Source organism: Schistocerca piceifrons, chromosome 2, assembly GCF_021461385.2.
Source record: "Schistocerca piceifrons isolate TAMUIC-IGC-003096 chromosome 2, iqSchPice1.1, whole genome shotgun sequence".
NCBI classification, from domain to species: Eukaryota; Metazoa; Arthropoda; class Insecta; order Orthoptera; family Acrididae; genus Schistocerca; species Schistocerca piceifrons.
This window is the reverse complement of record NC_060139.1, coordinates 1,066,750,337-1,067,002,657: the sequence shown is the minus strand read 5'-3', so window position 1 is coordinate 1,067,002,657 and position 252,321 is coordinate 1,066,750,337. Positions and strand designations below refer to the sequence as shown.

The window sequence follows — 252,321 nt, the reverse complement described above, 5'->3', positions numbered from 1 at the left end:
GGATGCAATCTCTCTGCCGAGCGCCTTATACAAAGGAAATCAACTTAAAGTTTTGCTAAGAATAATTTGGTTGTGCTTTGAGTCGTAGCTCACGACTGATAATCGACGGTCTAGTTATAATATATGGACCCACTTGTAAAATTTCTACAGTTCCATAGCTTTGAGCGAGTTTAATGACACTGCAGGGAGCAAAGAAAAGAATGTCCATCGTTGCACATGTCACCGCTCTAAATGGGTGGGGCATAAACACATAACTTTCGCAAGGTTTCCAGTATCTTTGTTCACAAAATTCCTCTGTATTGTTACTTAAAAGTTGCAATGGCGTTTTCCGTCACCTAATAGCAGCTTACAGTAAAAGTACGCAAAAACCCCAGAACTTAGGTTAACGCTCCTATAACACAATAGCTTCGTCTTACTCCCAGCCTGTGACGTCACCACAGCATCAGCCAGTAACAGAGCGTTTTCAATCACGAGACCAAATCTTGACTATTCAATTATTTTTAAGCTTTAGTTACGTAAAGTAAGAGACTTTTATGAGAATATTGACGGTAAATGCTATTTAAATGTTATAATCAATCAGAATAACAGCAATCCTAATAATATTTTTAACGCCAGCGATGTTACATCTCGTCTGCAGATCCTTTAGAAGTCACATCTCATTTAAATCAGCGTCCCACCACCGTAACATCCATCACCCACCACACAGCCATGTATTATGTACAGTGTGTGGTATCTGCCCCTGAAACTTTGAAGGGTTGTTGCTCCAAAACTAAAAGTGATAGGAATGTAATTTAAATTGATGTATGCACAGCTGGTGTGCATGATAGAAACAACTATAGTTCCATTTAAAAAATTGTATCTTTTTGCTCTAACTCTTTGGATAATAACTCAATAAACCATATTCGTAGCTCCGCAGACAGTGTAACGTTTCTTATGGTGACCTAGCGCAATAAATATTTCCGTCGCCTATTACTTCGTAACTTACAGAGGCAAACACGTTTAGAGAAGCACCCTGTATGTTTTAAATTATTGTAACATAAAGACTTGTCACCTGCTCCATAATCTGAAACAGTTGCACTGCAGATTAGGCCATTTGAGTTGTAACAGCATTAAACGCCTTCAGTCACAAGTTGATAGTATGAAACTAGACACTTCAATAATCCTCATGGAACGATGCTCAGATTGTGTCGAGGGAAAACAATCACAGCTGCCATACAATCACACTAGAAACGTGCCACCAGGCCTCTTGAGTTGAACCACTGTGACCTGTGTGGGCCAATCTCACCACAATCATTAGACGGTAAGAAGTATGTGCTCACGTTTGTTGACAACTTTACACATTTCACAGCGGTCACGCAACTCTCTATCTGTAGATATTTCACGCCATGGCTACAGCTCATTTCAACTTGAAGATCAGCAGATTGCGTTATGACACTGGGCGTGAATACGTGTCGAAAGAGTTGAATCAATTTTTTGAAGAACAAGGAATGAAGGTTGAGTTTACACTCACATACACTACTCAGAAAAATTATGTCTCGGAGAGAATGAACAGAACTCTTACTGAAAAAGTTTGCTGTTAGATACTTCAGTATTAATTAAGTAATACGTTCTGATTTTTTATTTATTTATTTACACGTCAAATTCCGTAGGACCAAATTGAGGAGCAAATCTCCAAGGTCGTGGAACATGTCAGTACATGAAATTACAACATAAAAGTAATAGCAGATAAAAATAAAATATTAATGAACCCGAAACAAGTAAATCCATAAGTTTAAGTAAATGCAATCAACAATACAACAAGAATCAGCTTAATTTTTCAAGGAACTCCTCGAGAGAATAGATGGAGTGACTCATGAGGAAACTCTTCAGTTTCGATTTGAAAGCGCATGGATTACTGCTCGGATTTTTGAATTCGAGTAGTAGCTTATTGAAAATGGATGCAGCAGTATACTGCACACCTTTCTGCACAACAGTTAAGGAAGTCCGATCCAAATGCAGGTTTGATTTCTGCCGAGTGTTAACTGAGTGAAAGCTGCTTATTCTTGGGAATAAGCTAATATTGTTAACAAAAAATGCCAGTAAGGAATATATATATATATATATATATATATATATATATATATATATATATATATATATATATATATATATAGAGAGAGAGAGAGAGAGAGAGAGAGAGAGAGAGGGGTCAATGTCAAAATACTCAGACTCATGAAAAGGGGTCAACAAGAGGCTCGTGAACTTATACCATTTAGTGCCCGAACCGCCCGTTTTTAAGCCAAAAATATCCTTTTAGAATGGGAAGAGTTACCCCAAAATCCATACGACACAAGCGAATGAAAATAAGCAAAGTAGACTAATTTTCGTGACGGACGATCACTCACTTCAGATAATGTTCGAATAGTAAAGATGGCAGCATTAAGTCTTTGAACAAAATCCTGAACATGGGCTTCCACAACAGGTTACTATCTATCTGCACACCTAGTAGTTTGAACTGTTCAGTTTCACTAATCATATGCCCCATTCTGTGAAATTAAAACGTCAGATTTGTTGAACTGTGTGTCGGAAGCTGTAAAAACTGAGTCTTACTGTGATTTAACATTACTTTATTTTCTACAAGCCATAAGCTTAGGTCATGAACTGCACTATTTGAAGCCGAGTCAATGTTACACACGGCATCCTTTATTATCAAGCTAGTGCGTCAGCAAACAGAAATATTTTAGAGTTACTTGTGATACTAGAGGGCATATCGTTTATATAAATAAGTAACAGAAGTGGCCCCAACACTGATCCTGGGGCACCCCCCACTTGACCATACCCCACTCAGACCTCACATCAAAGCCATTCTCAACATTGTGAATAATGACCTTTTGCTGTCTGTTGTTAAAGTAAGAGGTGAAACAATTGTGAGCTACTCCCCATATTCCATAATAGTCCAACTTCTGGAGCAATATTTTGTGATCAACACAATCAAACGCCTTAGTTAAATCAAAACATATGCCTAGCATTCGAAACCTTTTGTTTAACCTATCCAGTACTGCACAGAGAAAAGAGAATATAGCATTTTCAGTTGTTAAACGACTTCTAAAGCCGAACTGTACATTTGATAGCAAATGGTGTGATATAAAATGATCAATTATCTTTAAATACACAGCCTTTTCAATAACTTTGGCACACACTGATGTGGTGTCACCGCCAGACACCACACTTGCTAGGTGGTAGCCTTTAAATCGGCCGCGGTCCGGTAGTATACGTCGGACCCGCGTGTCGCCACTATCAGTGATTGCAGACCGAGCGTCGCCACACGGCAGGTCTAGAGAGACTTCCTAGCACTCGCCCCAGTTGTACAGCCGTCTTTGCTAGCGATGGTTCACTGCTTACTTACGTTCTCATTTGCCGAGATGATAGTTTAGCATAGCCTTCAGCTACGTCATTTGCTACGACCTAGCAAGGCGCCATTATCAGTTACTATTGATATTGTGAATCATGTACCGTCAAGAGCGACGTTCATCATTAATGGATTAAAGTTAAGTATTCCACCAGCTACGTCAGTTTTTCTAAATTCTAATTTCCTTGTCCTGTTCCAGACCTCACGCCAGCGTGCATGAGCTAAAACACGTGCCTTTCGGCCTCCTCTAGTAACACGGTGTTGGCTCTCCTGCCAACCACAACAGGTGGCATAGAAATAGGTCTAAAATTATCTGCACTATCCCTTTCTCCCTTTTTATAAAGCGGCTTTACTACTGAGTACATTAATCGTTCAGGAAACTGACCATTCCTAAAGGAAAAATTACAAATATGGCTAAATACAGGGCTAACATGTGCAGCACATTGCTTTAATGTTCAGCTAGGCACTCCTTCATAATGATGAGAGTCCTTAGCCTTCAGTGATTTAATTATTGACTTAATCTCCCCCTTGTCTGATCGGAAGCTGTTCATGCCGCTGTATATCTACTAAACAAAAATCCTACTGCGACTTTGGAACAGGGAAATTTGACAGCAAATCTTTGAAGTTCTGCTTCGCTGGCTACAGACTTTGGTGTCCAGAGAAAGGAAGAAACATTGTTCTCTACGAAGGAAGATTTGACTTTGAATGTATAATAATTGAGGACTGAACTCCGAAATCTGTACAGGAATCATCAGAGAAGGAAAACAAGACGATAATGGAGGTGAACTCACCGAAGACGATGTTAAATAAAATTATGAAGGTCATGAAAGAATTCCCCTACCAGGACTGACAGTGACGAAGAGGAAACTGAAACTGAAGCTGTTCTGAACTACCAGGAAGAGCAACCCTCCCAAATACCTAGATGGCTATGCTGTTCTTGCTCTGAATGTTGAATCATTTGTCGATGATGTACCGAAAAGTTACAAGGAAGTTGCAACTAGTGAAGACAAGGAATACTGATATAAAACTAAACTGCATGAAACTGAATCCATAAAGGAGAACAAGGCTTGGATCTTTGTTAAATTACCCCCTGAAAGGAAGACCATCCGCAGTTAGTGGGTATTCAAATTGAAGAAGGACAATGATGGAAATGTCATAAGACACGAGCCTAGACTTGGGGATCAGGGATGTTCACAGACAAAAAGCACCTGACTACGAAAAAATGTATGTAACAGTGGCTCGACTTGCAACTGTTAGAATAATGCTATTTATTGCAGTCCAACAAGGAATGGTTCTGGAACATATTGATGTTTCTGAAGTAGCGGCCCCTTATTGTTAGAGGGCTCGCAGAACACACACGCAAGATGGGTTGCTAACCTCCTTTCAGCAGCACGGAGAGAAACATCGCCAGCGGACAGAAACAGTAACAGACTTTCAAAAGCCGGCCGGTGTGGCCGTGCGGTTCTAGGCGCTTCAGCCTGCAACCGCGTGTCCGCTACGGTCGCAGGTTCGAATCCTGCCTCGGGCATGGATGTGTGTGATGTCCTTAGTGTTGTGTCGGTAGCTGGACCGACACCGTGAAGTGGATTGCTGAAAAGGAATGCTAGACTAACGCTGTGGCCGATAGTGCACGCACGGCATAAAGCAGACGGGCGTGAAGTCTGGAACATGAGAACTTATAAATGAATAAGAAGAAAAGTATGTAGATGCTTAGTACTTATCTTTTATTTAGTTCTTGGAATACATCTCTCTTGAATACTCGTAAGCTATAGGCACTGATACAAATGGCTCCTTGCTAGTTCGTAGCCATTAACTTAGCTGATGGCTATTCTGTCTCTCGGCTAATGAGAGAGAAAGGCTTCATACAACTGGGCGGTAGCTAGGTTCTCGTACAACTGGGCGATAGCTAGGTTCGCGTACAACTGGGGCGAGTCCACTCTCGTATCACGAGACCTGCCTAGGTGGTGGCGCTAGGTCTGCGATTACAGTGGCGACACGCGGGTCCGACATGTACTACATGGACCGCGGCCGATTTAAGCTACCACCTAGCAAGTGTGGTGTCTGGCAGTGACACCACATTCCTCCCCCGCAAATCGGCGAACGGTCGTGAGATAAGGCTTCCGCCCGCCGTGGGGAGGACCACATGTTGACGTATGCGATGAGGTGGGGAGCCTAACAACAGGCGAGGCTGTGCCACCCGCACCCGGCCATCCGGTCCGAGGGGAGCTAGGAAACGCCTGCAAAACTAGTCCAGGGTGCACGTCAACATGCGGTGTATGCGCCCGTAATAAGACAGGAGGTACTGAAGGGTCGACGTCCATGGCGTCGGGGTAGCCGACGCGCGATGACGTCATGTGGTCCGGAGCGGGCGGGCGTTCCATGGCGGAGGACAGCTGGTCACGGGAAGCGATCGGCGGCGCGTGACCCTGGGAGGCGCTTGGCGGCTGCAACGAAGCGTCGAATGCGGTCGGCGGCGGCGGCGGCTGCTGCAGCTGCTGCTGCTGCGGCGGCGGCGGCGCGTCGCCATGGGGCAAAATGGAAGGCATCGTCGGTAACACCTGGGGATGAGGCGAGCCAGTAGATGGGTCCCCAGGGCGCTGACCGGACGGCACCGTCGCTGAAAGCAGACGGGGAGCGGCAGAACCCGAGCGACGACAGAGGCGCAGCTGATTGAGATGCCGACGCACCTCACCAGAGGCCCCCAAAACCAAATACATCGCGCGGCCGAGGCAGCGAAGAATGCGCCCTGCGAGCCAACGCCGTGAACCTCGATAGTTGCGATAAAATACAACGTCGCCTGGAGCAAAAGCAGGAGTCTGCCGCTGCGCAGGAACCTGATGCGGCGGATGCAGCAAAGACATCAAGGTGCGATGAGGACGACCGTGGAGCAACTCAGCCGGCGAGCGACCATCTCGGGGCTGAGAGCGATACGAAGACAAAAAGAGCAACAATGCGTCCTCCCGAGAATGCGACTCTTTCAATTTCAACATCTGTGACTTGAAAGTCCGGACCAACCGTTCAGCGGCACCGTTGGACTGAGGCGAAAACGGCGCGGATGTCAGATGTTGAATACCATTGGCCTGGCAGAAAGACTGGAATTCTGCGGACATGAATTGTGGGCCATTGTCGGAAACAATAGTCTGCGGAAGACCTTCAATGCAAAAGATAGCAGACAACGCTTGGATGGTGGCGGAGGACGTCGTGGAAGACATCCGGACAACAAAAGGAAAATTACTGAAGGCGTCGACCAGAACCAACCATCGAGCATTCCAGAATGGACCAGCAAAATCAATGTGCAAGCGTTGCCAAGGGGAAGTGGCTTTTGGCCACGCAAAGACTTTCCGCGGCGGTGCGGACTGTTGTTCGGCACACGCCGGGCACGAAGAACACATATTCGTAATCGCAGCATCGATTCCGAACCAAGTACAGTGCTGACGAGCAAGTTGTTTCGTTCGCACTATACCCCAATGTCCTTGGTGAAGAAGCCGTAAAACAGAGGACTGTAACGAACGTGGGACCACGACTCTGGACTGATCATTATCAGAACGCAACAACAAAACACCACGTCGAACAAAAAGTCTCTCCTTGTGAGCAAAAAATCGGCGAACCAACGGATCCTCGATCCGAGACTTTGACAAAGGCCATTGCGTAGCAACAAAACGTAAAACAGTAGCAAGGACAGAGTCAGCAGCTGTGGCTGTAGCGACACGACGAAAATCAATCGGAAACGATTCGACCACTTCATCGGTTTCCGAATCAATGAACATGCAAGCAAGTTCGGAAGAATCGAATGCTTTATCCTCAGCAACAGGCAAACGGGACAACGCATCGGCGTTTCCGTGCTTAGCAGTGGACCGATACAAGATATCGTAGCGGTACTGCGAGAGGAAAATAGACCAGCGAATGAATTTCTGCGCTGTACGTGGAGGTACAGGCTTGGTCGGATGAAAAAGCGATGTCAAAGGTTTGTGGTCTGTGATGATGGTAAAGTGACGACCATACAAGAAATCATGGAACTTAGTAACACCAAACACGAGAGCCAAAGCTTCTTTCTCTATCTGTGAATAATTTCTTTGCGCAGACGAGAGCAATTTGGACGCAAAGGCAATAGGGCGATCATGGGAGCCAACTTTGTGCGCAAGCACAGCACCGATCCCGAAATCCGATGCATCTACCATCAACAAAAGGGGTTTCTGGGGATCGAATGGCGTAAGGCAAGTATTAGAAAGCAACGCCGATGTCAACTGGCGAAAGGCGCGTTCACATTCCGTCGTCCAGACGAACGGAACACCTTTACGGCGTAAGCGATGAAGCGGATCTGAAATGGAAGAGGCATTGCGCACATATGTATGATAATAGTTAATTTTACCCAACACACTCTGTAGCTGTTTCAGATTTTGAGGGGACGGCAAGTTTTGTATGGCACGGAGGTGCTCTGGACTCGGATGTATGCCTTGGGCATTAATGACATGTCCCAGGTATGGTAAGTCACGAGCAAAAAACACACATTTGTCCTTCCTCAAGCGAAGACCATTTTGCCGCAAGACCTGAAATAATGTTCGTAAATTCGCAAGATGATCTTCTTCTGTCTGTCCGGAGATCACTATATCGTCCAGATAGTTTGCTGCAGTAGGGACCGACGCACAAATAGTTTGTAAATATTGCTGAAACAAGGCAGGGGCGGATGCACACCCGAATGGCAGTCTTTTGAAGCGGTACAATCCAAGATGCGTGTTAACCACCAATACGCGCTGGGATTCGTCGTCCACCGGTATTTGCAAGTACGCATCGGCTAGGTCCAACTTTGAAAAATATTTTCCCGGGCACAGTTTAGCAAAAAGATCTTCCGGGCGGGGCAAAGGAAAAGTAGCAGTCACTAGCTGTGGATTCACTGTGGCCTTGAAGTCCACGCAAAGTCTCAATTTTCCGGAAGGTTTTGGCAAAATGACTAAGGGTGAGGCCCAGAGAGAAGCTTGCACACGTTCAATTACACCCTGTGATTCGAGATCGTGTAACGTTCTTGCGACCTCATCACGCAATGCGTGGGGAACATTGCGCGCCCTGAAAAATTTCGGTTGCGCGTTTACCTTCAGTTCTAAATGTGCTTCATAGTTTTTAGCGCAACCTAAGCCCGGTGCAAAAATGTCTGCAAATTCGTCACACAGCCGAGAAACACTGTCTGTAGGCACAGTCTGATTCACTGATAGGACCTGATTTACAATAGACATGTTAAACAACTGAAATAAATCTAGACCAAACAAGTTCACTGCAGAAGAAGAACGAAGAACGTAAAATGACACAAGTTTTGTTTGTCCCTTGTATGTTGCAAGAAGGCTGCACTGTCCTAACACAGGAATTGTCTGTCCGGAATATGTAGTTAGCTTAACATTGGCGGAACGCAACGGAGGTTTGCCCAGTTGTTTGTACGTGTCATGATTGAGCAATGAAACTGCAGCTCCGGTATCGAGCTGGAATGGTATCACTTTGCCTTCAAAGTCTAAGTCCACAAAAAGTTTATTGTCCTGCTGACGACAAGAGCGACTGTTTTGTGCAATTGGAACAGACACTGGTACAGAATCACTGGCTAATTGACGTGATTTCCGGCGACGTCGACGCACAGTTTTTGTGGGACGATCACAGTCACTGTAAGAGAAAGTGTCACTGGACGAAGCGGAATTAACGACATGAATGTCCATAGGCGAAGGTCCACGAGCCTGAGTGTCCTTGGTTCGATTCCGGCGCGAAGCAAAGGGCCTGGAATGATTGTGGTTGTCTGATCGGAGCTTTCTCTGGCAAACACTTTGAACATGTCCTTTCTTATTGCAGAAAAAGCAAATAGCTTGGCGTGACGGGCAATGTTCACGCGAATGTCTAGTAGCACACCGCGGGCATGATTTCACTGCATTTGTGGGCTGGCGCGGCACACCTGGCTTAGCACGCGGCGGTCGCTGTGCGTCCGTGCGCGAGGCCCGGTTACCGGGCCGCGCAGCGCGTCCAGCGGGCCGGTTAATGTAACACACGGCTGGCGAAGTGGCAAAAGATTCCTGAGCACAGTCAAGTGTGTCCTGTCTATCCAATATGTCTATCACTTGTTGAAGGGAGGGATTAACTAGTTTCAAAATTTGCTCCCGTATGCGAACATCAGAAACGTTCTGTGCAATTGCATCACGTACCATTGTATCTGAATAAGAAAGACCACAGTCACATTCAAAGGCACAGTCCCTAGTAAGTCCTTGCAATGTTGCTACCCACTCCCTATTAGTTTGACCGGCCGTACGTTTTGTACGAAAGAACGTATACCGTTTAGCAACCACATTAACTGTTTCTTTGAAATAGGCATCTAATGCAGACAAAATTTCCTCGTAGGATAGAGTTGCTACGTCGCGTCGGGGAAACAATTTCACTATCACACGGTATGTGGACACACCGACACAAGAAAGCAAAAACGGCTGCCGCTCATTACCTTGAATTCTGTAGGCAGCAAGGTGGAAGGCGAACTGACGAGACCACTCTTGCCAGGTCTCATTGGCTGCCACGTATGGTCGAAAGGGAGGTGCAACAGCGTTCAGTGGCAGCGGTAGCGAAGAAGCGGCGGCGGCCGCATCGGTGTGCAGCGCACGTTGACCCTGGACGAGCTGTCCAAGGGCATCCAGTAACGCCTGCGTCTGTTGATTCTGCAAGCGATAAAATTCGGACAGTACATCTGGAGAATGTGGCGAAGCCATGACACAATTAAATGTAAGCAATCAGAACACTTTAAATCGTCGACAATGTTACAAATGAATTAATACAAACTCTTTTACTCGTCGCCAATAAATGTTGTGTCGGTAGCTGGACCGACACCGTGAAGTGGATTGCTGAAAAGGAATGCTAGACTAACGCTGTGGCCGATAGTGCACGCACGGCATAAAGCAGACGGGCGTGAAGTCTGGAACATGAGAACTTATAAATGAATAAGAAGAAAAGTATGTAGATGCTTAGTACTTATCTTTTATTTAGTTCTTGGAATACATCTCTCTTGAATACTCGTAAGCTATAGGCACTGATACAAATGGCTCCTTGCTAGTTCGTAGCCATTAACTTAGCTGATGGCTATTCTGTCTCTCGGCTAATGAGAGAGAAAGGCTTCATACAACTGGGCGGTAGCTAGGTTCTCGTACAACTGGGCGATAGCTAGGTTCGCGTACAACTGGGGCGAGTCCACTCTCGTATCACGAGACCTGCCTTGGTGGTGGCGCTAGGTCTGCGATTACAGTGGCGACACGCGGGTCCGACATGTACTACATGGACCGCGGCCGATTTAAGCTACCACCTAGCAAGTGTGGTGTCTGGCAGTGACACCACACTTAGGTTAGTTAGGTTTAAGTAGTTCTAAGGGACTGATGAGCACAGATGTTAAGTCCCATAGTGCTCAGAGCCATTGGAACCATTTTTTTAGACTTTCAAAATAAACGCGGAACTACTTCGCCAGACAACATGGGACCGTGTTCCACCAATCGAATCGGAACTCATATGACTGCTATAGCACTCCGTCGACCTGGCTTTATAAGCACGCCTGCACTATCAGACCGGCAGTGTTTACCATCCGCCAGGAACAGCTCCGGCCAGTTTCTACACCGGCCCTAGCCTTGTATTCATTCGCCATAGTCTTGTAGAAGCACGTTGTATTTTGTAAGGTAGTTTTGGTCAGTATTTTCTTCCATTGTGTTGTTTCCTTATCTGTTTTGCTACCACAGAGTTGTGGTTTCCTGTATTTGTTCTGCATTTACAATTTTGTGTATGCCAAGAAGGCGTCTTTTCTTTAATTGTAATAAAGTGTGTTCAAATTCACTGTAGGTCTTTTCTGCTGACTGCAGAACACTACAGTTATTGGCGACGAGGATAAAACTTTCATTTTCGGACAGAATGGTCTCCTCAGAGGAGCTTCTTCAATCGTTGGTGGAAACTCTACAGCAGATTCAGGCAACGCTCACGCGTTCAGGAATTCGCTCTCACTCGCCAGCATTACAAGAGGTAGCCCATAGGGTCGATTCCATCGCAGGTTAATTGAATACGTTGCACATGGCTCCACCGCCGTTTCCGGCTTTCGATAGGTTTGTTACTGGCACATGAGATTCACGACGAAGATCGAAGTCGTTTTTTTTTTTTTTTTTTTTTTTTTTTGCGACAGTCGGTCCACAGGTGTATCGTTAATTTAGCAATTTAACCCCTCGAGATCTTTCATTTACTCTCATTAAGGGCTGCCATTTGAGTACTCTGACGCACAAATACACGTTACCTCCGCCTTGTCGAAAGTCTCCAGGTCATACTTACCATAAATGGATTACAGCGCTCCAGTGTCTCTTCCGCGATTGTAAATTCCGGTGCGCCAAGGTTGCCTGCAAGCAGTCTTATGCCTCTTTGTTGATTCGCGATATGGTGGTGTTTCACACAACAGACGAGGGTCTTCGGGCTGATATTTTGAAGTTACTGGACCCGTCCCTCAACACCTGTCTGCTGATCATTCATGTGTTTGAACAGTCTCACTGGCTACAACCACCACGTCTTGATCCAGCTATTTTCGCGACTCACCAGTTGCCTAGGGCCGAGCGGGAGGCTCGTTCATCCGTTGGAACACTCCGGCCGGCCGCGGTGGCCAAGCGGTTCTAGGCGCTTCAGTCCGGAACCGCGCGACTGCTACGGCCGCAGGTTCGAATCCTGCCTCGGGTATGGATGCGTGTGATGTCCATAGGATTCCCCAGTCGGGTGCCCGTTTTCTCATTACCTTGGAGGTTGCACATATTCTGATGGTCTTCCAAATTAACATGGCATTATCCATTTCTATTGTGGATTGTGCCACGTACCAACGTTTGGCCTCGCCGGATTTATCCCCATATGCTCGCATCTTGCGCAGTTTTAGTAATCGCTTCATATCCGTCGATGATGTTTTTTCCACACAAATCTCTTACAACAGTCCTTCCTTCATCACTCAGTTTTTGGTGGGCGGATCCTCTGGTGCTACTAATCTTCTGGGTGTGGACATTTTAGGTCGTCTGGGTATATCAGTGCAGGACGTGGTACAGGCGGTGTCAATTCCCTCATCAGATACCCTCCTCACCCCGTTGCTCAGCAAATACGACACATTGTTCTCATCCTCCACACGAGGGGTGAAGGGGTTCACCGCGCATGTTCAGCTTCTTCCCGCTGCAGTAGTTCCTCGTTTTTTTGCGGCCCGCCCGGTCCCCTCTGCTCTCTGAGATTTACAAGATGAAGGCATCGTTTCTCCCGTCGCGCACAGTCGCTGGGCGACCCCTATCGTGATAGTCGAGAAGTCGAATGGTGCTTTACGCATCTGTGGTGATTTTAAGGTCGCGATCAATTCTCAGTCTGTCATTAGTGCTTATCCCGTCCCATTGATGGATGGCATACTCACACATCTTGCGGGATCGACCGTTTTCGCCGAAATTGACTTGCACAATGCTTATTTGCAGCTGCCATTGGACGAGGAATCACAGCAAGTCCTAGTCAACAATACCCCATGTGGCCTTTTTCGGTACAACCGCCTCCCATTTGGCATTCCAGTGCCCCCGCCGTTTGCCAACGTTATTTGGAATGCTTCACAAGCCAGGTGCCCGGGGTGGCCCATTATCTGGACGACGTCATCGTTGGTGGCTCGGCCGCGGTGGACCTCGCAGACAAGTTGGATCGGTTATTTCAGGTTTGTTCCATGGCTAACCTTTCTTGCCGGAAAGAAAAGTTTGACTTTTTTGCGCAAAAGGTCAGCTATTTCGGGTTCACGATTGATGCCCGTGCCCGCAGCCTATAAGTCTCTAAGGAGTATGTCAAGGCCAAGGTGATTCAAAATCTACCTGATCCCACGAATGTAAAGCAACTGAAGTCCGTCCTCAGTCAAATCAACTATTATCGTAGTTTTATACCCCACGCCGCCGAGATTTCGGCGCCCCTGACGGGTTATTGCGCAAGGATGCTTGTTGAGTTTGGGACATGGCATGTGAGCACGCTTTCTCACGTCTCGAGTCAGCTCTATCCCGCCCTCCTTGTCTGGCCGCCTACGATCCTTCCCTGCCCCTCATCATCGCCGCCAATGCCTCGGACTATGGTCTGGGTGCAGTCCTCACGCATGTGATCGACAGCGTTGAGAGGCTAGTGATTTTCGCATCCAAAAAATTTACCTATGCTCAAACGAAAATAGTCAAATTGAAAAGGAAGCTTTGGCGCTGGTTTTGCCCTGACGAAATTCTACGTTGTCATTTCACGCTGCAGACTGATCGCAAACCCTTGTTTTGTTTCACCCAGATGCTGCAGTGCCCGCCCGGACAGCACGCCGCCTCCAGTGGTGGGCGATCATCCTGGTGATGTTCGACTTTAATAATGTCTACCGCAACTCTGAACGGCACGCAAACGCCGATACTCTGTCCCAGCTGCCTGCCGGAGCGGCCCGTGAGTTTGACACTTCCCCTTTGGTTTGCTTCCATGTGGACCCACGTGCAGATGCAGCCCTGGATATGCTTCCATTGGATGCCGATGCGGTCCAGCGGGCCACTGCCCAGGATCAGACATTGCAAGCTCTCTACCATCAAATCGCTGTGGTTTGGCCGACCAGCTGTCGTAGCATGCGCAATGCAGAGGTCCAGCACTTTTGGGATCATTGGAACAGTCTCTTTTTCTGCAGTGGCGTTATCCTTTTGCGTAGTGATTCCATCATTCCCCGGGTGGTCATACCACATGGATTGCGCCACTCTGTCCTCGACCTTCTCCATGCTGGCCATTGGGACATCGTCCTCATCAAACATGTGGCGCACCGACACCTCTATTGGCGAGCTATGGATAAAGACATTGCCTCCCTTGTGTCAGCCTGCACCACTTGTCAAACACGTCAGGCAGCACCCCTGTGCCAGTATTTTTCGTGGCCAGATGCTGCTGCTCCATGGGAACGTCTCCATTTGGATTTTGCAGGGTTGTTTCACGGTTCCCAGTGGCTCATACTGATCGACTCTTGGTCGGGATACCCTTATGTCTCCCACATGATGAACACCACTTCTGCCGAGACTATCAAAGTTCTCCAGTGCCTCTTTGCTGTTGAAGGATTCCCCAAAACGACTGTTACGCATAATGATCCACAGTTTACTTCGGCCGAGTTTAAGCAATTCTGTACTGCCAATGCAATTTCCCTCATCCACACCACCCCATTTCACCCTGCATCAAATGGCCGGGCAGAACGTTTTGTGCGGACGTTCGAGATCCAGCTGGATAAGCTGCTAAGCCATCACCCGCTGGAGGAGGCCGTGCTTCTTTTTGGCTACATACCTCGCCACCCCTCGTGCCAGTAAAAGACCAGCAGAGATAGTTCACAGTCGACCATTCGGCTCCCCTTTATCTGTCCTGGTTCCTGAGGCTTCTCAGCCTCACACCCTCACACCGACACAATCCTTTCGCATCAGGCAGGGGGTCTGGGCGTGGATCTTCCTCATCCACGAGCGCCCTAGGTGCCCGTCGTCACCATCGAGCTCCGCAGCCGTGCAACGGCATCTCTCCGGTGGGCCGCCGGTTTCGCCACCCAGTGGCACCTCAACCAGCTCCGCCCCATCTGGTGGACCACGACACCCCATGGGAGCTGCCAGTGCCTTTCGCCGACTACCCTGTGGTGGAACCTCCACTTCCGCCTCAGCTGCTGTCTCCACCGCCAGCTGCCCCTTCTGCGTCGCTGTCTCCCGCCCCTGCCGGCCACGAACCCATAGATGTTAACCAGGCCGCCAGTACTCCTATGGACATATGTGGTGCTGTGCATTTTTTTCCCAGGGGGAGAAATTTCGTATTGGCCCCTTACTTTTAGAGGGCCTGCAGAACTGGCACACAAGATGGGTTGCTAACCTCCTTTAAGCAACACAGAGAGAAACACCGCCAGCAGACAGAAACGGTAACAGACTTTCAAAATAAACACGGAACTATTTCGCCAGACAACCTGTGACTATGTTCTACCAATCGGAGCCCATATGACTGCTGTAGCACTCTGCTGACCTGGCTTTATAAGCACGCCTAGACCGTCAGACCGGCAGTATTTACCAGTCGCTAGGAACAGCGCCGGCCAGTACTTACGCCGGCCCTAGCCTTTTATTCACTCGCCGTAGTCTTGTAGTAAATGGCTCTGAGCACTATGAGACTTAACTTCTGAGGTCATCAGTCCCCTAGAACTTAGAACTACTTAAACCTAACTAACCTAAGGACATCACACACATCCATGCCCGAGGCAGGATTCGAACCTGCGACCGTAGCGGTCGCCCGGTTCCAGACTGTAGTGCCTAGAACCGCTCGGCCATCCCGGCCGGAAGTCTTGTAGTAGCACGTCGTATTTTGTAGAGTAGTTTTGATCAGGTTTTTCTTCCATTGTCTTGTTTCCTTATCTATTTTGCTACCACAGAGTTGTGGTTTTTTTCTGTTCTGCGTTTAAACTTCGTGTATACCAAGAAGTCGTCTTTTCTTTAATTGTAATAAAATGTGTTCAAACTGACTGTTACTTCTTTCCTGCCGGCCGCAGGACACTACAGTTTCCAGTGCTTTTCGTCGTGGATTACTCAAGGGGGAAATATACGTGGTTATTCCTGAAGGAGCGACTATTCCTATAGGAGTGGCTATTCCTGAAGAACTGAAAGGCACAACTGATTTTGTTTGCAGGTTACAGAGGTCTTTATACGGCGTAAAGCAAGCACCACCAGCTTGGAATCTTGTCTCTATAAGATTCACTAAGACAGAAGCACATGCATGTCTTTACTACATGATTTTAAAGGAAGTTGTCGTGATGATATTCTGAGGGCAGGAAATAATAGAGGAAATGGACAGAGTGAAATTTAAGTTAATGAAGAAGTTTAAAATAGAGGAACTAAGAGAGCCACAATCAAACCTGGGAATAGAGATTTCAAGGAACAAAGAAGGAATGTATCTGAGCTATACATCATATTTGACGAGTTTGCTACAAAACACTTCAACATGCAAGATTGCAACCTGGAAGTTAAATTGGAAATCAAGGAAGGAAAAAGGATCGATAAGCCATGCAGAGAGCTGATTGGATGCTTGATGTATGCAGTGACAGAAACAAGGTCTGATATGTGTGCTGCAGTCAGCTTCTTAAGCAGATACCAAAAAAATCCGTCGGAAGAGGTCTGGGGATGCTTGAAAAGAGTTTTGATATACACTCCTGGAAATGGAAAAAAGAACACATTGACACCGGTGTGTCAGACCCACCATACTTGCTCCGGACACTGCGAGAGAGCTGTACAAGCAATGATCACACGCACGGCACAGCGGACACACCAGGAACCGCGGTGTTGGCCGTCGAATGGCGCTAGCTGCGCAGCATTTGTGCACCGCCGCCGTCAGTGTCAGCCAGTTTGCCGTGGCATACGGAGCTCCATCGCAGTCTTTAACACTGGTAGCATGCCGCGACAGCGTGGACGTGAACCGTATGTGCAGTTTACGGACTCTGAGCGAGGGCGTATAGTGGGCATGCGGGAGGCCGGGTGGACGTACCGCCGAATTGCTCAACACGTGGGGCGTGAGGTCTCCACAGTACATCGATGTTGTCGCCAGTGGTCGGCGGAAGGTGCACGTGCCCGTCGACCTGGGACCGGACCGCAGCGACGCACGGATGCACGCCAAGACCGTAGGATCCTACGCAGTGCCGTAGGGGACCGCACCGCCACTTCCCAGCAAATTAGGGACACCGTTGCTCCTGGGGTATCGGCGAGGACCATTCGCAACCGTCTCCATGAAGCTGGGCTACGGTCCCGCACACCGTTAGGCCGTCTTCCGCTCACGCCCCAACATCGTGCAGCCCGCCTCCAGTGGTGTCGCGACAGGCGTGAATGGAGGGACGAATGGAGACGTGTCGTCTTCAGCGATGAGAGTCGCTTCTGCCTTGGTGCCAATGATGGTCGTATGCGTGTTTGGCTCCGTGCAGGTGAGCGCCACAATCAGGACTGCATACGACCGAGGCACACAGGGCCAACACCCGGCATCATGGTGCGGGGAGCGATCTCCTACACTGGCCGTACACCACTGGTGATCGTCGAGGGGACACTGAGTAGTGCACGGTACATCCAAACCGTCATCGAACCCATCGTTCTACCATTCCTAGACCGGCAAGGGAACTTGCTGTTCCAACAGGACAATGCACGTCCGCATGTATCCCGTGCCACCCAACGTTCTCTAGAAGGTGTAAGTCAACTACCCTGGCCAGCAGGATCTCCGGATCTGTCCCCCATTGAGCATGTTTGGGACTGGATGAAGCGTCGTCTCACGCGGTCTGCACGTCCAGCACGAACGCTGGTCCAACTGAGGCGCCAGGTGGAAATGGCATGGCAAGCCGTTCCACAAGACTACATCCAGCATCTCTACGATCATCTCCATGGGAGAATAGCAGCCTGCATTGCTGCGAAAGGTGGATATACACTGTACTAGTGCCGACATTGTGCATGCTCTGTTGCCTGTGTCTATGTGCCTGTGGTTCTGTCAGTGTGATCATGTGATGTATCTGACCCCAGGAATGTGTCAATAAAGTTTCCCCTTCCTGGGACAATGAATTCACGGTGTTCTTATTTCAGTTTCCAGGAGTGTATATCAAAGGGACCATCTATATGAAACTGTATCAAAGGAACCATCTATATGAAACTACATTATCGAAAAGGGAATCAAGGAGTTCTGACAAATGCAAATTGGAACAAAAGGGAAGGCGCAAGATCTACCTCTGGTTATCTGTTACAACTATTTGTAAATACCATCTGTTGGACACGAAGAGATAGACTAGTGTCTCCTACAGAGGCAGAATACGTAGTTCTGGCAAAAACTGCTGCTGAGTTACTCTGGCTGAAATACTTGATGGATGGCATTCAAATTCCACTCCAGCTACCAGTTCGTATATTCGAAGATAATCAGTGCTGTTTACGGTTCCTGAAGAAATGGGAACATCGTGGATTGAAGCATGTCAACGTTAATTATAACTTTGTGAGTCAGTTTCACCAGCGCAAAATAATCCCTGCCGAGCATTTACTTTTGGAGGACCAGGTTGCAGCCATCTTTATCAAAGGCTTACCAGCCCCTACATTCATTGCTTTGAGAAGCTTGTTGGGTTTATCTTAATCTTTGTTAACGTTAAATTTAAAATCACCGAACTGAGGGTGGTCGTTGAGAGTGCAAATTCAATGATTATATCCGTTATTTACGTAAAATAACTACAAAGATAAACAGATTTGCTGCCGTCGTTATTTTTTGCTCAGTTGTCTTCAGCCATTTTTTTCAATTTAATAAAGCAAACTAACAATAGTCTCTAACATTTTGTGAGTGTTATTTAAAGATGTGAAACTGAAAATTTATCAATTCTGGACAAAACTACTACAACACTATGCTACACAGCATTACACTACATAACACTACGCTACCCTAGTGTACTTGGTATTACAACCACGTTTGATCTCTCATTGCCTGGTTCGCTCGCTGAGGTGCAACTCAGGATTCATAGGGATTGTGCTGATGTGCCACCCAAGGTGTAGAGATTAGGAGATGGCTGTCAGGGTCTCCTGGACCTCTCTGAGACTCGTCTCCTCACCGCTTCCAGAAGGTGGTTGTAGGTGGGTGTTCGTCATGAGGCGCCACGTTATCATGATGTAAGACCTCTTCTTGGTTATCTCTCAGCCATGTAGTCTTGCAGTTCATAAGCTGATATCTGTAAGCGAGTCCAGTTTATGCCGCAGTTCGTCGTTGCTTATTGAATTACAGAATGTTGCATTTCCAAATGCATTCTTGTCGTGGTCTGTAACATCTTGTCTAATGGCCCACTCCCAGGTGATGTGATCTGGGGTACCGATCGCTCAATATTCACAAGAGTCGGTGGCTCACTGTCGTATTTTTAGTAAGTAGGTGGGTTACGGGCAACGTCCTGGCAGGTAGTGTATAGTTCCCTTGGTCGGAAGGAAGAATGTCATTCTTTTTCTTTCTTTTATGTTAGGAAGGAACTCGTAGGATCTCCTCCCCTTGTCTGCCCTGCCCAGATTTCTTGCCTTTTTCTATCAAAGCATGCTTTTATTTCGTTATTCCATATGGCCCTTGCGCCCAGTATCTCCTTTACCTTATCATATTCACGCTTTTTGAGCAAGCCAATATTGTGCATCTCACTTTCTTACTGCCAGTCAAGCGGTAGGTATCCTAGTATCAGCAGCAGCACCTCAGTCGGTGATGTTCTATACGACCCTGTCAGAGGCAGGAGTACCCTCCTCTGCGCTCGCCATACAAGATATGCTATCCTTACCTCTGACTCTACGAGCCCAAATACTCAACCCGAAATTGGTTTGATGCGTATTGATCTTGGGCAGTATTTCTTATCTTTCGTTGGGTACTGATAAATCTACATCTACATACGTACTCCGCAAGCCACCGCATAGTGTGTGCTGCAGGGTGCCTTGTGCCACTAGTAGTCATTTCCTTTCCTGTTCCACTAGCACATAGAGCGAGAAAAAATTACTGTCTATATGCCTCCGTATGAGCCATGATTTCTCTTATCTCCGTGATCCTTGCACGAAATGTATGTTGGTGACAGTGAAACTGTTCTGCAGTCAGATTCAATACCGGTTCTCTTGTTCGTCTTTTCCCATCTGTGTTCATCTCACCTTGTCGTTTTGGGCTCGACATTTTAGTGTGTTGCAGAGTGGCTGGCTCATCCTCTTTTATTCTTGTGATCAGCCAGCCCAGACCATCTGCTCTATGGTTTTAATACCTTCCTCTACTTTTACTTGTGGTGTACGTTTCCCCCTTTTTTGTTTGTTTCTTTCGTTTTCTCTTTCGGTGTTGTTCGCCATTCCTTTTACTCCCCTTTTGCTTTCCCAAACTAAATTTGAGTGTTGTTTTACCTTGAGCCTTGTTTGCGTCAGGAAAAAGGGACTGACTGATGACCCTGTTGTTTGGTCCCTTTATGCTCCAAACCATCCAACTAACCAACCGGTTGTCTAAATTTCTCAACGGTGTGCAGTAGGCAGTGTTTGTATTTCACAGTGTCTGTAAGTTCGACGAAACGTTCCTTCAGATGTGCATGCTTGCCCAAAAGTCCTAACCCTGCTGACTATTAACAGCTGTATTAAATTATGAATATATTCGAAAATTGCGAATACGTGTTTACAACAGATATATGATTTGCTAGTAACATAACGAAAATTTTTGCCAGACCAGCACTCGAACACGGATTTCCCGTTTTAAGCGAACGGTCGCGTTAACTGCCTTGGCCACCCTAGCATGCCCCAAGACCAACTCAAACTATCAGATGTCCTAGAGTCTAAATCCCACAGTGCTCACATACAAATCATGGGATTATCGCACAGGGAGAGACGTTGTTTTGCTCATCAGATTGTTTTGCTTTGGCATGAACTACAGTACGCCAGTGTCTGTATAGTTGATTGCAGTGTTCCTTGGGTTATGCATGCATGACCGAAGGAAGAGACACTGCTCATTTATGACAGCCGTATTAAATTACGAAACGCATTCGCAAATAGCGCATACGATTGTACAATGACTGGCCAATCTGCTAGTAACTGCTCCGCGTTTGTGTGCTTTTTCTATCCTCAAGTATCAAGTGGTTCAAATGGCTCTGAGCGCTATGGGACTGAACATCTGAGGTCATCAGTCCCCTTGAACTTAGAACTACTTAAACCTAACTAACCTAAGGACATCACACACATCCATGCCTGAGGCAGGATTCGAACCTGCGACCGTGGCCGTGGCCGGTTCCAGACTGAAGCGCCTAGAACCGCTCGGCCACAATGACCGGCCCTCAAGTATCAAAACAACATAGAGGATAACCCTCAAGTATCAAAACAACATAGAGGAAAATATAACTTTACTAGCTAGGCTACCAGCTTCGCTCAGGGAGTTTATATGCGATTGTGTGATAGCTGCAATGAAAGGATAAACTTCAAAGTATAAATTGAAAACATATTCTAACTGGCGAAGAGTTCTCGGGCTTCCAGCCGGGTGGCGATGTCTTCAAACTGCGACGTTTCGACGAGTGACATACTCATCATCTTCTGGCGAAGTGCCGAGACTTTGCGGATGCCGGTCCCTTTATAACTGCGGTGTGCCACCCACCACCTGGCCGCGGGAGGCTGGGTCCAGCGGAGCCGGCGGGCGGGGTGGAGGGGGAAGCGGGTGCGCCGTTCGTGTCTCCGTCAGAGCATTCTGATCGCGTCTCGTGAGCTGGACGGTTCTTGTTGAGTTCCTGGCGTACTGCGGCTAATGCTGGATTCCAGGCCGCGCTCAGTTGATAGCCTTCGTCCCTGTTCACAAGATTCTCGTGGACCCGTATTTCTATTGATTCTTTAATGACGCTATCCCAATAGCTCCCGGCTCGGCACAGCATCCTGGTGTTTTCGAAATCAAAGGTGTGGTTTTCTTTGATGCTATGTTCAGCTACAGCAGATTTCTCTATCTGTCCAAGTCGAACATGCCTGATGTGTTCCTCGCACCTTTTAGAGATGCAGCGCTGCGTTTGACCAATGTACTGCACACCACATTCGCAGGCAATGCTGTATATACCAGGTGTGTTTAGTTTGAGTGGGTCTTTAGCTGAGCCCAGCAGCTCTTTCGTCTTCGGCGGTGGTCGGAAGACGGTATTTATGTTCGATTTTCTTAATAGCCTCCCGATTTTGGCTGATGTGGGCCCCAAATATGGAAGAAAAGCGAGTCTCTTGTTAACTTCCTCTTCCTCTTCCTGAAATTTGTCAGCCTGTCTCCTCTTGAAGGCCCTGCCAATCTGTGTTTCACTGTACCCGTTTTTCCGAAATACCTCTCTTAGGTGGTGTAATTCTTCTGAGAGGCTTTCTTTGTCACAAATGACGTGCGCCCTATGTACCAAGGTGGTCAGTACTGACTGGCGTTGCGCCGGATGGTGGCAGCTGGTTGCATGGAGGTACAGGTCTGTGTGCGTCTTTTTTCTATACACTGAATGGCCCAGCGTGCCATCCGCTTTCTTCCTGATCATTATGTCCAGGAATGGAATACAGCCATTCTCTTCTACTTCCATCGTGAAGGTGATATTTTCATGTATGCCTTTTAGGTGGTCCATAAACTCCTCCAATGCCTGCCTGCCATGCTGCCATATCACGAAAGTGTCGTCCACATAGCGGAAGAAGTGCCTGGGTTTACGGTGAGCAGTTTGTAGTGCCACCTCCTCAAAGTGTTCCATATAGAGATTCGCGATACCTGGAGCAAGGGGAAATCCCATGGCCACTCCATCCACTTGTTCATAATGCTCTCCATTGCACTTGAAGTAGGTGGTCGTAAGTGCATATTCAAAGAGCTTCACTGTTTCAGGCTCGAAGTACTGATTAAGGAGCGCCACGGCGTCTTGTAGCGGTAATTTCGTGAACAAGGAGGTGACGTCGAAGCTCACGAGTAGGTCATCACTCTGTATTCGGGTGTCCTTCAGTTTTCTAACGAAATCTGCGGAGTTTTTCACGTGATGACTGCAGTGTCCGACCAGTGGTTTCAATAGTGTGGCCAGGTATTTGGCCAGTCCATAACTGTGCGAGTTGATAGTGTCCAGAATCGGCCGTAGAGGCACCCCATCTTTGTGAATCTTGGGCAATCCATACAGGCGCGGTGTCGTTGGCGCTCTGGGATACAGCCGTTTCTGCACTGCCTCTGATAGATCTGAGTCCTTCAGTAGCGCCACGGTTTTCCTGGTCATCGTCAATGTAGGGTCCTTGTTGAGTTTCCTGTAGGCTGGGTCTTGCAGCAGAGAGCAGATTTTCTGTTGGTAGTCGACTGTGCGAATCAGCACCGTCGCATTTCCCTTGTCTGTTGGGAGGACCATGATGTCAGCGTCATCCCTCAGTGCGCGGATAGCCTCTCGCTCCGGCGCAGTAATGTTAGATTTAGGGAGTCGTGACTTGTCGATGATCCTGCAGGTCTCCCTTCGGATCTGCTCAGCTTCCTCCTTGGGTAGGCCCCGGATTGCTTCCTCTACGCTGCTGATGATGTCCCGTTTCGGTATGGTCCTTGGTACAGGTGCAAAGTTCAACCCTTTCGAGAGGACAGAAGTTGTGGCTGCATCTAGCACCTTATCTGTCAAATTTACAATAGCTCTGGTGCTATTTGTCACTTTCTGGGTCGACTGAGCTCCAGAGAGTCTGCCGAATTTGTTGATCTGTTTTGCGGCAACATGTCGTTTCTGCACCTCACTGTCGGTGTGAGAGCTGCAGTCAACCCACTCCCAAGTGTATGCCGGTAATGCTTCTGCCATTTTCAGGTGACATGCGATCAGGATACGTGCATTCTTGTCCAGTTCTTGCCGTGTGTAGTGAATGCGTTCCCTGACAATGGCCATCCCTGCTCGCCGCAGTACGCCAGGAACGCAACAAGAACCGTCCAGCTCACGAGACGCGATCAGAATGCTCTGACGGAGACACGAACGGCGCACCCGCTTCCCCCTCCACCCCGCCCGCCGGCTCCGCAGGACCCAGCCTCCCGCGGCCAGGTGGTGGGTGGCACACCGCAGGTATAAAGGGACCGGCATCCGCAAAGTCTCGGCCTATGACGATCTTCGACGATTAAGTCGAAGAGAAAAATCCCAATACCCAATCCCTAATCCAGTTCCTTCCCATATATCACCAATCATCTCGCCTACCTCAGGCAAGTCCCAGATACACACACAACAATTCATCACATATCACAGACACCAAAAATATATAGAAAAATCACACACACATGTACACAGGGGAGTAAAAGCCAAAAGGCTACAAACTCCCCCTCACACTTCCCCAAAGAGGGGAAAGTGTTAGATGAATGCAGGCAAAGTCTCGGCACTTCGCCAGAAGATGATGAGTATGTCACTCGTCGAAACGTCGCAGTTTGAAGACATCGCCACCCGGCTGGAAGCCCGAGAACTCTTCGCCAGCTGTATACGCCGGGAAAGAATACATTCACATATTCTAACTGTTTTCAATACTTGTTAAAGTATAAGAGGTAAAACAAATTATTGAAAACATACAATATTCTACCTACTTACAATACTTGTTTATAAACAACATTTCTCATTTTGTTATCCAGGGAATCTGAGTACAAATTTTTCGAATTTCCTATTCGAGAACAAGCTACTTATAATTGACCATAAGAGAAGTACTACTCTTTGAGGTTGATGTAAATTGGAATGGCAATTCAGTAGAGATCAAAGTTATTCTGGGGATAAATAGTGTGCGTTCCTTATACTTTTCAGCCATAACTTCGATGATGTTATTCAATAGCTGATTGAAGATCATCATTGTTCCATTACATAGTTTTGGTGAGCTGAGACATCTGAGTAGTATAATTGGAGATCCAGTTTTACGTCAAAGGCAGTGTAATGGCATTCCTGGTGTTTGAAGAGAGTTTAGAAATTCTATAAGCAAGTTCAAACTTTCTTCACTAGATTTATTAGAAATGTTTTCCCGGTGCCGCCTGCTGCTTCCAGCCAAATAATCCCGCCAATGCTGTTGTCAATTCTGTCCATAATAACGTTGTTCATTTCCTTTTGATTGTCATTGAGGAGTGGTTTGTTGTGAGCAATGTCTTAAAGTAGTTCATTGATGTCGTAGCTTTTTTCTTCTGTGTTTAGCACAATGATAGCATGTTTCCGTGGTGCTTGCATTCCAAGTTGTACTAAGGCCTGGTCGTTTATTGCTAAACTTTTATCTTCTAGGCGAATGATTGTTTCATTGAAGATGTCGTCGTTCAATTCGATGATCAGTTCAGAATGAGTTCGTCGGATATGGTACAGTATGTCATCACTCATACTCTCTTTGAAGGCGTTACATGTTCTTAGAATTATGGACAATAAGTCTCTCACTTGTTCAGCTGAGGCTTTGAGTGTATTGTTAATTCCCAGCGGTTGTCGTTTTCCAGTAGTCCTAAGCGTTGGCTTGCTTCTCTGGACGCTTGTCAGAGGTAACCATCAACAGTGTTGAGTAGACTTGGCCACTGCTTCTATGTTTCGATACAGTGTATCGATACATGGAACTGTTTCAGTCATTCGAAGCGGCTATATTTCGCTGTTTCGAAATAGTGGTGTTTCATTCCGCTCTGTCTCGGATAACGGGACCAGACTCGATCTCGAGTCAGACACAGAAACTGTATCGTTGTTTCAAAATATTGCTGTTTCAGTCCATTTGTGCTTGGAACGGACTAATTGTATCGAAACAGTGATGTTTCACTCCGCTCTGTCTCGGACGAGATTCGGGCGCGGCACAGATACTGAAACACGTTTATCATACTACTTCATAAAACACTTTCAAGAGTGTCGAAATCTTTTTGACACACAACAGCACGAAGCTTAAGATTTCCGAAAATAAAGCTTCGTTTCTGATTGACTGCCCTATTCTGAAAAGGCGTTATATCTGCTTTCTAGACACTAAATAACAGTAAAATAAAGCACTATTCACATTCAAAACAATAAAAGCATGAAAAAACATCTAGTTAAATTACACATCTCTTATACGCTTCTCTGTTCATGTACAGTAAAAAACGAAGTAAACCTACAACATTTTGAATAAAAAAAGGCGTAGACATATACATAAATTGGATGTACGTATACTTGCAAGCAATCTGATTGACGGATAGTTGATGGTGTAATGGTGAACGCGAAGGGCCGGGAAGCATGGTGCATATAATAATGGTACGAAACACCTTGGGGCACAAACATTTGTTCTCTTATATTTTGTTATTTATTCGTATTACGTGGCGCTATTAGTGAGTCTATAGTCAATGTGTCTATTCTCCACAATGATTCCTTTTGTGTGCATGGAAATTAATGGACGTGTACATCATCCATACTAAAGGAATGTGGGAATCCCAGTAGCGTATCCGTTGTTTCTGCAGTACGCTCCCGCCTCCAGTCCCGTTCGTGTTGGTTCTTCTGTCTTCAGCTATGGCGTTACGAAGCCCGGTGTCGGTTTATTTTATGAAGATAGATCCTGAGAAAATGAAATGTAACTTGAGCTCGGCAGTGTTGTCGTTTAAAAGTAGTTCAACTTCTTGCTTAAACAAACGTTTGCGAATAAGCATCCAACAGTTAATTTAAGTGAAACTCGTTCGTAACCAGTTTTTATGAATCTGGACAGTGACGAAGCCATTTCAAGCCAAGTCAAAACTATAGAACACAAAGACAGAAAGGAGCTAAAAAACGACTATACATCAATCCCAATTGGCATAAGAGAAGACAGCTAAAAACAGAGACGTGGAGAAAGGGCTACAAAAGACACCATACAGAAATGGAGGTCCAAAACTAAAAATTAAATAGCCTACGCCACATTGATTTGACGGATAAAAAGTAAAACGCGGTCGACAGCCAGCATCATTTGCTAAAATGGCCAGTAACTCAGGTGGCAAACCCAAGCGGGAATGTAAGCAGTTAAAAAATGGGCATTCCGGTGGGAAGTGGCGGACAATTAAAATTTGGGAGCAATGCTTACAAAGTGGTGGGGGAGTGCCACTTAACAAATGACGATGGCTAAAAAGGCAGTGCCCAATACGGAACTGAGTTAAAATGACTTCCTCCTGGCAGGAGGGTCGAGAGGAGGTCATCCAAGCCACTGGGAGAAGCTTAATAATCCAGAGCTTATTCCCATGAAGCGAGGACCAATGGTGATGCCAAAGGAACACCACCTCCTGACAGACGGCGTCACAGAGATCACTGAATATAGGAAGTAGTGGCCTGAGGTACTAGGACTGCAGCCTTGGCAGCAGCATCAGCAGCCTCATTTCCTGGCAGACCGATATGACCAGAACCCACAGAAACATCAGAACAGCTCCACCAAGAGTGAGCAAGTAACAGTTTTCCCGGACCCGTTGCACTAAGGGATGGGCAGTGTACAGCACAGATAGACTTTGAAGGGTGCTGAGAGAGTCTGAGCTGAGGACACAAAAAGTGTGTGTCACTGGATGTACTCTGTGGCCCGATACAGGATGAAGAGCTTGGCTGTAAATACTGAGCAGTGTGTCGGAAGACAATATTGAACAATGTGGGTGCCAATGATGAAGGCACACCCGACACCATGGTCAGTCTGAGAACCATCAGTGTACACAAAGGTACAATTGCGAAGTTCGTCAAACTGAAGGCAATAGAGAGAGGCTGGACTAGTGTCCTTAGGAATCGAATGAAGGCCAAGGTTAACATGGGCCGCTCACGAAGCCAAGGTGGTGATGGGTTCACACTCACTGGGAAAGTTGCAGGTAGTGTGAAGTTAAGCCGCCAGAGCAAGTGCCAAAAGCAGACTCCAGGAGGTAACAGAGAAGAGGGACGCGCCCCATACTGGCAACCAAAGAATCATCGAAGGAGGCGGCATAGGATGGGTGGCCACGCATGGCAGACAAATGGCACGCATACCGGCTGAGGAGAAAGTCACGGTGGTAGGACAGTGGTAGTTCAGCAGCTTCAGCATACAGGCTCTCAACTGGGCTAGAGTAAAAGGCACCAGTGGCCAAATGGATGCCACGATGTTGGATAGTGTTGAGATGGCGTAAGAGGGACGGACGTGCAGACGCATAAACAAAGCACCCATAGTCTAGTTTTGAACAGACAACGCACCGGTACAAACAGAGATAGGTGGTTCGATCTGCACCCCAGGAAGTACCATTGAGGACACATAGGACACAGAGAGACCATGCACAGTGGGCTGCCAGATAAGACACATGGGAGGACCAAGAGAGTTTCCTATTGAGCATGAGCCCCAGGAATTTTGTAGTTTCAATGAATGGATGAGCAACAGGCCCAAGATGTAAAGATGGTGGGAGAAACAAATTGCGCTGCCAGAAATTCATACAGATGGTTTTGTCAGTGAAGAAACAAAAGCCATTGTCGATGCTCCAGGAGTAAAGACAATCGAGACATCGCTGAAGGTGCCACTCAGTGAGCCAAATCCGTGGAGAACTGCAATAGATGGCGAAATCGTCAACAAAAAGGGAGCCAGAGATTCCCGGTGGGAGACAGGTCATTATGGGGTTAACAGCCACAGCAAAGAAGATGACGCTCAGGACGGAACCTGAGGCACACCGTTTCCCTGGATAGAGGTGTCCGATAGGGCAGAACCCACATGCACCTTGAAAACTCAGTCTTTTAAAAATTCCTGAAGGAAAGAGGGCAGGTGGCCTTAGAAGACCCACATGTAAAGAGTGCAGAGGATGCCAGTTCTCCAGCAGGTGTCATAGGCCATCTCCAAACCAAAAAAAATGCAGCCACAGTCTGGTTGGTAGATGAAGACTCAGGTGTCGTTTGGCTGGAGGGACATAGGGAGTCTTCATGGGAGTACTCCTTCTGTCCTTTTCAGCCTACCGGTTGTGTAGCTCGTGACTTTGCCCCTTGAGGCAAGAGTTTTATGGCTTGTTGCACAACTGTGCGGAGGAATGTCAAAAAGCTGCCTTGACACTGGGCAATTTCACAACCTCAGAGCTGAATTTGAAGTCGCATGTGTGCGTGGCCATGTTCTTCATGGAGCAAGAGGTAACAAGAACAGAACTGTAAGTGCCAGTGAATCCAGGGTTTGTGACTGGCCAATAACTTGCAAGCGACTAGGTAAGCCAGATCTCCTGGAAGTTAACACATTTCGCTGGATGTCGACAGGATGTTTTAGTGTGGTTGAAATGATAACACTCGTAGCAACGCATCAGGTTCAGAATTTCATAGTCTGCTTTGATCTTGGACAGAAGCACCAATCTATCAAAGGTGAGAAAAAGAGTACAGGTGGGCAGTAAGGAGGCAATCTACCTTTTTCATCACCCGATGGATGGCAATGACACCCTGATCAGAGATTAAGACTGGATTTCGGCCTCAGTCAGACCATCTAGCAGTCTAGCGTACATAACACCACGGGAAGAATTCAGAACTATATGGGCCTCGACACGAATAGGATAGCTGTGGAGAAGTGAAGCGGCAAGCAGTTGTTGTCTTGAGAATCAGGAGAAATCTCCAAAAGCAAAGTGCCATTCTGTAAACGAGAGCAGGATTTCACAGGGCTGGCAATACCATCAACACCTTTCTGAATGATAAACAGATTTACCGTTGTGAAGGACTGATTGTCTTCAGTATGTGATACCATGAGGAACCATGTTGCAGCTGGAGAAGGGTATTTGAATCGTTAGCCTGATTCTGTTTACATTTCGTAGACATTGATTGTGAAGATGATTGGCTCATTGCAAGAAAATCACCCCTGATTGCCAGTGTCTCCTATGGCATGCTCCTTCCAACTGGGGGCCCCCTTCAGAAGGGGACCAATATGACAGCTGCCTAACCTCCCACTCCAAAAAATCCCTCCCGTACAGCCTGGCCATCTGTGGGAGATGCATCTGCAGTCACGAGGACTCCCTCGCCCAGTATGCTGAAGGTCTCAAACGGCCTTCACAGACAGGCAATACCCCCCAGACCTAATACACAGATCTCCCATGCCATATCCCAACACACACCTGATTCTCAGCTCCACCCAAAGAACCAACCACAAAGAAGCAATTCCCTTGCCACTCAGTACCATATGGGACTGGAATGACTGAACCAAATCCTTCATCAGGGCTTTGATTATTTATCATCATTCCCTGACATGACGGACATACTACCAAAGATACTTCCATCCCCTTTCATCACACCAGCTAGAAATTTATAAGATGTTGCAGTACTTGTGTTAATCCAAATGTCAGTGTAAAATTCCTTCAGACGTGCATGTGCAACAGGCACTGTGGTGACTACAGCCATTATGAAGCACATGAAATGTATTTGCAGTTGTGAATGTAGACCACCATCAGCTATGTAAAGGATTGATGACAATGAAAATTTGTGCCGGACCGTGTCTCGAACCCGGGTTTCGCACTTTTCGGAAGCGGTCGCCATACCACTTGGATATCAGAGCACAACTCATGGCCAGACCCAAACTCCGATATGTCATCAGCCACATGTCTAAAACTTGTGTTTGCACATCCATTACGTGTATTCCTATACAGGGGAGGCATTTTACTCAAAAGCTGCTTCCCCAGTGTTGGCACGCATGTCTGAAGGAACTTTACATCGTCATTGAGATTAAGACACGCACTGCAATATCATATTAATCTACCAACATCAGGCAAGGAACTTTCAAGTAAAATGTCTCTGTATGGGAATATACGTAATAGATCTATGATTACAGGTTGTACATACATGGTTTATGCGAAATGCAGTAAACCCAAGTTCAAGTCCCAGTCTGGCACAAATTTTTACTGTCATCATTCATTCCACTAATAGCTGTTGGTAGTCCATATTTGCAACTGTGAATACATTTGATGTAACTAGAAATTTTGTGGAAGTCATCATGTATCTTACTACAGTCACTCAACGATATACCTTCCTGTACACCACAGCATCATCAGCCAACTGCTGCAGATTGATGCCTACACTGTCCGTCAGATCATTTCTGTATATAGAAAATTATAGCAATCCTATCACACTTCCCTGGCGCACTCCTGATAATTCCCCTGTGAATCTATTCCACATGCTCGTAACTTTGTTAATAGTCTGTATTGGTGCACTCTGTTGAATGTTATTCAGAAATCTAAAAACACAGTATCTTCCTGTTGCCCTTCATTCACAGTTCACAGTATATCACATGAGAAACAGAGAAGTTAAGCTTTGTACGAGTGATACTTTCTAAAACTATGCAGATTCATGGACAGAAACTTTTCTGTCTAAAGCAAATTTATTATATTCAAATTGAGGATATGTTCCAGAATTCTGCAGCAAGAACATTGGTTTGTAATTCTGTGAGTCAGTTCTTTTACCCTTCTTATATACATAAATCAACTGCACTTTTATCCAGTCACTTGAGACTTCGTGCTGGCCAAGAGATATGAGAAATGCAAGCTAGGTAGGGGATCAATGCCGTAGAGTACTCTTTGTAGAATCAAACTGGGATTCATTCCAGACCTGGCGACTTATTTACTTTCAACTCTTTCAGTTGTTTCCCTACATCAGGGATGCCTATTACCATGTTGCCTGTAAGGGAACCTGTTCGATGGTCAGATGATGGTCTATTTGTATGATTTCTTGAATGTGAAATTTAAAAAATTACCTTTCCTTTTGCTATCATCTACTGCCACACTATACTGGTCAACGAGTGACTGTATAGAAGCCTCTGACAGATCTTTTCACAGATGCAAGAATCTCTACTAGCCTTTGCCTGTCATCATATGCACATTCTCTTTTGAACCAAGGGTACAACAGCATTCGCTTCTTCACAAGTTTCCAAATTTAGCTGTTAAACCATGGTGGGTACTTCTCCAAAGCACAATTTACAATCTGTTTAAACTTTGCCCATAATTCCTCTATGTCCATCACAGTGGAACTAAATGATGCCAATTCATTATCTATGTGGGATGCTAACAATTTATTATCTCCTCTTTCCAACGTAAATACTCTCCTAGCCTTCTTGGCTGATTTACTGAATTTAGTAACCATAGTCACTGTAATGACAGCATGATCACTAATCCCCGACTCTACACTGACACCATCAATAAGGTCAGGTGTATCTGTATCTACAAGGTCTAAAATATTTCCATTGCATGTGGACTGTTAAACTTACATGCTCAAGACAGTTTTTGGAAAATGTGTTCAAAAATACTTCACAAGACTGACTGCCTGTACCCCCTGCAATAAATTCACAGATGATCCAGTCAATACTCAGTAGGTTCAAGCAGCCTCCAAGTATTACATGATTTGGGTATTTATGTGGTAGTGACCTTAGACTTTATTTGAATGACTGTAAAACTGTCACAGCAGAATCGAGCAGCCAATAAAAACATTTAACAATTTACTTGATTTCACTTAGACCTGTTATACATGACCAGATAACTTCACTGTCACACTCAAATTAAATCACAGGAGAGACACTATTTTTGTCAATGCAATCGACACTCCGCCTCCTATGTCATCTGATCTGACTTTCTGATATAAATTTCATGACTTTCTAAACATCTCAGAGCTTTCTATTGAAAGTTCCAGCCAGATCTCAGAGTGTAGAATAATTTGAGTTTGAGAACTCTCCTGGAGAACATAAATTTGGGAACTTTGTTACAAATACTTCGACAATTTACTATTAAAATTTTGACAAAGTGTCTTTACTCTGAAAGCATTAATTAGGGACCTGTTAACAAATACATATTCATTTCAGGACCATGCAGATCAACTAGCACTCAATGTCTTCTGTACGGAGGTTTCTGTCATTCGTGGAGTTAAGCTTAGATCCAATACAAAGTTCTATCACTGAATTGCACTTGCAAATAGTTGCTGGTCCATAGCTAAATCTTGCAGTAATCAATAAAAGATTGTAGTCTGATTTTATTATCTTTCATATTTGTGTTTAAAAACCAAATTCTAAATTTCTCACAATTGTCTGAATAATGAATGTCTTTGACTCGGTTTTACTACATGAAGTAATATCAAAATTGTGTACACATATTTCCATTGAAGTTCTTTTCTTTCTCAAACCTCAATCTATGAGTGAAAATAGCTAAGTACCATTCCCTTTCCTTTGACGACATTTTGACAAGGACAGATTGCTACTCACCGTATAGTGGAAATGCTGAGTTGCAGACAGACACAATGAAAAGATTGCTAAACAAGTAAGCTTTTGGCCAAAAGGCCTTCTTCTGAAAGTCTGGCCTCAGCAACCAGAGACAGTGGTCATGTGTTAGTGAATTGTGTTTATGTGAAAGTGTGAGTGTATGTTGTCTAATTCAGATGAAGACCTTTTGGCCAAAAGCTCCCTTGTTTAGCACTGTCTTTGTTGTGCCTGTGTGTGACTCAACATTTCCACTACAAGGTGAGTAACAATCATTCCTTTTCGCGATGCTGTCATTAGTCCACCATGGATACTCCTTTGTTTGATTTTTCCTTATCTTTGATATATTTTATTTGGTTCCAAACAGAATATTAGCACAGTTGAACAATGCTTTATGATACTGTACAAATAGCATGTTGTTGCCAGTCTCCAGTCTACGCTTACAGTGACAACATGTACTGGAACTTACAAAGCAGAAGGCACTGAATCGAAATATCCTGGGATTATGTTGAAGATCCTTTTCTGCTGTGTTTTTATTGCCTTTATCCTTGATTATCCATTTGACTGACATAGACACGATCTTAATCCTCGCATTTCATTGGGAACAAAGGTCAAAATTGAAACTTGACAGAAAGAATTCTAAATACTGGAGGAACTGTAAAGTTTAGATTCCTTCACTGCTTGTACAGTTTCTTCTGATCCGATGTTTGTAATTTCTGTTTAGTTTTAGCTACTGGGTTCAACTGAGTGCCTACAGTTCACTTGTGGTTACTGCGGAGAAACGTATTCCTACCTCTATTTAAATTATTGTTCTTCCTTTTTCCAATCATTTTCATTGTACTTATTTTCTTGACCACTTGTGGAATCTGTTGCAACTTTCTACTCCTATTTCCGTTTTTGTTCTTCTCTAGTCTAGTACCGATTAATTCCTCTAGAGTGTAAATTTCTTTCTTACGCTACTATACCCAGCTCAGAATAATAAAGTGACTGACAGCTAGTTGATTTTAGGACTGCTATCATGACAATAACAGACCAGAGCATGAGTTTGGTTGCACCGTCTGTTCAGTGCAAAGTTGTCACACTGCTCTGCTACCTCAGCTGCTGGATGGCAGCCAAGCTGCGGACGATAATTGCTGTCTATAACATAATGATGTGCTCCTTTTCTACATGCTTTCTTTCTCTGTGTGATATGTTTCAGTTACTGAATGTGCGAAACTGACTGTATAATTGTTAGGAAAGTGGTAAAAGACTATTAAGATCCTGCAATGTTAACTCAGTACTGTACATTAATGGGGGACATATGAACACATTCACTAGAGAACCACGCAATTGCTGCTACCAGAGCTATGTTGCAGTTCCATATAACAAACCGACTACATCCCACCTTTCATGCTCAACTGTCAATCACTTTATTATTCTGATCCACATTTAAACTCTGCCACTGCAGGGAAATAATGAAATACCTGCTGTTAATACACATTACATCACCAGTTACATTTAATACCAAACTTCAATATTTGGCGAGTTTCAGTGTGTCTTTCTTGCACTCTGCTGTATCCTTTGAGACACACACATCATTGGTTGTACACAGCCCTCCAGGATGTGCAACTACTTAAACAAAACATTCTTTACACCTTCTGATAGAAGGTCTAATTATGAGTAAGAAAATAGAATATGAGTAAGTTACCATACACAGCATAGTGAACACATTATGATAGCCATGGTAGACACAAAGCCACCATTCAATACAGCAGTTCATGCAAGTTTGTGTGTCTAATAGTTAATGCAGATGATGAAGAGATTGAAAGGATGTATGATGAGATAAAACAAATTATTCATATAATTACAGGAGACAAAGATTTTATTGTGATGGTGGACTGGAAGGCAAAAGTAGGAGAGGAACATGGACTGAGGGAGAGGAATAAAAGGTGAAGCTCCATAAAGAATCTTGTACAAATCATAATTTAGTCATCACTGACACTCGGTTCAAGGGTCATGCAAGAGAAGACCTGGGAACACAGGAAGCTTGGTCGTTTGATAGTAAGAGACGTATTTCGAAACAGATTTTAAACTGTAAGACATTTCCAATGGCAAATATGAAGTTTGAACACAATTTATTACCTAGGAATTGCAGATTAAAACTAAGTCAGTTGCTGAAAGCAAGAAAATTAAGGAGATGGTAGCTGGATAAGTTGAAAGAACCAGTGGTTATTGTGAAATTCAGAGAGAGCATTAAGCAGCATTTGTCTGATCAGGGGACAGGAACACAACAGAAAATGAATGGGTAGCTTCGAGAGATGAAAGGCACCAGAAAATGAAATAGCTAAAAAGACACAGTCTAGCAGAAATTCTTGGATAACAAGATATACTGAATTCAATTGAAAAAAAGAAGATAATGAAATGAAGCAGGAAAAGAGGAGTGCATAATCTAAAACATGAGAGACTGACAGAAAGAGGAAAATGGCTGACAAATGCAAAGCAGTAAAAGTATGCTTGAGTATGGGAATGGCAGATGCAAACTACAGGAAAATTTAAGTGGCCTTTGGAATGAGAGATGGAGCTGTATTAATACCAAGACCTATGGTGGCAAGCCAGTAACAAGCAATAAAGGGAAAACTGAACAGTGGAAGGAATATATAGAAGGGCTGTACAAGGGAAATGAAGTTAAAGAAAGTATTATAAAAAAAAGAAGAGAAAGTAGTTGAAGATGGGATGGGAGATATGATAGTACAAGATGAGCTTGAGAGAGCACTGAAAGACCTAAATCAAAACAAGACACCAAGAGAAGACAACATTCCCTAAGTTTTGTCATGGCTCATCCTCACATGGACCTAAAAATTCTATTTCACCATGTATGTGAGACATATGGGACATGAAAGATAACCTCCCCCCCCTCAGCTTCAAGAAGTATGTAATCAGTTTAATAACTCATGGCTGCAAAACACTGACATGAATTATTTACAGGATAATGGAAGAACTGGTAGATGCTGCAGTTTGACGGGGGAGATCAGTTGGTTGACAAAGGCCATTGGCCGAAAGCTTTAAGTGTGAAAATCTTTTTGTTGTGCCTATCTGCGACTCAGCATCTCTGCTATACAGTGATTGGCAACTTTCCTTCTCATAGTATTGAAAGGCCAACATACATTTATAACTATTGTAAATATAAAGAAGGCTTTTGATAATGTTGACTGGAACACACTCTTTCAAATCTGGAGAGTACCAGGATAAAATACAGGGACCAAAAACTTTTCTTCAAATTTTACAGAAAGATCTTCAAATTTTACAGAAAGCAGATTGCAGTTATAAGTCGCAAGTCATGAAAAAGAAGCAATTATTGAGAAGTGAGACAGAGAGGGTTTTAGTGCCTCCCTTATGTTTTTCCATCCTCATGCTGAGCAAGCAGTAAAAGAAACTATGGAGAAATTTGGAAAAGGAATTAGAATTCAGGGAGAAAAGTAACCTTTGCAGTTTGTTGACTGCATGGCAATTCTGTCAGAGATGTCACAGTACCTGGAAGAGCAGTTAAACAGAATGCGTAGCATCTTGAAAAGAGTTTATATGATGTACAACATATAAGAAAAACATGGATAATAGAATGTAGCTGACTTAAATCAGGTAATGCTGAAGGAATCAGATTAGGAAATGATACACAGACTGTACATCAGTTTCGCTACTTGGGTAACAAAATAACTAATGGTATCCACTGTAGAGAGGATATAAAATACAGTGTGGCAAAAGAGCAAAATCATTCTGGAGAAGAGAACTTGGTTAATATCAACCATAAATTACGTAAATTCTTCAGTCTTCTTTGTCTGTAATGTAGCCTTGTACATAAATCAAATGCAAATTTACAATGTGGTATTATAGAAGAATGTTGAAGAACAGACGGATAGACCATGTAACTAATGAGCAGGTACTGAATGAAACAGAGTATTAATCAGGGACCTGTCGATAGGACACATCCTGAAACAGCAACATATTGTCCATTTTGTAAAGAAGGAAAGCGTGGGATTAAAAATTGTACAGGGAGAGCAAGATAAGTTGCAGTATTTATGCAGAGATGAAGAGGCTTTCACAGGATAGAGTAGTATAGAGAGCTGCATCAAACACCTTCCGACTGAAGACTACAACAATATCTAATAGAAGGCATAATTAGAGTTTGAAGTAAGGAATATTGTTATATTTAGTAAAGAATGTTGGCCAAATTTAGCAATTTAGTGATCTGTTTAGAAGTGCTTGGTTTAATAAGGGGTGAAATTTTGCCATTAACTGTTTGTCAATAAAATAAAATCTCCACCTGGGAATCCAAATTTTGTTACCATTCTTATTTACATCTACATCTGCATGGATGCTCTGCAAATCACATTTAGGTGCCTAGCAGAGGGTTCATCTAACCACTTTCACAATTCTCTATTATTCCAATCTCGCATAGCGTGCGGAAAGAACGGACACCTATATCTATCCGTACGAGCTCTGATTTCCCTTATTTTATCGTGGTGATCATTTCTCCCTATGTAGGTTGGCGTCAACAAAATATTTTCGCATTTGGAGGAGAAAGTTGGTGACTGGAATTTCATGGGAAGATTCTGTCGCAACGAAAAACACCTTTCTTTTAATGATGTCCAGCCCAAATCCTGTATCATTTCAGTGACACTCTCTCCCATATTTCGCGATAATACAAAACGTGCTGCCCTTCTTTGAACTTTTTTCAATGTACTCCGTCAGTCCTATCTGGTAAGGATCCCACACTGTGCAGCAGTATTCTAAAAGAGGACAGACAAGCATAGAGTAGGCAGTCTCCTTAGTAGATCTGTTACATTTTCTAAGTGTCCTGCCAATAAAACGCAGCCTTTCGTTAGCCTACCCCACAACATTTCCTGTGTGTTCTTTCCAATTTAAATACCTAGGTATTTAGTTGCATTTACGGCCTTTATATTTGACTGATTTATCGTGTAACTGAAGTTTAACAGATTCCTTTTAGCATTCATGTGGATGACCTCACACTTTTCGTTATTTAGGGTCAACTACCAATTTTCGCACCATTCATATATCTTTTCTAAATCATTTAGCAATTTGTTTCGATCTTCTGATGACTTTATTAGTCGATAAACAACAATGTCACCTGCAAAAACAACCTAATACAGCTGCTCAGATTGTCTCCCAAATCGTTTATACAGATAAGGAACAGCAAAGGGCCTATAACACTACCTTGGGGAACACCAGAAATCAATTCCGTTTTACTTGATGACTTTCCATCAATTACTACAAACTGTGACCTCTCTGACAGGAAGTCCCAAATCCAGTCACATAACTGAGACGATATGCCATAAGCACGCTATTTCATTATAAGCCGTTGTGTGATACAGAGTCAAAAACCTTCTGAAAATCGAGAAATACAAAATCGATCTGAAATCCCTTGTCAATAGCACTCAGCACTTCACGCAAGTAAAGAGCTAGTTGTGTTTCACAAGAATGATTTTTTCTAAACCCATGTTGACTGTGTGTCAATAGACCGTTTTCTTCGAGGTAATTCATACTGTTCAAACAATATATATATATATATATATATATATATATATATATATATATATATATATATAATGGAAGGAAACATTCCACGTGGGAAAAATTATATATAAAAACAAAGATGAGGTGACTTACCGAACAAAAGCGCTGGCAGGTCGATAGACACACAAACAAACACAAACATACACACAAAATTCAAGCTTTCGCAACAAACTGTTGCCTCATCAGGAAAGAGGGAAGGAGAGGGGAAGACGAAAGGAAGTGGGTTTTAAGGGAGAGGGTAAGGAGTCATTCCAATCCCGGGAGCGGAAAGACTTACCTTTTTCCCCCTAAGGTAAGTCTTTCCGCTCCCGGGATTGGAATGACTCCTTACCCTCTCCCTTAAAACCCACTTCCTTTCGTCTTCCCCTCTCCTTCCCTCTTTCCTGATGAGGCAACAGTTTGTTGCGAAAGCTTGAATTTTGTGTGTATGTTTGTGTTTGTTTGTGTGTCTATCGACCTGCCAGCGCTTTTGTTCGGTAAGTCACCTCATCTTTGTTTTTTTTATATATATATATATATTTTCCAGAATCCTGCTGCTTATTGACAATAATGATATGGGCCTGTAATTAAGTGGATTACCCCTACTACCTTTCTTGAATATTGGTGTGACCTGTGTGACTTTCCAGTCTTTGGGTACGCATCTTTCGTCGAGCGAACCGTTGGATACGATTGTCAAGTACGGAGCTAATGCATCAGCATAATCTGAAAGGAACCTAATTGGTGTAAGTCTGTACCAGAAACATTGCTTGTATTATGTGATTTAAGATGCTTCACTACTCCCGAGGATATTTACTTCTACGTTACTCATGTTGGCAGCTGTTATTGATTCACATTCTGGAATATTTACTTCACCTTCTTTTAAGGCATTTTGGATGGCTGTGTTTAGAAACTCTGCTTTAGCAGCACTGTCTTCGATAGTATCTCCATTGCTATCACACAGATAAGGCATTGATTGTTTCTTGCTGCTAGCATACTTCACATACTACCAGAATCTCTTTGGATTTCCTGCCAGATTTCGAGACAAAGTTTCGTTGTGGACTTGTTATAAGCATCCCACGTTGAAGTCCGCACTAAATTTCAGCTTCTGCAAAAGATCGCCAATCTTGGGGATTTTGCATCTGTTTAAATTTGGCATGTCTGTTTCGTTATTTCTGCAACAGTGTTCTAACCCGTTTTGTGTACCAATGAGGCTCAGCTCCATCGTTTGTTAACTTATTTGGTATAAATCTCTCAATTGCTGCTGATACAATTTCTCTGAATTCAAGCCGCATCTGGTCTACACTTATATCATTAATTTGGAAGGAATGGAGATTGTCTCCAACTGAATTTTTATCTGTTTTTTTTAATGGGTATATTTTGGGAGGATTTGGAGGTTACAATATTCAATCTCTCTAAAACAACCCTGTGCTCACTAATACCTGTATCCATTTTGATGCTTGTTATTAACTCAGGATTATTTGTTGTTAAGATGTCAAGTGTGTTTTCAGAACCGTTTACTATTCATGTAGGCTCATGAACTAACTGCTCGAAATAATTTTCAGAGAATGCATTTAGCACAATTTCAGATGATGTTTTATGTGTACCTCTGGAATTAAACATGTATTTTCACCACCATATCAAGGGTAAATTTAAGTTACAACCAACTATAATAGTATGAGTCCGGTACGTGTTTGAAATCAAACTCAAATTTTCTTTGAACCTTTAGCAACTGTATCATCTGAATTGGGAGGTCAGTAAAAGGATCCAATTCTCAATTTTTTCTGGTTGCCAAGAATGACCTCTGCCAATACCTACTTACAGGAACTATCTACTTCAATTTCGCGACACGATAAACTACTTCTAACAGTAAAACACACACCACCACCAACCGTGTTTAGCCTGTCCTTTCGAAACACCATTAGGTTCTTCACAAATATTTTGGCTGAGCTTATCTCCGGCTTTAGCCAGCTTTTAGTGCCTATAACGATTAGAGCATCGGTGCTTTCTATTAGCGCTTGGAGCTCTGGTACTTTCCCAACACAGCTACGACAATTTACAACTGTTATACCAATGGTTCCTGTATCTACGTTCTTGCTGTGTTTGCCCTGCACCCCTTGTGGCTGAAGCCCTTCTCGTGTTTTCCAGAGACCCTCTAACCTAAAAAACCGCCCAGTCCATGCCACAGAGCCCCTGCTACTCGTGTAGTCGCCTCCTGCATATAGTGGACACCTGATCTATTCAGCGGAACCCGAAACCCAGCCACCCTTTGGCAAAAGTCGAGGAATTTGCAGCCTACACGGTCGCAGATCCATCTGAGCAACATTACTGAAGTTTGTGATTTCTCTCCCTCGTACATGTTATTGATAAATTACTACAAATACTTTGGCACTGCACCAAGGTGTGTTATTGTACAATAAATATTGTTGGTGAAGAATATTTCTTCATGTTTTTCAAGTGCATCCTTAGCAAATTTATTACAGGGTCATTCCATGTCAAGTCACCCAGGCCTTGACACCAACCATGTCAGATTTTGATGAAACTTGGTACAATTACTTCTTTTATCATCCTGAAAGCACTTGTAAAATTTTTTTGCTCTATCTCTTATAGTTTTTTTTAATAAATTTTTAAAGTTTTTCGATTTGGCGTTGTTTCAGCAGTCGGCAATCTTAACTTAAATGTGTCCTCACAACTAAAAAAATTTGTATATTAAAGAATACTCAAGATATCAGTATGAAATTTTGGAATAAGTTTGTGTATTATATCTAAATGTTAAAAAAATTACCATAAAGATATATTAAAATCTTCCAAATGAAAAAAAATTTACAAGGGTTTTTTTTTTTTTTAGCTAATGGATGTTTAGTTTTACAAATACTGCAATATCTAGAGTCTCAGACCAGATAGAAAGCTCAAATTTGTTTTAAAATACTCTTAATTGTATAGACTATTAGATAAAAGAAAAATTATGTTGGCTTTTTAACCTGTTTAATAGTTATCTAATTTTTAAAATAATATTAATTGTATTTTAAAAATAAAAAGTACCAAGTGACTTAGACACCGAAAATAAGTTTTTGTCTTCTTGGAGTAACAATGTACGCTTGGATTTTGTTTTGTTACTCCTGTGTTTTGAAGTAAAAAATTATTACAGTGTTAAATAGTGCTTGGATAGTATTTTATTAAGTTTATTCGAACTTTCAGTAAATACTGTTACTTTGTTTACAGAGGTTCTTTTCCAATATCCTATAAAAGTAACCAGAACAGTAATCAGACCAAAAGTGAAATCAGTATGTCAGATATTCAAACCTGTAGCGTAGGGTTATTTAAAAAATCTGACTGTTTCCAAACAACCTACACACCTTCAAAAAAGCTACAACCGGTATCTGAATTGAGTGAGGAAGAAAAAGATTTGATCCACTTACGATCTGGAATTAATCTGTGTGAATTTAAGAATATATGTTCACACCACAGCTACTACTTTTCAAATGTTTTTGAAAAGTATCAAACAACATGTGTAGACCCACTAAAAAAAACACAAAAAGCCCATCAAAAAATTGTTCAGAAGTGTGGGCTTGGATCTTTCTAAACAATTACTGACAAAAAATATTAGCATAAAACCTGGACAAAAGTTTTGCTCAACATGCCGTAACTTTTGTGAAGAAGAATTAAGAGTTGAAGTCAATGAAAGTGAAACAGATGATGAAGTCATGGTTGAATTAGAATCATTGGAATCCAGCAATGAATCCCTCATACAAACACACATTGCTCTTGATAGTTTAGGTGTAACACCGATAAAGCTTCATGGCTTGTCAGAACAAAGTAAAGGGTCTTATTTTAAAAGGAAGGTTAGCAGTATTGAAAAGACTGGAAAAAAAGGCGGTTTCAAAAGCATTAAAATATGATGCATCAAGTTCTGATGATGACAAAGAAGATACAAGTGTGGTTGAGAAAGCAAATGATTTTGATGTAATGATTTCTCTTATGAAAGAGATTTCATCTGTTGGGAGGTCTAAAAAAATCCATATTCTGACCTTGGCTCCAGATTCTTGGAGTCGAAATAAAGTGATGAAATAATTTAATGTAAGTGAGTACATGGTGCGGCAAGCTAGAAAGCTAAAATCTGAAAAGGGTATTTTGGAAACTCCTGGTCCAAAAGAAGGTAAAACTCTTTCTGAAAATACAGTAAGACTTGTAACAGATTTTTATGAAAAGGATGAAAGTTCCAGAGTGCTACCTGGAACAAAAGACAAAGTAAGAGTTCAAAAAAATGTGTACATGCAAAAAAGACTCATTTTGTTTAACTTGAGAGAACTCTATTATTCTTTCAAATGGGAGAATCTCGAGGTAGAAGCAGGCTTTTCAAAATTTTGTTTCTTGAGACCTAAATGGTGTATCCTTGCTGGTGCTGCAGGCACACACACTGTATGTGTATGCAGTATTCACCAGAATGTTAAACTATTACTGGATGCTGTGAAAATTGAAGAATCTTATAAAGACCTAATTAAGATGCTTATGTGCAACACGGAAAACCAAAACTGCATGCTACATCATTGCGACAGCTGTCCTGCAAATACTGCACTAACTGAGTACTTAACTGAAAAACTAAGTGAAGATTATGATTTAGAAGAAGAAATTCTAATCAGTCAGTGGGTTAACACAGACAGGGCAGAAATGATCAAACAGTCTATCAGTGTTGAAGACTACATTTCTTTATTGGTTAGGTCATTGGAAAAGCCAGTCTACAGCTTTCAGACGAAGAACAAATAATGACAGCAATCGATGTGTACAAGTTTTGTGAAAAAATATTGAAAACATTCATTTTCACTTTATTGACAAAAAAAGAAGCTGATTTGCTACAGATAAAACTAGAAAAACGTTTTTCAGCAACCCGAACCATTCCTGGAACAAGAAGTTTTCATAACTTCAAACTACTTCCAACAAACAACCTTGAAATTAGAAGGATTACAGATAGTGTAAAACCCTCCTTAGTCTTTTCTTTCCATTCTTCTTCTGATTGGGTTCGTGTTGAACCATCCATAAATAGCTATGTGGCTGCAAATTATGATGGTGACTGGTACTTTGGACTGGTAAAAACAATATTCAATGATGAAGAAGATGCAGAAATTCTATTTCTACATCCTTCAGGATCAGCTGCATCCTTTTTTTGGCCTGAAAGAGAAGATTCTTGCATAGTGCCTTTGGAGCACATAGTCTGTGTAGTAGATGCACCTCAATTAAGCGGCACTGGAAGAATGTATTACTTCAAAAAAGACTGTATCAAAAGAACTGAAAGCTCTTGGATGAAGTGGAAAAACAGTTTGAATCAGCATTAATGTTTATTAAAAAGACAAAATTACTCAAAAAATTCAATGTTTCAAGCAATCAGTTGGGTTATACATAAGTGTCGTAAGTACACTATCTTTGTACATAATTCTAATGTACTCTACTATAATTAATAAACATGTTAAAAAGCCATCATTATTTTTGTTTTATCAAGTAGCCTATATGTTTAAGAGTAAATTAAAACAAATTTGAGGATTCTATCAGGTCTGAGACTCTAGATATTGCAATTCTTATAAAACAAAACATCCGTTTAAAAAAAAATTACATATATATTTTTTTCATAGAAAATATTAATATATTTTAATAGTATCATTTTTATCTTCAAATATGTATAATAAACAAACTTGCTGCAAAAATTCATGAAGTTATCTAAAAGAGTTTTTAAGATAAGCAATTTTAAAGTTTTGAATACAAATTAAATTTACCATTTCCGAAGGTTCGGAATACGCAAAACATAAAAACTTTAAAAATTTATAAAAAAAAAACTATAAGAGATACAGCAAAAAAAAATTGCTGGTGTTGTCAGAATGGTATAACCATTTGAGCCAAATTTCATGAAAATCTAAGGAGGTGTGTGTAAAATTTATTTTTTATTGGGTGATTTGATATGGAATGGCCCTACAGTCATAGTTTTGTAACAAGGATAGTAAATTCTCAGCAGCTTCATTTTTTGCTGTCCACCACCTCGTAATTTGCAGTGCTTGGCATTTGACTCCAATGCTTGTACATTGCAGTTGCGTCTAAAATGGGATACATTGTGTAATTTAAATGCTCAATACTCTATATATAATTTAATGAGAAAATATACTTCAGCAATTAAAGAGGTATTTTCAGCTTTGTGTCACAACTGCCATCTTGACCACTGCCCTTGTAAAAGAGGCAGAAAATTTAGTTAAGTCTCTTAATATGGTGATCATAATTCAGACGTATCATATTTTAAGAGTCACTAGCTGTTACAGCCTATATGTCTATACTTCATAGAGTTATTGTAACTGTAGTGGCAAATTTGACACACAAATGCAACAGTAATTTAAGTGAATAATTATTTCATAAGTGGCATACTGGAGTACACTGATCTAGAAAAGACACAGAATTCTGTAAGTGCTGTGCAGTCTTATTTCTGAATGCTTTGAGAATTATATTAAAATGGATTTTTCCTGTAAGAAATTACCTCTCAGTTCTGTAGCATTATTGTTTCTGTTGATAAGGAGGATGATGGAATAGAATATCAGAAATGTATCTAAAAATAAAGGTACTTTATTTTGTAAACTAATCGGATAGTACACAAACCATATATGTAACATTTAACGTACTGACACATAAAAAAGTCTTTTTGTTTCTCATTATTGTTCAGACATTTGCACATATATAAAAACACTGATCAGAGTCCATTAGTACCTAATTTAAAAAAGGAGTTTTCTCTCAAAGCTTGCGGAGGTCCAGCACAAACACCTGAAAGGAACCAAAAAGTTCTGTTAGCTTTTTTCTTGACAGCAAAGAAAAAACATTTATGTTACTAACTATGCTATTTTATAGCACAATTTATGTATAGAATTTTCATCAGGTTAGCATTTGCTGTATTTCATTTACTACATCACCAAATTAAATGAATTTTAAATCCTTGAATCTCTAAAAGTGATGGCCTAGCCAAATGTGTGTTCTCATCTCGAAAGAGATTTCACCTCTAGAAAATATTAAATATTTCCGAGAAGGCCTGCAATTATCCAATAAAGTGTCCCTTGCAAACCACAATGTATTTCAGAGCATAATTTGGTAGAAAGCAGTAGTAAATGTATCACAAATTCAATGTGCATTGATCTAAACTGCAATATTTTTTAATCATCTGACAATAGAAAAAGTAACTAACTCTTAAAAACTTAACCAAACTTTCATATTATTCCTCTGAAAATCAGTCAGATTCATTAACTGATGAGGAGCTGCTAAAGAATACTACTAGTAGTTCTGATGTTTGTTGCCAAAAATTCACAAACCTCTATGAAGTATACGGCAGGGATTACTTAGCAATGTACTGAGTATTAGAGATTTCACCCATTCCAAGTGCCTATGATGTGAGAAGAGTGGCTACTTTTGTGTGTGTGTGTGTGTGTGTGTGTGTGTGTGTGTGTGTGTGTGGGCGCGCGCGCGCGCGCGCGTGCGGGCATGCACCATAATTAGCCTACTTTTGGCTTTGCAGTCCTTATGGGAATGATATGTACAGAGCTGTAGTACATTCTTACACTGTTTCCTTCAACTCTGGTTCCAAGAACTTTAGAAGGATGCTTTCAAAAGATAGCTGACACCTGTCTTCAAAAGTCCGCCACTTCAAGGTTTTTCAGCATTACTGTGATGCTCTCCCGAGTCAAACAAACACATGACCTGATCTCTCATGTTGTCTCGTTGTGATTGATTAATGGTGTGCTTCCAGATGGCTCCACCAGGTTGGCGTCCAGGCAGTGAGCTCACATAATAGCAAAACTTGCAGCACATGGTGAAGTCAGCTTGGTCAACTGTCAAAATAATGTGCAGAAACCATAAATGACAACCTGAGCAGTATCCTTTGTAGACTGTCTACATTTGCACATTATCCTGCCAATAAACCAAAGTCTGCTACCTGAATTATGGATGACTGACTTTATGTAATCATTCCACTCCATAGCCCCACAAATTATTACGCGCAGATATTTGTATGAATCGTCTGATTCCAATTGCAACTCACTAATGATGTAGTCATATGATACTGCTTTTCTGCATTTTGTGAAGTGCACAATTATATATTTCAGACTATTTAAAGCAAGTTTGATTGGATATTTGTTCAGCTTTTTTCACATAGTAGTTCACTGTATGAAAAATGTCTGAGGATATCGCTTCTTGTCTCAACAATCCTCCAGCCAAGACAATACGATGTGTCCTGCTCTATAAGAAATACTCAATCCAGTCACAAAATTTTTTTTATACCCACATACTTGTATTAATAATAAATGTTAGTGCAGTACTGCAAGTCAAGAAGTACTGCATCCACCTTATTTCTTGATCCATTGTTCTCAGGATTTTAGGATGTGATGTGAGAAAAGTTCAAGTTCAGTTTCACACGATCAATGTTTTCATAATCTACATTCATTGGCATGAATGTGATCATTCTCTTGAGATACCTCATTACGTGACTCATGCTATCTTTCAATCAATGGGTACATAGGCCCTACCTCTCTTGTGCCAAGTCTTCATCGCAGAGCAGCACTTGCACACTAAATCCTCAATTATTCGTTGGATGTATGCCAGTCTCTGTCTTTCCTACATTTTTTACTCACTATCACTCTTAATATCATGGAAGTTATGCCCTGGCATTTTAACACCTGTCCTGTCATTCTGTTCCTTTTCTTGTTAGCATTTTCCATATGTACCTTTCTTCGCTGATTCTGCAGAGAACATCCTCATTCCTAATTTTAATCAGCCCACCAAATTTTCGCCATTCTTCTGTGGCGCCACATCTCACATGCTTTGATTGTCTTCTGTTCTGGTTTTCCCACAGTCTATGATTCACTACCATACAATTCTATGCTCCAAACGTACATTCTCAGACATTTATTTCTCAAATTAAGGTCTATGTGTGATACTAGTAGACTTCTTTTAGCCAGGAATGCTCTTTGCCTGTGCTCATCTGCTTTTTATGTTGTCCTTGCTTCACCAATCATGGGTTATTTGCTTCCAAGGTAACAGAATTCCTCGGTTTACTACATGATCACCAATTTCGATGTTAAATTTCACACTACTTTCATTTCTGCTACTTCCCATTCCCTTCATCTTTCTTCAGTGTACCCTTAATCCATATTCTGTACCGATTAGGACACCATTGCATTCAACAGATCCTGTAATTCTTCCCTCCACTAAGGATAGCAACGTCGTCAGTGAATCTTATCACTGATATCCTTTAACCTTGAATTTTAATACCGCTCTTGAATCTTTCTTTTATTGTCATCATGTCTCCTTCAAGGTATAGATTGAAATAAGGTATTTAAAACTTGCTCAATTTTTTTAATAGAGCCACAATGTATTTCACTATTTACTTATAAGACTCTGCAGCTTTACCACAATTACTCAGTGAACACAGCACTTTAAAACTTAATCAAAATTTCTGAAACATTATCACTGCAATTGGTTATCCTTCCCTGAAAACGCTGCTCCAACTCCAACATAGCAAAATTTGTGGGTTAGAAATTTTTATCTTCCCCTTTCATAGTTTAGCGAATTGCACACAAAATATGAATAAAATCTGAGATCACTGATTATACTTGTAGACCGCATAATACACAATCATCCTACTCTGTTTTCTATGCACATTTGACCACCAATATACTAACATATAGAAATTATTCAGCAATTATATGATTAGGTTATAAGAAAAATGGTACCCAGAAAACTCTAGCAACTTGAGTGGTAAATCCTAGGTGGAATACTGTTTTAACCCACAATAAATATTCACCATGGAAAATAATGTGCCTTGAGTGTAACAAATTTCAGTTTTGAAACACTCTTCAAACTGGCCAATTTTTCCTCTTAGAGTGCTTCTACAGTTCAGTTAGCAGAAAAAAACTCTACAAAAATTTGAAATTAAGGAGAGAGGAAGCAGTCCGTAAAACAGATGAATCATATTTTAAGAGTCCCTGGCTGCTACAGGCTGTATCTGGTTAGTTTAGACCTGTATTTGCAAACTTGACACACAAATGCCCCAACAATATGCCATTTCAATTAACAAATATTAATCTAATGAAAGAATATCAGGAGCATTATTAAAAACACTGAAACGCTGAGTGACTAATACTTTCATAGGCATTCTACTAAGGAACACTGTGCACTGTAAGATTCAGAATTCTGTAAGTGCAATGCAGTCTACTTTCTGAATGCTATGAGAACTATGCAGCAGACTGATACATACCTCCTGGGTTTAGAGAAGACAGCTGCACAAAAACTACAAGACATATTGAAAAATGGCACTTATTGGTGGATAGAGCTCAGTGTTTTGATTCGCAATATATTCTACGGCATTGATCCATGGTGCACCACTAGGGGGCTGGGATTCCAGAATGTGGTACACAACAGATCAATGAATGTGTTGTGTCCCAGAAATTGTTAAATATAAGTCAATTGTGACATTTCAGCAATAATTTCCTATCAAAAATCAGGTAAAAGCTTCAACATACAAAACAATCAATGAGTGGAACAATGCATCCCAAGAGACTACTTACTGCTTATGTGATACGAACAAACAGTCTAGCTGGGACTGTCAGCAGAGAAGGTGAAGCATGCATGGAAAACACTCGTTAGGAGCACAAAGACATTGATGACACATGTGAGCGGTGGCAGATGCTATGTATGGTGACTACTCAAGACAATGAGCTTTGTTTCGACTTTTGCAATGGCGTGATGCGGCGACTTGAGGAATACGGTTTTTCACAAAGCAGGTTTTCAGTGACAAAGCCACATTTCATGTGTCTAGAAATGTGAATCATCGTAAGATTAGGTTAGATTAGGTGTTTGGTGCACAGAACATCCATAATATATTTTGGAACTCATGTGTGGTTGACTTAAAGTCAATGTCTTTTGTGCCATGTCCTCTTCAAAAGGTTATGAATCATTTTTCTTTGTGGAGAAAAATGTGACACGTTTCGTGTACCTGGACATGCTCTAGCAATGCTTGTACCACAATTACAGCAACACAGTGGAGATTTCATTTTGCATCAAGATAGTGCTCCACCACACTCTTTTTCAGAATTTCATAGTTACCTCAATGCTAAACTCATCATGACTCACCTATTCTTCAGTGGCCCCCACAGTCAACTGACTTAACTCTGTGTGATTTATTCTTATGGGCTTATGTCAAAGATCATGTTTTCCTGCCTTAATTTGGAAGAGCTGCAAGAATGAATAATTACTGGGGCTGCTGCTATCAACCAAGGGTGGTTGGGACATGCGCAACGAGAGTTTGACTACCGTATTGTTGTTTGCCATGTCACAAATGGTGCCCATATTGAGCACCCGTAATGTGAGTCAAAAACCTAGAGAAATGCTCTGCCCACTGATGTGTGTCCATTTCCTGTGTGTCTTATAGTTATCATACAGTCAACTTCTGAAACACAGGAGGTGCTTATGAATAAGCATATGTTGCACTTGTTAGAAAATTATAATCTTCCAAACACTGCACGCCAAAACTCGTGAATATCATTCAATCCAGACCAAATACTTCCTGCAAACAAGGTTAATGCCCATCACTCTCCCCTCTCAGGTATTTTGTTATCTCTCCATTTTCCCTCAGATATAACTTTACTATCTTAAGAGATTCTTTCACCTGCAAGTTGAGTTACATAAATTTCTTTTCAGCTGGCTAATGAAGTTTCCTCTCAGCAGACAAGTTATGTATGTTGTGTCTTATAGTTGTCATACAGTCAACTTCTGAAACACATGAGGTGCTTATGAATAAGCACCTAAGAAATAGTTTCTGATGACAAAAGTGCTAGTAACAAGCTGGGGAACTAAATTACATCTTGCTGTTTCTTTTCTTTTTTTCATAATCTCACAGGTGTAGCTATTGTGATTTTTCTTACCCTTATATGTACTATAGTATCAACCAAAAACTATTAACTTCAATACTTACACTTCCATCAGAAGCACTGGCTCCTACTTTATCACCCCTTGAATTCCAGCATACTTCAAATATCCCTCCTGTCCCCTTGTAACTGTGGACAAGCTGACCGGTCTGCAAAACAAAAGCAGCAAGTTAATTACTTTTCTAACAACCAGTAAGATGTAACGGGCAGAATACGAACAGTATCAACTGGACAAGAAATATTTGGAAAGCTTTACACTAGCAGCCTAAACATAAAAAATTAAGTGCGTGAATACACACACACACACACACACACACACACACACTAGTGTTTCTGCAACATTAACACAAACTTTAGAGATGATGGCTAATATCTATCTCCAGAGGTCTCTGGTAATAGATAAAAGAAGACAAAGCATCATTATAGACTACAAAGTCTGCCCAAAAATTATACCTACAAGGCAAATGCTGCAAGTGGTCTCCATTGTGTTTTGAGAATATTAGGGCAGCATCAGGCAATGGTCAAGGTTTTATAGGCTACAAAATTATGAAAAAGAAAAACACTGTATGGGCACCTCATCATAAAACGAAGTGCAGTTTACAGCCATGGAACATATAGGAAGAATGTCTGACAAAACAATACACACATTTCAAAAAAATAATATTAAAATTACCTACCTAAAGACAAATAACATCAAAACACAAATATGACATAAATTACAAAATAACAAGAACAAGTAAAAATGCTCAGGAGTTTATAAGGTTTTATGTCACAACTGTGATATGAAATATATGGGCCTGACAGATTTATACACAATGAAAAAAGAAAATGCTTCAGGCTACTACTCTGGCTGTCTCCCTTGTTAACTACTGCTTCCCTTTAATGTCCTCCGACTTTTATATCTGTAGTCTGGTTTCTGTAACAGTTGTGAATAGGTTTCACTACGTGTATTTTATACCTTCTACCTTCAGAATTTCAAAGAGTGCATTCCCGTCAAGATTGTTCAAACTTTCTCTAAAACTACAAATGCTATAAAAATAGGTTTGACTTTCTTCAGCCTATTATGTAAGATAAGTCACAGAGTCGTACTGCCTTGTGCGTTCATATATTTCTCTCAAATCAAAACTGATCCTCCCTGAAGTCAGTGACTACCAGTTCTTCCATTCTTGCATAAATAATTCATGTTTATGTTCTTCATCTATGACTCATTAAGCTGAAGGTTCAGTTATGTCCATATTTGTCAGCACTCCAACTTATTTTTGAAGTCTGGGGTCATTTCCCCTGTCTCATATGTCTTGCAGAGGTCATTTCACCTGTCTCATATGCCCTTGCATACCAGGTGGGGTAATTTTGTCATGGCCAATCCTCCCATGGATCTCAGTGATACTGAGGGCACATAATCTACTCTTGGGGCCTTATTTTGTGCTTGAGTCTTTACAAGGTACACTTGAGCCTGTCAGTGTCCCCACAGAAAGAAAAAAAATCACAAGGTGATAAATTGGGTGACCCTGGGGGCCAGGGAATGTCTCCTCATGAAGAGAGAACATATACAGGAAACAACACATTCTAAACTTCTAGCTAATGCCGAGAAGTGTTAGTGGTGGCGCCATCTTACAGGAACCAGGCTTCTCCCTCTTCACAGCCCCCAAAACAAATCTGGTTTAACTTAGGTCAGAGGAAGATCTCTTATCATGTGACAGTGATATTTTGAATTACCCCTTACTGTTACACAATCATCTTCGAAAAAATTCAGACACCATGCCTGAGGGTTTTCTACTGCCCAGTAGTGGAAATTTCGTTTATTTACGGTACTTGACAAGTGAAAGCGGGCCTCATCAGAAGAAATCAAAATAGTGCCATGAGGAATGTTCTGAAGAAATTTCCTCACCAAGAGCTCAGTGAGTTTCAAAATCTCTCTCACTTAATTCTTGGGTAACCATCATTTTGTATGGCATTTGAAAATATCAGTGCTGGATTCTTCTTACATCTCTATTGGACAATCCCAGGGCAGGTGCATGTTTAGGTGCTGAGCACTTTGGAGATTGCTGGATGGATGCTTCACATGGACCACACATTCTGGTGTTGTTACACTCCAATGTCAGCCAGATTTTCTTTTCAGTCCAGAACTTGATATTCTAAAGTTTGAAACCCAAACTCTAACGGTTTTTCTATAAGGAACAGAATCATGTCGGCCAAGTCCACACCAAATGCAAAGTGCCCACTGAGTAGCAATCACAGAACCACCATTACAAATATACTCCTTCCAAAAAAAACACAAGGTGCTCATATAGCCAAGCAATGGCACGTACTGAAAATGGCACATACCCCCTTCACATGAGTATCCCCATCACAGCTCAAAAAGCAGCCTCTCCAGAAACGGGTGGTCTTCCTGCCAGACCCTGTATATGTTTGTAATTTGTCTTGTGTACATTAGGAAATCAAATGGTGTCTATTCAAACTACTCGTAAACTGAAAGCAACCGGGAGCAGGTGAAAGATGTAGCTCTTTCCAACATACCATAGAAGGGCACTAACAACACCATTGGCAGGAATGCTGAAATGTGGACAATAGCAACTCATCATTCTATTGTGCACATTTACCCGCTGTTGTGCCCAAGCATACAGGAATACCCTACCCTTAGCTGTCAGGTCTTTCTGCCTGCTGAGCGTATATGAATGCCTGTAGCCATCTGGGTGCTCTACCTGCCTGCATACATGTATGCCCATAGCCACGAAAGACTTAATATCGAAGCATATAAAGCTCAACAGTGAATAAGAGAGAAATTTTCTGTCAAACAGATGCAATACTTTGTCAGCACAAAAACAGTACTGCTAATGTATGACACAGCTGTGGTCAACACTCACAGCACTCTATAAGTCCTGTAGCATGAAACAAGCCAGCTACTGTCATATGAAGCTATTCATCTCACACTTTACAACTTTCAGTATAATAAGCCCAATTTGCCCACAGATTTCTCTGGAAAAGTTTCTTACTTGTGGCTTTTGACTACTTTTCCTATTCAAACAATTTTCACTTTGGAAATGCCAAGGCTTATAAACCATGTGATGCATGTCACTGCAGCTGGGCTGCATCAAACATGTTAACAGACTTTTGTATTTTGATACCAGACCATAATAATAAAGCTGGTGGCAGCAGGGAACTTGCTCATCTGTGCAACAAGTGAGCAGTAGCCTCAGATCCATAATGCATGGGATTCTGAAACAGTTCACTTAGCTTCTGTTTGAGAAGTATAATCAAAAACTCCTTCATCATTTGAAATAGTTTCTCCTGCATTGCAAGCTTTTGAGAAAAACAATGCAAAAACTGCTATATGAAGTAGTTGATATTGTAATCAACAGTCAACAAGTTAACAAACTGCACCTTCCTTTCCCCAAAGCCCACTTCTGCACAGTATTCTGGTGACATGTGGTAGATTAAGACATAGTGTAGTCCCATTTCCACAGCAACTGTGGAAAAAACAGGATTCCAATCACTTCTCCCTTGGTGGAGACTGCATTAGACACGCATATTGTTCTGCAACTCAAAGAGCACATTTGGATCACAGAGCACATTTGGATAACAAGTCTCCTAAGTGCACATCAGACTCAAACTGTCCCTGCAGTTACCCACTGCCCAGGTGCCCACAGTATGGTAAACAAAAGCATCAAGTGCATAGCACATGTCTGGCACTTAACACTTGACATTAATACTATTTTGAAGTGCGCCACAGTAATTTACTTACAATTTGTGTGCTGCTTGCAATTCAACAACATGTACATCATCCTGGAAACCCATATGGACCACAACAAAATAAACTGGAACTTACTGCAGGAGCAGATGACATGGTGCTGTCCAAAACATCTACATAATTTAAATATTAGCTATCTTAAGATGGGCATCATAGCCCAAAACATTTTAAAAGTACTTGTGGCCAGTTGCATTGATCATTATTTATCATTAACATCCATGGAGTTCACAAGATCTGACATGGGTAAAATAATGTAAGATTAAATGTTTTAGAAGAATGTATAGATCCAGATAAAAAAGCTGACTAAGGTTCCACTTTCACATTATTGGAAAAACGTATGAATGATTTTAATGAAGAAAAAGTTCTGCAAACAATACAGCACTATACAATGCTGATATTGTAAAGACACTGATATCCCAAATCACGGTAGGGAATAATTTTTTTTCTTCACAGGATTATTTTAATATTTTCTGAAAAACTGACATCACATTAATGTGAAGGACACAAAACAACATACATGACCACTAAGATAGTATTTATGATGTGCTAGCATGATATGGCTTTCTGCCCGCAATACTATAGGAATATGTAAAAGACGGGTTTAAGGTAGGAGTTTTCTTTATGTTGCGGATTGGTTAGGAGAAGAGTTATTGTTGGTTATGAACAAAGGAGAGCACCCACATATAAGTACTATGGTATGATAAAAGGGAGAAAGGGTAAGGGGTACCAAAAGGGCAGATTACATCTGTATCTTGGGGGATAGGTTTGAGGGTGTCGTGCAAAAGGATACCATCTCTGAAGGGGAAAGAAGAACAGTATACATCAAATGTGAACAACGTATGACTGAGGAATGTGGTGAAAATAATATATAATGCTTGAAATAGTAATTACATGTTTAATCTGTGTGGTTTACTGTAATGTTGCAAAATTAATGTAGCCTCAGTTGCAAAATAACTGGAAATTTAAAAATGAAGATAATAAAGATACTGCTTGAAATGTTTGAAATAGTACAGCAGAGATAATATAGATCAAAAAGGTGATTTGAATGGTAATAAAGTAATACAGAAGTTATGAGACAATTTTAAGATATACATGTCCTCAAAATATAATTTCACCAAATTAGCTTAAAGTCAAAATAAAATCTTTCATGGAACCACATGGCAGCCAGAGCATGATAGGCCTCATTACTCCTGTAAGCAGGGTTTATTTTGATTACTGAAGTTCACATTAGAAGGCAAGCGACTGTTAAGTTAAAAAAGATTGGCGATCTTTTACAGAAGCCAAAAATTTAGCGCAGACTCAAGAACAGCTATCAACATGAGTAACTTAGAACTAGATATCCTCGGAGTAGTGAAGCAACTTAAATCACTTAATAAAAGCAAGTCTGCAAGTCTTCCAGTCCTGATTGTCTACCAATTAGGTTCCTTTCAGAGTATGATGACACAATAGCTCCATTCTTAACAATCATATATAACTGCTCGTTCAATGAAAGATCAATCCCCAAAAACAGGAAAGTTGCACAGGCCACACCAGTATTCAAGAAAGGCAATACAGAACATACACTGCGTTCAATCACTATGAATTACCTCAAACAGAATGGTCTTTTGACATACATCCAACACTGATTTAGAAAGCATCATTCCTTTCTTTACTCGCATGAGTGCTATTGACAAAGGATTTCAAACTGATTCTGCATTTCTAGATATCCAGGAGGCTTTTGACACCATACCTCACAAGCAGCTTGTAATCAAATTGCATTCTTATGAAATATTGTCTCAGTTATGCAACTGGATTCATGATTTCGTGTCAGAACCGTCAGTCTGTAGCAACTGACAGATAGTAATCAAGTAAAACAAAAGTCATTTCTGGCATTCCCCAAGATAGTGTTATAGGCTCTCTGTTGTTCCTTAGCTATATAAACAATTTAGGAGACAATCTGAGCAGCTGTCTTAGGTTGTTTGCAGATGTGCTGTCATTTATTGTCTAGTAAAGTCATCAGAAGATCAAAACAAATTGAAAACAATTTAGAAGAGACATCTGTATGGTGTTAAAATTGCCAATTGACCGGACCGTAAATAATGAAAAGTATGAGGTCATCCACATGAGTGCTAAAAGGAATCAGTTAGATTATAAACAATTTAAATTGGAAAGAACGCACAGAAGATGCAACAGGTCTACTAAGGAGACTACCTACACTACACTTGCCAGTCCTCTTTCGGAGTACTACTGCGCGGTGTGTGGTCCTTACCGCACAGGATTGACAGAGTATATCGAACAAGTTTAAAGAAGGGCAGCATGTTCTGTATTATCAAGAAATAGGGGAGATAGTGTCAAGGACGATACAGGATTTGGGGTGGACATCATTAGAATGAAGGTGGTTTCTCATTGGGGCGGGATCTTCTCACAAAATTTAAATCACCAACTTTCTCGTCCGAATGCGAAAATATTTTTATGACACTGACCTACATAGAGAGAAATGATCATCATAACAAAATACAGGAAATCAGAGCTCACGCAGAAAGAGGTGAGCATTCATTTTCCCTGCATGCTGTTAGAGAGAATTACTGTGAAGGTACATTAAATGAATTCGCAATTATGAATAAGGACAACCATCAGCTGTAGAATGGAATGATGACAATGAAAATTTGTGCCAGACCAGGACACGAACCCAGATTTCCTGCATACTGCAAGCGGTCACCATAACATTTAGATACCAGTGCAAGACTCATGGCCAGACCCAAACTTCCACACGTCATCAACCATGTGCCTACAAGCTGTACTCATAAATCCATTATGTATATTCCCGAACAGGTCAGACAATTGTACTTGAAAGTCTCTTGCCCAGTATTGGCAAAGAAATATGATGGACATGCATGCATGTCCAACAGAACAGGCATTACAGCAGCTATAGATATTGTGAAATACATTAAACGAATTCACAAGGACAACCATCAGTCATAGAATGGAATGAAGTCAATGGAGTGGGAAATCCAGGTTTGTGTCCCAGTCCAGCACAAATTTTCATTTTCGTCATTCCAGTCTACACATCTGATGGCCGTCCTTATTCACAATTGCGAATTCATTTAATGTATTTCACAATGGCTATAGCCACCGCAGTGCCTATTCCTGTGGACAAGCATGCATGTATTTGTTACAGTCAAAAAATGCAATGTTGATGCGTAAAGTATGTTATTCTGTACTCAATATACTTGTCATTAATTTGCTAAAATTTCTAATGAACACTAGGAAACTATAGTAAGGAAAATAATATTGTTTGTAGACTTGGATCCCTCTCCCAAAAGAAAATCAGCAATCAATATATAAGATAATGATCATGAAGAGAATCACTATCATACTGTCTATGTTCTGTCTAATTCTCTACAGAAAGATGTTTAAACTCCAGGGGAGTGAAGCATATCCTTTCATCGTCTTACAGATGAGTGACAATCCAACACCAGTAATTTATATATTATGAAAATATCAATGTAAACTAATATATGTATGGTGAGATACTGTGTGCTGTTCTACTTTACTGTGCATAAGCAGGACCATATCATGGGACAGTGGTCGTGGTGACTTGCCAAAACGAAATACCTGTTAAGATGCAGCAGCAAGTGTTCCTCAGATCAACAAGCTGCCCTGGTCATGCGCAACATTTACAGAAAAATAGTAAAATATATAGTAATAACAACACAGGGGAGAAAGCAGTTACTAAATTGCAAAGTAGTGACATCTTTGATTTGTACAAGCTGTTTATGTACATGAAGTACGGGCAAATTAATTCATGTTAGACATCACTTAGTGCACAATGTTTACTTTCAAAATATACTGCAGAAGAAATAACATGTTCCAGATTTAAAAGCACAGACACAGCTTTGGTGTTAGAGCCCAGAAGATCCCCTTGGGAAGCGCACCATCAAATTGCTATTATGTATAACTAACAATCATCCATATTACATGAGCAACAACACCACACTGTTTATATAATATCTGAAAGAATAGGGCTGGTGGTCTAACAGTAAGGCAAGTGCCTGGGAACTGAAAGGTCATGGAATAGAATCAGATCTTGGAATATTTCAGTCACTTTTAACCCAGCCCTCACCTCTGAATGATATAAGGATTTGCCAGGATCAACACATGGTTCCAATTCCACGTAAAATTTTAGGTCACCATTGATGGGGTAGGTTAGCGACACGCAAGGTGCTGAAGTGGCTTTCAACAAAGATCTGCACCAAGCTGTTAAGCAAAACGGAATTATTGTGTTATTGTTATTTGGTTCATAGTTTTGATTAAAATAATACAATTTCAAGTCTCTCTAAGTCCATCTTTTCAGAGATGGTTGCAGGACTCGGCTGTTCGCTACAGGATGTCAAATCAGACACCTTTCAGCCATCTAATTTCCAAACTTATTTTATTAGGGTACCAGTTTCGGCAATTTACTATGCCATCTTCGGGTCCCTGAACAGTAGGCAAATAAAAAACGTTTGGAAATTACATGGCTGGGAGGTGTTTGATATGACATCCAATACAATTTTATGTTTACAGTGTAGGAAGTTCTTCCAAATTGCAGAACTGTGCAGTAGTTCTAAACAAAAAGATGTGTATCTGATTAACTCTCAGGTTGACTGAGGCACACATTTGTTTTCTAACTGACTGGAGCAAGACTACGATCTCGAAAATGAAAATGTTTGGGTGATAAAAAAGTACTGAAATGTACTATAAAATGTACCTACATCTGAAGTTTCACATTCTTGTGTGATTAAAATGAGTTCTTGTTTTGTAATTAACATTAAAATGATTTTAAAAAACAAGATCTCTGTTATAAACAATTCAGAAGTCACAGTATTTTTGTGGTATGAGAACAAGAAAATAAATTTTGATGATGAGCCAGTGCACTGACAAAAAAAAAAAAAAGAGGAAATTTCCTGCAGTTAACATTGTATGGATTTTGAATCTTCAACCTTCTTCCAAGCCAATGCCTGCATTCTCAGATACAGAGTGAAATAACAGAATTTTCATTATACATAATAATAAATAAAGTTTTTGTTTACCTGAGTTGACCAGATGTGTACACATTTGTCAAAACTTCCAGATGCTAAAAATTTACCATCAGGTGAGAAAGCCACACTGTAAACAGGTTCTGTGTGTTTTGTAAGAGTATGTATGCAAGCACCTCTTTCTACATCCCAGAGTCTCACAGTCGAATCAAATGAAGCACTGGAAAAGAATAATAAATTAATTGTGGCTATTATAATGTGATTCACAAAATAACTATAAATAATAGGTGTGTGCGATGGCCATGCAATCCACATTGAAATAAATATGTGGGGATGGGAGGTGGGACAACATCCACATTGAAATAAATATGTGGTGATGCGAGGTGGGAGAGCAGGCTGTCCTTTATTAAGAAATTATTTAACAAGAAGTTATGTAGACAACACAAAAGTATCTCTGCATGTTAATTTGTTAGAACAAAGAAAATAAGGGAAGAATATAATTCAAAAAGAAAAACATGGGGAAGGAGTGCCTTGAGGTGAGGCATATAACAAACCAGTTTTTTTATTTGATGATGATATAATAATAATAATAATAATAATAATAATAATAAATAATAACAATTATAATGACAACAATAATAATATTTATCTTTTTTTGCACACATCACCACTACTGGTGCCATATGTTTACAGAAGTTTCTTGTACCACACAGACTTCATTCAATCTTATCAGTTTAGAAATCTACTTACCTTTCAAATTCTACTGATGGCTATGTACACATTTTTCAGATGCTAGTCTTTGGTGCACACAAAAATATCTAAAATTTTCGCTTTGTAAAACACACTGATAAGTTTAACACGTATTTCTGAAACACACCGACAGATTTTGGAACTATAAATATTAAAAACACACACATTTATAACCAGGTAATTCCTTTTTCTGTCTAAGTGCTTTCTATTGGAACAAACTGAACAAATTTTTCACTAGTGGTAAGAATTTAAAGAGATTTACTCTGCAACTTTGAAAGCTGCTGATGGTTCAAAGTTTTGATTGTTTACATAACAAACTGAATTTCTGTTTTTCAGAAGTTGGTTACTTGCTGCCTTTGTATCTGGTACCAGCGAATTTTCGTTAATGAATTGTTCTTATTTTTCTTGAAATCATGGAGTTATGGAAGATCTCAACACAAGTTTACTCTATTTCATTTTACTCGTTGCTTTAACATCATTCAACATTGTTGTGTACAAGTGTCAGCTGACACTTCCCATGCCTGCTGTGTCATGTGGCAATGAAGCCACACTGACACCAAATGCATATGATACTATTCAGGCTCTGTTTTGGGCTCACTGCTTTTCCTCATATTTATTAATGACCTTCCTCTTTGTTCTGAGACAAACAGCAAATTTACCCTGTTTGCCGATGATACAACAATTCTAATTGACGATTTGATTGATCATGATCTTGAACAAACTACAAATACTGTTTTTAATGACATCTTAAATTGGTTCTCCTCAAATGGTCTCTCACTCAATGCAGATAAAACTCATTATATGAGGTTCCATACATCACAAAATAATCTCCATGAAATTAATATAAAATGTAGAGATCAACAAATACAGAAAGTTGAAGATACAAAATTCCTGGGTGCTTACATAGACAGTAAATGTAATTGGTCAGTTCACATTCTTCATCTATGTAAAAAACTTAGCTCGGCAACATTTGCATTACAGGTAATTTCTTCAGTGGCTGAAGTTGACACCATTAAGGTTGCCTACTTTGGCTACTTCCACTCATTGATGTCATATGCTATCATATTCTGGGGGAACCAACCACTTGCAAAAAAAGTTTTCACCATCCAAAAAAAAAGCAATCAGAATAATGTGTGGGGTCCATCAAAGACACTCTTGCAGGCACTTGTTTCGGAAGATAGGTATCCTAACAACTGCCTCACAGTATATTTTTTCCTTGCTGACCTTTGTGTGCAAAAATTATTCTATCTACCAAGACAACAGTAAATTCCATGGCTATAACACCAGAAACAAAAACAATCTACATTTCAAAATGAAACGTCTCACTCTGGTACAAAAAGGAGTTTACTAGTCCAGCATTAAGCTGTTCAATGCTCTACCACTACATATCAAATGTGTTCATTCAGAACTGCCAAAATTTAAACAAGTTCTCAAAGATTACCTGACAGAGAAATCTTTTTATACTGTGGATGAATATCTGAAAGAAAATGTATACCATCGCTAATTGTGTCTAGAAGTAGTTCAATTGATTTTATCGTGCATTGAGCATTAGCACACTTTTTGTAACAACAAATTAGCTGTACCTGTATTTACTCTTGTAGGCATAATATCTGATTTAACTTTGTGCTTGTATCTTTAACCTTTATTTGAAACTCCTTATTTCTGTTAAATGGTTGTTATGTTATCTAGCTGACGTTGTATCTATTACTGTATTTATAGTATGTCTTACTTAAACTATGTACAATTTGGCATTGAATTGCCCTTTGTATTTATTGTAAGTTTAAATTGAAACCTGTACAATTTGACACGTTCCGTATCCTTGTGATTGACTCACTAACTGGATCTAAGGAACAATAAATAAATAAATAAATAAAATAAATATTTTTTGTTACAGGACTTTAAACAACAAGGTAATGTTATGATAAAAAAGTGAGTCCTTAAGGACATTACAGTGGAGACCATTGTTACACAACGAATCAAAAACCCAGGAGTAAGGCAGCTCAGTTAACTGTCCTACTTCTGTGAAGTATTAGGTTTTCACAGAACTGGTCACCATAGATGAGGCTACCTAAGTGTGCTATATTCTTTGTTCAATGCATTGAACATCACTTCTGCAAGTTTGATAAATACATAAATATTATTTTCATTTGTCTTCATCTAAGTTGCAAATAAGCTTCAATAAGTGTTCTGGGGCTCATTCACAGCAATCACACATAAGGGATATGGAGCAGGGGGTACAAGTTTGTTAAATACATGAATATTATTTTTATTTGTATGGGTACAAGTTTGTTAAATACATGAATATTATTTTTATTTTTATTCATCTAAGTTGCAAATAAAATTCAGTAAGTGCTCTGGGCCTCATTCACAAAATCACACATAAGGGATATGGAGCAGAGGTCTGCCAAGGTGCTAAACATCCTCAAGGTACACTGATCATCCAGAACATTATGACCTTTGACCTATTGTCAATATAAACCCATCCATGCAATAGCAGCGTCACCTGGTGAAGAATGACTGCTAGTCAGATGCTTACATGGTGCATATAGTATCAGTGAGCATGCTGTTCATATGTAGAATGGGGAATGCGCGCGATCTATCCGAGTTTGACTGAGGGCAGATTGTGATGGCCCGGACATTTGGCATAAGCATCTCGGGAACTGCACGACTTGTCTGGTGTTCAGGGAGTGCTGTAATGAGTGTCTTTAACATGTAGCAAAACCAAGGTGAAACCACATCCATATGTTGTTGGGTTGGGTGGCCACCAGCCATTACAGATGTTGGATATCGCAGGCTGGGCAAACTGGTAAAACAAAAACAGCAGTGATCCGTGGCAGAACTAACATCAGACTTTAACTCTGGGCAGAATATACCAGTGTGTCTGAACACACAGAGCACCGAACACTCCTAATGATGGGCCTCCGCAAATGATGACCCATGTGTGTGCCAATGTTAACACCACAACATCAGCACCTACAACTGACGTGGACACATGACCATCAGCACTGGACGTTGGCACAGAGGCAGAATGTTGCATGGTTCGATGAATCCCGACACCTGCATCATCATGTTGACAGGACGACGCAAATCCGTCCTCTTTCAGGGGAGCAGCTCTGACACCGATACTGCGGGACGGAGACAAGCTGGCAGTGGCTCCACTATGGCATAGGGAACATTCACATGGGCATTTATGAGTCAGTGGAGTTCGTGCAAGGCACCATGACGGCCAAGAAGTATTACACAGGTTGCAGACTACATACACCCCTTCGCAATGATCATGTTTCCTGATGGCAGTGGCATTTTTGAACAAAATTATGTGCCCTGTCAAGGAGTGTGATGGAGTGGTTTGAGGAACACAGTGGCAAGTTTCAATTGATATGCTGGCCCTCCAACTTGCCAGATTTGAACCTCAAACACGTCTGGGATATGACTCAACCTGGTGTCAGAGTTCATCACCGCCCCTCCCCAGAATTTACAGGAATTACATGACTTGTGTGTGCAGATGTGTTGCCAACTCCCTCAAATGACCTACCAAGGCCTCATTGATCCCATGCCACGATCTGCTGCTGCTGTTATCCATGCCAAAGGTGGACATGTCGGCAATTAGGTAGGTGGTCATAATGTTTTGGCTTACCAGTGTAATTTGTCTTAAGTGTCGGAAAGCAGCCTTTGGGCATTTCTAATTTTTGTGTAACCCCAGCATGCTGTATGGATCAGAAAGATCAACTACTGATGATGTCTATCATGGAGAGATCAGATTAATCAGAAGTGCCTACTAGACTACCGTATTTACTCGAATCTAAGCCGCACCAGAAAAATGAGACTTGAAATTAAGGAAAAAAAAAATTTCCCGAATCTAAGCCGATCTAAGCCGCACCTGAAATTTTGAGACTCGAAATTCAAGGGGAGAGAAAAGTTTTAGACCGCACCTCCAAATCGAAACAAAGTTGGTCCATTGTAACATGAGACACAATTTAGGTCGAATGGATGAAGATAACAGCTACAGTAGTATGGTTCGAGTCATAACTTAGCAGTTAAGCTTTACGAGGTAGCCACTGCTATGCGTCGGGCGCTCCGTCCGTATTTACACGGGCACCCTTCCTTTTTCACGTGCTTCGTCTGGTTTGAATTGATTGTTTATTTTGCTTTGATCTGGTAAGTGCTGTTCTCTTTGTTATAGGTGTTTACGTCACCCTAAGATGAAAATGCATTATTGTACTGTGTCATGCATTGTTTGTCGCATTCTGATAATGAGTGTTTACGACCTGTCGCTGCTCGCGGCACGGCTTGCTTTTGTGTGCGCTACCGCCGCTTACAATAAAAAAAAGAGAGGAATTGTCTCATTAGTGAATGGCAAGAGACTGCTATTTGTTGTTACTTACACTGATGCTTCCTTTGATAATAATCAACAAGAACCAAATAATATACTGCGTATGATAGATGTTCTGAGCGAGAGTTTAGCGAAAATTTTTCTCAGTTTGAAAATCTTTACAGACGCCTCTTTAGTACGTTACATTTTGCACAGAAATTAGAGTCATCTTAGATTTAAAAATCTAGTTAGTTACCGTGCTTAATTTCTGACAGTATTACTAATCAGCATAAGAATAATACAAATATAAACATGACATGATATGTATATTCTTCCGCGTTTGCTGTTGTCTCACTCTAGTTTCGTAGTTTATTAGGCAGACGGGATTTAAATCAGATAGCAACAAACACGAAAGAATACATGGCATAATGTTTACATTCGTATCATTCTTATGGTGAAGAGAAAACTGCATGTGATTCACGATTCATAAAAGTTCCTATTAGCAACCATCTCTTGCCACAGGTAGGAAAAAATTCAGAATGTAGAGTTGGCCATATTGACATACATTCCAAACAGTCTTGCCAGTCGTAGATTTTCGTAGTAGATTTTTAGTGATGTCTTCAAATGCAGTGTGTGTTGTTGTTGTTGTCCTCAGTCCAGACTGGTTTGATGCAGCTCTCCACACATTTCTATACTGTGCAATGCAGAGTAGCAACACTTGTAAAATAAGAATGAAAATAAATTAGAAATTAAATGCTGAAATTTACAACAAAATTTCATTAGGTTTGTAATACATCTTATAAGTAATGTTTAAAATATCAGTCATGATTCTGAATCAGTATCACTCGATTCTTTGTTGCTCATTTCTTAATGCAGAGCACCGTCCTCCGTACCATCTAGTGCATTGCATATCGAGCATTTTTTTAAATGCTTGTTGCACAATCTGATTTGAAACACACTTCCATGCATCATAAATCCATTGGCACATTTGTGACAAACTTGAGCATTTTACACGTCCTGTTGGTGTCAGTTGTCTGTCGCTTTTCAAAAGCCAGTCTGTGTACATGCATTTAAGCATGTTCTTAAATGGTTTATTCAAACAGACATCAAGTGGTCGCAGAATTGACGTCATCCCACCTGGAATTACTGCCAAGTCCGTTTTCCTTTCCACTAATTCTCGTTTTACTGCAGGTGTTGTATGGCCTGCGTACGCCGCAAACCAGAGATTACTTGCGTAAACCAAGCAGTGCGCCGGGACGACGATTCCACACACGCCTAATCCATTCCAGCACCATGTCCTCCGAAAACCAACCAGTTACGTTTGCTCGCACAATTACAGTTTTTGGAAACACGATTTCAGTCAAGTCTTTCGCTTGAAAACTGTGAATGGGGATAATTTATGTCCATCTGCTGTTCAAGCAAGCATGACGGACATGGTGTTTTTCACCCCCCGATGTAAGAACACCTATGTCTTTCTTTCCTTTGGCGTCAACCTTATAATTTGACGGCATGTCAAAATATACGGGACCTATTGCATGTCAAAAGACACTTGAACCTTTCCAGAACTGCTCAGGTATCGTTTTTTGGTGGTGTGACACTGAAGTGAAAACAAGAAGGAACAACGATAGCTAAACCTTACCCAGGCAGATCTCATTTACTGATGGACACGGACCGTTGTGCTTTCAGGAAGGTGACCATAAAAAATTGCACGAAATATGGAGAAAGAATCACTTGTGGCTTCCAATGCGCTACAACCAGATCAGCTAGCACAATGACTGTGGATACAGGGTTGAACACAATGAGAAATAACGGTCGAGCAGCTACTCACAGCCACATATTTTTGTAGTCAATGCGAAGTAACACATGGGACAGCATGAAGAGTGATCCCACCGGACAGTGGATGATAGAAAATGAGTGATTTGGAGTGACGACTCATCCTATATCCTGAGGTAATCCAGAGGAAGAGTTTGGGTTTGGCAAATGCCTTGAGAATGTTACCTGTCATAACATGTAATGCCAACAATGAAGTACGGAGGAGGTAGTGTTGGCGTATAGAGGTGTTTTTTGTGGGTAGGGTGTGGACCCCTTGCTGAACTCAAGAAAAAGCTAAATGTGGAAGACTGAACACATTTTACGGTATTGTGCACTGCTTACAGTACAAGAACAGTTTTAGACACGATGATTTATTGTATCAGCAACATACTACACACTGTCAAAAAGCAGCATATATGGGGGCAATGGTTTGTGGACAGTAACATTTCTGAAATGGGTTGGCATGCCTGGAGGAGTCTCGACCTGAACCGAATGGAACACCTTTGGAGTGGGTTAAAAATCTAAATTTATTTTAGTCTTAGGCATCCAACATCAGTACCTTCTTCGGTTTCAACTCTTGAAGAAGAATGGACTGGAAAGCCTTCACAGACATTCAGATACCTCACTGAAAGTGTCCTCAGCAGAGTTCAAGCCGTCGTAAATGTGCAGTGTGGAACCCCCCCCCCCCCCCCCTATCATATTAATGTCTAATAGGTGTATGGATGGTTTTGATCAGATAGTTTACAATCAATCTGAAATCTTCCAATGTGCCTCAGGTCTTTATCTGAATAATTCCTTTTATTTTATCCACACATTCTCTCAGTCTCTTCCACATCTGTGGACCTAGTTGGCATATAAACTTGTGCTACTGTGCTGGGTGTTGGCTTCTTGGCTATCTTGGCTATGATATTACATTCAACGTGCTGTTCATAGTAGCCCACCTGCACCCCTATTTTCTCACTCATTATTAGATGTTCTCCCATATAACCCTTGTCTGATTTTGTATTTACAAGCCTGTACTCATGTCTCCTCTTCCTGCCACCAATGCACTGTCATTATATGTAACTTCGACCCATCCATTTAAATTTGTAAATTCCCTAGCCACTCTATAAGATTAAAGAATCAAACATTCTACACTCTTGACACTCAAGAGTGCTAGTTTTGTCCCTCCTGATGACGGTATCCACTTGAGTAATCCCTGCCCAGATACCAAATAAGTGCCAATATATTTTACCCATCAATAAACCACACAGTAGAGTTTTATGTTCTTGGGAAAAATAATAGCTCTGGTTTCCCCATGCTGTCAGTACCAACACAGCAGGGTGTTAGCTAATGTTAAGGGAATGTTTCAGTCAATCATGCAGACTGCTGACCCTGCAACTATTGAAAAGACTATTGTCATTCATTGGGAATCACAGGTTTGACTGATGTCTACAGGGATAAGTGCCTCTGTTGTGGTTGCTCCCTACAGTATGGCTGTCTGTATCACTTAAGCGTACAAGCTACCTTTTGGTAGAATGGACTGCATTGCTGTCTCATCTATAGTGAAAAAGTCTCACAGTGCTTGGTGTGAACAACAGTTTCTGTAGCATCTGCTTTTATCTATTTCATGCAAGCTCATTTTTTCAAAAATAAACATTTCTATTGCACACTGGAAAGTTACATTTTCATCTCCTGCTAGAACAACTATCTGGTGCATCCAAACAGTGCTGGGCTCTGCTTCCTAAGTAGCACACCACTCTCTGGCAGCCTCTTGATTCCAAGAATTCCTTTACTGCTTGCCCAGAGTTGTGCTGTAACTCTCATAACTGTGCATGCTTTTGCAGAATTCCTCCATACTCTTGAGATATGAACATGCAACACACACACACACAATAATCTGACACACAGTTATTTGTGTAACATGTCTTGTTACCTCTATTAAGAGTCACCACAGGAAATGGTGTGCAATGCGCAGTAACCAATTTCTGTCCGAAGCATTGGACGAGTTCATTGATTTGTTCGTGAGGGGAGGGCCACATTGTTTGCCCCCTTTCGGCTGGTCGGTGATGACAGAATTGAGGTGCATGCCCTGCCCTTTCAAATGATTTTACAGAAACCATTTGGTAAAAAAAATTCATTTTTGTGTTACTTATAGCTTTATACGTGTCCTTCACGATGACGTGCCGATCATTTCATTAATGTTCATAGCTACAGTGATATTCTCATGAAAGACAAACACTGCAAAATTCAAAAAAGTTTGCAATGAAAAGTAGGGGTCGCTATGATTTTGCATTTGACTTATATTACATAATATGTTGCTGCTTATGAAATAACTAACATATTGAGTTTTTCTTTAGACTTGGCTGGAGATCTCTATCTGTCACCAATCTCAAGAAAATTGATCTGATGTATCACACTCATTTGTGACCATGCACACCAGCAATAAAGCCAGAGTGAAATATCCACAACATTCCTCATGTTTCATGAAAGGTTTGAGATATCGAAATGAGATTTTTGGCAATTTATATCATGCAAAGAGAAGAGTCTTTTGCCGCGTGGTTACTATGCAAAACTTCATTATCCACTGTGTTATTTCACTAACTTTTTCTTCTGACTTTTTTTTCTACTGACTTTTCCGATCAAAGAATGTAATTTTACAGGACCATCAATAGCTGGTGAAACAAGAAATGCTAGGGATTTTGGAACAACATAAGTGTAGACATTAAACCTTTATTTTCGTTCTGAGGATGTGCTTTTTCATAAGCTACTGAGCCTACTTTCCCTCACTAAATAAAAGTAATTCTCTCACATTTGGATTTGCACAACATGTTAGTTAGTTAGGTTAGGTTACGTTAGTGTTTAACGTCCCGTCGACAACAAGGTCATTAGAGACGGAGCGCAAGCTCGGGTTAGGGAAGGATTGGGAAGGAAATCGGCCGTGCCCTTTCAAAGGAACCATCCCGGCATTTGCCTGAAACGATTTAGGGAAATCACGGAAAACCTAAATCAGGATGGCTGGAGACAGGATTGAACCGTCGTACTCCCGAATGCGAGTCCAGTGTGCTACCACTGCGCCACCTCGCTTGGTACAACATGTTAGTGAGGTGACACTGCTAAACTCCACTATGATTTCGCAGAAGCAACAAATTTTAAAATGGTAACAAGAGAAATGTGTACGTTTTACAAAAAATTCGCCACTCACTACACTCCTCTGAAAGTTATACACAGTTAACAAATCAGGTGAAATAGATCACTGCTTTTGTTACATTTTCAGTGGAATTCTTTTCAGATACTTACCCAAGCAGATGTGACAGATCTTTCTGAATGGTCACCATGAAATTATGGGCATGGAGGGGCTCCACTTAATACTTACAAAAAAATGTGAGCATAGGATTCAGTTTAAAATGACACTTCCCCTCCAGCAATCAGCATTTTCCCTGCAGCACCCGCCCTTAAGCCCCACCGCTACCGCTCCCCCATGTGTCCTGCTGACCATGCATCTACTGGCCACTTTATTCTACGCAGACACTACTAGCAACATGCTACAGCTGAGTCCTCCTAAACACATCAATATATTTTACAAGCACAGCTCTTCCTTCCTCTTCAGTTAGTCCCCACTGCTAGATAGCAATTGTATAGTCAGTCCCACTTTTGCTCACCAACTGTCGAAAATAAACAGAATATTATTAGTCGCTGCTGCCAGACTAATGGTGGTGTGGAACACTGCTCTTCCTACACTTCGTACTGTTGTGACCAAGCCTTAATGTGTGCACATACTTTTGCTTTCTTCTTGAATTAGACTAAGTTAGGGGTCTGCTATAGCAGTGAAGGGTGATCAACTGAACTACATATGTCTAGATTACTCAGCTTGAGATGGTGCCAAAAATGATGAACTCAGGTTAACGACAGCAGAAAACTTATTTCCAAAAAGTGATGTTACAGATATCTACAAACAAAAGACAACATTTTCACATTTACACCCTCACTTGTGACATCACAAAATTATCTCCAACGCACCTATGTACAGCAGTGAAAGGATCAGGTTCAGCCAGTAAGATGGTAACTACTGAAAACTGTGGAAAACTATGACAGAGATTCCATCTCAGAGTGAAACATGATTGCACACTATATTTCCTCACCTCACAACACAAGGATTAATCATACTGTCTTTAAATGGCATGCGAGACTTCTGTTTACAATGCTCAACTTACAAACCATGTATGAAAAGGGGAGGTTGAGGAAGCACATGTAAGGATGTGAGACATGCAATGACATGGACAAAATGTCAGCAATATAGACTAACATGCTAACTGTAGAGGAAGACAAGAGATTGGAATACATCAAGCAAATAATTGAGGACATAGGTTGCAAGGGCTACTCTGAGATGAAGAGGTTAGCACAGGAAAGGAACTCGTGGCAGGCCACATCAAACCAGTCAGTAGACTGATGGAAAATACAAACTTGTCATGCATAAGTTTTGAGTAAAGTAAAGATAAAATTCTTTCAGTTATAAATGAAATCAGTAAGTTACAAATTCTTACAAAAAAGTGCTTATGTGGCTCAGTGCCGATGGAGTAGGGTTCTATAAAATTACTGAATGACAATATAGAGTGACCACACCCTACCTTTGGCTTTTACAGATCATTTCTTAAGACAAAGGCATAAACAAAGTATCTTAATAAATTTAAATGTGTGTATTATGCTATTAGAATATTTAAGTATTTAATTTGTAACTAAAAGATTCCTGTTTCTTTCTCAGAACCACACCTGAAAAGTTATATTTATTTGTGAAGTTTTGATAGGTAATGGCAGGAAAGTAGGCCAAATTTACTTCTTCTGCTTTTCTGAAACTTAACAATTTCCTTGTCTAGACAGAGTGGCAACCATAGACAAACCACTTAATGAACTTGAACTTTGTACAGAAAGGTCCTACATTCAGTATTATTCCATTTTTACTGGGTTTCTTTCTAACAACCAGAAAATTCTTAGGAAAAGAACTAATAGTCTGATTTCCATAGCCATTAGTCATACATCATATTCAAATCCTGTAAAAGGTGTAACTTTATATGAAAATTGTGGACAGTAGGAATGTTTATGACGTGTACACTACATGCGCAATTCCCTATATATTAGTGTTGTACATGGCTTTTCCAGCGACAGGACTATTTGTTCTGTTGGTATAGTGTTATAAGCACCATGTGCAACAGTATATTCCAATCTCCAATTTACTCCATTATCAGTGCGTGAGACAGTATATGCCAAGAACAGTTCCTTAATACATTTTAATCGGTTTTAATGTGGTTCGTAGGAAAACCATCCTATTTACATAGTTTGGATGTTTTTGTTTAATACTATCCACAAAATAATCTGAACCATCTTTACATCATTCTAGTCATCAACCTTTGCTGCACAAATCGTATCCCTGCGATTGACCGAAGTATGAAAAATACTTAGTGATTCCAACTATAATCCGTTCATCATAAGAATAAACCTGCATTTGCTGGAACCTCATTGGATTTCCATTTCACGTGGGACTGCAGCCAAGCTGTCTCGAATACTATCAAGTACGATAATAAGGGTACGTTTTGTGCTGTGCATTACGTGCACATCGACTTGGCGATAATACGGGACAACAGCTTTACTGGCACATTTAACTTGGACAGCACTGGCTGGTCAGCTGGTACAGCTAGCCTGCAGTGATGTGGCCAGCTGCAGTTCACATGTAAAAAGAGATGAGCAAAGGAGCTATACAGCTTTGAATGACATTTAATTTTTAAGCAGAATGAAATAATACACTTAGAATATCCCACAATATGCTCCTTAGATGACTAGACGAAAACTGCAACACGTTATCATTTTTATCTAACGTGCTACTGTAATTAAAAACAGCGATGATGAAAATGCCTGACTTAACCACACAGTAAATTTTCTGCATAAGCTGTGTGTAGCTCAAGAGAAAATTGAAAGATTTCATCGTGTAGTTAAATACTGAAGCCACCAAAGGTATTACTTACAAATCAGTCATCTGGTAATCTCTTAGCTCCTTTCTTATCCGAATCTGTGAAATACATTTCAGTTCTGGAAGTGTTACCTGCTACATTGATAACAAGCCTATCAACAACAGAATCCATGAAGCCAATCAGGCACAGCATTTTTTCTTTTTTTATGACGAGCTGTTCTATATCCCACCAGCATTCGCCAGTGATGTGTGAAAAAGCTGTGTGCGTTAGTTCCAGCATGTGTGGCAGCTTAACAGTCTTGTTACTTCTCGGGTCAAATCCCGTAGCTTGGCTCCAAGTCAGTTCTGCTGGGTTCATATTGTAATGGTAAAGTAGCAAATGTAAAAATGCAGCATTTGTACGATGTGCTCGATGCTGTGAAAATGATTGTTTTTCATGTTTCTACGATACTTATCTACCTCTGCAGTATAAAACGGTGGGCACAGAAGAGGATTTGGTTTCCCATTTTTGCCTTAAAGAATTAATTGTTATGTTTAAACAACTTTCATGAGCAAAATTTCATAAAACGTCGATGATTAAGAATTTGTATCTGAAATGGACATGAGGGACATGAAAGGGAAGCAGTGGTTGGGAAGGAAGTGAGACAGGGTTTTAGCCCCTCCCCAATGTTATTCAATCTGTATATTGAGCAAGCAGTAAAGGAAACAAAAGAACAATTTGGAGTAGGAATTAAAATCCACGGAGAAGAAATAAAAACTTTGAGGATCACTGGTGACAAAACGAGGATAATGGAATGTAGTCAAATTAAATTGGGTGATGTTGTGGGAATTAGATTAGGAGATGAGACACTTACAGTAGTAAATGAGTATTGCTATTTGGGGAGCAAAATAACTGATGATTGTCGAAGTAGAGAGGATATAAAATGTAGACTGGCAATGGAAGGAAAGCATTTCTGAAGAAGAGAAATTTGTTAACATCGAGTATAGAGGTAAGTGTCGAAGTTATTTCTGAAAGTATTTGTATGGAGAGTAGCCATGTATGGAAGTGACACATGGACAATAAATAGTTTAGACAAGAAGAGAATAGAAGCTTTTGAAATGTGGTGGCTACAGAAGAATGCTGAAGATTAGATCAAATGGATCAGTTGGTAGGGCATATTCTGAATCATCAATGGATCACCAATTTAGTATTGGAGGGCAGCGTGGAGGGTAAAAATCGCAGAGGGAGACCAAGAGATTAATACACTAAACAAATTCAGAAGGATGCAGGTTGCAGTAGGTACTGGGAGATGAAGAACCTTGCACAGGATAGAGTAGAATGGAGAGCTGCATCAAACCAGTCTCTGGACTGAAGACCACAACAACAACATCTGAAATGGAAACAAGAATTTAGTATCCAATACGTAATTAGAAACAAGAAAACGTGCATTATTCATAAAAAATTGCAATGAATTTTATAATTACAAGACGTAGGCATTTCAAATTGAATGAGAAATAAAAAGTGACACCAGGGAGATTTGAACCCATACACGAAAGAACCGCAGTTGGCTTACATTCCATTATGCTAATGACTACACTACATTTTCAATATGAATAATTCATCAACTGCATTGTATACAACGCTCGGAAAACTTCAAAACCGAATATTTCCATAAACTTATGAAATACATTAAGAACAGCCTATTTCTCGGCACTTTTTAACCATGCTCCATGCGTGCGTCTCACTACGGAACAGAAAGAAGCCTCAGCCATTTTCATACTGCGCATTAACAGCATGAAAATCAGATTACAACCACGCAGAGGCTATGATTGTACACGATTTTTGAAATAAAAACACTGTAGCTAAAGTGTGATTAAGAAAAAAGCTGATGGCTGTTAATACATTTGAATATCTTAAAGTTTCATTTAACATAACTTAGATGCCTCTTACGTAAGTAGGACCTACTTCCAAGAGTGTAACAAGACCAGTGTTCCTGCACTACAGCTTCTAACCAATCATCACATTTGTGTTTAGTTTCATCAGGTTTATTCTTATGATGAACGGATTGTAGTACATCCTACATTATTCTTGTTGTGTATATCTTATCCCGAATAATGTGGATAACAGCCATATTTTGTACTGCTTTGCTGCAGCCAATACGACTTTTTCATGTGAGTTCCATCATCCACTAATCACTCTACATGACTGGCCACTGCTGAAGAGAATGGGTAGAATATTCTACCAAACAGAACTGATTTGAACTGCCTTCTCATCAGAAAATATAAAACTTTTAGCTGAAACAATGTACAAAATGTCCTGTTTTTTATTACATTCTGATATCTTTAAATTCATTTAGCTGAGAAAGGAATAATCAAACAATGGAAAATCCAGGATGGAATGTAACAATATTGTGAAAAGGAAAGTTGCTACTCACCATACATATCAGAGATGCTGAGTCGCAGACAGGCATAACAAAAAGAATGTCACAAATATAGCTTTCTGCCAGCAAGGCCTTCATCAAAAATAGATGACAAACACACACATATACACTCATGCAAACGCAACTCACACACAAGACTGCAGTCTCAGGCAACTGAGGCCACACTACTAGTAGCCGAACCAGTGCATGATGAGAGTGGCAACTGGATGGTGGGTAAGGAGGAGGCGGACAGTGATAGCTGAAAAGGAGAGAACTAAAAAGACTGGATGTGATTGAGGAATGAGAGCTGTGTAGTGCTGGAATGGAAACAGAGAAGGGGCTGGATGGGAGAGGACAATGACTAACGAAGGTTGAGGCCAGGAGGGTCTCGGGAACGTAAGGATATACTGCAGGAAAAGTTCCCACCTGTGCAATTCAGAAAAGCTGGTGATAGCGGGAAGGGTCCATATGGCACAGCCACTGAAATGAAGGATGTGTGTTTGGCAGTGTGCTTAGCAACAGGGTGGTCTATTTGTTTCTTGGCTACAATTTGTCGGTGGCCATTCACGCAGGCAGGCAGCTTGTTGGTTGTCATGCCCACACAGAATAGAGCACAGTAGTTGCAGCTTAGCTTTTAGATCACATGACTGGTTTCACAAGTAGTCTTGCCTTGGATGCGATAGGTGATGTTTGTGAGCAGACTGGAGTAGGTGGTGGTGGGAGGATGTACGGGACAGATCTTGCATCTAGCTCTACTACAGGAGTATGAGCCATGAGGTAAGGGGTTGGGAGCAGGGGTTGTGTAGGGATGGACGAGTATATTGTATAGGTTCGGTGGACGGCAGAATACCACTGTGGGAGGGGCGGGAAGGGTAGTGGTCAGGACATTTCTCATTCCAGGGCACGACGAGAGGTAGTTGAAACCCTGGCGGAAAAAGTAATTCAACTGCTCCAGTCCTGGGTGGTACTGAGTTACGAGGGGAATGCTGCTCTGTGGCCGGACGAAGGAATTTCGTGAAGTGTTGGCAGACTGGAAAGATAAGGCACAGGAGATTTGGTTTGGTACAGGGTTGGGAGGATAATTACGGTTTGTGAAGGCTTCAGTGACACCCTCAAAATATTTCTATATCTACATCTACATCCATATTCCGCAAGCCACCGGACGGTGTGTGGCGGAGGGACCGGTCATCACTGCTGACGCGACGACCGTGGGAGGTTAGGCAGTATGGAAGGGACTTCTTGGTATGGAACTTGGTATGGCAGCTGTCAAAGCAAAGGTACTGCTGGTGGTTGTGGGTCTGACATGGACAGAGGTTGTGAAGTGGCCATCTTTGAGGTGGCGGTTGACATCTAGGCAGGTGGCCTGTTGGGTTGAATAGGACCAGGTGAATCAAATGGGGGAGAAGTTGTTAAGGTTCTGGAGGATTGTGGATAGGGTGTCCTCACCCTCAAACCAAATCACAAAGGTGTCATCAATGAATCTGAACCAGGGTGTGTGTGTGTGTGTGTGTGTGTGTGTGTGTGTGTGTGTGTGTGTTAGGATTCTGTATGTTTAGGAAGGATTCCTCTAGATGGCCCATGAATAGGTTGGCATAGAATGGTGCCATATGGGTGCCCAAAACCATATCCAGGATTTGTTTGTAGGTAATGCCTTCAAAGCAAAAGTAACTGAGGGTGACGATATAGTTGGTTTGGAACCCACTGGGCACTGGGAAAGTAGTGTTCAATAGCGGTAAGGCCATGGGCATTAGGGATGTTAGTGTAAAGAGAAGTGACGAGCTGGACACCATGTTGCACAGGGACAGGAACTGTGGAGAGTCCGTAAGGGAAATGGAGGAGGAGGAGGAGATTAGTGTTTAACATCCCGTCGACAACAAGGTCATTTGAGATGGAGCGCAAGCTCGGGTTAGGGAAGGACGGGGAAGGAAATCGGCCGTGCCCTTTCAAAGGAACCATCCCGGCATTTGCCTGAAAGGATTTAGGGAAATCACGGAGAACCTAAATCAGGATGGCCGGAGACGGGATTGAACCGTTAGAGGAAATGGTCGGTACCTTTTATATAGGAGGGTAGATTCCAGGTAATAGGTTAAAGGTGTTGGTCTAAGAGACAGATTCTCTCAATGGGGTTAGAGTAACTGGCCACAATGGGGCATCCTGGGTGGTTGGGTTTATGGACTTTTACGAGCGCGCAGAGAGATGGACTCCAGGGAGAGGTTCTGGGATGGGCCTCAGGATTTGAGGAGTGACTGGAGTTCCTGCTGGATTTCTGGAATGGGGTCACTGTGGCAAGGTTTGTAGGTGGATGTATCTGACAGCTGGCAGAGACCTTCTGCCAGATAATCCTTGCAGTTCAAAAAACCAGTGGTGGTGCCTTTATGCGACTCAGCATCTCCACTATATGGTGGGTGGCAACTTTCCTTTTCACAATATTGAGAAAGGAATAACTATGGTTAAGGTGACATAAGCTGAAAACTGGCCACTTCTGACATTTTACCAAAGGTTTCCATTTACCGCATTTACAAGTTAGTGAAATGAACAAATGAAATGTGCCACCTTACTGTGAAGTTTGATTTACAACTGACCATCACATGTACTGAATCTCCATGAGATTTTTCTGTATCCCCTATGTGAAAAATGATTAAATTTTTCCTAAATGTAGTTTTTCTTGTTTACTACACATGTATGAATCTTTGTATGGTAGAATACAGTGATTTTAATGGAGTAGCACATAAATTGAGAGACTTAATTTTTATGCAACAGCTTTGCTTACCCTGTAAATCATTGGAATCAGAGTTTCTTTTCAAACACACTGTTAAAACAAATAATATAACAAAAAGTCCTACAAGATACTGAGGGACTTGGCACACAGTGCTGCATTTATTATTAAAAGAAAGCAATTACCTTGCAAGAATAAGGTTCATATTGGGATTAGATGTCCCTGGACCTGTGGGACTCCATTTGATTGTGTAGATTTCTTTACTATGTGCCTGCAGGTCATGGACACAAGTGTCCTGTTTCATGGACCATATCTTCAGTGTCATATCATCTGAGCAAGATGCCAGCAAGTTTCCTTGAGGATCCCATTTAATAGCATTAACTTCATTCTGAAATCAGAAAATATGGCACAGACACAACATCATACACTTTTTGGTAACAGTAAATATTTATGACTATAGTTTACATATCTAATGCAAATAAATAATGAACATTTCATATAGGTACAAAACTGACCAGTAGTAGTTTAAATCAACTTATTTTTCTTATATTTCCCAACAAAGTATTTGGCAATTATCCTATAGGCTGGGTGCTCCAATACTCTTCATTTCAGGCACACTACTTATAGACACATAACAGTACTTCAAAACACCAAAATGAACAATTATTTAATTGAAGCTATGGGATAAGTCACAACCGGAAACTTTAGAAAATTTTCAGAGGTGCGTACTACAATTTTGAAAAGCAGATATGATTAGAAATTTAGAAAGAAAACCAACAGAGTAAATATTATCTATTAAGATGTCACAGAGGAGGTCATATTCCCCGATCCTGATGTACAGATTCTATTACAGATTTTCACAGATGAAAATAACATCCACATATCAAAAGCAAAGATAAAATTGTACGCTTTTACCTGAAAATATACTACACAATGCTGAATAACGCTTTCTTGATATTACTGAGAACTAACCCACCTCCACAGTCAAGAGTACTAACAAACAATCAGGGAGATGGTGCTCAGCACAGAGGCAGTCAGCTTGTCAACAAACTTTGTGTCAAAGCCCAAGATTAAATTCCCAGCCTCTCGACAGTGTTACCTTTAGTGAACACGTGATATTGTCAACAGTGATTGGTGCCTCAGGTGCATTGGCTCAACTAAACCCTGAAGAGGAGCAAGTCATGTGCCGATATTGGTACTTGTCCTCTCCCTTCTCCTTTGCTCCAGGCTTCTATTTAACAACACAAACAAAACACTAACTTCCACAAACTCTAGTTCATTCATTCATTGCAGCTGTATGTACTGTATGTAACTGGAAATTCAGTTCAGTTCTCGAACTCTCATTTGTCCTGAAATCTGTCCATTGGTACTGCGAGACAAAATTTGCTGCCCACTCACCAATTTCCTCTCCACACTCACAATAGTTCTTAGCTGAGCTCGTGTCACTGTTCCCCCTACAAGCCTTCTGCAGTGCTGTGCTTTGGCAACAGTGAAAAACAGACAGCTGTATCTTCTAGAGTGCAGGTCATATGTAACAACAGTAACTAATACTTAAATTAAAGATTGCAGTAATGATTCAGTTCAGTTCTCGAACTCCCATTTGTCCTGAAATCTGTCCATTGGTACTGTCTCCGCAATGTGTCTTTCCACTATAATTTCTTTTTGCCATAACAACTGCAGTCAGCCTAATGTGATTTGTTTTGTTTGTTAGACATTCAATTCTGCATTAATTTTTTTTCTCGTTTCCTACGAATGTCACCATCTTGCTGTAAAGCTGATTAAAAGCTGGTAGCGTTACCCCCAGTATTCCGATATGTGTACACCTACTGAATTTTCATTTGAAACGTGCTTCATAAATCATTAATTTCTCATAGCCAAACAAAACAGTGACTTGGATTCAGAATCATGTAATGGTTTCTGAAGGACAAGAGTTTCACTTCTGAATGGACAAGAGTTTCACTTCTGAATTTTACCTTTACTTAAAAAGCAGCATAAATATGATATCCACAATTGTATGAGAACTTTTCAAAAGTTTGTGAGTTAATTTAATGCTATTTTCTCCTGTATTTCACAATTTTCAATTTTTTAAGCACAGCATTAGATTGTTGTAGTGCCTAGTTTATAGTTTCTCACATATCCATCAGTTGCACATGTGCCACGAGTCAAATGTCATGTGACTGATCAAATGAGATCGATACTGTATCGAGCACTTCTGTGTATCGGGAAATCTCAAGCCTATAACCCTCCACTGGGCATGTGGTGTCGTTTTAGACCCCATACCACTTACACTTCTTGCACTTCATTATTTACTGGATCTACAACACTCATGGTCCCTGAATCTCTCTCATAGTTATGGCTACTATGCTTAAATACCATTAATTAAATATTTCCTTAATTTATGATGTCTTAATTCAGGAATCAACAAAAATAGGCACTTGGGGTCTTCAAAGAGCCCAGCTGGTTTAACTGACTTTGTGTTGCCAGAAAATTGCTGAAGTTGGCAGAACTTATTAATAATGAAGGTTACTCAGTTGTTAAGCTTCAGATAGCATTTTTGATGCGAGGGAAGTGGATGATGGCTGGCTTTATTACGTAAGCACAGTATTTGTTTTCAAATCTTACAGTTTTTCATACATGTATGGTAGTATTCATATAAAGAAAGAAATGTCTGTTCATTATAATGTAAGTCAATCAAAATTATGAAAACTGTGGAAACTGAAGGAAAACTATTTTCATATAACTTACGTTAGAATTTAAATATAGGATTAATTTTTTGTTCAGGGTTGATGGAAAACTTGTTCGGACTGAAGAAGCTGATAAGATCTTCTTGAGATGTGGGATGATGATGATGTAGATAATGAAAGTATTTATGACCTGGATGATGATAAATACTTGCCCTCAGATAGTGAAGAGCAGGAAAGCAGTGATATAATGGAAGGGGAAGAGGAAGATATTGAAGATGACGTCATTCACAGTAGCAATGATATAACTGTAAGTAATGACAACACTATGAAAGGTTATTTCACTGGAAAAAATGGAATGATTTGGTACAAAGAGCTTCTAACTAAGTGCCAAATTCCATCTCATAATATAATTCATGATAAACCTGGTCCTAAAGTCGTACCCCCTAATTCAATAAAAGGAGCCCTAAAGCTCCTAATTACCCCAGAAATAATGTCCGTTGTGGCAAGGGAAACTAACGGAGAGGTTAGGCGAGTGTACTAAAGTGGAATGAAGATTATCCTAGTAGTACACCTAAGGTATGGAAGGAACTAGATGCAGAAGAATTAGAGGCGATCATTGGTTTGCTTGTATCTTCTGGAGCCTACAGATCAGTGGAACGAAGAACATGGCAGACCTAATTTCAGAGCAACAATGCACATAAAAAGGTTTCAAGCTATCACAAGTTTTCTCAGGTTTGACAGTGAGGAAACAAGGGAAGCTTGTAGGGCTCACAGTAAATTAGCTGCATTTAGAGACATCTGGGAAATGCTCACTACATAGTTTTCTTCCATATACAGTTCAGGCTTTGACATAACTGTTGATGAACAGTTTAGAGGGAAATGTCCATTTCGACAATATGTGAAAAGCAAGCCTGCCAAATATGGTATAAAAATATGGTGGGCTTGCGATTCTAAAAATGCATTTCTGCTGAATGGATAAATTTACTTGGGAAAACAACACAGCCAAAAGAGAAAAGTAAATCAGGTTTCCAGAGTCATAAGAGATAGGTTAGAAAATTTAAAAAGGGAAATGGATAGGTTGAAGTTAGATATAGTGGGAATTAGTGAAGTTAGGTGGCAGGAGGAACAAGACTTCTGGTCAGGTGACTACAGGGTTTTAAACACAAAATCAAATAGGGGTAATGCAGGAGTAGGTTTAATAATGAATAGGAAAATAGGAATGCGGGTAAGCTACTACAAACAGCATAGTGAACGCATTATTGTGGCCAAGATAGATACGAAGCCCACACCTACTACAGTAGTACAAGTTTATATGCCAACTAGCTCTGCAGATGACGAAGAAATTGAAGAAATGTATGATGAAATAAAAGAAATTATTCAGATTGTGAAGGGAGACGAAAATTTAATAGTCATGGGCGACTGGAATTCGAGTGTAGGAAAAGGGAGAGAAGGAAACATAGTAGGTGAATATGGATTGGGGGACAGAAATGAAAGAGGAAGCCGCCTGGTAGAATTTTGCCCAGAGCACAACATAATCATAACTAACACTTGGTTTAAGAATCCTGAAAGAAGGTTGTATACATGGAAGAACCCTGGAGATACTAAAAGGTATCAGATAGATGTGGACTCTGACCACAATCTATTGGTTATGACCTGTAGATTAAAACTGAAGAAACTGCAAAAAGGTGGGAATTTAAGGAGATGGGACCTGGATAAACTAAAAGAACCAGAGGTTGTACAGAGATTCAGGGAGAGCATAAGGGAGCAATTGACAGGAATGGGGGAAATAAATACAGTAGAAGAAGGATGGGTAGCTTTGAGGGATGAAGTAGTGAAGGCAGCAGAGGATCAAGTAGGTAAAAAGACGAGGGCTAGTAGAAATCCTTGGGTAACATAAGAAATATTGAATTTAATTGATGAAAGGAGAAAATATAAAATTGCAGTAAGTGAAACAGGCAAAAAGGAATACAAACGTCTCAAAAATGAGATTGACAGGAAGTGCAAAATGGCTAAGCAGGGATGGCTAGAGGACAAATGTAAGGATGTAGAGGCCTATCTCACTAGGGGTAAGATAGATACCGCCTACAGGAAAATTAAAGAGACCTTTGGAGATAAGAGAACGACTTGAATATCAAGAGCTCAGATGGAAACCCAGTTCTAAGCAAAGAAGGGAAAGCAGAAAGGTGGAAGGAGTATATAGAGGGTCTATACAAGGGTGATGTACTTGAGGACAACATTACGGAAATGGAAGAGGATGTAGATGAAGATGAAATGGGAGATACGATACTGCGTGAAGAGTTTGACAGAGCACTGAAAGACCTGAGTCGAAACAAGGCCCCCGGAGTAAACAATATTCCATTGGAACTACTGACGGCCGTGGGAGAGCCAGTCCTGACAAAACTCTGCCATCTGGTGAGCAAGATGTATGAAACAGGCGAAATACCCTCAGACTTCAAGAAGAATATAATAATTCCAATCCCAAAGAAAGCAGGTGTTGACAAATGTGAAAATTACCGAACTATCAGTTTAATAAGTCACAGCTGCAAAATACTAAGACGAATTCTTTACACACGAATGGAAAAACTAGTAGAAGCCAATCTCGGGGAAGATCAGTTTGGATTCCGTAGAAACACTGGAACATGTGAGGCAATACTGACCTTACGACTTATCTTAGAAGAAAGATTAAGGAAAGGCAAACCTACGTTTCTAGCATTTGTAGACTTAGAGAAAGCTTTTGACAATGTTGACTGGAATACTCTCTTTCAAATTCTAAAGGTGGCAGGGGTAAAATACAGGGAGCGAAAAGCTATTTACAATTTGTACAGAAACCAGATGGCAGTTATAAGAGTCGAGGGACATGAAAGGGAAGCAGTGGTTGGGAAGGGAGTAAGACAGGGTTGCAGCCTCTCCCCGATGTTCAATCTGTATATTGAGCAAGCAGTAAAGGAAACAAAAGAAAAATTCGGAGTAGGTATTAAAATTCATGGAGAAGAAATAAAAACTTTGAGGTTCGCCGATGACATTGTAATTCTGTCAAAGAAATAAAAACTTTGAGGTTCGCCGATGACATTGTAATTCTGTCAGAGACAGCAAAGGACTTGGAAGAGCAGTTGAATGGAATGGACAGTGTCTTGAAAGGAGGATATAAGATGAACATCAACAAAAGCAAAACAAGGATAATGGAATGTAGTCTAATTAAGTCGGGTGATGCTGAGGGAATTAGATTAGGAAATGAGGCACTTAAAGTAGTAAAGGAGTTTTGCTGTTTGGGGAGCAAAATAACTGATGATGGTCGAAGTAGAGAGGATATAAAATGTAGGCTGGCAATGGCAAGGAAAGCGTTTCTGAAGAAGAGAAATTTGTTAACATCCAGTATTGATAGTGTCAGGAAGTCATTTCTGAAAGTATTCGTATGGAGTGTAGCCATGTATGGAAGTGAAACAAGGACGATAAATAGTTTGGACAAGAAGAGAATAGAAGCTTTCGAAATGTGGTGCTACAGAAGAATGCTGAAGATTAGATGGGTAGATCACATAACTAATGAGGAAGTATTGAATAGGATTGGGGAGAAGAGAAGTTTGTGGCACAACTTGACCAGAAGAAGGGATCGGTTGGTAGGACATGTTCTGAGGCATCAAGGGATCACCAATTTAGTATTGGAGGGCAGCGTGGAGGGTAAAAATCGTAGGGGGAGACCAAGAGATGAATACACTAAGCAGATTCAGAAGGATGTAGGTTGCAGTAGGTACTGGGAGATGAAAAAGCTTGCACAGGATAGAGTAGCATGGAGAGCTGCATCAAACCAGTCTCAGGACTGAAGACCACAACAACAACAACAAGAGATCTAACTGCAAAATGGTTCACTGAGGGCCACAACATTGCAGCTTACAATTTTTTCAGTAGCATACCTTTAGTGAGAGAATTTCTGGCGATGAACACCACCTATGTCGGAGCTCTAAGGAAAACAAGATCAAAATTCCGAAGGAGAGGCAGCCACATCATTCGAGAGAAGTAAATCCCTCTGTGTTTGGATTCTCTTATTCCGTATCACTAGTATCATATGTACCAAAGAAGTCATTAGCAGTTACACTTGTCTCCTCTCTTCACTGATCATGAACTGTAGTTGGTCACAAAAAGAAGCCAAAAGTAATAGAGCATTACAACAAACATAAGGGGGGTGTTGACACCTTGTGTCAACTTGTGGGCACCTATAGCATGAAACAACACCAAGCACTGGCCTCTTGTACTCTTCTATAATATGATCAACATTGCTGGAATTGCTGCAATGATTATATGGTTGCATCTTCACCCACGACGTCTGACTTCAAATCAGAAGAGGTGGCAGTTCCTGCTGCAGTTAAGATGACAGCTTGTACATCCTTACATCAACATATGACTACCGTGTCGTGGTGAGAAGGCCATTTCTATCACAGTAAAATTAGAATAGGTTATCTGATTGAACTGAAGTTTTCATTTTCTTTTATTTGTGTTATGATCTCTATAGATATAGCAAAAACTGATAAATAAGAAAATAGATCAGTTGTCTTCAAAAAGATAAAATAAAACTGTATGTCCTGATGATGTTTAATATGTAAGGATGTAAATTGTAAAAAATAAAAGATGTTATTGTAACAAAAAGCAATGTAAAACAAAATGTGTGCAAATTATATAATGATGAATTTTCTGCCATACAATATAAAAAACAAATTTTCATTTCATATACATGATCCACTAAGAATAAAAACAGTGTGGAATATAACAATTTGATGTTACAACAAAGAAATAATGGCAAAACCAGACAATAAATAAAGTGCTCCAGTCAAATGAACTGGGGTCTTGAAAGACCCCGTCATGTAACTTTTCTAACATGCCCAGCAGATGGTTAAAACGAAAGTGTTTGCTAAGCTCTACCCTTCATTTCTCTTCAAAAGAAACTTGTACAAAACCTCAACAGCCAAAGCTTCATCTGTAAAATTGTTTACCTCAGCAGCAATAATTTAATCTGCAAGTATAAGACGTATTTTTTGAAAGACAAATTTAGGAAAACCTTCATCTTATAAATATGGTAAAAATACAGGCAGTGAAGACATGTTACTTGTAAACATCTATAATTTCATATGTTGCTCTGTCTTTGATGTTGAAGTATTTAGATGGTGGGACTGTAACAGCACTTGAGAGCAAGGGGGCAGAATTTACAGTAGCAATGATTGCAGGGATGGGATAATTATCTGAGAATGTCATGTTCTACGAGGATATTACAAAGATTTGGTGGGTGACAGAATGCTGCTGTGAGTCGCCAATGTTTTGGTGAAGATGTCAAGGGAGAGATGATCTCATCCCAGAAGTTCGCTTTAAAGTCACAGTCTTCCACTATCCAATCTCACTGACATTTATCTGTTGTAGAATCCTAGAACATACTCTGAGCGCAAATTCAATGACATGTCTCGAACAGAATGCCAACCAGTACGAATTCAAAAACATCAGTTGTGTGAAAACTATTTCATGGTTTTCTCACGACTTTCTGCAAGCCATATATCAAGGCAGTCACATGACGCAGTATTTCTTGACTTCTGAAAAGCATTTGACTCAGTACCACACATATGCTTGTTACCAAAACTACAACTCTATGTGGTATCAAGTGACTAGACTGAGGATTTCTTTGTAGGGAGGGCAAAGCTTGTCATATTCGGTAGCACGTTAGCAGTTTTAGAACGTCACATGTACTCAAGTAAGTGTGATGGTACCCCTGCTGTTCATGTTGTATATTAATGACCTTCAAGACAATATTAATGGTAACTACAGACTTATCACACATGCTGTAATTCTCTGTAATGAGGTACTATCTGAAAGATACACAAATACTTAGCCGGATCTTGATAAAGATTCCAGTTGGTACAAAGATTGGCAACTTGCTTTAAATGTTCATTAATTTAAAATTTTGCAATTCACAAAATGAAAAGAAGTTTCAAAAAGTCACAGTTCGAATCAGTGAACTCAAACAGTTTCTTGGGTGTAATGAATTGTAGGGATATCAATGTAACAATCACATAGGCTCAGTCGTGGGTAAAACAGACTTCAGTTCAATGGTAGAATACTTGGAAAAGAAAGTCAGTCTCTAAAGGAGATTGCTTAGAAATACAACATATCTTAGAACAATTCTCAGGTGTGTGCGAGGCGTACCAAACAGGTCTAATGGAAAACAATGTAAGAATGAAGTGCTGCAGAGATTGCTCATTACCGGTTACTTCACTTTGGCAGCCACGAAGCTTCTTTACTGAGACTTGCAGCATTCTCACAATCGAGACAAATACTGTGGAATGGTGGCGACTAGGACACATACACATGTTGTGTGAAATGAGGACTCAGTTTGGTCAGCCAGAAGCTAAGGAATTTCAGTGTCACTGATGTCTAACTGTAGACAGAATTAATTAGCATTAATTGTTACCTTGTCAATCATGTATAAATTGTAACAAATAGCAAGGGAAGTTTATACTTCATTTGTCAACTGTGCTACACACACTGATGTCAGCATACCATCTTGCAATAATATTTCACTGAAATCACAGAAAGTACTGAAGCAGAAATGAGACACAACACAATCACAAATCTTTATGGTTAATATTGTGTCACCTAAGTGTGATGAGATTTTGTATCAATACTTAAGGGGAGACATATGCAGAAATAATGAAAAATTTACAAATTATTTTTATTTGCTTATTTGATAGTAAATATAATTGAGATTATTATCCCAAATTTTTTCCTTGAAATTTGAACTACAAATGGCATAAAAAAATTAAAACCCTAAGCAGTGTAATGCGCCAAGCCCACTTTTCAATGTACCAAATGGAGGAAAAATTTTATTGCAGAATTTGGCCTGTGAACCTAGAAAATATAGCTTTAGAAGGCTGTGATTTTTTGTATACATAACAGGAGGTTGTGGAGCCATTTTCTGGTTCAATCAGTGTGGTATAGAAGGTTGTGGAGTGTTGTAAACAAGTTTTGTGCTGTTCAGCGGAATTCGAGTGACGCTTGATTTATTGTGCCATTCTTTGTGCAAGGTTGAATCTGCTGATCCCTTTTTACAATGCCAAGACCTGGTAAAGTATTTAAAAAATATAATAAGTCCCATATTTCCAATATAAAGTGAAAAACTGACATTAAGGTTAGGGTCGGGCCTGCAGATGCGAACATTAGCTTGTCTCAAAGTGCATCTAGAATAAAACTTGGGAAAGGGATGGTGTCAGAAAAAAATAAATCAAGACAGAAATACAGGTTTCAGAATTGTGGATCTGGAAATGGTGGCAGAAGCACTTAGAAAAGCCTGCAAGTGCTCTGTTTGTGGAGGAAATGTGGATTTGGTTGATGATGGAAAGGGAGGTGGTTTGGTTTACACATTGCACATTTTGTGTCAAAACTGTGATGCTGACAGACCACTCAACACATCAAAGGTCAGTAATAGAATCTATGAAGCCAATATGAGATTTGATTATGGACTAAGATGTACAGTGATTGGAAGAGATGGTGGAAACCTTTTATGTGGTATTATGAACATGCCTGGTCCTCCCCTAAAATTTTCTGCAATGAATACTGCTCTCCTCAATGCAGTTGCAGAAGTAAGTGAAGAGAGCATGCAAATGGCAGTCCTGGGGGCAATTCAAGAAAATTGTGAAGCAACTAATAGCAACAATATAGCAGTTTCCTGTGACAGTTCCTGGATGAAGAGGGGGCATAATTCACTGCACGGAGTTTCAATGCTCTTATTTGGAAAAGATGTCCAAAGACTGTGTTTGTTTCCAATTTGGTGGTGAAGATTTCTGCTTTGGAAGCTGCAGCAGTGTTTAATGATGGGAATGTGGCAAGACTTCACATCCTCAGCAAGTTGGGCTTTACACCTGGAGTCTTCAATGAGCAGATACTGCAGATCATCGATAAGCAAAGAATCGCGAAGGCGGAGAATTCAGTCCAAAACATACAAAAAATTGCTAGGCAAAGAAGCAGAGAAGCTAAAAGAGCTGTAGAGGATGATGAAGAAATGGAACATGGATATGACCCGTTTTAGCTAAGGTATGATAGATGTTTTCTTCCATTTCATCCACACTTTAAAATGATATTTCTGCAACTTAAGGTTTTCTGCTTTCAGGAACACATATATCAGAAACTACTGGAAGGATTGCAATGAAATTTGGCACACCTATTCTTTTACTTTGAAGCAATATTTAAGTGGAACAAAATTTTATTTGATATATTATACACAGTTTTGTGGTTGATAATATATTGAAAAGTTTGCTTGTAATAAATGTTCGAATCCAAAATATCACAGAAAATAATAGCATTAATTTACCAAAAAGTTACTGCACTTAATTGTACACCTATTAGTGTACATTATTTTATTATTAAAAAATTTGCCTCGAAATTATGAAAAAGTGTACCTTAAAATAATAATGCAATAAAAAAATCAAAATTATCTCACAGCATTAGATTGTTATTAAAAATTCTGAATTTTTTTTAAAAAATCATATTAGATCTCTATACATAAGTGTACAAAATTTCAATGAGCTTGAACAAAAAATGGCAAAGATATGGATTTACAAAAATATCAGTGCAAGACTGCCACCGTTTCCCCTTAAAACCAGCAGCTGAGGATATCCAAGCCATCTTACACAGAGGTGTCCTTGATGATACCGTAGTACAGAACTACAAAAACATAGATAATCAAATGGAAGCCCTGAACAATACTTACAATAGAAGTTTGCTATACTGTATATTATTTCCAAGATATAAAGGCATAAAATGCTGGATAAATTGATGAAAATCTTACCAATAAATGTATCAATGATTCATTTAAAACCATACAGACATTCTGCTACACTCCTTTTGTACATGCACAATGATAAAAAAATTTGTATTGTAAGACTTACAGTGTGTCCCTGAAAAGATTTAATAGGTTTATCCACATTCAGTTTGCACACATGTATACACTGATCTGTACTACATGATGCAAAACTTGTGTTTGTTTGCCAATCCACATCGAGGGCTGGAGCTGAGTGGAAAGAAAACTGCTGAGTGCATTGTCCTGATGCTGCATCCCAAATGATTGTTGTCTGTGGAGCAAACACATTAACAACCACTTAAATACAGAGCTTAACTGAGGAACTGAATAACACATGTTGCGAAGTGCAGTTTACACCTAACACAACATGGAATTAATTACATGGCGCAACAGCAAACACAAACTCCAAATTAATGCAAATCCACCACATCACATGTAATGTGTAACATAACATATCACCCAAAGAAACACAAACTGGTATTCTTAAAATCAACATTCAAACATATAAACAAAATTCAAGGTGAACCCACTACAAAGTCTAAAGAACTAAATATTTTAAAAATAATAGCCAGCAACAATTCTTCTGACCCATCCATAGCTGACAAATTAGTTATAAAAATTTGAGCCAAACAGCACCAGCAAACCAGTCCTCAGTAGCAGAAGAAACTAAATATGTCTCTATGCCTTTCCACGGTAATATTGTTGCAGAAGAAGTTGAGGAGCACAGTAACTGCGGTGTAGAGGTTATGATACTAGACTGTTGCATGGAGAGTCGTGAGTTCAAAACTCACCTGAGCTGTAAAATTTTAATTTCTATATTCGGTTCTAGTACATTCTAGAAGTATCCACAAATGTCAAGAATCACCGAACTGGAATGTTCTGAAACTGTATATATGCTGTATGTGTTCTGGCCGGAGGCAGTTTGCTCCATGCTCTTATATGTGCAAGTGCTGAATAAACCTTTGTTAAGTGAAGTTAGTGTTCATCATTCATCTAATTACACCTTCTTCTATGTGACATCATTCGGGTGGAGACGCTGGGTATTGGAACTTGTGATAGTGCACATTATCGAAGACACAGTGGCTCCCATCAGGCCACAACAGAGCCGTCGTTTACGTGGGCATATTCAACAGATCACAATCTATTGGAGACAGAAGAAGAAGAGGACGTTACGATGACAGCAATTGTGTGTCACCACATGAGACATCCTTCCAGGTTCTCTGGTGATGATGGCCAAGACCCAAACAAGTGGCTCAAGGTATGCGAGTGTATAGCCAAATTTAACAAATGGGATGACACCGTGTGTTTGGATAATTTATTTTTCTACTTGGAGGGCACTGCCAAGCAATGGTATGAGAACAAGGAGAAGTTCACAAGCTGGGAAGTATTCCAGGTGGAACTGCGCAAGTATTTCGGCGACACACGACGACAGAAGTGCAAGGCTGAAGATAAATTAAAGTGCAGGGCACAGCGCCCAGGAGAAACGACAGTACCCTACATTCAAGACATCTTGGAGCTATGTAAAATAGTGGATCCTAGAATGAAGGAGGAAGATAAGGCTGCACATCTCATGAAGGGTGTTGCTGAGGACACGGATCAAGTCCTACACCTGAAGGAGGTTTCGACAGCAGATGACTTCATAAAATGGTGCCTGTATATCGAGACACTGCATCAAAAAAGAATTACACGCAAGAAGTTTGAACAGCTTTCAAATGTTGTATCAATGTCTGTGATGGAGGAAGGAACTGATTTCACTAGTGTTCTTAGTCAGATAGTGAGAAAGGAAGTTCAGGAGGCACTTGGATTGCACAGCGAGCAAAAAACAGAGATGCTTTAAGAGGTCATAAGGGAGGAAGTGGAACAGACATTGAACCCAATCTCTCATCCTTCATTTCCCTTCAAAACAGTGAAAAAGCTGAGACCCAGGGAAAGCTACATTTCTACAATGTGGCATGAGGAACCTGTTTGGGCACCAAGGAAGACTGTTGTCTGGAGGACCCAGGATAACGAACCAGTATGTTTCCACTGCAGATGACAGGGACATGCGGTGAGCTATTGTTGAGAAAGGCAGTGGATATTTGATGGCACCTGTGCCAGAAGACAGCAAACCGATCTTCGCCGATGCCAACTCTGGGATGATGATGATGATGATGATGAACAAGAAGACGTGGGTGCAGGACGACGTAGGTCATGATTGCCGCAAGCTAGCTGCTGGAGAGGACGCTCCCCAACACACCAATCAATGTCTCCATCGCCGTTTAGAAGCTCCAGCCGACCACCTAGCCGCCATAACCTGGAAAACTAAAGAGTGCAACCTTCCTTGGAGGTGAGGTTGCCGAAGAGAAAAATCCTCCGTCGATCACAACAAAAATTGTGGACTCTGGAGCATCATATTCAATCATTTCGGAGAAGTACCATCGCCAGTTGCAGAAAACCGTATTCATTGACAACAAAACATCTCTGCTGAAGGTGGCTAATGGGAAATAGATAAAACCTACAGGAAGATGTGTAATTCGTGTGGGTATTAGTGGCCATACACAGCCCTTAGAATTCATCGTCTTACAAGAGTGTAGTCATAATGTCATTCTCTGATGGGAATTTTTGAAAGTTTCTCAGGCAATTATAGATTGTGGTCACTCGAAGATTATGCTAGACGAGATGAGATACTGTGGACAGGAAGGTGCGCATCCTAGTGTGTAGACAATGTGTGCTGGATGAAGTGATCATTCCTGCAGTCAGCGCTAGAAAAGTAACTGTCATGTGTCATGCCATGCATCAACCCATGGATCTTGTAGTGGAATGTAAGAGAAGCATATCACTGAAGAATAACTTGGTCATCCCAACCTCTATCAGCTCATTTAAAAACGGATTCGGTAAATTGTGGATAGTTAACTGTTGTAGAGAACCGCAGATCCTTCCAATACGCATGTGTGTAGCAAATGCTGAGCCATTAATTGCCGAGCTGAGTGTCATAGAAACCTCCCATACTGTGTCTGTGGGCAAAATTAGCACTACAACTACAAGACAATATCTTCTAGCTCAACTATCACCAGAATTCATGAAGGAACAACAGAAGAAGCTACTTGCCATTCTCCAAGAATGGTGTAGTGGTTATGATACTAGACTGTTGCATGGAGGGTCGTGAGTTCAAAACTCACGTGAACTGTAAAATTTTAATTTCTATATTCAGTTCAAGTACATTCTAGAAGTATCCACAAATGTTAAGAATCATTGTACTGGAATGTTCTGTACCTGCATATATACCGCATGTGTTCTGGCCGGAGGCAGTTCGCTCCGTGCTCTTGTATGCACAAGTGCTGAATAAACCTTCATTAAGTGAAGTTAGTGTTCATCATCCATCTAATTACACCTTCTTCTAAGTGACAATATCACATATGAACTCAGAAAGCCATTTAAATAACATGAAGTCAAAGTAAGTTTTCACAAGACAAACAGCAAAATACGATGCTTGTACAGTCCCTGGGCATACTACCAGTCCACAGTGTCTAACAATCATAATATTTCAGTTATCAGACACATCGCCATCATCAGGTGGGCTAATGAACAGAGATCTTGAGCCTGTGCATCCGACCTACATCCTCTCCCACTATAAGCCGTTCCCTCCGAGGATCACATACAAGTGTGCACATCGGCAGTCAGGGAGAGCCTTGTATCGGAGTCTTTGGTAGCATCGATATAGTTGCTCTGAGTAACCTGGTCATCAGATCATTGTTAGCTAAGGGTCATCTAAATTAGACACAGTGCCAATTCCCGAGCATTGCTGCGATTATAGCCGCAGTCCCAACTGATAAGATTACCCCTGGTACCAATTCCAATGGCTTCTCTAAAGATACTGTCCCAGCGTTTGGAAATCTGCACTAAAATCCTGGTACATTCACATTCCATTGCACTATTCTCGGATAAATAGTGTTCGGTGACCACTGACTTGTTGGGGTACATTAGTCAAATGTGCCGCTGGTGTTCTCGGCATCAATCTTCGACAGTGTGCATTGTTTGTGCAACGAATGTGCTGCCACATTGGCAAGGAATCTGATACACCCTGGTCTTCCACAAACTGAGGTCATCTTTGACACTTCCCAATAATGCACGTTTTATTGGGTGGGAAAAAGACAGTCCTTACGCAGTGCTTTTTCAGTATGCATCGACTTTCTCAATATCATGCAGGAGTACAGTATAAAGGCTGTGGCTCTCTCTTCGTCTGTGTTTCCCCTCGCACAGCATCGTAACAGCTACATACATGCAAATAGAGATCAGTGTGCGTTTTCTTCTAATACATACCATGGCCCAGGGTTCTATTAGCTCTTCCCTTGACCATGACATCCAGGAATGGTAGTCTTCCAACTTCTGCCGTCTCCTTAGTGAATCTGATGTTGTGATATATCGATTCACATGTACGAAAATGTTAAGGAGTTTGTCCCTTCCATGGGGTCAGATGATGAATAAGTCATTCACATAATGGAAAAAGCAGGTGGTATTCCATTTGGATGATGTCATGGCCTCTTCCTTGAAGTACTCCACAATGCAAATTCACAACAACAGGCGAGAGTGAGCCACCCACTGCAACTCCCCGAGTTTGCTCACAGTATAATCCATTAAACAGAAAATATATAGAGGATAGGACATGCTTGAAAAGGTTGGTAGTCTTCTCATCAAATGTCTGACCGTGAGGAAATGACTTACGGTGGGAGGGAATATAGGTCGGCCATGCACCCTCAGGAGCTCAGTTCACCAGTGCATCTGATGACGGCAACATGTCTGATCGCCGAAACACAGCGCCCATTAGACATTATGAGCAACAGTACCCCCATGGGCTGTTCGATCAACAAATATGCTGGGAGAAACTGAAGAATCACAACAAAATACACCTACAGATACTTCATATCATAGACAAGGGAGTGGATATTTTCACCCAACTGTAAATTCAACTAAATACCTAGGTATTACAATTACGAACAACTCAAATTGGAAAGAACACATAGAAAATGTTGTGGGGAAGGCTAACCAAAGGCTGTGTTTTATTGACAGGACACTTAGAAAATGTAACAGACCTACTAAGGAGACTGCCTACACTACACTGTCTGTTCTCTTTTAGAATAATGCTGCATGGTGTGGGATCCATACCAGGTAGGACTGACAGAGTAGATCGAAAAAGTTCAAAGAAAGGCAGCATGTTTTGTATTACCGTGAAATACGAGAGAGAGTGTCACAGAAGCTGGAAATCATTAAAAGAAAGGCGTTTTTCGTTGCGAGGAATCTTCTCACGAAATTCCAATCACCAACTTTCTCCTCCGAATGCAAAAATATTTTGTTGACACCGACCTACTAGGGCGGAACGATCACCACGATAAAATAATGGAAATCAGAGGTCGTACGGAAAGATACAGGTGTTCATTCTTTCCGCGTGCTATACGAGATTGGAATAATAAAGAATTGTGAAGGTGGTTCGATGAACCCACTGCCAGGCACTTAAATGTGATTTGCAGAGTATCCATGTAGATGTAGATGTAGACCCATAATTATAAAATACCACACACCATCTTAAATGAACAAGGTGACTTAGAAAACCAATCTTTTCACAATTATAAAGAATTTTTAACCTTGAAAAAAACGAAGCAGTTACTCTGAAGCTAACTAACTCAGCACACACACACACACACACACACACACACACACACACACAATCTCCATCCCCTATACCAGCACCCCCAAACGCCCACATATCTTAACATTTATCATTAAATGAAGTGACCAACACACTAATAACTGATGTCTAGTTCATAACCAAAATATAGTAAGCAAGAATTAACATGTTTAATGTAATTTCGGTACCGAAAATTGTAGAAGAAATATCATCTTGAATGTTAGTTTTATTGATTTTGAAAAAAGAGAATGTTAATTTTATAATACTGAATACATGTTACTGTTGTAATAGTGAATGTAATTTAATCACTATTTATATTTTCTGCCATCAATGAGACTACAAAAAAGACTACACAAATTTTACTAAAGACAACTCCCATATGCTTTACAAGATATAAACAAATCGGAGAGTATGACAAAGACTAGTGTTCAACAAATTGCATTGGAGCAAATTTTTAAAAAATATGAGTGTCAACCAAAGACAACTTGCTCCAATGCAATTCTTTGAACACCATCTTTGTCATACTCTCCAATTTGTCTACATCTTGCAAAGCACGTGGGAGCTGTTGTCTCATAAAAATCTATAAGATCAACTGTCAGAGTAAAAAAAGCTTTTCAAAAAAATTTTTTGTTGGTCTGTGATATTAAAATTGGATAACATCCAATGATGAGTCGCTGGGTGACCTGAAACCGGTCCAGGTGTAATAAAAACTGAACCTTCACAAAAGGTGACTGGTTGCAGCTATTTCTGAAAATCTTTTAGAGTAAACTTAGAATCATCATGTTGCATATGGTTTCCTGCATAACCAAATACATTAATATGTAACAAACAAAATTCATATTTAAAAAAGGGAACATTACAAAGAGATTAAACATATAACAGCACTACAGATTAATGTGACTGGTTGATCACTTGATAAACAATGGATACACCACTCACTCCACTGTAAATTAATATTAGTTCAAACAACATGAGGGGGACTGCTGACACAAAACAACATTTTAAACTTTTGCAGCATTTGCATTGCACTCAGAAAAAATTGATGGCAAGCGTTGGGAAATCTCTCATTTGAAATAACACACATATAGCTAAAATACAGTTTACAGACAGGAATTATATTGCATGCATTATGTATTGGTGAGTAGTCCTGTCTGCAAAGGTAATCGTGGAACATGTCTCACCACCCAATGCAAAGGCTTGTTCTGAATGTCCTACAGTATTTTCATTGTTCTGAGTCATTCTATCTGTTGGGTATATTTCCACTATTGACTCAACATCAGTGTATAAAACATTAAAGCTACTAAGTTCCTTTAAAAACAGTTAAAAACATTTAAGGATGTTATCAGAGGTACATTGTTTCTTATATTTTGTCATTTTGGGCATTATTTTAACAAGTGTGACGACCTGTTACAACACCTATTCTTAACATTCAAAGCTTCTAACCCCACTAATCATTCTTGGGCTAGGATTCCCAATGACTTTGTTGTATGCTGCTACCTCCTTCTAAACTGCTCCTCAAAGTTGGACCACTGTCTATAATGTATGTTAACAGTTGCGACAAAGATAAGACCTGTAAAACAGATCTCACCTTGACAAGATACTACCTTGCTGGGAGGAATGGCTCACCGTCCTATATATGGATCAGAACAACAAAGTAGCTACCATAGCAAGAAAAAAATCAGAGAATGAATTTGGTCACACCTCATGTCCTCAGTGCGGTATGTTTATTTTACAGAATGTGGGAAGCAAAATGTGAAATTACTTAGGAAAATGATACTACTATTATGATCCTGAAAAATGAACTCAATACTATAAGTTAATCGGAAAGGTATGTCCTTATTTTGTACGGAACTGCACAGCTGCTGCTACTGGAGTCATGTAATGGCACACTGACATCATCTCTCCCCTTCCGTGCTCAACAGTCAATCACTTTGTTATTCTGATCCACGTGCCCCACTTGCTGACAGTGCCCAACCCTATTACATGTATCTGGCTTGCAGAACCATACCCATCTTGGACATCTACATTTAAGTTTCCTACAATTCCCCTGAATCACTTACATCAATTCCCCTGAATCACTTACATCAATTGTCAGGATTAATATATAAACAAACTCATGGCCAATTTCCTTCTCAACTTTTGTCAAGCCCAAACTGACTCTCCATCATCAATTGACTGTTAAGTGTCTTTCTCTCTTCCCAACCTTCTCACAGGGAATTTAAAGACAATGCATAGATGTAGATAAGCACTCATTCTTTCAGTATTTCACCAGTCTTTGCTGTAGAACGATACCTCATACAATGCACATTGTAATGTATGTTTTGTCAAGCACACAAGGCTGCTTCATACAGCTTACATGTCACCATAGACAACGTGCATAGCAATCCATGGAAGATGCTGGTGACGGCGGAATTATCAATTATAGATCAAACTGCAAAAAAGGAAAAGGGAGGGGAGGACAGAAGTTACATACAACAATGTTTTACTGTTACCTTGTCAACTCCTGCACTTAGTATGTAGTTTCCACGCTTATTCCATTTCAGGGCAAAAATGGGCCCCTTGTGCTGCCCCAGTGTACTAGCTAGGTGGCCTTCTGTAGTCCAGATACGGGCATAACCGTCATATGATCCTGTTGCTAACAATTTCCCATCACACTGAAAATTGAAAGGATGTGATCAGAAGCAAATACTCATCACTTGAAAAAAAATGTCAAATGTTATGTGGTAGATGTAGCCAACATATATTAAAGAATGCTAGAAATATTTCAGCTTTCTTCTACAGCACTATTTTTCATTATGGTTGCCTCTTCCATGTGGTAAGTAGTAATGTAACCTTTCCATACCATTTTTGGTCTATCCTCGACTTTATATTTTATGATTTTGTGCAACATATGTTAAAGTTTTGTAATGACACATGACATTTGAAATGGTTCACAGTGAACCAACTGTATTGACAGTGAGACTCAATAAAATGGCTATGGTGTGAACAAAGGAATCTGTTCAGATCTGCATCACCCCAGTCTCTCATACCCCAACTCTCCAATGTATGATATAATATGAGGTGCTTATATAAGGTGAACAATTCAAATACTCACTTGTCATAGATTTGTGCAGTATTAAGATGACATGTAGAAGACCAAAAGAAATCAACCTAAGACACTTATACCATGAAACACTCCCCCAACCCCACCCCCTCCATCAACGGGGTATTTGTACTCTCTCTCTCTCTCTCTCTCTCTCTCTCTCTCTCTCTCTCTTTTTTTTTTTTTTTTTTTTTTTTTTTTTAAAATCCAATCATTGCATTCAACTGCCCTAAATACAAAAAAGCATAAACTAGCTAAATGACCAGATTCTTAATCTGTATAACTTTCTTTTCAGTGTGTTGCTTATTTGTTACTTCAGCCTTCCTATAAATAATTTGCTTGATTTGAATCTTGGTCTACCAAGTGCTTTGTCTTGTTGTTTTGACTTTATTTGCACTACTGACAAACAAAGGTGAGGGTAGGTAATTTAGAGAACTTAAAAAGAGAAATTGATTGGTCTAGGTTGGGTGGTTGGTTGGTTGATTCAGGGGAGGGGACCAAACAGTGAAGTCATCGGTGCCACCAGATTAGGAAAGGATGAGGAAGGAAGTCTGCCATGCTCTTTCAAAGGAACCATCCCGGCATTTGTCCGAAGCGATTTAAGCAAATCAAGGAAAACCTAAATCAGAATGGCCGGACGCAGGTTAGAATTGTCGTCCTCCTGAACGCGAGTCCAGTGTGGATTGGTTTAAGTTAGATACAGCAGGAATTAGAAAAGGAAGGCTTCTGGTAAGGTGAGTACAGTCTTATCAATACAAAATCAAATGGTTGCGATGCATGAATAGGTTTAATAATGAATTAAGAACATAGGAATGCCGATGAGCTACTATGAATAGCATAGTGAACATGGTACTGGGCCAAGACAGGCACGAAGCCAACATCCAACACAGCAACACAACATAATATGACTCTTACACTCATTACAAAATGATAAGAGTGAAAAAATGTATAAGACAAAAGCAACTGCTCTTTTAGTTAGTGGATACTAGGAAAAAGAAGTGAAACAAAACCAGTAGGAGAACTGAAACTGAGGCAAAGGAATGTTACAGGAAGATACCTATTAGAACTTTGCACAGAGTAAAATTTAACCATTAAACATTTAACACTTTATTAAGGACCATGAAAGAATCTTGGTTGTATATGTGGACTGGAGACACTGGAAAGTTTCAGAAGGATAGTCAATATTCAGGTATATGACAGGAACGATCATTCGATGCAAAAGGAAACATGGCCTCTGCAATGAACATCTTAAAAGCTATAAGCACTTGTCCAGTAGAAGAGGTGTGCTTGACAGTAGCGAAGATAAGCAAGAAGTATGAAACAGCCAAAATACCATCTTGGTTAAAGACAGCCTTCTAGTGTTGCAACTTTCCTACAGACAACAGCACTATTTGTCGACAGTTTCATGGGGCTTCAGACACTTCAAATATACGATATTTCATTCTTCTGCAATTACTTGAAATTTGATCGTTTTCTATCGTGTTCAGTTTCACAATATTAGTTCAACTTTATTTTCATACTAAAGAAATGAAAAGTTGTCATTCCAGAGGTAACAGTAGTAAGACAAATACGGCAATGGACCCAATTCTGGAAAATTGGATACATCTGTTATGGATTATTACTTATTCAATTATTATCTATCAAAACCCACAAATTTCAATTAAAATGCATTTAAATACGCCCCCCCAACACACACACACTTCTGGCATGTTGACAACAAGAGTAGAGTTAGTTTGATAGTGAATTGAAGCCCTGATGTTACAGTTGTGTTTTGAAATATCCAAGGGCACATTAAACATGCTTTTGAAAGGACAGCAGACTGACTTCATTCTCCCACTGAATAATGCCAACAAAAAGAGTCAAGATTATAGTGTGGTTTGAAACTCACAGTGGTTTACTTTCCACATTCCCATTAGAGATGGTAGTCCTGACCTTTCTATCAATACGAAAAATAATCATTTAAGGAGTAACAGTACAGCAGTGGATGTGCTGAGGCAATGAAAGGCACATAAACAATACTGAGAACTTTGACAGATTTCGCGCAAATCCTTTTTTGGAGCTGCAGAGTGCACAACAACCCCTCCTGCCAATGCTGCCCATCCCCACACAAACCTGCACAGTTACATTGTGCTTCTATTATTCAGTGAGCTGCAACCTTTACTCTTTTAACTGTTTACTTTCCCTAACTCTCTCCATTACCATAGCAGTGCAGCCCACTACATACAAAAACCTATTATACTTTAGCCATCCAGTATTTAAGAACAGATGGACATAAGAGATCTGTAACAAACTTTACACATCATTTAAAATCTTTAAGAAACTTTTACTCACTGACGACAAACTATTGCTAACTACACTTCCGCTCTTCGTGCAGTAAAACTGCCACATGAAGCACGATTACTATACTTGTAAATCTATTCACAACACATTTTGCAGACAGTAGCCAACAATGGATGTACTTGCAAATTTATATCTTCATATAGCACATAGTTCAGAAGATACGACGCCATAAATATCAAGCTGCCTGGAAATTAAACTGCAGGGTGAAATTCACTAGACATACAGCTGAAATATTTGCAAAAATTCATGTGTAGTGTGTTAAAGATATACCGAATACACTTTACATGCATGTATGCAGGCAAAGCCATGGGTAAAGCTAATCCTTAACCTCTAGAACAATTTCAAGTAAATTTGGTACACGTATTAGTTACAACTTGGAAAGAAACACTGTTGGGGTAAGAACCGACAGGCTCCTACTGGGATGAATGTGATACTGTGGGGGGATGGAGGGAGGGAGGGAGGGAGGGGGTGAGGGAGGGAGAAAGAGAGAGAGAGAGAGAGAGAAGGGGGAAGGAGAAGATGGACACAGATGTTGAGAGGGAAGAAGGAGACAGGCACAGACAAGAGGAGGAGGAGATTGGGTGAGAAGGTGATGAACAGACAGAGGAGAGAAAGGAGGAGGAGGAGACAGACGGAGAGAGACAGAGGGAAGAGGAGAGCGAGGAGATGGACAGAGAGGGAGGACGGGAGAGGAGGAGGTGGACAGAGAGAGGGGTGAAGAGGAGATGGACACAGGAAGAAAAGGGGAGGAGATGAACAGGGCAAGGGGGAAGGAGGTGATGGGTTGGGTTGGGTTAATTTGGGGGAAGAGACCAAACTGTGAGGTCATCAGTCTCATCAGATTAGGGAAGGGCAGGGAAGGAAGTCAGCCATGCTCTGTAAAAGGAACCATCGTGGCGTTTCCCTGGAGCGATTTAGGGAAATCACGGAAAACGTAAATCAGGATGGCCAGACACGGGATTGAACCGTCGTCCTCCCAAATGCGAGTCCAGTGTGCTAACCACTGCATCACCTCGCTCAGTAGAGGAGGTGATGGATCTGGTGGGGAGAGAAGGAGATGGATGGAGGGGCGAGGGGGAGATAGACAGAGAGATGGGGGAGGTGGAGATGGACAGAGAGAGGGGGGAGGGAAGTGACAAAGAGAAGGGGAAGTAGAATTAGAGGGGAGAGGAAGAGGTGGACAGAGGGGGGAAGATCAGAAGGACAGAGGAGGGAGGAGCAGATTTATAGAATTAATTGGGAGGAGGAAATTGACAGAGAGAGGGGCACAAAGAGATGGAAATAGAGTGGGGGATGGAGGAGATGAGCAGAAAGGATTATTCATCAACAAAACTTTAGTTTCAAACAAGAAAATAGTCCAAAAATTGTTGTGAACGATGTCAAAAGCATCTAGTAGAAGAGCACAGTAAGCAGCAGCTCAATACAGGTAACAACAGAAAAATTTTCCATTACTTAAAAGTAAGAAATACACACTTTATGTATGAGTGAGCATGTGTCTTACATACATTCCAATCAAGTGATGTGACATCCTTATTGCTTGGTACTTCTGTTCCTCCCTTCTGAATACAATGTCTCAGAACAAGCTGATTTGGAGATGATGAGTTGTCACTCATATCCCATATCCTAGCTGTGCTGTCACCTGACCTGAAAGGGTACAAAATGATTAATGACAAATTTGAAATTACTGATTTCCATAATGACAGAAAAGTTATTACCAAAAATTGTAACCCACTGAAAACACTAACCCAGAAGCCAAAAGATCAGTTGTAGGGTTCCAAGCACAGATGAACACTTCAGACTCATGGCCTCTCAATACAGTTGCTTTGCTTGGTGGAATTTCAATGCTCCCATCAACTTCCATGTTTTCAGCAACGTTTGATGTTACGGCTGTGAATCAAAAATTAGACAAGTGTGACAACTAACAAGACTGAAAAATCACATCTCAGACAGTACAATGTTTGCACAATAGGATCCATTCCTAAATTCTGAAAATGAAAATAATCTCTGGAAATATAAAAGAGTGCACTGAGACCTGAATACAACTGACATGTCCTGTTACATATAGACTACACAAAACATTCGGGAGATTTGGTATATTAGTTAACAACAGCTGTTTCAGAAAAAGTGACTGTTCTGTGAACTTTACATTAATGTATTGTGAAGAAAGAGACAAGTAAATGGAAGTTATTGGAACACTCGTGCCGAAAAGTACATTAAAAATGAGCTGGTGGAATCATGCTACAAAATGAAAAAATGCCCAAAAAATAAATGAATATATGCATTTTATTAACGCAGTTACAGCTGGTGGAATCATGCTACAAAATGAACAAATGCCCAAAAAATAAATGAATATATGCATTTTTATTAACGCAGTTATAGTTGAAGTGTTTCCTGTGTTTAGCAGAAAGATTTTTTACAGGATAGCTCTTTGTGGCTCACAGCTTACCCATAACTATCAATTACACCAACTGTATGTTGTTTTGGTAATTCGTTATGATGCAGTTGTCACTTCAGAGAGTTCTTCTTTACATCAGCAAAACTGCTCTGTTTTACACCATCAACAATCTGCCTTATATGTTCATCTTTAGATTTTAAACCATCGTTCTTTGCTTTCCCCATATGTCCCACTGCAGTTTTCCACAGCAAGTTGAGTCAACATGTCCAAACTTTACTTCTCTTCAGCTCTTAGCTTTTTTATTACATAATTTTTTGAGCTGATTTCTTTCATCATTTCATTTTTTACTCATTCAGTCCTCCTGACTTGCAATAGTATCATGCAATATCACATAATTCAAATTATTCTAATTTCTTTATTTCTGTTTCCCCTTAATCTGTGTTTCACACCCACACAAGCTATGCTCCAAACATAGTTTTCTGTGAATGACTAGAAGGTCGATGTCTTCACAACAGTAATAGATGTAGTAGTAACTGTTATTCATGCTGTTTTCATCACTACCATCACTAATTTTCACCAACAACAACATACAAATATATCTGCACCAAACAGTATTTTACAGTTCATTTGTCTCAATCCTGACAGGGGCAGGCAGAAACCAGAAACTCATTTTTAGTGGGTTTGATAGCTACATAAGAATTTTTTTCTATTGAACAAATGAGATGGTACAACTGAAATAAAATGTACGAGTACAATTTTAAAATAAACTACATGTCAAAAGTTAATATGAGCTTTGAAGCACACGTAACAACCTTCCCACTGACATAAGAGCAACCTGTCAGGAATCTAGACCTGTTCCCACATCAGAGATAAGTGCTTAACATCCTGTCAAATAAAAAGTCATTTGACAATAATTTGTGTTATTGTGCATTGTCCGCACATCTTGATCCATATCAAAAACATTTCTTTACAGCAAAGAACACTATGGTAGGGAAGGGTGGCAGTCTCCTATGCCAACCTGTTAACAGGTCATCCAGAGGAAACCTTCATAGCCTCCCAAAACTCGCAATTCCTAGTCTGGTTCAGGTTCATTGGGATATCTTTGTGATCTGGACTTAGGACCAAGACACCCTGTCCACTTCCCTTCACAATCTCAACAATATCTCTCAACTGCTTCGTCTGGTCCTCCTCTACCCACAGTGCCAACTTTTCCAGATGCAGACAATCCACTTCCCCAACAACTCCATCCCCACTTCCATCCACATTAAACTCACCAACCACCAAAGGTACCTGCATATCAACATTTGCCATACCTTCCACACCAAAAAATTCCTCTCATGCACAGCGTAGCCACCCTTAGATGATACATCTGCAGTGATGAGAACTTCCTTGCCCAGTATGCTGAAGGCCTCATGAACATAGCCTACATACAGATTTCTTGTGCCATACAGCCTACAAACAGATTTCTTGTGCCATACCCTCACACACTCTCAAATCCTCCCATCACCATCACCAAGACTCAGCTACAAAGGAGTACTCCCCTCATCACCCAGTATCACACTGGACTGAAAACCGGACTGGAACAACTGAAACATATCCTTCATCAGGGCTTTGATTATCACTCATTATGCTCTGAAATGAGGAACTTTGTACCCAAGATCCTTCCCACCCCTCCTAAAATGGTGTTCTGTCACCTGCCCAACCAAACAGTGTCCTAGTTCATCCCTATGCCACTCAAATTCCCAATTCCTTGCCACCGAATCATACTCCTGTGGCAGAGCAAGGTACAAGACATGTCAAATCCACCCACTCAACACTTCCTACTCAAGTTCTATAGAGGCTTATCCTATCCCATCAGTGGCCAGACCACCTATAACACCAGCCATGTCATATACCAACACTGCACTGCTTTTTATGTCAGTACAAGTAGCAACTGGGTGACCCCAGGATGAGTGTCTAACTGTTGCCAAGAATAAAGTCCACCACCAGGTGGCACAACATGCTCAAATTCAATGGCTGCTTCACAATCCAGGTCACCTGACCATCTGGATCCTTCCCTCCACCACTAGCTTCTCTGAATTATGCACATGACAGTTATCCTTACAACATGTCCTCCACCCCTGTAACTGGCTTGGCCTCAATCTCTGGTAACACACTGCCCCCCCCCCTTCCCCTCATCCAACAGTTCCACCTTCATCCATCCTTTCAATCCCTTCTAATTCATGTCCCCAAGTCACCTTCTGAGTGTGTCATTCCCCACCAGTTCTGACAACCATGCTCCCAGGCCTAGCCCATGTGCTTGCCACCACTCCCTCCACATTTCTCACTGGGAAACCGGCTGCCTCCCTCTAAGCTGCCAACCACCCACCCCCCAATGTGTGTGTGTGTGTGTGTGTGTGTGTGTGTGTGTGTGTGTGTGTGTGTGTGTGTGAGAGAGAGAGAGAGAGAGAGAGAGAGAGAGAGAGAGAGAGAGAGAGAGAGAGAGAGAGTGTGCGCTACAAAAACACTGGAATGGCAAATGGTTGTAATGAATGAAGTGGGTTAAAAGAGAGCTAAATCAGCAAAAATGAAAATAAATGGTGATATGGTAATGTTGGCTGGAAGACATGATGAGCCACATAACTGGACGGGACTATCTTCGTCACACATAATTGCCCCATTCCTTACAGTGTGTGTGAGTTGTCTCCTAAGTGCATCAGTTAGGTCTAGGTGACCGTAATGGGTGTGTGTATCGTGTGATGTGTTTGAGGCCTATGATTATGAGAGAATTTAGAGGGTGAACCCTACTGCCAACTCAAATCTACTTTTCTAAAAGGGTGCTAATTTTTTAAAAAATTATTATACTATAAGTAATTTTGATAATGTAATTGTTCACCAGACTTCAAATTTTCTTATAGTGTACAGTACATGTCTATCATTTTAAAATATGTTAGATTTCTATTTACCACTGTGAATGTAGTGCAGCATGGTATGACCTTGTCAAGCCCGCAGTACACCATGCTGTCATCTGCAGAGTTAGTATCCATGTAAACTTGGCAACTGTGGCTTTGTTTCTATCTTTTCTATGATAATGCACTCAGTATGCTGTTCACAGCTGCTCAGGAACATTCTTATTTTCTAATTCATTATCAGACCTACTCCCACTTTCCCCCTATTTGGCTTAGTGTTGATGACATTGTACTCACCTGACCAGAAGTTCTGTAGAGTATATTAACAATGAACTATTGCTGCTGCTAATCTATTCATACTGATAAATGTATGAATCACTACATAAGCAGATACTTCCAAAAACGCCACTGCCCTTCCTGTTACACTATCCAGCTGCTGTTTTTATATAACTTTACAGAGAAAATTATCGGCCATCTATATATCTATATACTAAAGTCAAAACCTGTCCACAATAAAATATAATCTATTTACTGCTTCAGTTGCTTTAATGGTTATATCATTATAATCATGTGGATTGACCCTTCCACCACTACAGACGTGCTCTCTGCATTACACACTAAGGGCAGCCTTTGTTATGGCTGTACTGCTCGCCAAATGCTAGCGCCTGTGCTGAGAGAGAACATTCTGATTTTTCAAAAACTATTAGGTGAAAAAAAATGATTTTTGTCCATCTTGCAGACTGGTATCTCCACTAAATAAAGAACTGAACTTATTTTCGTTATTTGTCATAGTTTCTGTGCTGCATCAAATCAAGTAAAACATTGCACAAAAGTTTGAAGAGTTTGCAGAAATAAAAACGCATTGCCTAAACTCTGCATATGGTTGATTTTATCTCTGACAGTGGAGTGAATTTAACGTATACAAAGTATTGAAATTTTATTTAAAATTGACAGCAGAACGATAATTCATTTCATTCTCAAGTTATTGGGTTTTACATCTGAAGGATGGGTGCGTGTGACGTGCCCAGTTCTGTTCATGTGGGCCTGCTCGCTGCTAATGAAATACTTATCTGATTTTACAAAAACTATCACCAGTAAGTGAAAAAGAATAGATTGTTGTACATCTTACAGTCTGATATCTTTGTCAATCGAGAGCTGAATTCATATTTTCATTACAGGCCATAGTTATTGCTCTGCATCAAATTTAGCAAAGCAATGCACAAAATTTTAACTTCAGCTCACAGATTGCAGTGAATGAAACGTAGATGAGATATCAAAATTTTATTTAAAATTGACAGCAGAACAAAATATCTAATTTCATTCACAGGTTACTTTGTTTTATATCTGATTGACAGTCACATGCGACATGCCCATTCATTCACATCCTTGCACATTGCAAATTATTCGTTCATAATTTTTTTGTGTGCAAATGACTGCATGCAATAAGGTACGCACGTATGTTGTATGATAAATACTCAAAGGCTTTTTATTCTACGATGTATGGAAGTAACTCATCTGCAGCTGTGAGAAGTCGGTGGCTTAAGACATCCATAGCATTGTAGCAAAACACAAGCAGTTCGTGCGTACACATCTACAGCACCTGGGGCCGAGTGTACCATGCCACGTACATACGTCCACAGCAGCGAAAGGGATAAGGTACCTCTACATTATGGGATTTCTTATCAGCAAAGAAGGGGAGCAGATGTGCCGGCATCATACACTGCTGGCCACCGTAAATGCAACACCAAGAAAGACAAGAGGGAGCACAACAAAATTTATTTTGTAGATAACATGTTGACCAAGTATCAAATGATTACGTTTACAGACGTCTGTGACATGTGGTTCCTGCCAGAATCAGTAGCCAGAGTGGCTGCCATTGTTGGAGATCACCGCTGCCACACGTCTCGGCATTGAATCAAAGAGATGTTGGATGTGTTCCTGGGGTACAGTAGCCTAAGCAGCTTCCACACGTTGCCAAAGGTCATCTGGTGTGGCAGCTGGGGATGTAATCTGGGTCACTCGTTGAGCAACCATGGACCACATGTTTTCTATCGGCGAAAGATCCGGAGAGCGAGCCGGCCAGGGAGGCAATTCAATCTGATTATTGACGAAGAACCTTTGGACAATGCGTGCCACGTGTGGTCGCACATTATCCTGTTGAAATACGGCTGTGGCCGAGCCCTGGAGGTAAGGAAGGACAACTGGCTCCAGCACCTCGGATATGTAGCGCCGGCTATTTAAAGTACCGGCAATGCATACTAGAGGCGTGCGAGAGTAATATCCAATACCGCCCCATACCACAATACCCAGTGCAAGACCAGTGTGGCGATGCATAATGCAGCTGTCCAGCATCCTCTCTCCACGGTGTCTCCACACTCGAATCCGACCAACATGGTGCTGAAGACAGAAACGTGCCTCGTCAGTAAAGACAACGTCATTCCATTCTGCCGTCCACATCCGTCTGTCATCACACAGTTGGCGACGGAGACGTCTGTGGTTCTGTGCCAATGGTAGACGAAGCAATGGACGTCTTGCGGACAGACCACTCTGCTGTAAACGGCGTCGAATGGTACACACAGACACTGGATGATGCATTACAGACGCAATGTGCTGTGCTACGGTTCGGGATGTCACTGAGCGATCCGTCACTGCCATGCGCACAATCTGCCTATCAGTACGTGCAGTGGTGCACCGAGGAGAATGCGATCGACTACGTCGGTCCGTCGTACCCTCCTGCATCCAACGGTCACATATCCACATTACAGTTGTTTGGTTTCGTCCAACACGACTAGCGATTTCTCCGTATGATAATCCACAATCTCGGTAAGCCACTATTCTTCCTCTGTCGAACTCGGATACTCGACCAAACGATGTTCGCTGTTGTCTACGAGGCATAACTGATCGTCTTGTGAAACAACCACAAGGTAAACACACGCGCCGAACGTACACTCGTCGAAATCGCCAAGCGTTAAATGACGCTATGAGGTGGCGCCACAGGCGCGCGTGATGTGCGTCTGCGCTGAAATTCTAATCAGTTGCATATCTCATCGCTGCAAACTCATGGTGTAAATTTCACTTGATTCGGATGCTTCCTTCAGGGTGTTGCATTTGCAGTGGCCAGCAGTGTACTTATCATCTGATTTTAAGAAATCGGATCAGTTAAAAAATTTGGTTCTTCCACATCTTACAGCTTGATATCTTTGCTCGATGGAGGCCTGAATTTATTTTTGTGATTCATCATAGTCATTGTGCTGCACGAAACTGAGTACATGGTGGCACGAAATTTTAAGAGTTGGCAGAGGTAAAATCACATTGCGTGGACTTTCCGTATAGGTCATTTTAGGCCATACATTACTGCTAATGAAATATAACCAATATATCTAAATTGTATTTAAAGTTGAAAGCAAAATGATATCTCTTTTTGTTCTTGAGATATTGCTTGTTATATCTGCAAACAGGTCATTCATCACGCATCCAAGTTTTTTCCTGCGCATCGTGAATCAAGTGGTGGTAAAAATCGTCGCATCTCATAAATGGCCCATATATATATATATATATATATATATATATATATATACACACACACACACACACACACACACACACACACACACACACACACACACACAGCTTGTGTCTGTATATGTGTGGATGGATATGTGTGTGTGTGTGTGTGTGTGTGTGCGCGCGCAAGTGTATACCCGTCCTTTTTTCCCCCCAAGGTAAGTCTTTCCGCTCCCGGGATTGGAATGACTCCTTACCCTCTCCCTTAAAACCCACATCCTTTCGTTTTTCCCTCTCCTTCCCTCTTTCCTGATGAGGCTACAGTTTGTTGCGAAAGCTTGAATTTTGTGTGTATGTTTGTGTGTCTGTCGACCTGCCAGCACTTTCATTTGGTAAGTAACATCATCTTTGTTTTTAGACATATTTTTCCTACGTGGAATGTTTCCCTCTGTGTGTTTTAAGGGAGAAGGTGAGTCATTCCAACGCCGGGAGCTGAAATACTTACCTTAGGGGGGAAAAAGGACGGTATACACTCGCACACACATCATCTTTGTTTCAGATATATTTTTCCCACGTGGAATGTGTGTGTGTGTGTGTATATATATATATATATATATATAAACAAAGATGATGTGACTTACAAAACGAAAGCGCTGGCACGTCGATAGACACACAAACAAACACAAACATACACACAAAATTCAAGCTTTCGCAACAAACTGTTGCCTCATCAGGAAAGAGGGAAGGAGAGGGAAAGACGAAAGGAAGTGGGTTTTAAGGGAGAGGGTAAGGAGTCATTCCAATCCCGGGAGCGGAAAGACTTACCTTGGGGGGAAAAAAGGACGGGTATACACTCGCGCACACACACACACATATCCATCCACACATACACAGACACAAGCAGACATATTTAAAGACAAAGAGTTTGGGCAGAGATGTCAGTCGAGGCGGAAGTGCAGAGGCAAAGATGATGTTGAATGACAGGTGAGGTGTGAGTGGCGGCAACTTGAAATTAGCGGAGATTGAGGCCTGGTGGGTAACGGGAAGAGAGGATATATTGAAGAGCAAGTTCCCATCTCCGGAGTTCGGATAGGTTGGTGTTGGTGGGAAGTATCCAGATAACCCGGACGGTGTAACACTGTGCCAAGATGTGCTGGCTGTGCACCAAGGCATGTTTAGCCACAGGGTGATCCTCATTACCAACAAACACTGTCTGCCTGTGTCCATTCATGCGAATGGACAGTTTGTTGCTGGTCATTCCCACATAGAATGCATCACAGTGTAGGCAGGTCAGTTGGTAAATCACGTGGGTGCTTCACACGTGGCTCTGCCTTTGATCGTGTACACCTTCCGGGTTGCAGGACTGGAGTAGGTGGTGGTAGGAGGGTGCATGGGACAGGTTTTACACAGGGGGCGGTTACAAGGATAGGAGCCAGAGGGTAGGGAAGGTGGTTTGGGGATTTCATAGGGATGAACTAAGAGGTTACGAAGGTTAGGTGGACGGCGGAAAGACACTCTTGGTGGATTGGAGAGGATTTCATGAAGGATGGATCTCATTTCAGGGCAGGATTTGAGGAAGTCGTATCCCTGCTGGAGAGCCACATTCAGAGTCTGGTCCAGTCCCGGAAAGTATCCTGTCACAAGTGGGGCACTTTTGTGGTTCTTCTGTGGGGGAGTGGCTCTGACCAGGTCGGAAGGGTAGTTGCGGGATGCGAAAGCTGTTGTCAGGTTGTTGGTGTAATGGTTCAGGGATTCCGGACTGGAGCAGATTCGTTTGCCACGAAGACCTAGGCTGTAGGGAAGGGACCGTTTGATGTGGAATGGGTGGCAGCTGTCATAATGGAGGTACTGTTGCTTGTTGGTGGGTTTCATGTGGACAGACGTGTGAAGCTGGCCATTGGACAGGTGGAGGTCAACATCAAGGAAAGTGGCATGGGATTTGGAGTAGGACCAGGTGAATCTGATGGAACCAAAGGAGTTGATGTTGGAGAGGAAAATCTGGAGTTCTTCTTCACTGTGAGTCCATATCATGAAGATGTCATCAATAAATCTGTACCAAAATTTGGGTTGGCAGGCTTGGGTAACCAAGAAGGCTTCCTCTAAGCGACCCATGAATAGGTTGGCGTACGAGGGGGCCATCCTGGTACCCATGGCTGTTCCCTTTAATTGTTTGTATGTCTGGCCTTCAAAAGTGAAGATGTTGTGGGTCAGGATGAAGCTGGCTAAGGTAATGAGGAAAGAGGTTTTAGGTAGGGGGGCAGGTGATCGGCGTGAAAGGAAGTGCTCCATCGCAGCGAGGCCCTGGACGTGCGGGATATTTGTGTATAAGGACGTGGCATCAATGGTTACAAGGATGGTTTCCGGGGGTAACGGATTGGGTAAGGATTCCAGGTGTTCGAGAAAGTGGTTGGTGTCTTTGATGAAGGATGGGAGACTGCATGTAATGGGTTGAAGGTGTTGATCTACGTAGGCAGAGATACATTCTGTGGGGGCTTGGTAACCAGCTACAATGGGGCGGCCGGGATGATTGGGTTTGTGAATTTTAGGAAGAAGGCAGAAGGTAGAGGTGCGGGGTGTCGGTGGGGTCAGGAGGTTGATGGAGTTAGTTTTTTCGAAATTTTCCCGAATTTCTCCGTCCTTTTACATGTTTTGGCGGCAACACAACCACCTAACCTTTATGCACATCGTTGTCTACCAACCCAAGTCCTACATAGCCCAGCTGTAACCAACACCTTTTCGCCTATTTTCATGCCAGATCTCCAGTTACTTTCCGGTTCACCTTTATCTCTCCCCATATATTTTTATTTTCATTTTCATTTCACCTCATGTTACACTTTCCACCTTCTAATACCATGTCACCCTCACAACACCCCCACAACGACCCCATTAAGTTTTATTTACATTCCCTCCACAAACATGCCTTCGCCCTAGCCAGATTATGCTCCCATATTCTATTTTCTCAGGCTTGTCTGACATTTGGCATTACCCCCAAAGGCCTCACACTTAAAGTTCCCATCTCTGGCTGCAACCCTTCCTTCCATCAGTCCCTATACCAGTTCCAAACTGAACAATCCATTGCCCTCACCCACCTAATCCTTCACCTACACATCAACTCAGCCAATGAACACACCCATCAACTCCTAGCCTTAATAAAAGTCCTTAATCTTTCCTCTCCCACATCCACACCGGCTGTTCAGAGCATCCTCCTACAGGCCAACCGTAAATTAGAACAGCATGCCACCCTCCACCTCAAAAAACTATCCAATCTCCTGGTTTCCCACCTCCGGAAAGGCAACTCACTCACCCTTCACAACCTTTCCAGCAAACCTCAACCTCCTCTCATTGCACACAAACCCAGTCTCTCCCATCTACTCAATCTCCCACTTCCACTCCACTCCCTCCAAAACCTCAAAATTCCGATCAACACAGTCTGGAACCAGAACACCCTAATTCAGTAGTTAACCTTTCCTCCAAACGTCTCTTCCAATCCGAAACCTCTGTCCTATCCAAAGCCCTCACCTTCAGCCCCACTCCCAGATTCAACCAAACAGCCCTCGTCAAAGATTTACTGTCCTACACTCGTACTCTCTGCTGGAAATATCACTTTGCCATGAAGAAAAATGATCCTAATCCTACTCCTAATGATCCAACTCCTCAAGACACTATCCAAATTGAACCCTGCCTGGAACAGTTCCGTCCTCCGTCACAGCGGGACCCACCTCCTCTTCCTCAAAATCACCCTCTCCAAACCTTCCAGGAATTTCTGACCTCCAGCCTTGCATCTCAATCCTTCTTAAAAAACCTTAATCCTACACCCAACATCACCACTGCTAAAGCCCAGGCTATCCGTGATCTGAAGGCTGACCGATCCATCGTCATTCTTCCGGCGGACAAGGGTTCCACGACCGTGGTACTTGATCGGCGGGAGTATGTGGCTGAGGGACTGCGTCAGCTTTCAGACAACACCACATACAAAGTTTGCCAATGTAACCCCATTCCCGATGTCCAGGCGGAGCTTCAAGGAATCCTCAGAACCTTAGGCCCCCTACAAAACCTTTCACCTGACTCCATCAACCTCCTGACCCCACTGACACCCCGCACCCCTACCTTCTACCTTCTTCCTAAAATCCACAAACCCAATCATCCCGGCCGCCCCGTTGTAGCTGGTTACCAAGCCCCCACAGAACGTATCTCTGCCTACGTAGATCAACACCTTCAACCCATTACATGCAGTCTCCCATCCTTCATCAAAGACACCAACCACTTCCTTGAACGCCTGGAATCCTTACCCAATCTGTTACCCCCCGGAAACCATCCTTGTAACCATTGATGCCACGTCCTTATACACAAATATTCCGCACGTCCAGGGCCTCGCTGCGATGGAGCATTTCCTTTCACGCCGATCACCTGCCACCCTACCTAAAACCTCTTTCCTCATTACCTTAGCCAGCTTCATCCTGACCCACAACTTCTTCACTTTTGAAGGCCAGACATACCAACAATTAAAGGGAACAGCCATGGGTACCAGGATGGCCCCCTCGTACGCCAACCTATTCATCGGTCGCTTAGAGGAAGCCTTCTTGGTTACCCAAGTCTGCAAACCCAAAGTTTGGTACAGATTTATTGATGACATCTTCATGATCTGGACTCACAGTGAAGAAGAACTCCAGAATTTCCTCTCCAACCTCAACTCCTTTGGTTCCATCAGATTCACCTGGTTCTACTCCAAATCCCATGCCACTTTCCTTGATGTTGACCTCCACCTGTCCAATGGCCAACTTCACACGTCCGTCCACATCAAACCCACCAACAAGCTACAGTACCTCCATTATGACAGCTGCCACCCATTCCACATCAAATGGTCCCTTCCCTACAGCCTAGGTCTTCATGGCAAACGAATCTGCTCCAGTCCGGAATCCCTGAATCATTACACCAACAACCTGACAACAGCTTTCGCATCCCGCAACTACCCTCCCGACCTGGTACAGAAGCAAATAACCAGAGCCACTTCCTCATCCCCTCAAACCCAGAATCCGCCACAGAAGAACCACAGAAGTGCCCCACTTGTGACAGGATACTTTCCGGGACTGGACCAGACTCTGAGTGTGGCTCTCCAGCAGGGATACGACTTCCTCAAATCCTGCCCTGAAATGAGATCCATTCTTCATGAAATCCTCCCCACTCCGCCAACAGTGTCTTTCCGCCGTCCACCTAACCTTCGTAACCTCTTAGTTCATCCCTATGAAATCCCCAAACCACCTTCCCTACCCTCTGGCTCCTATCCTTGTAACCGCCCCCGATGCAAAACCTGACCCATGCACCCTCCCACCACCACCTACTCCAGTCCTGCAACCCGGAAGGTGTACACGATCAAAGGCAGAGCCACGTGTGAAAGCACCCACGTGATTTACCAACTGACCTGCCTACACTGTGATGCATTCTATGTGGGAATGACCAGCAACAAACTGTTCATTTGCATGAATGGACACAGGCAGACAGTGTTTGTTGGTAATGAGGATCACCCTGTGGCTAAACATGCCTTGGTGCACAGCCAGCACATCTTGGCACAGTGTTACACCGTCCGGGTTATCTGGATACTTCCCACCAACACCAACCTATCCGAACTCCGGAGATGGGAACTTGCTCTTCAATATATCCTCTCTTCCCGTTACCCACCAGGCCTCAATCTCCGCTAATTTCAAGTTGCCGCCACTCACACCTCACCTGTCATTCAACATCATCTTTGCCTCTGCACTTCCGCCTCGACTGACATCTCTACCCATACTCTTTGTCTTTAAATATGTCTGCTTGTGTCTGTATGTATGGATGGATATGTGTGTGTGTGCGCGAGTGTATACCTGTCCTTTTTTCCCCCTAAGGTAAGTCTTTCCGCTCCCGGGATTGGAATGACTCCTTACCCTCTCCCTTAAAACTCACTTCCTTCCGTCTTTCCCTCTCCTTCCCTCTTTCCTGATGAGGCAACAGTTTGTTGCGAAAGCTTGAATTTTGTGTGTACGTTTGTGTTGGTTTGTGTGTCTGTCGACCTGCCAGCACTTTCATTTGGTAGGTCACATCATCTTTGTTTTTAGATATATTTTTCCTACGTGGAATGTTTCCCTCTATTATATATATATATATATATATAGACACACAAAGATGGTGTGACTTACCAAACGAAAGCGCTGGCACGTCAATAGACACACAAACAAACACACAAAAAAAGTATATGGTAGCACGAAATTTTTAAGAGTTGGCAGAGGTAAAATCACATTGCGTGGACTTTCCGTATAGGTCATTTTAGGCCATACATTACTGCTTATGAAATGTAACCAATATATCTAAATTGTATTTAAAGTTGAAAGCAAAATGATATCTCTTTTTGTTCATATATATATATATATATATATATATATATATATATATATATATATATATATATATATATATATATGTATATATGTATATGTATATATATATATATTACACAATGAGGTATTTTTCAAATTTTCATAGTCAAACAAAGAGAGATAAACGGGTTATCAAAGTGACCAGTGTGCGGTCTTGTTTTGCATGAAAATATTTAATTGCTTGAAAGTAAATCAGGGTAATTAAGAAAAACTTAATTAGTAAGTTGAGGAAAAATTGAAATATTTCATGAAAAGCTGCTGCAAGCTATGTAAATGAAGTGTCAAAAAGTTCATCTGTTCAAGGCCTAGCTATTTTGCACATAAAAGGATACATTGGTGTGATATTTAAATGTCAAAAAGGCTTCCTTCGAATCAAGTACCAAAGTTAGGATTTTTGAGAACAGAAGACATTAGGAAGTCAAATGAGGCCTCAATAAGAGTATGTTTTATGAATAAAACTTGAAAATAAAAAATGAAATAAATCGGTCAAATATTTTGTGAAATGATTTGTGTAAAAGAAATAAATATATGAGAGAAATATTCAACGTGCCTTTCAATGATGCTCGAAATAATGAACAGAAAACGAGGTGCATAAAATGTTTCTCTAATATTCTTTATTTCAAACTTTTAGACAAATCATTTCACAAAACATTTGACTTTCTTTTCAAAAATTTTGTACTCTTATACAGACTACTTAGATCAGCTGAAACACTTGGCTGATGAATTATTTTCGTACTTTGGCAAGACCTTAAAAATTTACTTAGCAATGCAATGCAAATGAGTACCCATAAAACTTTGTTTGAATAATTGTAGCTCAGTCAGTTAAAACATAAGAAGGAGACAGGACTGAATTCAGGTCCCTATGTCAACCACAATTGCAAACCGAGCACACTACCATTACACAACAGCTAGCTCTCGGATACCATGTTCATTCCTTTGTATTTACAGTAGTCAGTCATTCTTCCACATTTATCTGCTGTTGATAGTTCTTGATCATGTAGAAAACATTTGTCTTTAATTTGTTGATAAGACAGTCAAAAGCTACTCTGCTCATTCACATGTATTCGAAGAATTTGTCTGGTGATATTCGTAGTTCATGATATAAAGTATGAAATTCTCCATGAAGATTCCTCCCTTTGTAAATTTCATGCAGAGCATGTTTACAGGCCACTTTGTTGAGTTATGATTGAAATTCAGAGAATAACATTAAGAAACTGAGTAAGGCGTCCACAGAGTCATTTTAAGCAATCATTCTTCCTGTACTCCATATATAATTTGGAATAGAAAGAAACCCAAACATGTGACACCATGTTAAACTGTGATCTGCCAAGCACTTCACAGTGGTTTTCAGAATATGTATGTAGAAGTCAATAACTGAACTCATCATCTATTTCTAAGACTTCATTTTTAAAGAAATATCCTTTTTATGTATTGACTGTACATTTTTGTCTTAATAAAAGGATTTTCAGATCTATTCTCAAATTTTAACCCTATTTAGTACGAGCACATACACAAAAAATTATCTAAACTATATGCTGTATCAGGACCTCAGAGGATTAATACACTGTAGGCGAGAAATGGATATCATATTATGTGCTTAATATTACAAAATTCGGTTTCAAAATGCAAGAGGAGCAGAAGGGAAAAAACAGTAAATGGAAAGCAGAATTTAAGGGATGGGTAGGGGGCAGAGTGTTAGCATTTAATAAGAGGAATAATTTTATGCATCAACAGTTTTCTTGAACTCCGCTTCCTAGTACTGCCTTTCAACAGGTCTCTCCTTCCTACAACATTCTTCTCTGCTCACTCCGTGACATTCCTACCACCACAATCAAGGCCTTACATATTTTTCAGACCACATGAAGGGACAGTTCTAAATTTACAAGGAATTTATCTTCACAATGGATTCAGTGAATTAACTGATCCCTTTCCCCACTGTGTATTGCTCAATGATCATATTAACTGAAGGAGGGAGGTTATGTAATATACAGAAGAAAACAAGCAGGAAGAAGGATAAATGAGACTGTTAACAAACCATAGACATTTTTCTCTTTGTTCCCTGGGCTCTAAAGGTACAAGGTCTCCAATACTCACATCTTATCTGTTGCCAGCGCAGTTTTACTTGGCCCCTTCCTCCACTGTCTTCATGCCTCGTTCATACTCCAATCTCATCTTGATGTACTCACCATCAACTCAAGGCAACCCCTTTATCTATCCTTAAATCTAGTTACCTATCCTCTTTTGCCTCATATTAACTATTTTTGTGACTAAACCCAACAGCAGTCAAACTATTTTCTGTGTTACTGATGTCCTTGGTATCCTACACATTACACTTCCTCCTGTATTTGTTTTTACCTTCCTTCATTTGGAGAAATTTTTACTCATTACAAAAGTTAACACATTTTCAATTTCTGTGTGTATTGCACCTAGTCAACATGCCCCTTTTCTCAAAATGACTAAGTTAACACATTTTCAATTTCTGTGTGTATTGCACCTAGTCAACATGCCCCTTTTCTCAAAATGACTGCATAGCCCACTCTGATGCTATAGTGTCCCTTATTTATAACCACTCACCTATGCATGCCCAGGTTTATTTAACTGGCGTTACTCTCTCCTATACTAGACACGAGCAGATCATCACTGATGGCTGAGCTTCCTACAGTGCACACCATTTAACAATGTAATTCGCATTATACATTATAGTTATTGCTGCACATAACCAAGTCATATTTTATCTTAAATTTGGGGATAGTTTCTTGTTTACTCGCATATTAAGCTTAAAATAACAGAGTTTCTCAGTATTTTTACCAAAATAAATCATTATTTTCCTGAATCACATATTAATGCAAAATTTATACACTTAAAAATTTAGCAATGAAACAGCCAAAAATCCCTCCACAGGATGGTCATACATTTTTGAAGTGATGTCGGTCCATGCATCTCCAATAACATCAATTTCCATCTTAATATTAAACTTTCGCCAGAAAATCTTGATGGTACGTTCATCAGCTACATTCTTCCATGAAATTGGAGAAAGTTTTATGCCTATAATATTCCTTAAATACTCGTTGAGAAACCGAGTACTCTTTAACAGATGACAGCACTGCACTCAAAACTAAAATCACATATGTATAAAAACACAGGTAATGAATCCATGTGTAACAAGCCTGTATACTGTGTATTGCCACACAAGCCCACCAATTTTTCTAGAGGCCAAGCAAGTATAGTACAAATAAATGACCTCTTGTTTTCCTCTTTCTTCTTGGGTCTCTATCTTTTTCACAGGCACAATCAGTTCTGACTGCAGTTCATCCTAGATTATTAATTCGAGTGTCAGATTCCTTTGAAAATGTACTCACGTCACAGTACTTTGGCGAAGTCCTCTTGTGTCTGATGGTTGAAGAGCTCTATGGACTGTGGTTCACAGCATAAATTTCTTTTGTGACAGATAATACTGGCTCAAGACGTCAGAAATATTGGTAGATTCCCATGGCACCCATGGTGCCTCCTAACAAAAAACATAAAAGGTCGCCTTCGTAAAACTGAATACAACTAAGACCTCTATAAATCAGAGGTTTCCCACATTACTGTTCTTGTTTTCAGACCGAAGATTGGTTTGATGCAGTTCTCCATAATCTTCCATCTCGTGAAAGCCTCATCATCTCTACCTGACTGTTGATACCTACAGCCACTCTAACCGGCTTACTGTAGTCACACCTTGGTCTGTCTATAAATGTTTATGCCCTCTTGCCACCCATCTCTCTCAATAAAAAATTAACTATTTTGATGTCCTGTCAACTGATCACTTCTCTTAGTGAAGTTGTGCAATAAATTTATTATCTCCCAAATCTAATTCAGTAGCTCTTCTTCAGTTGTAGGATCTACCCATTGAATCCTTATCATTCTTTTGTAACATCACATTTCAAAACTTCTGTTCTCGTCTGTACTGTTTACTGTCTTCACTTCGCTACTACCTTCAGAAAAGACCTTTTTTTTTTTTATATATATATATATATATATATATATATATATATATATATATATATATATTAACAAACTTCTTTTTCAGGAATATTTTTCTTGCTCTTGCCACTGGGCATTTTATATCCTCTCTACTTCAGTTAATGTCAGTTATTTTGCTGTCCAAATAGTAAAACTCACCTATGACCCTGCATCACATGATTTAATTCAACTACATTCCATTAACCTTAATTTACTTTTCTTGAAATTCAGCTTATAATCCGTTTTCAAGTCAGAATCCATTATGATGAATTGATCTTTTAGGTTCTTTGCCATGTTTGCAAACCTCAACATACATCAAAGCTCTTATTTCACTTTCCTGAACACAAACTGCTTGGGTTTCTGGATGCTTGCGGAATGTATAGACTGTAAGAGTAGAAAAGAGATGCAATAAATACTAAATGAGATGTATGTGCTGCCTGGATGCCAGAGTAAAAAATGAATGTGTCAGACTCTACAACACACTTAACTCTCCATGTCATTTAATATTGAGGGCAGATCTCCTGATAAGTTTACAGTTGCCCTCTTACTAAAATAAGAAAATACACTACAAAAATGTGGGGCTGTACTGCAAGTTTCAGCTGGTCCTAACAGGCTCAACTGTGTTCATGTGAGCAGATCCTGCAAGCCATTGCCTCACAGAAATGTGTGTATACCAGGTGGACCCAACGTCATCATGCATCATCATTTTGAATCGTGAACCCTTGTCAAATGTTGAATACTGGGCTGGACAACAGGTTGGAGGGTGCTGCACTGACAATACACTGCTATCAAATTACATCAATAATGATGAAAGATGCCCGACATCCTTACACGATATCAGTCCATGACTAAACACTCCTCCCTGCTACACCTGTGGACCTACGTGGCTGCTGAGGGTTGTACTGGTACCTGGCCATCTCCACATTTCTATGATAGCATCAGGTACCAGACAAATCTTGCCCTCACGGTCAATGACAATATGATATCACTGATCCACGTTCCATTCAAGATGTTCTCTGCCCACTGTCTTTCACACATCATAGTCACAGAGAATTTCGTAGTGGATGCCTAGGCTCTATACTGATCATGTCGATAAAGTTGGGCGTTTCCAGTTTCCCCAAAAAATGCTGCCTGCAGTTCTGCTGCATATCCTTGGGACACCTTAGGACTCATAATTTAAAAACTGTGGGCGTCATCTGGTGCTGTCAACTGCAGGCAACCGCTCCAATGCCTCGTGTCTCACAACAGTGACCAAATGTTCGAATGACGCACCATCATTTATGCAAACCTAATGGGCAACGTCCCATTCCGGCAACCATCTAGCCATAAAGTGACAACATGTGCACTGTGTAAGCTCAAAATGACCTTTTGCAGCATGGGTAGAATGAACTAAGTACACAAGCTGCTTTGTCCCGTTCACAGCACTAAGAATTGAGGATTACTTTTCCCCTACACACGTGGCTGTAAGTGGTTATTTCCTGTGGTCAGAAAAGTACTGAGAAAACAGAGACACAAACTATGCAAGTCTTGAGTGTATTGCAAAATACTTTTGAGCAGCTTATAGGTGATCAGATTCTTCACTTTCTCCCTGTCCGCAATATTAAATCTTCCAGTTCACTGGTCGTGATAATGTCCAAATTGCTCATAAGATACGTAGTTTGTATACTTACCCTCTTCACCATTCATGTCAGGCATCTCAGTTTTAACAATCTGTTGCTTCTGCTGATTCTGTTGATTTTGGCGGGTAGCAACAATATCTGGCATTACAGCATCAATAAGTGACAGGCTGTCCACCATTCGGTTTTCAGTCCCGTCCTGAACATAGAATTGAGACCTAATTAATTATTGCAGGTAATATGAAACTTCAAATAATTCTACAACAATAATGGAAATTCCTCAATGGAAAAGTAAAGGAAAAGCAACCACTTACCTATAGAGGACTGGTGGGTGGCAATGAGAAACATGTGATAGAAAACAGTTAACACTATGTTTTGAGCTCTTGCTTTTTTTCAAGTAGAGTACACATTTGCCCACACGACCACAAAGACCCCCAAATGTACATGCCTGTGGTACGCCCGTAGTACACCCATGGTCTCAGTCTCATCACTACCACAGGTGTGTACATTTAGGTGTTTGTGCGGTGGTGTGTGTGTGAAAGCTTAAAATAATAATTGTACTAGATTACAATATAAAAAGTCGGGCACCACTGGCATGTACAAAAGTGATCCAATAGTAAGATTACTAAATATACGAATGCGTAGTTTCGTGGCGATATATGCTGATGAAATTCTCTTAAGACTTCCAGGTGCATCAAGTGGTTTAAAATCCACAAACATTCGGCAAAGTGTTCCTTGGCCACTGTCAAGTGCTGATTGTCTAATGATTGCTGTTGCCTTTGCACTGCCTTCAGTAACATCACTGGCATTTGCTCCTGCGCTACATATGTTAATTTTTTTGTTGTGTGCTTGCCATACGCACTTTGATCTGCTGATGGTCAGGTTCCAAGCTGTGCTTATCTGCAGGCCGGCATTTTTATTGACAGTGTTCTAAGGAATTTTTATCTCAATTGCTTCTTTTATGACACTGTCCCACAAACTATTAATCCATGTAACACCAGATGTCTCAGCAATGCAATACTGTGCCCGTTTTCTAGAGCATATTCTCCTATCACTAACTTCTCGTGATACCATACATGGAAAGATCTTACATGTTCTACATGTTCAACAGTACATAGTCTTACATAAAACTGTCCATTTCCACAGGGTATTCTATATACTCCTGTCATTCTGAGACCTACATCGTCTTTCACAGGCCTCGTCGGTTGTCGTATTTTAGCTGGGATCCTGAGGACAAAATCAATTTTATACCTCTTTAGGAGCCAGCTAATGTTTCATCTTATTGAGCCAAAGAATGAGTAAACCACAACCATCTCAGTGTTGTCCTCGCGGAACTTCTACTTGCGTTTCTTTGGCAAGACGGCCTGTGAAATCTGGCAGTTGTTGTAGCCATTTCCCTTGAATACTTTTCGTAAGTGGTTCAGCTGCCTTGAAAGGCTTTCAGTATCTGAAATGACTTCTTCTCTATGCATCACAATCCACAAAACAGAACTCTTCTACAAAGGGTGGCAATAGTTGGTAGCATCCACATATTGGTCGATGTGGGTGGGTTTCCAGTGAACACTGTGGCTGAGACACCCATTTTCTTTATGGCAGATGAGAACATCAAGAAAAGGCAAGGCACCATCTGTTTCTACCTCCATCGTGAACTTAATGTTGTCATGGATGCTGTGGATGTGGTCCAAGAATCCTCCCAGTTTTTCACATCCATGAGACCAGACAATGATTGTGTCGTCAATGTAATGATAAAAGCAACTAGGCTTTGCAGGAACCATGTCAAGGGTGACGTCCTCAACGTACCCCATAAGCAAGCTGGATTGACAGGAAGTAATGGATTCCCCATCATGACGCCATCCATCTGGTTAAAACAGTCCCTTAATAAAGTCGGCAGCCTGCAACTATGCACGGCTTGGAACACAGCCATCAGAAGGCGCAGCAAGTGTGCAATGAAAACATTACCATACACAGCACTGGAGTGATCAGAAGTGACATCACTGAAGGTGGTGCAGCTGCATAAGGATGGCAGCAGCAGTCATATGGCAGTCACCATTTGACTATACCCGAGGAGCATTCAGTCAAAAGCTCATGGATTTTAAACTACTTGACATTGCTGGAAGGCAGAGACAATTTTATCAAGATTACTAAAGTTTGCTTAAGACTTACCTTTGGTAAAATTAACAACAATTATGGAAATTCCTGGATGGAGCAATATGTTAAATAAGGGAAAAGCAAGCACTCACCTATAGAATGGATTGATGCATGGAGCACAGTAACACACTACAGAAAACAGCATTCACACTAGCTTTCGAGCACTAGCTCATTTTCCAGCAATAGTACACATGCGTGCGCGCGCGCGCGCGCACACACACACACACACACACACACACACACACACAAGTGCGTGCGCACAGGCAAACACCCCAATGCTCACTCCCGTGGCCGTGGCAAGACTAATTATTGATAATTATTGAAAGTAGCTGCCTGAGCTCAGAGAGGTGGGGAGGGGATGGGGATCGACAGACACTAGGAGTGGGGGGGGGGGGGGGGGGGGGCAGAGGCAAGTCTCCAGGCATGACTTCATGGCTGCACAACAGAAAGCGAAAACTACAGAGTGTACAATAAAAACAGATGTAGGAAGAAAGATAAGGGAAAAAAGGAAGGGGGAAGGGGCAGGAGAGAAAAAAAGGTGAAGATAAGAGAGGAAGAAAGGGGCAGGACAGAGAAGGAAGATGAGCTGAAAAATGGGAGAGGAGAGAGAGACAGAGGGAGATGGAGGAGGCCCAAATGGGTGGGGGGAGGAAGAAGGGTGGGAGAAGGCATTACATGATCTGGGAAGAGAAGGAGTGGTGCAGACAGAAGAGGGATGGGACAAGGCAAGGGGAACCAGTGGGAAGAGGTTACTGGGGATTTGGGGCAGGGGAGTTGTAAAAGTTCAGGATATGCTAGAGAGAGAATTCTGACCTGCATAGTTAAGAAAAACTTGTGCTGTAAGTGACTATCCAAATGGCCTGCACAGTGAAGCAGCTCTTGAAGTCATTAGTGCCGTTGCTTTCCACAGCTTGGTGGTGGCCATTTATGCAAGTAGACAGCTGGTTACTTGTCATGCCCAAATAGAATAGCATAGCTGAAATACTGTGTAACATTGCTATTTTCACTTTTGGCCATCCTTATTGGGTTGGCACTGCCTGTGACTGGAATGCTGTAGGACATGGTGGTTGGGCGTATGGAACAGGTCTGGCACCTGGACTGACCACAACGGAACAATCCATGGCGGGCACGACAGAGAGTAGGAATGGACAAGGAGCAGAACTCTACTTTGGGGGGGGGGGGGGGGGGGGGGGGAGTATCATTTTGAGTAGGATATCTGTCATCTCAGAGCACGTGTGAGGCAGCCAAAGTCCTGGTGGAGGATGTGATTGAGTTTTCCAAGGCCAGGCTGATGCTGGGTGATCAGGAGTACTAATTGGTGGCTGGTTAACAGGTCTACAGATGTCAGAGTAGCATATGGCATGGGAGACTTGTTTATGGATAAGCTGGATAGGATTTTGTCTGATTGTGAAGTTCTATTATGGTTATTGGTACATTTCAACAAATACTGTTTTCCACTACAGATGTGGTGTCCACAGATGCCAAGGCTGTAAGGAAGGAACTTCTTGTCATGGAAACAGGTGATAGATTGTAATGTGGCAAGTTATTATAAGACGACATTCGTTGCAGTAAGGCACACAGCTGTTTGGTACAGTGGCTGCAGGATGGCTATGTTTTTTCTTCCCCCCCCTCCCCCTGCTTTGCTCACAGCACAGCTGACGCTGCCTGCATGAGAACTGCATAGCATAACAGTCAGTCAATACGAAGATTCATACCCTCTACAAATCTAAATAATCCATATTAGTTATTATTCAATTTTGTTCAAATTTGGTACACAGCCTTTTGTTATTAATGGAGCGATATTGTCAAAATTTCAGATTTTTATTTATTATTATGCCAGAGATAAAGAAAATCACCTAAAAGTCCTAAAACAAATGCTTGTTTTTTAAAACCATATTAGGAACAAATACAGATTGACTTGCATTATCATTTGAAGCCATTCCAAAGTTACCAGTGCATAAAAATCAATTAATTAGAATTTTCTTTTTTAACGCTTTAGTCACTGTGAATTATGTAATACAAAAATAGGTCAAAATTATTATTTGATTATATTTTGTTGTGTGAGTGTGTGAGAATGATTGATAGAGTGTATGTGGTACATACGTTAAAACTTAATACATCATTTTTCATAAAACCTTGTACAAACAGACCTTGAGAAAGTTATGGTGCAACCATGATTCACATGATGTATGGCGGTGTGAGCTTGCTTTTGTATAAAAGCAGCCAGAATGAAAGTTAGAGGAGGAATAAGTTTATTTATCAATTTGGAGAAGAATTCCTACTTCACTTATTTTGGTTAAACAATGTACTAGAAATTGAAATTACTATCAGATTATTGATTGGATAAGGCAAGTATTGGTGCGAGAATGATCTGGAAGGAACATTCTGATTGGTCGCTTGGATCAACAGCCAATCAGAATTAAGCTGTTCCCAAGCGAATATAGTGGAGTGGGCAGTGAGTAGAATAGTTTGAGAGAGTTGCTTGCTAACCAGCCTACTGGTAACTCCATATTACATAGCTCTGTAAAAATACTCTGAAAAATGGAAGAAATAGTGAATTAATTGCAGTTCAAATACCTCGTGACTGGAGTTACGAATATTTTAATGAAAGTTTGGTGTTCCTAAATTAAATAGTTTGAAAGTATGAGTGTGTGTACTTTCTGGTCACAGTAACAATTCCACATGGCGTGTTTCGTGCACTATACAGAATACTTTGGCGAGCACTTCTTTCGAAGAAGACCACTTAAATGACCGAATGTTTAAATCATGAATAGTTGTGGGTCGGTACCTGGTAGAACGTGAAAATTAGTCGGGTCGGAGTTGCAAAAATTCTGGCTACTTTTCAAGTGAAACTATGTTGTAGAGACAGTGAACTTAGAATGACAGAGCATTACCATATTTTTTTCCCTACTCTTTTCTGCCCGCATCACTCTTCTGCTGTCCAGATTATGCAATGCCTTCTCCCACCATTCCTCCTCCCCATGGAGCCACTCTTCCTCTCCCTCTCTTCTCATCCATTCTCCCTTTTCTCTCCCACTTCTGCCCATGCAGCCATTCTCCCACTCCCTCTCTCCCCCTCTTCTCATCCTCTCTCCTTTTTTCCCCTTTCTCAGTCCCCTTCTCTCTCCTCTCCCTTTCACCTTCACCTTTCTCTCTCCTTGACCTCCTACCCTTTTCTTGCCTTCTTGCTCTTTCTTACACTTCTGCTTGTTGTACCCCTTGTACTTTTTTCATCTTGTTTTGTGATCATGAAGTCAGCTGCCTGAAGACCTGCCTCTTCCCCACTTCCTGCTCCTTGTGTCCTCTCCCGCCTACTCTCCACCTGCACCTCCATCAGCTCAGGCAACTTTTCAACAATAAACACATAACAATAATTAGTCTTGCTGTGGCCACGAGAGTCTGCATTTGGGTGTCTGTGTGGTTGTGTGTACTACTGCTGGAATAAGTGCTAGTGCTCAAAAGCTGCTAGTGCAAATACTGTTTTCTGTTACATGTTACTGTGCTCCTCGCATCAATCTGCTACAGATGACTGGCAAGTGAACCCACACAATAGTTTGGAGGGGGCGGGAGGGTTTACAGACCTCGGAGTACGGGGAATTTTTAATATTTTTAAAGACATATGGTGATTTATAAAAGGCCAAAAGAACACTCCAGTTCTAACTCTGTTAAAAACACACCTAATACTGACTTTTAAATCATTTTCTTGAAAGAACAACATACAAGTACACTAAATTTTTTCCTTTCCCTGTCAGCTGGTGGGGGCACCTTTGGTGAGTGGTTGCCTTTCCCTTAGGTAAAAACATCTCATTTATGACAGCCAAACAGAAAATGAAACCATGTACATACTGGGTCTATGTTCATTGTTTTAACTGTGTATGTTAGTGTTACATTGTGTGCTATAGGTATTAGTACTCTCTAAAGATGCCGCAACTGATGAAACCACAATTCAGCTGCTAGTAAAAAGTACGAGTAAATAATGTATATGATTGCAGTTATTCACTATGTGCTGACAAGAGTAAAATCTGATTCACACAGAAAATTAGATGCAATTTACATTAACTTTGTTCAGTAAAAACAATTCAAGCGGATGTCTTTTTAATTTACCCTGATGACACTCAAAAACCTGCTACATTTATAATGTTTCACCTGCTACACTGAGTTAGCAATGACTAAACATAGATAATATTTTTAAAGCACTATACTTCACTAACTTCAACATTTAAAACTTTTGATCACCTTTAGGATTGATTGCCAGCAATTTCCAACATCTTGAGTAGCTTTTTCCCCCCCTTTTTAAAGGCACCACAAACAAACGCTTTGCCCACTCTCTCAATCATATTAGCATAGTCTCTCAATCATATTAGCATAGTCTCTGTTTGTAACAGCCTTTCCACCTGGATATTCCTTCAACTTGTGAACAAGTTAAAGATCAGTTGGTGCAAAATCTGACCCAAGCAACAGATAAACAGATAACTACACATTTAAGCAAGGTAATACCCGCTTCTGACCACAAAAATTATCTACCCATTTACATTTCATGAATAATTATAGATCAAAGTTACCATTTTTTTCTGATCTGGGATGCTCCTTTCAAGCTTTTAAGGCATTGCTGCCCAATTTTCTGCTCTTGTTACCTCAAACAAGGAGCACAAAAAGTTTAAAGAGACTTCACTTAATTTTGCATGACCTTTGAAAGATGATACCACTACTGTGGTGAGGTGGTAATTACCAGGAACTAACGGCAACTGAAGTTGGATGCCTTGTAAAAAAATCCTACTCAATAGAAGAAAAGTAGTTCAATTCACGGTAAATAAATCCTTGAGATGAAGGAGGTAGCTGTCTGGCCAGGTACTGGATACCAGCCATCCCATAAGCCAGATATCCAGCCAAACATTGCCATGAAGGATGAGTCAAGCACGTAGATTCAGGTATATTCAAGCATTTGAACAGTTGCAAATTTTATCACTTTCACTTCTTGCTATTTGAGGCTACTACTAACAATAATCTGCTAATTGCAAGATAATTTATTTTTCATCAGTAAAGGCAATATCACCTGTTTGAGATTATTTTGATATAAATAGTGACAATAATAAGCCAGCCATTTGCTCGTTGTGCTGATTTTTTTTTTTTTTTTTTTTTTTTTTTTTGAGAAGTAAACACGAGAGGTATGTACTACTACTGAAGCATTAGATTGTCTTTCATTCTTTTGTTTTGAATTTTTGGTGACAATCATCAACAAGGTGTTTGTCCTCAGTTTTACTGATTCACATCATTAAGTAGATATCGTATTTATAAAATACTCAGTATAATTTAACTTGCTTGGGATGTACAGATTTTTTGTGCAATGTTGTTGTAAAAAACCAGGGGTATTCCATGCAAAGTGGTCTAAAGGTTCCCACGAGACCATCAAAGATTTTTTATGAAATTTAGTACAAACATTCACACAAATTCCAAATGAACATAAGTAAAGTTTTACTTTCACCAATGATGCCATCATAATCATGGGTGGAAGTAATGATGTATACAGAAATGAGGGTAAACATGCGACCCAGTGTTTAAAAACTACATTACTTGATGTGAAAGTTCCGAACATCACAGTTACTAGCTTGCCTCACAGATACGACCTGCAAGACAATTCCATCGTAAATCTGGAGCTTGCAATAGTAAACAGACAGTTCTACAAAATATGCAAGTCCCAACAAAATGTAACATTTTTTGATCTTCCTGATGCAAGAGATTTGTTTACGAAACATGGACTACATTATAATAACGCTGGCAAGTCATATGTTGGCAAAATGCTAGCGAAATTAATACAAAAAGATGACGACGTTGCAAGAAAACCAATTTCCATGCAACCAGTTTTGACCAAGGAAATGGAAAAACAGGAAAACAATTTCAAAATCACACACATAGTTGCAGCCACAGTGCCAGCTCAAACAGGAACATCGCATCCAGAAGATAAGACGGTGCCACAACCAGCCGCAGAAGATACAGCAGAGATTGAAATTATCGTCAAGAAAACTGTACCTACTCATCATCCAGATGCTCACACACAGGGAAACTGATGAAAGGGGCTAAGTCTTTCCGAATTTGGCCCAATACAATGAATCCAGAACAAGCAGTTAACACTCAGGTGGATGTTCCATTACTTTATAGTAAAATTAGTTTTAAAGACCCTCTACCTAATAATATATGCAATAGTAATTTCATTATGCACTTAAGCATCAGAGGTCTGTCTGAAGGAATGATCAGGAAGCTTAATGATATAGAAATTTTGCTAGAAAGTGTGAAACAATCTGTGAAAGTAATACACCTTACTTAACATTGGCTAAAATCTGAAAATATCAGTCTCCTGAATAAACTTACAGGTTATAAACTGGCTACCAGCTTTTGTAGGGCCAATGGGTATGGAGGCTCTTGCATACCAGTTCATTCCACGATAGACTATGACATTAGACAGAATTTTAGCCATCTGAACTTAAAGAGTATAATATATTAATTATCAGCATTTATCGCACCCCTGGATACCATATAAGCTCTGTATTTTTAGATAAGTTTGATACATTGCTACATAAATTAAAAAGTGAGAAACTGTACAAGAAAGTGGTTATATGTGCTGACTTCAACATAGATGTAAGGACTGATGACAAATTTTCTTCACACTTAAAGAACCTGGTAGCCACAAATGGGCTAAATCTCAATTTTTATCAGCATACAAGAATTACAGCAACCTCTGCAACATGTATTGACAATATTGTAAGTAGTTATGATTATTATGTAAAAGAAAAGTTTCTTCTAGATTTAGGAGTATCAGACCATAAAGCGCTATTTGTATCACTATCGAAGCAAATTTCAGTCTGCACAACAAAAAGATGTAGGAGTTTCAGTCAAGAAAATGTGGAAGTATTTTGCAAAAAACTAAGCCAAACCAAGTGGACAGTCAGCAAACACACTGCCACAAGTGACAATTACAATAACTTTTTAACTGAATTCTTGGGTATATTCAATGAATGCTTCCCTTTTGTAACAGTGAGGACCAGGTCCCAAAAAAGTAGATCCTGGGTAACAAAATGAATTAGAGTGTCTAGTGCTACTAAGAGGAAACTGCATATGGAGGCAAAAGTAAATCGAAGCCCTCAATTTCTTAAGTATATAAAAAAAATTTGACAAAATAGCTAAACTAGCAAAACATACTGTGAATAATAACTTCATTTCAAATGCAAAATACAAATCAAAAGCTGTTTGGTCTGTTATAAGAAGTGAAGTTGGCAGTGAGGCAGAGAGAAAATCCCCTTCTAAAATAGTGATAAATGGTAGAGCTGTTACAGAACCCAGTGCCATTTGTGAATCATTCAATGACTTTTTCATAAACTGTATCAAATTTGGTGACTGTTCACCACCAAAAACAAAGCCCAATATGACAGACAGCAATTGCTCATGTTTTAAGTTTTCTCATGTTTCCATCTCAGATGTCATCAAAATCATAATGTCCCCTAACAATTCAAAATCTGCGGGGTGGGATGAGGTCTCCACTGAAATAATAAAAATAGTCCGTCACAGTATTGCATACCCACTCTCTTTCATAATCAACTAATCTTTTGATGAGGGATGTTTCCCAGACTGATTAAAATATGCAGAAGATCGGCCCCTACATAAAAAAGGCAAACAAGATGAATTGGGCAACTATAGGCCAATCTCACTCTTACCAATTTTCTCAAAAATATTTGAAAGAGCTGCATGTGATCAGATCGAAAATCACAATTCATCTAACAGCATTATCTTAGGCAATCAATATGGTTTCAGAAAAGGCTGCAGCACAATCCATGCAATAAATGAATTAGTCACAAAAGTCAGCAGATGTCTTGATGATAGAATGTGTGTTATGGAGTCGCCATGTGGACAACATACTGGATCGACTGAATAGCCATGTATATATTACAAATATCTTGTATAGTATTACTGATTTAGCTGTAAGAAAAACTGTGTATAATGCATATTTTGTTTCAGTCATTAGGTATAGTACAATTTTCTGGGGGTCTCAAAAAACAAATTTACTTAGAGCTTTTAGACTACAAAAAAGAATTATCCGAGCAATGGTGGGAGCAAAACCAAAGCAACATTGTAAACCTTTATTTGTAAAACTAGATCTAACGAGCATTCCAAGCATATACATCTACGAAACTCTCACTTTCACGAAAAGAAACCCACAACTTTTTGAGGGCAACTTCTTCTTGCATCAATATGATACTACATATAGAACGAGCTACATGTTACCTACCCACCGTTTAAAATCGTATGAAAAAACCCCATACTATATGGGCATGAAATTGAATGTAAAAGGTACCAAAAGAGACCTGGAAAAATATCTGAAAGATAAATGTTACTATAGTGTAGAAGATTTCATGAATGGCAACAATGCATTATAATTGTAATTAAAATACCCCTTTGAAGATGTTACACCATATATATTATTAGTTTATTGTCTATTTTTAGTATTATTATATATAGTGTAAAACTGACAAATCACCTATGTCACAATCTTTGATTGTATAAGGCATGTTATGTGATGATAAAAATTGAATTGAATATTTGCAGGGATTTGGTCATTTATTTGATCCCATAGCACAGCTTTCAACAGTACACCCCCGAATTTTTGGCAGCTTTTGAGACATAATATCTCTGGCAATATTTTCTTGAAAGAAACAAAATCTGTAAAACTTTTTGAGCCCTCTTTACTAAAATAATAATAAAGATTTCTTGCACAATTTTCAGATGGATAACTTAAGCAAAATCAACCAGAAAAATAGACACTTGGAAAATTGTGAAGTTTAGCTTTTTATATCTCTGGAAGTAATTGTGAGATAAATCTTAAATTTTGCACTTAATAACTTACCAATGCAAGATCTTACATTATACAATTCATTCTCCTCCTGCTTTCCAGTAATTTACAAATTGAGGACAATTTTGACAGTATTTGTAAAAATGCCAAAATGAGTATTTTTAGCTCACTTTTACAAAAAAGAGTCTTCTGCAAACTCTTTTAAACCAGTAGCAGTGCACAATAAAAAGGCATACTCAAAGACTGCGGACTAACTGCTATGAACTTGATGAAGATTTATAAAATGTGACAGTAGTGTAAAACCTGAAGGCAGTTTATACATGGCGTGTTGCAGCTCTTACGCAACACTTTTACTAACATCATCTACAGTGCCTTGGTAATGCACAGTTAAATTCTGAAGTTTATATAACCAGTTTATTCGGTAGTTACTACAAAAAAAAAAAGAAGAAGAAGAAGAAGAAAAAAAAAAGAAGAAGACTGAAATATGTCATGATGAGTCGTGACAAACAACATCCCTTTTTGAAGTTATTCAAGTTCTTCTGACTCAATTTCACTTCCTAGTCATCAGGACTTCTGATAATACCTTCCCCAGAGACTACTAAACAATCGTAGAACATAATAAAATATGAAAAATTTGAGTACAGCAGAATATGGTCGCATTTTCAAAGCACCTACACCTTGTCATTGACTTTTAGCGGCTTATATGCTCGTGTTGCATAGATTTTTAGGTGGTTTAAAACACGGTCTTTCAAATGACAATGGTTTTTGTGAAAGATAGCTAAAAATATCAATTCTTGGCATTTGTATGAACATTGTCAATTTTGCCCTTAATTTGTAAAATAATGGAAAGCAGTAAGAGAATGAGATCTTATAATATAAGACCTTGTATTAGTATGTTATTAGGTTTAAAATTTAAGGTTTATCCCACAATTACTTCCAGAGATATAAAAAGTCAACTTTGCTTAAATTATCCATATGAAAATAGGTCAAAAAATCTTTGTTTTAATTACTTCGCTTAAGAGAGCTGAAAAAGTTATACAAGTTTCGTTTCTTTCAAGAAAATATTGCCAGAGATGTTATGTTTCGAAGTAGCCAAAAACTGTGGGATGCACTGTTGAAAGCTGCACTATGGGGTCAAACAAATGACTATATTTCTGCAAGTTTTATATTACGAAAGTAAAACTTTACTTACATTCTTTGGGAACACGTGTGAATGTTCGCATAAAATTTCAGAAAAATATGTAATGGTTGTGCAGGAAATTTTTCCAAAATTAGACCACTTGGCATGGAAATGCCCTGCATTTAAACTAAAAGAAAATACCTAACCTACCTTAAACCCAATGAAATATTTCTTTTGTGTAGCAGATACTTCAGTTGTGAAAAAACATTTGAAAACAAAACATCTAGATAAATTCCAAGCAAATTAATAAACATCCTGCTGTTGCACACCTACACTATCTTTAGCCGTACCCAGTATCCCCCCGTACTAGTTCGCCTTCATCACTGATAGAAAAGCAACTGACTATATCAGAACTGTTTGAAAGGAAAGAGCTTTGAGGTGCAAATGGTACAAATATTGTTACTTAATAGTGTAAATGATTGCGCTAGACACCAGGCCTTTATCTATCACAGAACAGGCCAGATTTACAAGTCTCCTAGAACAAGCATTACCTTGCTGTAAAATGCCATGCTATCATGGACTGTTGGGATACTAATCAAATTGCTCACTCATGACTGTGGTGCAAAAACTACGAAAGCTGCCAGCTGCTTTATCCATTCACTGCAGGAGTTTGTAATTGAGTCACTGAAGATCCATGTTGAAGTTACAAGAATAATCACTTCTGGTAGATCTCTTGAAACGCACTGCAATCATCTGCACTTCTCTCAAGAAACACTGTTGGCGACTCAAAAAGAGGAACATTGTTCAGAGTATCAGTTGGTTGGTTGGTTGGTTTGGGGAAGGAGACCAGACAGCGTGGTCATCGGTCTCATTGGATTAGGGAAGGATGGGGAAGGAAGTCGGCCGTGCCCTTTCAGAGGAACCATCCCGGCATTTGCCTGGATTGATTTAGGGAAATCACGGAAAACCCAAGTCAGGATGGCTGGACGCGGGATTGAACCGTCGTCCTTCTGAATGCGAGTCCAGTGTATAACCACTGCGCCACCTCGCTCGGTTATCAGTTGGTATAAGGTATCAGCACAATGCGTAATTTCCACCCTTTATATTGCAGAGCACCTGTTGTAACAAGAAGAGGGCATGTCTCTGAAGTTGTCTGATTATGACCTGCTTAGGAATTTGATGTGTCGCCCTGAAGTCCTTTGAACAAATAACAAATACAAGATCTGGTCCCTTCTGCAAATTCAAATAATACCACATACTGCAGCGTCAAATAAGTATTTAGACCATGGTGAGACAGTATAAAAAACACTGACCACAAATGAGAAATTTTTTGACAGCTGAATTAGAAAGTTGTTTCAGCTCCTTAAATGAAAAGTCAAATTACTTGATTGCAACCTGTCTAGATATAAGATTCAAGACAGACAATTCGGGATTTGTTGAAGCTGAAAAATCTCAACAATTCCGATAAAATTTTGCGAAGATTCTTCCACCAATAGCTTTACAACTCTAATGCTTGCTAAAAGAAGTAAAGGAGACGAGACTGAATCAGTTGTGTCTCACAAAACTTATTCCGTGTTTAGGGAGTGCTTTAATGAGTCATAAATGAAAATAATGTGTGACAGTCAAGAAATAAATGTGACTCCAAGCAAGATTAACTACTAACTGAAAAGTCTAAACCAACTGCAATTGGGATCCTTATATTTGGCAATGTAATCAAATTTGACAAAGTTTGTCGGATTATCTTTCTGCATTTTGCATCAGTGTATGTAAGGAAAGAATCTTCTCTGGAGCTTGTCTTATTTACAATGACAAGTTAAATTCCACATTACTTCTTTTATTTTTTTAAATTTTAGGAATAGTTACAGAGCCCGTAGATTCTATTCCTGAAATACTGAAAAGTTTCAAATTCTTACAAATGTCATGGTCATGATTTAAGAGAGCTTGAACATTTTATTCTGTGTGAAGACTGGATTGCAGGAGCAGATAGTGCCCTATCAAAGACAGTTAAGCTGTAGGCCTAGTTGGAATTAGAATTTGTGGATAAAGTTTATATTTGTCATATCATATGCTTTGTTGGGGGAATGCATTACAGGTGACTAGTGTTTTTGAGGGGGGGAAAGGCACAAATCAATTTCTTTGCAGGTAAATTTATTCTGCATATTGAGGACCATGATGTAGAAACTAATTCCATTAGGTCTGCTACAGACTGTAATAGGAGAGCAAATGGTTGGAACTGTTCCTGGGCTCCCATTTTATGCCACTTCACACAGAAGTGATGTCACAAACGTGAAAATAGCAAACGAGTACAAAGGTAAGTAAGTCACTTTGTTCAGATGACAGATGCAAACTGTAATTACAAAGAAATGTTGTTTAGGTATGAAGAAAGATCTGGTGTAATGAAGCTTCATGCAAATCTTCATGACCGAGTGAGGTGGCACAGTGGTTAGCACAATGGACTCACATTCGGGAGGACGACAGTACAAACCTGCATCTGGCCATCTCGATTTAGTTTTTCTAGGATTTCCCTAAATCACATCAGACAAATGCCGGGATGGTTCCTTTGAAAGGGCACAGCCAACTGCTTTCCCTAATCTGAGCTCATGCTCCATCCCTAATGACATCATTGGTGATGGGATGTTAAACACTAAATCTCCTCCTCCTCCAAATCCTCATGAACCATTTTGCCTTCATTTCTGTTCTATTCTGTGGACCAAAAGAGCAGAATGTAGTAAGGGCACAGTGCATATATTAGGGTGGAAAATTGTTGAAGGTCACAGAGTACCAATAACAATCCATTACTTGTCATGAACATAGCTTTTCCACACCACGATCAGATTCTGGCTGTGAAAATGCATTCACTATGTTATTTACAGTAGCACATCTGCAGTTCTATTTCCTTATTCATTATTAGACTTTCTTTGGAATTATCACGACTTTGTTCTATGTTAATAACTCTGTACTTACCTGGGCTGAAGTACTGTTCTTCCTGACACTGCACTTCACTCATCTCCACTGTACATAACTTAACTTCAGCCTATCTACAGGAATTGTTTTTTTTTCTGATGACAACAAATTCCTGAGTAATGTCCCATGCCCACACAACTCACCCCCAACTTCCCCAAATAATCAAATAGAGGATCATTTTACCATAAGAATGTTTTACCCACGATGATGCCATGATCACTAAAGCAGAGTTGCATGCCCTTAGGAAATGTAAAGCTTATAGTCTCCCCATGCTCACATCCATTCACAGTATCAAGACAGCAAGGACTTACTGGTTAACATTACAATGACAGATTACGCAATCAACCAGACTGTTTCCCCTGCATCAACTAATACGTCTGTCTGCTATCTCACTTCAGGAATCATATGTTAGTCTGTCCTTGCCACAGATACCTCACTAAAGTGGCTGCAGCTATTGTACAGGAACCTCCCATATTGGTTAAGTCAAACCGGAGTATATCCGTACTTAATATTCATTGTGGAGAGGGGGGGTTAGTGCGGTTCTTATCTTGTTTTATGTGCTATGACTAGGAAAATGGATTTGTAGTGGTATCATTTTAACTGTAAATAATTTTTGTCTCAAGCACCTACGAACAAGCGTTTGTGCTGATATGTACTGGTATCGTAGTGTTAATGTGGTAGGGATACCTGATTTAGGTATCAAAGTACGCACCAGATGTGATATTACAAATGCATCCTCATCATTTTATTCTGGCCGTCTACTGTCTGCTATTGACAATGAATGGATGTAGTTCTGGCAGTTTCCCAAGGAGAGTGGAGCAAGGTGCCAGGGGCTGAAGCCATAGATTAACAAAGTACGGATCAGAGCCAGTTTTTGGAGTCTGTGAACATGAAGTATGCAGGCCAGCATGCCACCAATGGAAAACACCAACAGGGATAAATTCTGTGTTATGGGCACGATAAAGTGTTCGTATTTGCGATTTTTATCTGCTTCTCTTTGGCTGTAGCTACAATGATTTTATTTTCCATTTCCCTTACTTCTTCCTCTTTCTGAGGTAATGGTCTGTTTGTCCTTCTTTCTGTGATCACAGTACCCTATCATCAACCATTTTTAATTATATTCAAGTTCTCAACCTTCTGATGCTATTTCCAGAAGCTCTCACAAGGTACAGTTTCTAGTGGCTCAAGGATGCTGGACTGGACCACAAGCACAATCTTCAATTAATGATAGAGAGTAAGGTGACATTACCCGGTTGTTAATTGAGCCTGTTTCAGCTGACTGGGGTAGACAGGCAAGGTGAGGGACTGTCAACAATTAAAATGGTGAACCACCTGCCTTCTTGTCACTTAGACAGCCAGTAGTTGGGTGTTAAGTCCATCATAATTTGTCTAGTGGTTAGGGTACATATACAGCCTAGTGGTTAATGTACACATACCGAGTGGCATGATGCCTACCCTAAGTCAAAGGAGCCAACATGGCCAGAATTAATTAGTTGAGCTTCCTCACATCTTCATCATTTATCATTTGTCCTTTCGATCTTTTAGAGTTCTCAATAAAAATATTAACGAACAGAATGAAAAAATTTGTCCATACCTTACAGTGCTTATAAATAACAAATTATCAGAAACACACAAAGGTATTTCTGGGAACTATATAATTTTAATAATTCAGGAAATTAATCCACATATTAACACAACAGAAAAATAATACTTCTTACCTCTCCTATGCTAATTTCAGCTTCTGTGTACTGAAGTCCTTTCTGCAAAATACTGAGCAATGCAGCAGGTGGTACTAGTGCACCATTGATGTTAGACTGTGCTATGTGTGATTCAATGCCAAAGGTGTATGCGGAATGTTGAAATCCTGCAAAAACAAAATGTCATTTAGCTAACAAACTATTGTTGCAAACTGGCACACACTTCAAAAAAATCTCTGCTGGAACTATATATTTAGTTAGTAAATATGAGGTCCCATAAAGCCCTTCACTACTACTTTGATCAATGTTAAGCTTTCTGCAGTGATTTGTGCCCAGGTAACAGTCAGTGATTCAAATGTAACAATAGTGAAAATTATAGTCTCGTATTTAAATCAGTAAATGATCTCTCTCTCTCTCTCTCTCTCTCTCTCTCTCTCACACACACACACACACACACACACACACACACACACACACACACAATAGTAATGGTTACAGATATATGTGACTCACCAATCATTAATAAATAAATGGATGAGTCAGGCACTCTGCTATATACACACACACTGATATCTTCCTAAAGGGGTAAGGTGTACTCCAGACACTGCACAAAATTTTAAAAGTGTCATCACATTTGTCACTGAGAGGACAGTTTCCCCTCCTAAATACACAACTGACTGGCAGTCAGAATACAGTTAACCTACTCAATTTAAGTGTGGTGTACTAAAATTTGCCTGCTACATATGGGAGCAGAAAGCCATGTCCAATTACCTCATCCTGGCTTGCTACTTCCACCGTCCAATTACCTCATCCTGGCTTGCTACTTCCACCACTTGCCTTCCAGTCACCCTCCGTCCCACTGCTGAACAGCTTTCTCATTCAACAGTGTAGGAAAGATCAACTAAGGTCATTACAGACAAAGCACAAGTTAAAACAGAGTAAAGACAGGAAAATAAATCAAATGTTTCTTTTTGAAAGAACCATCTTGTCATTTACATTATGCAATTTTGAGAATCTGCAGCTCACCAACTATCTGGACAGCCAAACAGGGATTTAAACTTGCTCTTCTTGAGTACATGTCCAGTGCCATAAAAACCACTGTGCCACATTGCTCGATATGGCCCCTAGAACAGTGTTTCCCAACTTGGGGGTGATTACACCCCTGAGGGGTAAAATGAAATTTTCTGATGTGTAAAAACTAAATGAGTCAATTCTATTTCAGTCACTAAACTAAATGATTTTCAAGAGATCATTACTATTATAATAATTTTGTAAGGCTCTAATAATAATTACATAAATTATCAACAATTACTTTTTCTCAAATGGCTCTGAGCACTATGGGACATAACATCTGAGGTCATCAGTACCCTAGAACTTAGAACTACTTAAACCTAACTAACCTAAGGACATCACACACATTCATGCCCGAGGCAGGATTCGAACCTGCGACCGTAGCGGTCGCGCGGTTCCAGACTGAAGTGCCTAGAACCAGTCGGCCACATCGGCCAGCACTTTTTCTCAATTGGTAGCATTAATGCAGTGGAAGTTACAGGTTCCTCACACTGTTCACCCACCGTACAAATATGTTATGCTTTGTCCCACACATCGCTGATGATAGATATGAGACATGCACCTAATAAATGCTAAATATCTGAAGAAAATATCTTCTCCATGATGTAGATAGTATCTGCAGTAGTTCAGAAATTACTTCTTTACTCACTTCAAAACAGATAAATGAATTAATTGACAGCATGACACAGCAGTAACTACATACGGGGTACTATAATGCTGTAAACGTTCTACTACCACTACTACTACTACTAAAAAACGAACACCAACGGGATTAAGAAACACAACGTAGTGCTCACCGCGTTTTGTGAAGTAAAAAGGCGTTTATAAAGAAATGAACTTCACAAAAAATTATATTAATGTGTGTGTGTGTGTGTGTGTGTGTCCTTGGAATCTCACATTTAAAAAAAAAAAAAAAAAAAAAAAAAAAAAAAAAAAAAAAAAAAAACGTGAGTAGTAACGATTATATAAGCAAAACATTTTGACATGCTAAAACCAAGTTTTTAAAAAATAAAGATATATGTCAATTAATGAAATTTACATTTACATCGTTTGATTTGCAGACGACAACCTATCAGTGCAGGTCACCATACAGTCGGTCCTGCAAAACCATGTAACGTAAAATCACGCTAAGAATCAAAACACACAAAAATTTCCTTAGGCCTCACTTTGTTAAATCAGTTATGACTTAAAATACTATCACTTTCTACAGTTTCCAATAAACAAAAACCCACTGACGATGGCATAGAGGTGCTGAAACATGTCCAGGTAAAAAAGAAAAAATGTGTTTGCAAAAATGTGGAACCCATATCCTGTAACTGCAAATGCGAAAAGAGTGGACAAGAGCTGCAGATCCAAAAGACGAACATGAAGTGGACCTTGTTTCATTTTCCTAAGGGGTACCACTATTCATCATATGTTCGAACTGCCGCCCTCCTCTTGACACAGGGCAACACGTGAAGTGAGTCTCACTGGCTCAGTTTCAGTTTCAGTGAAAGACAGTATCTCAAATTCGTTGGTAAGATGGTTCAGTATAACACTCTTAGTTCTACCCGATTCCTGTCTGTCCTGTACAAGGCAACTAGCCCTACCATAGGCGGTGCCACTCGCGGTCTAGTGGGCGAGTTGTGACAGAGCCCATTCTTCCCAAAGAGACAGAATCCACAGCAGAGAATAGTACTTATGTACATACACAACTCTCAGACGGTACCCAACGTACCCATTCACACACGTTCCACTTTTGACGGTTTCTTCTTTTTTTTTATTTCTGGAGCTGTTAAGCTAAAAGTACTGTTTGCAGTTCACACAGTCCCGATTTTAATCTTTCTCTGCCTTGGCTAACGTAAACATTTCTTTCGTCTCTTTTTCCATCTGTATTGTCTCTAGATCTCACAAAAACGGTGTCGCTCTGCTCTGCTGCTGTTGCCTCTGTTTTCGCCCTGGTTGTCGCTTTGGAGAAAGAGACAAAGTACAGCTACAAATGTACCCTTCCACGCTTAGTCGAAAGTTTTCCTTCTCCAATTACTTCGACTGAAACAATGCTCAAGTTCTGCCTTTTTTTTATCTTTGTGAAACGATTGGAGCAACTTTCTTGAAAGTACCTAAATTCTACTCTATAAATTATACCATGTCATCAAAACAGGTCTGTTTGAATCTATAGTCATACAGGCCTACATCTAAAGCTACAGCTAGTAAGATGATCTCCTTAGTCACTACTGCTGTCGTCGTCTCGATTGGCCGTGCTAGCAGACGGCAAAAATTCACTAAAAGGAACTAGTAGTGCTGGCACTTACAGTTCTCGCTCCTCAAATCTACCGGTTAACACTGGAATGGAGGGCGGCGACGCGAAGGCGCTCACCAGGTCGACGGGGAACGCGGATAGTTGGTCGAGCTCCCTGACGCTGGCTGCCTCTAGGCTTCAACTGAGGCGAAGATGGCGTCTGACGTGCGAGAACTACGGTATCTCAACACGTCACAACACAAGCTCCGCCCATACGAACCTCCGAAATGCGTCCTTTGTCACGGGGTGCATCCAGGCTCGGGCGCGGTTGCCAGCTGCCCCAAGAAGGCATCAAAAGAATGCAGTCGAGACAGACAATTGGAACGAACAAGGGAACGACAAAGCCACCGTCCACTACCAGCCCAACACAACTCATGAACAATCAGAACCAACCTACCGCTAGTAATACAGGAAACCCCCAAGGACCACCAACATACTTCAAAATTCGGAAAATCTCAGACAACTAATGCAGAACAAACGGACTCTGTCATCTCTTCTTGATGGGATTGGAAGAACCTGTTGACGTGTTTGAGAAATAAATTTAAGTTTTTGAACTCGACCTTACGAGAAAAAAAAAGAAAAAAGATAAAAAAACAATGTATTCTATCTCTGTGTACTAAGACATGTTTTGACACCTGTGTGTGTGTGTGTGTGTGTGTGTGTGTGTGTGTGTGTGTCGAGACTTGCGGAAAGGCACACACAGTTGTCTAAACATGTGTGAGTAAATAAAGAAAATGCATATGGCGAAGTTTGAAACGCCAAAGTTGGACATCTCTTTCTACAGAAAACGGACCAGATAACACTCAAGAAACAGCGCAATGTCCTCAGTACTGACCTCAAGGATATAATTAAGACTTATATCATGTATAAATCAGACAACAACTGAGGAACGTTTTAACAATAGTCAACATCTACAAAAAAAAAAAAAAAAAAAATCAGGAAGCACATATTACAGAATTACTTAAACAGGAAAAACATTTCTAACAACTTTCAGTTCCAAATAAAAGAAATGGAAAATTTCTTTTTTTTTTCGACACTAGACATCTCATATTAATATATTTCATAGCAATGATGTTCTAGTTTCCAGAATGAAATGTTCTAGTTTGTTTTAAACAACTGAACAAATAATAATTTAATAAATTAGTTCATTTAGGTACTGTACTTCATCACTTTAACTGTGATGTTCACTCTAGGGCCTTCCATAGGACTCTTGGGTTTCTTTCGTTGATCTATGAAAAAATCTCTTTAGTTTCTTTACATCGTCAGCCTCTTTGCTACTATCATGGTTTCAAGGTTTTACTAAAGCTGATCGATCAATGTCCTTAAAACTATCTGTGTTAGTTTTCTTCGTTTCAACAATGATCGAGAGGAAATGTATGCTCTTTCGACGTTTCCGATGACACTGCCTTTGCTTTTTAAAGAAAATAAATAAAAACTCTGGCTTCGGATATTTTGTATGGTAGCTTCACTATTGTTAATCTGTTAGCAGCAGTGGGTTTGAAATAGTACACATGTCATCCCTTTTCCGGAACCATTCATGTACCATGCTGGCTCGGAACTTCATAATAGTGTGGTTAAGATTATGGTTTAAAGTTTTCTGAATTCCTTTACATTGGTATCAAGTACATTACTAGAAAACATGTAGCTGTGACTCCTGATTGGGAAGCAGCTGCTACTTTGTCAAAAATTAACAATAAATGACTAAATATTCAGAACTGGCAAAACTCATTTTTGTAGATGTCGACGTGGAAAAATTTCACAGTTGTGTGTGCAAAATTAAACAGTCATAAAATCCATGTAGCAGTCTCATTTTGAATATATACATAAATTATTTCTGCAAATTTTGTAGTTTTTGTATTTTGAAAACGGTCCTCAGTTGGTATTATACTTCAAACAGCCAGAAAAGATGAAGAAAATGTAACGATTCACCTCTTCGCGGAGGTGAAAGACGAAGGGGTGAGAAACTGCTGCAAAAGAGCGAGCCGGGCGCGGCCGGGTTTTTCCCCGCAGTGGAGGGGGCTGCTGAGTCAGGCGACAACTACGCCGGCGAAAAGGACGGCACCGTCATGGCGGACGCTCGACGCAGCCAGCAATGTGACCCAAATAAGATTGCTCAAATTCCTTTCCACAGCCTACGGTCATCGTATTCGGAAAAAAGGCACCGCAGATATCGCAGAGGCGAAACAAGCTCACTACAGTTTAGTTCATCATTATACGACAACTTTTACGGAAGATACACGCAAACTGCAATTACAAATAGAACTGAACGTAAAGAAAAATTAATAGCTTTAAGCTACAACAACATAATAGATATCGATAGATAGATGGATAAGTCAGCTAATGGCTCAGAATGTCAAGCTTTTAACAACTCATTCATAACAAAAGTCACCATATGGCAAATATGTTAAATGTATGATTATGCAAATGAGTCAGTACATAGCGTTCACAATACACGTGGAATCAAGGTAGTATGAGATACAAATATCTATTTTCTATGATTTCAGGTAACGCAAGTTTAAAAAATTGAATTGATTTAGTAGCAACTTTGCAAGGGGCCGGACGACTTGTCTGGCGTAGCGGTTACCTATGCATGGTTACGCAACTGACCTTATTGTGAATCAGTCTATTAATGAAAATCGTATCAAAATCCCTACAGTAGTTCCTGGAATTAGCCTTCAAATACAGCCCAGAAAATGTGGTCAAGGGGGAGGAGGAGGGGGATTTAGAAATATCTACAGCTTTCTTGATTATTAAAACGGCCATAAATAAAGGGCATTAGACAGTTCAAACGCCAATGATTGGAGGAGGGAATGGTTTTATTACTGTATATCTATTGTTTCGTTCGAGGAAGCATATGTAACATACATTGATATTGATAACTCAAGTCGTCAAACGTATATTATTATGTGAGGCAGGGAAATGATCGGGAAACAAAAGCTATTCTATAGACATTCTGTTTATACACCAGTAAGTTATCATTGTTACATTTGGATAGTGGTGGATTAAAATTTTGGGGTTCGATATCGATAGTGTGATACTACATTCTGGGTGGCGAGTTGATCCTAATCATTTACGCTTTAACCTCTTCGCGTGGAGGCAAGGGATTTATCGTGTTTCTCAATAGCGCGGTTTGAGTTCATTCGCCAACTTTTCACGTACTAGCACGGGACATCTCAATTGTGGCTGTTGGCTTATTCTTTAACACTGTCATGTTTGCGCGTGACTTAGAACATTTTAGAAGCGATCGGGTATTTGATTTTGGGTGATCGATTCGACTTATAATTTTGGAATATATGTGAACAGGTGTAGCTGTGAACTTGCATATTATTTGTTGCACTGTGCGTTAGTTTTTGGTGCGCTGACGGACTTAATTTTTATTTCGTAATAATTATTTGAAATTGGAATCAGCATTCACTTGCCTCGCGACTTATTTACTGTACTATACAGTTTCATTATATTAAATATTAATTATTTCGAATTGATGTAAGGTTACCATTCGCAGATTATTTTTCAGTTGTTCCATAAATAATTAGTTGGCTTAAACAAAGTTCGGTTTTGTTGACTATTATTATAAACCCTTTTGGGTTTCATTGTGTAATTAGAATTCGCTAACCTGCACGTGCAGATTTTGACCAATGCATCTCTCACTGGCCATAAAAGCAAGCGTGTACGAACGCCCCCTATGACACACCACAGCAAGCCATCTTTTACTTTAATTTCGCCTACATAAGACGTAATGGGGAAACCTTCACACTAAGGCACATGATTCCCAACAGAAGAGACAGTCGGCAAAAGTGGGCCGAGATCTTCGAGAATGGTCCCTCATAGACCATAATGAACTACTGCCACATGTTGCCTCTGCAGAAGTGGACAAACAACTTTTGTGGTGGTGTAATTGAGTCTAACCGAAAGACCTAAAATCGCGAGTAAAGCGGCAGCAAAAGAAACAATTGGTCTGCAACACGACAGACCCTGGAAACCGTGGGTTAATGATCACATAATAGCACTGACACAACAAATAAGGAAGTGAAAAGGGGAAAAAGTGAATCAGAAATACAATATACTAAGAAGCATAATTTACAGTCAAACAAAGTCTAAAAAGGGTTCGGTGCAAGTCATACGACAAAATTAATGAAAACTGCAAAAATGAAACACAAAAAATACACTCAATCAGATACGACAGCATTTTGAAAAATGAAAACAATACAGAAATTTAATCCAATCCACGAGGGGAAGGATTCTTATAGAAAATGAGGATGTAACTAACGGATGGAAACAATATATTGAAGAGTTGTTCTACATGCCAGAACATTTAAGTGACACAGAATAAGAATATGAGGAAGAAACGCAGAGCACTTGGAAAATGGGGCCTGAAATTACAAAATAAGAATCTGAAACAATCAGCTAGAAAAGAAGATCCTACACAAAATGCTTAAAGCGTGTGATATATGTCTTAAGCAATGATTTGGTATTATCCCAAAAGACTAAGAAAATATCATGATAATGATTCCTAAGAAGAACAAAACAGCCATACATGCGGATCACAGGACTTTAATAATTCTATCTACCACTCTGTAAATATTAACAAGAATAATACATGGATGCATCAAAACAAAACTGAAGCCAATTTAGCTGAAGACCAATTTGAGTTCCGAAGGCACAGGCACATGAAAAGCTATACTACGCCTGCACAAGAAAAGCTATCCTACGCCCGCACAAGAAAAGCTATAGGATATCTTCACACTATAACTGAAGAAAGTATCAACAGAAAAACTTACATAGTTTTCGCAGAGCTAAGAAAAGCATTAGACACTGTCCACTGGAACAAATTAATGGAAATTGTAAAGATTATGGAACTGGTCTAGAGAAAGTAGAATAATTAAAGATGTATACAACAAGCAAATAGTGACAGTACAGATAACATTACGCAAAAGAAGTTAGAATTCTCAAATGTATTAAGACGTGGATGCAATCCGTCCCCATCCCTATTCGACATCTACATAGAACCTACAATAAAAAAGTGCAATGAATACCGCACAGGTATCTAAACTAAACTAAACTCCGTCCGAACAGGTCATGAAGGTCCAATGGTACTGACCAGCCACCGTGTCATCCTCAGCCCACAGGCATCACCGGATGTGGATATGCAAGGCCACACTGCTCTCCCGTCCGTATGTCAGTTTCCGAGACCAACTGCACCGGTATCTGAGTCACAAAATATAAATTTTAGGTTTGTGGATGAGACTGTTGTGGTAGCTCCATATGAAACAAATCCCAAAAGAATTTTAAAAGTTACGGGTACAGTGCTAAGCGACTGATACAAAATGGAAATTAACTCAAAGAAGACAGAAATAGTCAGATGCTCCAAGGAACCAGAAGTAGTAAACATCAAAATTAATATAATCATACACATACCTAATAAGTAAAAAACAAAAAAATAGAGAAGCATAAACAATGTTCAGGAATAAAGCAAAAATATTTTGTTCAAACAACGTAAGCACTGATGTGAGGAAAAAGGTGATTAGGAGCTGCATTCGGAACACAGCATTGTACAGCTCTGAAACATGAGCAATAGACAAAAATGAAATGATCTCTTGAATCATTTGAGGTATGGTGCTGAAGATTCCTGTTCAAGTGAGTAGATAAAACCACCAACCATGAAGTCCTACAAAGAACTAGCAAAGAAAGGTCTTTTAGGACAGCAACAGAATGAAAACCACATGTTTGCAAGGGAAGATAACATGAGGAAGAATGTCACTAGCATTTTTAAAACAAGCTAGGCCTATACATAATACAGGAGTTTCTAATTAGGTAGACATGAAGAAATTAGCTTCTAACAGATCAAGATGGAGAGCTGCCAACCAACAGAAAGATTTATGATACGGTGTCCATTCATCCAGTTTTTCCCGGGACAGAAAGAGGCTCTGAGCACTATAGGACCTAACATCTGAGGTCATCAGTCACAGAAAGAGGAACTGCGCATATGTACACGAGGAATGAACTCCAGACAGAGAACTAAGTGCATCGAGGATCGAACGGCAGATCGCTGTCAGGTGCACTGGACTGAAAACAGAATTCCAGCTCATAACCAGTTGCACCAGACCAAAGAAGGAACGTCTCGAGACGTTTCTAGTGGGAACGCACAGACACACCGGACTGAACATGGAATGTCTCTGGATGTTTCTAGTAGGAATGGACTGCAGATGGAACACCTAGAACTGACCACAAAGGAGGAAGGCAGTAAGTATAAATACTGGATCTGTTCCACTCAACTAGCAATCTCAGGTAGAATCTGATAAGACAATGAATTATGTTGTCAAAATATTGTGCATGGACAATGCTGATATTCAACAGAACTCCTGAACTCCCTTATAAGGCACGAAAAGAAATTATCGCCTCTACTTTTAGAACTGAAACATAGGATGAACTGATTCTGAAACTAATGGCAGTGATACAGAAATTCAGCAAACAGATCTGAAATACACCAACTAATGTGGGAACTAAGACACAAACTAACAAAACAGTCACATGAGAAAATGGAAGATCAGATGGATTCTTTTCTGGTAAATTCCAATGAGGAATGGCAGTATACGAAAGACATTAATGCACCCAAGAACAAACAACATGCAATATTCATACCACACATGCTTACCTATGAACCGCTTAACAATAACTCAAATATCATTGCATAGGATCAAGTGGAGTGCTGGTGGTCCACACGATGTTTCAATGTTGTAACCTGACGTCTTCATCAGGTGTTTGCTGAGACAACTGATGAAGACGAGTTATGATGTCGAAATATCAAATTGGGAAGACAGTGAGCATCAGCAGTACACCTGATTCTATGAGATGACAATGAAACACTACAAAAGTCTAAGGAATTAATAACTGAAATTTTTGCAGATGCCTTCAAATTACATTCAAGAGCCCTAGATTTAGAATTAACACCAAATGACTCTGAGGAAGAAAGAGGATGAACCATTAATGGGAAAACTGTGTCTGTGTCAGTGTGCCAGTGCCAACACCAACACTAACTATAAATGTTTGGAGAAGTTGAAAGAGTTGTCAAAAATTAAAAAAATGGCAGTCTGCCCCAGGAACAGATGGAATTAAAAATTATCACCTGAAGCAACAGCCATTAATTCATTAGTAACAAGGATCTACAAAAAAAAATCCACCAGCAATGCTACTTCTCATCACTATGATAAACAGCCAGGATGGTAACTAAACCAAAACTGGACAAAGATCTTAAGCCGGCACAAATTACAGGCCAACAAGATTCACAATACCATGATCAAGATACTTACAAAACTCATCTTATCCCACATACACACAACACTGCTATTAGATAAAGCAATCCACATGGAACAGTTTGGATTCAAACTGAAATTGTCAAGTGGGATGTGCTGTTTTCATCGACTAGGAGAAATCATGTTATCAGAGAGATGATCACTCAAACATCAAATCCCAACCGTTCTATAAAGATAGTTAACAACTTTCTCAAAGGCAGGCAAATAATGGTGACAAGTGAAAAGAAAATCTTGGACATGAAGACCACATCACCCAGCATGTCCCCAGATTCGGTCTTCTCTCCGATACTCTTTAATTTCTGTATCTCTGATTTTCCTTTAATACCTGGAGTTAACTTAGCTCAATTCACCAATGGTACAGTGGTATGCACCAGTACTTCATCAAAATCTGTAAATTACAAAGACAATCCACAGCTGTCAAGAGATGGTGTCCACTTAACAAAGTTCAAGTAAATGCCAAAAAAACACAAGCAGTCAACACTTCACCAACAACAACTCACAATTAACAAGAAACCTATACGTCAACAATACAGCAATCCAGTGGCCCCAAACTCAAATATCTCCACGCTACCTCAAGACAAAAATTTATTTGAAGACTCACACCACAGCAAATGCTGAAGTGTTTACAAATGGCAGAAATCCTCATACCACTCTTCATCAGCAGCACAGACTTGAAAACGACGACAAAGATAAGACTATACAAGCCGTCACTGCTGTGTCGTCCGAACAAGACCCAGCCAGGCCAAAAGCACCACAGGTACAAAGATTCGAGCTGGTGCCAGTGCCATAGAGACTTGCCACTTGTGTGAGTTCCACCAGCGCCACCTGTGGCACTGAGGATGAAGATATCACTTTCGCGTCAGCCGATTGCCAGTCGAGTACAGTCCGCCAATGACCAGACGACAACAGACAGAAGCCTACTCAGAACACAGAATAGCAGCTGTAGCCCACTTCGTTATAGACCATCATTCGGGGCTGACTTAGGCAGGGAATGTCATTTAGTGAAGTCTTAGAAGTGGACAGACAGTTGTTGTAAACTGCACTTGCTATGTACTGTGAAGTTTGGCTACGATTATTTGCTCTTGGCCATTGAGGGCCTTTTTTGTGTTATATTGCAAGAAGTCCTGCAGACTACACATCAAGACACAAAGATAAGTAAACCTTTTAACTCATTTGTGGGACTTTGTCACTAATTTGCTGGGGTGTTGTAGAACCTTCGTTCTCCTATTCTGCTACCTGTCCCTGGGACATAGCTGTCTAACAATGGCAGGGAGAAATTGTCTTAGCAGTGTCGCATCAGGAGCCATATCACGAACTCACAAACTTAGCCTACCTTAACAACAGTGGCAACTCGGTCTCCACAGCAGTAGCGACGAGGTCTTTACAAAACTGGCGATGAGGGTTAACAAAATCTACCATATGGGGTATGGTGTCAAATACAACCTACAAGTTTACAGCTCACCCAGAACAAAACATTACACTGGATCATCAGAGCTCCATCGCGGGAAAGTACAAGATGTCCTGCACTTAAAGTGGGAAAAGTGTTATAAAAATCTTAAGAAATATGGAAGCAAAATTGTACATGATGTACCTTTATGGTTGAGGAATGAAGGCTCATTAGAAGAGGTGCTGGAAGTGATCTCCTCCTCATCTGTATACACAGCTGCATGTTCATGAATGTTGCTCCCACATTATCAGATTTCATGGCTAATGTTCTCACATAACTTGGCAACATGGCAGCATCTGCGAAATGCACCAACAACGAGATTCTGCAAGCCATGTATGGGTCTTATGTTTCAGTGTTCCATGCTACTAGCTTGCTCCTTCCCATACTGTTTGTTTCTTGTGATGCATTCATATTCTGTGGACGAGCACATGTTTCTTGAAAAACAGTGATCCTTTATGACATGTCAGGAAATGTTTGTGACAAGCTTTGACGGTTGACTTAAGCCATCTAAATACTGGAATCCATGCTTCGTAACAAAGCTACAGTAAAGTATACATTGTTGGATCTGTACGGCAGGAGATGACTGCAGTTATCAGAAGAGAGTGTGGATGAGGTAAAGGCATGATTGTTGGTGCCAGCCACAAAGTCTCTTCACTGTTTACCACAGGAACCAGGAATATAATGTAGCATCATCTGAGAGCTGTTAAGGCAGCAGGTTGTATCCCTAAAAGTTAACATCTGTTCATGAACGATACAGTCTGACCATGATAAACACCTAATATATTGCCGTTGGTTTAGCAATTTAACGCTGAAAGGTCAGGATTATGGCAGTACAAATGGTACAATGATGAAGCATGGTTCCACTTATCAGGATATGTGAACTTACAAAACGCATGTTTATAGAGAAGTGACAACCAGCATACAGTAGCTGAGGGGCCCCTTCATTAATGGAAGGTTAGTGTGTTCTGTGGATTATCACAGTGGTGCATCATCAATTTTTTCAGGCTGCTGTCAGAAGTGGAGTGGACCAGATATTGTTTAACGAATATGTGAACCATCTACATGACGAGGAATTAGTATCTGCAAGATGGGGCGATGTGCCACACATCTACAGCTAGAATTGCTGTGGAGGAATCATTTTCCACTGACAGGCTGACTTCCAATACATCCCAAGGTCACCTGACTTGACCTGCCCACCAGATTATTTTCTGTGGGTTCACCTTATAGGTAAAGTGTACAAGAACAAACAATACACCATTGATGAGTTATGAGAAAATACCCACCATGAATTTGAGGCACTCAATACCCAACACTCTGACACCAACATTCACGAATATGTACCGCCATACTGAACTGTGCATACAATTGGGGGGAGGTCACTTCCAGCATCTCTTATAACCTAAATTCATTTCTCAACCCTAAAGGTATGTTATGTACAAATATGAATTCATATCCCCTTCCATTTAGAATTCTTTAACACTTTTCCTGTGGCCACTTACTAGTGAAACACCCACTATAACAGATACAAATGCTATGGGAGAAAATATGGGATACTGCAACCAAACTACATAATAAAAGGTTGCTGAAAATAGTTTTAGTTATATGCAATGTTCTTTGCTGACTTCTCTTTCCATTCTAATCTGTCCACTACCCTGATAACTGAGCATGCAGCAAGTATACATTCATCAGTACAATACCAGAGGTTGAGGCAACATTAATTAGTGCCCTAATCTTCAATTTCATTTCTTAAGCTGGTACCAACTGGTAGGTCTAGTTAAAATGTATGGTAAATTTCTCACCTGGAAACTGCAGTATGGCTGAAACTGGCTAAAATTGACTAATAATTATTCTTGTGGGAGGAAGAATGTTTTCATGTAATACACTTTTTGTACATAACACATTTTGGTACAGTGCAAAAAACATATCTCAAACATTGCATTTAATCATTTAGGAGTTGAGGCTCTGTTGCCAAGGAAAATAAATAAGTTGTGCCACTATGAATCAGAACCCTTTGTACCTCTGTTGTGTGGCTTTATAGGTCTTCTTCCCCACTCTATCTCACAAACTGCTCCTGTTGCAGTGCAATCATCAACAATAATGATTTACTGAGTGTAACACCTAATCATGTAAACTGCTGGACAATGCTACAACTGACAATAAAAGCAAAATTTTCAAAACTTTTGTTTTGTTTCTAAAAATTTTCCTAGAAGGGTTGTTGTGTTTATATTTCTCCATATGAGCCCTAGTTTTTCTTTTCTTAAGCCCGTCTCACATGGAGCAAGGTTCGCCGCAAGTTTGCGAGATGGCGCGCATGCTCGCCGGCTTGCAGGGAAGGGAGCCGGCTATCTTCCATGTCGAAGCTCTCCCACGGTGCAAGATCGGCAGCTAGTTGTGTTGTGATCGGCTGCATGTTGTATCGAACGAAGATGGCTGCTTCAGGTACAGATGTTCAGAGCAAACTGCCATTATTAGCTGTTTTGGTGCTAAACGATGCAGAAATGCATGCTAATGAGAGAAGAAAGAAAGAATTGACGAAAAACTGTATTAAGAGGAGAAACGCTGGAAAAGGTGTGTTCTCCATGCTTCATAAAGAGTTGAGGTTAGTTCGCATAACACCTACTTTTGTTTGAAAAGTATCACCATTTCATTACTGTTTGACTTTATAAATATACCAAAAATGACTGTTATATACGACTTTATTTTATAGGATAGAAGATCGTACATCCTTTGCAAATTTTATACGTATGGATATGGTCGAAGAAGACACACGTCACTTGCAACTCTTCCGAGTGCTTCTGCACGCAAGTGTTTATTATAGTAGTTTGCGCTTTTCATGACGTACGGACACTGTTCTTCCCTATAAGTACATATCAATGCTTTAATCGCTTCCTTGGACCACTGCGGTGCCATTATTTAATAAAGCCCGTCTCACACAGAGGAAGGTTCGCCTCAAGTTTGCAAGATGGCGTGCATGCCTGCCAGCTTGCATGGAAAGGAGCCGGCTATCGTCCATGCCGAAGCTCTCCCACGGTGCAAGATCGGCTGCATGTTGTATCGAACGAAGATGGCTGCTTCAGGTACAGATGTTCAGAGCAAACTGGCATTATTAACTGTTTTGGTGCTAAACGATGCATAAATGCATGTTAGTGAGGGAAGAAGAAAGAAAGAATGGACGAAAAACTGGATTAAGAGGAGAAACGCTGGAAAAGGTATGCTCATGCTTCATAAAGAGTTGAGGTTAGTTCGCATAACACATACTTTTGTGTGCTTTCAAGAATCGGGCGAATATTCATTGTGATATATCTAGGAAATAGTCTTAAATGTGGCCGATTTTTGCAAGTAGTAGGTTTCTACATTCAACACAAAATTCATAGTTTTGTACTTACGTCGTTCATCCCAGCGCCACTGCTTTCCGATGATTTTACTTTGGCGTACTCCACTTTAAATTGAGTACGTAAATTGTGCATTTTGCTATAGCACTCCTTGCTCGTCGTATATGGTCGAAGAAGACACACGTCACTTGCAACTCTTCCGAGTGCTTCTGCACGCAAGTGTTTATTATAGTAGTTTGCGCTTTTCACGAGGTACAGACACTGTTCTTCCCTATAAGTACATATCAATGCTTCAGTTGCATCCTTGGACCACTGCAGTGCCATTATTTAATAATTATAAGAACTTCCTACCGCACCTCACAACAGCGGAAAAACGACTATCAACAAAGAGTTCCCGCCCAAGCTTCCCGCGTCTGACGTCACAAACGAAACGCCTCATGATTGGCCAACGCAGGTAGATGCAGGGAACCTTGCAAGAAAAATAGCACCGGACCTATCCCGGAAATCTTACAAGGTTCCCAGCAAGATAGTCCGCTAGCAGACGATGGAGCCCGCAAGGTAGCCGTCGCGCGAGCCAGCAAGGAAACTTACAGCGAATCTTGCTCCATGTGAGACGGGCTTTAGCTTCATGTTGCTTAAGTGTGGCAGCAGTAGAATCATTCTTCAGTCAACTTCAACTGCCAGTTCTCTAAATTCCTCAACAGCGTTCTGCGAAAAGAATGTCACCTTCCCTCCACAATTCCCACCCGAGTGAATAAAGCACCTCTGTAATATTCACATGTAGATCGTACCTAATGGTAATAAATCTAGCAGCCCACCTCTGAATTGCATCAATGTCTTCCTTTAATCTGATTGGGTAGGTTTCCAAAACACTCAAGCAGTATTCTAAAATGGGTCATGCTATTGTTCTATATATGGTTTTGTTTGCAGATGAACCATACTTTCCTAAAATTCTCCCAATAAACATAACTTAACATTTGCATTCATTATATTTGAACTTAGAAACGGTCATGAATTCTGCAGCAATCTGGTGTTACAGCTATTGGTCTGTAACTTTGTGGGGCCATTCTTTTACCCTTCTTACATGCAGGAATCACCCGCACTTATTTCCAGCTGCTTGGGATTTTGCACTGGGCAAGAGATTCCCAATAAATGTAAACTAAGTTAAGGGGCCTATGTCGTAGAGCAGTCTCTGTAAAACAGAAATAGGATAGCTTACATTTACAAAACATACTTCGGAGTTGTGGGCGTGTGTGGAGGCAGCTATTGCAACCTCGTAATCGCAGTGTAGCCAACCACACACGAGCTGTCAAGTGACATGTTTCACCGGCCCAGGTATAGTTCCACATTCACATACTATCCAGCAATAATGGCCTGACAGAATAAGTATCGGAATAAATAAATACTGTTAAAGATACCATTCTTCTCAAGGACAAAAATAATAAGTTCTCAGGAGAATCAATAACACAAGAGATATAGAATCTAACAGAGGAAAATAGACAATCTAAAAATGAACAAAGCAAAAACATCTAAAACATGAGACTGGAAGGAGGTGCAAAATGGTCAGGTAGGAATGGCTAGACCAAAAATGCATGAATGTACAAGTTTGCTAGACTAGAGGAAAGGCAGATGCAGTGTATAAGAAAATTAAAAGATACCTCTGAAGAAAAGAGAAGTACCTGCATAAATATGGAGAGCTCGGATGGCAAGCCCATACTAAGCAAAGAAGGGATGGCTGAAAGGTGGAAGACAAACATACAGAGTCAATATAAGGAAAACTAACTTGAAGATAATAGTATAGAAAGATAACAGGAAGTAAATGAAGATGAGGTGAGTGACTGATACTGTGAGGAGAATCCGAAAGAGCTCTAAAAGACCAAACTCAAAACGAATCCCCTGGAGAAGATGACAATCCCCCAGAATTATTGGAGATCCTTGGGGGAGTCAGCCGTGACAAAACTATTCCAACTTGAATGCAAGCAACTTGTATACGAGATATATCAGATGGATGAAATACCCTCAGACTCCAAGAAGAATGTAACAATTCCAATGACAAAGAATGAAGGTGCTGACAGATGTGAATATCATCAAGCAATACGCAGTGATGATGCTCTGTAGCTTATTGATAGCCTCAGATACAAAACACCAGTACAACTGGATGAGATTCTTCATTTCTATTGGAGGAATGTAAACATGAGTTAACGAAATCCCAATCCACCTAGTGAACTGTGTCCTTGAAGGTGATGTGTTCCTTGAGAAGCTGAAACTGCCATTCGTCAAATCCTTTCACAAAAAGGAGAAAAAAAGTATGTTCAGAACAACAGTCATATTGCCCTAATCTCAACACTCAGCACAAACATTGAGAAACTAATGATAAAAAGCCTCTTGGAACATTATGAAACATAACAATAATGCTGACATATTAGGCAATCTCCAGCGTGGTTTCCGAAGCGGGCAGTGCACCATATCAGCAATAGTGCAAATTGTCCATTAAATACTCCAAAAATAAATGAAAAAGACACAAGCAGCAGGAAATTCTTAACCTTCCCAAAAGCTTTTGACAAAGTACATCAAGATGCATTGCATCATGTGGTGTAACTGGAAAACTCATGCAATTACTGGGAACATATTTAAAAGACAGACAGCAGTGTATAAATATTATGTATGGTAATGGAGAAGTACTAGAGAGGATACTATAAATAATTAGAAATACACATTTTGGCTTCCCTTAGGGATACATTTTAGTTACATTCCTGTTCATACGTTTCGTACATGATTTACAAGTTTTCTGCATAATAAGCATCTGACCACTTTGTATGCCAGCGATACATCTGGTGTCTGTTGTGCTGACAGCAAGCACAATCTTATTGAAGAGATTCAAAGCTTTATTGAAACAGCAAAAGCCCATTTTGAAAGTGACAACTTTAACATTTAACATAGTAAAAGCAAATAATATTCACTTTGAAGCAAATGGTTAAAAAAACCGAGAATGACGGGCCTATATCAAATACCTATGCAGCATGCAAATTTTTGGGTTTATACAAGTGTGTGACTTTCACAGTAGCAGCAGACTGACATGTCTGCAAACAGAATAACATCCAGTCTATTTATTATGAAGATTATAGCCACACAATAATGACTGTGTATTTTGGATTAGTATAGTCTTTCTAGTGTTATGAAATAATACTGTGGGGGTAGGGGTGGCGGTGTGTGGAACCTTCAAAACTAATATGAATGCAGATGAGAGCCTTGAGGATCGCAGTGAATGTGAAACAAGACATATCCTGGAATAGCATATTTACTAATTTTAATATTCTTGCAATTTATGCCATCTATATGTTACAAACCATTATATATAAAAACAAAGATGAGGTGACTTACCGAATAAAAGCGCTGGCAGGTCGATAGACACACAAACAAACACAAACATACACACAAAATTCAAGCTTTCGCAACAAACTGTTGCCTCATCAGGAAAGAGGGAAGGAGAGGGGAAGACGAAAGGAAGTGGGTTTTAAGGGAGAGGGTAAGGAGTCATTCCAATCCCGGGAGCGGAAAGACTTACCTTAGGGGGAAAAAAGGACAGGTATACAGTCGCACACACGCACATATCCATCCACACATACAGACACAAGCAGACATATTGAGGGATCTATTCTGCTTGCTCAAACTTTTGTTAACAATCTGTAGTATGGCAATGTGAGAAATGCTTTCTGAAATCTATGAAAATGGAACTTGCCTGTTGCCCTTTCCTTTGTGTGAGAAAAGGGCAAGATGAGTTTTGCACAAGTGATGCTTTTTAAATGCATCAACAGACGCTTTTCTATCTCAAGGAATTTTGTTATATTCAAATTTCCAATACGCTCAAGGATTCTGCAGCCACCACCACATCAAAAAGAAAATTGTGCAAATTAATGACAACAGGACAGCACTAGCTGATAAGTTTTGATATCTATGGCAGCTGAAAGGATGTGGGTTTTAAGGGAGAGGGTAAGGAGTCATTCCAATACCGGGAGCGGAAAGACTTACCTTAGGGGGAAAAAAGGACAGGTATACACTCGCGCACACACACACACACACACACACACACACACACACACATATCCATCCACACATATAGAGACACAGGCAGACATATGTAAATGCAAAGAGGTTGGGCAGAGATGTCAGTCAAGGTGGAAGTACAGAGGCAAAGATGTTGTTGAATGACAGGTGAGATACAAGGGGCAGCAACTTGAAATTAGCGGAGGTTGAGGCCTGGTCTCGACTGACATCTCTGCCCAACCTCTGCATTTACATACGTCTGCCTGTGTCTGTATACGTGCGGATAGATATGTGTGTGTGTGTGTGTGTGTGTGAACGAGTGTATACCTGTCCTTTTTTCCCCCCTAAGGTAAGTCTTTCCACTCCCGGGATTGGAATGACTCCTTACCCTCTCCCTTAAAACCCACATCCTTTCGTCTTTCCCTCTCCTTCCCTCTTTCCTGATGAAGCAACCTGGGGTTGCAAAAGCTTGATTATTTGTGTGTTTGTTTGTGTGTTTTTTTGTGTCTATCAACATACCAGTGCTTTCTCGTTTGGTACTTTTCATTATACTGTTACATTCCATCCTGAATTTCCCACTGTTTAACAATGCACAAATTGCATAATGAGCAAAGCAAATTGTACAAAAAAGACTTGCTTAACGAGTGATGTTTCGCATAACAAGTGACGACAATTTAGTGTGACATCACCAGGAGTTCTCGTGTAGTTGAGGAACCGTTCAACAATATGAACACTTTTATAGTCAGCAGCAGCAGCATATGAACAATGTCTTTAGTATGTACTGCAGTCTGTGTTTAGCGCTCTTTCTCCTAACATCTTAGTGCAGCTTCTCGCACATTTTTCTAAGCTTGTGTTCACATAGTGTTTTTTTGTGTGCAAATTTAATAACCTTCATATAAATTTCTCCGATGATAAAATCGGAAGAAGACTATCATAAGAGAAAGAAAATGCCTTAGAAATGAAATGTAAAATCATTGCCGATTTAGCACGCACAAACAATCAGTCTACATCAACTTCTTACATTACCCTCACGAACAAGGACAACATTAAGGAGACAGATGCTTCAAAGAAATGAGTGACAAGAGTATCTAAAAAACAGTTTCATATTCTGCATGACATTGAAAGATTGCTCCTTACATGGATAAATGAAAAAGGCAATTTCATATTAGGTGCATTGTGCTGCCACCTAACTCCATATCAGTGACCTTAGTAGTCATTAGACATTGTGATAGAGCAGAATGGGGTGCTCCACGGAACTCACGGACTTCGAACATGGTCAGGTGATTGGGTATCACTTGTGTTATACTTCTGCAGACAAGATTTCCACAGTCCTAAACAACCCTAGGTCCATTGTTTCTGATGTGATAATGACATTGAAACGTGGAGGGACACGTACAGCACAAAAGCGTACAGGCCAACCTCGTCTGTTGACGGACAGAGACTGCCGACAGTTGAAGAAGGTCGTAATGTGTAATAGGCGGACATCTGTCCAGACCCTCACACAGGAATTCCAAACTACATCAGGATCCACTGCAAGTACTATGACAGTTAGGCAGGAGGTGAGGAATCTTGGATTTCATGGCTGAGCGGCTGCTCATAAGCCACACATCACGCCGGTAAATGCCAAACGACGCCTCACTTGGTGTAAGGAGCGTAAACATTGGGTGATTGAACAGTGGAAAAATGTTGTGTGGAGTGACAAATCACACGATCGAGCACCTGTTTGTAATGCACAGCCTGTGGCAGAGTGTTTACACGACAATAACATCCCTGTAATGGACCGGCCTGCACAGAGTCCTGACCTGAATCCTGGAAACACCTTTGGGATGTTTTGGAATGCTGACTTCGTGCGAGGCCTCAGCAACCGACATCGACACAGCTCCTTCGTGGAGCACTCCGTGATGAACGGGCTGTCGTTACCCAAGAAACCTTCCAGCACCTAATTGAACATATGCCTGCCACCAGCCAGGTGTCCGGATACTTTTGATCACATAGTGTAGCTTCCTAGTAAAAAAAGTACTAGTTATGTATCACAAATAATAAAGTGCATTATACTGTATGTATAATTTTCTTTGCATAAACGGCATGAATATGATAAAACTTTCAGTACTTTTTCTACGTGGAACACTTTATCATATTTTACACTAATTTATATGGCATAAATGGTTTTACTTAACGAGTGTTTTCCACTACGAGTAAGGTTTTGGAATGAATTATGCTCCCTATGTGAGGTTCCGCTATAATAATGCATGGTCTTTTTTTCTTTTTTCGCTTGTGGTCCTTACATAGCCACAGTGAGGTTTTGTGGGCTGTGGTACTAGCAAGACTGTTAACCCCTGCTCTTAGGGATTCCCAAAAAGATCATATAGCAATAATTGATGTTGGTAGCCAAATTTTCTCAACTCTTTTGTTTTTGGTAAGGAAGGCGATACAATAATCATTAACTACAAGCTACTGCAATAACATGTGAATCATCAATTGATTTCTCAGGTGGATAATTATGCTTAGTCTTGGTTTTTCTACCCTCAAGTATGTGATGTTTCATGTGGAACAAAAAAACTGAATATTCATGAAACATTAAGCTTATTCTGTAAGTTTTCAACTTTTTGGAATCAACAAAAAGTAATCAATTTTAAAAATTTAATCGAACTTTGTTTCATCAGGTGACATAATGCTACTGTTGAATACTTGATGCATTCAACAGGTAAAGGAGGTTTTCCAAAGAGTTTTTTTATAATTTGGATGTTTAAAATTGTCATTTGTTGACATAATTCCAGCAAAAGGACACTAACTGTTGGAAGATTATTCTTCTACACAAATGGAAGTATTGTACAATCTTTCCAGTGATAAATGTAGAATATGCCTTCACCATAAAGCCAGTCCACTGACATAATTTGAACCTCTCGAAAGATCATGCTGTAGTAATCCTTTTCTGAAGGAGAATCATGAAAAGAATTGACACACATTAAAGAAATTCAAAAACCAGCTGAAAAACTTCATCAAGGTGGGTAAAACTGGGCAAACGTTGGGTTTAAACTGCCACATGGAACTCCGTATCAGAGTGATACAGCTTCAGCTTCACCTGAAGATGTGCAAACGGAAGCGTGTTATAACGTTCAATAACAGTTTGTATTTTCTTAGAATTTCATCTCTTGAAATTTGTAAGGTGAATATACAAAATTTAAAAAGCTATATGAAATGCAAAGTTATTCAGGCACAAACTTTAATAAATAGCCAAGCGGCATATACACTCCTGGAAATTGAAATAAGAACACCGTGAATTCATTGTCCCAGGAAGGGGAAACTTTATTGACACATTCCTGGGGTCAGATACATCACATGATCACACTGACAGAACCACAGGCACATAGACACAGGCAACAGAGCATGCACAATGTCGGCACTAGTACAGTGTATATCCACCTTTCGCAGCAATGCAGGCTGCTATTCTCCCATGGAGACGATCGTAGAGATGCTGGATGTAGTCCTGTGGAACGGCTTGCCATGCCATTTCCACCTGGCGCCTCAGTTGGACCAGCGTTCGTGCTGGGCGTGCAGACCGCGTGAGACGACGCTTCATCCAGTCCCAAACATGCTCAATCGGGGACAGATCCGGAGATCTTGCTGGCCAGGGTAGATGAGTTACACCTTCTAGAGCACGTTGGGTGGCACGGGATACATGCGGACGTGCATTGTCCTGTTGGAACAGCAAGTTCCCTTGCCGGTCTAGGAATGGTAGAACGATGGGTTCGATGACGGTTTGGATGTACCGTGCACTATTCAGTGTCCCCTCGACGATCACCAGTGGTGTACGGCCAGTGTAGGAGATCGCTCCCCACACCATGATGCCGGGTGTTGGCCCTGTGTGCCTCGGTCGTATGCAGTCCTGATTGTGGCGCTCACCTGCACGGCGCCAAACACGCATACGACCATCATTGGCACCAAGGCAGAAGCGACTCTCATCGCTGAAGACGACACGTCTCCATTCATCCCTCCATTCACACCTGTCGCGACACCACTGGAGGCGGGCTGCACGATGTTGGGGCGTGAGCGGAAGACGGCCTAACGGTGTGCGGGACCGTAGCCCAGCTTCATGGAGACGGTTGCGAATGGTCCTCGCCGATACCCCAGGAGCAACAGTGTCCCTAATTTGCTGGGAAGTGGCGGTGCGGTCCCCTACGGCACTGCGTAGGATCCTACGGTCTTGGCGTGCATCCGTGCGTCGCTGCGGTCCGGTCCCGGGTCGACGGGCACGTGCACCTTCCGCCGACCACTGGCGACAACATCGATGCACTGTGGAGACCTCACGCCCCACGTGTTGAGCAATTCGGCGGTACGTCCACCCGGCCTCCCGCATGCCCACTATACGCCCTCGCTCAAAGTCCGTCAACTGCACATACGGTTCACGTCCACGCTGTCGCGGCATGCTACCAGTGTTAAAGACTGCGATGGAGCTCCGTATGCCACGGCAAACTGACTGACACTGACGGCGGCGGTGCACAAATGCTGCGCAGCTAGCGCCATTCGACGACCAACACCGCGATTCCTGGTGTGTCTGCTGTGCCGTGCGTGTGATCATTGCTTGTACAGCCCTCTCGCAGTGTCCAGAGCAAGTATGGTGGGTCTGACGCACAGGTGTCAATGTGTTCTTTTTTCCATTTCCAGGAGTGTACTAATGGCTTCACCCTGATGAGCTGCAGCAGGCTCAGGTAAACCGGAGTGCATGAACTGTTCTGACTATACTCACTGTGAAAGAAAAAAATACACCATTCTACTTATGTTCAGCTAATTCAGATTCTTACATTGGAAGCAAGGAGTTGGACCATTGCAAAAATATCAGAAGAATTTAGTATCTCTGAGAGAATGGTTAAAAATGCTTTAGATGTGAAAAGTGGAAGGGTGTTCTACCAGCACTAGTGATTATGAGTTAAGTAGGCTCTTCAGTGGCATGAAGGATTATACTGCTGTCAGAATTTATGCATAAAAAAAGAGAGAGTGACTGTTGCTAAGCATTTGGAAGAAACTTCCAGTGCTTATCAAAGTAATCACAGCCTAGAAATAGGCTATTCTAAATTCTGCGAACTATTACTCCTTTGTTGCCAATGGTGCAGTTCAAGATTTTTACAGGGAAAATAGTCTGCCCTGATAGCTGAGAGGTCAGCATGACAGATTGCCATCCTACGGGCCCAAGTTCAATTACCGGCAGGGTCGGGGATTTTCTCCACTCAGGGACTGGGCGTTGAATTGTCTTCATCATCATTTCATCCCCATCCAGCATGCAGGTTGCCCAATGTGGCATCAAATGGAATAAGACCTGCACAAAGGCAGCCGGACCTGCCCCGTAAGGGGCCTCCCGGCCAATGACGCCAAATGCTCATTTCCATTTCCATTGGGAAAATAGTCAAGCCACTGAGTAGGTTTATGGAAACAAAAAGTGACAAATCTGCAGAATATCGTATACTTGAATGATGGGTCTGCAATCCAGTACAACAATTTCACCATGTTACCACCTCATGATGTCACTGTAAATGCAGACAGCAAAGTTTTTGCAATAAGTCAAGGAAAATCTGCATGTGACAGAAGTGGGGGTATTGTATAAAAATTGGCTACGCAAGCTAGCCTATAGTGCCCACAGAAAACTAAATTCACACACCTTTGGATTTACACACGCTTTCTGTGAGAAAACGTAAATAAAATTGAATTCATATATGTTGGGACACCTCAGCCTAACATTGAATCAGCCAGAGCTTATCGGGAAGAAAGGTTTTCTTTGGCTTTAAAAGTTGCTAGAGCACAAGAAAATCACCAGTTTATTACAACTCATTTCAAAACAATTCAAATGGTTGGTTTGTCAGGGGACTTTTCCTGCCGTTTGTTGCCAAACTATCAAAAAGTGATGACTCAGAATTTATGGTTTTAACAATGAAGCGAGGGCAGTCTGTCCCATGCTTGTATGACAACTGCTAGTAGGTTGGCAATGCTTTTGAAACCTCACATGAGGACAATGATGCGCTTACAGATGTCTTCTATCTTTGTGGTCCTCTGAGATTATTTCACCAACCAGTTCAAAAAGAAACATGATTTATCTATGGTCAGCACATTATCAAAAATCTGCTGGTGCCATCTACAACAACATTGGGTTGGCAATACTGTTTCTCAGAACTAGTTTTTACTTCAGTTGACAAAAAATTAAATTACTGCAGTACTAATGCCATTTTTATTGAATGAATGTAAGTATATCAGTTTGGGAGCCCTAAAGATACCCAAATATGAGGCTTATAAAACTCTGTCAAGTTCCCCAAGAGCTTGGGAATCTGTTTAAGAGGCCCTCAGAAGAACTGGGAACCTGTAATGAAGCACCTCACAGCCGGCTTGGTAACCTTGGAAAAGTTTCCCACCTGTGGCTAGACTTTCCGGTACATCAGGTGTGGCTCCTTGGGAATGGGGATACCAGATGCCAACTACACTATCTCAAAAACTATGAACTCAAAAATGATAAATATTACAAGTTTTATAAATAAACTACTAGGCCATAAGGTCACAAGAGGAGAAGTTTCTCAACCAACCAGGTGGATAGGCCAAGCAACTTCAACTTTGGAGAAATTTTGTTGCAACAAAATTTTTTGACACTTCCGAGCGCCACTTGCAGCAAAAACAGTGTCAAATGAAATAAAACTTACAGAATGTGAACTACTAAACTGCTCAGCTATTTTGCCAAGTTCTGCAGCTTTTTCACCATTCTCTACTGAATTACAGTTTTTCAAACATTGCTAAAATTTTTGAAATGCCGTAGCGACTTTTGCATGCCTTCAAATAAGAACCACTTGCTCACAAAGTATTAAAATTTGGGAGCTATAAATTTGTAAATCTGCCTTTGGTTGTTTAGCAAACTTGCACTCCAAACATGAACAAAATCTGAGCTTGCAGAGTGGCAACCCCTTGCCCATGGATATGGGGGACTGGGGCAGAGGTGGGTGGGGGTGGGGGAAGGACTATACAGGTGAAGGGGGAAGGACTATGCAGGTGCACTGTCATGACAGAAGATGGGTAGAAGTTATGTGTAAGGCTCCACCTCGGCTCTCAATCACTTGCCCCATGGCTCACGTGCATGCAACACTTCTACATGCAAGATGTGCTCCATACATCCTGTAGTGCCCCCAGAATTTTATGAAAGTCTGGAGACACTTGTGTTCCAGCCGTTTCGAACACGCGTTATTTTAAAGCAGGGTGTAAGGATGAGCATGGGATACTGCACTCATTTATTGTTTGTGCAGGCAAAACTGGAAGGGAGATAATTCGTCAGCGCTGGCAAGTGTTCAGTGTGACCTGCCAAGAATAAGCAAATACAGCCCGGAAGCTCGGTGGCCAGCTGCGAAGAGTAATGTAGCAATGTATTGTTAAAAAACAAATGGAGAGACTCGAAACAGTGATTGTTTATTAGACATTGAACTGCTGTTGAGAATACGTGGATTGGACGTGGATAGTCAGCCACGATAAAACCTTATGTATTAAATGTGTTCAAAAATGTGTAATTAACTGATTCTGGGTGCCCGGTAATGTGTGGGCTTACGTCATAAAGTTTAGTTGTTTTTTTCCACAAAGTGGAAATAAATATGTTCTGGTGCATTGAATGATATTTCAAGAGTAGCATATTTTTAAATAAGAAGAGACAGAGCGAGAGAGTGAAAATTTCCCCTTCCTAGCAGTGAAATCTTCGGAGAAGCGTCCCGTGCTAGCAGAAGACATCGGCGCTGAAAGAAAGCAGAACCAGCATTCTTCAATGAGTAAGTCCACGAAAATGCTTTTCCTGTATAGAGAGAGCTTAACATTACATCATGACCACCGCAATCCTCCCCCCCACCACCTATCCAGTCCCATCATAGCTATCTCCTGCCCCAACTAAGGTATGGCCATCTGTGAATGAATGCAGACATGTGATGTACCAACTTCACTTCAACGACTGTGTGGTGTTCTACATGGGCATGGCCACTGGCAAGCTGTCTATCTTCATGAGTGGCCACTCTCAAACTGTGGCCATGAGACACATGGAACACCCAGTTGTCAACCAAGCTGAACATGATTTGCTTGACTTCTATAACTGTACACAGCCTGTGCCATCTAGATTCTTCCCAACATCATCACCTTTTTGAAACTGCACAGCTGGGAGCTGGGACCTCTCCTTCCAACAGATCTTTCATTTCTGCAGCCCCTGGCCTCACGCTTCGCAGTCCTCGATCTGCCTCTACCCTCTTCCCTGCTCCCACTGCAGTGCTACACAAGCCTTCCATCCCACCAGTGTACCTCTATAGTCTTTCCATTGCTGCACTCCTCCCTCTCCCTACTGCCTCCTCCCCCAACACAGTGTCCCAACGGCACACCTAGCAGTCCACTATACTGTCCCTCTCACATCCATGCACACTCTCCCAGCAGCCCCACACCTCTTCTGTACCCCTAACACCCATCAGCAATAAGATCACACCTTACCTCAGACGCAGTCACAGTTGAGCCTTAGCGCTTACAGATAATATTGGCCATGGGTGAAAGTGCGTGGGTTTTATCTTCTACATCTGTCGATGAATTCAGACCGATACTAAATGATAGCTCGCAGTCTTCTTTCAGTGAGCCCATCTGTCACTAAAATGCATCTCCTGCATGGTAAGCAGCTAGCTAACCTTTTCATAAATCTTCCCTTGGTCATTTAATAAATATACACAACAAATATGAAAAAAATCTGAAGTGGGTGAGTGGGGAGCATCTCTACAACTTGACCACATAACATTGAATGACCCAATAAGAAAACGTCTAATATGCAATCAGTTCACAAAGCTTCACACTGAGGAAACAGCTACAAATACCACAGAACTGCAGTAGCCTGTGGGTTAAACCATGGACAGTATTCTCAAACACAACTTCAGGGCAAAGCAATCACATGGAGGTAAAGGTAAATTTTATACACATACTAGTCAAGACCAACTAAAAGTAAAAAAGGTACAACAACATGAGCAAAAGAACAATAATCTTCAATGATTGTTGAAGATACAAACATGGTAAACACAACAAGAAAACTGTTCTATGTTGCAAGGTTCCAAAGAAAATAATGTACAATTTTTTTAGCAACTAAATGATGTAAATTAATTAGAAGTTTATGTTGACCATTTGCAATGTTTTTGACCTGTACTAAAGTTTTCTTCAACAGTTCTCTGTTGACTTTTACTATTAATCTAAACAAAGGAAAGTCCAGGATGGAATAACAAAAAAATGGTTCAAATGGCTCTGAGCACTATGGGACTTAACTTCTTAGGTCATCAGTCCCCTAGAACTTAGAACTACTTAAACCTAACTAACCTAAGGACATCACAGCCCGAGGCAGGATTCGAGTGGCGGTCGCGCAATGGAATAACAACAACAGGGAAAAAGACATATTGCTACTCACTACTACTGACCACACAGAGGAAATCTTTTCAGTTTTTAGACAAAGTTCTTCTCCTGAAGTAGAAGTCTCATACATCCACACAACAATAACAGCAACAACTTACACACACATGGCCAGTGTCTCCAGGTGTTAAGGTCTGAATATGACTGCATCTAATGTGAGCTGCAGTCTAGTTGGGGTAGGTAGTGGGGTAAGGAAGAAGTTTAGGGCAGGAAGGTTGAGGGATAGCAGGATAGGGTTGGGCGAGATGCTACTGCTGCCTGTTGAAGCATGTAAGGCTGTGGTGGGGATAGGATAGGGCTGTTAGGTGCAGCATCGAGAGGCTGTACTAGGGAGGGGGAAGTGGGAGAAGTAAAGAAGAAAACAGGATTTGTCGGTGTGTTGCAGACAGAAGGGAACAGCAAGGGTTGAGGCCATGGGGGTTATGGGAATGAAGGATATATTGCACTTGCTTAGTTAAGAAAAGCTTGTGTTGGTGGGAAAAATCCAGATAGCACACACTGTGAAGCAGTAAAGTCAAGCACATCATCCTGAGCAGCATGTTCCGCATATGGATAGTCAAGCTGTTTCTTTGTCACAGTTTGGATGTGGCCATTCATGCGGACAGACAGCTCGTTAGTTGTCACGCCCATGTAGCATGCAGTACAGTGATTGCAGATTACTGTGCAGATCATATGGCTGCTTTCGAAGGTGGCCCTACCTTTAATGTGGTGGGAAATGCCACTGACCGCAATGGAGTAACTGGTAGTAGGAGGATGTATGGAATAGGTCTTGCATCTGGGTCTGTTGTACGGAGATGAGCCATGAGGCAATGGGTTTGGTGCAGAGGTGGAGTAGGGTCAGACAAGAATATTGTGTATGTTGGGTGGGTGGCACAATACCATTGTGGGAGGAGTGGGGTAGATATTTAAATTTTATACGGAATAAGAGATAACCAAAACCCTGCTGTGGAATATGACACAGTTGCTCCAGTCCTGGGTGATACTGAGTCACGAGAGGAGTGCTCCATGATGGCCGCACGGTGGGCATGTAAGAGGTGGCAGGAGACTGTTGACACAATGCACAGGAGATCTGTTTCTGGACAAGGCCTGGAGGCTGATTTTGGCCTGTGAAGACATCAGTGAGACCCTTTGCTTATTTGGAGAGAATGCTTTTCACTGCAGATATTGATGTCTATAGGGACTTCTTGGTGTGGAATTGGTGGTAGCTGTCAAAATAGAAGTTGGTAGGTCTGATGAGAACTGTGGTTCCATATCCATGCATGCTCCCACAGGCAGCAGCAGCATCTATCCACCCCCACCCTCTTCACTAGATTGCCTCTCATGTCAGACACAGTTAAAGTCTGGTCCTGTTGACCCAAGACAGTGGCCATTGGCCGTGTGTGTGTGTGTGTGTGTGTGTGTGTGAAAGGGGTGGGTGGGGGGGGGGGGGCACGCACTTGCGAATTATTGTGTGACAGTCCAGCTCCTGAAGGAGGACTTTATGGAAAGCTGAAAATATTTCTATTGTTCTTTTTTACTGTGCAAGCCCGCAACTCAATACCTCCTCTATGTGGTAAGTAGCACACTATCCTTCCCATACTATTACTATTAATTTAAACAGATATTGCTCAAGACAATAAAATTAAATAAACTTACCAGGTGTACAAATATGAAACCGGAACTTGGTTGCAATAATTACATGTCTGTTGTTTGAAACTGATAAACAATATTTTATTCAAAATAATCTCCGTTGGTATTTATACATTTTTCCCACCACTCCAGCAGGCTATGAATGCCACGCCAAAAAAAAAACGTTCTTCTTTTTAAGTGAACCAGTCAGAGAGCCATTTTTGTACATTTTCAACAAGAGCATGTCCCAGTGATGCAAATAGATGATAATCGGATGGAGCCAAGTATGGAAAATAAGCCACATGCCCTAGGATTTTTCAGCTGAATGCCTCAATCATTTCCCTGACCCATTTTACTGTGTGTGATGGGGCATTATCATGGAACAAAATGACTTTGCATTGCCTTTTTCCATATTCCAGTCATTTTAAACTGATCATTTTCTGTTGGTAGTGATTAGTGTCAACAGCAGATTTTAGCAGCTCATAATAGATGACACCCTTCTGATCCGTCCAAACAGAGCATTGTCTTCTTTCCAAAGCGATTTGGTCTGGCAGAGGATGTCAATGGTTTGCCTGGATTCACCCACGATTTAAGATGCTTAGGATTCTCAAAATATATCCATTTTTCATCAACTGTCATTATTCAATGGAGAAACGACTTTCTTTTGCATCTGGCAAGCAGTATTTCACAAGTGGTTTTTCGATTTGGTTGCTGTCTTTCATTCAGTTCACGCAGAACCCATTTTCCCACTTTCTGCACCTTTTGTATAGCTTTCAAACAAAGAGAAACGGCTTTCTGCATCACATTCAATTGTTCCACAAGTTCCTGTTGAGTTTAAGTATCATCTTCATCTAATAAAGCCTGCAATTCATTGTCTTCACACTTTTTCAGTGGTTTCCCGCACTCATTGTTTCTCACTTTTGAATTTTTTGAACCAATCGAAACACTGTTTTTTCTCAAGAGCATGTTCACCAAAAGCTTCGACAGGCATTTGATGTGATTCTGTAGCAGTTTTCTTCAAATGATAACAGAAAATAATGCTGTCAGCAAATTGTAGTTCGTGGGCACAAAACTCAACATGTTTAGGGTTTGAAACATATACCAATGTGCAGAACTTGGGTTATTGTGTGTTGACATATGTCGTCAGCCATTACAGGAAGCAGATGGCGCTGCAGATGTAGTCTCACAGGCCCTTCGCTGATGGCGAGCACTATCTACAGGGAAATTCCAGTTTCATAGTTCTACATCTGGTAAATGACTCAATACGTTAAAAAACAACGATGATGTAACTTACCAAATGAAAGCATAGGCATGTTGATAGACACACAAACAAACACAAAATTCAAGCTTTCGCAACCAACGGTTGCTCCGTCAGGAAAGAGGGAAGGAGAGGGAAAGACGAAAGGATGTGGGTTTTAAGGCAGAGGGTAAGGAATCATTCCAATCCCGGGAGCGGAAAGACTTACCTTAGGGGAAAAAAAGGACAGGTACACACACACACACACACACACACACACACACACACACACACACACACACACACACACCCATCCGCATCCCACGTGGAATTTTTCCCACGTGGAATGTTTCCCTCTATTATATTCAATACGTTAAAAATATGAAAAAAGTTTTCCAAGACAGCGCTAAACTACAATTTCAGATTCTAGACCCTATTTGCACACCACTATCTCTTTAGAAAGTATGTTTTTTATAATGGTCAACAAAACCCAGAAAACTTTGTATTTTTTGTGGTGATAGTATACATTCCCCCTCCCCCCCCCCCCCCCCCCCCCATGAACCATGGACCTTGCCGTTGGTGGGGAGGCTTGCGTGCCTCAGCGATACAGATAACCGTACCGTAGGTGCGACCACAACGGACGGGTATCTGTTGAGAGGCCAGACAAATGTGTGGTTCCTGAAGAGGGGCAGCAGCCTTTTCAGTAGTTGCAAGGGCAACAGTCTGGATGATTGACTGATCTGGCCTTGTAACAATAACCAAAACGGCCTTGCTGTGCTGGTACTACGAACGGCTGAAAGCAAGGGGAAACTACAGCCGTAATTTTTCCCGAGGGCATGCTGCTTTACTGTATGATTACATCCTCTTGATCCTCTTGGGTAAAATATTCCGGAGGTAAAATGGTCCCCCATTCGATCTCCGGGCGGGGACTACTCAAGAGGATGTCGTTATCAGGAGAAAGAAAACTGGCGTTCTACGGATCGGAGCGTGGAATGTCAGATCCCTTAATCGGGCAGGTAGGTTAGAAAATTTAAAAAGAGAAATGGATAGGTTAAAGTTAGATATAGTGGGAATTAGTGAAGTTCGGTGGCAGGAGGAACAAGACTTCTGGTCAGGTGACTACAGGGTTATAAACACAAAATCAAATAGGGGTAATGCAGGAGTAGGTTTAATAATGAATAGGAAAATAGGAATGCGGGTAAGCTACTACAAACAGCATAGTGAACACATTATTGTGGCCAAGATAGATACGAAGCCCACACCTACTACAGTAATACAAGTTTATATGCCAACTAGCTCTGCAGATGACGAAGAAATTGAAGAAATGTATGATGAAATAAAAGAAATTATTCAGATTGTGAAGGGAGACGAAAATTTAATAGTCATGGGTGACTGGAATTCGAGTGTAGGAAAAGGGAGAGAAGGAAACATAGTAGGTGAATATGGACTGGGGGACAGAAATGAAAGAGGAAGCCGCCTGGTAGAATTTTGCACAGAGCACAACATAATCATAACTAACACTTGGTTTAAGAATCATGAAAGAAGGTTGTATACATGGAAGAACCCTGGAGATACTAAAAGGTATCAGATAGATTATATAATGGTAAGACAGAGATTTAGGAACCAGGTTTTAAATTGTAAGACATTTCCAGGGGCAGATGTGGACTCTGACCACAATCTATTGGTTATGACCTGTAGATTAAAACTGAAGAAACTGCAAAAAGGTGGGAATTTAAGGAGATGGGACCTGGATAAACTAAAAGAACCAGAGGTTGTACAGAGATTCAGGGAGAGCATAAGGGAGCAATTGACAGGAATGGGGGAAATAAATACAGTAGAAGAAGAATGGGTAGCTTTGAGGGATGAAGTAGTGAAGGCAGCAGAGGATCAAGTAGGTAAAAAGACGAGGGCTAGTAGAAATCCTTGGGTAACATAAGAAATATTGAATTTAATTGATGAAAGGAGAAAATATAAAATTGCAGTAAGTGAAACAGGCAAAAAGGAATACAAACGTCTCAAAAATGAGATTGACAGGAAGTGCAAAATGGCTAAGCAGGGATGGCTAGAGGACAAATGTAAGGATGTAGAGGCCTATCTCACTAGGGGTAAGATAGATACCGCCTACAGGAAAATTAAAGAGACCTTTGGAGATAAGAGAACGACTTGTATGAATATCAAGAGCTCAGATGGAAACCCAGTTCTAAGCAAAGAAGGGAAAGCAGAAAGGTGGAAGGAGTATATAGAGGGTCTATACAAGGGTGATGTACTTGAGGACAACATTATGGAAATGGAAGAGGATGTAGATGAAGATGAAATGGGAGATACGATACTGCGTGAAGAGTTTGACAGAGCACTGAAAGACCTGAGTCGAAACAAGGCCCCCGGAGTAAACAATATTCCATCGGAACTACTGACGGCCGTGGGAGAGCCAGTCCTGACAAAACTCTGCCATCTGGTGAGCAAGATGTATGAAACAGGCGAAATACCCTCAGACTTCAAGAAGAATATAATAATTCCAATCCCAAAGAAAGCAGGTGTTGACAGATGTGAAAATTACCGAACTATCAGTTTAATAAGTCACAGCTGACGAATTCTTTACACACGAATGGAAAAACTAGTAGAAGCCAATCTCGGGGAAGATCAGTTTGGATTCCGTAGAAACACTGGAACACGTGAGGCAATACTGACCTTACGACTTATCTTAGAAGAAAGATTAAGGAAAGGCAAACCTACGTTTCTAGCATTTGTAGACTTAGAGAAAGCTTTTGACAATGTTGACTGGAATACTCTCTTTCAAATTCTGTAGATGGCAGGTGTTAAATACAGGGAGTGAAAGGCTACTTACAATTTGTACAGAAACCAGATGGCAGTTATAAGAGTCGAGGGACATGAAAGGGAAGCAGTGGTTGGGAAGGGAGTAAGACAGGGTTGTAGCCTCTCCCCGATGTTGTTCAATCTGTATATTGAGCAAGCAGTAAAGGAAACAAAAGAAAAATTCGGAGTAGGTATTAACATTCATGGAGAAGAAATAAAAACTTTGAGGTTCGCCGATGACATTGTAATTCTGTCAGAGACAGCAAAGGACTTGGAAGAGCAGTTGAATGGAATGGACAGTGTCTTCAAAGGAGGATATAAGATGAACATCAACAAAAGCAAAATGAGGATAATGGAATGTAGTCTAATTAAGTCGGGTGATGCTGAGGGAATCAGATTAGGAAATGAGACACTTAAAGTAGTACAGGAGTTCTGCTATTTAGGGAGTAAAATAACCGATGATGGTCGAAGTAGAGAGGATATAAAATGTAGACTGGCAATGGCAAGTAAAGCGTTTCTCAAGAAGAGAAATTTGTTAATATCGAGTATAGATTTAAGTGTCAGGAAGTCGTTTCTGAAAGTATTTGTATGGAGTGTAGCCATGTATGGAAGTGAAACATGGATGATAACTAGTTTGGACAAGAAGAGAATAGAAGCTTTCGAAATGTGGTGCTACAGAAGAATGCTGAAGATAAGGTGGGTAGATCACGTAACTAATGAGGAGGTATTGGGGAGAAGAGAAGTTTGTGGCACAACTTGACTACAAGAAGGGATATTCAGAAGGATGTAGGCTGCAGTAAGTACTGGGAGATGAAGAAGCTTGCACAGGATAGAGTAGCATGGAGAGCTGCATCAAACCAGTCTCAGGACTGAAGACCACAACAACAACAACAACAGTATACATTATTGATAATGCATTGGAATTGTGGTTGATGTAGCCTGCTAAAACACTGCACTTTTCCAGAAACTGATCATACCAGGCATCACCAGTGTCAACATATGAGTATTAAATTTAAAATTGGGATCTATGGTGTCTTATCCCACACAACAAACTTTTACAAATAACAACACAACTAAGTAGTTCTGACATCAAAATTCGACATTCAAGAGCACCATCCAAGCAACAAAACTTTCACAAAATGTCCTCCTCTCACATACTACACTTAAAACACGACACCCACATGTCACACACCACATCATTATGTTATGGTTCAAACCCAACAACCAGTACCAAGCTTTTCTGGTGACCTATAGAATCATCATAAATCAACTGCAGCTGACAGTATCAGAAACTAGATGCTACTTCACATACACCAATTACAAAACAAAGAAGATCCTTTATCACTGTACTATTCTTGCAGTTAAATTAATAGATTAACATGTCTCGATGTACCTTTGCGCACTCTTATAATTTCTAGTTCCATAGCAACCACCGAATCTGTCTCTGTTACAGTGGATTCACTTCTGTAAACTAATGTCAAAAAGCTTTGAAATACAATTGTTGGTCTATCACTAGCAAGTGCCTTCAGTCAAGGAACAGATAGAGCCAGATAACATAAAACAAACGAACAGCAAATGACACATCAACCAGTCCTAACAGCACAAATGCAAGGTGTTCTGGACAGTTATGAAGCAAGTTTTCGATTAAAGTAATGAAGCCAATTGTGGTTCCATCAATATTACAGCAGATGACAGGAATCAGTCCTTTGTTAATTCTGACAAAGAAAATGAAAATTGTAAATCTACCATTAAGAACCATTTAGGAGATTATTCCCACACAACATAAACATAATATTTATTTTCAAGGTCACTGATGTTGTTGTCACTGATATTGCTGTACTCATAATTCTAATTACACGTATTTTTGTAGTCACAAAACATCTGCATATTGTTGTTAGGCAGCTTTCATGAGAGTAAAAGTATTTTTATATGACAAATGACGACTGTCAGATGTATCACAGATGTCGCAAAAAAACTGTATCCAGCAGGAATTTCCAATTTTCCTTGGGAAGGATGGCACCAATAATGACAATGATGACCCAGTTTTCTTTTATTTGCGCGCAATAGGTCAGTTGGTATAGTCCATCCTGTTTCCATGCCATGAGTAAAAGTAATACACTGTGCCACATATCAGTAGCTTCTGGGTCATTCCATGTCAATTCAACCAATTTGAGAAAATGTTCCAGCTGATAGTCTCAGATTTGGCTGAAATTTAACACACCAATGCTACCAAGTGTGGAACACTCATGTACAAAATTTTAAGTTTCCCTGCCAATTAGTTCCAGAATTATGACTTGTGAAAGTAGGTGGCGTGACCCAGAAATTGCAACCCGCATCTGGCAATCTATCTTCAGACCCAACTTCAGGTCTTAATAACTTTGGAACTATTCCACACAGTCCAGTGAAATTTTTACAACCCAGTAACATCCACTTAGAGAACACACTCTATGAATCGAAACACCAACAACATATTTCTGACAGAAAATAAAAATTCCAAAATGTGATTAAAAAAATGTAATATGTTAAAAGATACATATCGTAGGTGCCCTCTATGCCAAATATAATTCACTCAAAAAGGGTATAATTTTTTATTTTTTTATTTTTTTTGTGGTAAGCTTAATGTGGCCTAAACACACACAGAACTCATCTTGCCCATATCAGTCACACAAACAGAGTTACATGCACATGAAAATATAAAAATTTGAAAAATTACCTGAAAAACATGGATTTTCTAAATGTGGTAGCACAAAAGGGACAAGTGATATCCAAACAAAATTTCAAACACTGCATAAGTAGACCATAATATAATATGTGGCAAAATTTCAACTTGTTATTGCAAGGCATTTGTGTACAATAAAAGTTGACAGAGATGTATTTTGTTATGTTTCTTTTAACACAATTTAGCAAGTAATAGTGATGATGCAGACAGCTTGTTTCAGATGAAGCTGCAGCAATTGTTGGGAACCATTAGGCAACAGAAAATTAAACAATGGTAGTTTTCAGGGACAGAACGAGTCATTGTTAGGCAGGAACAACAAAGGAAACAAGCAACAATTACAGGTTACGCATGTTTTTAAGATTCTAGTTCAGACTGGTCAGTACTGTTGTGGAAAGTCAGTATGGAAGCAGAAGAGTGTACTAGTGGCGCTTTTGTTCAAACAAGTTGCAGTATTGGTAGAGTACAAGCATCTGAATGTCATAAAACAACATATGGAACAAAATGTGGCATTCACTTTGTACTGTATGAATCGGACCAAGATTTTTTGCTATGGAAATCCGGGATATACCCTGTGGGCACAAGAAGTAATGTTCCAGGAAACTTTAGTGTAGTTTATGAAAGTGTTTCTGGATAAGTATTCTTTCCTACAAAGAAGTTGTTTTGATCCATTTCGGATTCATAACAAGACAGTGAAGTGTAGCCTCAGAGAAATTGATATAAAATCAGTATTGAAAGTGAATCAGTGCATGGGACTTAACATGAAACCAGGACAAAAGTTATGTTCCAGGTGTGTTACACTGCTAGAAAATGAAGAATATTCTGATAATTTACATGACAGTGGTGAAGAGTATCAGCCACCTACAACCACAGCGGGTGAGCAATTAAATACTTCAGTGACTGCTCTTGGTTTGTCTCCCATGAAGACACACAAAGTTGGGAAAAGAGACAGGCCCAGCTATGGTAGAAGAAAACTACAAGGAGCCCAAACGGAATTAAAACACAAAATAGCTGACACACTAATGGCGGAAGAGGAAGAACCACCTGCTCCACAGGAACAGAAATCATGCCAGAAATGCTCTGATTTGGACAAAATTATGCATGATTTGAAAGAAAAATGTACCATATCCACCCGTCAGAAAAAAGTAGCTATTCTTACCTTTGCACCTTCCAGCTGGTCTACTGACTACATTGCAAAAGAATTCAATGTTTCTACATACATGGTAAAGCAAGCTAGGAAAACAAAAGCAACCCAAGGAGTGCTTCCACAACTTCAGCAGGCTCAGGGTAAGCAATTGAGTTCAGAAATAAAGATGCTAGTGTCAAAGTTTTATGAAAATAATGACTACAGCCTAATAATGCCTGGAAAAAAATACCATGTAACGGTGAAAAAGTGAAATGTACATGTACAGATGCAAAAAAGACTGTTGCTATGCAACATATCAGAACTATATGTAGAATTCAAGGAAAAGTATCCCAATACCAAAGTAGGTTTATCATCTTTTTTTAATCTTCAGCCAAAATGGGTTGTGCCTGTAAGTGCAAGGGGCACACACAATGTTTGTGTATGTGAGACCCATCAAAATGCTAAACTGATGTTTGCTGCTATAAAGGATTCTGGTCTGGATTACAAAGGTGCAATGAAGCTGCTAGTGTGTGACATCAGTTCCTACCAGTGCATCATACACAGGTGTGAAAAGTGTCCTGGTAAGGCAAATCTTGCAGAACACATAAATAACAAACTGTATGGTGAATTCCTTATGGATGACGATGAACTTGTTTCTTATAAACAATGGACACACATGGATCTACTACATCTACATCTACATCTACATACATACTCCGCAATCCACCATACGGTGTGTGGCGGAGGGTACCTCGTACCACAACTAGCATCTTCTCTCCCCGTTCCACTCCCAAACAGAACAAGGGAAAAACGACCGCCTATATGCCTCTGTACGAGCCCTAATCTCTCTTATCTTATCTTTGTGGTCTTTCCGCAAAATGTAACTTGGTGGCAGTAAAATTGTACTGCAGTCAGCCTCAAATGCTGGTTCTCTAAATTTCCTCAGTAGCAATTCACGAAAAGAACACCTCCTTTCCTCCAGAGACTCCCACCCGACTTCCTGAAGCACTTCCGTAACACTCACGTGATCAAACCTACCAGTAACAAATCTAGCAGCCCGCCTCTGTACTGCTTCTATGTCCTCCCTCAATCCGACCTGACAGGGATCCCAAATGCTCGAGCAGTACTCAAGAATAGGTTGTATTAGTGTTTTATAAGCGGTCTCCTTTACAGATGAACCACATCTTCCCAAAATTCTATCAATGAACCAAAGACGACTATCCGGCTTCCTCACAACTGCCATTACATGCTTGTCCCACTTCATATCGCTCTGCAATGTTACGCCCAAATATTTAATCGACGTGACTGTGTCAAGTGCTACACTACTAATGGAGTATTCAAACATTACAGGATTCTTTTTCCTATTCATCTGCATTAATTTACATTTATCTATATTTAGAGTTAGCTGCCATTTTTTACACCAATCACAAATCCTGTCCAAGTCATCTTGTATCCTCCTACAGTCACTCAAGTCTTGAAACAAAGCAAAGTACAGTGGAAGATTTTGTTGAAATGTGTTGTCAAAAAATGGACAAACTGACCACACACAGCTTCACAGCAACAGCACAATTGGCTTATCTCCAGCTTTGTAAGGATAATTTGAAACAAGTTGAAATTATAGTAAGACTAGACTTTTCTGAAAATTATGCATTTATAGTTCAAGATGCCATCCAAGGATATCATTGGGACAACAGTCAAGCAACTCTCCAGCCATTTGCAGTTTACTATAGAGGTGGATCAGGTGATGTGTCTGTCATGAACCTGTGCATTTTTAGTGACATGATGCCATTGCAGTTCATGCCCACATTTGCACTGTCATGGCACATGTGAAAAACAAGCTGCCTCACATACATTTTGCAAGATACTTCAGTGATGGAGCAGCTGGTCAGTAGAAAAACTGTAAAAATCTCAAAAATTTATGCATGCATTACCATGATTTTGAGATTCACACAGAATGGAATTTTTTCGCAAGTCATGGTAAAAATGTATGTGATGGTATTGGTGCTACCATTAAGCGCATGGCATTACGAGCTAGTCAGCAGCACCCTACAGAAGGTCACATTCTAACACTTCTTCAATTATTTACCTGCATACAGAAAAATATCTCTGGCATACAATCATTCTATGTTTCGAAAGATGAGGTGAAATCAGTTGAAGAGTTGCTAAAAAGCAGACTAGAACACGTTAAAACTGCTGCAGGCACAAGGAGCCATCATCACTTTTCTCCAGTGGACTCTGACAATGTGCAGATGAGCAGACTGTCCGGTTATAACTATAGGTTCATGCACAACGTGTGTCTTCACAGTGTGTCTGACTCAGGATTCAGAAGCAAAAGCAACAACATACAACCAGGTTGCTATGTTATTGCTGTTTATGATGACAAATGGTATTTAGGATGTGTTGCAGAGTGCTGTGAAGCAGAAGGTGATGTATTTGTGAACTTCATGGCACCAGCAGGACCAGCAAGATCATTTCATTGGCCACGTTTGGCAGACAGGCTTTGGATTCCTTTTGAACATATTCTTATGACAGTTCCAGTTGCTAACCACAGTGTCAGGAAGACAGTACAATTTGCCACTCAATGTACAGAGTACAGTAGCTAAAGTGTGGGAGAACTTCTGTTCGAAGCACAATCAACTGGTTTTTAGCAGTTAAGGTGCAGTAAACATTAATGATAGGTTGTGTTAATCTGTCTATATGTTGTTGCCTGGTGATTAAACAGTTGTGGGAGAGGATAAGGAGAGGCAGAACAGTTTAAGATATGTTTTTACAAAATTGTGTTGTGGAACAATGGCCACATCACCAAATACATCCGTCAACTTCCATTGTACACAAATGTCTTGCAATAACATGTTGAAATTTTGAGATATATATCATTATGGTCTACTTATGCACTTGTCCCATTTGTGCTACCACACTTTGAAAACCCATGTTTTTCAGGTAATTTTTCAAATTTTTGTATTTTCGTGTGAATGTAACTCAGTTTTTGTGACTGATATGGGCACGATGAGTTCTGTGTGTGTCTAGGCCACATTAAGCTTACCACAAAAATTTATACCCTTTTTGAGTGAATTATATTTGGTATGAGGGCACCTACAATATGTACCTTTTAACGTATTCCATTTTTTAAATCACATTTTCGAATTTTTATTTTCCCTCAGAAATATGTTGTTGGTGTTTTGATTCATGCCGTGTGTTCTCTAAATGGATGTTACTGGGTTGTAAAAATTTCACTGGATTGTGTAGAATAGTTCCAAAGTTATTAAGACCTGAAGTTGGGTCTGAAGATAGATTGCCAGATGCGGGTTGCAATTTCTGGGTCACGCCACCTTCTTTCACAAGTCATAATTCTGGAACTAACTGGCAGGGGAAACTAATACTTTGTACACGAGTGTTCCACACGTGGTAGAATTAGTGTACTGAATTTCAGTCAAATTCGAGACTATGAGCTGGAGCCCCTGGTTGAACTGACATGGAATGACCCTTCATTGTGAGGCACACTGTGTTTGTTGGCAGCAACATAATTTTCGCTCATTCTAGAATGGATTGTCAAAATTGCAAATTAATTTAATCACATCTCATCACATGTCATTTATCTATTGATTCGCAATTAATCTCTCTGTATTAATAGTGTGAAATGAAGTCAGATCGATTAATGAAATACTGATGGGTTGGTTTGCAGCCAGCTATCAACAAAAAAAATTCATTTACATTCTGACGTGATCATACTGAAATTTATATTCCTCAATTATTGCTTTTTCTTATTACAATAATGGCTACACTGGATTTAACAAAAAAAAATCACAGAATAAAAAAGCAGTCTAATAAGCGCTAGAGATCTTAAGAGTATCTTTAAAGTTGTTTATCTTTTTTTTTATTCACCAAAAATATTTTTAAGTTCTGCTACAATGAATTCCAGTACTTGCCTACAATCATAATTTCCTTTCTTCACTGCATGTTTATTATAAACTATGTGTTTCCATACAGCTCTGGGCAATCCTGCTGTACTGTCTTAACAAACTCAAAAACATACATGTAATACGGCTTACAGAACAATGGATTATAGCTGATGAAATATGTTTTGTTTTGTTTTAGGGTGCAAAAACAACTAAGGTCTTACATGCCCACGCCAGAACCTTGGAACACTAATACGAAAAAAGAATTAAAAGTGACAAAGCATTAAGCCCAATCAATGGAAGGAAAGAGAGCTAAGAAGAAGGACTTCCTCTTGGAGGAAGGTCCACAAAATACACCATAGAGACAATGTCCTTTGCCATATTGCTATAATGTATAATAAGTAACATGCGATTGACAGCCCGTCTTTTATAATTCAGATGGCAAACATACATTAGAAAGTAAGTGGTTAAAAAAAGGGCATTCGGTTAGGAATGGTTAAAAAAAGCTGAACTGTCAAAGGTTGATGACAATGAGCACAAAGTGGTGGGGATCACCACTTAACAAATACCGATGGCCAAAACGAGAGTGCCCAATACACAATCTAGGTGAGAGGGCCGAGAGGAGGTCGACCATGCAGCTGGGAGAGGTTTAATTCCCCTGAGCTTGTTCCCATGAAGGGAAGACCAGTAGTTATGCCAAAGTGACAGCACTGGCTGACAAACGGCTACACAGAGATCATCAGAAGGAATGGAAGAACTAGCGGGCCAAGGTAGGAAGCACTACAGCCTCAGTAGCAGTGTTAGCAGCTTCATTTCCCTTCAGTCCGACGTGACCAGGGACCCACATAGGCATCAAAGTGCTCCCTCAAGGTGAACACGGGCCGCCACACAAATTCAAGACAAAAACGGCAGATAGCGCGAAGTTAAGCTGATGGAGCAATAGCCAAAAGGAAACTCCAGGAGGTAACAGAGAAGAAGGACATCCCCCTTACTGGTAGTCAAAGGAGTCATCAAAGAAGTAGTCATAGGATGGGTGGCCAGGCATGGCGGACAAACAGCATGCATATCCACTGAGGAGAACATCATGTCGGTACAACAGGAGTAGTTCGGCAGCTTCTGCATACAGACTCTCAACTAGCTAGTTTCAAAGATTAAAAGATGCAAGTGGCCAAACAGATTCCACAATGGTGGATTGTATTTAGACCACATAAGATGGACAGATGTGCAGATGCATAAACAAAACACCCATAGTCTAGTTTCAAAGGGACAAGGGAGCAGTACAAACAGAGGAGGGCAGTCCTAACCGCTCCCCAGGATGTAACACTGAGAACACGACACTGAGGGCCTGGGTACAGCTGGCAGCATGATAAGACAAATGGGAGGACCAAAAAAGTTTCCAATGATGGGCACCAGGAATTTCACAGTTTCAGCAAACGGAAGATCGACAGGCCCAAAGTGTAAATACGATGGAAGAAACCCACTGAGCTGCCAGAAATTCATAAAAACCGTTTTCTCAGTGGAAAAGCACCACTGTGGCAACATTGTCATTGAAAAGGGAGCCGGAGCTACCTAGCAGGAGACAGGCCATTATAGGGTTCCTGGCCAAAGCAAATAGGATAACTTTCAGGACGGAACCCTGAGGCACACCATTTTCCTGGATAAAGGTGTCCAACAAGGCAAAACCCATGTTGTTGTTGTTGTTATTGTTGTGGTCTTCAGTCCAGAGACTGGTTTGATGCAGCTCTCCATGCTACTCTATCCTGTTCAAGCTTCTTCATCTCCCAGTACCTACTGCAACCTACATCCTTCTGAATCTGCTTAGTGTATTCATCTCTTGGTCTCCCTCTACGATTTTTACCCTCCACGTTGCCCTCCAATACTAAATTGGTGAATATGTACCTCGAAAACTCTTTCAAAAATTCCTGAAAGAAATGGGGTAAGCAGCCTCAGAAGCACCATGTGTGCGGAGTACAGAGGATACCAGTCCTCCAGCAGATTTCATACGCTTTCTGCAAATCAAAAAACACGGCCACAGTCTGCTATTTCTGCAGAAAACCATTCATGAATAGGTTGACAAAGTGTCTAGATGGTCATCTGCAGAATGGCTTGCTTGAAATCCACATTGTGCAGTGGTTAGTAAATCGCAAGACTCGAGCCACCAAACCAGCCGGGCATAATCATAAATTCCATCACCCTGCAAACAACAGCTGGTGAGAGAAGAGGGGCAATAGCTAGTAGGAAGGTGTTTGTCCTTACCGGGCTTAGATATGGGTATGACAGTGGCTTCACATCAGCGTCTGGGAAATGTGCCATCTTCCCAAATGCAATTGTACATGCAAAGGAGAAAGTGCTTGCTCAAACATCATCCATCCCTGGGGCAGAAGATCGCGATGAAGTGAGAATATGATCTATTTCCCATAGAGCAAAGGTGGGAAGCTCAGAGCATACAGACTGGAAAGAAATGGGAGAGGTAAAGCAGTTGCGAGCAAGCAATTTAGTTTCCTGGAGTCAGAAAACAAGTGCATACTGCGATTCCAACAGCCGTAATTCCTCTTTGTTGGATCGAACACCATGAACATTCCATTGGAGAGTCATGATGGGGAAAGGGGAGGAGGGAAAAAAATGAAGTGTTGTCACCTCGGCGGCTGCCTTCGATGACCCACTGCTACAAGGCGCAGAGGCTGGAGGATCCTGCTCCACAAGATCTACAGAGTGTCAGCATTCACACTGGGTCTGCCCGTGGATTCCAGGGCAGAAAACTGGTTGGCAGTATGCACTTGAGAAACTGAGGTTGACCAGGCGAGGGTATCACGTGGTGACACTGCTGAAAGGGGTCTCTGAATTGGCGAGGGAGAAGACTGTTTGCCTTTGTTTGATTTTCTGGATCCTTTGTGACTGGTAGATGAAGACCCAGATGTTTGTTGGCTGGAGGGATGCAGAAAGTCTTTATGGGAGTATTCCTTCTGTCCTTTCCAGCCTGTCAACTGTGTAGCATGTGATTTCCCCACCGGAGGCGAAAATTCGGGGGCTCGTTGCACAGTTGGAGGAGAAGGAGATGGGGATGCTACTGTGACAGTGGGTGATTTTACAACCAAGGTGCTGAATTTGAGGTCGCAAGTCTGTGTAGCCCTGTCCTTCAAGGAGCGAGGTGTGGCAAGAACGGCACTCTAAGTGCCCGATGATGAAATGCAGAGCTTTCGACTAGCCAACAACTTGCGAGCAACAGGGTAACACACTTTTCCCTTCACCAGTCTCCTGGGGGGCTTGTTATTGAGAAACATGAGACATTCTCTGGATGAGGCTGCATGGTTGCCACTGCAATGAATATAGCGGGGAGAAGGAGGCAAGCAATCACCCTCATGAGCATTCCTACCTGGCCAGGTTTCGGCAGGAAATTAGAGTGTGGTTGTAACGTTGACACAGGTAGCAATGCATTGGGTTCAGGATGTATGGACGGACCATGACAACTTCATAGCCGCCTTTGATCTTTGATAGAAGCCACTACTCTATCAAACATGAGAAAAAGGGTGCATGTAGGTACTAAGGGTGCATTAACCTTTTTCATGACCCAACTCACTGTCACCAGTGACACCCTGATCAGAGAGGTAGGTATGGATTTCTCCCTCAGTCAGATAATCGAGCAGCCTAGCGTAAATAACACCACGTGAAGAATGGGCATTGACATAAAGAGGATAGCCATGGAGGAGGGAAGCTGCAAGCAGTTGTTGTGCTTGACAATCACAATTAGTCTCCAAAAACAAAGTGCCATTGTGTAAACGAGAACAGGATTTAACATTGCCAGAACTGCATCAGCACCTTTCTGAATAATAGACTGATTAATCTTAGCAAAGGACTGACCTTCTTCAGTATGTGATAATGTGTGGAGCCAAGGTGCAGCTGGGAGAGTCTTGGAATCTTCAGCCTCATTCCGTTTACATTTAGCAGATGTAGACTGAAATGGTGATTGGCTGATGGATCAATCTATAAGAAGTGATTCAATGAGGGTTATTTAACCATTTTTAAATCTTTTGATTTTTTTACGAATGGTCGCCTATAACTGAGAAGTTCAAAACAGTTTTTTAAAAAAATTACCTTGTACTGTTACTGAATGGCGACCACATTTATTTGTAAGCACACTACGGTTTTTCAATTTGGAGACATTAACATTAATTTGAATATCTCTGCAGTGGGTTGAGTCACAACAATTGCAATTGACACAATTGTTTTTAGGGAAGTCTCCTCTACGATCTCAATTATTGCCCAAAATACCCTAAATTCAAAACTAACCAGTCAAAATGACCTCTAAAGTTTTGTATTGAAAACTTAGAAATTCTACTTTTAAGGCGTAAAATAATAACCAAGGGGTGATTTATCATTGTGTATTTATTTTCTCTTGATGGATATCTTGAACTATTAACCTTATATAGAGCAAGAACACTGACAAATGTTTCCTTAACTTCTTACAAATTTTTGAAATTTCAAAAATCTTTATTTATTTTAAAGTTTGGGGCTAGTTATCTCTGGTGGAACCAAAAATAAAAATTAGATTTTTGTGCATTTTGTACACCTATATGATAGCAAAGTACAGTAAAAATTTCAATGTTGATATCTGACTGTGAACAAAGATATGAATTTTTGAAAATGATGAAATAATTCACATTACACTACAATTGATCTTATGGTTGTTGCCTATTTAAACAGTTTATTGTTTCACTGTATTAAAATTTAGTTGTAACCTATTTTTATGTAACACTATCATTCTATATTTTGTTAGTACTGTTTATTTAAATAATAAAATATTGAACAATAGGGACTTTGATTTAGTTCTATGTTAAAAAATTGCCCATTTACATCTAGGTTTATTCTCAATTACATCATTACAAGTTGAAAATGATAAAAGTAAAACATAAACATTAGAAATTTCTCTATTGTTGAGAAGGCCACAGTTTTGCACGTGAGTTTAGTCCTGCAGACAAGTGTGTACAGGAGCTAAGCAGACAGTGTCTGTACGGGAGCCCAACAGACAGTGACAAATCTCTACAGGAACTGTGTACCCCCACTACATCTGCAGGTGTGGGACTGTTGTGATCAGTCTGTTCAGTAACCTCTGTTAGAGTGGATGTACAAACTTCACTGAGAGTGTAGAATATTTTATGTGCTTTTGTCACGAGTGTAATTTTTAATTAACTAAAATAATTTTAAAATTTAATAATAAATAATAATTTAATAATAAACTCTACCATAGCCAGTCCCAAGCCCGGTTGAAAGAGCAGGGGGAGGAGTAACACCTTGTAAAAAAAACCTTGGTTCACCTGGCCTGGGTGATAGTACCTTGTGAGGGCCCCTTGCCAGGGATACGGTGAAGACCTCAACGGCAGTGAAGACAGAGATGAAGAACATCGGTATGGCAGAACTGGCAGAAGAAGCAACGTTGCTTTTTGGGATACTCTAAAAGCTATCGTCTTATGTTATTTGGGCAAAGGGCACGACGGTTCCACAGGTAAGTGGTGGAACCCCTACAGCGTCTGTTCCACATGTTAGTGGCCACTGATCTATAAAACTCAGATGTGGAGCTCTGAGCTTAACCAGACTGAAATCTCAATTTCAGTCACAAACCCAGTCCAAATAAACCAACATGGATACAGCACTTTCAAAGACAAATTACCCCAGTGGATCAAATCCCACGGTTGAAGAACTGCAAGTGGTCTATTCGAATTCTGGGGAGACCACGGAAGTGTGCACTGAGGTAAATCGGAGTGCCTCAAAACCCCGTGATAACAAAATCAAACCAAAATTGAGAATTTGGCTAGTGACATTTAACCCTCCCATTACCAAGCTTTTCCACACCTCTATTTTACCAAGGAGGGTATTTGGACTACCCCAAAAGAGTTTTGTGTTTTATTGTAATATTTGTTCTCAGATTTCATTATTTCCATTGAATGGGTTTATTTAGTATTGAAAAACAGCTTTTCAGGTTATTAGAAGTATTTAATCAGATCACAGATACAAAGTACAAAAAAAATTATATCTTTCACTAAATTCAGTACTCAATGAACAGAAAATTAATAATCTATGTACCTCAACAGTCACTGCAATAAAATAACACAAGACTTTTTTCAACTTTTCAGTCAAGTACATTTTTTCACTGCATGCACATCACAGTAACAGTTTATTCTCTGTGTATATTACAAACAGGTTTCTTGCACATTACAGAACAGAATCTTGTTTCCGATCTTCGTTTCTCTTGCAATCTTGACATTGTTGTGGCGTTGGTAACTAGGAACACTGGATCTGGATCACTGCTGTATGAATTGCAATACCACAAGCTTTCAGTGCATTTTGTACATCTTTATGAAGACCGTTGATATTTTAGGCTCTTTCTTCCATGTTGCCTTTGCTGAGTCCAAATACCAGTTCAGTCGTGAAGAGATTACGTCGGCTTCGGTTATTCTTCTGCCATTCAGGAAATCTTTGAGTGTACAGAATATATGCATTCAGTGCGGCAATATCTATCATTTCCATGAAGATTCTTAGTGGCCACCACCTCGTTCCTCTAACGCAACTGTATTCTCTTGTCATTTTGTCCCCATTATCTACAGCACCTTTGGTTTTGTTGTAGTGCAGTATGATTTCGGGTTTGTGTTCACTTTCTTCACCACTCACTTGTCTCTCATTATGCTGAGTTGAGAGTGGTATTACTGCCTTTCCCTTCTTTGGAACATGGGAAACTAGGGTCAAGTCCTTTGTGAAACCAAGCATTGAAGAGTGAACTTCTCTCTTTCTGTTTGGCAAGAATTCCTTCGAAATCTCTTTCTTATTGGAACGCAAGGTAGCAACCAATCTCATGTTCCGCTTTAGTAGCTCAGCAGCCAATGGACAACTGGTGAAAAAATTATCAGTTGTTACACCATGACTATTATTCAGAAATGGTTCCATCAGCTCCAAAACAACTCTCTGTCCTTGATTCACTTCCCAAGTATTGTCCACCCTTCCTGTGTAAATTTGGATCGATAATAAGTACGATGTCTTCACATCAGCACAAACCCAAATTTTAATGCCATACTTGCCAGGCTTGCTCTTCATATAAACCCTAAAAGGGCAATTTCCTCAGTATGCTGCTAATCGTTCATCAATAGTCACAAGTTAGATTGAAATTTGTCGAACACTACCCTGATAGCTTGTAGCCTCAACCTCCGCTAATTTCAAGTTGCCTCCCCTCGTACATCACTTGTCATTCAACAACATCTTTGCCTCCGTACTTCCGCCTCAACTGACATCTCTGCCCAACCTCTTTGTCTTTACGTATGTCTGCCTATGTCTGAGTCATTCCATGTCAAATCAACACACCTATTTTACCTCACTCTCTTAGATTTTGCTGAAAGTTGGTATACTTATAGTGAGTGCTGAAACTAAGAAAAATACCAAATTTCAATTTTTTACCTCAAACCATTCCTGAAATATGGTCATGTAAACTTTTCAAAAACTGGCCATAAATGTGTGAACGGACTTTTTTTAAATTGCCCTAGGAGCTGCCCTAATTGAGTTAGAGAACTGGGAAAGGTGTCATTTTGCAGCATTTTTCATGCTCTTTCCAGTGACAGACAAAAAATATAGCTTCTAATTAATAACCTTTTCAAAATGGTAATTAATATTTTGATTTAATTTTTTTTTACAAAAAGTACATAATTGAAAATTTTTAAAATATTTCCATAACTACTTCATACTGTTGTAAATCACATGGCAAAATATAAATGTGGGATGATGATGGGTTCATCGTTAAAAAAAAATTATTCCGGACTCTTGTTTTTCACTAACGGCCCTAGTTTGACCAAACTGACCTTTAAGGTAGTACGTCAGTAGAGGACTGTATACACAGGGCTTGATGTCTGTGCCTACAGCATTATTGTGCACTGTGGTTTTAGTGCAAATCAATTGTTACCTCTGTGTTGACCAGTCTGTATCTATTATATTTAATAGTTCATTTTCAAGTAAATCTATACATTGAAAGGCAGTTTATAAGTGGTTTTTGTATAAATATGGAACCAAGTAAAAAGTGCAGTGCTGTAAGAGTGTAGTGTTGTAATCCATTGAAGAAGTCAAATCATTTTATTAGAGACAGAAAAAAACTGAGAAATGTCACAACATGGATGCCCAAATTATTTCCTCAAATACCAAGTGGAGCCAAGATTTGTGATAAATGTAGGAAAGATGTAACCAAATTGAAAAATACACCAGAGCCCATCAGTGATGAAAGTGTTGAAAAAGAATCTTCTGGATCAGAGATAATCATCCGAGACCAAGACCCTGACTTCACTCCAACTTCAGTAGCTGTTAAAACATTTAACACAACACTTCAAGAACTAGGTGAGGCCCAAATTGACAAGAGAAAACTAACATCTAGGCATTACGTCAAATCAAAAGTGAAGAAAATCTCATCAATGACACGTAAACTTTTTGTTGCTCCTGAAACTTCTTCGTCAGATACTGATACTGATGGATCTGTTCTTGAAAATCTTAAAAGAAACTTTAAAAATTCTATAAGTAGAGCAAAAAAACTAATGATTCTTACAAGTTTACCTGAAAAGTGGAGTGTCAGGAAAATAATGAGGGAATTTAATGCTCCTAATTACATTGTTCGGCAGTCCAAAAAAATTTTGAAAGAGAAAGGATTCATGGAATGTCCAAACCCAAAACCAGGGAAGTGTTTACCAACAGAAACTGTCAAAACTGTACATTCACTTTATGAAAATGATAAAGTTAGCAGGGCAATGCCAGGTATTAAAGATTGTGTGACAATTACAGAAACAAGTGGAAATAAAACAAAAATATCAAAAAGACTTATTTTGTTTAATCTTAAAGATGCTTACAAGCATTTTAAAGACAAGTTTCCAAACATAAAAATAGGTTTCTCTAAATCTGCTGAGTTGAGACCAAAACATTCTGTATTAGCTGGCCGGAGTGGCACATGCACTGTCTGCGTGTGCACAACTCACCAAAACATAAAATTAATGATAGAAAATGCCAAACTAAATACAGTAACAAACAGCAGCTCAAACAATTATAAGCAGTGCATTGAAAAAATGCTTTGCAACCCATCATCAGTTGATTGCAACATGGGAAACTGTGAATACTGCCCAGGAGAAACTGTCATACGTAAAATTTTAAAAGACTCTTTTCATGAAAACTTAATTGAACTAGTTCAGTTCCGACAGTGGATGTCAGTTAACTGATGTAATCTGGAAATTGTTCAGAAAACTTCTGAAGAATTCATAGATTTATTTTGTAGTAAGATGTCGACTTTGATTCGGCATGACTTCATTGCCAAGCAACAACGAACATTCCTTAACTCCACAAGAGAAAACCTAATGGAATCTGAATTTGTTGTCATATGTGATTTTTCAGAAAATTATAGTATAGTTCTACAGGATGAAGCTCAGAGTTTCCACTGGACAAGACAATAGATTACCATTCATCCTTTTGTTATATATTACAAACAGGAAGACCAAATTAAGCATATGAGCTTTGTCATTGTTTCTGATTGCCTGGAGTACAATACAACTGCGGTTTACACCTTTCAAAAGAAGCTAATTTCATATCTAACAAATAAATTTCAAAAAGATTCCAAAAAAGATGTACTATTATTCTGACGTTCTGCCGCTCATTATAAAAATTAGAAAAACTTCCTGAACCTTCGCCTTCATGAGGAAGACTTCAACATAAAAGCTGAGTGGCACTTTTCAGCCACAGCACATGGGAAAGAGCCTTGTGATGGAGTAGGGGGTTTAGTAAAGAGACTGGAGCTTGTGCAAGTTTGCAAAGGCCATACCAAAATCAGATCCAAACCGCACGAGATCTATCTGAGTGGGCAGTAGATAATATCACAAATGTTGATTTTGCATAATCCACTCAAGAAGAATATGCTGCTTCCGAAATATTCTTAAAAAGCCGACTTGAAGAGGCATTGACAATCAAAGGAACACAGCAATTTCACGCTTTCATTCCCAACACTACATCAAAATTAATAGTCAAATACTTCTCAGGTGATATGCAGAGTTGGGAGAGGGAAGTAACTACATCACCAGACAAACTGAAGTTACAAGATGTATCAGGCTATGTCACCACTGTATATGGCAGAAACTGGTGGCTTGCGTACATTTTAGAAAAAAAAACAACGAACTTGATGAAGTGAAAATAACTTTTCTTCATCCATGTGGGCCAGCTAAGTCATTCTCTTATCCTGCACATGCAGATGTCCTGTGGGTGTCAGTTGTGGATGTTCTCACAAAAGTGAATCTATTTACTCCAACAGGGAGAACATACATTCTTAATGAAAGTGATGTAAACCAAACCCAGTCAGCTTTATTCAAATATAATATGTGAAGTTCCAAGACAATTTATTGGGAAACTGCTTTCAACTCAAAACTGAATTTTTGTCTCAGGTTAGTGTTAATGTATATTTTATAGATAGTTGTTTCAAAATTATTGTTAGTACCTATTGTGTTAAATTTAGCCATGTACAGATACTGTTACTCAAAAACAAGCATTATGTATTTAATTTGTTTAATAGTTCCATTTCAAACATCATGGACCAGAACTATTATGTAAATACTTGTACTTATTCATACTTTATTTCAGTTTGTAGTTAAATGCTCAATTTCTTGTTTTTGTTATATCGGTTAATATACTGTTAGTGAAGTTGTATGAAATTAAAATAATCACTCAACTTAATTATAAAATATGCTGATTAGTTTTGGTTTAATAAGGTGATGTTTTGATATTTCTAATACTTTCTTTACTTACCTTTCAGTATATTTTAAAGAAATTCCTGTTTGTTAAAGGTCAATTTGGTCAAACTAGGGCCTTCAGTGAAAAACAAGAGTCCGGAATAATTTTTTTTAACAATGAACCCATCATCATCCCAGATTTATATTTTGCCACGTGATTTACAACAGTATGAAGTAGTTATGGAAATATTTTGAAAATTTTCAATTATGTACTTTTTGTAAAAAAATTAAAATTAAATCAAAATATTAATTAGTATTTTGAAAAAGGTTATTAATTAGAAGCTATGTTTTGTTGTACATCCCTGGAAAGAGCATGCAAAATGCTGCAAAATGACACCTTTCCCAGTTCTCTAGCTCAATTAGGGCAGCTCCTAGGACAATTTAAAAAAAGTCCGTTCACACATTTTTGGCTGGTTTTTGAAAAGTTTACGCAGCCGTATTTCAGGAATGGTTTGAGATAAAAAATTGAAATTTGGTATTTTTCTTAGATTCAGTGCCCACTATAAGTATATCAACTTTCAGCAAAATCTAAGAGGGTGAGGTAAAATAGGTGTGTTGATTTGACATGGAATGACTCGTCTGTGTGTGTGTGTGTGTGTGTGTGTGTGTGTGTGTGTGTGTGTGTGTGTGTGTGGGCGCGCGAGTGTATACCTGTCCTTTTTTCCCCGTAAGGTAAGTCTTTCCGCTCCCGGGATTGGAATGACTCCTTACCCTCTCCCTTAAAACCCACATCCTTTCCTCTCCTTCCCTCTTTCCTGATGAAGCAACCGTAGGTTGCGAAAGCTTGTAATTTGTGTGTGCGTTTGTGTGTTTTTTGTCTCTATCAACATACCAACGCTTTCGTTTGGTAAGTTACAGCATCTTTGTTTTTAGATATATTTTTCCCACGTGGAATGTTTCCCTCTATTATATTCATATCATCAATTACAATTTTATTTCTATATAGGCACTGATTACGTCTGCGGACTCTGAATAATAATAGAAGAGAGACAATTATGGTATATTTTGTATTTGTAAAGGATTAAGTACTGGATTTGTGAAATAATATCTGTCGGTGAGTTCTGAAACCGCCACAGAAAAGAATTAGTAAAGGAAAACTCAGAGATTTCATGACAATCAGCCATTGTATAAATAGTAGTGTAAGAATATTAATGTCATTCTCGTCGTCGTCTTAGTCACATAGAGAGGAGGAACCTGTGATGCTATGTTTAACGCATAGGTAGCTTTCGTTTGTCAAGATGGTAAGCAGGATGCCATTAGGCGCTGAATAGATAGAAAGGTGCGAGAACTTGTTATTATTAGAGTTTTAAATATAGTTATTTAATGAGAACTCGCATGGTATTATTAGAAAGCTTGCCTGGTATTTTACCCATTTATTCAAGACATTTTCAGCTTTTTAAGTAGTGTTTGTGGTGCGCAACGAGCCGCCGCCACAGCAGATTCAAATATGATGATAAGGGCAATCATACCACAATAAGTGGTCAGGTAAAAAGTGACTTTAAACTTATTTCTTACAGCAGTTCGAGATAGGAGTATGATGCAGCAGATTTTACATTATGTTTCACAGGCGGATGCAGACTGCTAATATTGTAAACTTTAACAGTTAAAATACTTTCATGTTTCAAAAGGAAATCTTGCGATGCAAAAATTCTGGATTGGTAAAAGTTATAGAAAAATCATTTTCTGGTTAATAATGATAGTCTCATGCTCTAGTGTTAGCCGTGGCACTGATTAATAATAAATGTGGATGAAAAATCCACTGCAAGGTTTGAGGTTCTTTAAGCATTGTGTACGGTAATTTCATTATTTTTGACAGCAGAAATAATTTCAGAACATTTTTATGATAGTTGTAGCAGAGATGGATATGTTGTGCATTCTATTGAGTTACAGTAACAAAACTGTTCATTTAATACGAAGTCATTCCAGTATAATAATAATTAATCTCATTTGTTCACAACATACAATTAACCCGAAAAATCGTCGTGCATCTACTAATAAAAATGGCCGCCATTCACTAACGGTTCAACGTAAAACTTTTTAAAAACTGTTTTGAACTTCTCGATTATGGGATATTCACATATAAAAAAACCAAAATATTTAAAAATGATCAAGCAACCAAATTAATTTTCATTGGATCACTTCACTTGGATTGATCCTCATTGTCAGAAAATCCCCCACGACTGCCAGCGTCTCCAACAGCACACTCCTTACAATTGGGGGTCCCCCCTCAGAGGTGGGACCTATCGGCCTTAGGTGATTGTTCGATTGTTCACACCAAGGTCACACCTCCCCACTCCTGACACACAGGGTCCAATTGCCAGTTTGGGAAGGTCACAGCTCAACCAGTAACCCCTCCCTGGGCTTGGCCTGTTCTAGGGCGTATGTGCGAACCCTAGTTGTCGACCCTGGACTGGGAATTGAGGGATACCCTGTCACTCGTTACGTGGTAGGCACGCATGCTGGCCTTCAGGAGTGCACAGTGGGGAAGAGGAAACAAAATGCCTAAGTGGAGGAAGGATTGGAGATTCAGAATGAAAGAAGGTAGAAAGAAAAAACAGTGGAGGGACTGTCCTGATGTCAGGCTACTGAAAATTCAGAACACATTCCCAAAAACATGCCAGACATGCCCCCCCCCCCCCCCAATCCAGTAAGCAGAAAAAGAATAGGAGGAGGATAGACATGCCGCGTGGAAGGGGAAAGATGCTGTAAAGGCTGGGGACCTGTGGTAGCCAAGCACAAACTCACATAAGGGTGGTAAGAATTCTGGGGGGCTGATGAAATAAGAGTAGCTCATTTTACAAACTAAAGTACAGTACTGGCTCATAATATTGCAGAACTTCCAGAAGTGGTTGTTGCTTGATATTAGGCAGAGAAGGTAACCAGTTCACTCACTAAAATGATGAAAAACATTTTGAGCACTGTGTTCTTGAGATCAGGCAACACAGTGAGCGATTGGTCATGTGGTTGGATCTTATGGACACTCAACAGTGAGGCCATCAGCACCCTTACACTTATCAAAACAAACGAATGTGGAGATAAACTCTAATAAAATTGTTGCACACTAAATGACCACACAGTCACTCTCTTTCACATGTGCTAAAACAAATTAGAAGGAAGGAAAGCAGCTATACATGAAATTAAAAGACAGACCAAACAAAACACAGAAGAGCTAAAAGAAAAGCATAGGGAAAGGTGACTGGCTGATCCCTAAAATAAATTCGCCATGACCTGCTAGTCGGAAAATAAAACACACACAATAAAATGTGGCATACAGTGGTCTGCACACCACACGCACCACACATTGGAGGGTCCTCTCACCAGAGCATGAAGCCATGCGTCATAGGGCTGTGGCCTATACGAAGACAAGTAAGAAGGATCTCATCCTTTCAATGTTGCTGGAAGGAAGTACGTCGAGGCCGAGTTGTGGGCTTTACTACACGGAGCTTGTTGTCAGTCACTTCCAGCCGCTCATCTTCCCATCGATGTATGACTTTTTACCTCAACAGCAAGGTGACAGCATGCAGGGGGAACAGCGAACTGGAATACCTGAGGATCACAACACACATCCTTGGTTGCTCAATCTGCCCTATTGTTCCCCACAATACCCATGTGTCCTGGTTTCTAGCAGAGAGGCACTTCTTTCCTTTTAGTTGGAGGAGGGCATCCTGGGTATTCTGGTTTACTTCAACTACTGGGTACAAATATTGGAGACAGTGAAGGGCACAAAGAGAATCAGAACAGACAAGATATTTAGGACTGGAAGAACATCACACCTGCTCCAGAACCAACAACATTGCATATAATGCTGCATCAAAGACCCTAAATTCTTGAGTCACTCAGACCTTGAGGAGATGCTCCATGAAAATGACAGAGCAACTGATGGAGTCCCACTCTTTAGACTCATCCGTAAAGATAGCTACGTAGTTGTGGCACTCATATAAAGATGCTCGTATAAAATGCCAGAAAATATCAAATTAAAAACAGAGGCAGGACTGCAATTTCTCCTCTACTACACCAAACCTAAAATTATGCTGGGACTCTGCAGTAACGGAGGGGGGAGGGGGGGGGGGGGAGCAGACGGTTTAAACTCTGGATAATGGGTTGTACTTGCTCCACAATGCCTCCAGCACACGCTGCACGTGAATCCCAAATTGTATTTTGGCTTGTGCACAGTTCCAGAGGGGGACAAGTAACAACATGGAATGCGGGTGAAGTCAGAGCTGTAAGGAACTTACATGCTTGACACATCATGACGAGCTGCTGCTGGGTGGTGAGTGGCAGTTCCCAGCCATAGCATAGAGACTGGTTAGGGGACTGGTCCTATAAGCACCCATGGTCAGTCTAGTCCCGATGATGATGATGATTAGTAGTGTTTTAGGGTGCACAACAGCGAGGTTATCAGCGCCCGTTCCCAAAAGTTCAATTCAGAGCCGAAGTGTGAGAGAATTGGTATTGTTCAAATTGCAAGAGTGGACACAGCACATCAAAACAGGGAGATAAAACTAAAAAGAAAATAGCAGTACAAACAGGTAAAAATAATTAACGGTGGCCGAGTGACCACTTACAAATAATGGGTGACCAAACCACTGGACAGTCTAGTCCCCTCATGGTGAATGGCATCATTGATTTTCAAATAAGAAGGCCTCGCTGATCCCTGAACACATGAAAGCCCTATAAAACTGGAGCAGACAGCACTGTCCACTCCTCAAGATCGGTGACTAAGGCACTTGACGATGTTCAGTGCCTTCAGGGTTCTCACTTTCAGGTTTCTCAGGAGTGGCAACCACAACAATCTGGAGTCACAAATGAGGCCCAGAAACCTAACTGATTACCTAAAATGTAGGATGGTGTCACTCATATGCAACTCAGGAAAATTAAAATACGACGAGAATGATTACAATGAATGCACACACAAATATTTATCTGCAGAAAACTGAAAACCCGTCTTTGCAGCGCACTCCTCTAAACTCCGCACTGTAAGTTGCAACTGACAGCTCACTGTTCCAACACTGCAGGGGAACAGAAAACAAAAAAATTGTCCAAAAATAAGGAGCAGTGTACAGGACTTGCTGATGTAGACGTGATGCTGTTTATAGCTATAGCTAAGTGGGTAACACTTGAAAACACTGCCCCGAGAGACATCATTCTCCTGCTCAAAACAATCTGACAGCGAGTCGCCAACTCAGGTCCTAAAAAACCGCTGAGACAGAAAAGACCATATGAAGATTAGGGGGGGGGGGGGGGGGGGGCGGCATAAAAATTCCACTGATGCAGTTGTTCGAGAATACAGTGCCTCCAAGTAGTATAGTATGCTTTATTGATATCGCAAAATATGCCAATACAGTGATCTTTAAGTAGGAAAGCCTGCTGAATAGCTGCCTCTAGCACAGACCGAAATCTCTGGAATCCACAATGAGAGCAGTTAAGGAGTTGCCTAGTCTCTAACAACCAGACCAGACAACAGTTAACAATTCACTTCAGGGTCCTTGCTACAGAGCTTGTTAAGGTGATACTCCGATAATTATTGGGACATGTTTGGTCCTTCCCTGTTTTGAGGAGAAGTATCTAAAGTGCCTCCCTCCATGAGATGGGGAAGCTACCTGTCTGCTATATGAGATTAAAGCATCCAAGGAGGATTTCCTTTGATGCCGCTGACAAATGACAATGCATGCAATACTAGATTAGGTTGTGACCGGATGCAGTTTCACGAGTCTCAAGACAGAGCCAATTCAAGCTCCCACATGGAGAAAGGGTAGTTGTAAGTCTCATAATTGTTGGATCCGAAGTCTAATTTTCCCCTCTCTACAGTCACATGGTAACAACTAAATGCCAGACTATGATTGGTATTGGCAGTAGTTTTTGCAAAATGCTCGACCAGCGTCTGAGCAATGTCTCTGGGTGTGCTTTGGAGACACCCGTTTCAGCATTGCTGTTATTGGTAAACAACAGTGTTTACTGGGGATCCTCTGGGTGGTTTCCCACACTTCTGTTGAAGAAGTGGAATGGTTGATGGAGTCCAGGAACACTTGCCATGACCTTGTCTTACTCTCCCTAACGACGCATCGATCATTGGCCCTCGCAACTCGAAAGGCCCTGCGTTGTCTGCTGTCAGTTGGCATTTAAAATGTCAAAGAGCCACACACCTGCCCCAGATTACTGAACAGCACTCACCTGTCCATCAACATATGGGTCGCCCCCTAAGATGATCTTTGGGATGGATAAGTCAGTGGCATGATGGATCGCTTGTAAGATGTGGTCCACCTGCCCTTAGACACAGTCACAGTGTTCCAACACAGCCTGCTGGCTGAAGAGCGTCCAGTTGGTCCTGTTGACCATCGATTTCAGTAGCTTATCTTCACGTAGTTCTCCATCCAGTAGGTGAATGCAGAAAGGGAAGTGGTCACTAGAATGAATGTCATCAATGACCTCCTACTGAACAGAGTCTGTGAGGGCAGGAGAGCAGAAAGAGAGGTCGATGGCTGAGAATGACCCAGTAGCAGTACAGAAATGAGTGTTAGTACCTGTGTTGATAACGCACAGTTCGTGAAACATCATGAAGCTATCCAAAACCCTGTCCCGAGGGAAAGTAGAGGTCGAGCCCCACAAGACTTGATGGGCATTGAAATCTCCAGGAGGGGAAATGGTCAGGGGAATTGTTCCATAAGATCTGTGAGAGCCTCTGAGTATACGGCATCTAGCAGAGGCCAATACAGGGAGCAAACTGTAATTATCTTATGACCATGAATTTCAACTGTGACTGACTGCAGGTCAGTACCCAGAGGGAGGGCAGAGGAGTTGTGCACATTATTGACAAACACTGCAACCCCTCCTTTGGCTCTTTCCCCTGATAGGTCTCCTTGCGGTATACAATATAGACCTGTAGCACAGGAACACCTGTATCTTTAAAATGTTTTTCTAGTAAACACAAGTACAAGGGGCGTGCCTGTCCACAAGAGTCATGAACCCATTCAATTTCCACTGTAGTATGGGAGTCATTTCATCAGTGTTGTTTTAATTTACCCCTATCTTTGCAGTGGGGAGCATGAGGGAGTGGAGGGACTGCCTTGTAGAGTGTGGGGGAGTGGAGGGACTACCTTGTAGAGTGTGTGGGGGAGTGGAGGGACTGCCTGGATCTGGAGGTATCTAAGTCTACAATGTCCTCCTCATCAGTCAGACCTGCCAGAATGATGTCTGATGGTGTCCAGAATAGCTTTCGACCTGACCATCAGGACCCCTTCCCTGCACCCTGTCCCCTTGAGGATGGGGGGGGGGGGGGGGGGGCGCATTGGAGGCACTCTTGAGGATGGGGGGGGGAGGCGCGTTGGAGGCACTCCGCTTTTCGTATGCCTTCTAGATGCTCACTACAGAACTGTTGCTGGTCTTCTGTTGCAGCTGCCTGGATTGCTTTGTCCTTACTCTTCCCCTTAGTACATATACGTGCAAGTACAGGTGCTTGTGGTGGATACGGGCACAATGGACATTGTCTATGTTGAAGTGTCCACCTTGGGAACAGGTGGAACAAGAAGAAGATTTTAAGGATTCCATCTCGGTCCCACGAGCAGCTAGCGAAATAAGGGTTCACTCAGACAGAGCCCAGTGTGCTCAGGTAAGTCTTATACAGCTGAGGTGCTCCAGGTTCCCTAGAGGTTGCCCGCTAATGACTGTTCCACCTCATAAGCCATGCAACTCATCAATGCACAGCACATCTTGAGACTGAAGGTTTTCTAATAGTGGTGCCAGAACTAGCAATTACACAGTAAATCATGCAAATCTACAGGCTGCAAATTCAACTAAATACTTAGAGATTACAATTACAGGAACCTAAACTGGACGATCACACAGATACTGTAATTTATTGGCAGAACACTTACAAAATGCAACAGGTCTACTAAAGAGACTGTTTACATTACGCTTGTCTACCCTCTTCTGGAATACTGCTTTGTGGTGTGGGATTTGCATCTGATAGGATTGACGGAGGACGTCGAAAAAGTTCAAAGATGGGAGGCTTGTTTTGTATTATCACAAAATAAGGGAGAGAGTATCATGGATATGAAACACAAATAGTGGTGGCAGTCATTAAAAAAAAAGTGTTTCATTGTGGCAGGATCTTCTCAAGAAATTTCAATCACCAACTTTCTCCTCAGAGTGTGAAAATTGATGTGTCGGCAGCTGGGCCAACACCTTGTAGTTCGAGATGGCTGAAAATGCACGCTAGACTAACGCAGACGGGCGTGAAGTACTGGAACAGGCTACGTAATTAATGCTATGAAGAAAAGTACGTAGCTGGATTAATACTTATCTTTAATCAATCATTGTGGTACATCACTCTTGACTATACACAGGAGACTTTAATTACAATCACTGTAAGGCTAATGGCGCCTTGCTAGTTCGTAGCCATTAACGTAGCTGAAGGCTATTCTGTCTCTCGGCTAATGAGAGAGAAAGGCTTAGTACATCTAGTCGCTAGCTAGGTCGTCCGTACAACTGGGGCGAGTGCTTGTTCGTATCACGAGACCTGCCTTGTGGTGGCGTTAGGTCTGCGATCACACAGTGGCGACACGCGGGTCCGACATGTACTAAATGGACCGCGGCCGATTTAAACTACCACCTAGCAAGTGTGGTGTCTGGCGGTGACACCACAAAAATATTTTGTTGGAGCCAACCCACACAGAATGGTAATCACAATAAAATAAGAGAAATCAGAGCTCGCACGGGAAGAGTGTTCATTTTTCCTGTGTGTTATTCGAGAGTGGAACAGTAGAGAAGTAGCTTAAACGTGGTTCAATGAACCCTGAGCTAGGCACTTAATAGTGAATTGCCGAGTAATTATGTGGATACAGAGGTGTATCAAACGTGTCAGGGAATGCGGAAAGCAGTGCAGTCGTCGTCGTAATGCGGAAATGGAGCGATGCATCTGATGTCCAAAAGCGCCAAAGGTTGAAACATTTCTGAAATGGATAAGTTTGTTTCGCATGCCGCTGTGGTTAAAGTACACTGTGCATGGGAAAATGGTGCTATCCAAAACCGGTGCTGAGGCAACTCTGGTGCACCATAGGACACAGATAATAGGGGTGAATGACAGCTGCACAAACGTGCAGTTATGTAATAAAATCCAGATTGCCACTATCATAGTCTAATGATGTATATACTGTGATGGATCCATCTTCAGACCATCTGCAGAAGTTACATAACTTTTTTTTTTTTTAATTTATTATAATGTTGGTCAATCATACTCTCCAATATACAAATTTGGTACTTACATTCGTATATCATCAGTGGTTGCTGTCACTCTGTATTGTATTACAACATGGTGTAGGTTTAGGATTCTTCCGCTGTTAGCTGTTTTATGGTTTGCTCCTGTTATTAATGGTCCTTTACTGTAACTTTTATAATTTGGAGTTATATCATCAGATCTAACAGACTGACCACATAAGCTATATGGCTACAATTGCTGCATCTACATCTGCATCCATACTCCACAAGCCACCTGACAGTGTGTGGCGGAGGGTAACTTGAGTACCTCTATTGGTTCTCCCTTTTATTCCAGTCTCGTATTGTTCGTGGAAAGAAAGATTGTCAGTATGCCTCTGTGTGGGCTCTAATCTCTCTGATTTTATCCTCATGGTCTCTTCGCAAGATATACGTAGGAGGGAGCAATATACCGCTTGACTCCTCAGTAAAGGTATGTTCTCAAAATTTCAACAAACACCCATACCGAGCTACTGAGCGTCTCCCTTGCAGACTCTTCCACTGGAGTTTATCTATCATGTCTGTAACGCTTTCGCGATTACTAAATGATACTGTAATGAAGCACGCTGCTCTCCATTGGATCTTCTCTATCTCTTCTATCAACCCTATCTGGTACGGATCCCACACCGGTATTCAAGCAAAGGGCGAACAAATGTACTGTAACCTACTTCCTTTGTTTTCGGACTGCATTTCCTTAGGATTCTTCTAATGAATCTCAGTCTGGCATCTGCTTTACCGACAATTAATTTTATATGGCCATTCCATTTTAAATCACTCCTAATGCCTACTCCCAGATAATTTATGGAATTAACTGATTCCAGTTGCTGACCTGCTATATTGTAACTAAATGATAAAGGATCTTTCTTTCTATGCATTCGCAGCACATTACACTTGTCTACACTGAGGTTCAATTGCCATTCCCTACACCATGCGTCAATTCGTTGCAGATCCTCCTGCATTTCAGTACAATTTTCCATTGTTACAACCTCTCGATATACTACAGCATCATCTGCAAAAAAGCCTCAGTGAACTTCCGATGTTATCCACAAGGTCATTTATGTATATTGTGAATAGCAATGGTCCTATGACACTCCCCTGCGGCACACTTGAAATCACTCTTACTTCGGAAGACTTCTCTCCACAGAGAATGACATGCTGCATTCTATTATCTAGGAACTCTTCAATCCAATCACACAATTGGTCTGATAGTCCATACGCTCTTTGTTCATTAAATGACTGTGGGGAACTGTATCGAACGCTTTGCGGAAGTCACGGCATCTACCTGGGAACCCGTGTCTATGGCCCTCTTGAGTCTCGTGGACGAATAGTGCAAGCTGGGTTTCACATGATTGTCTTTTTTGAAACCCATGTGATTACTACAGAGTAGATTTCTAGTCTCCAGAAAAGTCATTATACCTGAACATAATATGTGTTCCAAAATTCTACAACTGATTGACATTAGAGATATAGGCCTACAGTTCTGCACATCTGTTTGATGTCCCTTCTTGAAAATGGGGATGACCTGTGCCCTTTTCCAATCTTTTGGAACGCTACACTCTTCTAGAGACCTATGGTACACCGCTGCAAGAAGGGGGGCACGTTCCTTCGCATAGTATGTCGATGTTATCATTTCAGTCTGTATGTACAATATTTGTAACTGACGTGGCTGTGGGGAGTTGTTTGTGTTTATCTGTTAACTCTCTTCACCAACTTAAAAAAAAGTATGAAATGGTTACATTTTAAATCTGTTTCTTCATTTAAAATCTCACCAGGGCATCGTACTATGCATATGTAGATTTCTATCTCTTCAATTACATTCACTGTTAAACCTTTAGGTTCTGTGTTGTTGTTATTGTTCGTTAAGTGGCTGAACATTTGCTAATGCTCGTGTTGTCTCAATATCTTATACATACAGCCCAAAATGATAACATCAACACACCGTAGCAATGGTAAAAAAACAGCATATTTGGCCAATTGCCACAACTGTCAAATCTGACAATAAAATATCAGATTACAAAAATTACAAGAAAGGGCCATTTAACAACAGGAGCAAACTCTAAAACAGCTTACAGCATAGGAGTCCTAAACCTACACCACACTGTAATACAATACAGAGTGACATCGACCACTGATGATATATGGAAATAAGTACCAAATCTGTATATCCAATGATTACTCAACATTATAATAAAATAAAAAAATTATGTAACTTCCAAAGATTGTCTGAAGATGGAAATCTCACTGAAATGAATCAGTCACAACAAATACACCATTAAACTACAACAGCAGCAATCTGGATTTTTATGTAGTTTCTCTATGGGGTATCTTCTATGCTGCAGTCCCATTGGATAAACCAAGGGGTTACCAACAGTTTATCCTCAACAACCATTCAGGATATGTTGCTGCATATCCTGAATAGTCATTGAGGATAAACTGTTGAACCTTCGCAGCCGGCGCCTGCTGACTGCTGTTCATTGGCAACAAAGGCTAGAATTTGCACATCAGTACTGCAACTGCAACAGGTGGCCATTTCAGATGCATCGTGTTTTATGCTCCATCAGATAGATGACAAACACCCTGCAACAATTGTCAGAAGGATCCAGGCCAGAGGAGGGAGCGTTATAGTCTGAGGAATGTTTTCGTGGTATTCCATTGGTGATCTTGTCATTCTGAAAGGCACAATGAATGTCCTTGGGGACCTTGTTCATCCCTACATGCAGTTTGCTGTTTTCCCTTGGCACAATGATATCTACCAACAGGACAAAGCAAAGTGGCACACAGCTTACAGAGCACGTGCATGGTTTGAAGAGCACCAGGACGAGTTTACCGTACTTCCCCGGCCACCAAACTCCCGGATTTAAAGCCATTCGAGAATTTATGAGACCACCTCGATTGGGCTGGTCATACCAATGATCCTCAACCGAGGAACCTAGAGCAACTAGCCGCTGCACTGAAGTCGGCATGGCTCCACATCTCTGTTTGTAAGTCCCAGAACCCCACTACTTTTCTTCCTGCAAAATTCCAGCAGTCCCCACTGCAAAAGATGGTTATTCAGGCTTCTGACAGGTAGTCATATTAACATGACCGGACACTGCGTGTCTCTTATGTTGTTTCCAGATGACATGAACTTGATCTAAAAGTTGGACTCAGCTCTGCAATTGAGCTCAAAATTAATGACACAATTGAAAAACTCCTCTCATGCTCCATTGCAAACTAAACACAAACAAGACAGCTCATATGCTCTTCTACCTATCCCGAGACCATCAGCTCACGTCACTGTACCCTCATAAGTTGATGCCACAGAAATTTTAATGGAAATAAAAGTTTTTGAAAGACTGGGTTGAGAGTCGGACCACCAAGGCAAAATTGTTAAACAAGCTCAGCAGTCTCTGTTATGCATTCAAAATTCTCAGGCAATATGTGATATAAACACTCTAATGAACTGTTTATAATTGGCTAGTGTACTCAGTATTAGCAAATGGCATCCCTTTCTTGTATATAAATTACATAAAAATAGTCTTCATGGAGAAGAAGAATAATGAAGAGATAATGAGTGTATCAATACGATCTGCCCTCAGACCCATTTTCAAATAATGTATTGCCAGATCCCCATATTTACATTCCAGAGATAGTTTCTACTGTCTAAAGCCTGCTTTTTAATGCACTGCCCCTCATCAATCTAGAATAAATACAAATGTAAATGATCATTTGTTCAAAATCGCATATCTCCATGATTTCTTCACCAATTTCTTTGAAATTTTGAAACAGTGTTGCATTTGAACACAAGCGTGTTTTTAAACAACTACTGGAGTGCTATATGGCATCCAAACACATATATAAGAATAAAGTGGATACAATATTAGCAAAATACCACATAGTCATTTGTTCAAAGTCGTAAATCTCTTGAAATTTTCACACAATGTTGTATGCGAATAGGCATTTGTTTTTATGTGCCTATTTTCAATACGTATAATATACAAATAAATATGGAATATAACATAATAAGGAAACATTATTGCCAAGTAACTCGAAAAGTTAGGCAATACTCTTATGAAGAATCGGACAGATATAGGCTAGATAGTTTTTAAACAAGGTGTTTATAAATTTGTTACACAAAAGTAACCTTTAAGTGTGGAAAAGGAAAATAACTTATAGATATGTTCAATACAGCTCTGGCTGCAAAACACCTTGAAGTTATATTTACAAATGTTTAATGTGGATACATATTGTAACAAGGCCAATGTCACATCTGTAACAGTAACATACTGCTAGCCAACGCTGACAGGATATGGACAGAGGGATGGGAGGAAATGTTAACAGAAAGTGAAACAGATGAGTGAGTGAGAGAGAGGGAAAGGGAGAGAGACAAAAAACAGAGAGAGAGAGAGAGAGAGAGAGAGAGAGAGAGAGAAGGGGGGAGAGCTTGGGCATAGAAAAGGGAGAGGAGGTGATGGGCTGACAAGGGGGTGGGGGGGGGAGGAGGAGGTGGAGAGAGAAAGAGGGGAGGAGATGGACAGAGAAAGGGGGGGAGGAGGATATAGACAAAGAGAGAGGGAGGAGGAGGATATGGACAAAGAGAGAGGGAGGAGGAGGATATGGACCAAGTTGGAGAGAATAGAAGGAGATTACAACATATACCCCAAACATATTAGAAATGTCTGCTTTTTCTTTTCTTTCTTTTCCACTTTAAGCAGACTAAGCAACAGCAATGTGTGGCCGGGAACAGCCAGGTATAAATAAAAGCAGTACCTTCACTCAAAAAGTGAAAGATTTGCTAATGAAACATACATTTCATTCCGTTGCGGAGTACCTAAAGGCTCACTTGCATTAACTATTAAGCTCATCGTCTCTCATAGAAAACTTTAATCTTAAGAAAATAAAAGTCATAAAAATATTGTGTACGCAGTGGTCAACAGCATCAATAATTACTTTTTATACTTGCCTCCTGCTTAAGGTAGAATTTCACTGTTTCATAGAGCTATAAAGAAATAATGTGCTTGCATTCATATGCAATGTGATCTATTTTCTATATTTTAGTATATTAAAATAAACAATGAGTCTTTCTATATTTTAGTATATTAAAATAGACAATGAGTCTTTTGTCAATTCTAAACCTTAGCTACTATTGTATTTGGCACAACAGGTCTGATGACTTTTCATGTATATTTTAGTTTATTTTGTTTTCATGTATATTTTACTGCTGAAGATAAACATTAGGTTATTGCTGCAATTACTTAACATGTTCTGTTCTTTGCAGGTGTAAATACAAATGCATTTAACATTTTGCAATTAGCCCCATAACCCCACGGTTATACAGTCTAAGATTTCTGGACTTCAAATAAACGACTGACAACAATATGAAATAGGATAAATTGTTACCCAGCATGTGCAGCAGACAGGCAAATTTAATCATTTTAAGGCAGAATAAGCTATCGGACAAAGTCCTTCCTCAGAAGCAGAAAAGTAAATGTGTACACACACACACACACACACACACACACACACACACACACACACACACACACACACACACACACACAAAAATGGGGATAGGGATAAGAGCAAGTTGCAATAGGGACTGAGGAGGCCATGAGGTTTCTGAGAATGGAGGATATGACAAAACAGTCCACGGATGAACAGCCGGGTGTTAGTGTCCAAAGGGCATAATATTTCAGCAAGCGACCACGTTGCCATCATCAGGTGCTCTGACAAACTGACCACCGAGGCACTGACACCGGGCTTTTATATCCTCCCCTCCCCCCTGCCCCTCCAGGTGCTCCGAACGTGGTCTGTGCCCAGGTGTGGAGCATCCAGCATCCGTCCTGTTCGCGGTCCGCACCCATGGGCGTGTGCTGACACAGTCTTCTTAGTATCGCTGCCTGTTCTCAACATCAGTTCGTAGTGGTATGTCTTCTTTCTCCTTTTAATCAGATTTGAAGCAGGCTTGCAGGCCTTAGTAAGGATGTAACTGCTATCTCGATTGATTAGGAGTTCCTGTACTCAAATCTCAGTAGATTCTTTAATGACAAAGTCTCAGTATTTGAACGTCTTGTGTCAGAACCTTGGTATGGTCATTATTTATACTGTGTAATTCCAAGTGGCAAAGTTCAGCAATCCAGACTTGTTAGGCTGCTGCAGTCTGGTGTGCCGTTGATGTTCTTAGCAACGATCTTCGATAGTGCACACCATTTGACCTATGTAAGTCAAGCCACATTCACAGGGGAATCTGGTAGACTCCAGATTTCCACAGTCCTGGATTGTCCTTGACATTACCAAGCAGTGTTTCTGTCTTAATTGGTGGGCGGAAGAGAGTCTTCACTTGATGTTTTTGAAGAATTCGACCTATATTTCCCTATAAAGCACCACAGAATGGAATGCTAGCCCCCATCCTGCTGAGGTATCTCTTCTGTTTCCTCCATTTGCACAATCAGTGTGGGATGTAGAGCTTTCCGAATCTGCTTCTCTATGTAGCCGTTTTTTCTGCAAAACTGACCTTCAGATGTTCAAGTTCTTGGTTAAGGCTCTCATTGTCAGACAGGGTACAGCCCTTTGGACCAATGTTTTGAGGATGCCGTTCCTCTGCGCTGGATGGTGACAGCTGTTTGCATGTAAGTAGTGTCGGTGTGCATCTTCTTATGGTACACACTGTGGCCAATGTGTCATCTGTTCTTCTTTTAAACAGGACATCCAGAAAGGGGAGTACTCTATCTACTTTGACTTCCATGGTAAACTTGATGTTCTGGTGTACAGAACTGAGACGTATTTATTTATTGTTCCGTGGGACCACATTAAGGAGAAGTCTCCATGGTCATGGAACGAGTCAATACATGAAATTATAACACGATTGTAGAAACAGATAAAATGAAATATAAGAAACATATTCAGGTGACACGTCATTAGTTTAAATAAACACTGGAATTTGCTTAATTTTTTAGCTTTTCCAGGAGCTCCTCGACAGAATAGAAGGAGTGAGCCATGAGGAAACTCTTCAGTTTAGACTTAAAAGCGTTTGATCTACTTCTAAGATTTTTGAGTTCTTGTGGTAGCTTATTGAAAATGGATGTAGCAGAATACTGCACTCCTTTCTGCACAAGAGTCAAGGAAGTGCATTCCACATGCAGATTTGATTTCTGCCTAGTATTAACTGAGTGAAAGCTGCTAACTCTTGGGAATAAGCTAATATTGCTAACAGCAAACGACATTAAAGAAAATATATACTGTGAGGGCAATGTCAGAATTCCCAGACTATTGAATAGGGGTCGACAAGAGGTTCTCGAACTTACACCACACACAGCTCGAACAGCCCGTTTTTGAGCCAAAAATACCCTTTTTGAATCAGAAGAATTACCCCAAAAAATAATACCATATGACATAAGCGTATGAAAATATGCGAAGTAGACTACTTTTTGTGTTGAAATGTCACTTATTTCAGATACTGTTCTAATGGTAAAAAAAGTGGCATTTATATCAGTTCTTGTTGAATTGTGAGTTAGAAACTGTAAAAACTGAGTCTTGCTGTGATTTAGCATCAAATTATTTTCCACAAGCCACAAACTTATTTCATGAACTACATTATTTGATATGTTTCAATATTACACACAAGATCCTTCACTACCAAGCTGGTGTCATCAGCAAACAGAAATATTTTTGAATCACCTGTAATACTAGAAGGCATATCATTTATATAAATAAGAAACAGCAGTGGCCCCAGCACCGATCCTTGGGGAACGCCTCATTTAACAGTGCCCCATAGGGACTGAACATCATTACCACTCTCAATATTGCGGAGAATTACCTTCTGCTTTCTGTTCTTAAAATAAGAGGCGAACCAATTGTAAGCTACTCCCCTTACTCCATAACGTTCCAACTTCTGCAGTAATATTTTGTGGTCAAAACAGCCAAATGCCTTCGTTAAATCAAAGAAAACACCTAACGTTCGCAACCTTTTATTTAATCCGTCCAACACCTCACAGAGAAAAGAGACTATAGCATTTTCAGTTTTTAAGCCATTTCTAAAACCAAACTTTACATTTGACATCAAATTATGTGAATTTAAATGCTGCAGTAACCTTGTATATACAACCCTCTCGATAACTTTAGCAAACACCGATGGCATAGAAATAGGTCTATAATTATCAACATTATCCCTGTCTCCCTTTTTATAAAGTGGCTTCACTATCGAGTACTTTAATCAGTCAGGAAACCGACCACTCCTAAAGGAAAAGTTACAGATATGGCTAAGTACTGGGCTAACATACATGGAACAATACTTCAGTATTCTGCTAGATACCCCGTCATATCCATGAGAGTTCTTGGTCTTTAGTGATTTAATTATTAACTCAATCTCCCTCTTGTCAGTATCATGGAGGAGCATTTCAGGTAACAGTCTCGGAACACTTTTTTCTACGAGCGCTATATGATTCCCTGTTGGAACTAGGTTTCTATTTAGTTCACCTGCTATATTCAGAAAGTGATTATTAAATACTGAGGAAACCATTCAGCTTGTTTCTACCATGTGGTCATATGACAATCGTCAACATAGGTTTCCACTGTGCTGAATCAAGGGCTTCCTCCTCAAAATGTTCCATGAACAAGGTGGTGACGACTGGTGAATGTGGACTCTCCCTGGCCACTCCATCCATCTGCTCATAGTATCCATTGTCGAAGAGGAAGTATGTTGATGTCAGGATGTGCGTAAAAAGATTGGTCATCTCTGTGCCAAACTTCTGACCAATAAGTTAAAAGGATTTCTCCAAAGCCACCCTTCCGAAGAGAGAGACATCATCAAAACTCACAAGGCTGTCCGTTTCACAGAGTCTGAAGTTGTAAGACGCCCGACAAAATCCACTGAGATGCGAATATGATGTGGACATTTACCAAAATAAGGGCTACGCATTTCCTTCAGGTATTTTGCAAGTGAGTACGTTGGAGCACTAATGTTGCTGATAATCGCGTGCAAAGTCACTCCCTCTTTGTGTACATTTAGAAGACTGTGAAATCTCGGTGGAACACATCTTCTCTGTCGTAGCTTCTTCACAACACCATCTGATAAGCCAGATTCCCCTGACCTTCCTCTCCACTCTCTTGGTAAGGTCAGTGTTGATCTTCCGATATGCGCTGTCTTCTAGCAAACCCTGCATCTTCTCGATGTAATCTTGATGAGATAAGATCACAGTTGAGTTGCCTTTGTTGGCTGGTAAGACTATGATATCTCGATCTTCTTGTAGCTCCCATATGGCCGCCCTCTCCCTGGTACAGATGTTTGGTTTCACAGGTTTAGTTTATCTGAGAGCACGACAAGTTTCGCAACATACTTCTTCAACTGCTTCAGGTGGAAGTCATGCAGCCGTCTGTTCCACTGCACTGATGACATCTGTGATAACTGTGGATTTAGGAATTGGTGCAAAGTTGAGTCCTCTCTAAAGAACTGCGAGCGTGTCCTCATCCAGTTGCCTGGCCCTGAGATTGATGATAGTCTTGCAGGGAGCCTCAGAAGATCTGATAAATGCTCTAATTTTGATGTCTGATGCACAGTGGCCTTTCTTTGTGCAGAGTCTGCTCATGTGACACAGTCAATCCATTCCCATGTTCAGGAGTTGACCTGGTTGGCCAGCTGTAGAAGGAGTTTGTGAAGTTCTCTGTTAGTTGAGTCTAGCCAACAGTGAGCAAAACATAATTCTTTCACGAACCATGCCTAGGCTGGCATGTTTCTTGATTCTTCTGGCTGCTGCTGAATCAATGTGATGTGTCATCTTGGCGCAGTTCGGCAGCACACACTTTTCATGGCATCCCATAAGGAATGCAAATGCACTCAGTAAATGGCTTCTCTGGTAATGCAGCTTGTCAAGCCTTTTCATGCAGCGATACTTCTCCTCCCTGTAAAGGTATGTGACATGATTGTTCGATTTCTCGTGGCATACTTCATGATGGCAGAGTTCATGGGTGGACACGTGGGTGTTGGTGTCCAATGGGCACAATATTTTGGCATGTTTAAAAGGAGAAAGAAGACATCCCACCATGAACTGACATCAAGAAAAGGCAGATATCCTAAGAAGATGCCGCCATCACATGCCCTTGGGTGCAAATTGCAAACGGAACAGATGGTAGAAGCTCTGCACCTGAGTGTGGACCGCGTTTGGAACACCTGGAGGGTAGGAGATAAAAGCCTAGTGCCAGCGCCTCGGCAATCAGTTCGTCAGTGCACCTGATGAAGGCAATGTGGTCGCTTGCAAAAATATTGTGCCTGTTGGACACTAACACCCGGCTGCTCACCCGTGCTGCTCACAGGCTGTGAAGCAGTTGTTGAAGTCAAATACACCATGCTGGGCAGCATGCTTGGCAACTGGATGGCCCAGCTGCTTCATTGGCAGTTTGGCAACACTCAACTGTGAGGATAGACAGCATAAGTAGAATGCTGCACAGTGGTTGCAGCTAAATTTGTAGACCACAAGACTGCTTTAACAGGTGGCCTTGGCTTTTATGGGGTATGAGATGCCTGTGACAGGACTGGCATAGGCGGTAGATGAAGGACATATGGAAAAGGACTTGCACCTGGGTTTACTGCAAGGATATGAGCCATGGGTAAGGTGTTGGTATACGTATGGTATAGGGATGGATGAGGAAACTGGGCAGTTAGGGTGTGTGGCAAAATACCATAGCCCTGATGCCAGTGAACACCGCCTTTTCCAACGTCCAACTGACTAAATGTACAACCTCCTTCCTAGTCACCATGACCAACTATATCCCCAGCCATAATCACTTCCCCTTTGAAGGCATCACATCCAAACAAATCCACACTACAGCCTTGGGTACACACACGGTACCATCCTATGCCTATCAATTAGTGGGACATCTAGAGGAATACTTGCTGGTCATCCAGAATCCCAAACTCCTCACCTGCTTCAGGTTCAGTGGATCTTGCGTGAGGACACCCTACCCACATTCTTCCAGAACCTCATCATCATCTACTCCATTCACCTTGTTGTCCTCAGCCCATGAAGCTATCTCTGACATATCGGCCTCTATCTCATAGATGGCTACATCAGTACCTTAGGCCGCATAAAACCTACCGATCACCAACAATACCTCCATTTCAGATGTTTCCACCCACTTCACACCAAGAAGTCCATTCCATATAGCCTAGCCACAGATGGTCTTTGCACCTTTAGTGATGAGCAGTCCATCTCCAAATACACCAAGCTTCTTGCTGAGGCATTCACAGAACGAAATTTACCATCCACATTGTCGAGAAACTATATCCCCCGCACAGTCACCTCCCATCCCCTGCACAGTCACTGAATAGCATTCCACACATAACTCAGATACCTCAAGACAGGAAGCAAATCAATCATGTTCTCTACCTGGATTGACACTTATCTTTGATCAGTCCCTGAAACAAGAAATATCCTTGGTGGTCAAGAGACAGTAGGGCCAATAAGTTGCCAATCAGGCTACCCAATATGGTGTGTGTGACTTCGTTTGTGCTATCTGGATTCTTCCCACCAACATCAATTCCTGTGAATTTCATGGGTGAAAATTACAACTACAACAGACGTCATTCCTGTAGCCCCGACAGCTAGTCCCAGCTCAACCTAACCTACCCCTCCCTTGCTCCCACTCCAGCCCACCACAGCCACCTTATACTGCACATAACAGCAGTCCATTCTGTCTCCATCACATTGTTGCACACTTTTCCATATTTCTTCTGCCTACCAACCCCATGTCTCTTCTGTAACCCCCCCCCCCCCACTTCCTCCCACTAATCACCTCAGCTGACAGCTGAGACTGCTGTTTACCATTGTTAAGCCACAGTGCCCAGAGACGACAGTGACCATATGTACACTTGTGTGTGTGTGTGTGTGTGTGTGTGTGTGTGTGTGTGTGTGTGTGTGTGTGTGTGTGGACTTTTTATGTCTGAGGAAACACTTTGTCCAATAGCTTGTGTGTATTGTGTATTAAACCGGGGACCTAGAAAAGATGGAGAGGCTTCGTCCCGCCATAGTCCTCAGTGGTTCACAACCCCACATCAGGCCACAGCAATCCACCCACCCCACCGCTGCTCCACACCGAACCCAGGGTTATTGTACAGTTCGGCCCCCAGTGGGCATCCCCCCCTAACCCGGCAACGTCTCACACCATCCCCCCGATGAGGATAACCCCAAATGTTTGCATGGTAGAGTAATTATGGTGTACACATATGTGGAGACAGTGTTCATGCTGCAATTGCCGACATAGTGTAACTGAGGCAGAATAAGGGGAACCAGCCGCATTCGCCAAGGTAGATGGAAAACTACCTTAAAAGCCATCCACAGGCTGGCCGGCACACCAGACCTCAACACTAATCCCCCGGGCGGATTCGTGCAAGGGGCTCCAATAGCTTAGTCTACTTTGAAATGTGACTTCCAGCCAATCAATGTCTCCTCTATTTGGTAAGTAGCAATGTATCCTATTTTATGTTGTTGTTACTGCATCATATATTTTTCACTATTTAATTTCACATGTTACAGCCTGTCCCAAACAGTGTGTTAAAAAAAAACTATGTTGCTACAAAATTACACAAACTTCATCTTGAACAATGAATTACGTAAATTACCTACAACTACTCATACTTGAATTCATTTCGATGCCACAAAGTAAAGGGTGTGGTATATGCGAAACAAGTTACTGGTTTACTAGTTTTGCCCATTTAGTCATTGCTACTGCCATGACTACGTCACATTCATAAAACTGACAATAAACCACATTGAAATATTTTGTGAAAATATGCTGTGAAACGAATTAAGTATTTCTACATTTCATCTAAAAACTTTGAAACCACTCTGTGCATAGAGCAGTGATTACCTCTAAAAAACATATAAGCTGATAGCTAAGCAGCCAAAGATAAGCCCCCGGGCTTTGATAAGTACCGTGCATAGATTAGTGACTGAATGTAACTTGTTTTTTTTTTAATGGTTTACTTGGTACACAGCATGTATGTTAACAGCCAAGGAGTAGTACAACAATTAATGAATAAGGGCAATTAAGTTGGAGAAATGGATATATGGCTGAAAATTCTTGTTAATATTTGACCAACATCGATGTCTCTGTAATATAAGTTTGACAATTTCTTGAGCTGTTAGTGTAACACCAGCCTCTACACCGTAGTTAAAAGTGGCCAATATACAAATATTTGGTAGGACACCTGAACAGGTTATGTCAGTTTACAAGCGAAAAATAAGAAACCATTAGTGACAATGACAACTGGTCCAGTTATAAGAATTTTTATTCAAAATAAATTATCAGTATCGCTGCTGTTATTGGCGCTAACTGCCTACGATTGTTTACCTCCCCACCGCCCTCATGGATAAACAATTCCCTCACACACTTAGTTACTTCTCACTCCATATTTGAATTAAATTTATTCCGCCGTGAATGGGTACTTGTGTGTTGAAAATTATGGTCGCAACTTTAAATTTCTGTATATAGATAAATTGTTTAATTTGTTTTCCGATGGTAATAAGTCCTAGAGGATTTTTGAAGATATACCAAAAAATTCTCTGATTTTCTTTTCATTTGTGCATACTCTAACAAACCGCTAAGCAGTGGTTGCAGAAAATTAATTCAAAATATAAGAAAAGATTACCTGACTCCTGTAGATACCGGTATACCAAGAAATTCACTTCGTCACTTGAAAAACTCATTGTGTCGTATATCTCACTTCATTTGAACACAACCGATAAACACAAACATTAAATACTACAGCCAAAGAGTCAGTTAGTTTACTAACGTTGCTGAATCCAAAGATGTTTACCAATACGTTTATTTCGGGAAGCCGAAGAGTCATAGGACCTGGCCTGATCTGCAGAAAAACGTGCATAATACGTAGTTCATTCTCAATTTATATAAATTCACGTATTTTAAGGTATATTGATGTTTTAAGTCATACAGGGCGACTGTATACGAAAACCGACATCAAAACGTAAAATTATAAGCAAAAATAACCCTACTAAAAGAACAAAAGCTTTTATCCAGTAGAGTTTTGCATCGGTTAATAAATAGTTGCACTGCTAAAGTTAATAACACTAATAATAGCGATAAAGCTTCATTCAACACAAAATGATTTTGTACATGCCCAAATCTTCCAGATTTCTAGCTGTAAAGGTATTACAGATTTATTTTAATTAATATAGAATTATATTTCTTAACGTATCATGAATTTTAGACTAATTTTCAGTTTACGTAAATATTTCTCATCAAATAACATTTTTCTTAATATTAAGACTCAAAAGAAAAACATATTCCTATAAACAAGGTTACATATCAACTATTTTTCCTTCGGTAGTTACTTACTTGTTCCATAGACCATATTCACCATAAACACTATTCAGTCTTTATGAGTTGTAGCCTCTTTAATCTTAAGCCTCTTTAATCTTTACTCTTTCTTCAGCTTTTTATCACGGCGATCGACTGGTCTGCCTGGTGGTATTCGACTTTCTCTTGGAATCTACTCGAGTACTGTCTTTGTTCATCTTCCGTCATTTCTTCGTCCGAGATGTACTGCTCATTTCCATTTTAGAGTCTTTATCTTTTGACAACAATTTGAACTCTTGCCGTTGCATTTATGTCTTTCCTTCTTTTCCGATCCTTCTTAGTGAGTCGGCGGAGTGACCTTTGCCAGAACTCTCTGAGCTGTCCGAGAGGTAGCTTGGAAGGTAGGAGACGAGGTACTGGCGGAATTAAAGCTGTGAGGATGGGGTGAGTCGTACTTGGGTAGCTCAGTTGGTAGAGCATTTGCCAGCGAAAGGCAAAGGTCCCGAGTTCGAGTGTCGGTCCGGCACACAGTTTTAATCAGCCAGGAAGTTTCATATCAGCGCACACACCACTATAGAGTGAAAATTTCATTCTAGAAACATCCCTCAGGCTGTGACTAAGCCAAGTCTCCGCAATATCCTTTCTTCCAGGAGTGCTAGTTCTGCAAGGTTCGCAGAAGAGCTTCTGTGAAGTTTGGAAGGTAGGAGACGATGTACTGGCGGAATTAAAGCTGTGAGGCCGGGGAGTGAGTCGTGCTTGGGTAACTCAGTTAGTAGAGCACTTGCCCGTGAAAGGCAAAGGTTCCGAGTTTGAGTCTCGGTCCGGCACACAGTTTTAATCTGCCAGGAAGTTTCATGTTATGAATCCTTTATGGAGAGCTACAGTTCCATCATATTATTTGCTAAACTTAGTACTTTCCTAGCAAATCTCAAGTCACTGAGCCTTTACCCATTTATTCTAATTCCCTTCTCCTTCCAAATAATTTTGAAGACAGGCATCTACAGGACTTCTGGTGGCTATTCTAACCTCATCTGAAGATTCCTCATGCATTCTATTTCTTTTTCACTTAATTTATACATGTTGGTAATTTGTTTTTTCACAAATATTAGTCTCCTTCTTTCTTGATGGATGTTCATGACCATTTTCGATCTTACCAGTTTATGGTCTCTACCAGTATTAAATTGGTTTAAAATGAAAATATTTTTGAGTACATTGTTCTGGTTTGTGATACTAAAATCAGTTTCATTCAGAGTCTCATATTCGGAATTTACGATGTCTACTATCTATTGCAGCGTTTCTAAAAAAAGAGTGTTCATTTTGAACAAATTATTCTCTTCAGGTAACTAAAGAAGCCTTTCGCATCTTTCATTTCTCTCACTTATTCCAACATAACCTACAGAAATATCTCCTAGTTTTTCATGTTAATTTTGGGATTTACGTCCCCAAATATGTGTACATATTGAGCACATGACTCTTCAGCAAACTGAAAACGCGTTTTGCAGCCTTCCTTTCTCTCACATATTCCAAGACAACATACATAAAAATCTCTTTGTTTTTTTTATGCAAAATTTGTGATTTACACCCCGAACGTTGAGATTTTACACCCCCAAAATAAAAGTTAAAAGTGACAGCCCTGTCTACATGTTCAGAATTTCCGTTCTCATAAAACACTTCCAATACATTTTCAGAATAACATGAAGTACGACCACAGGTTTGCAATAGTTGTAACTTGTATCTCTGTGATATTTTTATAAAAGTTGGTGCTGTTCTACTTGTTGTTCGATCTATTGCCGATATCTTATAAATTATTCTCGTCTTTATTAGGAACCTTACAACACTTTTTCTTCCATCTGATTCTCCTCACTGGTACAGAACTTTACCTGAGTTTAGTATTACACACTGTTCCCCTTTAAAACATTCTTAACTGAGGTCAACAACAGATCATTTGATTTTTCTAATTGCTCCTCCGTTTCACTTAGTGTTACGCTGATCCACAAGTGACTGGTAGTTATATGTGTGGATGGACAGAGGTCTGGCATTTCCAACATTAGTATGTTTCCATATGGGTCTGCTAAAACAGCCCCCTCCTGGAGATCCGAAAACTGGGGAAAATAATCCAGAATTTTTTAGGTTAGCATCAGTCATTATATAAAACTTATTGGTTTGAACATAATCAACACGCTTGCTTCAGAACAGATTGGCAATCTAGTTTCCCAGGCCATGTCTAAATGGGGTACACATGTCTTTCACTGGCTGCTCCACTAACGGCAGTGGTCCTTAACCTTTTTTGCCTCTGCTCCCGCCCCCCTACCCCTTTCATGTGGAAAAATAATATCAAGAGCCTCCACGGCCGATTTTGATAACAAAAATAGTCTTTTTCTCATATTTTGTTTTCCTTGTTCTCTGTTTTCCCAAATTCAATTTAGAAGGACTTTATGCAACATCTATTACTATAACGAAAACATGGAACATATTCATTATCTTTACCACATTTCCATCCCTTTGAAAACTTCAAAATGAACAACATTTGCAATATTTACAATTTAGCAAATAATGACTAAAGGAGCATTAAAAATTCAAATTATAATGTTCCTTGTTGCAGATGAGGTTGCTTTTGAAAATAAATTTTCTCAAGGCATAGAGGAAACAGTGACTCACAGTTCTTTTTCTTACATTTAGCTTTTAAACGTAGTTCAACTTCATAGCTACCAAAGCTGAAAAACCAGGCTCGCATGAGTATGTTGTTGCAAAATGAATCAGAATCGCCATTGCTTTTTGGCTTGGTGTTGGGAATTCTTTGCATATATGTGTCTACAATTCCAAGAAACATATTCTTAAATCTGCTGTTCAGTGAGGTATCACAAGTGAGAATACAAACTGTTCTTGCTCTTTTATATTTAGACATTATGGTCCAGGAGTATGTCTTAATGGACCTTTAATCCAATTCAGTTTATCAAAATCGACAACGAAATATTTTTCGAAGTGAATTGTCAGTGCTGCAGGATGATGAAGAAGGTAGACTTTTATCTTCACTGGAAATAGTGGAATATCTGTGTCCTCCAACAGTAACTCTAGAGCAGAGAACTTATCTAGCATGGCACTTTCCATTCAGTTTTGCCACAGTTCTAACTTCTTCATGAACCCTTCATATTTTCATTCCAAGATAGTTCAGTTACCTGATTACCTCAAAGTGAAGTGTTAAGGATATTTAGTTTCTAAAAAATATCACTGAAGTAAGACATTATGAATAGAAGATCTGTGTTTCTGGAATTCTGCCAGAGAGTGAATTTTCTCCTTTAAAAAAAACACAATATCTCATTCCACAGTTCAAACATTGCTTTCAGCCCTTATGTCAGAATGAAAACAGTCTTGATTGGGAAATTATTAAATATTAATCATGTGTTTATCCCATTTTAGTGCATCATAAGATTGTTTAAAGTAGTTGGGATATGTAACCCATCCACCATGAAGTGTAATAAAAAAATTATTAAATAGATATGACTGAATGTGATTGCTTTATTAAAATGTCTGTGCTTATCTTAATTTTTTTTTTTTTTTTTTGGCGATCGCACTTTGCTAACCTTCTAGCTGAAGCTGCAGGCTGCGGCGGACTCTGGAAACACCAGCGCTTATAGTAATCACGAAAATCCGCGTCCTATAGTTTTCCTCTTCACTTCAATAAATAAAATGCTTGATACTGTTTTTTAACATCGTATTATTCATGCATACGTATGATACATCGAGATCGTAATAGTTCATATCTAAAATCGAACATCCTCATCATCCTTCTACATATAAGAGAGTCTTAGAGTGTCTCTCTAAAACTAAAAACTGTACAAAAACGAGAGTGAAAAAAAGGATGTATTTTCATTTGTCTGCGCCTTACCATGCATTCATAACTAACATACAAGTATTTGCTAATGCTTCTGTTCAATCGTCGCTTCATTTTTGTTTTGTTCTTAAATAACTATTAACTTTGCAGCATCCTGGGGGTCTTTCATCAAGTACTTATACAATTGCCCCCACATTGTACGTTGACATGGTATGGAGATGTACAGTGTTTTCTTGTATTTTCATTTGCTGATAGGGATCAATGCCCTTTATTGTTGGCTTCTTCTTTTTATTTAATGGAATGGACATATCAGCGTATCCTATGTATGTTAGAACTGTATAAGAAATTAAAAGATTATATACATAACATGAGAGTCCATTACATATTTAAATTTAGTGTGCTAACAAGAACGTCCAGTTTGCTTCATTCTCGCTGCCAGGTTTTGTGCTGGCGCACTGGCTGATTTGGCGGCAAGAACTAGTTACCAACAATCAACATGTTAGATGCTGTTGTCGCACATGCGTGGATTTCACACGGAGTGTCACACTTTCACCCGAGTGTCACATATTGAAGAATTGCTACATCTTTTGTCTTCATTCTGGGTGCAATGGGTGTGTGCTTATTGTTCAAAATCCGACGCTGTGGCAGAAGATCTCCATTTTTAAGGCCCAGGCGTCATTAATACCTGTCATACTAGCATTTTCAGTGGAGAGCACCCTGTCCAACAGCATCTGTCGATGAGGTAAGTACCAGCTCGAACAATTATATTTATTTGTCAATGTACCAAGTGTTGTGAACCACGATACTAAAAAATTATCTCATTGCACACACACATTCATGTCACCCTACTAGACTGTCCACTTGTTTAAAGACACATATAGACATCCTAAAATTTGTATAAATTGCTTATCATTAAAGTTCATTTTTTTCATATAGAGTTTGGCTTCCAATGAAAATTTATATAAGTACTGAGTTGCAACGAGATACATAACATGATAGCTCATACCTGTGGCTGACATTCCATCCATCGATTATACTATGAATATAGATTTTTTAAGTTTTAAAATGTCATAAAGTTTTCATTAACTAGGTTCTGTTACTACAGTTGGTTTGTGAGCTTCAGCTTATCTTCATTCACATCACATACACAAATTAATTACATATCACATTTTTATGACACAATACAAGCATATGATGCATTTTTGCTTCATTTTATAGATAGGCTTTTATCACTTATGGGAGCTCATTTCTTTCTTAGGTAGAGGAGGGAGAAAAACATTGGAAATAGGACTAAACCATTGTGCATAGCTGGAATAACTATGCTTGTCGCCGCCTCCTTTGTTTGGGAGGGAAGAAGGGAAATACTCATCAACTGGTTCGAGAATTTATGAGGAAATGTTACTCGTACAATCAAGGATCAGTTGCCAAACAACTTTGGTTCACTGAAATAATGTGTACCAACTAATCATTGACCAAGTGTCATGTTGTTTCATGTGGTAGTGATGTTTACTTCAATTCACATGTAACTTAGTGTGAAACATGACTTTTAACCATCATATACTTATCTTTCTCAAATACCTGAAACGTCATTGTTCATGCTTTCATGTGACATGATAAAGAAGTTAATTGGTTTTTGTAAAATCTCATGCTTAAATGTTTATGTATACTCTGCAGCAAATAGGTATTGACAATTGTCATGGAGACACACTGCGACTACATGTATTTCATTTTTCACTTGCCTTATGACCTTTGTACGAGGTGTGTTATTTAAGTAAGTACCTTTTTGAAATTGAAAAAAGACGTGCTAAGATATCTCAATAATTTTATTTTTACATGAAAGCGTGTACCTTAATCTACTTTTCTACACAATTTCCATCAATATTGAGGCACTTGTCATAACGTTGTACCAGTTTTTGAATACAGTCCTCATAGAAGTCTGCCACCTGACTTGTTAACAACTGCATCACCACTGTTTTGAATTTCGTCGTCGTCTTGAAGATGCTGACCGCACAGAAACATTAAGAAAGTCATTCTGCAAGGAGGAAATCGCAAAGCGTCTGTTTTCTTTCACCTTATTGTCCACTTCTTGCGCCAAACTTTCATTAACGACTGAAGGACGCCCACTCCGTTGTTCATCATGACATTTGTGCGGCCATCTTTAAATGCTCTCGCCCACTTTCTTACCATTCCATCGCTCATCATGTTTTCTCCGTAAACTGCACAGATCTCATGATGAATATCGATCGCTTTTAGGCCTTTAACACTAAGAAATCTTCTAACAGCCTGTACTTCACAGTCGGCGGGACTCACGATTATCGGAGGCATCTTAAACACTCAGAACACAACGTAAACAAGGGCGAATCAGACTGTGCATGCACAGAACGCCGACTGCAGCGTTGCGGCCACAGTGTGGCAAAACGATACTTGCTATAACAACATGCCCCGTATAATTATCCTTATAACTAAATTGTTTACTCAAGGTGTGGCCCATTTCTTCATTTGGTACCTGCTACGTTCGGCGTAAATCTCTTTTTCTGCGCCGTGATATGCACTGGTGACTGAAATAAAAAACTTAAAACTAACTTAAAACTAATTGCATTTCGTAGCTCGGTGGCCACTGAAACATTTGATCATTGCATACATCCCCAGATATTTTCAGACTTCGTGTAAACTCATAGAGATTCGTTTATTCTGTTACCCATTATGATCATTTACCTTGGAAAGAAAATTATTTGACATCTCTCATGGTATTTTGTCGTTAGCACTTAGCTTACATGTCTCATATAATTTTTCATAATGCTTTATTTTGGTTGTAAATATGTTGTATACAGCTTAGTATTTAATTAAATCTCTGTGTATACATATCAATAGGTTCCTTAGTTCTTAGACAGTAGACGTATTTGCATAATATTTCTGTTTACTTTGCAATTAAGTTAGGTACACATTGCAATCCTATTATGGTTGAATCTTAAACAGCCAGTCTGTCAGGCACGCACACAGGTCAATATCTCCTCTCCTGTTAGTGACGTCAGCGTGTATTGTTGACTGCAGACAGCTGAGCCATAAGCTAATTTTGTCGATACTTTCCCTTCACAGGAAGTGGTGTGTTACTTCTCATTCCCGTTAATTTTGTGTCTACATACACAAATCAAAATTATCACTTATGCCTATACAAATTACTTTATCTTAAAATACACTCCAGAAGAAAAATTACACTTAGAGTTGTGTGCACTATGTACAATTATCTTGTCATAAAAAAAATTTTAGCACGCTTAGTCATTCTATAAAGACATTTATACCTTTGCGAGGGTGGAGACTCTTGTCTCTCCCTGTTTTCTCATAGGCTAATCTGTATGTCCTAGTTTATGGTATTTTGGAAATTACATATGGTCCTTAATAGAGTAATTATTCATTTTGTCGATTTAGGATGCTTCCGTAAGAGGACTCGTTGCCCTTCAAAAAATTGTGGAACACGTTTCAGTTTCTTGTTATAAATATTCCTTCTATACTCGGCCCTGTTTTCTCATGCAAATAGCTTGTTTGATTTTGTCTTTTAGTGTAATTTCTATAGTGGGTACCTCTGGTATGGGTGACTCCCACTCATTCGTTTGTTTTGTCTGGAACATCAATTCATTAGGTGTGAAACCTGTTGAAGAATGTAGTTATTGACAACTTGCGTGAAAGGAGTGACATATGTTACCCATTGGGTGTGTTTGTGAGGTGTGTATGTCCTAATAAACTGGTTAAATTCTTTGAAGACTCGTCCTACTGGGATTGCTTCTGGGTGAAAACGGCATACTAACCTGTGCTTTATACCCTCTGAGGTCATTGATTGTTTCCACTTTTGCTAAACGAAATATGAAACATTGTCAGTTAGTAGTACCTTTGGTTGACCTATTCTTCTCGAATAGTCTCCCTCAATTCTCTTTCTGATATTTGTGGCTGTTGCATTTTTGATGACATGCATATTGAGATGTTTCGAGAAAAATCGTATAGTGCTACTACATATCTTACTCCTCCTTTACTTCCTGGACAGGGACCAGATATGTCCAGGGATACTGTATCTAGAGGTTTTTTTTATGAGTGTTGGGTGTAGCTCAGTATATTTGTATGGACTGTTTTGACTTTTGACATATTGCACACTTTGTTAATACCTGTAGGATCTCCCTTCTCAAATTCGGAAAATAACAAAATGTTGCAATTTTTGCAGTACATTTGCTCATTCCATAATGTCCCCATACTTCTTGGGTGTGTCTTATAAAGTCGGCGACGTAATCTTCAGGCATACACATACACCATTGATTAGATTTTTCATGTTTCCTATGAAACGAAATGCCCTTGTATTCTTGTTACCATTTAGTTACTTTTCCACCTTCATCTTGGTTCTGCATGACTTTACTCCATCTGCGATCTTGCTGTTTTATAATTTTCATCTGCTTATAAAACTTATGATAATCTGACTTTTGTGTTGTACCTTGCATTAATAGTGTTCTGAGACAAGGCATCTGTAATAACGTTCTGACTTCCTTGGATATAAATGATTTCGATATTGAATTCTTGTAAACATACATGCCACTTTGTTAATCTATGCCACAATAGATTACATGTTAAAAGAAATGACAGGGATTCATGGTCATAGTGAACTTTGGTATTCTTGCCCCACAAAAAATATTCAAACTTCTTCAATGCCCATACTACCGCTAAACTTTAAAATTCTGAAACAGGGTAAGATCTTTCTGCTTCTGATAATGTGTGACTAGGAAAACTGATGACCTTGGGTACTTCCTTACCTTCAGTGCATAGACAAAAATCCTTGGACATGTATGGGTGGCTATGAATGCTTGCATTGACTAATCCAAGTTATGTTATTAAAGTTCTCTTGACGCTTATCACCTCATAGCCAAAGCCTATTTTTTCGTAACAAGTTGAGCAACGCATCACTGGTCATCAGTTGTTGTGGTACGAACCTACAAAAAAACGAAAGTAGTCCTAAAAAGTCCTTTAGTTGTTTTTTGTTCCTTGGAGCTCGACAATTGTATATGGCATCAAGTTTCTTCAGGTCAGGTAATGTAGTTTGTTCTGACACAACATGTCCTAAAAATTAGACTTTCTCCTTACCAAAACTAGACTTTTTAAAATTGGTTGTTACTCCGTAATCTGCAAATCGTTGAAGCACCTGTTCAGTGAGCCTGATATATTCTAACCAAGTGGGTGTGGCTATTATCATGTCATCTACATGAACAGGGACTTAGCTGAGCAATTCTAGTCCTAAAAGCTTGTGCAATATAAACACTCTTGCACTAATGTTCAGTCCAAAACAAAACACAGAATTGGTAACTTCTGCCACCACAAACAAATGCTGTATATACGAAATATTTCATACTGTACAACTTTAGAAGCTGTTCATCCAAATTGTCTGCTCTTATGTGTACTGGTACTATAATCCTATTGATACCTCTATCATCGAGAACTAATCTTACAGGACCATCTGGTTTGCTTACTGGTAATATGGCACTACAGTAGGGTGAAAATAAAGGTTGTATAATTTCCCTTTTAGTCATACAATTGATCTCTTCCCTTACTGCCTCTCGTTTTGCCCATGGAATAGGATATGACATTACACAAGACGTTTCATGTGGATGGACTTCAAATTTATATTCATAGTCTTTGATTACTCTTGGCTCCTTACTGAAGACATTACATTAAATAACAAGCTAAAAAGTTCTTGTTGTTACAACTTATTTAGTACCTGAGATTCACTTCGTTTCTGCTCTACCATGTCGTAACTAACCTCAGTGTTTGCTTCTTGTTCAGTATCAAATTTGTTTGTGAAATAATACAACTGGAAAGGAATATTGTACCACTAGATTTGACTCTAGTTTGTTTTTGTTACTTTCATCATTTGTTCTGACTAAATCAATAGAAAAGTAGTAGTAGTAGTAGTAGTAGTAGTAGTAGTAATAGGAGTAGTAGTAGTAGCTTTATCTGATCCTTTACAAAAGGAAGTTGCATTTATCATTGTATATGACAATCTGCGCCTTCTATGTTCTAAACGTGTCCATACCAATAAGACAGTCAATTATAAGAAAGTTGCTCTTCACTGTAAAATGTTCAATTTGTAAGTGCCTGATGTTTAGCTAATTTAGTCTTACTGCCCGTAGCAGTGTGCACCTTGCAATTTTGGACAGGAAATGTTGGGAACTTACCTCTCTTCTTCAATTAACAAAAAATGCATTTGACATTAGGTTAGTAGTTTAACCGGTATCTAAAATAACTGTGAGTCAATGTTTTCATCTTAATGATTGCTTGTATTGGTTCTTCCTTGACTTTGTCTACTATATGTAACTCATGCTGATACAAATCGTCCTTGATGTCACCTTGTTTGTCAAACCATATAAAACATGTTTATAATTCTGCCTTGTCCCCACTCCCTGAGAGGTCAATAGCCTGGGGAATAGCCTGGGGCTTAACGACGACCGGTTGGGGTTTTCCGATTGCATAATGTGACTTAATCCATTACATGGAGAAATTTCGGTTAGTTGCACTGTGTGGGTACTTCGCCAGTTTGTGTCATTAGCTGCTGTGCAGTTATTTTACTGCCCAAGGGTCGGATGTAGTACAGCATAAGATGTGGCATTGTTGCCACGCGTCGGCCGCTGCTGCGGCTGACTGTTTCTATTCATGTTCGGCATTTGGCCTTGTGATGGTGAATTGTAATTCGCTCGTTTGTTAAAATTATCCCTGTTGTGTTGGAAATTTCTTCAAAATCTTTTGTTTTTTACGTTCCCATTACTTTACTCATTACCTCTGGGTATGTAATTTTGCTGTCGTGTGTACCAAGCTTACTGTGTATTTAGATCACATTTTACTGACTGATTTAGGTAATTATGTTGTTGTTGTGGTTGATTTTCTGTTGCTCCATTGGGTACAGGTCTTTCCTCAGAAAATAAGTTGATAGAATCAAGCAGTGGCAGAAAATTGTCATTGTCATGCTCTGGAGTTGTTCAAAATTTCTAACACGTCTACCTGCTATATTGGGTTCGTCCAGCAGCGTGTCTTGTTTGGGTATTTTTTAAAGTATCCACATAGAGTACCGTATTTGCCATTGAATGGTGCAGGGTTGAAAACCTCATGTCTGAGTCTTTCTTGCACTGCCTCAGACCAGTATTTGTTGAGGAAAGCTCGTTTGCATTGGATATAAGTGCTGCAACTTTCGGCCACTTCAGTTGTCCATAAAAGCACATCACCTTGCGTATATCCCACGACAAATCTGATTTTCTGTACATCCGACCTGTAGCGTGAAAATACACGCCGAAAAGCACTGATAAATACTACGGGATTCATTCGGTAGTGTATGTAGGAAACTGTCAATGTCTCAGCAAACCTTCGTCTGCAAGAATAGTTGATAGACACATGGCATTTTCGGTCATATTTATTTTGTTATTGTAGTTACCTGTAATTCCGGCTGGTAATTATTCCGGTATTGGAGTTGTGGGTATGTTTACATTTTGCACTCTACAACTGTCACTGGTACTTTGTTCACTGTAGCCTGTGTATTATTTGCATGCATTTTTCGAGAACCGGTAATATTTTCTTCTAAAAGATTGCATATCCTATTTTCCACGGCTTGTAGATTAATGTTTACCTTGTTCACGATTTCATTTTCTTTTTTCTGAATAGCCTTTTCTACTACATATGTGTATAACTTGCAATCGGTTACTAATTGCTCTGCAATGGTATTACCCTTATCTAACGTTCCTTATTCAGCTTGACGAATGATATCACTCAAATTTCCATTGATCTTCCCTCTCTCCTTCTTAGCACATGCTGAGGCAACTTCTAATTTTGCTACCCTTAAAGTAAACTCTTCTACAGCTAGGGGTACACCTTCATAGTCTTTATTTAGTTTGTTAACGACAGTGGTTACCTTTTTTACTGTCGAACACAACTGGTTTTGTGTGGCTTCAATGTTTGTATTTGCATCTGTGATTTTCTTTATCTGTTGTTCTACTCGATCGTGACGGTTATTAAAAGAATCTGGTTTAACTCCGTAATGTTACTGTTAACTTGAGGAAGCACTTCATGCTTTACCTGTGTTTTCATATCATTCAAGTTTTCGCCGATTTCAGTGCGAAAATTTTATGGCTTGAGACCTTATGTTGCAAAACCTTGAGTACCTGTTTGGTTGTTGTTTCTTTGTATTTAGAGTTTGTGTGACGGTGTTCAGATTGTGTGTCAAGCTATCAATTTTCGTATTAATATCTTGTTTCATATCACTGAAATTGATGTTCATATTGTGTTTCATGTCATCAAATTTCACCTTTATGTTAGATAATAGCCATAGTAGTGCTTCAGTTGTACCACTGTGGTTTCTGCCTGCTGTACTTCCCAAGTCAATGTTTGTGTTGTGACCAAGTGGTGTTTGTAAAGCATTCATATTGGAATCACTCTCCAATATTTCATTCATGAGCGGTATGTCACTCTGGGGGATGTGTGACATTGTCTCATCAATTGTAAACATCGTGTCATCAAGGTTGTTCTGGTGTGGAGCGTTGCTATCAGTTGTCACTCCGGTGAAGCTCATCTCTGATCTACTTAAACTCTCTGCAGTAGGCATGTATGGCGCCAGAACTGCAATTGTCAAACCTGCATATTTTTAAAATTGAGCTTAAGGAAATACTTATAAGTTAAAGCTTTTACAGTGTTGATGAGTGCATAAATTTTATGACTTTGATGACATCATAACTTAAGTTAAATATAACCATGTGTCACTCGATATAATGTAAACTTAGAATGTGTTTGGGTTATGTATTTGATTATCTGTATGATTTTATATGTATCTGTATGACTTACTTTTGTTTATGTACTTAATGTATGAATTGTATAGAGACACTATTATTTAAGGTTTTTGTGTTAAGATATGATAATCCACGTATCATTATACATGATAAAATGGATGATCAATAAATATATCTCATTTCTGAAGGTCCAGTGAAATGACTGCTCCAATCATAACATGTACTTTGTTGGTGATCTGCAATCTTCGATATTTTAACTGAGACAAACTGATCCTGCAGAGTTAATCTTTGGCACACAATTATAGAAGTCGTCAGAGATTCAACTAAGTAAAAGAAAAAGCCATACCATTCACACATTTATTTACATATATAAACTGACCTCTGAATTCTTTTATTTGTAAGAGACAATGTGTCTCAGATTTGAATGCCAATTCGAAATTTAAGGTTCTAATATTTTAGTGTATATGTATAGCAATAAACTGTAAAATTTCAAATGTTTGTGAGTGTCACAGTAAACTTGTACTATTGTAGGCCTAAATTTAATTGTGCTCTTTTAGAAATTTTTGACGACACTAGCCCTATTCTCGTTTAAAATCATTTGTTAACTAATTTCATGTCATAATTATAGGAGATACAAGTCTATTTTTTTAAAATATTTGGACACTTGTAACAGTATATTTTTCATAACTTTCAGCGGTTAACGAGTGTTGTGGCAAATCAGTGTTTATGATTTACAATTACTGTCAAAGAATACTTCACACAGAATTTTAGTGTATTATCGACGCCAATAGAAGTACGTATTGTAGAATTTTCAGAAGTTATGATTGTAGTGTGCATAAGCAATTTTGTAGTAAATCAGTGCTTGTTATTTGGTTAATGTAGCACATATTGCATCTAACATACTGTGTTACGTTATCTCTCGATGATGGCATGGTTGAAGTGGGATGTATTTAATAGGCTTCAAAGCATTTAATTGCTGCAAGATGGTTCCACCAGTCATCTGTACTGGTGGTAGTTGCAAGGTCTGTAGCGATGTGCCTTGGAGTCAGCACTAGGGCTATATATTAAATCTCTTGCGGTGTCATGGTCCATCATGACCACCGACATGCTTTTGCATAGCGTTTCCAACTTCACTGGCCTTTTTTATTCTCAAGATGGCACTTTTGTTCACATCCATTACTATGGTCACAATAGTGATGCTTTGAATGGCTTCGAGCCATCCAACTGAACGTCCACGATGGCAGGCTCTCAAATAACCGAATGCCGAATTTATTGGACCCACAACGATGTTCCTCACGCACCATACTGAATGAACTGCCGAATGCATACAGAGTGTTAGTGTACAGGCTTCGCAGCAGTTAAAATTACCTCCCTCTACATTTCCTTTTATTGCCATTGGTCGGGTGTTCCAAAGCAATTGGCAGTTGTTCTGTAGCAATTGGCAATTGTTCCTTAGCAAATATAAGTTGTTCCTTAGCAGTTGTCAAGCAGTGTAATGGATATGAAATGACGAGGCCACCACTCGCTGTTTTGAGTTTTGAAAAGCTTTATTTAACTCTGTCTCTTATCGGTTTCAGATGCTTTCGTATACAACCTCTAAAATCGCGCATTTCTTACAAGTATGCCATGTCAACATGGTTCATATGTACAGAAACAGCTGTTCTGGTCTGCCGCCATTGGTCACTGCTTCTTCACCTCTACTAAAATGGCAGGTCTAAATGTTAACTTTTGTGAGGATTTTGTGGTTCGTGTAACATACCAAAAGGGCGATTAGAAACAGTGTCAGGAGACAAATTGCAGAGTATCGAAGCAGTCATCATCAAATATTGAGCTCTGAAGGTGAAGGTATAGAGCACAACTGGGTAAAACTCAAAAGCATTCTACAAGTGTATTGGACAAGTATATACCGAGCAAGCTCGTGAGAAATGGAACAGGCACATCGTGGTTCAATAGCTATGTGAGAAATTTACTGCGACAGGGAAAAAGAGACTAAGAATAAGACCAAAATGAGTGTGGGCAGAGCGACGCGAGAAGCATTCGATAAATTAAAAAGTAAAATTTTCCCAATGATCTGACTGTAAATTCTAAGATGGTCTGATCTTACGTGGAGTCAGTAAGCGGATCAACATCGTCTATTCAGTCACTCGATAACTGTATTGGCTTCTACACGGAAGACAGGGAGAAGGACGTAGTACGAAATACTAAATTGGATCTTCTGAAAATGTTATACTGCAGAAGACCATAATACAGTTCCTCCTTTCAACCAATGCACAAATAACGAAATTTCAAATACAGAGATAAGCGATTGCGGAACAGAAAAATCATCTAAAAATGTTCATCAGTGGAAGTGCAGCTAGACTGACTGATATACCTGTGGGGTTCTACAGAATTCATGCCAAAGAACTTGCTCCACTACCAGCAATAGTGTATTGTAGGTCGCTGGAACAATGAAGAGTATCTATCGGTTAGGAAAAAGCGCAGGTCATTCCTGTTTCCTAGAAAGGCTGTAGGATAGTTGCATATAAGTACTGTCTCTATCGTGGACGTCAGTCTGTTGTAGAATTTTGAAAGATGTCCACCACTTATATGAAACTTCCTGGCAGATTAAAACTGTGTGCTGGACCGAGACAGGAACTTGGAACCTATGCCTTTAGCGGGCAAGTGTTCCACCATCTGATCTACCCAAGAACTATTCACGACCCGTCTTCACAGCTTCAGTTCCGTCAGTACCTCGTCTCCTACCTTCCAAACTTCACAGAAGCTCTACTGCGAAACTTACAGAACTAGCACTCCTGGAAGAGGAATATAGCGGAGACGTGGCTTTGCTACAGCTTGGGAGATGTTTCCAGAATGAAATTTTCACTCTGGAGCGGAGGGTGAGCTGATATGAAACTTCTTGGCAGATTAAAACTGTGTGCCAGACCGAGACTCGAACTCGGGACCAAGGTGTCAGCCCGAGTTCGAGTCTCGGTCCAGCACTCAGTTTTAATGTGCCCGGAAGTTTCATATCAGCACACACTCTGCTGCAGAGTGAAAATTTCATTCATGTTCTACAATTGTGCGTTGTGACATTCCTGGAGAACGAGGATGTCCTCTGCAAAAACCGAACATGGATTTCTCTAACAGGGATGCTGAGAGACTCAGCTCTCTCTGCCTGTCCAATGAGACCCAGTCACCTGCACACAATGATGCGCAAGCTGACGCCTTGACTTCTGCATTGCCTTCGAATCAACAAAAAGCGGGCGGCGCGCGGAGCCGCACGGTCTACGACCGTGTCCTACGTGAGCGACAGAAGCGAGCGACAGCGAGTGACTTCTGGATACGTGACACTCCAGCAACTAGCAGCAACATTGAGCAACAACCTTGGGTGTCCTGCGTGCAAGCGACCATGTCACACTACAAGATGACTGCTTAGAGCCAACCAGCTGTTTCTAGAAAACATCGTCCTTAACCTGTAGAACACTGTAGCTGGAGAATAAGGCTACAGAATTAGTTTTACTTAAGAAAACAAAGCGAAAAGGAATGCTCTGCATGAAATTTACAAATGGAGGAATCTCCATGGAGAATTTCGTAAGTATCGTCAACTACGAAGATCACCAGACAAGTTCAACGACTACACATGAATTAGCAGAGGAGCATTCGACTATCTCATCAATAAATTAAATACTAATGTTTTTTACATGATCAAGAACTTTTAACAGCCAATAAATGTAAAAGAATAATTATTACATGACTAACTACACTAAATACAAGCATAAGAACAAAGTGTGACATATACGTACAACGGCTAGCTGTAGTGTAGGGGTAGCGCACACAGTTCGTAATTATGTGTGAGCATAAAGCCCTGAGTTCGATTCCGAGCAACTTTTATATTTTTACTGACTCAATTACGATTCTCTATACTAAGTTTTATGTATACTGTTTACACAGCATTGCTAAGTATATTTTCAAGGTCTTGCCAAAGAACTTGATCTTCACACCTATCCCAGTATATCACACACATTTAATTCCTAATAAATTACAATGAACCATGAAATTTTACAGATATTTCATGTTGCGAACGTAATTCATCAGCAGTCAGTGTTGACACTAAGTGTTTCAATTACTCTAAATAGTCTGTAAAAGTGAAGCTTACATAATTTTTGAAAAGAAAGTCAAATGTTTTCTGTAATGATTTGTTTAAAAGTATGAAATAAAAATATTAGGGAAACGTTTAGTTCACCTCATTTTCTGTTTATGATTTCGAGTATCATTCAAAGGCACATAGAACGTTTCTCTGGTATACATATTTCTTTAACACAAATACTTTCATAAAATATTTGAGTGATTTCTTCCACTGTTTAATTTCAAGTTTCATTCAATAAGCATGATCTTATTGACTCCTCGTTTGCCTTCCTGATGTACTTGATTCGAAGGAAGCCTTTTTGACATTTAAATACCGCACCAATGTATTTTTTTGTGCAAAATAGCTAGGTCTGAACAGATGACATTTTTGACACTTCATTTAAAGCAACTTTTCATGAAATATTTCAATTTTTCCTCAGCTTATTAATTAAGTTTTCGTTCTTTACCGTGATTACTTTCAGGCAGTTAAAAAATTTTCATGCCAAACTAGAACTCATGCTGGTCACTTTGATACCCCATTTACCTGTTTCTCTCCCTTTGTTTACCTATGAAAATTTGGACAAAACCTCACGGTGTAAGTTATAGGGAGTCTTGTTTTCGCTCTGCTCACGCGTTTACAAAAACATATCGAGTGTTAATCATTTGATAAAATAGTCCTTTCTGCGTGCTGTCATTTCCAAAAATCGTCGTTTCGATATCTTGAACCTTTTATGAGATACGACGATTTTTACGACCACTTGATTCCCGAAGTGCAGGAAAGGTTCGGAATCGACGCGAGCGACCCGTCCGCGGATATAAGAGCCAATATCTCAAAAATGAAAAGATATATCATTCCAGTCTCAACTTTAAATATAATTTAGATATATTGGTTACATTTCATATGTAATAATGTATGGCTTTAAATGAACTATACAGAAAGTCTACACAATCAGATTTTCCCTCTGCACATTCTTAAAATTTCGTGCAGCCATGTACCCAATTTCGTGCAGCACAGTAACTATTACGAATAACGAAAATAAATCCCGACCTTTATCATTTAAGGATATCAAGCTATAGGTTGCGGAAGAATCAAATTTTTTCACCAAATAGTTTTCTTAAAATCGGATGTTAAGTAATTCATCGCTGCCGTCGCGTCCGCTCCACTGCTTTGCCAAGAAGACATGTGACTGTCGCTCTGTGTGGTGCGTGCTGCAGCGACAAGATTCGAACACATTTGTATTCAAACGTCGCCAGTTGCAGCGGGAGACATACAGCGACACAGATGTCACTCACTAAGGACACTTCCATAACTACACCTGTGGTTGTGTTTTGTCATCTGAATCTGTCGACGCTGTCGCTCACTTCTGTCGCTCACCTGGGACATGGCCTTAAGGCGTCTGGTGACAGTCCGTGCGGCTCCCTCCATCGGAGATTCGAGTCCTCCCTCAGACATGGGTGTGTGTGTCGTCCTTAGCGTAAGTTAGATTAAGTTAAATTAGGTAGTGTGTAAGCTTAGGGAGTGATGACCTCAGCAGTTTGGTCCCATAAGACCTTATCACAAACTTCCAAATTTTTCAAAAAAATGCGAGGTACCATGTACTGGACGAAATTAGTGATTCATTACAGGACTTCCTTTGGGATAGAATTCAACACATTGTTCTTATTGTAACAATTGAGAATACTAAAAACAATTTCGGAAGTACCCCAATGGTGTATTACAGAGCTGCTTCTATTTACAATATACAGTGTGTCCATAATTAAAGTACTAGTTTCAAGAGGCTTTAGAAAGAGAATCAGTATTCAGAATGACGTCCAATTCAGTATATTATTAGTGCAGGACGAAAACATCATGGAAAAAATTTAATGAACATTTGGCCAATACATGGTGCTGTAAGCATCAGAATGTGCACAGCAATAGGCCGTTCCTCAGCTTGCGTCCGAGACGCCCATCATGTCTCCAAGGAGGGTTGCGCAATGCTGGTAAGGCTCTTTTACAAGACTGGTGACTGTAAGCCAGTAGCACTGGAGAAGTTCTGAACACTCAACGGTACGAAAAAAGGCACTGGTCCAATGCCTCCTAAGGTTCTAGAGATAATGACTGCAAAATTTGAAAAAAAACAGGTTATTTTAAAGTGCGATGTGGCAGAGAGGAAAGTAGTTGGTATGATGTCTGTCAAAGATGTAACCACAGCAATATAGGAGGAGTTGAGTGGTGTTATGCAAACTTGTCGTGCACAGGGAACTGTGCGAACATTAGACATGCCTGCAAGTATGGTCCATGAAATCCTATGGAACATCTTGCATTGCTATCCATACAAGGTAACCCACAGTCAGAAGTTGCTTCCTGCTGACCTGTCGACAAGGCAAACTTTCCTCTGGAATATCTTTCTCGCAGGGAAATGGACAATGAATGGCCATGGAACATGTAGTGGACAGATGAAGCCCATTTCCATCTCCAAGAACATGTCAATTCACAGAATTGCAGAATATGGGCAACAGGAAGTCCATACACACGTCAGTTGGTACCACTTCATTTTAATAGGGTGATCTGATAGTGTGGGTTGACGGCATCGTTTATTTTAGGGCCGTATTTCTTCGAGGAGATGCGTCCTGCACATGTTGATGTCTGTAACGTCATCAGTAAACACTACGAGAGTCATTCCAGCCCTTCAGCAGCTTGGATGTCCGGATAGGATCATTTTAAAGTAAGATGGCGCTCTTCCGTACATTGAACAGCGAGTGAAGTGGATGCTGCAGAGATATTTCAGAAATGGTAGAATTACCAGGCCTCATTTCCCTACAGTTTGGGTGTACAAAGCATCTGTCCTTAATCCGCCTGACTTCTGTCTGTGATGTTACCCGAAATGTTGTGTTCAGTGGCCTGGTTATGAACATAGCTGAATTGAAGGCACGCACTGCACAGTGCATTCTGAACGTCACATCTGAGACACTTGGAAATCTATTGTTAAAAATGTTGTTTCTTGATTTCAACTTGTGGTAGGAAACTGTGGCAGCATAGTGAAAATGTCTTGCGCCAGTCTCACGACAGTTAGATGTCATTTCGGTTTGTACACGGTTTTCGGCCCCAGGACGATTAAAAACCAATGTCATTTTGCTTTTTAGGCTGTTTTTGGCCTCAGGACAATTTTCCATCCGATGTGGTACGAGCTTGCGTGGTGAATGGTCTTATCTACCTAACAGTGCCACAGCTGTGACGTGCAACTCAAATCATAGCAGATAAGTGCGATTTGTCTGACATTTGGAGCCGACGCTATTTATGTTAAGACCCTTACCAGAACATCTGCTGGTAGTGCTTCCGTTAATTTTGTGTTGTTCCATGATCGTTCCCCCTGCGACAATAATATACTGTTCAAATCTGACGTCATTCTGAGCAGTGGTTCTCTTTCTACAGCGTTTTGGAACTGGAACTTTAACTACAGACACACGGAATATCAATGATATAGCTGAACACTTTTGACCCTCCAGGACGCAATATGCGGATGATGCTGTTGTTTATGGGAACGGTGTTGTGCCAGAAGGATGTAGCGAAATACAGGAAGACCAGCGAGAAATCGACGTTTGCTGGGGTACTGGAAGTTTATCCAAGACGTAAATGGATGTAACGTATCTCTCAAAAATAGAAGAAGAAGATGCCCACTACTGTTGGACTACACCTTTGAGAATAAATCGCTGGAAACAGTACCTGCCGTAAAGTACCTAGAAGTAACCACGCTGAAGAAACGAAAGTGGGGTGAGCACATAAAACAAATACAAGGAAAAGCAGATGTCAGACTGGGCTTTATGGGGAGAATCTTAAGCAAGTGTAATTCACCGGTGAATGAAGTGGCCTATAAAACACTTCTTCAGCTGATTCTTTAATATTATTCATCAGCGTGGGACCTTTAGTATTAATAAGAGAGATAGATAAGATCCAACGGAGAGTGACGTGTTTCGTCCAGAGATCATTTACTCGTTCTCAGAGCCTCTCTGAACTTCAGCAGCATTGGCTGCAACAGGAGCGCTGTGGATCAAGGAGGGGTCTACTGTCGAAATTTAGAAAGCTTACATTCGAAAAGGAATTGATCGTTATAGTACTTGCTCCCACAGACTTCTCATGTAATGATCACGAGAAAATTAGAATAATTAGATCTCACAACGATCTAAACCGACAGTCATTTTCCCCAGGCGCCATCCGTGAAGGGAACAGAGAATGGAGGTTTCCTTATTTTGTTCGCTGAATATGTGAAGTAGCTTGTAAAATTTTATAATGTCTGGCTACTCCTCACTTTACAGTAAGGTAAGGTAAGGTAAGGCAGGTCCAGTTCCGCCTTCTTGCGCCACACGTACCAGGTGGGTCCGACCGGCCGCCATGATATCATCTGTCAATGGTGTCATTTGGTGCAGTATGTAGAGCCATGTGATCAGCACGCCGTTCTCTTGGTCGTCGTCGTATTTCTTGACCTGACCAATCGGTCGAGCAGCTCCACAGTTGGTCTCACAAGGTCGAGCGCACCCTATACCAGCTTTCAAAAACTCCTTCACAGTATTGGGAATCGAAGCTGGGTTTCTGCATGGAAGACAGCTACGGGATTACATACTTCACATTTCTCTGCTGAAACACAAGTCCTAGAGACCACGTGGATGGTCCGCACTTGCAGGGCTCTACTACCCAATCAATTTTTCTTGTTGGTCAGTCCCTTGAGTCTGGCTGTCCGAAAGCCGACCACCACATATACACCTAACAAATTGCACTGTGTGCCCCGCTATCCGACCAACTTTCTGAGTGATGATCATCTGCAATCCGTGCACATGAAAATGTATGGTGTTTAAAGTGACTAATGTGGCAGATAGCGAGGCTGATGGGGGTGTCACGAGATAGTTCCGAGAACTGCACCAATATTTCGAAAATAAAAGGAGATATTTACATGTCATTAACAAAAGACTGACAACATTGTAGGGTAGAGTCTTTTATGGGATATATTGCACTTACATATGAACTACTGCGATATTATGCTGCCATTATAGTCATTTAGTGAAAAAACCATATGTATTATTTATCAATGGTGTTTTCTGTTGGTATGTCATATCGCCCATATTATCTAATAAAAATTAATGATTGAGGCATCATGCTCAAGATTTCGTTTATTGCTAATGATGAGAACTACACAAATATTTTAAAGTTAATGTTTTTGTTAAAAAATAACATTTTGAAAACAATATTGAAGGTGCTGTCTACAAGTCATCTGTTTAACTAAGATACACGACAGCTCTTGCAGTTGGTTGGATTTCATATGCAGGGGTAGTCTATCATGAAATTTTCCTCATAGGTGTCGATGTAAAATATTTAGGATGCTTCATCCATCTACTGACAGTCTAATTTTACTATTATGCACAACAGCAGTTGAGTTGCTCACTTTCTTGAAACAAGCAATGTGTTCTGTCCGAATAAACTGAATGATATCAATATGATTAATCTGCCTCAACAGCAAAGGTAAACCAAACATTTCCTGCCAGGGTTATTTACTTGTTATTACTTTTTCTTAGAAACTGAATAATTTCAAAAAACCAAATACTGTCAAATGTCTGCTAACTTTTTTCTTCTGTATTTCAAGTTTCCACATTTCCATCGGCCTAAAACTAGACAGACAGGCGGACCACCAATCAGAGGGCGTTCCACAGCACCAGAATGTGTGACAGACCACAGAAGACGAAATGCGAGACAAAGATAGCTTCAACTTCAGAAAGATAGGGAAGTTCAACACAATTGCAGACAATACCAAATCACTGCTCAACAGTAACTATTAGTGTAAGACAACATTCTGTCACTAACTTACCCATTTCACCTCCATCAAAATACCAGTACACGAAGACAACTATGTAAATTTCAGAAAACATATTTTTCTGCACATCGTTTCCCTAAAGACAATGAAGTGCAACCACTCAATGTTGTTAATATGGACCAAATGTACGAGGGCCGTTCAGAAAGTAACCTCCGGTTGATTTAAAAAAATACACCAAGTCAAATAAAAATATTTTAATATATACATCTTACAACTACATCTTTGCACTATTTTTCTACGTAGTCTCCATAGCGATTGAGGCACTTATCGTATCTCTTCACAAGCTTTGAAATTCCTTCTGCATAAAAATCACCCGCTTGTGCCTGGAGCCTGCCTGTGACCGCATCTTTGAGCTCTTCGTCGTCATCAAACCGCTGTGACCCGAGCCATTTCTTCAAATGCATGAAGAGGTAATAATCACTTGGCGCCAGGTCTGGGCTGTAAGGTGGATGGTTGATAACGTCCCACTTGAAGGACTCAAGAAGGGCCGTTGTTCTGCGAGCAGAGTGAGGACGGGCGTTATCGTGCAAAAAAACGATACCGGAAGTCAGCATACCACGGCGTTTGTTCTGTATAGCCTGTCGTAACTTTTTTATTGTTTCACAGTACACGTCTTGATTAATGGTCGTACCACGTTCCATGAATTCAACCAACAACACCCCTTTGGCATCCCAAAACACCATTGCCATCAGTTTTCTGGCAGAAAAATCTTGCGAGGCTTTTCTTGGTTTGGTAGGCGAATTTGAATGTGCCCACATCTTTGATTGTTCTTTTGTCTCAGGGTTCACGTACTTAATCCAGGTTTCGTCACCGGTCACGATTCTGTTTAACAATGGTTCTCCTTCGTCCTCATAACGTGACAGAAAGTCTAATGCAGAGGCCATTCTTTGAGTTTTGTGGTGGTCGGTAAGAATTTTGGGCACCCATCGTGCACAGAACTTACGGTAACCCAATCTTGCTGTCACTATCTCGTACAAGAGAGTCTTAGAAATCTGTGGAAAACCAGTAGACAACTCCGAAATTGAGAAACGTCGATTTTCACGAACTTTTGCATCAACTGTCTGAACGAGTTCGTCAGTCACCAATGATGGTCTACCACTCCTCTCTTCATCATGAACGTTTCCTCGTCCACTTTTAAATAAACGTACCCATTCATGGACAACTCCTTCACTCATAACTCTTGGTCCGTACACGGCACAAAGCTCACGATGAATAGCTGCTGCAGAATATCCTTTGGCTGTAAAAAACCTTATGACAGCACGCACTTCACATTTGGCGGGGTTTTCTATTCCAGCACACATTTCAAACTGCCACAAAAACTAAACTAGCGCAGGTACGACGTTCAATCGACCACGGCTTGATGCCGACTGACCTGTTGAGTGCGTGAACGCACAGATGGCGTCGCTACTCCCCCCACAACCCGCACTGTGACCAATCGGAGGTTACTTTCTGAACCGCCCTCGTATGTTCACGGCTCTGCAAGCTTGTTTGTGAGTGCGTTCAGTTACATTTCAGCTACCATGTCTTTACTCAGGGGAAAGGTTAACTTCCAGCCCAATAAAGTTTGTGAAGAGCTTCAAAACCTCATAGAGTAGAATGATGAAATGATGACTGTGCTAAAATCTATCTAGAAAATATTACAAAACTTAACAGTTCTTTGGCATTTGCTTCAATTCAGGTTAACTCACTAGACATTTCTGGTAGTGGTCCATATTGTTTTAAAATACATGGGTAGATGAAACTTTCTGGCAGATTAAAACAGTGCGCTGGACAGAGGCTCGAACTCAGGACCTTGGTAGAGCACTTGCTTATGAAAGGCAGATGTCCCAAGTTCGACTCTTGGTCTGGCCCACAGTTTTAATCTGCCAGGACGTTTCATATCAGCACACACTAAGCTGCAGAGTGTTCATTCTGGAAACATAGGTAGCTGTATTATATGGTAGGAAGTTTACAACCTCCTACAGGAGTTGGACCAACTTACCTGGCCTCTTCATTATAGATTTTGACACTGCATCACAACATATAAAAAGTAAAATTAATCTGACAATCTTTTTACAGTAAGGCTACTACTTGTTACTACTATTCAAAATATAATATGTTTTATTAATAAATCTTTCCATTTACTTATTTCTCTATTATTATATTGCCTTTCGATAACTGCTTAGGATAGAGTGTGAATTATTTACACAGGTCAACTAGTCACACATATATTTGTACTGTTATCTCAGAACAATTACTCTAAATAGGTGACTTTTTTTGCTCATTCACTGTGGGTTATGGGAAGTGAACCATTCTGAACACTAGAGCACTTCCTGCTCAGTGTGAATTTGGGACTTTGATCTACCTTTTTTTATAAGAGTTGTGTGAGAGCAGTTTAATTATACTGTCAACATCTGACTTGATATAGGTGTGGTAACCAACTTCAGAAAAATTTACATATCAAATAAGAAGAAATGCAATTGGACTCCCGTACTGAAAGTTTACAACTGTAGGGCATGATGGCGATTGATACACTCTTTGTACGGGGTCAATCAATAAATTATTCTCCTAAACAATTTCAATAACAAGCGACAAACAATCAATTTTCTTTAAAGGTAATGATAAGGGAAAGGATTAATTCGCCCCAATGCTTCACTTTAGATTTTGCATTTATTGTCACAAACTTCAGTGCAAACCACAGAACAAGCAAGTGTAACAGTTAGAGGATATTTGCACTCATAAGATTTGCTGTATAACTTAAGAATTACTTACTAAACAATAGCAATCTATGGGTTATTCCTTTTTAACAAACATATATTTAAGACCATAAACAATAAAGATCAGCAGCTAAACAAAGTCCCATAAACTTGAGCAAGGATCGCCTTTTCAGTCTCTGAATGAAGTCAGTAGGTGACATAGGGGATAATCAGACGTACAATAAATGTTACACCGTTAAGGACGATCACTCATTAAGAATTATAACCACAGATTAAAGAAGATTCATTTAAAGCCATTAACATCAACAGCAAGTAATTAAGTCATGTCTCTGCAAATGTCTTATTTCATTCTCCTGGAATACTGAGTGGCAATAGACGCTCTGGCAACTATCACCCAAGCAGGGCTCAGGAAGGATGATGGGTCTACCAGGAGGAGAAAATATTTACCCAAACTGGAAAGGGAACTCGTCTAACACGAGCCACTAGGTTGGACGAAGACCAATTGGCGATTTTTCATCATTAACCAAAGCTTGCTGGCCAGTGGACGAAAATTACAGAGGCAAAGGTAGTTTTATTTGTGCTCGCAAGGATTGGTAACTTCTGCAAATGAGATTCCAGTGGAACTACCGCTGTAGTATCAATACGGGAATTCGGAGCTGAGGAGAGTAAGTCACCAACAGTCTCTACCCAATAGACTCAACATTTCAGACAGACCGAGCAACCGACATCAGTCGTGGCTAGGCAGATTACCAAATAGAAACTCTAACACTACCTTAAATATAATTTAGTAGAGCTTGTGGACTAAACTCCTGAACACAGAATATATACACAATAATAATATGCCTACGTACTAAAACACAACAGATATTAGCGAACATTAACATAATCTTGCAATTCAGATAACCATTAAATTAATTGGCCGCAGTTCACTCTATCTCTCTGCCAGACAGTACAAGGTTGTTTAAACATTTTACAACATGCTTATCCACACAGTGACCTACGTCGTCCATGGGAAAACAAAGGCCTGCAGAAGGTCCACAGCCAATTTTTTTTTTAAATTTTTTTTTTTTTTACGACTCTCGCCTTAAGTAAGTCAGCATGGCGTTCAAATACACGATCTTGCAGGGAGCCAGTAACACACATGCAAGGCAATTTCCGATCACAAACTCAAAGCAGAGGAACATTGCCACACAGTTATAAATAGCTCCCACAACACCGGGAGATTGGCCCCGCCAGACGACGACCATTGCACTAACTAGATGAAAAATCTTACTTTCAGTCCAAGAATGTAAACCAAACGTTATCCACAGAATTACGGCCTCATGTGCTCTCACGCCTCTGGTTTTTGGACCCATCCAGACTTAGCATAGAGAGACTGAGCGTCCCGCTCCAGAACGGTTGTGCAGGGCCAAGCACTCGTCTCCACTCTTCGTCCGCCCTCCATGGCAGACCGCCGCCTCGCAGTGGACGCGCTAGCAGTGCGCTCGTGGAGGCTCTGCAATGGCCTCTAGGAAAGCGCGGAAACTTCAAACAGAAATAAACCAAGGGAAAACAGGAACCACTGCAAACGACATGGTTCAGGGGTATCGCTGGAAGAGTATTCAAGGTGTGTCAAGTATGGGATGTACACCACTGCTGTGAGAGTCAACAGCCAAAGTTTGTATCAGGAGAGAACTGGCGGGCATTGTGTCTAAATTCCAAATTTCATGACATGGTATTCCAACTAGCAGTACATCAGACGCTCTCATGTGGCTGTGTCCTGGAAAGTTAAACATCTGCTGTGGGCAGGTTGGTGAATGACTGAGTGCAGTGTGGTAAACAGAGAGGGTAACAAGAGGTGCATTTACACCCTTAACAGTATTTAATTTCACAAAATGCAGTCACATAGCTGTATAAAGTATCCATTTTTACACTAGGTAGACACAGCAGTATTGCATGTGTCTTTTTTGTATGTGGACAGGCGCATTTACACTTCCATTTTAAAGTAGGCAGGTTTCTATCTCCATAAATTGTTCATTTTTACAGCAGCCAGATGCAACTGCATTGCATGCATCAAAGAGATGCATTTACACTTCGTCAAAAGTGTTGAAACAAATACTTTGAGAAATTAAACTACATACAAAATATATGCATTTTTCAATGCACCCCCCACCCACCCACACCCACCCACCCACACACACACACACACACACACACACACACACACACACACACACACACACACACACATATATATATATATATATATATATATATATATATATATATATATATATATGACTCGCTAAATATCTCAGAGTTCCTGCTTCCAGTTTCAGCTGGTTCTCTATCCTCAGAATAATTTGACCATGAGATGTTTTCTGAAGGGCAGTAAAGTTGGGGACTTTGTTACTAATACCCCACAATTTACTGATACAATTTCGACAGTCTAAGTGTATTTACTCTGAACGTTGTTTCACTGTCTGCATGACGACTGGTGAGAGTTCATCAGAGTGCCTCAAGCTACCGCATAGCTTAAAAGAAAACCATATGCAATCCACGAGTGCTCTGCTGCCAGAGTAGCTGCTTTCTTTGCATAGTGCGCCGCTTACTTATTGTTGGGAATCCTACAACAGTCAACCCGCAGGACCAGAAATCTGCAGCAAAGGCAATCATAAACAAACTATGGATCTACACTGAAGTGCCAAAGAAACTGGTACAGGAATGCATATTCAAATGCAGAGATATGTAAACAGACGGAATACAGCACTACGGTCGGCAGTGCCTATATAAGACAACAAGTGTCTGGCACTGTTTTCAGATCGGTTACTGCCGCTACAATAGCAGCTTATCAAGATTTAAGTGAGTTTGACCATTATGTTATAGTCGGCGCATGAGCGATGGGACACAGCATCTCCAAGGTAGTGATGAAGTGGGAATTTTCCCGTACGACCATTTTGTGAATGTATCGTTAATATCTAGAATCCGGTAAAACGTCAAATCTCCCACAAAACTGCGGCCGAAAAAATATCCTGCAAGAAAAGGACCTAGGACGACTGATGAGAATCGTTCAACGTGACAGAAGTGCAACCCCTCTGCAAATTGCTGCAGATTTCAATGCTGGGCTGTCAACAAGTGTCAGTGTGCGAAACTTTCAACTAAACATCATCGATGTGGGCTTTCAGAGCCGAAGGCCCACTCATGTACTCTTGATGACTGCATGACACAAAGCTTTACGCCTCATCCGGGCCCATCAACACTGAGATTGAACTGTTGGTGGCTGGAAACATGTTGCCTGGTCGTAGGAGTCTCGTTTCAAATTGGATCAAGCAGATGGACGTGTACGGGTATGGAGACAACCTCATGAAGCCATGGACCCTGAATGTCAGCAGGGGATTGTTGAAGCTGTGGTTGTTTCTTCACTTTTACACTTCACAATCAAATAACCAGCAGTAGACTTTAGCAGATTTAAAAGTATTGAAATATCCCTGATGAATTTGTTACTCAGGTTAAAAGTCACTGATCTCTCCCAACTGATGCATTCTGTTGTTCTACTTCTCTATTGACAATAAATACTCATTGCCTCCTTTTATAGAAGCAAATCCACCTCTTGTGGCATCTAGTGATTAATTCCACATTACATAGAATTTTTTATACTTTTGTCAGATATTGTAGGTGTTATCATTGTCTTGAAGTCAGGTAAACTGGTAGAATCATACCAATGCCACCAACACATACCCAGTAACACTTTCAGCTGTCATGAAGTAACCTATTTGTACCCTCATACATTCGAATGTGAAAGAGTAATTATCAGACACCATAATTAATTCTGTCACTGATGCATAGTCCATACTCAATGTTTAAAGCAATTATACCTTTGTCAGAGAATTTAAAAGATTGCACCATTCATTAATACTCCAGTATACAATCTCAGTCATACAGCTTGAGACTTGTTATCCATATCCCTTAAACAGGGAGAAAATTTTTGGAATACAGCAAAGCTGTCTTCTATACGAAGCTTTGTTTGAACACCGGAAGAGTGGTCAAATCGGTGATGGTATGATATTTCCTTCCTCAGGCCTTTGAACTTAACCAGCATTAATGGGAACTGTAGTTTAATACTGACTTCAATCCACAAAGCAATTTGTTATGTCTCACATACACAAATCATTGGCATAGGTGAAAGAAACAAGTGACCTGGTATAGTGGCACAGACTTATATACGAGGTGCATTCAAGTTCTAAGGCCTCCAGTTTTTTTTCTCCGGACTGGAAAGAGATAGAAACATGCGCATTGTTTTAAAATGAGGCCACGTTCATTGTCAATACGTCCCAGAGATGGCAGCACCGTACGGCAGATGGAATTTTACCGCCAGCGGCGAGAATGAGAACTGTTTTAAATACTAAAAATGGCAACGTTTTCCGTGCAATCATTCGTTTTCTGAATTTGCGTAGTGTGAAACCAACTGAAATTCATCGACAGTTGAGGGAGACATGTGGTGATGGAGTTATGGTTGTGTCGAAAGTGCGTTCGTGGGTGCGACAGTTTAATGAAGGCAGAACATCGTGTGACAACAAACCGAAACAACCTCGGGCTCGCACAAGCTGGTCTGACGACATGATCGAGAAAGTGGAGAGAATTGTTTTGGGGGATCGCCGAATGACTGTTGAATAGATCGCCTCCAGAATTGGCATTTCTGTGGGTTCTGTGCACACAATCCTGCATGACGACCTGAAAATGCGAAAAGTGTCATCCAGGTGGGTGCCACAAATGCTGACGGGCAACCAAATGGCTGCCCATGTGGCATGTTGCCAAGCAATGTTGACGCACAACGACAGCATGAATGGGACTTTCTTTTCGTCGGTTGTGACAATGGATGAGACGTTGATGCCATTTTTCAATCCAGAAACAAAGCGCCAGTCAGCTCAATGGAAGCACATAGATTCACTGCCGCCAAAAAAATTTCGGGTAACCGCCAGTGCTGAAAAAATGATGGTGTCCATGTTCTGGGACAGCGAGGGCGTAATCTTTACCCATTGCGTTCCAAAGGGCACTACAGTAACAGGTGCATCCTACGAAAATGTTTTGAAGAACAAATTCCTTCCTGCACTGCAACAAAAACGTCCGGGAAGGGCTGCGCGTGTGCTGTTTCACCAAGACAAGTAACCCGCACATCGAGCTAACGTTACACAACAGTTTCTTCATGATAACAACTTTGAAGTGATTCCTCATGCTCCATACTCACCTGACCTGGCTCCTAGTGACTTTTGGCTTTTTCCAACAATGAAAGACCCTCTCCGTGGCCGCACATTCACCAGCCGTGCTGCTATTGCCTCAGCGATTATCCAGTGGTCAAAACAGACTCCTAAAGAAGCCTTCGCCGCTGCCATGGAATCATGGCGTCAGCGTTGTGAAAAATGTGTACGTCAGCAGGGCGATTACGTCGAGAAGTAACGCCAGTTTCATCGATTTCGCGTGAGTAGTTAATTAGAAAAAAAAACGGAGGCCTTAGAACTTGAATGCACCTCGTATATTTGTAGTCTGGTACTTTTCCCACTGAGTCACCAAGCCTCACAGAGAAAAACATAATGAAAATAGTGTCACATTAGTTAACGAGATGGAGTGCAGGAGCATAACAGTTTGTATCACAAAAAAAAAGCTTAAAAAACTTCAACTTATCTTAATTTCCAGGAATTTTGGACACAATTAGATCTGACAGATTCCCAGAAAGGTCAGGAAATACTTTTGGGACACAGAAAATTTGAATAAGTCTGTTCAAAATCAAAAATTACACTAGAAATCGATGTGCAAACCTTAAAGCAGTAAGCAAAACCGTTATATAAAAGTAAATATTTATAAAACAAGGTGTGAGTTATGTCTCCATTCATACATTGGAAAAGCTGGTTTGCTTTTTTGAATGAGAAACATTGTATACACTAATGCATACAACTACAATGGACTACTGCATTCTCAAACATCACAAACAAACAATAGAAGTAATCCATCACAGATATACTCATGATTTTAAGATCCTGCTAAATTTAAACAAAAGTCATACAGTGAATTCATTGGAGGGATTACAAATAATTTGTCATCACAAAACACCAGAAAGTAAAATATGCTTAATGAAATGTTGAAGAGCATTTGAAGGTATTTTGATTGACATTAAAGTATTCTGTTGTTGGAGAAAATAGGTATTTTTGTCTCTCAAAAGTGAAATAAAATATAGAACAAAACGTGAAATATAGCATATCTTTCAAAAGAAAAGCATTCATTGTCAATAATTTAATAATAAATCATGAAGGTAAATCTTCAAAACATTGCACACCCATACAACAAACAACAACACAGAATAAAAACTAAAGGAGACAGTTGATAAATAAATAGTACAAATACTACACAATGAATTTGTATTTATATCATGGAATTTGGATGTAAGTGTTCTCTCTGGCCCAAAAAATAAAAAATGTGCATTCATATTTTACTAACAGTGAATTACAATTTTTTTTAACTTTAGGACATGAACTTCCAATACGCAGGGTTAACCAAAACTCCACCAACAAACTTTCAGAATTAAGACTTGTATAGACAAAAACAAGAAAAAATTTAATAAACATGTGCTCAGAAATGCATACTTCAGTAGCTATGAGAACTTGTTGATCTTCACACTGTGAAACATATCTCTTGTACTGAACAAGTGTTCATAGCTCCTAAGGTAATCTTGTCAGACCACACATTAACTGGGCTTTTTTTCTTCTTTTGGTATATGCTATCACCTCCCAAAATATGGTAAGCAAAGAGCTTGCAGTAGCAGTATCAAAGATGAACTGGTGCTCATAGCTCTTGTGTTGTTGTTGTGGTCTTCAGTCCTGAGACTGGTTTGATGCAGCTCTCCATGCTACTCTATCCTGTGCAAGTTCTTAAGATACGTATTTAAAGCGCTTGTTTACTAGCACATTGACTGCAATACGCACTGTGATGGATGTTTCACTGCCGGGTCAGGCCATGGTATCCAGTATGGGGCTTTGCTGCAGCCACTTTGGGCACATGATGTGAGGCTCTGCTGTGGCCCCGGACAGCCTTGTGGTAGTCTGTGTGCTACCCATTTGTTTCTTGTTTTGACCTTCTGAATGTCTGTTAGTGGAGTTTTGTATAACAATCTTTGACAGAAGGAAAAAAACATTGATCTTTGAAATAAACATAACGAGGGAATAAAATGAAGATGCTGCAATGATGTTCAACTAGCTTCAGTAGAAAACGGAAATCGGTCTCGTGACGTCCCTCACTTGCTACTTTGGAGAAGCCTTATAGGATTTCATTGTATTTCATTGTTTACATATTGTAATTTGCATGATATCACAGTACAACCAAAGAGTGCAGCTTAAATTGCTGTGAATGAAACGATTAGTAACGAAATTTACATTCCTTCCTATCACATATATTTAGCTGAAATCGAATCTGTTGTCTCGCATAGCTAGACAACATACAAGCAAATCTTATTAACGGAGTTTATTACAGTAACTTAAATTGACAAGGTCTGGGAGCACTTTCAATGAGTTATTGCAGAAGAACCAAATATTGCACACATACCATACATATGAGGATTGACTGAAAAGTAATGCCTCCATCTTCATAACTCTTCAACAGTTGGCAGCATTGGTATGCGGCAGGTACTGGCTTGTTCCGTAGCCTCTTCTCTACAGTTCCAGTTGGCAGAAAGACTTAGCATTGAACGGTTGTATTGTTACAGTGTAAAGTATGGAAGCCTGCGCAGACGATCGGTCAATACCATTTAAGCAACGTCCAGTCACTGAATTCTTTGCAGCAGAAAGTTCCACCCCAAAGGAGATTCGTCAGAGAATGAAAGCAGTTTCTGATGATTGTGTTGATGTGAGTACTGTGCGTCGTTGGGCGAGTAAGTTTAAAGATGTTGAGGGGGGAACATCTGATCTACTTGACAAACAACGAATTCAACGTCCAGTGACAGTAACCACCGAGTTTCACAAGTAAAATGTTGACAGATTGATTCAGGATGATCGTCGTATCACTCAGAGAGAAACTGCAAGCTCAATCGGCATTTCACAAGAGCGTGTGGGTCACATTATTGTTTTCCTTGGCTATTGGAATATCTGTGCACGATAGGTACCCTGGATGCTGACTCATGAAAAGAATGCGCACAGACATGTAGTTTGCCAGAAACTCCTCTCACGTTACAAGAATGAAGGTGACTCCTTTTTCCTTTCAATTATGACAAGAGACGAAACGTGGGTACACCATTACGACCTGGAGACGAAACGTCATTCTATGGAATATCGACACAAAGACTCGCCCCAGAAAAAGAAATTCAAGAGGCAGCCCTCAACTGGAAAAGTCATGGCCACAGTGTTCTGGGACACAGATGGTGTTCACCACGTTGATTTCCTTGATCATTGAACAACAATAAATTCAGAGCTTTACATGACAATGCTGCGAACTCTGGAATATGTTTTCCTGCAGCATGACAATGAAGTTCTGCTGTGGTGGCACGTGAAGTGTACGGTTTGGCATTGACTGAATCTAACCACCGTACAGCATCCACCATAGAGTCCAGATTTAGCACCATCTGACTTCCATCTGTTCCCGATAATGAAAGACAAACTGTGGGGACATCATTATGCTTCTGATGAAGCCATTGAGAGAACTGTGTGACTGTGGTTGCCTCACGGAATATTAGTATGGTCTGAGGCGCCTTGCCGTGGTTCGTGCAGTTCTGCCCGTTGGAGGTTGTGTGTGTTGTCCTTAGTGTAAGTTATTTTAAGTTAAATTAAGTAGTGTGTAAGCCTAGGGACGCTGACCTCCGCAGTTTGGTCCCATAGAACTTACCACAAATTTCTACAAAAGAAGAAGAAGACTGGTTGCGGAAACAGAGTGTCGACTTCCTACGTGACGGCTTCAGAAAAGTTGTTCATCATTGGCAGAAAAGTATAAAATTGGCTGGTGATTATGTGGAAAAGATCACATTCTAAGGATTATTTATGAGTTTGATTTATTAAAATATTCCCATCCAAACCCAAGTAACGAAGGTGGAGGCATTAACTTTCATTCTGCCCTCATATGTAATTTTGAAGAGAAACCCTGAAAGTTTTTTCATGTATACCGTCACAGCACAGTTTGGTAATTTGCCGCTAGTCAGCACTAGTCGTAGACATGCCGATTTGAGGGTCGGAGCAAGCTTTCTGTGTGTTGGAGTTCGACAAAACAAGTGTGCTGCAACTGTTCAACGGATGTTTAGAACCAAATATGGTAAGAAGCCACCAACAAGGTAGGCCATTTACCACTGGCACAAAAAGTTCGTTACGACGGGTTGCTTGTGCCCAGCAAAGAGAAACGGACGTCCCAGTGTGAGAGAAGTGAATGTGGAGCTCGTACAAGAGACATTCGTAAGGAATCCAAAGAAATTGGTGCTTCGTGCATCCTGTGAACTCGAAATGGCTCCAATGAGAGCGTGGAAAGTCCTACGACAGAAGCTGTCTATGAAACCATTCAGATTGGAGCTAGTGCAAAGCTCAATGATGACGACAAAGGCAAGCGTTTTGAGTTTTGTTCGCAGTTACAACAACTGAATGAGGATGGCATTGTTGATCACTTAATTTTTAGCGACGAACCCACTTTTCACACTAATGAGAAAGTGAAGAGGCATAATTTTCGAATCTGGGAAACAAAGCATCCACACAAATGCATTGAATTTGAGCGTAATTCCCAAAGGTAATTTTTTTGTGCCTTGTCACATCGAAAACTATATGGGCCATTCTTCTTTGCCAAGAGCACTGTCACTGGATATCCCCACTTGGACATGATGCAGCAATGGCTGATGCCTCAAATGCAATCGGACTCTCCGTTCATCTTTCAGCAACTGCCACATTTATGGATCAGCCATGCCACAGAAGTGGATAGCTGTTTCATGAAATGGCCTTCCCGATCGCTAGATCTCACTCCATGTGACTTTTTCCTATGGGGACACATTAAATGTACCACCTCTACCATGTGATGCAGCAGAGCTCCAGGAGAGAATACAGGAAACAGCTGCCACAGTCGACGATAAAAATGTAAATGTCGTGTGACTAGAGCCTCCCGTTGGGGTAGACCGTTTGCCGAGTGCAAGTCTTTCGATTTGACGCCGCTTCAGCGACTTGCGCGTCGATGGGGATAAAATGATGATGATTAGGACAAGATGACACCCAATCCCTTAGTGGAGAAAATTTCTGACCCAGCTGGGAATCCAACGTGGGCCCTTAGGATTGACAGTCTGTCGTGCTGACCACTCAGCTACTGGGGGCAGACACAGTCGACAATGCCATGCTGGGATGGGTATGGCAAGAATTCGATTACTGTATTGACATTGCCAGGTCACTCATGGTTCGCATATAAAATGTTTGTATAAAAAACTTTCAGAGTTTCTGTTCAAAATGCAATATGTATGACATCTGCACAATGTTTAATTCTTGTGCAATAAATAACTGAAATTGTTTCCAGACTTTATGTACAACCTGTACTTAACTTTGGCTTTTTACAGTAAGGTGTCGCAAGCAATTGCCGACATGCAAATAATCAATGTCCGAAGATATATACAATTTCCATGCAAGCAATTAATACAGATCACAAGCCACAGCTAAATCGTTTGGATCACGGCTCATCTTCTAGTGCGGCTCTTCTAGCGCGGCTGAGGCTAGCTGGAGCGGCGCTTGTATTCTCTTTGTATAGGTGCCGCTCCTGTTGTGGTGTCGGCCTAGTCAGCATTGTATTGGCTGACGTCGTCTCACAGCCTTGTCTGCTGTTACGTTCCAGACCGACGTATGGGCGCTTAATGTTATGACGGAACAGAATCTTTAACACTTTCGTATATTCGGCATTCAAGACACAAATCGCGCCACACAGCGAGCGGTGATGGTCTTGTGACAACGCCAGCCAAGCGTCCTTATTTTAGATGCTCATTTAACCAAAGTGCTCGCTTGTGTGTTAGGGATGAAAGAACTAGATCAAATTAGCTATTCCAGGAAAGGAATTATACAAAGCAGTCTTTCTTTTAGAGGGCTATCATTCCTTTACTCCTTGCTATTGCTTCTTGCGGGAAGTTAGAATGCACATGCTTGAATCTCCCTTCTCTTGACAGTGAGTATATCCCACTTCAAGGACCTAAGCGTCCATGGTGAGCTGTTAGAAGCATGTCTGATAGGAAGGTCGAAACCGCTCTATTAATTCAGTTAATTCTCTTCTGGCTACAGTTCTGAACTGTGTGATATCAGCAGACAGAAACCATTCCATTCATTCATTTAGTTCATTTCAGTCTCCAGTTTCGATACGCCCCTCCCTTGATCCCAAGTACACTCCTCTTTTTGTAAGACAACTGACGTTAGGTCTCACAGCTTTTATGGTTTCTTTACATCTTGTACACCCTGTATCTAAGTATTTCTTTTGGCGAACTATTGTATTAAGTAAGAATGAATTTTTCCTCGATACAGACTCTATCATATAGGAGAAAGAACTAGGAAGCAGATAAATGTTGTTGGTGACAATAAGAATAATTTAATCTTTAGTGGTTTCCACTACATTGGTTAAAATTGAAAGCCCTCATCCCATCCTAATAAAACGATTACATGTACAAGAAAAAGTTAGTAGAAATAAGCACAATGAGTTTTTTTCTTAAAGGTCATTAAGTTTTTGTAATCAATAAATTATTGCTTTCTGATTTTTTAGTTTAAGGGTTTTCCTATGCACTCTTGTTTACTTTAACATTAAAAAAAGTTTGAACCTGAACTTTAAAAAAGAACTGTGTCGTTCATTTTAACTATTGTTGTTCATTAAGAATAACTACCTCAAAATGAATAGTTCCAAGGTGGCCTCACATGTTCAATAATATTGTAAAACCGTAAATATATTGACCATGTGGAATTGTTTACTGACATATTGCCAATACTAGAAATATTAACGAGCAGTATTAATGGCTTTCAAAATATTCTCAGTATTATCAGTACATACTGAACATGTGACAGTTTGACAATATTCTCCATCAGATACTGATAGAGCTTCATGAACCAACCACATGACATGTGTTTATGTTTTTAATTCACTTTTGTGCGTATCACATGTCAGACTAAATTTTTTAAGTAATCTTTTGACACATAATAATTTTGATGGGCCTGTGCAAGAGTAGTCATTGCAGCCTATATACCACTTTAGTATGGTCAGTAGATGATTCACTGACACTGTTTACTTTATTAATTAGAAAATATAGTATAGGATGGTGAATTACGTAGCAGTTTGGAAAAACGCTTCCACTTTGAACAATGTGACGTATATCTACAATGACTAGTAACATATCTGTGAAATGCATGTCAGTTTCACCAGTTTATTACAAAAAGAAAACAATGTTTTACGTTACTTGACTGAAGACATATCATTGCCAAGCAGGTATAACTGCTTCACAGGTTTCCATTGAATTTTTCTAATTTGCTTGCTGGTGTTACAGAACTTAAGTTCGAGCATTCGAATGACTTGCCTGTCGCCAGAAATCTAAAAATTCATCTCTCGTCGAGTGCAGTTGCCTCTCATTACCATCTTTCGCTTCTCTGTTTTGTCTCCTATCAGTATTAATAACTTGTCATACCGTGCAGGACACATCGGGAAATAATTTATGAAATCTTTCATGTCTGTGATTCTACTTTGTCAGTAAATTAACATGTGACCAGTCGCTCCTTTTTGCAAACATTCACAGGCCCATATCCTCTTTTTCGCTGTTTTCTGTTCCTTGTAAGGTATAGTTAATATAACTCCAGGATACACTTTCTTATTGCTATTCCGCATTTTAAATTCGTAAAACCACATTGTCAACTAACGAGTTTTGTCAGTACTATTGATGGTGTAATGCTGGTTTGATATAGTGAAGGTCTGATAAACTGATATTGATATTAAATAACATACGTGTGCAGGCAGAACGACTTGGCCTAACTCTGTTTAGTGTGCATCATATACATGGCAACTTCCCAGGCGCTTCGCTTAAGCCCGGTCCACACGCAACGATCTGTCTGCGCAGACATCGGCGCAGATGTCTGTACATGCAAAAGATCGCTGCAAATGTGGTGTGTTCACACGACACA

General features: G+C 40.6%; 1 protein-coding gene across 1 annotated transcript; it reads right to left on the bottom strand.

Moving 5' to 3' along the window:
- Positions 1-45,091: 45,091 nt before the first annotated feature.
- LOC124776578 (F-box-like/WD repeat-containing protein TBL1XR1) lies at positions 45,092-213,414 on the bottom strand. Its single transcript, XM_047251625.1, has 11 exons — positions 213,272-213,414; positions 137,325-137,470; positions 120,590-120,734; positions 101,469-101,610; positions 101,229-101,367; positions 96,794-96,955; positions 88,728-88,910; positions 77,311-77,513; positions 59,253-59,418; positions 50,501-50,602; positions 45,092-45,306 (listed from the first exon to the last, which is right to left on the bottom strand). Exons 1-11 carry the CDS (start codon positions 213,327-213,329, stop codon positions 45,277-45,279), a joined length of 1,476 nt encoding a protein of 491 aa, XP_047107581.1. The 5' UTR covers positions 213,330-213,414; the 3' UTR covers positions 45,092-45,276.
- Positions 213,415-252,321: the final 38,907 nt, after the last annotated feature.

What these genes read in the sequence shown, in the direction of transcription:
- LOC124776578 (XM_047251625.1), bottom strand. Translation starts at nt 213,329, where the DNA reads ATGAGTTTTTCAAGTGACGAAGTGAATTTCTTGGTATACCGGTATCTA. An exon ending in TACACATCTGGTCAACTCAG is followed by an intron (nt 50,603 to 59,252) that starts GTAAACAAAAAC and finishes TTTGTTTTGCAG; the next exon opens with ACCGGTCAGCTTGTCCACAG. An exon ending in CCAGTGCTTCTGATGGAAGT is followed by an intron (nt 45,307 to 50,500) that starts GTAAGTATTGAA and finishes GGTTCCTTTCAG; the next exon opens with GTGTTTGTGCTGGACCTCCG.